Source organism: Anas platyrhynchos, chromosome 1 (genome assembly GCF_047663525.1).
Source record: "Anas platyrhynchos isolate ZD024472 breed Pekin duck chromosome 1, IASCAAS_PekinDuck_T2T, whole genome shotgun sequence".
In the NCBI taxonomy this organism is placed as follows: Eukaryota; Metazoa; Chordata; class Aves; order Anseriformes; family Anatidae; genus Anas; species Anas platyrhynchos.
In genome coordinates this window covers 97,830,238-98,118,595 of record NC_092587.1, presented here as the reverse complement: position 1 = coordinate 98,118,595, position 288,358 = coordinate 97,830,238, and the positions used below count along the sequence as shown (strand labels likewise).

Here is a 288,358-nt window from a genome sequence, read left to right as displayed (position 1 = left end):
GATTAATGCCTTTCATGTACATAATCATCACTGTACTTTGTGCTGAGAAAGAAAATTCTCCTTGCAGTTTGTCATTGATATTTCGAGGCTTTTTTCTTCTCCAGTTTCATTGGTGAATGTGAGAGAGGCCTGCCATCAAAGCTTTTGATATATGCACTGCATTTCATTGAGTTTACAGTTATCTAGACACAAATTATGTGATGCAAGTTCTTTTTCCATTTCATAACTGTGGTGAACATGAACAGTTTAAAACACCATCAAACTTTTAAAAAACATCCTCTTATTGCTGGTCTCCTGAGAAGACAGGTTGAGCATGCAGCCTCAGCAAGGAGACATGCCATGCTACTCTTATGGTTGACAGCACTACCTGCCTCCTGGATTTCGTGTCTCCTTTCTAAAGGAAGGACTTTTTCAGAGAGCCCTGGCTCTGCTGGGTGCTGCACTCTGTCTGAACTAGTGGGAGTGCTACAGCCAAAGCCAAATGCTGCAGCCACAGCAGCTGGTGTGCCAAGAGCATGCATTGGGCAAGTTCTCCATCTGCTGGATCCGAGCTGGGACAGTGGGAGTGGGGGAAGGAAGAAGAGGGTGAGAGCTGGGGAGCATTCTCACTATTGTTATCTGTCAGTATCTAATATTTAATTTTCTATTTCTGAAAGGCTGAGAGTGAAAGGGTTCACAGAAGCATGCTTCCTTGCCCCTTCCCTTGAGGCCAGGTCTCCTAGCTCACAGGGTAACAGTGTTTGCAAGCAGTACTGGGTCACCCCAACTGAATCTCTGTTCTTTTGTAATGCTTTAAATATCACTTTTTTTTTTTTTTTTTTTTTTTTTTTTTTCCATAATGGCTTATTATTTTAAAATATCCTATATATGTTTGATCTCTTCCACTTTTAAGTAAGTGTCAGTGACATTTTCTGGATATTTTCTGGGAAGTCAGACTGGGGGACAGACAAAGTTTGTTAGAACTAAAGTCTTCTTTGTCATACTGTCAGCTTTACTATGTGTCAAAGGATAAGGCTTAGGCAAAAAAGCAGGACTGATCCTACATCAAAATAAGGAATGAACTCCTTTGCTTAAAACTGTGTTTGTATGAAAGCAGCCACTGAATAGTAAGTGCATCTTTGAAGCTGACTGGTTTCAAAACAGTTTTCAGCCATTAAAAATGTCTGCACATGCACATAAGTCTTTCTGAGAATTTGACACTTCTTGCTCACACTGTATTGTTGGTGACAACTGTATGACCAACCAAGCGCTCCAAGAACAAACACCAAAAAAATCAAATACAGAAACAACAGTGCCAAAGGGAGAAGAGAGGACTTGGGCTTTCTCTTGTCTGCAAATTTCCATACTGGCTTAACAAGAAACAAACAAACAAAAAAAATAAATCACCTGCCTGCTATAAGAATAAAAATAAAAAGGAGTATACACGAAGCAATGAAAACTCTGCAAATAGTTGAGTGGAAATCTGCAAAAACTTTTTGGTCATAGATGCTGATTACTCAGTGCTTTGGTCACCATTAAAAGCTTCTCATGGAGTTTGATTCGTTTAAATATACATTGTAATGTATTACCAGGTAGAATAACTTTTTGGTTTGGTATGCTAGTCCTTTTCTCAAAATGTATGGACTTAGAAATGAAACAGTAGATGTGGAGGCTTGTAATAAGCTTTTACAAGGCAAATATAAATGTCTTGATTGAAGGCATGGCTGAGCTGAAAAGAAGGCATTATTCCCTTAACTTTCCGTATAGACTTTAATTCATTTGCATCAGTTCTTAATTTCATACCATGAAGACAAAGAGGAATGAGGTAATCAAGTCTGTGTATGCATTTAATATCACAGAAAACAGCCTATTACATCTGCAGTGATTCTGCAAAGTTTATTACTGTTATCCCAAGTGACAACAGCAATGTCACTATTGTCATATCTGCTTTGTAATTTTTGGGTCATATGCTGTCATTGTCACAGATCTACGTGAAAGATAAAACTGAATTGGCTTGAGACTGTACAGGCAGGATACATGGAGAAGGCAGAGGAATCAATGAGAACAGAAAAGCCATGTTGCATTTCAGGCAAAAACACTTGGGATGGGGAAAAAGTGTGTACGTGCATGAAAAAAAAAAAAAATGTAAGTAGAGAGACTGGATAAAACTGAGCCAGGTATAAGTTGGATGGATTGAAAGGATCCATTAAATTAGAAGACATCTTGCTGTTGTAAAAAAAAATTCACCTCATCTTTTTTGCTATTGCACTAGACTGGTTAATGCCCGATAATGTGAATAGGCCTTTGTTTTTTTGATTTCACAGAAAAAAAAAAAAAATCAGTGCTTCTTATTTCCCATCTTTCTTGCTTCATATCATTAAAAGTTTATTTTTTTTTTTCTTCCATCACTTCACAATATTCTTTATCATACTTTTCTCCATGAATATTCAAATATTTTGCATACTGCAATTCAGTACCCCACTGATGTGCAACCTACAGTAGTATATAATTAGGTATCTTTTTCCTTTTTTTGTAGCAGGGTATTTATCTCATGATGATCTTTGTATGCTGCTAGTGCTAGTGTCAGTGCTTGTCAAGATATCTCTTTTGTAATGACAAGAAGAGATGACTACTGAAATCAGATTAAAAACAAGGGCATGTGAGATACATCTGATGCTTTTATATTCCTAGCAAATGTTATCCATCTTCACTGTCATGCAAAAGATTTTGTTTCAGACATATATGATTTCTGTAAATAAAAACTATTTAAACTTCAAGTTGGCAAAAGAAATAAAGAAGGAAGAAAATTAACTACAATGAGAATTCCTCTCTTTTTCAAAAATATTATTTGTATATCCAGCCCCCGGAGATTTGCTAGTGTGTTGCTTTCCACTTTCATGTCTTCATAGGATTATTACTTAACATGTTTTATGGAAATTTTTGATACAGCATAAAGAAAGACGAGACAAGTGAAGCCTGAGGGACAAAGCATTTGATATATGTATGCTTTTCTTGTGTTTAATAGTAAACAAACAGAAAAGTAAATAAAGTTTCCCAACAGATGTATAAAAGTAAACCTACAGGAAGAAGTTTCAAAGCAGAACAGCATTAGTGACAATTTTAACATAGCCAAACAATCAAAGGAGTCTCTGATGCAGTATTACTTTAACAAGAATAGTAGGAAGAACTTGCTAAAAGGAAAAAAAAAAATCACCATCTTTTCACAGTGAAATGATGACAAGACCTGCAGAGCATGCTAAAAAGAGCAAACTAAACACAGTAATTAGACTTTTTGCTTGTCAGTGCAGCCTCTGAAGACTTAAGCAGGTTGAGATAAAATGTTGAACTAAAAGAGATATTGCCTGCAAAAGCTAAGATGATGGCTAAATGTTACTGAAGAGTTCTGTATTTAAGATTTTTTTGTTTTGTTTTGTTTTTGTTTGTTTGTTTTGTCCTTGCTATTTCAGTCCATACAGTTTACTCCTGCACCTTGCTGCCATTGCCAGTATTTTGGGACAGCCTGACTCTTGGCTTTGTAAAGAAGTGGCAGTGTGGCTGGCATGCACAAGTCCAGTTCCCTTTGCTTGGGACTGTCACATAGAAATGATGTCATGTTTCTGCTGCTTCAGACAGTTTCAAGAGTGGTGATAGCAAACAGCTCTTTTCATAACAACACTGTGTAAAGTGTGACACTCCCCACCAACTTTAAACAGGAGGATTATGTTTTACTTCAATAAATTTACTTCAATAGTCATCCAAAATACTGTCCACCTTTGTATTGTACTGGAATTATTTACTGTGGCAGAGAATACTTTGCTACAGTACTATATCACTGAGAAGCTCGTGGCTGCTGCTTGCCATACTTGGCATACCAGTGGAACTGGTCATAGTGATGGTGCTAAGTTTCTCAATTATGTTATCAGCTTAATGATCAAATCAGCAAGCAGTTGTAATTTACAAAGATATCTAAACTGGATCTTGAAAGCTCATGTACTACTTGGTCACTGTGATTATCAGGCTCAATTGAGGCAGCTGACGTCTAGTTGGAAAGTGAATCTTAAGGTATCTTGTACCAACATCGATATATGACTGAGTGACACAGAGGTGCCTTGTGTATAGAGTCACTCAACTACGTGGATACATTCTGGTAGAAGTTGTTTGTGCCACACTTTACAAGAACGCTGGAAATCGCTCTTCATTTTCCCAGCCTCCCTCTTACCATGAAGGTTTCTTATCTCAAGGGCTGATTCTCCACTCTGGCACATCACTGTGAAGCTGGAGTCGCTACAGCCAATTCAGACTTATTATAGGATGACTCTTACCATGCTAAAACCTTTGGTGTAAGGGCTCCAGCCCTGGGGCAGAAGGGGTTTGGGGGGTGGGGGGGTGGGGGAAGGGGAAGAGGAGTAGTGCTACTCCTACTATAAATTATCAGAGATTTTAGGCGATCAAGAATAATTTAAATGTTTCCTCCTCTACCATCTCTAATATTACTGCTCCTTTGGATCTCTTTAACATTTGACTTTTTGTCCAGTTGGGGCAGCCTTTCTCACAGAACTCCTCTTGTATCCTCACAACATCATCAGCTTTCTACCATTTTTCATCAACAGTGACTATTTTTGCTGCCTTTATGGTAAGCCCCACTAGAGATGAAGCCCTTCAGCAGCACCAGCCTCTCCTCTTGCCTTCTATGTCAAGCCTGCTCTGGTCCCCAGCCATCCTTGTTACTGTGGGTAACAGAGATTAAGTGGAAGCAAAGTTATATAGTAGTAAATGGGCCTCACTTTCCATTTCATGAGATCTTTTTATTCCTTCACACATATGTTTTTCTTCTGACTCTTCACCCTACCACTTCACTTCTTTTTTCTATTATCTTCTGCAATTGCAGAGTACCATAGTGCTCTTCTTTCTCCATATATTTTTGTTTTACGTGTGTGTCACTTCATCTAATTTTCCTAGGTTGCATGAACCTATGAAAACAACTCCTATTTCTTCTCCAGCTTTCAGGTAGCAGAGGTTTCTACCAGAGAGATCTAAAGTACTTCCCCCCTTGACATTAAATTTGTTTTGCACACCTTGTTTTCAGTGAAGAACTTTGACAAGAAGATGAAAATGAAAAGAAATAACATTAAGAGTCATTACTACTGTGAAGCTGGTCATTGAAATACTGAGATTAGTTCTTAGACTACATGTTGGAAATCAGCATTTACAGTTTTAGAAAATGAAAGAAGAGTAGGAATAAATGTAACAAACCATTAAAGTATATTTAAGTGTAAACCAAAGGCCACAATTATATGAAAGTGAATTGTTTTTCTATGTCTTCACAACAGTTGTACTCAGGAAGTGCATAAATTCTGCAACTGTCTTCTCACTAAAAATAGGGAATATCTCCTATACTGACACATTTTAAGGATAGAGTTTACATGGGAACTGTTGTGCATCTTTTGAGAGAAAAACAAACAAAACAAAACAAACAAAAAAAAAAAACACAATTAATTTTAATGGATTTACTTTCAGAGTGAATCAATTCTGAAACATTAAATAGAAATCATTTATACAAGGTATGTGGTCATGTCCCCTCTTGCTTTTCCTGGGGATAACAGTAATACACTGGTCAGGTCAGTTTCTACAAATTTGCAACTGCTGCTTCTGAGTTCTTCCACCTTGATCTAATCAGCCTGAATTCATAGTATCAGCCTGTGCTTCCGTAGTAATGACTCATGTAGGAAACAGAGCAAAATGCAAGAGATCTTGTCCTAGTAAAAATGGGTGTGACACAATGTCTTTACTACAAAGTAAAGCTATACTATAAGCAGATTGCCTGTGATCTTCTTATTGCTTATAAATTTAATTGCTTTGGCTGTTAGCTAATATCCTGAAAAAAAGAATGTGCAGAATGGAACAGGGTGATTTATATTTATGTATTCTATATTTGAAAGTTTTACCTATTAAGAAAGTTATTGCATGAAATTGTGAGTGTTGCCTGAACATGAATATTTGCAATGCTGACATTCCAGACTAGCTTACTGTATTATTGCATATTCAAATGGTGGTTTATGTGTGCCTTTACTCAAGGATACACTAAATATTGCTGTCCTACCTACATTTATATTTGGATGTTTTGTGTGTTTATATTTAAGCTCTCTGTCCTGTGATGGAATTGGTCCCTCCCTGAAAATCTGCCTTATAAACACCCCACTCACAAAGAGAGGCATTACAGTTTCAATTATCTGAATCATGTGGATTCAATTGTATTGATGTGAAATTGTGTCACTATGTGTGAGTTGGGTGCTTTCTCTACCTTGTAAGCAGGTGGGCACGAGGGCAAGGGAACCAGTAAGACCATGATTTATAAACAGATTTAATCTTTGGGGATTTGTCTCACTTCCTTTAAATTCATAAATAAATAAATAAATAAATAAATAAATAAATAAATAAATAAATGTGCGATGTATATTTCCCCTTTCCCCAGTCAGTTAGTCACAGTGAAGCCAAGCACTAAGACAGGTTTGGCCTGAAAACTGAATAATGAGATAACTAAAATGCAATGGGCAATGCTCCAGAACTGTGTTTTGTTTTTTTGTTTATATATTTTTTTTTCAGTAGTGCTCTTCACTATGTTGAATAGTCTTGTATCTAGCCAGCAATTTTACTGACTTCACTATCACTGAAGCTTAGTCCCCGGAAGCATCTTCCGGCCACTTTTTCAGGTTTGACTAAATAAAAATGTCGGTCACTGTTTCAGCACAGTCAGGAAAAAAAAAAAAATCACTCCTGAGACATCTCAGTGGATAGGAACTTTGTTAATTGGCAGTGGGAAATGGGAGTAGGAACAATTTTCTTTTCATGGGGAAGGCATTAGGTTTTTGTTTTTAACTTGGATATTAAGGCAATAAAGCCTTGATATGTTAATTTGTTGGATCTGAATGCGCTTAGACTCTGTGATGAAGCTGTTTTGACATTGGGTGATGAGGATGTTTTGATAGAGCATTTCTGAGGTTGGGCTGTTTTGACACAAAAGGCTTTGACAAGATATTTGTAAGGTCACCATGACCTACTGCTGCTGTTAATGTGGAAGTGATGTAAATGTAAATGTACTGATGTCTAATCAATGGAATAAAGTACTGTGGGATATATGTAAATTGAGATGTAAATTAGCTGGTTTGGGTTATAAAAGAGCATGTTTGAAAATGCTTCATGGGAACTTTCCTGGCCATCTTGCTTTTCTAGTCTTGTGGGGAGGGGTCTTTAACTGTGAAAACAGTGTTCAGCTTTGTAGGATTGCCTCATTCCACTCACTGCAACAGGAAAAAAAAATGCACTTGATTTCTTGTTAAGTAAACCTTTGACTTCCAGTAATACATTTATAGACTTAAATTTAACAAAAATAACCAGCTTATCTGGGCCTTGTATAATCACAGTCTAATCTGCTGGTCAACCTGCACATCCCCCAGAATGAAAGCTGCCAGTGTAGTGGTTGAGGTAGAATCCACTTCACAATATTCATTTTCCCTCTTGCAGAAAAGCTGCTGCTGTCATTTCTTCTCCTGTGGAGATATCCTCTGGATAAAGAAGATAGACCCAGAAATGCAAACTGAGGGGTTGGCAAAGCTGAGGTCAGTGGAGAGGCAACACCCTGTGAAAGAATGCTGCCCTGGCCTGTGGGATGCTCCGGGCTGTCTTTTTTACCATTTGGTGCCAGCCCAGTTATTGAAGAATTAACAGGGGGCTGCTACACAAATAGAGCAGTCTGTTGTATTTGTGTGTTATATGGCTTAATGCCCTCACAGGAGATGGATCGATATCACAGCAGGAGAGGTAAAGAATCCAAGGAGATTAGTCACAGAAGGTGAAGAGTGAACAGAGAGAAGAGGTTAGATGAGAAAGAAATAAAGTTTCCTCCTCAGCTTCAGAATTATTATTTTTTTAATTTGAGATTTGGTCTGTATGCTTGTATATATTTGGGTTTTGCTGAATGGCTTTTCCTAGTCTCTCTCTATTTTTATTTATTTTTATTTTTTACTTTTGTAATCGTGTGTCTATTTTGGTGCTCTAAAACCTGCCAGAGCTTGATGAGAGCAATGTCAGTGAGTTGCTGTCTGAAGACCTTGTACTGGCCTGTATTTCCAATCCTTTACAATCTCAGTGTAATCACTATGGCAGACAGCTAAGAAGTGCCTATAGGTGGAAAACATCACTAAAACATGATGCAGTTGATTTTACTTCAGTGCAGCCTTGAGACAAGTCTTATTGGCACACAGAAAATGTGTTGTAGCCTCTCTCTTTTCCTGTACCAACTCGCACACTTACGGATACGAATATGTCCCTTCTGAAAACAATTTTAGAAAATGTACAATAAGCCACCATTATTTTCTATAAGGTAAGAGCAAATATTAAACAGATTGCAAACAAGACAGCCTGACAGAGAAACTTAAGATATCCCATTAAGTAAATGCATCATTCCTTGCTTCCTTCGGTACCCTTTCACCCATCTTATCATTTCCATCAATCTTCAGTCTCTCTAATAATCTCCTCCTAACCTCTGCAGCCTGCCAAGAGCTCAAAAATCCCAGCAAAGGCTTTGTGGTTTCATTTCTCTTCTCTTTGCTCCCAGCAACACAAATAAGTGATTTCACAACCATTGGGAAGGGGGAGCACGGGGAAAAAAATATTAACCTACCTCAACTAATCAGAAGCTCCTAACAGATGGAGGGAAAGTGATCCCTGCGCCCAACAGGGAACTGAGCCAGGGCTCTTCCCTCACCACCAACTGCTGCCAGCTAAACATCTGAATTTCCTCTCTTCTGGAAGCTCACAAAAGCTCTAATCCAAGAAACAGCACCTTGTTCTCTCCGCATCCCTCCCTCATGCTAGTCCCTTCTTTCAGAACACATGGCACAACATCCATCCAGCCTGATGAGTTTCAACGTTATGACAGTTCATATGTGACCACTTTCCACCCACTGTCAGATCCACTGTTGTTAAAAAATAAATAATTAATAATACAAAAGTGGCAATATTTTCCCTTCTTAATGTCTTTTTATTTTATATTTTTGTCAAAAAGGCACAGAGCACAACTGTGTGTGTGTAACAGGATTTTTTTGCATCCCAGAACATAATTTCTGCTATCAAAAAGAATCCCAATTTATATCAGAAGGGTAAAGTGTATTACTGGGGCAGAAATAAAGATAATCCAAGTTATAAGAAGCCAAACCAAGAGTAGCATATTTCAGCAAGCCACTTGCCTTTTAGGGGGCTTACCTTTCTTGTTTGGAAGATAAAATCCATCCTGCACCTGACAAACCTCCAGACTGAAGATGATACCTCAGTTCCTGTCAGAAAACCAAACTTATCTGCCAAAACTAAATCACCCATTACAACTATTACTCATTTCCAGCTATTTACCATGTTTCAGCTGAGCAACAGGTATATATTATGGCATGTTTCAGAGTCCAGCTCCTGCCCTGTCATCCAGATGGTGGAACACATCCAGTACTCTCTGACTCTCTTTCTACAAAGATTTGCTGTAGAGAGGAGGGGGCTGTTGTACTATCCAAACACAGGGCTAGGAAATCACCAGTCATACCCAAGGGCTAGAAAGATTGGCATTCTCCCTGGGTTAGACGTAACTTTACAAGCGATGGCAAGGAATATTTAGTAGATAATGAAAGCAAATGTTATTATTATCCAGCTCTAGGGAGGCCAGTGAGTTGCTAGCTCATACGGTCTTGAGTAGACAAACAACTCAGCCTAACACTGACCAGGTTGGATCTTTGGGTGTTTATTGCAAAAGACCTGCCCAAAGCAGTCAGCTTGCAGAAGCTCAGCAGAATGACCCTTGACAAAAATGCAGGTTCTGTCACTTCGTCAGACAAAAGGTCTCTACTGTATTCCATCTGCCTTAAAGGCAGAACTGTCCTTCATATAAATCAGTTTCAGTAAGAGTTATGTATTTGGCCATCTGGGCACTAAGAACTTTCTGAAGAAGGGACTGGAAACAATGGCTGTTACAGCACTGAAGTTCTTGAAATTTAAGTTTTGCAAATGAATGTCATCCAATTAATATTTTTGTTAGTAACAACAATGCTTTTGCTCCAACTTTATACCACAGATCTGTGATGGATTCTCCAACATCCAGTTTTGAGAAGCAAACACAAATTTTGTCTCAATTTGCTCTGTGTCTTCTTCAGAGAGAAAATGTACATGTACCCACACACATGCACATACAAATACTTCACCTACAATAAAATGGAATCTGATAGTAAAAAACAAACAAGCTAATTTTCCTATGGTTTTAGAAGAAGGAATGAGAACAATGCTGTAATTTCTGTTTTAAAACCTATTGATATTACTAAGACTATAATTATTCTGTGGCTTCTATTTGCAACATCAACTAGCAAATTCCTTTAATTCTGTATATAGCTAGTGTATTTTTCATATGCACTACAATGAATAAGATACCACTTTTTTTTCATAAGACCTTAGATGCATCCAGTAGCAAAGTGATCTAGCTTGGTATTACAACTTCACTTTGATAACTTCTGCAGAAAAATATATGTATATTTGTAGCATCCAGCAGAAATCACCCTGGCAGAAAAACGTGGCCCGTGTTATGAGGTGTAATTTTTAAACGTAGTAAATGGGCACAAAATGAAATACAAGTAATCCTATTTAACGAAAGAAAAAAAAAAAAAAAAACTCCTCTATTTTATATTATATTATTTTATTTATTTATTTATTTATTTTTACTGTGAAAGCCGTCATTTTAAACACTGACACTGGTTGCCCAGAGAGGCTGTCAAGTTTCCATCACTGAAGATATTCAAAGCCCAATTGGGCAAGGCCCTAAGTAGCCTGCTCTAGGTGACCCTGCTTTGAGTAGAGTTTATGGACAAGAGAGTCTCCAGAAGTACCTTCCAGCCTCAGCTACTCTGTGATGCTAAATGGTAGCAGTTTCCGTACAGTCACAATGGGGTTGCTTCTTTTTAGCTAGTTCCATGAATTCCTCCAGTTGTCAGATTCAATAACATCAGTCATCTCTCTGTTTTTGTTATAGGTGAATCTTCTCAGGAATAAGAGGGACAATTCAGAGGTGATTTTTACCTTTACAGCAGGGGAGCCTGAAACAAAAGGGAACTTTACAGCTATTGCAGTTACGGATGCTGAGTTAGAGATAACAGAATACACCTTCTTTAAGAAGGAATTATTTACAGTCTTTCATTTTAATAGTTCCACTTAATGTTTAAAGACTCTCCATCCTTTGAAGGCAAATATCAGGTAAATTAGAAATAAGGAGTGTTAATGCACAAAATGACAGAGACGTAATAGCCATAACACAGACTTGTTCCATTCCTGAAACCAGACTGCATCCTAATCTGGGATTCTATGAAGGGTTGAAAGACAAAAAAGAGGGATAAAATGTGGCAGGACCAACTGTACAACTCATGTCTCAAATGTGATCATTAAACCAGTGAAAGACACTACGATAAACTGTGAAGGTTAATTACTAATGAAAAATAAAATAAATAAATAAAAGAGAGAGAGAGAGGAGAATTCTGGCATTTGTAATGATTGAATGCAGCATGCATAGGGGACTATTGCCACACATCTGCTTTGTGACAAGTACAGTAAAATTAGTTATGGATCATCAAAGAGATTCCTAGCACTTAACAAAATGAGACTGAAAGTGCTTTTTTTCCCCAGGTTCAGACATCTGGGAAAACATTAATCAAACATACAGATTCAGTGGGAGGAAAAATTTGGAAAACAGTGATGTTGAAAGAGACTGAGTGGATAATATTGGCAGAAAATTAGATGCGAATCTGCAATGCAGTATCACAGCAAAATAAACATTTATTTTTACTTTTTTTCTTTTGTTGATTTTTTTTTTCTTCTGATTGTTCTTTATTTTCATCTGCAAATGAAAAACCATCATGCCTTTATTCAGGAAGGAACAACAATCCCTTTTTGTCTGAGACCTATCCCACAAGATGTTCAGTGCTTCCTACTGAATGCCCTAAGGTCCCTTTGAAGTGGATGGAAGCTGACCCTTTGAAGACCATATGTGGGACTGGACAGCCTCTTACCAGACTTGCAGACCAGCTGGAAGGGAATTCAAAGAAATGCAGCACTAGTGATTGCAAAGGGGACTGACATGAGAAAAGATTGAAGAAACTACTCTGATTACATCTGGGTCCTGTGGGAAGTGATGGGATCTTCCTATCATGCAAGTGGAAAAAAAAAATCTGATACTGGCTGCTTCATGAGAGCTGATTCCTTATTTGGGGAAGCTAGGTGGGGGCTCCTTTTTCTAGTGTGTATAGGCAACCTCTTGGGTAGAGACGGGCTTTCATCTAATTTGCCTATGCTGAACACTTTTTAACCTAACCCAAACTGGCTTTTTTTTTTTTTTTTTAATCCCAAATTGAGTCATGCCTTTTTATTTATTCTTGTGTTTTATTTACAGTTATTTCTAGTGAGTAGGTGGTGATCTCAAACAATTGCAAGTAGAGAATACCAGGAGAAGAGTCACAGTGCAAATAGATATTAAGAAGAGCACGGGAATGCTGCTCTGAAATGAACAGTTGACTTTGAATAGCAGCAGAAAAAGCTTCTCCCAGATCTGCCTACATGAGCTGTTTGGTTTGCACAAAAGCCTGACCTCTCTTACAGTTGCATATTCAGGGCTACACTATATCCGTCTCAGTGAGTTTGCTTCTTCCTTCCTACCCACTCTGTTCTATTTTGTGTGTGTTTAGGTGATAAGCATTGTGAAAGCTTTTTCTTTTGGTGTGCTGTGAACCTTGTGCAACTGCAATTCTGGGACCAAATTCACATATACCTATTCCTAGACTTGCCCCTTTTGAGAGTCTGGTACCTTTTCAAACTGCTTTGAATAAAAAGTGTTCGGTGTTGTGCTGCTGGTCTTTGCCAATATGTTTCAGGTTAGGAGGAGATTATATTTGACTTCTTGCTGTCAGCTGGGCCCTGCTCTGCAATTCAGATCTGAGAGTCAGAACAGCTTTAGGCCTTGTATGTTATTATGGCAAGTTTATCAATATCACTGATTAGTGAAAGCACAAGATGAATTGCTTGCCAGTAAATCATACCTATTTGTTTTAGTGAAACAGATAGCACTATTCTTACCACCATGTTTATATTAATAGAGGTGACAGAACCTTTACCTGGGAGATCCTGCTGTCTCTCTCCTGCCTTTTCCTAAATAATAAAAATCATGAGAAAGGGCAATTTAACTATCGCTTAAGCTACAGGAGGATGATAGAAGGTTTTGGGAGCTGAGGGCAGATGAGACTGCTCTGTAAGTAGGCTACCAGCTGCTGGGCAGTACCTGTCCTTTTCACATAATTGCATGCTACAGTTTGTACATCTAAGAGAGTGCAAAAGAGAGCAGAGAAATGAAGAGAAACTCTCCAAAATCACTTGTGCTCTAGACACTAGATCAGAGACACCTTTTGTACCTTATATGGAGAATAAATAACAACAGTCATTATTTGATAATCAATTTAAAATTAATTTAAATTAAACTTTAGGGGCTGATTCTTCCCCCCCCCCCCCCGCCCCCTTTTTTTTTTGTGTGTAACATTTTCTTGTGTATTTCATTAACATTTAATAGATGACTTCTTAAAGAGTTCACAGACTATTTTGTGAATGTTTCAGGGGTATTGAACAAAGACCTTTTAAAGTGGGGGAAACACTGCTTTCATTGTGTGCACGGTGTGGTTATGTTCCCACTGTTATCCCATTTTATTTTAAACTTAGTCTATTGAGCCATGAAAAATCTTAAGTATGAGAAATGTACTTTTCTTTTGTGTAGCTAGCATTATGAGACTCATAAAAAACATATCTCAGATGAATAAAGCAAATCTTTATTTTTGAGAAATACAAGTAAGAAGATATAACTATTGAACTACTGCTTCAACAAACTGTGCAAAATTACATGTTGCAACAGATGTTGCAACATGTGGCTTTGTTTCAGTGGGTGGAAATGAAACCAGGCTTCCTACGTCTGTGCTCTGCATCCACAGCTCCACATCTGCACTAACCCCACACCTCATCCTGCAGTCACCCTTCCCACACACACATCACATCACAGCGATGTCCTGCAGTCTCCCCTAGATCCCTTATGTGCTGTATTGTTTCTTCTCCTCTGTGCCCAAGTATTTCCAACTGCAGTAAACCTTTCCTCTGTGTACATGTAAGAAGCGATGAAAGCCACCAAGGGTCTGGAGATGCTCTCTCCTCTGTCTATGCATAAGAAGCACCACATGACATCGAGGGTTTGGAGATGATGGAGATGGGCATCCCCAGCCAGCCAGGGCCCTTTGGCTGAGGGGAGAGCCACAAGGAGAAGCTGTGGGCTGAGCTCTCCCTGTCTCTGCCTCAGCACATTTGTCTTTGATCCAGTCACACATTTTCCCAAAGCTTCTTGGAGCATCGTATACCCAATGTGCATTGTCAAATGTGGCCGAAAATCTCTCATCACTTCAAGAGTTGTTGGAGGACAAAGAGACAAACAAATACACAGAAAGCTTTCTTGTATATACTTCATTTCTGAAGGAAACCAACCAAGTTTATGGTAAGAAAGAAATAGCAAGGTACAACTGTTTTAGATGATTAATTGAGAGAAACACTTAAGGAAAAGCTTGCAGCCTTAAAGCTTCATGTTGTCATAAATTATTCTCCTGCTGTTCCCCACCTTGCAGTTCCTGCATGGTGAAATCCATTTCATATCTCCTGAGGACAGGCACAAAGAACACAGTGGCAGCAACAGTGTTTTGAAACAAGTGCTCAGAGCATGAGGGGTTAACGTTATCTTCAGCCTCCCACCTCACTGCTCACTCTGGCTATGCATTTCTTATGCAGAGCTGATTTACAGCTGCTCTGCTAAGTTTTATCCTGGGAAAAAGCCTCAAAAATATGTTTCTGCTACAGAAATTCTCCTCTTTGTAATTGGGGAAGAAAAAGCCTATAAAATGTGCTATAACGCTCTATGATACAGCACTTCAAAATGTACTTCATTACGTATCGTGAAAGCTGGAACTTCAAAACCCATTGATTAAAATGACAGCATTTCTGTACCCTATTACTTAGGATATAGTAATTAACACTATTCTTAGTTTGCACTGTGCACAGTAAGTACACTTCTATTAATATTTTTTGGGGGGGTGGAGGGTAAGGGGACAGTGTTAATCATTTTGCTTTTTATTTTTTGCATCAGAAGGCAGGAGCTGGCAGTCACCATTTTAAGAGTGCTATGGGAAGATAAGTTTCCTGACAGGAGAAGCCAAAGAGGAGGGGTGGAAAGAAAACAAACATAAAGCAAACAAACAAAAAAACAACAATAAACTTGTCAGATAGCAGATGGGAAAGGGGGAATAGGTAGGAATGGATAGCTGAGAGGCAGTGAAGTACTACAGTCTTGAGTTGTTTTTTTTCAGCAGTGTATCTGGGGTGGAACAGGGAAGACAGTTGTCCTTCTGAACATGTAGGGGAAAAGGTTATCAGCATGGAGGAAGAGAAAAGAGTTTTTGCAGATATATACAAATACCTGTTTGATAGTCAGATTGGAAGCAGGGAATTTTAAATATATATAACAAGCAGTGAATCTGAACAGCTTCTTCTCTGCCACAGTCACTGCATTCAGCACAAGAGGAAAGGTTAAAAACTCAAATAGCTACAAAATCTCCAGCAGATACATGGAAGAAAACAGACAAAACAAAACAACAAAACAACAACAGAACAACAACAACAACAACAGGTCCTGAAGGTATACAAAAACATTTAATATTGGTTGTATCTAATAGGAGCAAAAGAAAAGTTAAAAGTCAGAAAAAATCTAGAAAAAAATAAAAATAAAAAGTCCAGATCACATTGCTTCTGCTAATAAGCTGACTATGCAATTAGCTGACAGGGTTTGAACAAGGGGTATAAAGAGGTTCATGCTAGTCCCTTGTTGCAGTTAAGAATGGCAGAAAACCCCAACCCTGACCCACATATCAGCTATCTGAAACATTATACTTGTTGTCTTATTTCATTGCAAAGCAGACTGAACCTTCACCTTTCCACTTCCAGAAGTTGCCTGTCCTAATCGAGGCAGATGATAGTCTTGTGCCAGAGCACAGCTATATTAATGAGGATAGCACCAATGAGACCTCTGGGTTGCATTTGTCACCAGCCAGGGGCTCGCCCCAGCTGCATGCCAGTGTTTAACCAGGAAGCAGCATCCGATGGGAAGAGGCAAGGGCAGGGACAGGCACGTGAGGCTGTCCCCTGCAAGAGCACTTGGCAGCTCTCCAGGGCAGCATGCAGTCCAGCTGCACCCAACGGATATTAGCGTGTTTTCACTTAATGCACTCTGAATCCACTACAGTTTCAAAAGGAGCACAGAATATATTGTATCTCAGCAGTTAATGCACAATAAGATTTGTGCTGTATGAATGCAGGTCACCTCGATGTGCAGAAACCAGGCTTAGAGAGGATGTGAATGGAGTCCCGGCTCCCCCGTGTAAACAAGTTCTTAATCTCTCTAGGATCTACCTGAGAAAGGAATTAGGATGCTGATCCTCAATTTTGTCAGTCTCCTCTGCATCAACGTTTGGTGTTTATAGAAGCACTGAGCTGGTTACATAATTTTTCACATTATTCTCCCAGACTGCCCAATGTATGAAGTCGGTGTTTAATTGAAATCTCTATTTGCATGCTTCACATTGCTTAAAATATTCTGGTGGAATGTCAGACAAGGTTAATTGAGGACTCAGTTGATGGTGGTGTTATTGTAATTTGAACCTGGAGAAATCCCATATTAATTCTGGGAGGATTCTGTAAGATTTGTTTTTCCCATTTAGGATTTATCTTTGCATTGTGAATTAGTTTGCAGTTTAAATTCAAACTGATTTTCACTACACTGAAATTCATAATATTCTAATGAATTATAGACATTCTATTTTCCTAGAAATAGGATGATACCACTGTATTTAAAAATTATTCTTCAGATTCTACAACATTTGAGACTGTGCTATAGATGTTGTTGATTGTTCTGATTTGAGGTGTTTTCATTTCCTCTTGTGTATATTCAGGAAATTATTTCTTAGGTTTGGCTGAAACTGGCTTAGTTACTGTTCTTGGCTGTTTCTTCACTATGACTGGAGCTGTATATTTATCTTTGGAAAAGTGGCTGAAAGAGTAGTTTTTTACCTACCAATGATGTTGTTTAGGGGTCTTTTCTGTTCTATTTCCCCTTCTGTTTTTCAGCTGAAATCTCATCTCTGTGAGTACAAGCATTTGTCCCCATTTAAAATACAGAATATGGCAATGGTACTGATAATATTATAATAAGCTAAGAGAAAGGCATCTTTGTTAAAGGATTCCTTCCTTCCTTCCTTCCTTCCTTCCTTCCTTGCTTCCTTCCTCCCTCCCTCCCTCCCTCCTTCACTTTCTCCCTACCTCCCTCCCTTTTTTAATATTTTTTTACAGATTTTTATTTTTAACTCAATAAACTGGCCTTTCAGTTTTATTCCTCTGCACACCTGTACTTGAGTCATGCACAGAGAAGAAGTGACACGTTGTATTGTACAATGATCAAGTAACCATTCTCCTTCTGCACAGCCATTACTCTTGTTTCAGTGCAGAGGATACTCATTATCCAGTATGTGAAATTACAATGGGAGGAAAGAGTGAACATCTCAAACTGGGAAGTAATTACCATGTACCATAAATTATATGGTTATGTTTGTCTTTAAAAAGTGTTGTGGGAGTCTTTTTTCTTTTTTCTTTTCTTGCCCCCCCCCCCTTTTTTTTTTTTAACTTCAGAGCTTTAAGATGCTGTGAATTTTAACACCATAATCCTTTTCTATCTTAATATCATAGTTTCATATCATTGTAGGCTATCACTATTGCAGCAACACATTACATCATGTAACTAAACACATGTTCATGGCTATATGTTCATTGGCCACTTAGAGAAAACAAATTGGCCAATTAGAGAAAACAAAACTGTGCATAATGAAAATTTTTATTTCTTTACAAAATATCAGATGTATTTCACCTTCCAAGAAAAGCTCAAATGCTGTTCTGAATAGTACTGAAAATTGGAATGACTCAACAGTATGGGAGGAGCACGGTGCTTGGAGGTAAAAATGACATACAAGGCCACCATTTAATGGGAATCTTACTTTTGTGTTTGTCTTAAGAAAAGGCTAAAGGTTAGAATCTTATGACATCCACTGTACAAGCTCATAGAAAAGACATGAAGTCTTTTCTTAATTGAAGTCTTCTTAATTTTTCTTGTTTTAAAAAAACATCCAGCTAAACTGTCCAATGAAAAGGAAAAGGACCGGTCCTCATGACATATGAATATGAATTTTTGGACTTTCCTGACAACTCGACAAATGATTTCACCATTTTAAACAGCTTATCAGCAGTTAAGAATCTGGTCCAAAATTTTTGAGTCATAAAGGGGAAAATGTCATTAACATAGGTTTATTTTCATTCATTTTCATGTGGCTAGAATGTGCTGACAAAGGATACATAAGCAAGGAAGAGACTTTTTATTTTTGTTGAGCTCCTTGAAGTCAATCTTTTCTCCAAAAAGTTTCACAGCCATTTGTGTTTTGTTGCATTAGGAAAAAGCAAGCTTGGAGCACTCAAATGCCCATGTACCACAGTCCTGTTGATATTAACTGCAGATCACTCTGGAACAATAGTAGCCAGGAGCAAGAGAAGCCGTTGTGAGGGGCAGGTGTCCATATGGATTGTTCTGCTCTTTATGAATATGCAGGATCTTTCCCTGCAGATTTTCAAGCTGCTTCTTATCCTTTTTCCTTTAGATGAAAACTTATGGTTGTCTTTCTCTTCTGGTCCTCTCCCTGAGGTGTTATAGCAAGAAGAGGTGATTTGTCCGTGGGTTATTAGAGCAGACACCACATACACTAGAAATTCCCAGTGTATAAATAATGTCCTTGCTAATTAATTTATTTATGTTTGAGTCTCTCTTCCTGTCCTGTTACTGGCACTTGTGATTATTAGAACAGAAAGCCCAGGTCCATCCCCAGTCTTTGTCAGATGGCCGCATCTTGTGTCATCTAGTGGGCTGTTCTGTACTCTGTCCCTGGAATGAAAATTAGCTGCTTGGCAAAAAGCAACAACAGAGGAAGAATAGAAATTACGAAGTTTGTAACACCACTTTTTGAAGAGAAAATTGCTGTCATGATATGTCTAAAGCTTAATAGGGAAGTCATGCATAATAGCAAATGGACAGCTGGCTCAGTGAAATGAGTTCCCACCATTCTTGCAAAAGGTGGGTTAGGTTGGTTATGACAACAGCACATACATTCACATCATATGAGAATTTTGTTAGAAGAAGTAAATAGTAGTTTTGCTCTTTCATTGCTTCTACTACATTGCCTAAGTGGTGCCATGTAGATTTAAACTTGTTGCAAATGTCTGGTCTGGAATTTCACTCTCCCAAGGTGAGCTGCTCACTGACAGGAAACTGATGGAGCATGTAAAGCCATCTCTTTTGGCCTCACAAATGGGAGAAATTAATGTAGAAGAATTAGGCTGAAATTTCATCCCACCACCACACTGAAAGTCACACTAAAAGAAGTTGCCCTGACATACACAAGAGTATGTTGCAGCACAGCTCATGGTATAATTGCAGAGTCCTCTTGTCCTTCACCAGACTGTTCCCAGACATGCCTGAGTGGTAAGGAGATGAGATGTTCACTGTGAGATAGGATGTCGTAAACAAGATACTTTAAAAAATGGTGTTACTTGTCTGACCATTGTTACCCCCGATAGCAACTGTCACTATATAAATTTCCAGTAACTACAAGAAATATAACTAGATCCATCCCAAAAGATGTTCTGTGGCAGAGTCTTGCCTAGGTGAAGAAAGCAAAAATAAATGTTTATCAAGGAGTTCTGCTTGCTAGAGTATCGTCAGCCTGGCTCCTAATGGAAAGTTACATTTTTTCAGAACAATCTATAGATGCTATCTCACAGCTGTCACAGGGAAATTACCTTCACAGAGGTAGAAGACACAGAATGTGGAAGTGTTCCTGAATCGAGGAGTACCTCGGTGGTGTTAGGCTATTTCTCATTTCCATTCAGAAAAAAAATAATAAAAATAAAATAAAAATAATTTTTAAAAATTGCAGTGAGGAAAGATTTGACACTATTCTTTAAGATAACATGAAAACCACATCAATTCTGGACTGTAATATTCTTATTCTACCCAAAAGTAATTTGCTCTCTATGCATGAGCACTCTGCTATTTTGTTTTCTGCATCTCCAGAAGTATATTTTGTTTCCCACTCAACAGAAAGTCAGTGTGAAAGGAAATATAAAAATTACTTCTAGTTCTGTATGGTAACTATGCAGAGCACCTGACATACAATTCAGAAGTCTGAGAGAGAAGAAAGAAGTCTTCTCATTTTATATTATTTATTTTTTTTTTCCCTGAACACTGTCTATTATGCTGAGGGCTATGAAAATAATCAATAAACTGAAGAGATGAACAACAATAGTCACCACATAAAAGTTTAGACAAATCTTATTGATGAAAAAGTTAAGCAGTCAGCCTAAAGAAAATACAAGGAAGCTGTTAATTATTTTCTCTTGACTTTCTGTGAGTGATAAACAGAATGATATAAGGAGAACGGGATTTGGGAGTTTGTTTTGTTTGGTTTTGTTTTCCCAGAGGTTGGACATGTGCAAGAAGAAACTATGGCCTAGAATTAAGAAGGCAAAAATGAGAACTACCAAGTGGAAAGAATTATGTGACAGTGAAGTCTGTTCAACAAGTAAAAGAATGCCTACTTATGGAAGGTGAGATTGCACACGAAACTAGGAGGGATTCCATACAAAACCCTGCACAAATCAGATGTCTTGGTCTGCATTTGATCCTTATTAATCTAAAAAAGCAAGATGTTTTATCCACCTTAAATGGTAATATAGAGGTTAAACTGATGTTCAGTGCAATATATACTCTCCAGAATTGGAAAACTCTCGGTTGCTGACGAATCCAGACGTGGAGAAGGACTTCGGTTTTGGTTTCTAGAAGTAAAAGGACAATTCCTCTTATACAAAGGGTCTCAGAAGCTGTTTTAGTAGAAGCTGTAAAGGCAAGAAGAGGACTGTGTGCTAAACTGATGGCTAAAGCTTGATGCAACGTAATGAAGTAGACAGTAGCATGCTATCACTGCATTGCTTACTAATTTGCATGTTATATTAGAAAGCTACACAAGTTTTGACAAGCAGCAATCCAATTCTTGCACCCCTAATTCTTCAGGTTACTTACCAGTGCTGCCAACATTGGATTCATGATTCACAATTATTTTTTATTTATTTTTTATTTATTTTTTTTTTTTTAAAAAAAAGGACAGTCTGTTCTCGCTTTGGGAAAGGGGAAAAACATTTGCTTCTTTCTTCCCTCCCTTTCCCTACAGCTTTTTCAGCTAATTCTGTCTGGACACTGCCCAATACAAAGCTATAACATCAGCACCTAGGCCTCCCTGTGGCTATTTCCTTGTGGGGAAGTCATACCAAAGCCATACCTGCAGTAAAATTCACAGAGCAAATTGAGCTTTCATATCAGCCACCCACATCTTAGCAATTCTGTGCTGAGAAATGATAGACAGTGCTACACTGTTACTGGGGCGAGTAGGGAGAGGAGAGAGAGGCTTGTTTAATTATCCTACTTCAGCTTGATTGCTATAGTGTTATCTTAAAAGTGCAAAGATTCGGCAAATAGATTTCTGGTAATTAGTGTTCAGAATGTTGTAATGCTAGCACCCTGGATCTTACACTGTGGATTTACTCATACTAGAAATAAATATCCAGCCTCTCACATTCTGTGATCTCAGCAGTGGCCCAACTATCGGATATGCAGGCAGAGCCAGTGCACCACGCTCACAGATCAGAGACATTCCATGGCAGGTAATGAAGAGAGGACTAGGTGATGGGGATCGAGATACATTGCATCCTTTGTGACAAAGCCATGCCGGCTGTGCTACACCGGTGATTCTTTTTTTAACTTTTTCATCAAATATATATATATATTTGGTAGGCATTACTGTCACCACATACTAATTCCAGATGAAACTCTGTAGTTATCTAGTGTCTTTAGGTGAGGCTGAAGTCCAGTGCATATAATGAAAAGAAGCTTGAAGCAAGTAGTCAAGAATAAAATTAATATGAATGTCACAAATTGATGATACAGCATTGGTAAATTGTCAAGTGTGCAATTGGAATACAGAAAGAAAGAATTGCAATGTTAAGTGTCATGGATGCCTTTCCAACTAGTGAAGAAAGCAGCACTGTTACCTGGACAAATGATGTATTTTTATAATCATTCACAAAGATTTAGACTGCATAAACTCTCCTGGTGTGTCAGTGCATGTAACACATCAAATGGTAGAATATCAGCACAAATTAAAACACAAAAATTACAACACTGTCTTCTACAGCTACCTCAGGCAGCACATGCTATGTAAGGCAGATGAGAGCAACCCACTTGGATTCCCAAAAATGACTGAACTGAACACAGACTAGACAAGTATACATTTTAGGAGACATTTTTGAGTGTATGCTGGAAGAAACAGGCATATGCACCAAAATAAGGAGGATGCCAATGTAAAATAGAGGAAGCTTGTGATACAACAGCTGTGATACTAGCTGGAAGCATGGGCACCAAGCACATAAACACCTGTTTATGTTTCATAAATGGTGTTGAGGCATAGGGTTAAGCGGTGACGTGAAGCTCTTCAAAAGGATACATTCTAGGTTCAAAGCTCTGCAAGCAGTTCTGAGCTGCCAATACCACGTAACTTCTTTTTCTCTGTAACATGCAGTTCTTCCTCTGAGTGAGAAGTGCCTCTGTGCTCCTCTGGGGTTGGAACATCAGTTCCCTTGAACACAGCAGGCATTCAACCTGAGGCTGACCTGGTTCAGGCACTAAGCCATGTAGCTTTAAGTATACATGCTTGCATTGCATAAAGAAGGATTTATGAATCTCTAGTAAGGGCAGATAGTTGTCATTTGAAAATAAGAGAAAATGCATTAACAGAAATTCAATTTATTTTTTTTTAAAAAAGGAGACATACCTAGTCAATTTTAAGAGAATTCATGAGTTAAAATATAAGGGCTTTAGTTAGGAAATAATTGCACGCTTCTGACCTGAGGCAACAGTCAGAGTTTGCCGAAAAAAAAAATGGCACATGCCATTAAATTTAATAATACTTAATTATAGAATCATAAATATTTGAGATTGGAAAGGCCCAGCAAGTCATTTAAGTCTCCCTTCTTATCAGTGAAGGACTGTTCCCTATTGCACATATGCTGGTGTGTTTTCCACAGACTATTAGAATTCATTGTCAGGAGGATTTGCCTTAAATTCTGCCTCAATTTTCCATTTCTTAATTTTATCCCATTACTCCCTGATATACCTGCTTGTTTCATGCTAAGTAATTCCTTTCCCTCCCTAGTGTTTATGCCAGTCAAATATTTGTAGATGGTTAGCATGCCTCTCCTTAGTTATCGCTTAGCCAAACTATACATATTTATTTAGTTCTTTTAATCTTCCTCATAGGTAAATCCCTCCAGCCCCTTAATTATTTTGTTGCTCTTTTCTGAACTCTCTCTGTTTTCAAATCTTTCACGTGGTCATATTGAACACAGTTTCCCAGTTCTTTTCAGCCAGAGCCACAGAAAAATCAGGGGGAATACTGCATCTCTGCTGCAATGTGATGTGTTTTTGTGTCTAACCCAGTATAATTTTATTTTTTTTTTCCCGCCCTACCATGCTGAGGACCATGCAAGGCTGGAGAGAGGTCACGGCAATCTTTGTTTTTAAAATTCTGCCCTGAAGCTATCCCTCACAGCGCTGTCAGCAGGGAAGACATTTCTTCTTCTAAAACCTTACCTCTGATAGTTTTCCCATCTAAAGATGTAACTTGAGCCTTCTTCTGCATTGGGCAATGACTTCACTTCTCCCTCTTTCTGTTCTTCTTTACTGTCCTCTGCCCTGTGTGTTTCAGAGGAGATCAGTGAGGCTGGAAGAACTGACAGAACAAGAACAAAAAATGTAACTGACTGCCACAGCAGGAAAAAACTTCATCTCCTGGGTTTATCATCTCAGAGATTAGTAGCCCAGGATGAGGAAAAGGCTTCAGGGAGACACTGTGAAGAAAAATACAAGAAGAGTAAAGTGGGGAGACAAAGCAGGATGAAGATATCTTTACAGGGCAAGCTGATAGTGGAGATAAAAACTGGGAAGAAGTTCCATGTGTTTTCTCAGCCAGACCCTAGCAACAGAGTCTGTCTTGAATAATTGGTAGTATAGTGATTGCAGTGACAGTTTGTCCTGACATCTCCATTTACAGTGAAACACTTTCTTCTTCCTCAGCCCTTAGTTCAATGGGGTTGAAGGATGGGCACCCCAAGCAGACTAACTTTGTTTTCCTGGCAGGGTTACTGCCCTCACCACAACATCCCTTAGAGGGCAGGTTCAATCTCTTAAGTACCGTGGGTGATCACCATGTTAGAAGTCATTCTAAAAACACATTGCAGAAAAGCTGGGAGGTTTATGATAATCTAGTTGATGCCCTGGGTTAGGAAGAGAGAAGTCAACAGCAACCTGTTCACTTGTGACTTTACCTGATTAAATGGAACAAAAATATTGTCCAGGAAATACTAGATTCAAATAATATCTATCAGTTGTATCAGTGTCCAAACTAAGGGGACCAAACTAAGACTTCATAATGTTTGCTTTATCCTTAGCATTTTCACATTTTGTTTCCTCTTCTATAACATTTCAATTGACCAAGCTGTACAGGAATGCAAAAAATAAATGTAAAAATCTGTAAGTATAGTTATATATGTAAATATTCCATTACAGGCCTTAGTGTCTACTTAAAATCAGGGCAACCTAATTTCTTCTACCTTTCTCAAAGTCCTTAGCTGCTTTTTTGTTTGTTTGTTTGTTTGTTTGTTTGTTGCTTGTTTTTGTTGGTAGTGGTGTTCTTTTTGGTGGTGGTGGTAAGTTTGTTTTTTTGTTTTGTTTTTTTTTTGTTGTTGTTGTTTTTTTTTTCGTTTGATTGATTTGTTAGTTTTGATATGCTTGATTGGTTATTTTTTATTTCTGAAAATAAACTAAGGGTAGCTTGGAGAGGGAAGTCAAGTTTTAGCACTATAGTGTTCTAGCTTTGTAGGGTATTTAGATACCTAATTGCTAACTTGGCAGACATTAGGTTGTGTTTTAATTCATTTTTAACATGTATTTATTTATATGACAGTTGCCACAATATTTATTAAAAGTAATAGACAAAATATTTTTTTTCATATTCATATACCTACCAAGTATCTTTCTTGTATAATCACATCTGATTGTTAAGTCATATTATCAGAGCTACTGTTTGAAATCTATCTATGGGAAGAAATTTACCCTGTGAAATCTATTTCAAACAATGAGATGACAAACATGAATAAGAAATGTTTCCTTGTTTAATACCAGCAAATATTTTCCAGTCTAGCCATCAATTTTGTGCACTTCCAGCCATACACAAAAGAGTGCCTGTGTGCATGGTTGGATGAATAAGTAGTACCTGAAGCTGACAGGACTCATGGAAGCCATCACCTGTATGTGAAAGTCATGGTGCTTAAGGAACTCTCAGAAAGAACCTTCTGCACTTGCAGATATGCAAGAACATAACAGTCACTAAGGCAGGAACAAAGGTACGGAGGGCAGGGAGCTAAGATGACAGTCTTGCAGTGTGGGTTTGGCACTGGTTATCTGATGTCCTAGGAGTATTCTCCTTGTTTGTTTTTGTTTGTTTGTTTGTTTGGTGGGGTAGTTTGTTTGTTTTTGGTTGGTTGGATGGTTTTGGTTTTTTTTTGGGAGGAGAAGGATGTGGGGAGGGGAGTGTTCCAAGAACTGAGAAATTGAGATAAAGTTGAAAACTGAAGTCCTTGGGTAAATTCAGATGACAGAATCTGAAAGCTTTTGCCTTTTAGTAACTTATCTAACATGTCAGGCAGCCAACATAATACAGAAGGAAGGGTGTTTATGCAGCATTTTTCCCAACCTACACAATTTTTTTCAGCCTATGTAGGAAAAGCTACAACAATCTTAGTTGTGCCCTCCTCCCCCCCTCCCTCCGCCCCATCCCCTTAAAAAAAGAGACTTTTTTTTTGAAAAATTATGCAAAATATGTGGATACTACATTCCAGCTTTGGAATCTCCTTATTTTATATTTTTGTTTTGGTGGCTCAGAAAATGAAGGCTATCAGCTCTTGGATTATGTAAACTGACATGGTACATTTTATTTCATTTTCTTCAGAGTGCATGCATCAACTTATCCATAAAGTATTGATTGCAGGGGGCTGAAGCTGTCTGCACAGTGCTGGCTGATTTTATAAGAGATTTTAGTCTCAATTCTGCCACAAAAGCAAGGTGTAGCTGTTATTTATAATAGAAAGCATGTGGTGCCAAAGACATGCAGGTGTCTGTGTGAGAGTGGCTTGCACACTAATGACCAAGTTTATATTTTTAAGCACAGTATAGCATATGTAAAAATGTGATGAAGTCATTGCACTTGAGTCATTTCTGTAGGGCAAATCCTTCTTTTCCCTGCTACAAAACAAACACATTTTACTCCCTCTTTTCCACACATCTATACCTACAAGGGTTTCCCAGGCGGAAGCATGTATGTATGTGCCAAGCACTTGTTTGATGCACAAGCAGTGAAGATAGTGTTTTGTGAATGTATCACACACCAAGTTAATTCTCAGTCGGTCTGGCAAACACATCCTGAAAGTATTAAAGCTGTGCTTTCTCTGAGCACAGCTACCTGGCACAGCTATTGAAACTCTTGAACATCTCAGTGAACACCTGGGTCATGGCCAAAGCCAAGACATGATGTGTCTGAGAGGCACTGTCAGGTGGCAGAGCCTTCGTGCAACTAAACATCTCTGAGGTCTGCGAAAACTGGTGATGTGTTCCACACAAGTTTGGCATAACTTCCTCCCACAAATGACTGTTTCAAGGAAATCTACAAAATACTTGTATTTTTGACATGGGAGCAGCCAATGGGTTGCATGTTCTCCCAGAGCGATGCGACTGCTGCATCTCCTCCCTTCTTCCTCTTAGTCATGTCCTCAGGGAGAGAGCAGTGCCTGGCAGGCATTACTGGCTCTGGCTCTTTGCTTAGAGTCCCTGACTGTGTCTGTTTCTTGTGTATAAATATATAGGAGTATGCTCTTATTTTGGGGCATTTCTCCATGCTAGTGATGGTAGGGTGCCTGCGGGCTGTTCTCACATCACTCCCTGCACAATGGATGTGCACACTACAGCCTGGAAATTCTTCAGTTGGAAAGCTTGCCAATTCCTCAAATAATTTTTTTAGCCTTCTCTGGACATCATCACAACCTGTGTGCATTCAGGACAGGTCAGAGATTTTACTACCATGCCATCATATGATTTTGCTTGACCTACAGAAGTTTTAAGCATTTGCCAAGTTTCATAATACTTAAAGAGATAAATGCTTAAAGAGTTACAAAACGGACATCATTGCTGGTTGGATTTTATTTTCTTTATCCAGCAGTTGCTGCAGTCTTGCTTTTCTGAGCTGACTGTATTGACAATGCCTCCCTCTACTGGACAAACCCGACTGTTACGAGACACACCAAGAATATTTATTTGACTGACCCAGATTTGAAGCACTGCAGAATAAAAATGTACAGTTTATGTTAGTCCTGACTGATGACTTGGATTAATAAACTGGTTATGTAGCAATGTATCTACAGTTTTCTCTGTATCTATGTGGTGTTTTTCTGTCCTTTATGTCTTGCATTTTAATTATGCAAAGCATACAAAAATTTTCTGCCTCTTCATTACCCATTTGCTACATTTTTATAAAAGAACATTTCAAAACTATAGGGGTGTAGGTGATCAATACAACTCAAATATTCATTATTAAGCATATATTTTAAAATGTTAGTAATACTATGTTGCATCAGCTTCTTGTGCTCTTATTTTCAGGAAATAACATTTGGACCAAGGAAGACCAAATCAGTCACTTTTCTCAGACTTTGTAGCCCATCTGCCCTACACTGTAGATCCCTGGAGATGTCATTACTGAAGTGATGAAACATCTTGGTTTAAGAGCTCCTGGTCTCTGCAGAGAGCAAGGGGATGAGAATTAACTATGCATCTTATGCATGATAGTGCATAACAGCATCAATAACAGCTCTTCTCCTTAATTTTTGCTTTTAGATGCATGAGGTCTAGAGGAATATGTGCCAGGCAAGAACTCAGGAATTTATTTATTTTTTTATATATATATATTTTTTTCCTGCTTTGTCCTGACTGGTATTGCTGAAATTCATTGTACTTCTGGATGGAAAACAGACATAAAACTTGTTCTTACCTTTGAGCTGTTTTTCTGATTGACTACCACCCAGGTATTTCTCTGATTATGAACATGCTATATGGGAAGGAATATCTATGTTTATAATGGGACTTGGCTAAGATGAGCTGTCTAGAGAGACTTAACCTCTCCAGTAAAGTCATGGGTGGTTTGGCAGTGATCTTGGTGTGAAAATTATTTTATTATTTATGTTACTTCTTCCCTACAAAAGTTTATACTTTTTGTTTTAACGTATGTGCTGTGGTACATCAAACATGCCCATGCTAACTCTCAATGTGTTCTATGATTTGTGTTTTTTTGTTTGGATAACACATTAAAAAACTGAACAATCCTCTGATAGCAAGGTAAGCTTTGTATTAAGGTTTTCAGTAATATACAGCAGCTCTCCTTATGCTTAAAACACAGCTACAGTAGGTTGAATTATTGTCCCTGTGCAGTTTTCATAGTTATTACTTGGTAGGTTGCCTCTTCAGTGTCAAATTAGAAGTCATTCGGCTAGAACTGTTTCAGTGATACCTCTTGAGGTTTGTAGGTCCACATACTTGAAGTATATTACATACTTTTCTGAACAGTTGTGCTTTCACAGGGGTCTGTATTAGAACAGCATGAAATCTGCTGCTGTTTACCTAGGTTTCATCTAAACCTCGATGGTGGGTTCACTTTATGCGATGTCAGCAGCACTGAGAGTCAAACTGTTTCAGGCAAACTTGAAATTCAAAAGAAAACTTGAACTCAACCTCCTGAATTCCTTCCAGTGTCTTTTTCCTTTCCCTTCCTTTATTCAAGGGCAAATTTGCATTTAGTGTTCTGATTTGTGAACAACACAGTGCCTTTTTCTGCTTTTGAAGAACTATTTTATATCTCAGTTTTGCTTTCCCTTGTGCTCTACCTTGCATACGTTCATGTTGCAAACTGGCTGTGGTATGCAGAAAGCAGGATGTGAAGCAAGTATAGATTTTCTTCACTTTTTTTTGTTTGTTTGTTTTGTTTTGTTTTGTTTAGGGACCTGGAGGATGAAGTTCCTGTGTTGAGGTGCTTGCTTAAATACTGCTTTCAGAGATCATTAAAAAAAAAATGGGCAGAGGAAGCAGAGGAACACATTTAAGAATCCAAGTGAAGGTGGAGAGAATCTTAGGAAATAAATGAAGGAATGCTTACAGGTTAAAAATTAAATAAAAATGAGCCTTACACTGGTTGTAAATATATTATGATATATTTCTGTAATAAAAATTTGTTCTGGTTGGTGAAGCAGTGAAGTACTGTGGTTATCACTTCACTGTTAAGGAACATATAGCTCAAATACTTGAAATGAAGATGGGGAGGGGTATCTAACCAGCTTAAGTTTGTGTAGAAACATGGTAAAAGGGCTAGACATCAAATTAAAAAAAAAAAAAAAAAAAGTGAAATTCAGAAAAATAATGTTGAGTTTTCTTTTCTTTAAATGCTCCCTCTCACTTGTTTTCTTTTTGTTTAGTCTCACACCTTTTCTTTAAAGAGCTGATCTTTTAATAAATAATACCAGCAGATATTAATGCCATAGATATTAATGCCAAAGTTCCAGTATTCCCATAGGATTATTAATCTTAGAAATAAAAGAACAGATGACACTAAAACTACACTAAAACTGACACTAAAAAAAAACCTGACACTAAAAAAAAAAAAAAAAAAAAGGAAGGTAACATTTAAAACACAGACTGATTTTTAAGTAATATTAATAAATATGAGTATTTTATATCTATTCTATATTCTATAGTGAATGTTAACACGGAGTCTCCAGGGAACCTCTTGAAAATTAAAATTTAAAATAAAAAGCTGTGATTGAAATTCTGTGTATAAAAGAATAAGTTTTGATTACAGTTATTAAAACAGATGTCATGAATCTGAATTGGTCCTTATACAGTTTAATTCCTTGGTCTTTGTGTAAGAAGATAAACCACAATAAAATTTAGTTTGAGCCTTCTTTTTCTGTCCTGGAGAAAAGATGAAAAAAGAAAATTTCCCTCCATTACAGCTTGTATTTGCAAAGCATGACAGAGTAAGTTGGTTTAAAGTGACTAAAATATTTTCCGCTAAAATATTTTCAATATATTTTCATCCACTAAATATTTTCATTATGTTTCATATAACTCTTTACATGAAAGCAGGGCATAGCGCAATAATCAGCAGAATCTCTTTATAACCCCTTTTCTATTAACAGGACAGATGGGCATATGACACGTTCCCTTAATTTGTCAGATGTGAGAGTATATAAAAGCAGGACCTTCTCTAATTCCTTTCCCTACACATCCATATCCATATGTATATGTGCTTGTATTTTACTTTTAGAAGGTTTTTCTGTGGCTCTGCCCACATTTTTCCTTGCATAAATGACAGTGCACTTGTTTCATTTTCCTGCTAGGAATATTACATCTGGATTAGAAGCATCTGGCCATGGTAGGGATGAAGTTGTTGTGCTGTCTAGATGGCAGCTGTAATGAGTAAGCCTGCTTAATGGTGATGGAAAATCATGGGCCCATTCTTTGAGAGACTCCTTTCAGAGTCACCACACACCAGCGCATCACATCCAGAACACAGCAGATCTGTGGAGCTGTGGAGCAGCACTGATGACAATATTGTTCAATGAGCTGGGCATGGAAAGTTCTTGGTTTCCTCAACTCCAGGTGCAAACTAAACAAGGATAACAAGAGGCTGTAGACTCTCTCAGAATGGTTCTCCCAGAGACTTACTGGGAGAATGTGACTGGGGCTACAGCTCTGAAAGTTGTCTAGAAAAAAAATCATACATCATGTGCGATGCATTAGCACAATTGTCGGATGCTATACCACACATCTCATGCAGGCTTCCTAAGAGGGGAGTCTTGCTTGCATGGGAAGATGCTGGGCAGAGTCTGTTGTAAGATTAATGAGGGTAAATGATGGCTCAACAGAAATGACAATGAGAAATATGAAATCCTCTCCAGGCCTTTACTGTCTGCAGAATGCAACATAAAACCCTCAGCTATATAAGAAACCAAATAAATTCTTTCGAGGTCATTTTATTTTTAAAGATTAACTTGAGATCAGAGACTTGCATCATGCTGTGCTGATTCTACTGCGTTTGCAATATAGTTACTGGTACAGATTTTTAAGGGCTAAATTGTCAAAATAGTTCAGTACTTGTGCGAAATCTAATCATTTTGTACAGATTACAGTACCTCTGTATTTGAAATGGATTTTTAAATTTCAATTGCTGAAACTGCATCTTTAGTTTTTCCTTGATTGTTTGTAGATGTTACAAATGCCTTTGGATCCAGACAGAACGATAATAACTTTGAGCACAGAAATGGACTTGCAGCTGGATTCTCAGGAGAGCTTTCTACACTGGATAATAGCTCACATATTGAAATGTGCTCATCTAAGAGATATTATGGTGGCAGTAATGGGGACTGAGATTTGCCTGCAAAGTGGAGATGAGAAACAGGAACAGGTAGGGAGAATCTAATTTCTCATGGAAGCAGTGGTAAAAATCAAAACCCATTATTTTCATCACTAATTTTAGGCCAGGCTCTGCAACCATTGCTGAAGGTACCCATTACCTTGTTTTCAGTGCAATTCCTTTTATTACAGTAGGTGTTAAAGAAACATGGAAAATTGTCCTTTCTAGGGTAAGCTGCTGCTTAACACAAGTGTTAGATGTGTCTAACCTTTATTGATTCAAACTCTGAGTTCTTTATATGATGTAACTATCCTAACCAGAAATAGCTAATGTGCTGAAAAGCAGTATATTGTATTTGCAAAAAGAACAGCATGAAAGGATCTGTGCTCTGGTGGTGTCTTGTTTTCTTTACTGTTGCTACGGAGCTGAAAGCCCATCTGTCCTCCTTATTATGTTAAATTCGTTCAGGAGTCACTTAACTGAAGTACCCTTAACCTAGTGCTTCCGCAAACTAGTACATCTACAGAGAGAATAGTTATTAAAATAAACATCTCGTTATCAGTATCCTAATGCAGTACCATTGTGAGTAATCAATGAGGTCTCTGGCAATCATGGGAATTATACAATATAATTGAGCTATTTGTAATAAAATCGCTAAAGAGTTGCTGACCTTCCCAGTTAAACATTTTTCTTTCCTTTTTTTTTTTTTCATACTGCTTGCTGTTTCGCTCTGAATTTTTAACACACTATGTTTTTCTATTTGTCCTAACACAACTTTAGAATATAAATCTATTAAGCTGAGCTCAGGTTTTCAAAAGAAGAAAATTATCAGGGAGTTGCATTACAGAATCATGTTGCATTTCTTAAGCTTTAAAACCGTTGCTCACTCTGGGTAAGTATTTTATGCCATCCTCCAAAAGGAAATAGAACCTGAAAAGATATTACTTTTTTTTTTCTTTTTCTTTCTCTGTTGCTTCTACCTCATACTAACACTCTATACTGTGCCCCTTTTGCCTTAGTGTCTTAGCCAGCCATGCAGTAAAGTGGGTTTGAGTCCCCTGCACACCCATTACAGAGAACATGTAAGAATCAAACTAACGTTGAAGCCTCAGCTCTGAGAAAATAAGTATGGGAATAAGAAGCTTCCAGCAGATACAATGAAGGCATACAAATGCCTTTGCTTTGCAAGTATCTGCACCCCTCTCCTTTAGTCCTTGTTTCATGTGCATAAGAAGGCCTGGGAGAAAGCTACTAGTACCTAGCAGAAAGCTCTAGATGACTACCTCATCTGCCTCAGTGCCAAGGCTTCCAGCCTGCCTGAAACTGCAGATGAAGATGGCATTAGAGGGCCTTGCTGATTTAATGCTAAAATGAATGAAAGAACACCCATGTTCTGCTGAGAAGTTTCAAGTATGAGGGTAATGATCTCTAGCAGGTGAATATTGACAATCATCTGGAGCTAGTAAAGTTATTAATCACATCCAAAACAAAGTGTCTACCCACTACCTAACTGGAAAGGGAGGGGATATTTATGCAGCTGTGATTTTGTCCCCAAGACTGGCTGACAGTATGGAATATGGATGCACTAAGTATCTTTGAATTTATCAGAAATATTTTTGTCTCTCCGTAAGATTATTTGGACCCTCAGAGTTAAATTGCTATTAGCAGTAGTGTTCAGGTGTGTACTGGGACAACTGTGTTGCTAGTCCATTAGTATATGAGGGTTTGGATGAGTGCTAAAGGGATTGTGGTAGGTGTTGTAGTTTTAATTATATACCTTACTTTTTCATCTTGTTTTCAAGAGTGTGATAGGCTGGTCCCATTTTCTATGTGGACAAACAGGTTAGGACCCACACACGTCACTAGCATGAAAATTCAAAAAACCTTGTTTAGAAAGCCTGTTCTGTGTCAAGAAAAAAAAAAAAAAAACCTCTAGAGAGTAGCAGTTAAAACTTGTTTATTTAACAAGCAGAAGCTGTTCTGTTGACTGACAGTGCTGAGCTGAGAAAGGTACCTGATAATTCAGGTGGGAAGTGGTTGATCTCTGCATGCTCCATAGTCTTTCCAAACAGAGGATGGAGCAACACAGTGTGTCTGTGGGAGGAGGGTGGGAGAGGTAAAATATAACCATGACTGGTATAAAGTTAAAGCGTGACTTAGATTCAGGTCCCTAAACTTGGAACTTCTTCACCCCGGCCTTAGAGATAGAAGGGGATAAACCACATAAAGCAGGAGATGCTATTGAATGTTTGTTATGGAGTTATGATGGAGGAAGGTTCTTGCCAGCTCTTTTTCCTCATTTTAAAAGCTGTACCACTGAGTTTCATCTTACTTAAGCATGAAACAATTACAGAAGGAGGAAGGCAGAAGGAAAGCACCTACATCAGACAGAACGGGAGACGGGAGACGGGGGGGGGGGGGGCGGTAAAGTGGGGTGGTGGTATTTTCTGGATTTTGACCACTCTGTGCCTTCCAAATGGTACAGAAGGCTAAAAACAAGCTTGAGCGTCCATGTTACTGTCTGCACCACTGTGATAATGGAAATCCAAAAATGCTTAGAGGAATAAACAACACTTCAAGTTTCCTGAGGTTATATAAAAGAAATATTTATTCTATTAAAGAAAGAGTATGCAGAGAAATATTAGAGCTAAAAAAAGCATAATGTGTTTTCAATGTGAGGGAGCAGAGCAACACAGTGAGCAACCTTAACAAGGCTGTTTCCAAACTTTTCACTGTCTACCCATGCAGCCTTAACACTCTGTTACCATATTTGTCATGCACACAGTATTATATAGATATATATAATACTGAGTGTCTGGCTAGATATAGATATCTTATTTTTATTGGAATTTTATCCTCAGTCTTCTCTCCGCTTCTCTTTTCACAGTTTTTCTTAGGTAGAATGTGAAACTAATACTTCAAAATTTCAGCTGCACTTTTGAACCCATGATATTTGAAAGCAATTTTTTCTCATCACAACCTGAAACTGATATGTTGTTACACAGGAAATGTTGCACATCTCAAAACTCTCCACTTATGGAAGATGCCGTACATATCCTGTCAAAGATGTGGGATGCATGTGAAAAAAGGTATCCAGATAATTTTTTTTCATTAGAAATTATCACTGCAGCTCTTTTCTCTATTATTTTTTACACAAATGCCAAAATCCTCTCTTAAAATTATTTTAAATTCATATTTTGTCCTGTATATCCTGCAGTTTATTTTGAAATGCAGGTTTGCCTCTGTATGCTATATTCTGAATTTTGCCATTTATTCTATACATTAAAAAAAAATAAAGAAAGAAAGAAAATCCAAGCTCTGTTGCATAATTAAATCTAAGTCTTCTGACAGCAATACTTGAATGATCTCCCAGCCCAAATCTTGCCTGCCCAAGGAAAGCCAGTGATACTGAGCTCCTGTTACTCTTAGATTCTCAAAGAATCTTAGCACCCAAGCAGTCTCACAGATTTAGATGCCCAAATCTACCCTCTGAGAAAGGACAATTACTGTCTTACAAAGACATATGTCTTTGAGGAAGAAGTGGAAGGACAGAAAATGGAACTCAGTCTTGCAGACCAGTGAGGACAGCATCTTGAATTCATGGGCATTACAGGAAATAAGAAAACAGTTTTAGAAGCAAGAAGCAGAAGCCTTGGCTCCTCCATGTAGAGAACTGGATGTCAGGATAGAGATGCTGCTTCTGTTACTTCAGAACAGATCAGGTGTGAGGCAATCTGCACCGAGTAACTTTCTGGTGAAATTCCAAGAATCCTTAGCCTTTGAGATGCCAAGAAGGTTAAGCAAAGGTTTTGTGAGTTGTGTTATTGGATTTAAACATCTAAATTTCACAGAAAACCTACTTCAGATGTCTAGCTGCCATGACAGAATTTTGTTTCCCAGATTTTTTTCTTGATTACTTATATATGTATTTCTTACATATGTACACATTTTAACTCTACAATTGCTGCCATGCTGTGTATCAGATAAAATTTCGGCAGAAGCAAGAACAAGCTCCTCTGCACTTTCTCTTTATTCCTGCAGTACAGAAAGTTCTGGATAGGAATTATTTGGCATTCAGGAAAAGCTCCAGTGTTGACTCTGTCTCCAGTAATCGCCCATCCATCTAATCCGTCATACTTGGCCAGATCATATGTAAATTAAATTAGTTCATATAAGAATGTAAAGGGATTTCTTGCTCCTTTTGGTAAGCACATAAGTCTAATAACTTAGATGTCAAGAAAAACAGGCTTTACACTTTACAGAGGAGAATGGATAATCCTAAGGATACACAAATTATGGGTCTATAGAACTACTAGGAAGATTGTAGGCAGCTGAAAAAAGAAATCCTTCATCTTTTAAGTTGGTCAGAACTGTTTGGTTAGCTGATCAGGCTTTCTTTGATAAGACCTATGTGCTTAATGCAACAGCTCAATATGCAACATTAATTTTAATTAACAAATTGCTTGTGGACCTATAGTTCTATCATATTGTTACTCTAGATGAGGTTAGGAAATTGTCTGAAGGAAATAAATTTGAAGCAATTCAGGCACAGGTAAATAGCCTGTTATTATCTATGAACCATTATCATTATGGTCACTTCTGAAAAATCATGTGTCTCCCATGGTTCATTAAATCTGTTTTACTCCCCAAATAAATAGGCTACTTTGAGATGTCATCTGTGAAGACTGAAACAACCCCAGGCAGAAGGATTCATTCCGCTAAGAAAGCTGGCAATCAGCAACATGAAAGATCTTCCAGAAAATGTCTTATACAAAATTCATGGTTTTATTAATTCATAATGTGAAATGTACTTAGCAACTAACTAGTTGCAGGATTTCATCAAGATTTGTATTCATAAACAAAAAGAAGACATTAGCTTTTCTTTAACAACTTTGCTATAACACCTTTGTTCTTTCAGAAAAAAAAAAAAAAATGTTAATATTCTCAACATGGAAATTTTCTATTTCAGCAGATCTGTCTAGCAAGTTGGCAGAAAATGTTACCGAAATGGCCAGCACAATGTTTTTACCAAGACTTACCAACAACCCAGAAACAACAACAAAATAATATTATGGAATCAGAAAAAGAAAAGAGCAGGGGAACTCCCTTCAGCTTGCAAGGAACAGATTTTAGACACCCCAGGCTAGCTAATGTGATTGTAGTTCCTGGTAAGACACTTACATAATGGTGTTTATGTGATGATATGTCATTCCAGGAATGCTGTGAAGAAGAGCAACAGAGAAAAGCTGATCCTGGTGACTACTCTGCTTTGAAGGGGAACACTCTAGCAAGAAGGGAGGTGGAGAAACCCCATCTTCTCTAAGAATATCTAAGCAAGCCAGATTACTGATCCATCTGGAAGACGGGGTGGGGCAAGTAGTGGGAAAAGGCAAAGGCAGGGAAAAGCCTGAAGGAGTGAGGACTGAAGGACTCCTGAAGGGAGCAAGAGGATACCTGCAGAAGAGGGCAGACCTATGCCATGTTTTAAAACCAATAGAAAGAAAGCGACCTTCTTAAGGACACCAAAGAGAAATCAGGGGAGAAGACACTTTCTCTCAAGCACAGAAATACTGAAAATTGCTAAATATGAAAGAAAGACTGGAGGAAAGGGCCTGTTCTTCTCAAGACATATATTGTTTTTCCAGCATTTAATGTTTTATTCTTCATTTTGTAGCTTCTGAGATTCCTTACTTAGAGAGTTATCTGGTTTCACTGTGTGTGAGATTTTGGGATATTTTTCCCGAATAAGTTTTTGTTTAAGAAGCAGCAAAACCATTAACTTGGTGTGGACAGGTAGGATTTTCTTTCTATTCTATGTCTGTTCTGGTGCAGGGATTGTGAGCAGATACCCCTACACCACCTGTTGTATCTGTCAGTACTGTTAAATCCTATAAGAGTACAGGGTAGCTAAGGAATGAAGTTGAAACACCAGAGGACAGCTGCACAAGGACAAAGAAGAGGTAGCCTGTCCTCCTTTGCTCTCTGTCCACGACACCAAAATCTGGGAGTATACAGCTTAGATATTTGAGGTCCCATGAAACTAAGTGACACCACATAACTTTCCAAAGGCAAAATCTAGCTGGCCTTGGATGTGAACATCCAGTAGAAAAGTGGTAGAGAGATAAGTGGAAGGAAATGGTAGTTAGAAATCATCAAAACTGAAAGCTTTCTGCGACCTACATGTACCTGAGAGTATAATGGTCAAAGATTCATGTTGATGTGTATTCTCATTATGGCCTACATGATGGCCCTTATGCACACTTGTCAGCAAAGCACAAACCTGTACATTACCAAACATTGCCTGTAGTGTAGTCTGCACTCCAAACTGGCCAGTCAGGATATTGAAAATGCTTTTTTTTTTTTTTTTTTTCCCTCAATGTAATAGGGTGTCTGTGGGATATGTACAATATATTAGATTGGTTTCCAGCCACCTGCCAGAATTTGATGGCAGGAAATTTGCACAGCTCTTGTTGCAACCAAGTGACAGATAATAAGAGAAAGGTGCCATTGTTGGAACTATCAGTATCAGATTTTCTAATACAGCTGTGTTGTAATGAGATCATACACATTGCTCAAGCTGCAATCAGAACTTCCACTGAAGGAATGAGCCTGGATAATAATAAAAGCAGAAAACATTTTAAGTAAATAGAATTTCCCAGATACTGCATAATGTTGTTTGTTATTGCTATCTTTTATGAGCCTTAAGAAATACATTGTATAAGAATGATTTCCTTCAATATAAGCTGTTATCATGGAGGTCTCCTATGTCAATTCTTATTTAAAATATATTTCCTTACAGCCTCGATATTATGAAAGCATAAATTAATGCGACCTCTTTGCTTCCATTCCATGTTCTTATAAAGCCTTGCTGTAGCTCTCCAAAGAACAGTTACTTGCTGCTTTGTAGCCTAAAACACTCTAAATAATAAGATCCATTTTGGCAGTAAAAATTCATTTTATGTACAGCTTTTGCAGCCCCTGAAAAGCCAAGGTCTTTCAATGAGCATTGCACAGAGCCATTTTTCTGAACACAAGTGTGAGTGAAGAAGAATGTAGATGATCTCCCCCTCCACTCTCCTAATGGAAAACCTCCATGAGCCCAAGCAAGTGCTGCTTCTTTTGAAGAGCTTGTGGGAGCATAAACAGGGAGCCTGACAGTGCTACCAGCTAGTGTAGCAACAACGCCCTGGCAAAAGTAGGAATAAAGAAGGGCAGACTATTTCCATGAAATATAGTACATTATTTCCCTCTTGCCTAAAGCTTGCCATTGGCAAAAAGACAAAGCCAAAACAAACTCCTACAGTGAAATGCTGAATTCCTGATTAACATTCCCCCTATTAAGACCATTTTCGTGTTTTGCACAGTCTGCTTTTTATTTTTATCTGCTTTTTATATTTTATATGTGTTTATTATTGCTGGCAGCGTATAACAAATATCATTTAATTGTTTCATCCACATCAATTTCTGACCACAGGGTGTTATTATGCTGTTTTCTCCTAGGATAAAAGAGCTGCATGCTTTCAAAATTTCTTCCTTAGGTAGTTCAAAATCTTGTTTATGGCCAAAGAGGAAACATGACATATATAAAAGCCAAAAATTTATTGTTAGTATAATTGAAATCCTAACAGATTAATCCAAGGATCATTATTAATCCAGATATAATTATTACAGAAAAAGAAATAAGACATCTATACAGAAAATGCTTCAGTAATAATAATAGTAATACAGCTACATTTTCTTACACAGAAACTTACTTTCAACCCCTTTTCCTTATGTTAACCTCACCCTTTTGCTACTTCTCTTAATCCTGAGGGCAGGGATTTCATCCTGGTGTTATTGTCAATGGTGAGTTGTCGGCATCTGAAGTCATTTTCTGGAAGGAATATAATGTTTGTGTTGATGATGGCCTCTTCTGTCTCTTTAGGACTCACTTGGGGTCACTTTCATATGTCTCCTAACATGCTTTTGAATCCTTTTATTTTTTATTTTTTTTATTTTTTGAATCCTTTTATTTTTTATTTTTTTTCTTTTTGAGTACTTCCACATTATAGCTAAATTCACTGCATAAAGTGTATTTACATATGTAAAACACTATTTCTTTTTTTTTGCCTTGCAATCCTAAAACCCTTTTCTCCATCTCTAGGTCTGCATTTCTTTAACTCATCACTGGTGAGTTGTTTAAAGTTACGGGGTCTACAGTGCCAAGCCTGTACCCTATATCTTATCAACCCATGTCCGTGTCTCCCCTTCTCCAGGCTACTATTATCCTATCAAGGCCTGTGTTTTTGTGCACTAGATAGCTCTCCTAGAGTCATAAAACCAGGGTGGTACCACACAGAGAGAAACAAAAGCAAAGCAAATCAGCCATGAAGTCCTAATCAGTAAGAGAAATTGCTGGCATTAGTAACCCAACTAAAACAAAGCTCTAGGCAGGTCAAGAAAAGTTCAGACGGAGCAAGCCCTGACATCTTGCAAGCTCACTGCAAAGCTTATGGCCTGTTACCAGCAGTGGCAACACCACATTACAGATCAACACGATCACAGCAGATTCTTGTATAATATTTTTTCACCTTTCTTAGACATTTTTAAACAGATTTATCTTCTTTAGGCTTTTACTGTAAAACATGAATTTCAGCAGTTTAAGTAATTTTGTAGCTAAGTACCTTGCTTTCTTTTGTGATCTACAGTAAAATTTTATAATACGATGATAACAAAACACTTATGTAACGTCACATGTGTAGGTTAATGAAATTCCTCATACTGGGCAAGGTATTAATTTTTTTTTTTTGTCTCTCACTTGTCCAGGCAGTGTTTCATGTTCATTTAGCCTCTAGCATTTTTAATTCTATCATCTAACATAGATCAAAATAAACCTAGAAGCTGTAATACACAGAGAAAAAGAAAAAGCTCATGGATGCAAAACCTTGTGTAAGCAAAGGTAACCACCGTTTTTACTGTTACATATGCTTTATTTAAAAAATAAAAAAATCACATGTCCAAACCCTATTACTGGATTACCCACCACACATTCACCACTAGATTTAATGAAATGTTACAGCTTTATTTCCTAATGAATGGCTTTTGAGATCATGGTATATTTTATTTTTTCCTCATTCCTCATCCTTCCAAAAAGCTTTTTGCACCATTCCTTGCATTTTGTCTAATTCAACACAGGGACATGACATCTCAGAAAATAATGATTTCTTACTGAGGGAATCATAAGTTCAAGCATTATTGGATACAAGAAAATCCAATAGACAACCAAGGTGCAAGTTTACATCTTACTTGTTTTCTTTGAGCTCATGGAATGGTTTGTTTCAGTGGCTAGTTAGCAGCTTGCTGGACAGTGTTCAGCATTAACAGTTGAAACCATTTTGTACAGGTAAAAACTAAAATAAACTAAAATAAAATGAAAATTACTATATAAATAAGAATAAATAGGGATAAGATAAGGGGGTTTTAAGACCCTTATGAATTGCTATCTTCAGTCTTCTTGCCACAGCATTCCCAATACAGGAATACAATTTTTTTTCTGATCCTTTATGTATCATCTAAGGAGGTGCAGAAGAGCTGCTGCACTGCTGCTCAGGGCAGAACACCTGGAATGGTCCCTTCTGTACGAGTGGCTCTGTGCTACAAGTCTATCACTGTGTCACACAGAAAACGACAGGAAACGTAGCAGTGATGAGGGGAAAGAAGAGTCAAAGTAGTGCCACCTAGATCAATGCAATGTCCACTCTAGCATTCATAGTGGGAGCTTCCTGCTAATTTTCCATTTGTTGCTACCATTAGTACATAGCAAAAGCACAGAGAGAGTTGCAAACCATAAATGGAAATGTAAATTTATACCACTTAACCATCAGGTAAGATCACAGAGGAATAGTGCCAGAAAAGATGGTATTACGAAGAACACAGTCTACAGTAGAGATATTGGGCTTTACTGGTGTTACAAAAATTAAGACATTTTTGAAAATTCCCTTAGCAAGTCTTGTGAAAGACAGAGGTTGTCTTATTGAAACATTTAAAAAAAAAAAAAAAAAAAAAAAAAAAAAAAAAGAGTCTTAAATTCTTAAATGCTAGAGGCTAGGGGCTAGGAAAGACAGGCATGAAGTATTTAGTAGATTCAGTGGCTCTAAGTAACTCTTCTGTTTACTTTTTTTGTTTGTTTGTTTGTTTTCTTCTACCTAATTTCTGTTAAAACATTCCTTTTCTCTATGATAAATGCATAATGTGCATCATGCTATCTAATTCCTTAGAAGAATGTAGTTATATAAGTGTAAATAATAAGAGTTAGGAAAATTGAAAATGCTGAATGGATCAGAGTGAGAAATACCAGATATTATTCTGTTGCTGCTATTTTACTTCAGCAAGATCTAGACAACACAGCCAGTGAGGGGGGATAATAATACAAGGTGCTATCTACATAAACTGCGAGCAGCAGCTTCTGTCCTGATAAATTTATGATTATCCACTCCATTTATCTCAATGAGATGTGAACTTTTAAGTTTGCATGGTCCATTAGGGCCTCAAGTGAGCAAGGCATTTAAGCATGTGCTTAAATCCATCTATATTCCTAAAAACAATTAAGCATATGCTTAATTTTATTGATGGATGCTGTGCTGAGGCCAATAAAGCTGAACTGCCATTAAACTCAGAAAATGCCCTCTTTCTTTTTCCCTTAAAAAAAAAATAATAATAAAAAAAAAAATACAAATAAGCACACACACACAAATGGAAGTTAAGAAGTTATATACAAGAGCTCATGTTAGTGCGGAATAAAGCCTTTCAGTTTCCATGTCCAAATATCAAGAACTGAAATAGTGAGGATTAGTTGTAATAACATTAACCTGTCCAGTAAAATAATACATGGGAAAGCAGAAGGGTTAACCCACAAAAGCTAACTTTTCTCTAGTGAGAGAAGGCAAACTGGAGTGGCAAAATAAATTTTCTACCTCTTCAAAGACAACAGAGGAAGCTGAGGAAGATTAACATGCTTAGCAGTCATTCACTAGTGTAACTAGATCTAGATTTCAACATTCTCACAGTAGACAGTATAAAAGTACAAAGTATATTAGCTAATGTTGCATTTCTTATCCTGACTTCTGTGCATTTTCATCTGCAGTTTTAATTGTTCCATTAATAGTGTCATAGATGCCTTTATTTTGTTTTTTTTTTTTTTTTTTAAGCATTGCTATCATAAGACCAACCAAAGCTATAAAGCTATTTCACACTCATGCCTATTGATGTCAAAATTAAAGGTTTCTGAAGAAACAGTGCTGCAACCTTATTATTAGTTCACTAATTGTTCATCCAATTTGGACTTTGTGTGACATTTCATAATGTATTCCATTTCACCCTCTTTACAACCCTACACAGGGCCACTAAGTACTTTGAAAGCTTGAAGGAGGTCTTTCTATTTAAGAGAGCAAAGGTGATGTGCAGGCATTCCTTAGTAACAGTTCTGAATCAGTGTAATGTAGTTAGAAATGAAGGAGTGATGCTTTTAAAAGAAGATTCATAGAGAGTTGATTTTAGCAAAGCTAACTCTGATATTTGAAAACACTGAAAAGAACCTCACAACACTATAGAATTTAAACAAGGAGATAAACACTGAAGCTTAACCCAGCAAGTCATGGGAACGATGGGTAGAGTTTGGCCCTTCCCGAAGGACTCATTTTGACCCATATTAAATGCTTCATCTAGGGAGGTCAGTACAACACTTAGAAAAACAGTACATACTTAGTAAGTGAACAGACATAAAAATACCTCCAAGCTTGTACTAAGCTTGTACTACTCTATATGGCTGTTAGAGCAACATTGGCCTGGGGCACATGACAGGTGGTAGAACAAGAAGATAAAGAAGCCAGCAATATATTCACAGATACTAAAATTATACTTCTGGAAAGAATTATGTGTTCCCTTCATAAATGTACACACTGGCAAAAAGGTAATGATTTCTTTTAAAGCAGTAAATTGATGGGATGTTTTTTTCAGGAGACAACTATAATAAAAGGGACGTTTTTAGTAGCGTTTGTGCCTGAAACTCAGCACATTTATTAGAGATGAGGGGAACATGCTTCCTTACATCTTTCCTTGCCCTGCCTCATTGCTAACTTTCACTGTCATATACAGTCTCCTTCTCCTTTTCCCAACCACAAAGTATATTGATCCAGATATGCACGTGTACTTGATTCTCTTTACAAATGCTGCATGTCCTTGGCAGCAGAAGGTTGTGCTGGCAGCCCATGGAAGCACACCTGTACATTGTGGTGGAAAATTCCTCTCTGGGAACTGGGAGAGTTCTCACAATTCCCCATATGCAGCATGCAAGATTTTGCAGTTCTGCAGTTTGCAGTGTGGCATGGGGGAACAGGGACAGATCACGTTTCCATTTACAAGAATTAGTTAAATATCTGCTAGATCACAGAGAAAGTAAGCGTGCTGTAGAAGATGTACTGGGCCAAAAAGTAAGAAGAAGGTCCCTAATTTTTGAGATTGTTTATCTGCTTATTGTAAAATGTATAAAGCATTGAAGCGGTCCTGGGAGCAACACTTGTTTTCCTCTCTATTGGGAGACTGCCCAGAGAACAAAGGTGCTGTGTGAGAAGCGTGTCCTCCTTTGTCTTTGGCCGTATTTCAGAAGAAAATAACCATTGCCTTTGTGTCCTCCTCTGTATGTCCTCCAAAAGCCCTAAGAATCAGATATCTTGCAAGGGCTGTTTAGGTGTTTTTTGTTTTTTTTTTTTTTCCCCTCCCGTGTCCCAGTTGATGTAAGCATTGCTGTGAGCCATTGAGGAATGAAGCAGTCCTTCATAAACCTCCAGAGATGTGAGAAGGTTGCACATGGTGTTTGGGGAACTCCAGAATTAGGGCACTAACCAGTGGGGGTGTTCCAGGGTTTCAGCTGTGGTTTCGGATGTAGCTTTGGATCCTATCCCTGAACCTGCAGGTAGGCAGAAGTTCTCCAACTGAGCTCTCCTCACTATGTCTTACTGCAGGAAGCTTCAGCCTTTGCCACAGGCTCTCAGCTTTCTTCTTTTCTCTTTTATATGTATCTGAAAGCGTCCTAAAAACATATACCTTCAATCTCTTTTGAGTCATCAAAGAGTCTAAAACAACACTCCTGAGAGCCTGGGGACAGAATTGATTCTGTGCCACCACGAAATTTGACATTTTGCTAAGGTACCACATGAGTCAGTGTTTTACTGCAGATTTAATTATTTTGCTACTATCAGAAGTCCACATGTGTTTTAATTTTGTAAGTCCTGTTCCTTAGAGGGACTGCATGTAGCTGCCTCTTGCTCTGCAGTTTTCCTCACAAAAGGGGGATTCATTGATTGCGGTGGGGGGAGGAGAACCAAAGCTGTATCATGTAGTCTAGAAAAAGAGTTGAAAGCACAGAAAGAAGAAATGGCTTTACATAAACCGTATTTGCCTATTGGTGAGAGAGATGATGCGATAGCGCAAAGTAGGATGGTTAAATTCTTTAAATAGGGATACAAGGCCTGGCAAGCAGAATTAAAATACAGTTTCACATCCGCTATGCCTGCAGGAAAGTGAGAACAAAGAAAAAACCTACATAACCTTTCCCATTACCTTGTATGCCCATAGCCTTATAACACTTAGATTCTATTACTGCTATTTCTCCAATGCATACAGACTTTGTTCCTTTGATCTTAGTGGACGGACTTCTGTTCTTTGGATGAATTTTCCCCTTAGTGATAAAAGGTCCATGTGTTACTAAGAGTATGATTTCATGCATGCCCCTTGAGAAAAGGTGCTAAATAATATTAATGACCTGAAACGGTAAGTTTGATTCTGATAAAGGTGTGAATTGGAAAACTGACCTTACAGATATCCCCAGTAACATTAAGGGCTAGATCTGCAGACACTTAAGAAGTGTTTAGGAGCAGGGGCTTCTATTAAACTGCACCTGTGTTCACCACTTGTGGATCTGGTCCAAGGTCAGGAAGGGAGAATCAGGGCAATAATTAGACATTCTGTTTTGCAATTAGAAACCACAGATGAAATAATGAAAAGCTTTCCAGACCATCACTTACTATATGATTAGGATTTTTTTAATTAGTTCTTAAAATCAATTCCATTTAAGTGACTAACTAGACAGTCACTATTGAGCTTAGGAAGTGCAGACAGGCTGGGGTAACTGAAATAAACAGGATTGAATTGATTTTCATATTAATAGGAGAGTTCATAATGGAGAGAAAAGGTTAATTTGCTTTTCAGTGAGTTTATGAAGGGAGTGCTAGTGGCTAGGGTGATAATTTATAGCTACATCATACGTTTAAAGGCAAAAGTGATTACACAAAAGCTAGGAACAACATTTGCAGTATTATGTAACAAAACTGTCAACAATATTCTGTGTGCTTTCCTTTTCCCCCGAGCACAAGGATTTGAGAAACAAGCCAGCATGATAGCGCTGTCAGCTGTAGTATTTTTTTTTTTTCTACCCAGTAGAGAGCTTAACAAATGCAGAACCAGAGACAATTTTGTCCCACCCAGCTCTAATGCTGCTCATCCTGGTAGTCGGAAAGTATTCCTCACTTGGCTTTTGTTGGTTTTCACTTCCCTGCAAGAGTGCTCTCTGCAAGTACTGAATTTTCACCTGGTTCAAATACTAATTCTTGAGATTGGAGGCCTTTCAGAGATGTAAGAAAACCAATCTGTGCCTGAGATGATAACTTGATAATGTGCAAAAATACATTGTGATTATAGGCTGATTTTTTTAATCTTTTACTTTAGCCTAAAATAAACTGTGATTATTTTGGCAACAGCATATAAGATGTGCTAACTTGTTTCTTTCATCTAGGTTTAGTAATTGAAATTTTGGCTAAGTATGTGCAGGTTTAAGCTTCAATAACAGTGGTAAGTGTGCTATTGGGTTAATAAGTGTTGAGATTAATTTGACTTGATGAAAGTGTGTGAATGGCCTAGCTACCTTGAGCTACCTAGCTACCATTAATACAGTTAGCAAATGTTTGCAATGGATTTGTACTGATGTGGGAGAGAAGTAGTGACAACAGCTTGCCCATCCTATTTTTAATGCTATGTTAAAGGCCTAAACAAACATGCAAACAGACAAGCTCAAACAAATACCTAGCAAAGTCTGTCCATCAGAATTTTTGAAATAAAAAATGTTAACTCATAACCTACATAATGATGATTTTTGCTACATCTGCCGTAATTTGGATGATGGTGAAGTGAGCAGCCAGAACCAGACTCACACCTGAAAGACCATGCTTTAAAATTCTATTCCTTTATTTTTGCATGAGTGTCTGAAACTGTGGATTTCTGAGGGAAAATCCCTAAGAAAACAAGAAATTCATTCAAAATATATCACTTAGCAGTACCCAAAATAATTAACCATGCTATAATATTAACCCTGTTTTCCTTGTTCCACTAAATTCTCTTTGAAAACCTCAAAACTCCTATTTGTCTTTTAAAGTCCTGAAGGATTCAGATAAATAACTACAGTTGTTGTCACTGAAAGTTACCCATGCACTCCAAGGCCTCAGTCCTATAAACATGAGCTGTCCTCTCAGACTGGACAAGTTTTTTTTAACACAGAGGAAGTTTCTCAGGCAGATCAAGATCTGAAAAGATCAAGACCTGAAATGTCTCATTCATTCAGAGGAAACTATATATCTTACATTTCTTAGCTTAACCAAAAGAAAAATGATGTGCAATGCACCTGTGCCATTAGTGGGTTTTATTTTGCTTTGTTGTTAGTGGAGGGGTATTTTTGCAAAACAGAAGTGGGTCAGGAGAACATTGTGCAGCGATGAACGTCTCAATCTGAACAGTGATGACAACATATCATATGAGGAGCAATAGGCAGTACAACAAAGACACACTGGATTTGTCCAGCTTTAGTAGGACATGATTGACATTTAATCAGAAGGGAAACCACGGCAGATCAATAACAAGTGTTTGAACATCAGGTTTCACTCACAGCTCATAGCTAAATCAATTGCTGGCAACCTGCATGATTGATACACTATTTGTGACCCTGGTACTTTTTTGTTACTACCAAATTATCACTATTTTCACTATGAAGGAGATGGTAAAACTATGCCTGTCATAACAGAAGAATTTGAAACAGCTAATAAGAAAACCAACAACCTCTACTTAGCATCACAGCAGGACTGAAAGTTATTTAAGGAAGCAGAAATAGTCGAGCCAACATACAACGCTGCAGAAGCAGGTTTTTCAAGGATGTTTTTACACTTGTTATTAGCTTAGTTTTAGTGCAGCAATGCCCATGAGCTTCAGTTATGGAGCAGGATAACAAAGAACAAAAACAAACAAAAAATCATACTTCCAAGTAGTTTTAAATTGCACCAGACAATCCTATTTGTGTGCAGATCTACACAAAACAGGGTTCAATTTTCAATACTGAGAAAAATTTATTTATTTTTTACTGCAAAGAAACTAGTGGTATTCCTGAAGGACATTTTACAAAACTTGATAATAAAAACTAACTGCCTTTTGAGTAGTTGATGCTATCCCCCAGAAGAACCTTCACTTATCTTTATACCAATAGCCAAGTTTTGCAGTTTGAGGCTGAACTTTGCAAACTCTCACAGCTCAGTTCCAGGATGTCTGAACTTCACAAAGCTGGAGGAGACAATGAAACCATTCTAAATCCTAATCAGCTCTTGACACTTCCATAGAGAGAAGACATGTTTCAGGAGATGATCAGAGACTGTTTAATACAGGGATGCTTGAGACTAGCACCCTTTTAGAAAGGTCCCTGATGTTTCTGAAGCAATAGGACACACATGCGCACACACACACAAAAACAAACAAACAAAAAAAAGCACATTATAAATATCCTCGGCTGACGTACAAAAGTGCATATAGGTATTTTCACAGGCTATAAAATAGGAGTTCAAATTGACCAAGAAATACATAAAACCTGTAATCTTCAGGATGCTATCTGTAGTAAAGATTATGTATTACAGATCGCAAACTATGTTAAAAAAAATATCTTTGCTGTGGCAAAAGAATTGTTGCACATTCCATAATTTCAAGCTCACATGCAGGCATGATAAAATCTTAACAACATGCCATTAAATACGCCTTTACAACATCCCTTCTGCCTCAGCTAGATATATCTGTGAATCCTCCCTTTGTGGTGGAGATTAAATAAACTCCCTGGACAACTGAAAAGAATTAAAGTATGACCTGATAGTTTCTCTGCTTTACAATAATATTGTCTGTTGGTTTGTGCTGTATCCAAGATACTGTTCTCTGATCCATGCTCAGAAAACAGATATTGATGGTTTTAGCTGATTAGCATCTGTATACCATTTGGCATTTTAGTCTCAAAACATATTTTACAAAATGTTGCAGCAGGTGGTTTCTAGACTTCTGCATACTGATGCTCAGTGCAAATATCTCTTTGAATCAGCTAGCTAATGCCTAGAGTTTTTCTTCTGTTTCAAACCAACTACCATACTGTTGACTTTTGCCAGTGGAGTCCAAACTTGACTGATACATGGCTTGCACCCTGTATGGAGGTATGGGAGGTATGGAGGTATTGTGTGGCCATCCCCACCCATCCTCCATTACAGAACAGGACATAACTATTAGCTGTTGAAAATGCAGGTAGTCCAAACACATCCAGTAATGCTGGGTAAGCATCTGAACAGGCAACAAGACAGGGAAGCATGCTTAAGTTATACACTGTAATGTATACAGCTACTCCATATACATGCTCACACTTGCACCTGTCACACAACCAGAATACTCACATTTTAGTCAAGCACCAGACACACTTCAGGTTATGTGAGAAGAGAGAGTCTGTGAGGGTCCCTCAGGAAAAAGGGCAGAGGAGAGCAGGACACAGAGTAATTTACATGGACAGTAGCCTGCTGACCAATAAAACAGTATTTCAGAACTTTCACTCATCATTTTAACCTTTCCATTAAAATTCCCTGGAATTTCTTTAAACAATATTTTATTTCCCAAACCAGAGTATATTGGCATTAAGTGAAAAAAACAGGTAACTGTGAGGCATCTCACAAGATCAGTCACTGATGTTCAAGGCTTGTGGCTTGAAAGAGAAGACAAAGACAGGGAAGTCAAGCAGCTTCCAAGAAAACAAAATTTTTTCTTGAATTTAACATCTATTGCATTTCTTATTATAAACACACAGCTCAATCCCCCAAATGAGGAAATGCAGCAGTTTTCAGAATTAGGAATGGGATCTCTATGGAAAAAAATAAAATCCAGTCTTTCTTTCAAAAATTGTGGAGAAGAAAACCAGTGAAATCATTCTCAGAGATACCTCCTCAACCTATCCATGGAAAATGGAGAGAAATTTCAGGAAATAACAGTCAGTCAACAGCAATTCTTCAGGGTCCTCCAGACCCCTGAATGGAATGGAATTGAAGCTGCAATCACTCACTGACATGTCTCCAGGCATGTCCTCCTCTGTAGGAGCCAAGAGTCATCAGGACAAGGATGGATGTCACTGTCTTGAGTGACCCAGGTTCAATACTGACCACAGGACAGCTGTGGAGTGATTTGGAAACTGCTAACCCCCCACAACTTGCCACCACTTAGCTGCAGAGAGTGAGAGCCTCCAGAGAGACCCAGAACTAAGAGTAAAAGAAAAAATAACTGTGAAGTTTGTTTTAAGTTTATGACCAAGATGTCCTGTTCCAGCTTCAGGTCACACAGTACGAGCCTGCCATGCTATGCAGATGGCATCTGTGTGGAAAGCAGCAAAAGTAGGATAAGTTAACCAGAAAGTGCATAGTGTCATAACAAGGATGATGAAGTACAATCATGATCATATAAGAATAGTATTAATTAAGACTGCTGTGAAAATACAGAATTTTTCCTAATTCTCCTCTTCTTTCTTTTCCTCTCCTCTCCATCCCTTCCCTTCCTTCCTTTCTTTCCTATTACTATATTTTTTCATTTTCATTAACTTGTGCTGGCTTAGGAGCCATTGCTTTTTACACTTCCAAATTCTATAAAGTGATTTATGGACCACTGGAAATGATTTTACATATTCAGGCCCATGTTGCAACAAACTTCAAGCTGATGGCTGAACTATAACTTTTGAATCCAATTTAAATTGGCCATTTTAGCACAAAGCTACACACTTTTTTTTATTGCAAATTGATAGAGGAGACATTCTCTGTTGTAAAACAAATTGTATTTTGTTTATTTAGCATTTAAATGTCCATTTCTAAAGCAATACATACAAAAAAAAAATAATTAAAAAAAAGAGCTGTAGTAATGAATCAGACAAATTCCAAATCAGTTTGATGCTTTCCTCCAGCATGGTGATTTTTAGCCTTTTCTCCATTTTCAGATGCCTCCTAACCTTTCATTGCAAACTGTTCCCATTTTAATTCTTCTTTCTTAGATCTGGCTGATTAAAATAGGAGAGAGTATTGCAGATGAGGTCTCAGCAGTACCTTGTAAAATGGCATGAACTCTCCCTCATTCCTACTGAAAATACCCTGTCAGAGACATTTTTGGATTGCCATTGCCTTTTCACAGCACTGGTGGCTCTCAGTTGTCCCATGGCCAATACACCCAGATCCTTCTCAGCATCAGTCATCCCTAGCTAATGAGCTCCCAGTGTAAAGCAAAAAAGTGATAATAGTCCCCAAGCCTAAGACCATTTATGCTCTGTGCTATAAAATTTAATTCCATTTCTATTACTCTTTCCCCTGAGGTCATGCAGTTCTCTCCACCATGATAGCCTGATCCTCTTTATGCTGGTGCCTCCTCACAGTGTCATCAGCAAATTTCATTTGCATCCTTCATGTTACTTTGCATCATTTGTTTTACTTTTCAAGCCAACACAACTAAAATAAATATTAACTAAAACAAGTCATGATGTATGTGGCGTTACTCTGAAAATATCAATGAAGCTACAGCAAGCACAGCCTTAGATGCACAGCTAAAAACGTGCTCAGCCAAGCATGGACATTCCCACAAGACTACCCACCATCCCTCACCATTACAGCTCCACCCACATCAAGGACTATGCCACAAAGCTCTGTTGGAGGTACACTCCTACCAGATTACACACCAAGTATAGACTTGCTAGGCAGAAGCCAAATATTCATAATAGCTGTATGGCCACCAGCTGTATGGGCAACAGTGGGCCTCCCTGCTGCACCAGAGCTGCAGTGTCAGACCAGGGACCAGGATGTGCCCTCATGTGCAGCAGCCACCCACGTCAACCTCACTGCTGCTGGGTCCCCCGGGGCAGCATGAGATCCACCAGGAGCTGGGCCAACACACAACAGTCACAGGGTGTATGTAAGCAATCAGAGAAAGAAATAAAGGCATAGTGTAGGCCTTCCGGGTGGTGAACACTACAGACGTCTCAAAATTTCATTTTGATAATCTTCAACTTGTCTTGCCATCGACTTTTAATGCCAGCTTGCAGGTGTCACATCTTTGTCCTCCAACTCTCTCCCTGGTCATGTAATACTCACACTTTTATTTGAAGGAAGCCCAAATAAGTGAAACTCTATGGCCTTGACTTTTATTCTCAGCACCCCATGCAGGTTTTCTGAAAAGAACTGTTATAAAGATTTTTCAAAGAAATTGGGGTCACCTGCTGCAGTGAACTGAACATAATTGGGAAGTACTGTAGATATCCTCTGTTTGGAAATGCATTGCGTGTGGATGATGGCTAGTTCAGTTTTGTATGAGTTTCTGGCTTCGGATGCTATTTTTAAGAGCTGTAAATGGAGCAGGTCCTGCCCCCCCCCTCCACCCTCTCCTCCTACTCACTGATTTTTCATCTTAAATTAAATTGGCTACAAATACTGTAACAAATAATTTTCTATCTCTACACTATAAGAAGATAGGCACAGACAGAAGTTCAGGAACATACAGCATGCAGCATCTTTACAAAATAAGATCAGCAGTATGGCTTTCTGTCACAGGGTTTGCCTTTAAAAATTGTAATCGGCAGCTTAGCATGTTTATCATACACTAAGAAGGATACACTTACCACAGCTTGTGAAGAGAGATGCCTGTGATAAAAGATCACCTTCATGTTTATCAGCACCTTTTAATTGCCCACAGCGTGTGGCCCTTGAAGATCTAAACTGTGGCCCTTACAGGCATTCACATTGAGAAAGAAAGGTGTTGCTATCCTTTGAAAAGATATTCTCAGAGTCACATGTTATAAAGGAAGCATCTTCCTCAGCCCAAATTTAAAAGGGGAACAGAGAGATATCTGGTTTTGCCAGCTTCCTTCACCCACACAGGTGAGAGGAGTTAGAAAGCAAATATCCCTTTCCTGCTGGCAGCTGCTGGTCTTTGCTTTTGCACTACAGAAATTAATAGAACAGCCCTGTCTGCTTCATTTGCTGCGCTTGAATCAGGAAACTGTATGCAGCAGACAAAACTTCCTCTCCAATCTTCGCCAGCCTTTCATAGCTGCCTACCCCAGAACTGGCCACAGAAGCTGAGAACTAACAACTATTTACAACTTGCTGATTCATCCAAGGGGAAGGCTGTTTTGACTTGCACCAGATAATGACTTTTATAGGGTCAGACACCAGCTGGAAATGGGATGCTTCAAACTCCACAAGTAAATGTGATCTTTGTGCTGCTTCATGCAGCAAAAAGAAGAGCATGAGAGAACCTTCTCTGAACTCATGACCTCTTTAAAGCAACATGCTCAACACACAGGTTGAGAAGATTGAGTATTATTGCTATCAATCAGACCTTTCAAACAGTTGTCAGTCTTTTATAGATCTTCCCTGAATTCCTGTCACTTTATCTTCCTTCTATTGCAGATTTTAGGACTGTTTCCCCATTTGGCCCAACAGTCAAGCAAAACCAGCAGGACCTCACTGTCTGTTTAAGCCAGGAGAACTTGATGAGAATGTCAGATAACTTGTAGCAAACTGTGCTCCTTCACAAGAAAGTGCAAGGCCTCCCTTTTTACCACTTTAAGAGGAATTCAAAAACATGCATTCATCCCATTGCATTCAGCTTTTGTCTTTCCAGAAGAATCTCCCATGGACTTTTCTTAGGCTAGACTTACCAGGACCATGCTACCTGACACACTTGGGTTGTATGAGAGCTATCATCACAGGATGTGCTTGCACGTCCCCTACACGCTCTCACTCAGTATGGTATTGAAATGAAAGTCCATTGTTCTGACTAGCTGGGTTCCAATTGATGGCAACTGAGTATCAGACAGAGAAAAGGGTTATTTTCTGAGGTTCAGAGATGACATTTGCTTTCAGAAGCTCTAGAACTTCCTTAAACTGATGTTTTTTCCCCAACAATTTGACCCAGTCTACAACGTGTCAGTAGCATCTAGTCAAAGCCACACAGCAAAGGAAAAGTAATCCCTGACTCTACATCATAACTCTCCTCCACACTGCAGCCAGCTTGCAAGACACACTCTTAGCAATTTTTCTACTTTGCTTCTTCCAGAATGTAGACTGATTCTGGGTAACAAGAAGATAATTCTGTATCTAATCCACTTATTTGCTATTTTTCTGGGGAGTAACTGGACAATTCAATACAAAGGCTCTTACTGAAATCCCATGCCAATCATAGTAAAAGTGTTCTCAGGAAAAAGCTATTCCTTTGCTTCTTCTGACACAAAGTTTTTATGTACTCACCATCTATCTGTTCTTCAGTTGTTGGCATCCTCCATTATATTAGCCTGGCAATATACAGGTGGAACTACAGCAGATGGCAGCTTATACCTGCAAGCTTAATCTAAATAAAAGAAGTAACATAAGAACACCTTTTTCAGGAAGAACAGATTTTTCCTTATGGTGTAGAATATGAAAATGTCTGGATACCAAATGTTATGAATCCAGCAATAACATAAATCCCCTGATAATGACAATGGTTTGAATATTTTTTATTTGAATAGCTCTGCCTGCATTACCGATATCTATGTTGTTGCTTGGTAACTATTTTCTGATACTGGGAGACTGAAAAACAATTTTTCGAAACTAAATTCAAATTCTGATGCTATTAAGTCTTACATTTTAGTGGTTTCAGTCTGTCTTCTGTATTGCTGTCCATCTACAGCAATATTCTTGTAAATGTTCCTATGTGGCATGAACGGTTTTTTTCCTTCTTTCATTGATTACATTAGAGAAGATTCCAAGTCAGTTTACAAGTAAATATTTTACACTCCCTCCTCAGAAATAGATTGATGCAGTAAGAAGAGTCAGTGAAACAGTAAAGCGAGAATGCAGGTGAACTCAGACACCAACTGCATAATTCAGGATAAGTTTAATGACGTAAGTAGAAACCAATTTTAAATTACCAGTGTGCAGAAATAAAATTACAACATAAAGTAGAAAAACAAATGAGTAGCATGGTACAGAGATTAATATGTTTAGGTATTAGTCACATTTCCATGTATAAATTTTGCTGGTGGTGCAGTGCCTGCATTCATGTATTTTCCAGAAGCTACATTGTGTGGTCATGAAGATAAAGGAATATAATAATAGTAATTTTAATAACAACAATAATAAATGTAACACTAGTGATAGGATCATAACACAGTAATGAATAAAATACCGATGCTCTACTAAATTACTTGTTAAAATTTAACTCAGACAATAAAAATGATAATTAAAAAGAGGAAGGAACAAAATCCCACTGTGCTATAGTTTTAAAAGTATATCAGCTTATTCCTTCACATGTTGCAAATTTCTTTTACAAAGCCATTTGTTTCCAATTTTATGGGTATTAACAAGTCCACTTCTGTTTCCTATGCTAGCATCTACAGCACTATGAAAGGTGGTAGGAAGCTTGTAAATCCCATGGTTTTGCTGACTTTTGTGTACTTCTATGACTAAAGAAATGGAGCAGTTGTTTGAGACAGACCCTAAAATCACTTTTTAATCTCTGATAAAGCCAGATTGTGCAGGAAACTGTCTAGGGAGCTGTGTTCGAAAACAAAAATCCCACTAACCTCAAATATATGTGTGGTGACTTCCTGAAACATGACTGGTTTTCATAAGTATCCACTGTTTGTTGTTTTCTAAGTTTTCTTTTTTTCTGAAGGCATTAAATTAACAGTTCAGAACCATAAGGTTAGAAGAAGATCAGAAGAAAGCATAAAGTGTTTATTTAACATTTACCTGTAGTAGTAAAATTTTAGCTGATAAGTGGGTAAATGATTACATCATTTCTATTCCAGTTAACTCTTGTAAAAGAAGATAGACTTAAAATTACATTAGAACTCCTTTTTTCTGACTTTGAGAGGAACAACAAAGTCTTCATGGTAGATAATGGAGTAGTTCTGATTCCTATGAGAATCCACAGCCTCTGGACTTTCTGAATAAGTTCTCTTGCATTTATGGACAATCAGAAAATTTGATGGAACCTGGGAGATGCAATAGTGGCAAGGTTGTGTAAGGTTGAAATTGGATGATGTCCATTACAAAAGCTGTCTAAAACTTCCTGTCACTCTTGAGGTAAAAGCTGTTTTCTCAAAGATTCAAAAAGAAAATGAAAAGCTTGTTTTCTAGTGCTGGTCTTAATACAGTCCCAGCACTAGGAGTCTTTACCTAAATAAATAAATAAATAAATAAATAAATTGTCCTGGTTTCAGTTAGAACAGAATTAATTTTCTTCCTAGTAGCTGGTGGAATGCTGTGTTTTTGCTTAGGATGAGAAGAGTTCTGATAACACCCCGATGTTTTAATTGTTGCAGAGCAGTGCTTACACCAAGCCAAGGACATCTCAGCCTTTTGCTCTGTCCTGCCAACGGGCAGGCTGGGGGTGCAGTGAGAGCTGGGAGGGGACAGACCCAGGACAGGTAACCCAAACTAGCCAAAAGGGTATTCCATACCATCTGACGTCATGCTAAACATGGGTTAAACCACGACATAAATAAATAAATAAAAGCTAGAAAGATCGTAGCATCATAAAATCATCTGGGTTGGAAAGATTTTCAAAATCATCAAGTTTAACTATCAACCTGACCTACTGAGTCTCATTACTAAACTGTGCCCCTTAGTGTGATGTCCACGTATCTGTTGAATACCTCAAGGTATAGGGACTCCACCACTTTTCTGGGCAGCCTATTCCAATGCTTGGCCACCCTCTCTGTGAAGAAATTCTTCCTCATATCTAATCTAAACCTCCACTGTTACAACTTGAGATCTGTCTGTAGGTTAATTCCATCATTAGATTTCTAGTATTATTAGTTAACATTCAGTAAAAAACATACTAGCGGTCTTATTCTTTTTGTTCAAACACCCAGTATTTACATTAAGACCAAGACCAGACATCTTTCAAACTCTATGCTGTGCTTCAAGAACAAACAAGCAGATAGATTTTTCTCTGTGCTACAGAGCAAAAATATCAAACTGAAACCCTGCAAGCCTCTATTCATGGAATCTTTCACATTTGTTTCATCATTAAATAACAACATATGCACTTAATATTGTACAAGACATAATGGGGGAGCAAATTCCCCACTCCACCCCCCTCTCACCCAGAAATACAGCATCTCTGATAGCTTACTGTGGTGTTGATTTGTTCAATCACATTGCAAACTGCTAGACAAAAAGAGCAGGATGTGGTCTTCGTGGTCCTATCATCCCAATATATTTAAAAAATATGGACTCCACACCAAGAAAAATGGTGGTGTGGCCTAGGAATACAGCATTTTGAAAGGAAATTGTTCCACTTATTTATTTATTGTGTGTGTGTGCATGTGCTTGTGTGGATGTTGAATTTCTAGGGGACATTTTTTTTTTTCAAAACCATGAAAATCTCCTGAGATCATATGACTCAGTTTGGTAGAGCTTTTCAAATAGCAGTATCCTAGAACTAGAGTAGGTAATGCTGCTGACAAATTCAAAAATACGTTCTTTTCCTGCTGAGGGGAAAAAGAGCAGGTTGTTGGGGAGTTTGGCATTTCATGACTGTGATACACTAAGAACTCCATACTCCTCCTGAGCTATGGGAATTTAGCATTCCAACACATTGAGCCCATGCCAAACCAGAAATTACTATTGCTGTTACTTTGGTGATCTTTTACAATTAGACATTTTCCCCATGTGTTTTGATGCTTTTGATCACTAATACTGCACTGTTTATTTCTCTCCTTTTATTACTGTCAAGGCTAAAATAATATGTGGGGGAAAAAAGCACTCAGAAAAGACAGATTCTAGTTTTATTCCCACACCCACACTGCAAAATACAGCATACAATAAATCTGCAAGTGAATCTGAATTTGTGACTTATATGGGCCATTAATATTTAATATATGCAGCACCTAGACTTTTGCAGGTTTGTCCAGTTCCTATCTTAATGTCCTATAAACAAGCTCCAGATAATTTCTGACATCTATGGAACAGGAAACTGCTATGCATACAAAACTCAAACTGTGCTGAAGATGAGAAATGATCACAGAAATAAGTGTTAGAGCCCTTTGATCCCCCCTTCCTCTCTGCAGCAGTAAATATATTCAGAAAGGCAGCACTGTAGATTTATAAATGTTAGCGCTCTGAGTGAAGTCAAACTAATTTACTCTATAAACTTCTCTGACATTATGAAAACTTTACAAAGAGATCATTGCATGTGAAGTATTAAAATACTATAATTTTAACTTAAAAAATACTCACCAGACATTTAAACGTCTGTATATCTTCTGTGTTTAGAACTGTTTTAAGAATAAGTGGGAAAACCATAAAGATGGCCAAATAAATTATGTCTTCTGAAGTTTAAGAGTAACACTAACATAAAATAAAATGGCATGAGTCCATTTTTCATAGATTCAGGCTCAAACGGTAGTCCCAGGCATCTAGGGAGAACTGCAGGAGAAGGAGCTTGCTCTGAATGAATTGATAGTGATAAGGGAGCCAGTGATGCCAGTGGAAATGTCTAATATGGTTCAGAAGGGTTTTGCACAGATCTTTTGTGAGGCTGGCCTTGTCTCTTGGGTGATAAGCTAATGCACCATTTGTCCTGGGGGAAACCTATTTTATTGACGTCAGTTCAGAACTCAACTGGTTACAAATCTGAGAGTGTCTGAATAGGATGTATGGACATCTCACAGGAAGTACTGGAATGGACTATTTTCAGGATAGATGACTCAAAGCTGTAAGTTACAGCACTTTGCCACACTGCTCATCTGAAAGGCATACACTCAACACCACTGCCTGTAGAATCAGATCAGCCTATATGGTAGGACAAACTGCAGTTGCACTTTCAGACCTTTCCCCTTGCTTATGCTCCATGCTGAGAGCTGGAAAAAAATGAAAGATCCCAAAAGGAGACAAAGCCTGGAGGCTAGCAAATTCCTCATCACATCCGATCAGATAATGAGGTCTGTCAAGAACGCAGGTAAATAATGGGTGGAGGAGTACTTTTCCGCCTGATGTGAAGCTCTCTTTCAGTAACAATTGCAGGTACCACTTTATATATAAAAGATATAGATGCTATAGCATCTATAACAAGCTAGGAAAAGCTTGACACCTTAATTAGTTCAAAGCAGTGCTGTGAATCTCTTCAGCTGAAACAGACCTTTGCTCCACTCTCTGCAGTAGTTTTCCGTAGATTTTCAAATCCAGTCCTACCTCCTGGTTTTCATCTGAGCCTCAGTGGCCGTCTATGACTCTGAGGTAAAGGTCACACATAACATCCATATTTTCTGATGTTTGACTGAGGGACCTGACATCTCCTGGGTACTGGTCAGTTGATGGTTCTCACCACTTCTCAATCCTAAAGGAAGAAAAACAGTGCAATCCTAAACAGCAATGTCTATCTACTTCATATAGCAGTTTATGAATGTGGCCATACGGATCTCAGCACTCAGGTTAGACTGCTGAGAGCTAGCTCGGATAATTTTCTTCACAGCACCATCTAGTGCTTCTTATGCAAGCCACGATTTTCTTTGACCTTGTCTTCTCTCACATAAATACACAATCATATATATATGTGTTTTAAAACAAATGCAAAATAAACTCAAGTGCTTTCAAAAATAAGGTACTTGATTAATACTGTTTTTGGTTGGTTGGTTGTGTTTTTTTGTCTCCCCCCCCCCCCCCCCCCCCCCAGGGGAAATGAGAGGAAAAAAATCACAGCAATAGATGTGTAGCAACTTACTGTACTCTGGAAACAACTATGATGAAGACATTACAAGAACCTGAACTAAGAAGGATAAAATGAAATAGAAAACTGTTTTGTCTGGACTAAGAGAGTGCTTGTGGTTAAGTATGGGTTTGCTAAGACGGGCTCCCCTGCCCTCAATATACCTTGCTCACTTTTTCTAACCCCAGAGAAACCTCATTGCTTGACATTGCTAAAACCTGTTTAACTTCACTGAATAATAAATGAAGAAGATAAATAGCTCAACAAACACCAATTACAGTGTAAGGTCTCAAAGTAAACATTCTCTGAGACTCCATGATAGCCATTACTAGAAGAAGCAAAAAAAAGACCCCACAACAAGGTTTGTCTTTTGCTATGGTAAAAGCAATAATAGCAATAACAATTATAATACCAACAACAATAAAATAGAAAAGGAAAAAGGAACAAAAAAGGGGAAGCCAAGAGAAGGCAAAGGAAACATAATCAAGCAACATGCTTCTTTGATTTTATTTTTTAAAATACTGGTCATGAAAATTAGCAACTTACAGGGGAGGAAGCTATGCTAGTAGCCAGAGGTTGCCTAGGGATTTTTCATATGATCATCTTATATTGCAGTAAATTATTCTTACACAACATTATGGACCTCACAGTGGGAACTAAATGCCATCTAGACCTTGCAGCATCTATTTTTTAAATAGCTAAATACACTTATGTGGTTTGCCAGTAAGTCACATGTTTTTTAAAGATAAGTATACATGAAGACAGTTTAAGCAGTGAAAAGTGGTTTTCTATGCCCATAAGTCATAGTGTTAGGTATTCTTAGAACCATCTATACATTAACTCTATGTTTATATATGCTTATATGTTTTTTAAACTTTTCTAGGATGTTAAGTGGACAAACCAGGTAGGATAATGAACCTTTTGTCAATAAGCTGATCAAAACAGAGACACAGATAGTAGGAATGGACACCAGAATACTGTATACTGTACAAAAAAAAAAAAAAAAAAAAAAAATGATTTAGATGTACAAGTATACTACATCCACAAAATAATGTGCAGTCTAGTCTCATATCCATTGATAATAACTCTGTAATTTGACCTTGACAGCTTGCAAAAATTCAGGACTATTCTTAAAAGCAATTTTAGCAGGCTGTGCTTTCAAAACACTGATTTTGTGGTTTAACTTTATAGGGAAAAGTACACGTTTTAAATAGCTTTTTTTGTGTAAAATTTCCAAAGGGTATAGCAAAGGCAAACTAATGACTCCTGGTGAAGCCATAAATGGAATTAGATAATACATTGGTATGAGCAGAAAACAGTATTTGATTTTAAAACCAGGTAGGTAACGTCTAATTTAAATTATGAACTTAATTTAAAAGTTGGAGAGACTTGAGACAGTAATACATGTTCTTGGTTGTTTTTGTATTTTTATTTGCTGCCAATCAAAAAATTAGGACATTATAGTGCTTGATGTTAAATTGTTCATCTGCTTATGCTGTTGGTATTTCTTCCCTGCTGGTGGCATTTCTGCAAGTAATTCTAGTTATTCTTAATCCTGATTCAAAGAAACAATTGATTTTCTTGTTATGATTTATTATCATTGATCAGTCTGCAAATAACACATTTTTGCTTTTGGCACACTGTACAGCCACAGCTAAGGTTACCAACCTTATTCTCTTTCCCTCCTGTAGGGAAGTTAAACTATGGCTCCAGATGTGCAAACGTTTTTTCTGTGAGCAGATTTGCTCATGTGAATAAATCCAGCTGAAGTCACTGGGATAACTCACGTGAACAATACTGTTCTGCTTGGGATTGTGACACTTGGGCTTAGCTCAGCTGGAAATCCTCTTACTTTTCCTGTCTTTATGACACACATTTTTAAAGGCTTCTAAACTGTTTATATTAATAACCATGAATGTTGAGAGTCTGAGCCTACTTGATTTGTAGTTCTAGCATAACACTGAGAGACAGCAGAGATTCTTTATATTGAACAAACAAACAAAAAATATATATATATTTTTTTAAATGTTGGCGTTATGAGGTATGCTGAAATGAAAGAAATAAACTTGCCAGTAAGTTCCCTGAACAACATAAAATAAGCATTGTTAACTTCTAGCTCTGTCTCATCTTCAGGTTTCATCAGCCTGTCTTGTTTCACTCTTACTTTCACTAAATAAAAATCATTATATTGCTGTAAAACATAGCTAAAGGGAAAGATTTCACTCTGTCTACAGCTGAAAGATAAAATGTACCATAAAACATATTTATATTATGTCCTAGAAGATACTCTTTACTAAGTACTAAGCAAAAATATTTCTGACCTTCACAAGGAGAATTATATATTTAATGTTTTTAAATATTCCCTTGTGCTGGTGAATAGCGTGGCTTTCACTTGATTTTGGTATCAAAGTTCTGCAAGTACTCTCCACCCTGTACAAGATCAGACTTTGCCACCAGCAATTGAGGATGAAATGAAGGAAGAATTTGACCTTCTGTGCTCCCCTAAACAGCATATTAGTCATGTTTTCTACTTTTCAGTAGTGGCCCCTTCCTCTTAGACAAGCAACGGATGACTTGTTGGAATCACAGATGTGGGTCAAGATGATGATAATAAACAAAGTGCCACTAGGACACAGTCTTAACACTGTATCATCTACCCCTCTTGCATTTTTGCTGTGAAGCATTTCTCTTAATATGTCTTTTTGTGTGTTTGTGGCTGGATATCTACAAAACAAATCATGTGCCACAGTACTTCAGAGCTTCAGTAAAGTTGGATTTAACAGGACATTCTCAGCAAAAGGTAGATTTGCTGAAATCATCAATGGATAACCAACATCTTGATAAATATTTGGCTTTAAAAATAGCAAGAGGAATTGGAGAAATGATTTTTATAGCTCATCTGGCTTTGTTTTCCAAACTATATTTAAAAGACAAATAAACAGAAAAGCAACCACTAAGTTACTGGTTATTCAACCTCCAAAAATGGATACTTTTGATATTGAGAGGCTTTTACTTTCACAAATTTCCAGTCTGTGAATGAATATCCAACTAATGTGTACAATATGAGACACTTAAAACCACAGGTATTGAAGGCTCAGCAGCAATAAAAAAAAAATCCATTCTTTAATTTTTCTCTGAATCATCAATACTTAAATAGATGAAAGTAGAAATTCTTTATGTGTATGCAGAGGAAAAATAGATTTGGAGTGGAAACATTTTTTGGCAAGTATGAGTCTAATAGTATTTGAATTAGATGAAATATTGATCCCTAAAATAAATAAATAAATACAAATGCCCAAACCTTTTAGACTTCAAGTATCTACACAGTTAACCACCCCACTGTCAGTAAACTGTTAAAAAAAAAAAAACAAAACTACAAAACAAAACAAAAAAAAACACACACAAAAAAAAAAAAAAAAAAAAAAAAAAAAAACAACAACAACCAAACAAACAAAAACTTTCTATGCAGTCGCCATGAAGCAAAACTTCTCTTGCTTTTCCATTCTGAGGACAACAGCATGCCTGTATTTGCATGTGGCAGGTGGAAAAGTGCACAAATCCAATAGTGAAAAACTTTATGGTCCAGGCCATTCCAATTTGATAAGCAGAGACTTTTAAAAATTACAGCTAGTTTCCAGACTGGTTATTAAAATAGCAACAGCAGCACAGAATAACAGCTTTCCAACAAGGCTTACTCAGGTTTGGAGTTCCATATTTTTCCTTGAGCTGTTCCTGGAAAGTGAATGTTGTTAATTTGGTAGCGTATACTTGACCAGAACCAGAAAGACAGATCTTCAGACTAACAGTAGGTCTAAACAGTGCCACACATTCCCAGCTCTCCAGATGTGAGCAAGCTCCAGTCCCTGAGACATACAAACATCATTCCAAGTCCTAAACAAGTGTACCTCGCATTTCAGCTGCACTTTTTATCTTATATCAAGTTCCACATTCTCAGGTTATGAGGCTCAAATGAAGCTGTTAGTACTCTACACCACACTGGCTCATGGCAATAGCATTTTTATTGGCATTTTTTATTATTCCCCATGAAACTCCTACTGTTCACACAGAGGCCACCCTGTCTGTGTGCAGCCCTGCTTACAGCTGACAGCGCCAGCACTGATTTGAAACCTGTGACAGTACTGTAGGTCATGGCTGAGCCACCCTTGCAGGTGCACCCCAGTTCTGTGAGGCACAGCATCACTTGCTACTACCCCGAAGGGCTCAGCATGTTCCAAACACAACCACAGAAATGTCTATGTCAAATACGTGCCAGTTTTCAGATCAGAGATGAGGGCTGGGATGAAAAAAGAGAGAAAGTGCATGTGATGCTAATTAATCTGAGAGGGTCATATTATGCAGCTGAGTAAAAGGGGTAAATTAATTCTCCCAAACTTATTTTGTCACAAAAAGACTTCAAGGTGATTTCAGCTGCAAGAGCAGCAAGCACAGTGTGAGAGCTCAGCTCTTTGGAAATCCTCTCCCTTAAAGCCCTCTGCTGTCCAGCACTAGCAGTGCACTTTTTTTTTTCTTTTTTTTTTTTTTTTTTTTTTTTTTTTGTCAGGCAAAGCACCTCAAAACTCAGGATTCATATATGTTGTCTGCCTGTCTCTCTCCAGGCTGGACTAGAAACATGGGCCTTGTTTATTATCGTCATTTAGGACCATCAGGAGGCTCACTCCTTTTTTCAAGTTTTTTTCCCACTGAAATGGCCACAAATTTCCACTTATTGAAAATGAAAAAAAATGTTATCTTTACAAGAAGCAGGTTGAATATAAACAAAAGGCATCACAAAACAGGTGTTAAAATCTTAAGAGGTGGAAGCACTGTAATGTGATTTTGGTACATGACTTAAATAAGATAGATTATGTCAATAACTTATCTCGCAACAGGAAAGCAGATCACCTTTGTGTCATAAATCCTCCTTAAAGCTTGACAATGCAAGCATGAGGGAAAAAATAAATAAATAAATAAATAAAATATAATAAAAAACATTTTAAAGATAGGCCATCACTATTTTCCAGTTTGGGGAAGGGAGAGTGGATGCTAGTTTTAAAATCTAAGTAAGTTCTAAATTCTTTCTTGCAGCCTGCTCCTCCAACTCTTACGGATATCTGGTATCTATTTCCCAGTCTTAATAGACCATTATGGATGAAGCACTGTTGTGCTACGACATGCTCATTGGTAGGAATGTGCAGTGACTTGTGAACATTTATTTGAGATTTTGCTACCAGATGGCTGCAGCTTTGCAAACCACCTGCCACAAAACTGAGCCATTCTGGCTCCAGTTTGATCAGGAGCAGTGACTGCTCCAGCTTCCCATTTGTGACTTCCCCAAGAGAGCATGAGATTGCAGATAAAGATGAGAGGGTGCAGAATGTGGAGCAGCACCTGCACTATGGACATATCTTAGAATATCTTCAGTCTCTGCAACTAGCATTTTACTGGGCTTGAGGAGGGGAAGAGGGAAGGGGAAGAAAAAAAAAAAAAAAAAAAAAGATCAGCCAGTGGGTACAGATGAAGTTATAGCTGTGCCAAACCTCAAAATGACAGATACATAAAAGCAGCATCCATCTCTAAAATCTAATTTATTACAAAGAAACGGTCAAGGAAAAAAAAAATCAGTATAAAGCCACTGGCTGCACTTCACTCTATCCTCTACGTTCAATCTATTATTTACTCTTTCTCTAATTTTCATGCATCTTACCTATGCAATAGATTAAATATTTTATCTCAAGATTCTTACTACATATTTTCCTTTATAAGAATCCAGGAGTAATCAAAACATATTACACTCTACCACTTGCTGTGGAAACCCATGTTAGCAACTTCTGAATTTAGTTTACCAATGGAATAGTGTTTTGTCATATCCAGAGACTTATTTAAAATGTGTAGTATATTGAATACACATATAAAAACTTGGTTAAAATAAAATTAAATTAAAAAGTGGGAGTTTTAAAGGTGGTTAAGAGTTGCTATGAAGCCTGTCAGGAGTCTGAAGGAAAAGTGAAAATCCCATTGAGGATGAAATTACTTGTGTAATAAGCAGTAAAGTCAAACAAATGTTAAGGTACCTGATGATTCATGGCCTTAGAATATAAGGGCTTTCTAACTGATTATTTTTTTTTTTTTTAATTGTGGTCTTCTGCACATCAGAAGTCCCTCTTCAGCTTATGAGAGCTATGTGATAGATTTTAATTCACAGTAAGTAGGCCAGCAAGTAGTACACATACATAGAATAAAATATAAATTACAAGAAAGTACAGTAGGTGATCCAAAACATGCAGCAAGTAGTGTGATTCTTCTATACAAGAACAAGGACTCTAAAAAAAGGTGAAGTAGTACAATCTTAATTTTGAGTTAGAACCTTAATCTGACATATTTAGGGTTGCTAAAGTTTCAGTTTTCTTGAAGAGCTGGGTTGTCCCTCCCTTGATGTTAGCTATATATTGCTACATTATAATATTTTAATTCTGTGGTTATTTTACTAATGCAACTCTGACATATTTCAAAAGGTTTCAAAGCCTTTGAAATGTTGGAATTTAGCAACATATCCACTAGATGTCACTCCTTAGTCATAATACTTTCTGAATACACAGCATAAAAGGGACAACTAACTCTACACTGATTTTTTTTTTTCTTTAGACTCACAGTTTTGTTCTTTCAAATATTCTGATAGTCACTGTTCAAAGTTCAGATGTGATGTCTGAAAGGTTGTCATTATCACTTCAAAAATTATAAACTGAAGCTTGTATATTAACTCCATTTAGAAGGCCTGGTTGCCATCTGGAAGTTATGTATTTCTTTTTAAACTCTCTAAAAAAAAACATTTGTAAGCTGATGGACCTGATGCTAATGGGTAATTGTGCCTCTGGACCGTGAACACACTGTTCAACGTTTTGATCTGCATGACGCCTAATGACATCAATCTTCAGTGAAGTTGTTTTCTAGCTTATATATTCATGCCCTCTGGGTTTTTGTCATTCCAAGCTGCTTTGAATTCAGATCCTGCAAAAAAAAAATCATGCATTTACTAGAATGGATGAAGTCTGTTACACTAATTGCAATGGTATGTTTCTACCCGGAAGTTCTCTAGCTCCCACTTCCAAGCATTTGTCCTTTTTTTGTTGTTTTTTAAACTAAACAAACTAAACAAATTTTGTCCAGCCTTCAACTGATTTCATTGGCTTTCCCCTCTGGCTTCCAAATAGCCTTTCAAATTATGTGTGGTAAAACCATTCCCAATGTTCTAACACTGGCACCATTGCTTTAACACCGGCACTGTTGCATTAGGCTGTCTTAGGATTATATGGTAAGATTTTGGTAGCATGGGGGACTGTGTGGGTGGCCTCTGTGAGCAGAGCCAAGCAGCTGTCCCATAGCAGATCAGAGCCACCTCCAGCCAGTTCCAAAAGGGATCCACCACTGGCCAGAGCCAAGACAATGAGTGACATTTTGGTTGTGCCTCTAGGAGAGCAGATTTAAGAATGGACTGAAAGGTTCATAAGAAAACAACATCTTCCAGCTTTCACAGAAAAGCCCCCTCTCACTTTTGGAAAGAGTCTGGCAAGACAGTCACCAGTTAACAACCCATTCCCTGAAGAACTGCACCTCAAAGGCAGTTGTTGCATCTAAGGGCACAGGTCATGCCTAAAGGCCTGAAGCCTGGTAGGCTTCACTGTGCTAGGACTCTTCAAATATAAAATAAATGGCGCTTTCGGGCCAATTCACATTATCTTTTTGCAAACGTATAGTGATGCTGGTTTGCTCACAAGCATTAGAGCACCTTTTGAAGGAATATCTTTGTTCATTATAAAACTTGCAATAGCTATAAGGCCCACAGTCTCGTTTTGTTTTGTTTTTTCTTTCCAATGCACCTAGAGAAACAGAAGACATATTAATCTCAATACATTTCTATTGAAAACATTTTTTAAATGCATTTAGAGGCCTAAATACATCTAGACCCATGCAAGGGGATGGAGTCTAAAAATTATTAAATGCTCTGCATCATTGTAATGGGCCCCTGAATTACCTGTTCTTTCCCAAACTCATTTCCAAAAGCCCAACTATACATATATATTTTATTTTTACATTATTTTTATGACAATCCTGCCAATGGAAGGTGGGCAGTATGTTCTGTAGCGAAAAATAACCCCTGTATATAATGGGAATTTCATTTTGATGCTTGTTTTCTATCATTTATCTAATGCTGGGTTGGAGATTTATTTATTTATTTATTTTTAATGAAACCTATATCTAACCTCTTCTTTGTTATGTTCAGTTATAGAAATGGCTCAAGAGAGTCAAAGATCTTATTATTGTTATGTGATCTTGTTGTCGGACAATATTAAACTATTTCATTGGTCTGGGATTCTAAAAGCATAGACTTTAGCCTTCTTAATCATAAGGCAAACAATCATAGAATAACAACCTTCACAACTGATTAGTATCAAGTATCACTAGTATCAAGGGCATAAAAAAAAAAAAAAAGGAAAAGCAGTTGAAAGTTACAGAATTAAACATTTTTGTTTGTTTGCTTGTTTGTTTGTTTTATTTTTTTTTGTTTTGTTTTGTTTTATTTGTCAGTCTCTGTTACTCCTTTCCTCTTTGGCCACCAGAGCTTTAACACACAAAGCATGCTGTTTCACAAATCTACCAAAGGGTGCTAACAAGGGAAATAACATGCCTTTTGATGGCAAAGAAAAACAGATGTTGAAGTGAGCTGGAATTATTATTGCTACTGCTGTTTCTGTTGTAGCTTGATCCTGCTTCCTCAAAGACAAAACAAGCTGCAAAAGGGCAGAAAACAAAAAGAACCATAAAGATAAAAAAATGCAGCTTCTGTTTCTGAGGCTGTTTCTCACTTGCAAGAGAGAGTGTCAAGTCCCCAGCACAAGGTCTTTACCTGTCAAGCTGAGATGTGACAAACCTCAACAAGTCAGGCTATTTAAAACATTTCATGTGCTGCCTTTATAATAACAGACTCTCTGATGCACTGCAAAACAATCATAGTTACCAAAGCCTGACTCTTGAACAAAAGCTAATGGAAGGAAAGAAATGCACAAAGCATGGGGAAATAGGAAAAAAGTATGTTAGGGGAAGGTGATATCAGAACTTAATGTCTCATTTTCTGGCACTGATTAGGATTTTATTGGAGCCAATTGAGAAAGTGATGACATGAGTCTGTTTCAGACACGGAGCAGTGAGGTCGTGGTTTGAGATAAGGATGCTATCACCAGTGGTTTTGTGTTTCTGATGCAAGACTGTTGCATCTTAAGACTATGCAGCCTGGAGAAGAGAAGACTCAGGAAAGATCTTATCAGTGTTTGCAAATACCTGAAGGAAGGGTGCAAAGAAGATGAAGCCAGACTCTTTTCAACAGTGCCAAGCGCCAAGATGAGACAATGGACATAAACTAGAACACAAAAGTTTTCATCTTGAACATTGGGAAGCACTTTTCTATGCAGGTGACAGAGCACTGGAACATGTTGCCCAGAGATGTTGTGGAGTCCCTCTCCTTGCAGACCTTCAAAAGTTACCTGAACAAGGTCCTGGGCAACCTGCTAGGTGTAGGTGTCTCTGCTTAAACATGGGGATTGGACCAGATGATTTATAGAGGTCCTTTCCAACCTTAACCATTCCCTGATTCTGCCAAGACCTCACTCTCCCCATTGTACTCTCCAGAAACTGTTGTTTTGGGATGATGGACAGAATAGCTTAAACTTTCATTACTGATTACTAACCTAAGTGAACAGATGGAAGCCACGCTGTTCTACAGCTTTGTTTTTAAATGAGGAATATTTTAAGTTACCTGGAGACTCCAGGCAAAGCAAAGCTCATTCAAAAAGCACAGAAATAGTTTCTCTTCCACAGAGCTGATATTGTACAGAGGCAGGCACACAGTTAAGAAGGAGAAGAAACAACCCAAATTGTCCAAAGTCAGCCAACAGTTTGACAAAGTTCTGACTTCAATCCTTTAGCCATCCCATACCGATAGGAAGTATAGTGGGGGCAATCTTGGAAATAATAGAGATGCTTTTCTAGTAGTTAATTCAATGCAGTAGCTGTTTTCTCAAAAGCAGTAAATCTATCATCTGGCTTCCCTGGTTGATGTATTTGATTAGATACATGCATACTAATTTGTACTAAGAAAGATGTAGTATACAGCTCAGCATGGCAGCTAAAATTACTGCACTTGTAAGAAAAGTAAGTATTTGGCAAGGAAAGATAAAAAAAAAAAAAGGCTTACGCTTACTATAATGTCTTTGTTACTACTGTGCAAGGATGGGAATAATGGTCGATGATGTGAAAGTCAGCATATAAAAATAATTATCAAATGAGTACATGTCTGAGATGAAGGAAATAACAGAGTGCAAACTCTTCCCAGTGAAGCAGCTGTTAATTGTGCTCATCAGTCTAGTGAATGTAGAGGAAAATAAAATGAACTACTGACTGACTGCTCTTTGGAGAATTTTTTCTTTCACTCTTATTCACTGCACCCGTTCAGGGAGTCTGCACTGAAATGACATGCTTGTTGCAGGCTCTGAGCCATCAATACTGTCACTACTTCTGGACCTGTATAAGCTTTTGAACACATCTTCTCCACAGGATTTGGAATAAAGGAAAAAAATCCCACAGCAAGACATAAGCCTCTTGTCTTCCAGAAATAATGTCTTGTGCCTCCCCTGAGAACACTGGGACATCTTCAAGGGCTGAGACCAACAACTGAGGGAATCTCTGGACTTGTGCAGAAGGAAATAACTCAGCCGCCTCCTCTCTCCTGTCTCTATTCCATATGGAGAAGGTAGAGAGAGAAAGAGATGATTTAAGCAGCACTCCTAAGGAGTTATGGTTTGGTGTGTCACTCATATAATTTTTTCCCCTACTTCTTCTTTAATCTTACTGTAATAAGGACTATACAAGCCTTCTCTAAACATACCTAGATTGGCCATGCTTCCTTTATCAACAACACAGATATGAAGATTTCCAGACTGAGAATAAGCAAAGCTGAGGCCAAAAGTTATGTCTTCAATGATTGCTAAAAGGCTTCCCTCTAGGCAAGATTCGATCACCAGCACCAGGGGGCACTGAAAACTTACACCTGGATTCAACCAGGATACTTCTCGTGCAGCATATGAGACGCCTATGTCCCAGCTCTCCTGGCTTGGTACCAGGCACACTCAAGTACGCTATCTATAGATATGACCTGTCGAAGGGGACAAAAAGTGAAGGAACCACATGGGATGCTTGCAAGTGCAGCTCTTTTGGAAACCTTTTTTTTTTTTTTTTTAACCTCCCCACCTTCAGAGCAATATGGGACAGCCAGTCCATGTGAAATAAATATTTTACAATGGAAAATATATTGCGGAAAGACATGGAAAGACAGCTTAAATTGTGTTTGCAGAAAGGTACCTATTGCTAGTCTTAAGAGCCATACAAGTGAAACATTGAATTTCCATGTTTTCACTGTAGACAGAGACCATTAGAGGAATAAGTGAGAGAAAAAAAAAAAAAAAAGCAAAAAAAAAAAAAAGCAAGTCTCTTAAACATAAATTACTTTCAAAAGCTTTACAAACATGTACAGAAGAGGAGTAAGCTTCTAAATAAACTCAAAGCCCTGCAATACTTAGATGAAAGGGAGTAGAGTGTTTTGAACAGGAGAGTGTTTTGAAGTCTTCTTAAGAACTGCAAAACTGATTATAAAGGAGACCATGTCAAAATAACAAATGTATTCAAGTTAAGCATTTCTTTGGCTTTGCATGCAACAGGTGACTACAAAAACAAAGGAACTTTTAATTAACACTGAAATCCTTATGCCACTGAACTTTGTACAAAAGCAGCACAAACACACGCAATAGGGTACTAACTAAAGTATTCAAATTACAGGTTTAAAGTTTAGATACACAGATGATTTTATTAGTTACTGAGCAAGATATGGAGAGGATTTTTAAATATACTGTAATAGAACTACAAAATAAAATCTCTTAATGCTTCTAGTGGTTATGAAGATCTGCTTCTTCACCATACTCTGCAGCAATAAATGGTAAGGGTAATTAAGGAGCAGTTAGGAATCTGCTGAATGTTGCATGTCCTTAATGTGCTTTAAGGAAATTCTAGCATTAGAAATGCATGACATTCCTATTACTTGGTAATTGCATTTTAAATTTTGGCATTTTAATTATACTAATACACATTGGATCATATTTTAAATTTAGTACCTTATTTTATGTAGCAAATGTTATAAGTTCTTGCTCCTAGATTAGCAAAATTTCATGGAAATCTGGACAATAACATCCCATCACTTTATCCTCGTATTCTAATTAAATGCTGACATTATTTAAATGAGTGAAATTGAGTATGTTTTCTGTGTGTGTTCTTTCAATTCAAAACAAATTTACATTGGGAGCCTTTATGAGATTTTCATCCTCCTTCTGGTAATATTATATCACAATGGATATAATTTAGAAGATTATGTCACTCCGTAATTCATTCTCCTGATTATTTAGGAGATAAGTTTGGGCTTACCAATACAAGTTTAATATTTTGTCACTATGTAAGTACTCGACTATCTCTTAATGAATCACTTCTGAAATACGAACAAAGACAATTTCATAATGTTGTGGTGGGGCCTGTATTTTTTTTTTTTTATAAGGGACTAGTGATCCAAATACCACAACATTTTTGAAACATCTGTCTTAAGACATATTTTCAACAAGACTCATTTTCAGAATTCAGGTTCTTCACACTTTCTGGAAAAGCAGAGTTCTGATAAGTTTCTCAAGTCTGGCAAGCAAAATAATCAGTTGTTTTGAAAACATAGGCTAAAAGGTAATTGAAACAAAATCTCAGAACTAATTGTCCTTCATAAAATGGCTTACATACTTACAAGCGCTGGCACTTGGCTGTACTCTACTCTCTCTATATGAAGTCTTTCCATAATCTATAGCTGTAAAAATAAATAGGAGTAGCCAGTTCTGTCCTATTTTAAGTTTATAATTGCATCAAACAGATGAATGACTGTGTGTTAAACATGATTTAGCTACAAGACTATAGCACCATATCAGTAACTCAGGAAACTTCAAAGGGGAGAAGTGCAAGAGAAGGGGGACTTGCCCTTCAAACTTGAGATATGCAAAATTATGCAAATGAGAGGTAGTTTTAATAACACTCAAAAATAGATTAAGACATTAGGGCAGGAAGTTGTTGAGAGAAATTAAATGAAAGTACAAGGGAGATGTGACTAGAAGGGGAGGATAGTGAAAAACAAAGCAAAACAACAAAATAAAACAAACAAACAAAAAAAAAACACAGAAAATATTCTGAACTGCAAGAATAGCATCAACCAAACTGGCAGATGATTGGAATATGATGCTGTATTAGAACAACAATAAAAAAAAAAAAGCAACTAAACAAAAAATAAATAAATAAAACTATCCTAAGCCAAAATAGATTTTGAAGTTTCAGGTATATTTTTGAAAGATCTCAAGACCTCTTAATGCCTAAAGGCTGTACTGCACTTAAGATTTCATTAGAATCATGAAGAGGTCACACTGTTATTTAACAGAGTCTGTATTTATTGACCTGCAACTTTCATTTGTCCAAACATTTACTCTTGCTTTTGTTTCATTAATAAGGTTATCTAGTAGTAGGAGAACACAAAAGAATAAAGGTAAAACTGACAGAATGCAGCACCACCAGGTAGACCTGAGATAAACATGCAGTCCAGCACAAACATAGATAGCTTCCAGTCCCACACAGATCTTAGAAGCTGGGAAACATAAAAGACAATCTAAAAAGTGCAGCTGTGGGGATTTTTCATTTGTAGTGATGGAAGGACACAGGAAAGGATGGGGTGGGGTGGGGAAGGGGGGAACGGGAAGAGGGAAAGGAAGAGAGGGAGGGAAGGAGACAGGAGGCACCTGATGGTTATTGGTTATAAGTAAATCAAAGTGAAGTTCCTAAGGGGAGATGCTGGCATGTATACAAATAGGCTAGAAAGCACCTGCTTCATGAATAAGTTTGAAAGGTATTGCACCTGATAACCCACTGTGCTTCCTCTCTGGTAATCAAAAGATAATCACTATGCTCCTGGGGTGATTAAGATTATTTTTAAATTCTATTTGCAATTGCTTGTCTTCAGCAGGAATGTTTAAGCAAATTAAGGCAAATGAACTGCTGGCACAAAGTCAATGTCTGCACTCCCCTATCATCTCCTAAATTCTGATCCTTTTTACTGACCTGCTTTACTGAAATTAAAGGAACCAAGGAAATAACTTTTCATTCCCACACTGACAGGGTCTCATCCATGCCTTGCTCAGGAATTTGCCTTCTCTTCAGCAACAGAGAAGAAGAAAAAAAAAAAAAAAAGAAAGCAAACAAACTTATAACCTCCCCCAAAGCCAAAAAAAAAAAAAAAAAAGAAAGAATTGTTCTTCAACCATATATATATAGTATATATATATATATATTATTTTTTTAATAATTACAAGTTTACATTTGTGTTTAGGTTTTATTTCCTGTTCTCCACAATGACAAAACCCTTCAACACCTCTAGGCATGACTTTAAGCAGTTTTCTCCTATCATCTGAGCCTTTAATAGTGGTGGGGAGAATGCAGAACCAGGAATAGCTCTGCTCCTTCCTCAAAGGATTTCTCAACAAAAAATCTTTCAAAGTAGTACTAAGAATGTGAATATTTAGGAGCATTAAGTCATACTACTTTCTGTGTCCAAAATGAGGAAACTGCAACCAAAGTTGTGGTTATTTTATAGAGACAGAACTGAGTTTGCCTTCCACCTGGCACCGAGGTAGGCTAAAGGATGGTCATTTTTCTAGCACAGAACAGAACCATTCACATCCTGACTGGTCTGAACAAGAAGGTAAGAGCATCTGATTTCTACAAAGAAGTATCAGCTCTACTCTCATCAACAGCAAGTCAGTCTGGACAAACAAGAGAGACTCACAGTATCTGGATTCAAAAGCAATTAGTCCTAGTGATTGGTTTTTATCTGTTATCTTTGGAAATTGTAAGAGGTCTTATCCTTACTGCTCTTTAGCACTTGGTCATTACCCACTAGACAGACAGTTCAAACTAAGATCATCCTATGTGTTTGTGGAAAAGATCATGTGTACTCATGTAATTAATACAGACTAAATAGAGACAAAGAGGAACAAATGAATATGCCCAAAGCAAACATAAACCTAGAATTTTCTAGTTTTGGAATATTTGTCAAACATCTTTTACCCAGTATGTAATGATATACATTACTAATAGTATGTTAGAAATACCTACGTCCTAATCTCCTGGGAGAATGAAGTCTGGACTCCACTGATGGACACAGTCTCTATACAAGTTCCCAGTCCCTTTGGGGTTCATTTTTTCCCTGAGGATACAAAGTGTGTCTTTAAACTTTAACGTTGGAAAGAGGTGCAGTACTTGTTTCACAGCCCTACTGGGAATAAGAAAATCTTTTCATGCTTTCCCTCTCTTATACAGCCACAACAGGGCCAGCCATCCTGTGGCCTTCTACTTGTCAAATTTAAATTGTATTCTATTTCAGACTCCATAAGCAGTGAAACTGTCTAGTTTTCTATGTCTGTGAGTACCAACATTCATGCATCTTGCCTAATGCAGCTATTACATTAAAAGATCCTACTGGTTCTAATTGGTCTTCCTGAGTCAAAGTGTTTTATCCATTCCACTTTAGGTAAAGCTCCATAGAGAGTCTATTTATAAATGTTGCCAACATGTGGTTAATGCTTTTGACCTTTGATGGTAAGCGATTCTAATGGTTATATAACACAGCAGCAACATTTTTTTGTTACCATTCTGGATGTTCTTGTTTGGGAACAGTCTGATAGCCTCTATTTCCCTCTCTCTCTTTTTCTTTCTCTATTTTTTTTAAAGCCTGCCAAATAAAAGGAATTATTTGCTCAAAGTGCAGACCAACTGAGTTTTGCAGCAGCTCATGAGCAAAAAACCACAGAACAGTGCACATGTCAGCTTCTGAGAAAGATATCAACATCTACCCCATCAAAAGTCTCAGCCCTTGTGCCAAAATTTTTATGGTATCAGAGACAAAATGATCATGAGGGGAGGTGGTACCTGCACTTGTGTTCATAGGATAAAGTATCTGCAATAGCATCTTCCTCATATGAGCACTGCAATTACTTCCTGGATTCTGAGCTAGGGCATCTGAGGAGAAATTAAGGAGGGCCAAATTAGAGTATTTAAATTAATCAATTTCATAATTATAAAGGAGGAGAAGGCCTACTTTAGAGAAACGACAAGTCAGACTTTGAAAAACTTATGAAACCATTCTTCTGTGTTTTCAACTTTTCTGTGTTTCATCAACTCTACTATTTATTTTAATTCACTGCTTTAAAGGTATTCTACAATCCTATGCTAGCTCTGCTTCTTTAATATTTGATGGACAGACTCGTGAACGCATGGTTTTGGAGTAACAAGTAGTAACGGCAGCAGATCCTAATCCTGACTATTTGGACATCCTTACTTAAACAATAGCTGTTGATGTTATTGGGAGGTATTTGTCTTTAAGTTCTTACCTCCACAACTCAGCAGCATGCTTCCACCCAAATGGTTTGTAGGTAGCATCTCCAAACAAACTACTTCTACCTATGTTTGTGCATTGCTGAGAGTTCCTTATTCCCCATGTTTTTCCAGTAAATAGAAAGCTGGAGGAATGTTTCCAATGTTGACCAACAATCTTAAGCTACCAATTGGATAAGGCACAAGGAAACACAGGGCTGGTAAAAAGCAGGTACTGCAACTGAACAGAAAAGCAAGGAGAAATCCCACTTTGTGGGGAGGGTAAGTAAGCAGATGGGGCATAATGATAGAGCTGTAGTACTTAAATGGGCAGAGGAAGCCTTGGACTCTGGAGGTGAAAAGTTTGGCTTAATGAAGTTCTAGAGTTTGGATCCTGCTCAGGTAGGTAAGCACAGGTGGGATGTGCTTAGACATAGCTGGAGACAGGGGCATAGAAGGATTTCTCCTCCATGTGTGCAGGAAGCATGGCACAGAGCCACTGCTTTCAGTGCCTTCTGGAGTAACAAGAAAACTGAGTTCACAATCTCCCGCTTTCCTGAACTGCTGTTTAAATTTTCCTGGTTTAACAGTGTAGAAATTAGATTTTAAACCTTTGGTTTACAATGCTGGAGAGGAAGTCTGTTATGAAGGAAATACTGGCAGTGTTTCTTCATCCTTTTTTGAGCTGTTGGAGTGGAACAGAATATACCCCCCATAATTGTTGAGTTCTCAGCACAGAAACAGGATTCTCAGCATGCATACAAGTCTGGGAAAAGGCCAGGGCCAGTAGTACCATGCCAACATAGTGTCATCACTTACTGGCAATCTGCCACAACAGAAACTGCACGACCAAAAGCAGTTTGGTTACACCAGTGGTTTAGATTTTCTTTCTAGAAGGATGTTCATATTAAACCTTAAGAAAACTATAGCAACTCTGAACACTAGCAATTTTCCAAAGGCGTCTGGGGTGGGGTGGTAGGGTGGGGATCAATTACTCTTTATAACCTTAATATCCTCCCTCCTGAGACAGCTCCTAGGATCCTGAAGAAAAGAACAAAAGAATGTCTTTGTGTGTGCTCTCTATAGAGGAGTGAACCAAAGCATGAAGCTTGTAAGGACCACATCCCAGAAAATCATTGATGTACTGAAAATGCCACTTATTCCCAAAGATTCCAGTGCAACATCCAGGCACAGATTAAATGCATAAGAACCTAAGGGACTGTAAGCATCTATTTGCACTAGTGAAGTCATGCATCTGTCTTATCTCCTACCTAGGGCACTGTCTGATGGGCACACTTTGTTTCTAACTGTGTCATCACTAACATTTTAGTCCAGACCAGGAATGACTTTTTAATGATCCCTATTTATGGTACTTTAGTTCACACTGTGGACTGGTCACAGTGCATACACACATGCTCACTGGATGGCTTTCTGGTGAATCTGTCTCAAAAGATGAGGACCAGGTGTGCATCTGATGGTCTCCAGTTACTAATGAGCCCTCTGAACACAGGCCCAGACTGGTGCTAGTTCAGAGTAAAAACCACAAACACCTGCTGTGTGACTAGTGGCTCCTCAATACCAACTGTTTTGCTACATAAACATGCTCTTCTTGGGCTACACTTTGCTAGGAGCCACTGAAACACAACTTCACAACAGTGACAGGCATGCCTTTGTTAAAAAGAAGTGTTGGAGGCCTCACCTCTTGTAATCCTGAATTTTCTGCCTTCCACTGCCCAGGACAAGTTCACAGCTGGCTGCTGGCTCTATAAGGAAGATATCTCTGTAACCAACTACAGAGATATGGCACAAGGGCCATATTTCCTGAAGTCACAAGCTACACAGTCTGCTGCTCCTGTGCTTACCATGGGCTTGCTGAAGCATGTCCTCTGGTTAGAGGGCTGGCTACCATAAGAAGTTTTTAGGACAAGTACCTCTCCCCATGAACCATGCAGACTGTTTCACTGCCTGGCTGAGGTTTGCAAATTCCTCTCCTGGAAGCAGCTGTCTGAAAATTAAATGTAGCAATGCTCAGCACAACTACTCTTACATTCACTGGTGGATCTGAGCCAAATTGTCAGGTCCAGGGCTAGTGCCAAAACTAGGAATGGAACTCAGGTATTTATTTTGTGTATTTTGAGTATCTAAACTGCATTCACGGGTACACAAACCAAAGAACATGGTAAGTGTAATGGATACTTACTACGACCTTTTCATTAGCACACAAAAATAGAATTTTAAAGAAGTTAGCTACTTCAGACTATTAATTGTTTATTCTTGCTGCTTATTGCCACTACAGTGACATCCTTCAGTTCTGTGCTAATTGGAGCTAGTAAGAGATTACTTATGCTGGCAGAGCAGTATACAGATTGTGATATTCTTGACATTGTGCTTGCAATAGATAGCCTCCAAGAACACTTCTAGACAAAGTCCTTTAACCTTCTTTAATTGTGAATTACTGTCTTGAAATTTCATTACATGTTCATCTGTAAGGTTGCATACAGCAGAATGACTTACTCCACTTGCACCAGTAATGGGTCTGTGAGAATAATTAGGGTAATGTATTAAAGTATGGCTCTTGGAAGGCTTGTCTGACAAAAAAAAAAAAAAAAAAGAGAGACTCATGGAAAAATGAGTAATTGACAGCATTTTTTCACACCCCTAGCCAGACAACATCTGTTCAAATTAAACTTTGGGAATTTGATACTATCTGAACAGCAGGTCTGGTCCAAAAGCCACCAATAATTCTTTTTCCTTCCTTCTCCCTTTTCTACAGAAATAATCAGCTCTAAAAACAGATTCCTTGGAAAGGGATTTGTGCAAACAGGTTTTCTTATGCCAAACACGGCTTTATTAACGTCAGTGAAATCAGCATAGGTATAAGGGATTGCTCATTAAAAGGTGGAATCTCTGTATTCTGCACTTCCAAGAGCTGAAATACCTTAAAGACAAACATATTTCTTATTCATCTTTTCTCCCTGGTGACAACTTTCTATTGGACACCTTATTAGTAGATACACACACAGTCTCTCTGAAGAAGAGTGAGAAAATTTATGAAAATGGATTTGCGTTGAGTGGGAAAATCCACTGATCCAGCTCACTTGGCATGAGGATTACCATTCTGAAACAAGCTTAAACTGTCACATCCATCCACACTTTTTTTTTTTTTTTTTTTTTTTTTTTTTTGGCTAGAATGTTTAGAAATTGGAAAAGGGGGAGGAAGGGGAACCCTACAGTTAAAGCCTCCCTAAAAACTGTATTTCTTCTGCCAATTGTATTGGAGCCAGCTATTATAATAGAGGAAATTTAAAGCAAGAAAAAAATCTCCCTATGTAATTTTACTACAGAGTTATTTACAGAATGCAACTTTCAATGCTCCATGCAGAAAAACTCCTGCAGACCAAACTGTAAAATCTTATGCATGAGTATTTGAATCAAAAATACAGGCACATTCATCTAGCCACTATACAATGCACAGTGTTCCCAGCCATCCAAGAATAGAAGAATGGTCATACCAGGCCAGACCAAAGATCAGTCAGCTTAATATACAGTCTCTGATAGCGACAAGTAGTGGATATCTAGGAAAAATGCACAGAGTAACACTTCCCCTGGATTGTCTTTGAAAATCAGCAAACTAAGGGCAGTTATAATTATTTATGAACTTTACCGGATGCTGCTAACAACAAAATTAAATTAAGCTGTGATCTGGCCATTTGCATTCCACAAGCAGAAAAATAAAAGCCACGATCAGTCATTACTCACGTTAAATTATTTGGTCACATCTAAAACAATTTCAACATATGAAATTATTTATAGATTTTTTTTTTAGCTAATAATTACATTTCACACAAAGTAAATTATTTGCTTAATGTTTAGCTACAAGTTAGAAAACTTCTGGAACATCTATAATCTTAGATCAACTTTTAAAGACAAGGATAGATACTTTTAACAGCTTTCACAGGAATTATTTTCCCTTCCAGCCTGCATTCAGAACAGCAAATCAATACCACAAAGGTTATGTTATGCCTCCTTTTGCTGCAGAACAGCAAGCTGTTGGTGATTTGCTTTTTGTAAATGGTTCATTATATTAGTAGAGAAGGAATGCATTGTCTGTTTCTGAATTACTATGCCTTTAGGATTTTTCTCCCTTAATGAAGTATAGTGGCTGTTGAAGCTAGTGCTTAGAAGAGAGTTTGCTTATGGAAAAAAATCTGAAAATTTACACATGATTTCATATACATGGCATCTTTGTCATGTTAGGATCGAAAATACTCCCCCACAGCTACTGATGATAGTTCTCAGCTTTTTTTAATGCTGCTCAGTTATTCACTTTTTATGCTAAGTAAGGAATGTAATATAACAATAAAATTAAGCTGCTTACTGGAAATGTGCAATAATCCATCCTCACTCAAGATAGCTAATGAAAACTGGGATTCATCAAATTCTGCTGATATATGAGGATAACTGCATCCAGAACACATTTATATAACATTCTGGCAACAGATAAATATGTACTCTCTCTTTTAATTAGAAAATCCGTCTCTCTCAGTTTGATTGTGAGGCATAAGCATGAATAAAATGAGGCTACATGCTGCATGTATTGACTTACTGAACCAAAATATATTCCCAAGATTGTTTTAGCTGGTGATGGAGAAGTTTGTGCTACAACCTATCCAAATGAAAGATTCATAACAAGCACAGACTTAAAAGGACAAAGTAATCTGACTTCTTTTTCTGTGGGTCACTACACAGACCACCCCCATAGGAAGAGAAGCATGTACTTTAAAAGTATCGCAGAAGCGTAGGCATAAAGCTAACCAGCTGCTGCTGTGCAAAAGAGAATGAAAGAATTGAAGATGCAGGTGAAGGGCTTGAAAGGGAGAAATCATCTGAAAACATCTGGGAGAGAGGAAGACTTCCTCCCTTCTAACACTGCTGCAGTCCTGTAATGTTACCTGATGCTCCAAGGACACAACAAGATCACTAGTTGAGGGCACACAAAAGCCCCTTGATCAAACCACCAGTTTTATCACTAGAACAAAACAGTCACAACTACTCAGCACAGAACAACCAGATAAACACCTCTGTCAATCTAAAATTTGTCAGTGAGTTAGCCTGGATAGAAGTTTGGGTTGTCAGTGAGCCTGCAATCATCCCCAGAGCATTTGCAATGGCTGGGGACAGCCTGGAGCTTTCACTCCACCCTGCCCTTCCAAACATAGAATGGCTCAGGTTGGAAGGGACCCTAAAGATCATCTAGTTCCAACACCCCTGCCATGGGCAGGGATGCCACCCATTAGATCAGGTTGCTCAGGGCCTTGTCCAACCTCATCTTGAACAACTCCAGGGAAGGGGCATCCACAACTTCTCTGGGCAACCTGCTCCAGTGCCTCAACACCCTTTGAATGAAGGATTTCAAGTCCAAAGCTCAGATGGATGCCATTGATGGCACACTCTGCCCAGGCAAAGCAGATGGGCTGCCCAAGCATGCTCTGTTGTGTTCTGACCTGTGGCAGCCAGGTCATGCCCCAGATGGTGGCAGGATGTTCAAATTGTAGCTCATAAGGGGCAGGCACCATGTTGCTTTCTCTACACCCTGACAAGCTACACCACTTTCTCTTGCAATCAGGAAGGAGCAATGGGAGTCAGGTGAAGGTGGCTCTTATCCACCGGCTCTTCTCTTTCTCTTTTTTTGCTTGTCAGTATTTATCTACCTTTTCCTCCCTCTTCTGCTCCTGTAAGTCTTAGTTCTTGTCTCTATCCATAGTACAGTGAGATTATTTTTCATTAAACTATACTGAAAAGGCAGGATATTTGTATTGCTCAGGCTCAGGTGGGGATGAAAGAATGAATGAGGTTCAAGGCTGTGTGCTCAACAACTTGATAATTTCTATTATAGACCTTATTGTTAGGAACAATATAGAGAATCTTTTTGGCCTTAATAAAGAAGAAGGAAAGAGGAAGAAAAAAAAAAAAGGAAGTCAGAAGCATATTACACTTTAAATTTGCAGCAAGTAGACTAGGAAAAAGGAACATTTAAACAAATGATGAAAATACAATCAAAAATGGATTTTGCTCTTTCATTCATGACAAACTAATTCCTGCTCTTCCTTATTTATTTATTTATTCTACTTGCAGACTCTGGAGAAAAAGCACTTTTATTAAAAGATCACACAAGAATTGACAAAATGTCCATCAAAGCACAGGCAGAGGATGTGGTGGAGGGCTGCAGGGCATTGCAGTGCATCCCCCTGAAACCAGACCCATCCCATGGCCCCAGTGAAGTGAGCTGGGCTCGGACAGTGACCAGGGTTAGTCACAGCCTGACCATCCCCAGGTGAGACTGCTGGGCCCAGTTGGGCCCAGGCTGGAAGGCAGTCACCAGGACAGAAAAGATGGGGCCAGGCAGGTGGGCTGCACAGGCCCTGAGGGTGAAGGCCCACCTTAACAGCAGTTTAACCTCTGTTAATATTCACCCTAATGCATCTCACTCTCCTCACATGTTGATTTTGAAAGCAAGGTTTGAGATAGTTCAGTCTGGTGATCTCTCAAACACTAGCTGCATACAAATAAACAATCTACTAGCTCTTTCCTTTTCCACCTGCATTGCTACACCTGCAGTAACAGACAGCTTGGCTGCCCTCCATAGCTTCGCTCTCTTCCACAAGACCAGCAGGCGTGGGCCTGATGGCTGAAGAGCAGCTGCATGGATTGCAGCATTTCAGCACACACTACACAAGATCATCATTTTAAAGACAAATTTTACTCTGTACATGTTAACAGCCTCTTATTCAACATTGCTTTTTTATTTCCTTCAGAAGATCTCCCAGTGGCTTATAGTTATAGTGAGGCTTTCAAGCCACTTTTGCAAGGATAAAGGCAGTTGCTCTGACATGGCTGGCAATGACAGGGAGGTAAAGCCCATAGCACAGAAGGGAAAAGTGAAAAAGTCTGGTGCCACACAACTGGATGCAGAGTGCTACACCAAGACAATGCCTAGGCCATGGCAGGTAGCTGACCATTTTGGTGGTGCCCAGATCAATTACGTTTGAGAACACTTGCTGTGGATGACTTAGAGATAAGCAACAGTAAAATATGTATGTAAAGTAAATGCAAAAAATATATATATATATGTAAAGAATGATAGGATGGACATACCACTTCTGGCTTTTAAGAGACTTTTCCTTCTATATATACCTGAATCCTCAGAGTGCAGAGTTCCTGTGCACCCACAAATGCACAGAGAGGCAGTGGCTTCCTAGAGCCTGCATCTTTCCAGGCACTCTCCACAACAGGTGCTTGTACTTGTACCAATACAGAGGGAGAAAAGGTGTGGTGCGGTTTAGACTTGTACTTTAAAAAAAAAAAAAAACACTTTCAATTGAGATGCTTTTTCTCTTTCCTTTCCACTGATCCTCTTTGAAAAGAAAACATCCAGCTTCATTGTAGATACTTTTTAATGCTAGTTGTACAAAGGTATGCTAAGGAACATAATAATTTTTTGTATTTCACTTGCAATCCAGTGGTTTTTTACAGCCAAGATATCTTAGAATTTGTCCTCAAATAAAAATTACACCATTTTAACTACAATACATTAAAGCAATACAGACCCTATAGTGTTATTATTCTGATATGAATGTATCTATTGATACACACACAGAGAAAAGTCCTGTAACCAACTGACAGTGCCTGTACACATGTAAATATGGAACAGCTCCAATCCAGACTCAAATTCTTTTGCGATTCTTCTAAACAAAGCTGTATACTTTTGTAACCAATGCAACACATCACTTTGGCATTAAGCTCTACAGAAGATGTGCAAATATCCTAGTGTTCACCTAGTATTCACAAAGTAAATCCTAATCTGGACTGCTGTCTCATTTGAACATTAAGTGCTGTTTGTTGATTCACATATCAGAGTGTTTTTAAAGAAATATGTCTTGTGTTTTATGCTTTTAATAACAATGAAGAGCTGCAAATCACACTTTTCATATAATAATATTGATTTCAAACAGCTCTTGCTAAGACATAGAGCCAAATAAAATATTTGAAATACTCAAGTGCACATAACATTTTCCCTATTTCCCTCTTTACTGGCTAACTTTACGTAGTGATAGGATAATGCCACAAATACCATGGCACTATGCCACGTGTTAAAAGAGTGCACATGCTCTCTAGTGATGGTTTAGCTCTGCACCTGTAGGCTTTTGGGATGCAAATCACCAAAGCAATACATTACATATAAGGTGAGAAAACTTAAATTCTAGAAGATGGGAGTAAGGACACTGGCCTCAATGGAAATTGGAGTGAGTTCTCAAGTCCCAGTTCCTTAGATGCAGCTCAACAACTTAAGCTTTAAGCATGAAGTCTCCAGATATTTGGAACTCAGATTCAGAGGGAGAGAAACAGGCACAGTGGTGCTGTGTGGTATTTTCACAACACATCTTCAAAGATTGGCAGGGAGCCAGCACAAAAGTATTATTACCAAAGAAAAAAGAGACTTTCACTTGATAAAAAATGTAATGTCCCTCAAATTGAAACTCTTTTATTTCTTCCTTATCCCAAATTTTCTTCACCCAAAACATCAAACATATTTCAAGTATCTAGTTTATTTATTTCTGCATTACAACTACATTACAACTACAAAAGGATTAACAAAGAGAATGTTAAACAAAATGACTCCACACAACGAAAAGCCACTTTTTATAGAAAAAAAAATATTCTAAATTATTCTATCTTACAGAGAAAACAAAACAAAACAAACAAACAAACAACAAGAAAACAAAACACAAACATTAAAAAGCATTTTTAAGAACTGCAAAGATTTCAAGGTGTCTCTCAGCCCCTCAGGTGCAGTTTTGCCCGTCTAACTCCATGGTCTGACAAGGGCTCCTAAAATCAGCCTTGATTACAGCATACTGTTAAATCCTTCAATTCATTTGGTATTAATCACTTAAAAAATATATTAGAACTCTTAACCTCAGTGTACCCATGTATTGTAGATATTGAACATACAATTTGAATTTTGAATTATAGAAGTGAAGATTTCTCAGCACAGTACTTCCTAGGTAAAAGCCTTATCAAAGGCAAAATAGGACATTTTCTATGTTGAGGCTTCTGTGTCTGTGCTGAGGCTTGCTTCACTTGAATACTAACACTAGGAAGAAGAATAGCTCATTAAAGAATGCCGTGCCAATGTACACATTGTAACACTGTATTTGAGCTTTTCCATGTTTCTTAGGGAAGATAGTTTTATAGATGGTCACTAGTTTTTTTGTTTGTTTGTTTGTTTTAACAGATTTAATACTTTTGTTTGTTTGTTTGCTTGGTTGTTTTTGTTTTGTTTTGTTTGTTTGTTTGCTTCCAAGTTGGTTTTCTTTTAGAAGTGCTATATTAAAGACGGTAGTCTCTATTTAACATGACTCCTCACACATTTGTTTCCCTGGAGTGTTTTCATTACCTGTGCTATAAAATTCTGGGTCAAACTCCCTATTCTAAGAGGGTGCTTGACACCAAAGCTTGTTAATCAATCCATTGAGGCATAAGAAGTGGGAAGTTACCTAAAACACTATTTCTGAAATTGTAGAATACCTCCCAGCTGGTTGATCAGGTGGCATTTTGTCCACATGTACCACTGTTACATGTTATAGAAACTGGAAATCTGTGAAGTCACATCCCTAAAGAGGAATAAAAAAGAATACGGGGGGGGGGGGGGGGGGAAGGGGAGTCTAAAAAAGTAAGGCTTTTTCCCTACTATACTTAGTGAAAGAGAAATTGAAATTTTAGGTTAGCTCAAAACCAGACACGGTTTTGTTCTAGCTCTTTAGAAACCTTTGGGAATATGAGTTGTAATATTTCACTTTAGCAATATCACATAATTTCTACCTTTTCTTTAGCAGTGAACTGTTAGTCAACTTTAATCTGAGTTAATACCGTATTTAATTCCTCCAAGAACTGCAATTCTAGGATATAAATCTACCACTTCTATGTACCCCAGTTTCTACCACTCCTTTTCCATGTCAAAACAATGATAGAATTGACATATTCAGAGGCATATGGTATAGTGCTTGTTTATTTACTTTTGCAACTACAGAACACAGAGCATCACTGATGATGTCAGTCACAAATCATGTCAGCAGAAGTGTTTACAGCTACTCAGGTTGCTTAGGAGAGAAATTAAGTTGCTTTTTACAGCTGGCAGAGAGCTACACTCTTCTTGCATGCCACTTGAGGAACCAGTATTCAAACGTGGTGGTCAGATTTAAAGAGGAAAGCATCTCTGCATCTAAGTGCATATGAACATCACAAACTGCAAGGCAAGGTCTGTAATGACTGCCATTAAATCCACACAGCCATTTACCCCTCCTCAGTACTTTCTGTTTACTTTAGGGCAATTTACCATAACACTTAGCCATTAAAAACAGCTGTACCTAATGTTAGGGCAAGGATGGCCTATGACATGTTTCAAAATCTAAGCAGGCACACATTCAAAATTTTTGTTACAAAGGCTGCTCAAGGTCTTTATGATTGCTCTCTACTTTGGTATCAGCAAAAGGTAGCACTATCTTGGCTAGATAATCTGCTATTTAGGACTCAAAATATTTGTGCTGAGAGATTTTACTCTCAAACGGGTAAAAGCATTTCATTTTACTTTTTGCTGTTTAATTGATTCGAGAGAAGCTTTATGAGGAAGACATTTAATTGATGGAATCCCACTTACTAGTGTATGTTGAAAAGTTGTTAACAGGGAGATTGTTTCACACCTAAACGATGGATACATATGGATGTTGCACTACCGGTTTTGGTTTTGAGTGGAAAAAAGTTATTTACAATCTTGTCCACGAGGTGGCAGGACAAGGTAACTAAAGCTGCGTTGATCCCTTCTTGTCAAGTTGGAAAGCAGGGACAAGAACAGCTTTCAATAATTAATAGACCCGTTACGCGCCGGTAAGTACAAGAGTTACTGTAAGTAAAGATGAAAAAGTCTGGATCACGAATGAATGGGTTACTGAAAAATAGGACGTCCTCTCTCAGAACACTTTTTTTTTTTTTTTTTAACTACTGCTTATGCATGTGTAATATCTGCAGTTATATGCACAGTCCGTGTTTAAGAAAACCCAACCTGCAACAGCATTCCAGTACTGTAATTAGTAGCTAGTGGTTAATTTCACTTTTTCTTCCAACTTCGTTTCAGCTTCACTTCATATAAAGTAGTTTTACAATAATCAAATTATCCAAAGGCAACAATTAAAAAAAAAAAAAAATGCAGTAGCAAATTATATCTATATATATATATATATGTATATAAATCAGCCACCCAACTGAAAACTGTCGCTAATGTTCACACTTTGTAACTGGTATACTGGAATACCAAAGATTTTTACTGAGAAATTGCATTACTATTTTAAACTTATCCATATTGCAACAACAAGAGAACTCAGGCTACAATACCAGATTTTGTACAGAAAGAGTTGGTCTTTAATTTGAGTTAAAAATAAAAAGAATGAGTAATGAAAAAAACAGCCTCTGCCCATGTTTCCTAGAATTGGTGCTTTGTTCTTCCCCTTTTAATTATTTCAAACTCTATTTGTCACTCAGTACGTTTTTCTTTCTTTCACAACCACTGTTCAGAGCAAAAAGGATCAGTCTCTCAGGAATTACAGATTGATTAGACACCAGCGATTAATCAAAATTAATAGAAGTTGTCTGTTACAATGATTATTAAATGGTATTCTCTTAATTTTGCCTCAGTAGAACACAAAATAAATTTAGATACATTATTCAAATTTCTCAAGCCTGATATCTTGACCAATAAATATCCAGAAATAGTGTTTTTAATAAGTCTGTAGTTCAAGTAAATGGAAAGCCAGGCTGCCTAATACTATTAGTTATTCAGATGTTTAAATGATATTTTTTTTTGTTTCTAGAAGCACAACTACCACATTTTTGAGTTACATCTGGAGAAAAGGCATGAAGTAAACAAGCTCTTTTTTGTTATACACAGTATAGAATATAGATACCCTAAACGTGCATTAAGCACTTTATAAAACCAAAAACCTTTGCAAGTATCGCTTTCTGCAACAGAAGACCAAGCCATCCCATGGGCAGCCAATGACAGAGCTCTGCTGCAGATCCCTGGTTGTTCTGCTCATGGGAGAGCTGTGAGACAGTGGACTGCTAGTAATAAGGAACTTTCACCCAAGTTAAATGACTATGAGAGAATGACAATGGAGAATTAGTAGAGACTAAGGTTTCTTCACACTCCATCCTCAATTATTAAGCTTGGAAAAAGAGCAAGCAAACAAAAGCAGAACTTTTCTACAGAAAAACAAGATTTGGTGTGGAAGACCTCATGACTTTTCTGTCTGACCTGATTTCTCTCTAGTGTAATATCCCAACCTTGCCCAATTCTCTAGCCTGTTAAATGAACAGTCTTATTCATTGCAGAACATCTATACCATGGAGCATTAGAGACCTTACCCAATATAAGTGACTGCAGAAAGTCAGTTTTCCCCATATAACAACAGAAAGCCAACAGGCAAGATGCAATGTGAACAAAATCAAGGCAGCTGTGGGCACAACAGCCCTGAAATCAGACTTTATCACATTAAACATTGACGCTTTGTACCAGGAGCAGGAGGAAAACACCTGTTGCATACATGGGCAGAGGCACTGAGTGTAACAAGGTTGTGAAGGCAGGAGGCACAAATCTAACTGAAGCAGAACACTCTGACATCTTCCCTGTTCCTCAACTCTGTGAATGTTTCACAGCCAGAGAGAAAACCCAGCTTTTGTGAGAGCAAAAAAAAAAAAAAAACAGAGGCAGGGAAGCCAAAGATGGTGGCAAGTCTGACAAGATGTGACAGTTTCCTTCCCTAGTCCACTCCTGTCTCCAGATCATCAGATGTTCACCAGCACTTTTATTACATCATTCATACTTTGCTTCTAATCAGATGGACTTAATTCTCTCATTAGCACTACTTCAATGAGTGCTGCTATGAAGCACTGGAAGTGCCAAATTTGCAGTTACTGAGCAATGCACGAAGATGTGTTTGCCATTTACTGATTGCTTGCAGTTTGGGCCTTAAAACCTAACTGAACACAAACCAATCACTTCTGTAAATCTAAGGAAATTGAGATATTCCATTTCACGGATTTACTGAGGAACCTTAGCAAGGTGAGAGCTCAGTCGCACACTGTACTGCTTTGGTCTCCCTAAGGGGTCCAATAGGATACATGCAGTTCCAAAGAGAAAGGTCATGAAATATTAACTTATTTTACAAAAACAGAATAAAAATGCTGCCTTTAAAAGATCTTCTTAACTTGCATCAGAATTGAGTACTATAGGGTAAACTGTTTTGCTTTGCCATTAACTTTAAAAGCATGCAATTTTAGTACTCCACTGCAGCAGAGAGGATCTAAATTAGCCTGTGTTCAGCAGAAGAGTGGTGGCCTTATCTGAAGGTCTCTTGGCTCCCACATTCATTAGCTACCTCTCTGCAGGTGCTCCTTGGATACAGAACAAACCGTATCAACCTCATCTAATTTCCCACTCTGACAGGGTAACAAAACTTGGGAATAAGAGAGAAGTAAACTTGGTATCTTGATGATAGTAAGACATGACTGTGTCCTGGGTGACATTCCTATTAGGAAGGAGGGCTGCAAGGCAAGTTCAAAATTGTATATATATTAAAAAAATAATAATAATAGTAAAAAGTTGCAGGGATTATTAGTGATTTGTTTTCTAAGTGGAAGGAACGGAGGCAGTGTTGTAGGGGAAAGTGTCCTTAGTCAGTCTAACAATAGGAGAGCCAGTGTCCTTAGTCAGTTTGGAAAAAGGACCATGCTGACAAGGAATTCAAATGCAAAAAACATACAAGTATCACTCAGAAGGATTATGCAAACTGCAGAAAGCCTTCTGAGAAAAGATCCTTTGAGATACAGTGCAAAAATTCCTTCGAAGGAAAAGCATGGGGCTTTGTGTTTGGGCAAGGATAAGCAAGTTCAAAAGACAGGATAGGAAACTGGTCAGGAAGCAACTTTGCTGAAGATGATTTGGGATTAGAACAGATTACACGATGAAGACAAACAGAATGAAAAGCAAAACTGGGGTATGTAAACAGGAAGCCTAATCCTGTCATTTTTTTTCTGAACTGGTAAAGTTTGCATTGGAATACACAGTTTTCAGCATCACAGTACAAGAAATAATGTGATAAAGCATCATAAACAATAGGTCTGAAAAATATTGTTGGTACAGAATACATAATTTATGAAGAAAGACTTTCTCTTTTCCTTACCTCTCCCCCTTATGAGCAGTTAATTAAGTTTTCAGATAGAGAAGAGACTTAGCAATGCCATTTTGCCACACTGAGGCATTCTAGGAAAAAGGAATCATAGAAGTATGGATCCCTTATGCCAGGTCAGAAATGCTTTAGACATCTGAGAGTATATTACAGATAACAGCCTGTTGCAAACTTCCCACAAAATTAGAGAGATGAATAAAAAACTTCAGAGACAAATGTTAAAATTCTGTGATTAAAAGACATTGGCTTCCTCTGTGTAGGATGGAGAACAAATGTAGGTAATAAAGTGCCCAAAAGAACTTAAGTATAATAGAGTTATCTTTGGAGATTCACTAAGGCAAGAATTATTTAGGTTAAGATACTGCTATTTTAGCCAAAATTTTGAGAGGTAGATTTTTGAAATTCTTCAAAATTTTAAAGACCTTAGAGAAAAACTGATCATTAAATGGTACCAAATAGAGCTATCATAAGTTAATAACATGAGATAGGCAAATAAAGCTTATATTTTAAAAAGAAAAATCTAGAAAGTAAGTTAGTTTAACTGGACTAAAAACTCAAACATCTGAATATTAATTTAATCATGGTAGGGATAGTACAGCCTGAGGGAGGGGATCGGTGATGTTGCCACATCCTTGTATGAAGAGAATACAGGACCAACATTATTTACCTTCAAGAAGAAAATAAGAGCTAAGATGGCAGAAATAAAGGGTTAGTTACAAAGTCTAGCAAAGGGACTAATCCTAAGGAAAGCTTTGTGTTATTGGTCATCAAGTGATAGATAGATCATAGTGATTGGTCATCAAAATAGAAGCACTGCTATAAGTGTAGTCAGAACTTATGAAGCAAATTAATAGAAATAACACTTCTATTTCACAGCATACACTGGGAGAGCTGGGGGGAGGGAATGTGTGTGTGTAGGGGGAAGCAATATAAAAAGAAGTTTGTTTATAGAGCAGAAGAGGGGAATTTAAGGTAAAAATTAATCCAGTCAAATTCTTAGACTATACAAACATTTATCTTCATTTTTAAGAAAGTAATTCTGAATGGGGAACATAGGATCAGTAGCTACTGAAATGAGGAGTCATTACATGTAGTATAGAAACACATTTCCAAAAATTTGCACCCAGTACATTCAAATCAGAACTGTGTCATTTTTTTCCCAGAATACAGATAGATTTATATTTGAAATTACAGGTCCTCTTGGGTTTGAAGGTGTTTAAAAGATATCAAAATAAGGTAGCTGAAAAAAACAAGATCCGACAGTAGCTATAAATAAAAAGAAAAGAGAGACCTGTTAATCAGTGTTCTGTAATGACCAAGGGCTATGACCAAGTTTGGAGGAGGTAATTAGAAACAGACATAAATAGGAAAAAGGGAGAAAATGCAGCATGCATTCACTGAAGATATCTTAGATAAGCAAATTCGTTTTCCTTAAGATAGCAGTTTTCCCAGCAAAGGAGTTGATTTAATCCAGAATATGCTTAGCGTATTTGATCTGATCTAATATGCACAAAATTTATTTACTATCTGTAACATTTATTAACATGGCAACTAGGAGAAAAATTGTAAAAGGGGTTAAGAACTGGCTAAGAGAAAAATGACAATGGCATCTGCTGAAAGGGAAACTACATGCATGGAGGCAAATTATGAGTGAAGCTCTGCAAAAATGGGTGCTAAGTATTTATTTAAAGGTGGTAATAAAAAAAAAATCTACAATGTATTGCATAATTGCTATGGATGATACTATAATTCACTGGGAAACAGAAAGTGATTGAAGAGTCGTGATGCATGGAGTTAAATCCAGTTGGAGGCTGGTCACTAGTGGAGTCCCCTAGGGCTCAGTACTGAGGCCAGTTCTCTTTAATATCTGTACTGATGATCTGGATTAGGGGATCGACTGCACACTCAGAAAGTTTGCAGATGACACCAAGTTAGGTGCATGTATCGATCTGCTCGAGGGTAGGAAGACTCTGGAGGAGGATCTGGATAGGCTGGACCAATGGGCTGAGGTCAACTGCATGAAGTTCAACAAGGCCAAGTGCTGGGTCCTGCACCTGGGGTGCAATAACCCCAAGCAGAGCTACAGGCTGGGAGATGAGTGGTTGGAAAGCTGCCAGGCAGAGAAGGACCTGGGAGTATTGGTTGATAGTCGGCTGAATATGAGCCAGCAGTGTGCTCAGGTGGCCAAGAAGACCAACAGCATCCTGGCTTGCATAAGAAACAGTGTGGCCAGCAGGACTAGGGAAGTGATTGTCCCTCTGTACCCAGCTCTGGTGAGGCTGCACCTCAAGTACTGTGTTCAGTTTTGGGCCCCTCACTACAAGAAGGACATCAAGGTGCTCAAGCAAATCCGGAGAAGGGCAACAAGGCTGGTGACGGGTCTGGAGAACAAGTCTTAAGTGGCTGAGGGAGCTAGGATTGTTCTGCCTGGAAAAAAGAAGGCTCAGGGGCAACCTTATCACACTCTGCAGGTACCTTAAAGGAGGCTGTAGTGAGGTGGGGGTTGGTCTATTCTCCCAGATGCCTGGTGACAGGATGAAGGGGAATGGGCTAAAGTTGCACCAGTGAAGTTTAGGTTAGATATTAGAAAGAACTTCTTTACTGAAAGGGTTGTTAGGCATTGGAATGGGCTGCCCAGGGAAGTGGTTGAGCCACCATCCCTGGCTGTCTTTAAAAAACGTTTAGATGTAGAGCTTAGTGATATGGTTTAGTGGAGTTAGGTCAGAGGTTGTACTTGGTGATCTTGGAGGTCTCTTCCAACCTAGATGGTTCTGTGATTCTGTGAAATATGCAAAAAGGTCTGGATGAACCTGAGGAATGGAGTAAAAAGTAATAAGAAATAAAATATGGAATTAAAGATCATTCACTTAGCAGGTAATAACAACGTTTCCTACAAATCCGTGCTCAAGTATCAGAAGAAGAAGGAAGATCAGTTGTCCTACAGAATGGTGAATCCAGCGATAATGCATCACTGTGAAAGGATAAATCTGATAAATCAGGGTATATTTTCTATAGAAATAGGAAAGTACAAAATACTAATAAACTCTTCACTACAGATACAAGACATTTGAACTGTAGGGAAATTCATCCAAAACCACAAACAGGTGTAAACCACTGAGACCACTGGTATGAAAATTAAAAACTGTCCAAGAAAGAATGATTCACTAGGCCTACTAAGATGAAGTGGTTGCTGTCTACCCAAATGAAATAAAAACATCAAGGGAGCAGAAGACACATTTAAACTAAGGGGCATCACCTAATGGGCTTAAGCAGATCATAAATTAAGTTTGACCAGAAATTTGAAGGTCATACACTAGAAAAGTGATATTCTAGAGCAAGTACTTATCAAAAGTAGCCAGGAGAAGAAATCTTTTCAGAAAAGGGATAAGTGACATGAATGTTCATGACAGCCAAAATTGTGACTCTTTATCTAAATGGTCATTTAGGGTCCAAAATCCAGATTGGAATATGAATTTATGCACTTTTGTATTAAGAGCAGCCAGCATAGTTGTGAAAGGTTTTCTAAACGAGTCCAAGTTCTGTAGGTTAATTTTGATTTGGGAGTTGGGTCAATCTTCTGGTCAGAGTTGTTTTTCTTCTCTTCTCCATCTTAAATATGATTCAGTTATTGCTAACATGTGCTGTGTCTGAGTAGCAGGAGGAAACTGTTCTGCCTCTGAAGCACAGGATTAAAAAAAAATACAGCTGGCTTGTGTATACACTTGAAAAAAAAATGATTTTGCCGGTATTATTCCCTTAGAAGTGTTGGGCAGCTTGTACTATTAATGCCATATCATTCTTTGAAGGCAGATTCTGATATCTGGGCCAGGAGAAAAAATAACTTTCATCTTTTAAAAGAATTAGTTGCTGGTGCAAGAGGTCATTACAACATTTTCCTGTGAATCATGGTCTGGATAATAAAGCCAATAGTATAACAAGACTTTGCATCCCACTATTGCCCTGGGATTCTAAAGAATGCACATCAAAAAAAAACAACTCAAATGCAAATTATCTGTGACTGCACTCCACACCATTGCTATTGTTAAAACAATCAGTAAAATTCCAGAGATAGAAACACTTATCACATCAGTGATACACAAAAAAAAAAAAAAAAGGAACTGACAAAATGCCATAAACATATTTTTATTTGTTTTTGTTTGTTTAATTCAGCTTTATATAACAGGATATGATCAAAAATGTTTATATCACATTATTTTCATAGGCTGAAAAGTCACAGTGGAGGATCTTGGACCTTACAAACAGTATGTCATAAGACTCACCTATTCATGCAACCTCACATCATCAAGTTTACTCTACAGTCTGCCCTCTAGTCAAAAATTCTGAGGTATCTCCACGTATTTCAAATGATAAGTCACAGAAGAAAACAGAGTGCAGCTCAGGGCTGAAGCTTTAGTATATTTGTGAGGCACAATGTCAAGACTTAATCGTTTCATTTTGGGGAAGTGGCATAACTAAGATACAAGAATCAAAGCTAGACCCAGACAAGTCAGCAGGATATCTGAAGCCATACCCAGGGATCTACTAGACTCACTCAGTGCTGCCACTTGAGGAATGTCCTAGTCATGGGGTTTGCTAGGAGTGCACCCCACTCTGCAACACAGTGGGACACAACTGCCTCTCTCGGTAAGTGCAAGGACTGCTTTCCTTGACTTGAACAGGAACATTCTCTCACCACTGCTTCACAAGATGCCACTGCCAGATGCTGGCCCCTGCTCATGCACAGGTGACCCTCCAAGGCACCTGAGTGCAAAACATCCCTGCACTACTGCCATCACGGCCTGGGCTGAGAGCCAGAACAAAGCCCCGGGCTTTCAGTAGGCAGAAATCCTCCCTTTTTGTCTTTTTTTTTTTTTTTTTTTTTTTAACCTTTGTTTGTGAATTTAGTACAGGCACCTAAATCCATTAACTCAAAATGTCAAGCAAGTGACTAAGGCCACCAAATGTACCTTGCAAGAAGCTCACAAATGTGAGCCACAGGTATGCTGTTCAAGTATCCTGGACAGCAGTCACCTGCAAGATCAGCCTGAATTCTCTTTCACTTTCCAAGCTGTTGGGGAAGCAGAACTTCACCAGACATACAGACCCACTGAGACACTTGCCTTAGCTACATTCCTATGTCAGTTTTGGGGTTGAATGCTGCAAACTTTTGTTACTGATCAACCAAATAGCTCAGGTCCAAGCTTGCCTAAGAAGCATGAGTATAAATATGCTGACTTCTCATTTCATGCCTCAGCATCTTCCGATTAAGAAAACAAGTGTAGACCTCCTCAGGTACTTTAAATTATAGTCATATTCACTACATCAATTATAATCCTGATTATAATTCTGTATTTTACCAAAAAAAACAAAAAAAAAAAAAACAAAAAACAAAAAAAAAAGCCTTGTAATGTTCTTGGTTGTGTTGTATCAAGAGTCATTCTACACTACATTGCTCAGTATTTTTTCAAGGTGTAAAATACTGGGAAAAACACATGCATGTGAGCCATTAGAAACTGGACCACCATAGAGAAAAACAAGATCTTTGGTGGGTCTTCCTCTGTGGTTAAAAAGAAAATAATAATAATAATTTAAATTCAACCTCTGCTTCTCCTTTCTGAATGACTTGCTAATGTTGATAATATTTCCATCACTTCATCTTTTTTTTTCTTCCCCATCATTTCTTTACTTACAAGAAAAATTATCAAATTACTAGACAACTTACCATATCAAGGTAAAACTTTTTAACATTTCTTAGCAATTAATTGGGATTTTTTTAAAAAGACAATATCCCAAACAGCAAAAATTCTTACACAAATGTCACTTGTTTAATGAAGCGCATCCTGTATCATAGGGCAAAGAGATATTTCTGTATTTTCTTTAAACATACATATCAAAAACAATTTTCAATAAGCCAGGGCCCAAAACACCCAAATGGACAAAAGTCAGTTTACAGGGCATCCCACAGTAAAATCAAGGTTTACTTTTATATACATTACATGTATATATTTACATGCACAAATATATATACACTAATAAAGCCATGCATACGTAAAACATCTTTCTTTACAAATGTGAGATACCAGTCTTTCACCAGTGAGCATTCCTCACAATACAGGTCTGCAGGTTGCAGATAAAGATTTACAGTATCATCTTCATTTCCCATAGGGCCTTCTGAGTCCTTAAAGATAACACCAACAGAATTTTCTATCCATAAAAACTGTAATTTTAGCCATATTTTCCTGCAGTTATTCCCTTTCCTAAATTCTGTCACTCAACTTTCACCTCTTAGTTCACAAGTGCCTGGTGAGTGGTGCCTCACCATTACTTCATAAACACGGTAGTAGCAGAAAAAGGCTATCTTTTCTCAAATCAAAGAGAGAGAGCAAGTGTACCTTGTTAAGTCAGACTGCCCTGAGTGATAATGGAGTTCTTTCCTATTCAAGATCAGAATACAATCCAGAGCATCACATTCTTAGGACATTTTCCTGCAGTTGCTGTCCAAATGAGTACAGTGTACTGTGGCACACAGTCACCTCAGAGAAGATGCTGTCCCATATATGCAAGCAATTATTTCTCCTAATAAACCTCTTTTTAGGGAATTTGATCAGATCTCAAAAGAAAAAATCTTTCAAAGACTAATGCATAAATTATGAAGCACTGATTTTTCTTTATGTTTCTTCTCAGGTAGCCAAGTAGATGAAAACACAGTGATTCTAGCCCAAGACATGCTTTATCTTGAGGAAAATTAAATCTGAAAAGCGGAATTCTTCCTTATATGGAATTAAAAATCCATGGCCAGCTCTCAGAGTTTCATCTTCTTCGCAAGCACCATTCTTGCAATGGTGCAAAGTACTGAGAAACAGCTCCTCCTAGACAGAACATCACAAGTTTTGCTGACTGATATTTCCATTGCTTCTCCCTTTGATGCAGATGCCTTGCTGAATAACATTTTCATTTTGTCTAGAACTATGACAACCAGGGCAGCTGCCAGAAGGCAGCTTTGGTTGACAACTCAAAAGACTGATTCTCAGGCAAAACAATTAGTGGTAACTGCTCTTTTCCAGGGAGGCAGACTTTTTGGCAAATTGCACGACTAAGTCAGAGAATTCAGACGAGAAATCCAGCCTGCTTTGCCCAAAGGAAGGAATGCAGGTTTTTATAGCATGGAAGAAGGAATTCTTTTGGTCTCTCACTGTAGCTCCAAATACCAAAGCTGCCTGTGGCAAGGGTCTGCCCTGAAGAGTACTCCACATTAGCAAGGTAGGCATGGTGCTGACAGAGCTACTCAGGGTGCCTCGCCATCACAAGCTACCCACAGAAGAAGCAATGCTGAAGCTTTTCTGTGAGTGTATTGCAGTAACAGACTTGTGACATCCTAGACCCAGTGCTGCCCACCCAAGCACATCTGCTTGCTTTACTGGGTCATGCACCCCTCCACTATCCTACAGAGAAATATGTTTTATAACGGGGTCCCATGCCACAAAGGTCAAATTCAGGAGGTTGGTTTTGAGGTAGAGCCAAACAACATTTATCATCATTCCCACCCAGCATAACCTGCTCCTTCAAGGGTACTACAAACTCTGAACCACTTTGGACTCGCACTCAAAGTCTTTCCAACATCCAACACCCCACCCCTACCCCCCCTTTCTTCTCTCAGTCCATATTATTAAATACCCTTTCTAGGCACCGACCCCATATTCCTCCAGCACAGAGAGGTAGCATCAGCTACACCTAGGAAAATTGTACTTTACTCATTATCAGCACACTAGCAATTGCATGGTGAAGTCCTCCCACAGAATTTACTTAGATCACTCCCAGAGAGTGGCTGAAATTGGTTGTGAATTTCTGAGCTTAAGCTGCGTTTTTCCTTCCCTGCTCTTCAATTTCAATTTGATTTTTGGTCTGACTTTCCCCTCCTCACATGTCCCATGTAGATACAGTGGCCATTTGTAGCTTTTTACATTAATTAGCACTGAGAGTTGGTGCCCATTTGTAAGAACCCTCTTATCTGATATGTAATCCTGTAGACTTGTTGAAGATACCTGTGTTAAATTATTATTTTTTTTTTTTTACATTTGTTGCTTTTTGAAATATTTCAGATCTATACTATGTTATTGGTATGTTTTATTAGAAATCTATTAGATAGATGTTCTGTATCTACTCTCTCTGCCAACAGTTTACAAGTACAGCCCAAACATACAGGCCAGTTTAAACAAGATGTAAAACAAAACAATTAAGAGGATTCTGTCCCCAGGAAACTTGCAGACTAAATCATATACAAACTGTGTTGGTTTATTTCTAGCTAAGTCAGAAGTCTAATGGAGTTTAAGAAGACGTGCACACACAGAGAAAATTTTTGCCGACAAAATATTCATTCAAATTATCTGTTATAATCAAGAGGGGGAATTTTATTTTCCTTCCTATATTTTTACTTTAATGGTTTGCATAGTTTTCCTTCCATAATTCCCAGTTCAGCTAATACTGTTATTTGCTTTCCATTTGTTTTTGCTTCCTGCTGTTGAATGAACAATCAGTGTTTACAGATTAGCAGCCGTTGTAAAGTGCCCTGACTTTCTCTCCCATTTCAAAGTTACGAGTAAGAAGCACATTATATTGGTTGCTCTGGCATTTTTGGAGTAGCTTAGGCATTCACAGTGCAAACCACTGTTATTCATACTGTTATAATTCCTCTGCAGTTAAGTCATTACTAGCAATCAGAGCAGGCTTGTAGTACAATTCCTTTTTTGGGAATGTCATGTGAGATGCCCAGAGCAATATGAAAAAATAAAGGCCAACTTGTCTGGCTGTGGAGGGATTTATAGCAGGCCCACTGGCAGAGATCTGCTGGGAAGTATTAAGAGCTCCTGCTTAGCTGATCATATAAACACCCAAGCCAGCAGGTGCATTACATTTGTACACTATCTTTTTCCTTCAGGTGCAGTATTAAAAATCCTGTCATCACAGCATGTTTATAGAAACTTGAATTATAATAGCCTTTTCCCACAGATGGCTGAGCTGAAGTTTTTCTTTAGGTAAATGTGAAATTCATTTAAAATCACTCAAATGTTTTATTTTTGCTTTTTAACAAATGGCTATATCACTAAGAAAAAATGTACTTCAGACAACAATTTATTTATTTTTTTAAGTGAGAAAGAACATTCTCATATAGTAGAAACTGCTGTTTATTAGTTTCTAAAGAGTGTTTATTTCCAAACAGCTGGACTCAAAGCAGATTCCCTTCTTTCAAAATACAAAAATCTCACCCCAAGTGAAACTTTTGATAAGTAGTTCTAAAATGGACTCAAACCCATAACTTTTAGTATTTATAAAAGCCAATATTTTTAATGTAAAGAATATTTGATTAGATTAAAATATGATCATTTTAGTAACGTAGTAATTGAGTAATAATAATACCCTAGTAAAAATCAAGACTGAAGTTAACAAGTGAAATGATATCTGGCTAAGGGTACAGTAATAACTAAATTAGCACAAACAAGCTGCAAGTTGGCTTTTTACATTTGGGAAGAAAAAAATAAAAAATAAAAAGAAAAAAAGCCTGCATTAACACAACTGTTTACTTAGATGATCAAGGAATTAAAATCAGGAATGGATAATTTTTTTTTTTACATGAAATTTTAACTTAGTTCCATCTCAAGTTCTTTAATACGCAGACTTTAACTGCACAGCTACATTCTTTCCTGCTTTCTATAGCAGCCCTGTGTGTTACATGACTATTTTCTACTGTAATGCTTGGTGAGTCATTACTGTAGAAGAAACTGAGCATGTTTGTGAGCATGTGTATTTAATGGCACTATAATCAAGATGAGAAAATTCTCTCTTCCTGTGGTCTCCTTTTATGGCATTGAGGACAACAAAACTGAGTGAAAACTTAGGACAGGAAGAAAGAATGACCCAGAGGTCCACAGCTGGTCTTGAGGACTCGAATTCCATCTGAAATCCAGTCTATTCAACCACCAATGCCCTGCTGTGGTCTGACTTAAGGCACCTAAGGTGAATTTTCACCATATGTTTGCTGTTTCACATTTCAACAAGTGACAGTGTTCCTAAGAAAAGTTGAGCTTCAGAAAATGGTTTTCTATTATTAAATAAACAGCCTCCTTTGGTAATAGAAATAGTCCCACTTCATGCATGTATGTTACTTCAATGTGCCACCTCCTCTCTTGATCTCATCCTGGCTATTTCTTCAACTCTTTACATCAGCAGAAAATCAATCAGGAAGAACAGTTTTCTATCAGTTTAGAGTGAAGAACCACCTGTACTCATCGTGGAGTGAGATGAACATGAATGTCAACCCAAAGGAAACAAGGAGAGGGCCTTTTGGTAGCAGTAAGCCATATGTTTAGCTTTGGTACCCCCGTTTGACACTAAAAACCTCATATAACCCCTTGTCAACATCACTATGACAGCATTCATTACTTTGCAGGGGTGTAAGCATACTAAGGGTTATAAGGCACTCATTGAGAAGACTTTGTATAAGTAGCTGGCAAATCTATTTTCTAAAATGGTTAATAAAAAAAAAAAAAAAAAAAAAAGACTTTACAGAGGGAGAATTTTTACACCAGTGTCTTAAAATAGAAAGTCACTGCTTTTATAAAAATACTTCAGTGTGACATGGCTGGTTTTCTATCTCCATGCAGTTTTGCTAGGCTGATCCAGAAGAGTTAGGATTCATAACAAGGGAGAGGTCCGAGAGGTCTGTTCTTGTAGCACTGCTCAAGGTCAGAGATGATGAGTACCCCTGGCTAAGAAATCTGTTGCAATGAAAATCTCTGTCATATCATGCACATTGTGTTGGAAACTTCCTTAGCTAGCACCACCTTAAGTGTATCCTCCCTCCTCCTCTCAAAAGTCATCCTGGCATTTAGGATTTGCAGTGCAGCAAAGCAGACACTCTCCTGCTCTGTAACCTCATATGTTATGCTGATTGCTCTCATCCGTGATCTGCTCACCAGCTGCTCCTCATGCAGGAGGGTCCTAGTGAGGAGGCACAGGATTCCTCAGCATGTCCATGGCAAGGTCTGCACAGGGACTAGGCCTTCTTCATATCAAGCATGACCTCTAACTCTAGTGCAGTTGTAACTACTCCCAGTGTACTCTAGTGCCTTGAGTATCAAATACAGAGGAGAAAAACAGTGGAGCACTCTGCAAATACTATGGAAAACCAGGCACAACTAACTCAATACATGCTAGTGCTTGTCCCAGTGTTAGTGCCAGACTACAAGCAGTGAGTCTGATGACAGTAGGAGCCCCGCACATGGTAATTACTAGCTGCCAACAGGACCCTGTGACTGCAAATGTTTAAACGCCCTAATCTGAGGGATTTGAACGGTATGAATGGATCTCTTGAGTGGGAGTATGGGCTTGGTGGATGTTTACAAATTTGAGAAGCCCTTACCTAAGCTTCTTGCTGGTATGAAGATAGTTTTGTGTGACCCCAAGCAGTTCCTCTCTCACAGACCTGGTATGAGAAGTCAGGCCAAAAGTGTTTAGTGATCTGGCAGGCATGCCAGACCTTTAACCAATTATTTCTTTCTCACATCTACTAAAAATTGTCAGCCTGGAACTGAGTTATCAGCAAGAGAATAGGATATGAAGTATACGGGAGAGTAGAAGGAGGATGTGAGGGGTTTAATAATAGAATCTGCACAAAAAAAGAATACATTTTGTAAGGTTAAGAACAACTGAATTTAGATTGGCCTTGAAAATTAAAGAATTGAGCATGGCATTACTCAAAGCAAAGGGAATGCAGAATAAAGACAGTAAATGTCTCCTTGGGGTAAAATAATAATAAATAATTATTTATTTATTTATTCATCTCAAAGATAAATTGATGCCTGACTCCAGTGAACAGGAGTGATTCCCAGTTCTTGTTGCTGGGAAAGGAGGACTAAGATTGGATGGATTAGGCATAGTACTTTTTCTACTAGTCAGTGACTATATTTAATATTCTCCTGTGGGCTATTTTGTTTACTGTGCTGGTTCAGGTGGGTTTGTCTCCCTATTTTCCATCCACTTTCAACCATCATCATCAGACCCTGTACCTGCAAAATGTATTATACTTATCCTGTTATCTTACAGAAACCTCTCTTTGTTTGAAAAGGATTCAAATTTTTCCCTTTCATTCAATATACAGAATTTGTGCCATTCTGCTAACATTTTGACCATATATGACTTTAAATTACTTTAAAAGAAATTTTGCTCTTCAGCAAAAGCTGTGATTGTACTCTAGAGAGTTTAAAGGATAGTGATAATGATAAAGTAAGATTAAATAAATACTCAAGAAATAGGAATATGAAAGCATTTTTTACTCTGAAAAAAACTTTTTTTCTCCCTGTAGGTAAAATATGCAAAATTAATTCTGTGAATTGGGATGTTCTGCACTTTAATCTGTAGTGCCTTTAGTGGTACTTCTAGAGAGCTTTATAAATGCACAGCCCCTCTACTATGCTTGTTGTCATATCATTGCCAATTAGCAGTTGTTAGTCCAGCAACCATCTCATCACAGAGCAAATGGGAGGTGGGGGAACAGTGGGGGAAACAGCTAAACCCTGGAAGCTTTTCACAGTTCATTTGGAGTTCAGCCTTCACGAGGCACCACAAATGTTGCATAGTGTGTTCTGTTTCAATGAAATTAAACTACAATCTCTAGGCTTTTATTAGTTTTTCTTTCATTTAACAGTGAAAATATGAGACTGATGATGGTGGCTGAGTGTCAACGGAGTCTCTATAAACTTCCCTTGGGAACTCAGCTGAGGTTCCTCTCCTGACCCATATTATCCTCAGTGTTGCACAACGTGGGGTCTCCTGAGGAGAAATTGTGGATCATGCCAAACTGCAGACTGTATAATGGCAAGGTGGAGAAATACTAATTAGGTGTCATGTTGAGACCACCAGTCTAATTTAACAGTGAGGTCAAGCTAACTGAAACCTTGTCTCCAGGCTAGATATGGACAAACTGTTTTGGGAGAAACATTTTTTTTTATTATTATTATAAAGTCTCTTTTTTTTTCTTCTGTTTGCACACAGGAAGCAGCCTAAAACAATCAGAAATAAGTTCTTAGTTGTTAGTTGAACATTTTTTTTTTTTTTGTGAGTATATAAGCATAAGTAAGGGCTCTACTGTCTGTGATTCTTTGACCTGTCAGTCCCCCAAAAGTGATCAGATACAAAAGATAAAGAGATTAAGGTAAAAAAAAAAAAAAAAAAAAAAAAGCATAAAAGCATTTGTATCCATCCACACAGTACAGAGAATTTTGATCTTAAAACTCAGGAGTAGATTGCAGTACATGCACATTATAAAACATACTCTATACCAACATTTATGGCCTAGGAAAAAACTGTCAAAGGCCTGTCATTTCCTGGTAGCATTTTGATTTTTTCCTTCTTAGGTGCAACCCTGAAATATCTAGTACTTTGCTTATCCACTCTGGCATCTTATCCATTCTTTGAAAAAGAAATGTTTTTAGAGAAATTTTTCCCCCAGCAAGAGAACCTCTCCTGCAATGACTCTTGGGATGGGTTTCTCATTAAGTACTACACAACAACCTTATGTAATATAGCCCATAAAGACAGTGCTAGAGCCAACATCAAGTTAGAAGCCCTCAATAACTAAAGAAACATACTTCTTTGCATAAAGGAAATGACAGGGGACTGCACAGGGCCATACATTTTAAGAGTCAAACTAGAAGAATATTGTTTTCTTTTCCTCCTTTCTCTCTATCTAATGAGTTTCTCTCAAGAGGACAGGAAACCAGTTTAATTCCAATGATATAATACTGCCTAAACAGGCCATGGTTCAGCTCTTAGTAGTGACAGCACTGTAATGCTATGTCTTTTTTTTCTGAACTAAGCTTGTCTGACTTAAGCTTTCACTTCAAAGATACTGAACGTTTAACAGGGAAACAAATGATGGAAGTTACATTTGACAAATGTACAGACATTGTAATTTTAAACCATAATAAATGAAAGAATCAGAAAAAGAAAAGTATTCATGTTAACATCTGAGAACCAGGTAATAGATTACTTCTTTTTCATAATGCATGAATCCTTGATAGGAGAATGAAGAGAGACTGCACCTATTACTAACTTGCGCTACGACAGAGGCCTTGAAAGATTTCTTTCTTACAGAAGACTGTTGAAATCCTTAAGCAATTATTTTTATGGTTTAAGACCAAGTGTTATGTAATTCAAAATTGAAATAGTTAAAAAACAGTCTGATTTAGAGTATGTGTGTCTGGCATTTGAGAAATGGGGCTATCTCATAACAGAGAAGAGTAGTTGTTTTTCTCGTGAAATAGCCACAGAAGGAAAACTCACAGATATTTTGCTGTTCTTGCCAACAAATGAATTTTCATTCAAAATAGAAATGATTTCAGGATTAACATATTGCTTCTTATGAACTCATCAAAGGAAATAAAAAATTGGTTGCTTAGCTTTGTCCTAAGGGGTTTCGACATTGATGTACTTTCTTTGACTTTGCTTCTTTTCAATTTCAAACTATTTCATCTATGAAACAGGACCAGTTTTACTAATGTGACAAATGACGAGGAAATGTGTTTTCTTCCTTGTCTGATTATATATTTACCATTTATTTGTCAGCATATATTAGAAAATTGTTACAGGTAAATTAGTTAAAACTATGTGGTTTGCTGTCTGTTCAGATTTCCAAGAAAATAAACTGTATGAATTTATAAACCAAAATGAATTAAAAAGACCATGTCCATGGAAAACAAAAAGTAAATTATGCTTCAAGGCATCGTCTATGAAGATGTCTACTTACAGTACTTGCTATCATCATCGTTTATATGCCCTTTAGAGTAGATTGTCTGCTCTAGTAGCATTACTGGATTATTGCCATAAAATGATGATTCGTGTTCTCTTTGTTTCTCTCTCTATATATATACATGTATACACAGATATTTAATGTTTGTGATGTTTCCTACTTCCTTTTGGAGATCCTACTCAGTTAGATTATTCATTTTATTTTTAGCCTTGGTATAAAAGTCTATCATTAAAATGAACAATCTAATATATGATCTAGCATATTCCTTTGAAAAAGGAATAAAAGCCCCTTTCCAACATATCTTTTGTCTACTAGAATGAGTCCATTCTTCATAAGATGAAAAACTGCTTTGTTGACACCTAAACAAAGGTGTGGTTTCTATTTGTCATTTTAGAATTGTAATAAGAAAAATCTTGAAGTTTGTGGCTTAGAATTGCAAACAGATTATGAAATATGTCTTGCCCTCTGCTAAGGTAATTTATGTCAAATTCTACATTGAAAAGAACACATTACAAAGGAGACATCTCTAATTTATTCTTGTGTTTGCAGCTTGTAGAAGAGTGATATTATTCCCCAGACTATATGCCTTGCTTTCTAAAACAGCTGTACTCATGATCACAAAAGCAGAGAGCTAGTTGCAATTTCTTCCCAGATACAGAGAAATCAGGAGAAAAATCATGTCTTTTTTTTTTTCCTTTCACTTTTCTGTTGAAAAATAGAAAAAGTATGGATCTCTAGTTTTTCTCTAGATGACAGTTTTTCTATGGTCAGCAAGTGGAAGCTTTCTCTGAATAACTGTTGAAAGAAAATTGAAAAATTTGAAAATTTATGACCACTTCCTTTAGCAATATTTATCATGACACATGCATTATTATATTTATTTAGAAACTCCTTCTTGACAGACTGGTAACTCAGCATCTTTTTAGCTATAGTGCATTTCCCTACTACTGTACACCATATTTCACATTGTTTAAGTTCACCAGGTCTCCATACACCACTACCCTTAGTCAATGTAGAAGGATTCTTGGGGCTAGTCTTATGGCAATGGCATTTGAGGGAATCTCAATTATGCAGAGCATTCGCAAATGTATGTTGCACCACTCACTGACTGCTACAAAGGACCTATTTTTTAAACTGTCAAAGAAACACTTGTGGCATTGCGGAAACCAGAGAAAAGCTGTCAATTCTATTATTAAATTGACATTCCACACATGCTACTTTCTGATGACAGTCCATAATAAAGTTGCCCTATTTCTTTGCCCTCTATTCATGTCACTACCTAAAGTTTTCTTTTTTGCATCTCCCTCAAACAGACACTGACTGATAGAGCATCAGACATGTAAGCTCAACAAGAGGTCGTCATTGTGGTGTATTGACAGACATTTATAACACCTGAAAAAAAAAAAAAAAAAGAGGAACGAAGGTCCTAAAGCACCCTTGGTACACTAGTCTATTTCAATGCATGGAGCAAGGACAGTGACATCTCCCAGGGTATTGTCAATCAAGGAGTACTTCGACAAAGCCAGACAACAGAGACCATTGTAATCCCATTGGAGGGGAAAGAAAAAAAAAAGAAAAGAAAAAAAAAAAAAGCATAACAAGGCTTTGTCTTGGCCTTCAGAACAGGCACATCTGTGTGTTTCTCTGACTGCTGCAAGCTAAGGGGATAACATGGGTTGATCAAACCCTAATGGGAACTGATACAAATTGGATGCTAATTCCATTGGCCCCTCTTCATCAGTGAAGTCATACATGCCAAGTGGCCCTTCTCAGGAAAAGAAGCTCCTACTTTCCATGCTCATCTAAAAGATATAGGTTGCAGAAGGCTGGGTTTCCCAGGTAAGCTATCTAACCATGCTTCCTGCTGGGAAGCTTCTGTGAAGATAACAAGACAACAGAGTAGCTAGCTCTCACCCTCAGGGGTGTCTTATTTAGTAAGAGCCTGTGATTGACAGATGTTAAGAAGAATTGACAGGACATTTTACATCTGTTTAGTGTCTTGACTGTCACCCATTCCTTCTCACACTGGCTATTGTCATTCTCCTATATCCAGGAATCCTACTGCTGCCAATGCAAATGTCAGACCACTGTGGAGCTATAGTGCAATGCAGCATACATTATACAAGAAATGAAAAGTGGATCAGGGTCGTTGCATAGGGAAATGCAATGTTTCCAAGGTATGTTCATTATTGCAAAGCTAAGAGTTTGGACCAATAATTGGACCACAGACTCTTCTGTTGCACATATGAAATTTCAGAGTAAATCAAATACATATATTTTTCCACTAATTTTCTTGTTTTTGTTGCAATTTACTTATACATTTATTTTGCAACAAACCTTCATCCTTCCTCCAGTGATGATGCATAAATAATGCAGCATATCTACAGTACTAGTTATGTATAGAGAGCTCACATTTCTCCATTCCCATGGCATCCATAGAAGAACCATTAGGGGTTTGGATTTTCATGATCTCTCCATTCACATCAAATTTGCTGACTATTAAGCAGTTCTTTTTCTGTAGCCTGAGAGAAACAGCATATGAAATGGAGCATATAGAAAATCATACATATATTTTGAAGAAAATAGATAATTTCATTGTATGACTTCAAATACCAATTACAACCAAACAAAATTGAAGTACATACTACAAGAATGTTTTGTCCAACTAATAAGAACAGAGCTTTTTGCTGTAAGTCTGACTCAACAACTGTAAGAAAAGAAATAAAGATCACAATATGAAACCAGAAATTACCTGCCCAATGATGACTATCTAAACTACAAGAGAAGTACAACTGCTTAAAATAAACAACAAATATAATAAACCCATTCAATCTTCATCACTCTTCAACCCACTCCAAGTCAAAAGACTGTGTAAACTATGAGCTCTGCAGCATGCACGGAATGTTAACAAATCTGGGCTCTGGAGCAGAGGTGGCAAGTGAACTTCAGAGAGAAGGATCCTTCAAAGGATTTCAGTCAGCTACAGAAGTATCATCACCCCTCAGCTAAAAACATTTCAAGCCATCTTAAGCAAACCCAAATTCAACTCATCACTTTTCCACAGGCAGAGCAAACTACCAAGCATTGGTGTTTTACATTCTTGGTGCAAAATTCTAATGCTTAAGAGGAGCACAGCACTTCTGAATTGTCCTTGTATTGCATGCATTCAAGCTCAAGATGAGAATGTCCTGAATAACATATCCATGATCTTCCTGGTACATTTTTAAACGCAAGGATACATGTCAATATTGTTTACTTCAGGAACTAATAACAGAATTACATGTGACAAAGCCACATGTCATGAAATTTTACATCCATGTTAGTCTACAGAAACAAACGAGACATAGTCTAGTTTCCTAGGCTGCAGATCTGAAGAATGTGTAGTGTACCTGGCATTTAAAAGGGATGTAAATGTCACACAAACATAGCTGAAATACAGCATCATCAGAAAATAAATTCAACTCAGATGATGAATCTTACATATCAGACATTAAGTACACATCAGCAGAGAAAGAGACTTTTCTGCTTTATTCTTCGCAAAAGAAAATAAAATATGAAGAAAATACTGTGACTGGTAACACCTGCTCTCTCATGTTTTCTTATCTACCCTGTGACGCTGGCACAGCTGGTGAAAATAAAGCCAGTACACGTGCAAAGGTCACTCAATATGTTACTCAGTTCACATACTTTTAGAAGTACTGCTGAAGTACTTCACAGAATCACAGAATCACAGAATTTCTAGGTTGGAAGAGACCTCAAGATCATCGAGTCCAACCTCTAACCCCCACTAAACCATATCCCTAAGCTCTACATCTAAACGTCTTTTGAAGACTTCCAGGGATGGTGACTCCACCACCTCCCTGGGCAGCCCGTTCCAGTGCCTCACAACCCTTTCAGTAAAGAAATTCTTCCTAACATCTAACCTAAAACTCCCCTGGCGTAACTTTAGCCCATTCCCCCTCGTCCTGTCTTATTTCAGATAAGCCACTAAGAAACAATCATCAGCACTTCAATTGCCAGTTTAAACTCTATGCAATAATTAAAATCCACCCTAACGAAATCCACTGATTTGATACTGCAAGTTTAATGTAACTGTTACCAGAACTCTAGCCTGGTCAGAGTTCAACATAAATGATGTCACACAGCCTAACAGTCCCAACGTATTTTCATTGCTGCACACCTTAAGCTGAAGGAGAAGATGAGTTCAGCATATACTTTTAAAACATAGTGATAGAAGAGCAGAGAGAAGAGGCAGGTTTTGCATTTTTGTCTTTAACCTCCAAGGCCCACACAGAAACTTTGACTCTGATTTTATTTGTCAGGCAGAAACCTTTATTTTTCCTGTAGAACATAGCTGTTGGCATAACAGAGGAACAGGAGGCTGGCAAAATGGCATGAAATAAGTCCTATAGATCTTTTCCAAGCTGTTCCTGCTGCCACTACATAACTAAGAGATTAATAAAATGTGCTACCAACATGCAAACATCTTGCATGCATTCAAGCATTTTTTTTATTAACTTCAGTGATAAACCTGCCCATTCAATGCACATGTTCAAATACTAGCAATCTTGACCATCTGAGCCAAAATCCAATATAAAAAACAAAGTGATTTTCAGATGATGATGATAACATCCAACATATTCTTTCCCCAGTCCAAAAAATGAGATGGAACAAGATTCTTACAATCTGCTGGTTCACAAGAGAGAAGAAACTATTGTGTGGGTTTGAACTGTGGTGTGTTGCCTTTAAGCATTTGGTGGTACTCACTACTGCTTAAGAAGATATTTAGAATTCCAACATGAAAGGTCTGTTTCATATTTTAAGCCCAATAAATCTCGATCACAGCTCTCAATTGAGACAGCAGTCTGGCAAAACTACATGGACAGCAGACACTTTACTGTGGCTCTTTCTCCCCACTCAGCCTCTCCCTCCCCCACCTCCCCCAAACTGAAGTTTATTGTTGCCAGAAAAAACAAGAAACAGCATATCTGAAATTTAATCTTCCCTAAATTTGCAGAGCAAGCCTACAGAGAAGATTAACCATATAAACTGGGTATATTTTATTATTCCTCTCAGGATATGCGTCATGCCTTTCCCCCACCCAATGTTTTCTGTTGTTATTGATTATCAAGTTTTACCCCCCAGTAAAATCAGTCTTAGAAAAAGTAGTACTGTTTTGGGGTGTTGTTTTTTTTGTTGTTGTTGCTTTTTGTGTTGTGTTTTGTTTTTCCTTCCTTCTCTCTCTCTCTCTCCTATGGGTAGATGCAGATGTTGTTGCGGAGATATTGTTGACAGATGAATACAGTAGTAGCAAACAGCAAACTATCTGATGTCTAATTAACACATAAGTTACAGTGCAGTCAACAAGGGTGTTAAGAAGCATATCTTTTCCGTGTACTTCAGAAAATTGTCTAACTGTGGCTTGGGACGTTGGTCCAAGAAGCAGGCAACAGCTATGTGCTTCTCATTGCTCACCAACAGTTATCTGAAAATGATATTGCAATAGCCAGCTGAAGACTGGCTGGGTGGTACATTACAGTTCTTACTGGTATTAACATTTTTAAGACCAAAATCTTCTTAGGCTTGACCTAAGCCTGTTGAAACCTATGGAAATCCTCTGGTAGCCTCTGTGGGCTTTGGGTAATGGGTAGATCTATGACATTCTTCAGTAAATATCACTTAGGACTTAAACAGAGAGGATATCAGTGCACTCTGAGAGGTACTGATGTCCCCTTGCTTCCAATGAAGGAGTCTTCATCAGAAGAGCTATCAGTGTGATTACAAATAAAATGTCTCTGAAGAGTAAACCAGCAGATTTAAGATGTTTTGTTTCTAACAACAGAATGTCAGCTTTTAGTTATGCAGATGTATACAGCTCTTATGGAAAAGGCACAGAGTGACACTTCTATAGCCTAAGTATAAACAAGTTTGCTTGCAGCAAATGTTAGAAGTGCAACTGAAGCCAGATTAAATACTTAATATTATTACTGTTCACAGATTCACTGCTTCTTAAGTCAGAAAGGAAAAATGGCAGCAATTCATCACCTGCTTTGAATAACAGAGGATATAGATTTGCATCATCTAATTCATAGATCTAACCTAAAACTTTTTGTTGACTGATACTGGTAGGCAAGCCTTAGATTCAATACCTTAAGGGATGCACTGTCTATCAGAGATAAGGTATTTCTACAATTGGGGCTAAAGTAAAAGCAGTAACATCTTGTGTAAGCATGTGTATGACTGAACAGTTTTAATTTTGGCAGAAAAAAATGGCAGAATAACTACCACTTTAATTTTTGGCTCTGCTTTCAGTACTCATATGGCATACGTGAGAACATGTGTGAGTCCAAAAGAATAGAAAGAAAAGAAAGCTCAAATCCAAGTAAGCTTGATTTGGTTTTTACCCCAAATTTCCCACAGATCTGGATACAGAACTTCAGTTTTACTTTCATGACTGATTTAACAGAATAGTAGGTGACAAAACCTCAAGCTATCCATGACTTCGGCAATTTTACAAAGCTATCTACTTGCGCTAAGAGAATGATTACAGAGGTCAGTTAGGAAGCCTGTTCTGAATGTTAATGGAAGGCCCTTATTCTTGAAAAGGGCCCTATTCATAGTAGCTCTCTAATTCATGTTTATGTCACACTGCAGCTAATGCAGCTAAGTGCGGTTCTAATAGTGAAAGATGTGAGCACTAGACCTCACACAGAAATTATACCTGAGACATTCATACAGATGCAGAACCAGGAATGCTGGAAAAATCTTAAGTTAGAACTAGTTAATGCCAAGATCTTGGCCCCTACACAGCTCCATCTGGACAATTCCTGTGCCATGAAGGGATTATGGTGATAGCTCAGTTCACCAGCTGAAGATTAATTTTCTAATATACAAAGGAGTTACACAAAGGATTAACTCTGTAGTCTGTGTGAAGAAATGATCTGATTTCCACCTGGCCTGATTCTTCATATTTTCAAGCATCTTGAACACAGAGACTTGGAGGAGGTATAGAGGGGAGAAATTATGCATAAATTAGCTAAAATCCCCAAATAGATTATGCCACTCAGCTTTCTTACCTCAATAACTGAAAGGATCCTTATAGTTTGTTTTGGGTTATTGCTTTCATTTGTTCTTATCAAAATATGTTTTTCTTGGTTTTGTTGTACCACACAGAAGACCTTTCAGTTCAGACTTTCTACTACATGGCAAATGTCTTCCCACTACAGGCCAATGCAAGGGTAAAGTCTGCTGAAATCAATGTCTCTCCTCCATCCTCACCATGATTCCATACAATTTCATATTAAAAGTAATGTGGGTAAACATTTTCTACAGAAGCTTTTTCCTTCCTAGATAATTGCTTTGGTCATGTTGTGTTACTGTGATTTTCTCCTTATTTTGAAGGCAGAAAAGGAAAATTATGGAACTGATAGTCTTTCTATGAATTTATAATTTTAATAGAAATAGTCTATTCCAACAGACTTCAGTTTGCAACAGTTTTTCTTTGAAGCCATCTGATAAAAAGATGGTGGACACTCCTCTCAGCAAGAAAAAGAAACCCCAAAGAACTTCATTTTCTGAGCAGCAGCATTAAGAAGTCCGTCAAATGACATTCTTTCTAAAGCTGTTACTGTATCACAGGTCAGATTAAAGTGAATTTACTAAATTGTAGCTCTTCTCAGATCTAAATATGTCTTTAGACGACCTTCCTGATCTAATCCAGATCATGAGCATGCTTAACATCTTTTCCTATATATTTGGTAGAAGTGACTGAAATGCAATACAATATCAGCACTACCCATATTTGTAATTTATCTAGGAGGTGTTACTATAAATGATAAGCACGGTTTGCCTTTTACTGTTGTACTCTTATGAAAAGCTCATCTAACCCTCTGATATCCTGAATAGGTGTTCCATTATAAAGGACATGGTGTTTTTGCTATTGTAATACTTTTGGGTTTTCTTTCTGCAAAAGGTATTAAGTTTTTGAGCTGAAAACCACTAAGGAAAAAAAAAAAAAAAAAAAAAAAAAAAAAGTCAAGAGAATCTAAAAGAACTAAAAAAAAGAGAAACAGTAGGATTCCTTGTTTCTTTTTTGTTTGTTTGCTTTTTAAATGGAATCATCTATATTTAGATTTCATTGGTCAAAATGCACTCTTTATTCCTAGACGTCACCTATCTTTAATATCATTACTACATTGTCCTCCAAATCTGAAGATGAAGTAGACAAGACCTAATAAAATATAATTTCAAGACAAGAAAAAACTGCATTGTTATGTTACTTCACTATTTCCATTATCTGAAAGAGATTTTTTAGGTCTACTTCCAATGTCAAGATATTGCTGGCTGAAAATCCTTCATTTAAAAAGTAATAATAATAATAATTACTTTGTATCCCTTAATTCACTATTGCATCACATTTATGACTCTAAGATAACAAAGTGGGAATTTCAAAAGACGTGGACGAAATAAAACTTGAAAGGAACAGTCTGAACTCAAAGACGATACTGCCAGAAACAGAATCATGCATGTGATGTCCTTAAAGTTCAGCCTTTGAGAAATACACTGCTTGCATAACAGTAAATTACCAGTGCTACTTGCTTTTCCCCAGACTATCATAGAATTAAACCTTTCCAAATGAAAAGAAGGAATGACCCACCTCCCAGAAGGTGCTGAAAAGTTTTGTACCAAATACAACCCAAATTAGAGAGAATCTATAACAACTGACAGATGAATATGACTTAGCAGACTAGTTTGAATGTTGTGTCCATTAATGCATTTAAATATGTTTTCTAATCAAGGATGATAATCATGGTTTTCCCAGACTGCATATAATTTCCTATCATTATGATAACGTCCTGGAAGTCTCGATATCAGACTAAAATAATATCTTTATATAAAGAATATCTTTATTTAAGCTTATGTTTAAATGACTTGGAAGTATAATCCTCAGCAGGCTACAGCACCAAAGTGAGCGTTTGCTGAGGAGTGTATTTGGAATCTGTTATGAACTGTTTGAGCAAAAGTTTCTAATATGCAGTTTAGCATGGATGGTTTGCAAGAAGGCAGTCCTTTTTCTTGCTGAATTAAGAAGGCAAAACTGAACTTTTCTACCAGGCCCATTGTGTGAACAGAGAGATGCAGCACCCTCCTGATTCTGAGTGCCCAGGAATGCCTGGGTATGGTTTATAGAAAAAGATTTATTGCTTCCAGCTGGGAAAACCAAGAAGGTAGGTATTCCTAATATAATTTTCTATATTGTGTGCAGCACAGATATTAAGCATATCCATGATACGCAGACACAAAATATAAGAATAAATGTCCCCATTTACAATGAGATGTAATATTTCCACTTATATCCAGTGCTGACGTAAATTGAAATAAGGATATATCTTCAATCTATTGTTCATGAAGAAGAATAAGCTGCACATTGTACAAGAGAAAAACAACTGCATTACCGATGGCAAGAGCTCCGTGACCCGACCTTCAGATTTGAACATACAGCCTACCTTGACACCATAAGCATGCTTGGAGAAGGCAGCAGCTGTGCCTAAATAACTGCAATTTAATACAACACTGGAAGACAGAAAATGTGAAAAGCTCTTCAGAAAATATCCCTAGTACCATGTCATTAAAATTGTTTATCAGTTAGTGAGTCAAGAAATTAGGGCACTAAAAAGATGGCTGTGGTGAAGGACCAAAGAACACAAGTCTATTACTGAAGCGCAGAGACCAGCAAGCACACGTTTTCCTTTAAACACGTGACCTTGTTTTCTCTCTCTCCCTTCTACCTGTAATTTACTTCTGAACTGAAGAAGAATCTTCTTTCTTGGCAGATCTAACCTTGTTCTTTCTTCTGCTCCTTACACACCTGACTCAGTTCTTTCTCTTGAGCTTAAAGCATATCTACTTCTGGCTCTGCAGCACACCAAAAGCTACATTCACTGGGTGGTTACACTCCCAAGTGGGGGACAGAACAAAGCAATTTGTTAGGAGTGCTCATGGCAGAGCCAAGATGTCCTGTATTAACTTCTTTACTTAGCCCAATAAACTTCGAAGGTCACATTTTTTCAATCAGAACATTTTTCAGAAAGGCCTCTCCTGAAATGGATACTTTTGGAGACTTTGTGTTTTGTTCAAGTTATTCTTTTGTCTATGGCTAAGTGATCCCAAAAATATTTCATCTGTGTTTCTGAAAGCCAAGATTTTATCAAAACATTTCAAAAAAATTGGAAAATAAAATTGGACTTCTGGGTGTTCAGCTGTTTTAGTTGAACGTTTCTGTTAATATTTTTAAACAAAACATTTCTTGAGTTTGTCTGTTTTATGGAAAATGCTTACCATTTTCTAATCAACTCCAGTTACAATAGCTATGGCTTTGGGCCGAGGAGTCTACGTAACTTCTGGAGGCAGAGAGCTAGAAAGGGCCTGGCTGTCTCATTTTAGCTGGTCAAAACCTTTGCTTTCTCATAGGCACCTTGTTACCTCAAGTTTACTGTTCTTCAAAACCTAGCATTTACTACTATTACTTCACAACAAGCATGCAGACAACATATTAAAAAAGAGCTTTCAGCAGGCCAGTTTTAAACTTGGTTTCCATGAAGATGAAAAGACATACAGATCTTTATTTTACACTACTGAGAGCCCCAGAGCAGATTTTCTTGAAGTGCTGCTTTAGTGCTGAGACTTGTTGAAATTATCCAAGACTTTCTAGTTGCTAAATGATTCCTTTCCATATGCTGAGTGTCCACTTTGAAACCCTTGCTCATTCTTTCCTGCATCTGGCATGAATTTCCAGGGGGGTGGGGTGGGCTCTGCGGTCTGCATGAGAAGAGCGCAACTTCACAGCTGCCGTTTCCTTCCTCTGACAACGCAAAAATATCTTCAAGGGGGGAATCCCATTTAACATGCAAGTGGTAATACCAAAGATGTTTCAGCTTCTCATCCTCTTTGTGACAGTGTCCTGAAACAAAACAGTGCTGCTAATATTAGCCTGTAGGCTCCCCCCTCTCAAGTCTTCAACCTTTTTCTTAACTCTTATAATGACAGAGCTCAGCTTAAATACTATAAAATCAAAATGCAGCTTAGCTATACACAGCAAACAACTTTGAGGTTCTTCATTCTCTTTCAGATTTCTTTCTCAGCCAGCTTTTATTTTTACACATCAGATTATATTCAGTTATGTGCCAAGTAGAAGAGTAATCACAGACTTTTTTTCCTTATTTTTAATAGAATTTCTGTATCCTGACAAAACTGGTTATGTGGGATGTTTTGCAATGGGATAAAGAAATCATACTAAAGATAGGGTAACGTCCATAAGCATAATGTAAACACCAAGTGTTATGATCTAATTGGAAAAAGCAGAGACACCCACAGGTGTAAAGGTTTCATCAGAATGAAATAGTGAGCTTACATAGACAAAACTTACCTACAAGTCACTGTTGTCAAGGTCCAAGAAGTTATTACTTTTTTTTATATATATATATATATATTTATTTATTTTTTGGTGGGGAGAATAGAAAGGGAAGAGAGAAAATATGAACCACGCTGATGACAGTTGCTGTAACAGCTGGAACCAGGAGAGACCTCAGCCTTGTTTCCTATGTGGCATAGGATTCTTTACTTAACTTAAATATAAACATGCAACTTTCACCTACCCACAAGTAAGCAAGTATTTTTATTAACTTTTACCACAATATTGTCCCTAAAGAGGGGTTTTTCCTACACCTGAGCCTAGCTCTTACTTAGACAATTATACTATTGGGTGGTAACAATTCATGACTCTCCAGAACATTTGAAGGAGATACATGGGCTCTGTTGCCATGTAGGCAGAGATAGTTTGAAACCCCATAGATCAATAGCATGATTATAAGCACCCACCCTATGGATATCATAGTACCCTGTGAGAACAAACCCCACGTGGTGGCTGTGTTGGAGCTACACAGTCCCAAGCCCCTAGCAGTTGGTAATAAAACACAGTGGCCCCTGTGCACTGTTGATTACCACCATGTTGTAATCAAATCACATCCATGTTGTAAAGACAACTTGTGATTTATCCTCTCAAAATTTCACTGAGGTATTGCTGAGCTTAGCTGGAATAGACTACTGAAGCCTGGGGGGGGGGGGGGGGCGGGGGGGGGGTGTTAAGTAACGCATATTATAGACATGAACTAAAAGCCAGTGGTTCAGTTTCCCCAGTCCATAGACAGTGTGGCTAATCCTAGGCTTAATAAAGAAAACTGGGTACTCCAGAGAAGGCTCAGAGACCAGCCAGAAGCAGCCAGCACACTGCCATTGCTCACACTGCTCATCTCAGAGTATCATATCACTATAGCATCATAGTTCATCAAGCTAGAGTTGTCCTCAGCTCTGGTTTGGCCTACTTCCTTCTCTTCTGTGTCTATTCCCCTGGGCAGCAGAGAAAGCAGATGCTACAGCCAGGTGCCACGTCTGTCCCAACAGGCAGGAGAGTGAGGTATCACTTTTCTCTCTTCACATACCCACAGCCCAGCCGAGCCCAGCTGGCCATGCCTGCCCACCAGACAGGGAACACTTGTGATTTACAACCACTTAGACTACCTGAATTAAGTATTGATAGCCTAAGTGCTTTAGAAGAGCTTTGTCCTTAGAGGAATTTTCTTCACATGCTGAGTTTCTCAGAAAGAACAAAGATTTTTGATCCAGCTGCTAGTCTGGCATATCTTCCAGGAAGCTGTGATTTTCAGTGCCTTTTCACAGTGCCATGCTTGTTATGAGTTTATATGGGAATGCCCATTCCTCTTCTTCAAATAATGTAAGCTATACAAGGTGAGTTCAAAACCAAAAAGCAAGTACAAGAGATGTATAAAACCTTAATTTGTCTATATGCATTTTAGTAGTCAACATTCATCACGTGTATGCATTCTTTACATCTGAATTTTGGCCAGTGGAAGAGTTACTATAGCAGACTACTTTTTGAATGATGAAAGAAAAAAACACCTTAATAGGGCAATGATCAAACTCATTCTGTGAAGGAGATTAGCATCTGTTTGGGAACTGTTCAGGCTGGAGGGATCTCACTGGGTCCTGAGTGACTTAAGATAAATATATAACTCCCATTTGTTTTTTCTGCAGTAAAATGCTAATGGATAATTTCTACAAAGTTCTTTCCACTTCATCTCTTCCCAGGTTGTGTGCTTAGTCCTTTGGAATCTACCTCCTGCTATTATAAACCTTGAGTGCTTTGATTTAAAACTTGATTAGCATAAGTAGTTTCCTTAAGCCAGTGTCTGAATAAAATCGAAATACTGTCTCCCTTCTCTACGATAGTGTTTTCATGATCAACCCTTGTTTAATAGCTGAGATTTACTCTAAACACCATGAAACTGGAGCAAAAATGAGTTTTCACACAGTGACATATATCTTGAGAGTATTAAGGATGAGTGGAGTTTTGTGGGTTTGTCTTATTTGTTTTATTGTTTGTCATTATTATAGTCTTTTGGTTTTGGGTGCTGGGTGGTTGGTTGTTGTTGTTTGTTTTTAGATAACCAGGAATTGAAATCTAAAGCAAAAAAAAAAAAAAAATCCTCCTTTTCATCCTCTTCTTCCAAACAGTCAGACTATTTCAAGGGGTAGAAGAAATAGTAAACAAAGAATATTTTTTGTTGATGGGTCAGTTGCAGTTTTATGTAGGCTGAAAAGTAGATTGTAATCCTGTGAAATGGCAGCATAGTTTTGTTCCTCCCTCCCTGCCCCCATCCTGAAAACACACATGGCTTGACAAAATGCCACCAGAACGTGCTTGAAAACAGTGATCTCATTGTGAAGGCTGAAAACTTAGGGCTCGGTATAGTTGGATGATTGAGAAGCACAACATGCTCAACAGATGTAAAAACTGTATAATTCATGACTTTCTCAAGTGGGGAATGAGCTTCCACAGCCAGTTACTAAACCGCTGCAAGAGGTGTAAAATATCCAGCGATTTCCTATGCGAGCGCACCAACTATTTCAGATATGCACATACTACTTGTGAGTTTTGGCTAGTGGTCACTGGGGTTATTTCTCTCTTCTCTGTTCTGTACTTGTTTCGGGGTATTTTAATAAGAGAGGAGAGACTTAACATTTTATCCTCGGTTTTCCTGTTAAATGGCTGGGAGGTGTGGGGGGGAAGGGAACAAGCAAACAAACTCTATGCAACTTAAGTCCAGAGAATACTTAAAAGGAGATTACAAACCTTGGACTTCCCACTTGTCTTAGAGAGCTGGCAGGAAAGCCAGTTTAAGCCAACTGGGTTTGTTGTTCCCTTGGGTCTGCAATCCTGCATAGACCTCCCTGGCAGATGATGAAATTTTGGAAAACTAAACTAAGGCCCATGCTATCCCTTTTCCTTTTTTCAAAGGGTTTCCATGCCTTGCTCTCTTCTGAACCTCAAAACCTAAGCAATTAATTTCTGAAACCTTTCTAAAAAATGCCTAGGCTTTGTTCCTTTAAAATTAAGCAGCTCTCTCTGCTACTGCACATAGTTTCTGCAGGGCCTCACAGGGAAAGACTGCTGATGTTTCTTGCTTCCAGATCCAGCAGGCAGCTGGAAGACATTTTATCTCCCTATACTATAGGTTAGAATAGTGTCAAGGCTGTCTAAATTATGCCCAGAGGACTTCTTGCTCACTGAAGACTGTCATTCCTACCCTGGCTGCATCTTCTGTCTCCAGACATTCTTCAAAATGAGAGTATGGTTATCCCTGCCTTTGTAAAACTATTTTGTACCAATACTGTTAATGGACTCTCATGTCTGAAAAATAACAACATAAAGATCAAAGTTTGATACATTTGTGAGTGCCATGGTGTCAGCATCTGATCAGAGACCGCCCTGAAAAGTTAACCCAGGAAACAAAACAAAACAAAAAAAAACAACAACAAAAAAAATCAACCCTGGAAAATCAGGTATATCTCAGTACATATATGTTTGGAAAGTTTTGAAAGAGGATCTCTTCCCAGGAAGAGCATGGATGAGTCAAAATTATGGCATGCTCTCAACCTGCAAGAGGTAGGAAGAAGGCTTCCCAAATTAACACTGCCCTTTAATTTAAAATTTGCAGAACCTTCTAGGCAGCTTGCCAGCCTTCACAGCTGTTGGCAGGTAGAAGATGGAGCAGGAGACAGAGGGAATATTTCTTCTGGGAATACACAGACTCTGAAGGTAGATGTTGATTTAGAAATTTCATTTGGCACCTGTCAGAGGTTATTGTGATGTTCATAACTGCTGTCCCCTAGCATTAGTTTATCACTGCTGCCATGTGGTAGCTATTTGTGACAGTATTTTCATGCTAAACCTCATTTAAAAAGACTTGTAGCTTCCCCTCTTACTTTACTGTTCTGGGTAGAATTTCTCATACTCATTGCTTGCCTAAGCTGCATCATTACTCCTGGACATTTCCGAGGCTGTCCACATGTAAAAAATAATAGGTTGTCCAGCTGTTATATACAGTCAAATTCTTTATTGAGCTGGAATAAATCACCTCCCCTTCTCTCCCCCTTTTTCTTTTTTAAGGGTTCAATTTTGGCAGGTGCCTTCTCCTGAATGCTGAACTCATGCTTTGAGCTGATTGAAAATTTTTGATTTCATAGATCACGGCTGAAGAATAGCGAGAATTAGATTAGAGTTAGTTTTAATTTCTCCTAGACCTTATGGAAAAAGAAGGTGCATGTCTTCAAGTAGGCATAGGCTCACAACACAAGAATGACCTCACTGTTTGAAAAAGAAAGCCTTTCTATCCCTTTTCTTAGGGGATATTTTTTTTCTCCCTATTTACCAATTCATCTTCCCAATGTAGTTAAGGAAGCCCTTCCCATTCTTCTGTTTTGATCTCTTCCTTCCACCTCAATAAAAAGTCCCACTTTCATGCACAGAATGAATAAAGAAAAATAAATTCTGTGAAGGTGCTTAACACTGAGTTAATATTGAAAAACTACGAAACAGACAACCTGCCCTCAACAGCTTTCTGCAGGCATGAACATGCCACATTGCTATAGATGGTGATGGTGTGACAAATTTGAAGAGGTAAATGATAATTTTGCAAAGCCTTGGCTTTCCTCTAGACTTCACAGCTCAAACTGACTGATTTGTCATTTGGAAGAACTTTTGCAAAAACTGATGACATTTTGTCTCATGTTTTAGTTGTACCCTGGTTTATAAAGGAAAGTCTCATTTTAGCTTTACCTTTTCACCTGAATTCAGCCTGTTAACCAATTTTCTGCATAACTAATTCCTGTATTCTTACCCCAGGGACAAGCATCAGTAAACCACCATCTTTAACGAAAATGACTTACATTGTACACTCATCCTTGTCCAAAATGATGCCTACTCCAAGTGCAGTGATAAAGAGAAATCTTAACAGCTTGTCTGGTTGAGAAAGTGGAGGACAGCTGAACACTTACTAAGAAGGAAGAAATCCAAACTGAAGAGACCACCTATAATGCACAACTTCATTTCATTCAGCCCACAATCATAAAGGACATTTTTTGCTATGCATTACTGCTGAATAGCAACAAAGTGTACCAAGTCAACTGACTGAGGAAATCAGTGATAGACTTTCTATGATTTCAGTGTTTCTACATCTGAGAGCTTTCACAGTTCACCCACAGCTTATCCATCTTAAACAGTTTTTATTATTCACTTGCAATCTAAGACATACTACAGTGACATATATGTTCATCCTCTGGTTCATTGCATGGGATCCCCTTGGTCACAGTTTGGGCAAAACATGGTTGTTCTGATGTCAGTGGAGTTTACTCACTCCATCAGGGGCAGTGCCATTGGCTTCAGTGGAACCAAACATAATTTTACTATTTTTCTTTCATGAAATAAAGTTAGTCCTTCACTATAACTTCAAAATTATGGAAAACAGACATTGCCAGAATTGGTTTATCATCAACATGATCTTGACTTCATCCCAAGAACAGGGAATATCTCTTATTAAGCAAAAATATCTTGGATTAAAGTTGTGCATTTTCATTCATGTTCTTCCCTCTCTATAAGATTTGTTGTTAAAAGTATCTCCCAGTCTTCATGGAGACTGGGGGAAAATGTCAGTGGTGAAGGATATGTTTCATATGATTTGCATCAAGTAATTTACACCAGAGTTGATGCTTCATTCTGAAGACTGCCATTGCACCTAGCTTTGTTACCTGAGCACATGCTCTCTCCAATACAATAGTGAGAAGTAACCTCCTAGGATAGATGCTTTGCATTACAGCTGAGTAACTCTTTTCTACCCTAAACACAGGAAGGCTGGGATGAAATAGGCAGCTACTCCAGGGTACAAAAACATACTCTGAACATTGGTTGGTTCTGCTTTCCATGACCTGTGTGGTCTAAACCTTAGTAATCTGTGAAACTACCTTTCAGTTACTGCTACAGTTCAAACCAGCAGAACTGCTCATGTTATTAGTAGCAGAGCAGGAACTGGTGGCAGCGCTATTTCCATTCAAAGTAACCCACCACTCATGTCCTTCCCAGGCTCACATAGAACATGTTAACTTTCAAGAAACCCTGCCGAACATTGTTACCTAATGTTACTTTTGGTAAGGGGAAAATTGCATGGAAACTGGGCAAGTCACACAACTGCTGGAAGAAATTCATATTCTTGCTAGTTACTTACATTTTGGAATCTGGCTTAGTCTGAAAGGCTTTGTCATTATCTATATTTTTACTATATTTATAATTATCTGTGTAAGTATCTGGTTGAGGAAAGGCACTTTTAAAGTTTAAAGTAAATATTGGCTCAACCCATATTCCAAAATATTCTACATAGCAAAGTCCCTCTGAAAGCATTTTGGTGACCTTGCTTAGCATTGCTGCAGCATTATTACGCTCCATTCTCTCACAGAGAGGAAAGTTGGATACTTCAGTCAAAATAAGCAGACTTGCTTGCTTAAAGTCCTACTTACGAAAGAAAACCCAAAATAATGAGCTAACTTTGATTCTTAAATAAACATTTTTGAGATTGTTATTTTAACACATCTGGTAACATGAAATGGCTTATTCTGAGTCTCACAAGCATCCATATCTACCAGTCCCAAATCCTCATAAGCAGAAAAGAACCCACTACAAATTCTTGTTTTCCAATTTGTCTTCTGGTATGAATAATTGTAACTAAATGTGTTACTGAGCCTACTGTATTTTTAAGCAGGTGATTGAAGAGGTAATAAGTATAAAAGAGAACTGAATAATCCCTTGGAAATTATGAATGAGAAAATAATTGCAGGAATCTGTAAGATCAGTTCACTTACACTATATGTGGGGGGGGGAAAAAAAGGAACAATATTTTTTTCTACTCTGAGAGTCATTCCAATCCACAGCTCCTATTTGTTGCATTAGATTATTGGGAAGTTTCACTGCTGATGTCCAGATCTGGCAAGAAGATAAGAGATGTTAATAAGAAACTCTTGTACTCTGGGAATCTCCTGTGATTTCTGAAGATGTTCAAAAACAAAATCATTGCATGATGTGAGCCAACTAGTTAAAGAAAAAAGAAAGGGCCTCTTGAACACTACAAGAATGCAAAATGCAAATTTCTTGAAGTGCCTCAGTTGAGTAAACATATGTGCTATTTTAATAGTTCTGATCAGAGTAGATTAGACAGATACATGAATATTGAAATTTATCTTAAAACTTTCTAAAAGTTAATATTGTTGAGAGTAAGATAATTTAAGAATAGTTCATATAAAACTTAGATGAATAACACATACAGAATTCCCATTGTATGTCAAGAAATAATAGATCAAATTATGGTGAATTAGATTTTTTTCAAGAGGATCCTGGCATACAATGGCACTATATACTATGTTATTGTTCTGAGTCTAACTTCCTTGACATGTGATTTGGTGACATTACAGAACTACTCATATATCTGTTTTTCATAAAAGTTTCCACAACTTCTGGCTTCTGTAACTCTCAGCAATGATGTAATCAAAACTAATTCTGAAGTAACAAAATCCATTGTTAATAGGTCAGTGTGATTCAAAAATGCCTTTCCATATGATGTGCTAATATTTTCATTCTCCATATTTATTTTTTCTATATACACACATACCATATTAATCTTAAATATGCAGTTACTGACTAAACTCCAAACACTAGTTTCTCCACTTTTTTTGATGTATACCTACGGGTATTTTATAAACAGAAGCCATCTTTAACTTTTAGTCTCCTGTAAATCTTAGTATTATGTTAACAAAATATTAAAGTGAGAGTAAATTCTTTATAATTCCATAAAGTTTTTTTCTTCCTCAGAAAACAAATTTCACATGACACAAATGACATTAAGTCTTATATGAAGAGTTTCCAGATAAACCCTTTATTTTTCTGAATTGTATAATGAGTTTTACTAACCATAAAATTTAGTTACCTTTTTAATTTTTACTCAGTATGTTTTCCCTACAGCTGAGGAAAACACCTGTTAAAGAAAATATAAATTTATATTTTACCCTGAAGTCTTTCAGAAACTCTTTCCAATATTAACAAACATTACCTGGAGAGTACTTATCTTAGTTATCTTAAATCATTCAAAAATGAAGAGGCATTGCAAAACTCTTTTCCACTTAGCCAGTGGAATCAATACACAAATTCCACAGTTCATTCACACAGATGCCTTGTTTGCCAGCAAATGTATCAAACTTTAGATCTAGTTAAAGCAGTTTTTGGTCCATGGTGGTGGACCAAACACCATACTCTTTTCCTATGAAGTAGGGAAAGATCCAGAATTTGTTCAAGACAGCACTGTGAGACCCTGAAACCATCTTTCTGCCTATGTGGTTACAGTAAATCTGAGAAGAAAAAAAGTTATTCTTTGATGAACCTACTGCTGTTTGGCTGCTAGTAAAGCAAGTTTTTTATTAAGCAGAATTAGTGAGTTGTACCAGAGGTTCAGCCTGTAAGTCTCATAAATTGCAGGGGAGTCATTATCATAAAAAAATACAACTATTTTACTGGATGTTGGTGTTATGACCACGAATAAGGGAAGCAATGTCATGGAATAATATCAGTATGAAAATCACCATCAAGGAGCTAACCTAGTAAAGGCAGAATTACCTCTTGCTTTTTGCTTCCTCCTCTGTGGGTGTAATTCCCAACAAAACAGCACAGGGAAAGCTGCTGGTCCTCTGCAATCCCAGTCAAAGTCCAAGTAAGCAGGGACCTATTTTCAACATCCAGAGACTTATTTTAAACTGCAGCAATTGATAAACAAGTTTATTTTAATGACAGCTAGTACTTCCTTCACTCTTCCATGACATAGAGAATGCCAGAAACCAAATCTCTTATGTAGATTATTGTGAATATACAGCCAGACTTGTTTCTAATGACTTTTCCCGAGTCATTCCTAGGTATTATAAAATATGAGTCAACATGAGTGAAGGTCGCAGAGACTTGCTCCTAGGACTGGCTTCATCTCTGCAGCAGCAGGGATGCCATCCAAATTTAGACTAGAATCTGGGCAACCAGAAGAGTAGTTAATCACTGGAACAAACTGCCAAGGGTGATGATAATGATGGCCACCAAAAGACTTAAAATGACAGTTTAAGGCTGTTCTGCTGTCTCTATGACAAACTACACCTAGGCCATTGAGATATAAAAGCTGAGTATCATGGACGATATTACTCTCTTGTCAGGAGGAGGAAATTGTCATTTGTATCCCCACCGTACTCTGAATCAGCTTCACAAAGAGCCATGGAATGAAACCTCAGCCGATTCTTGGTTTGCTAACCTTTTAGCTCTTACTGTGGAAAATGTAGAAGAGGTTGAATAGTGATTCAAGGCTATTACTGGAATTCTTCTGTAACTTGGGTCACAGTTTAATCACCATTACCCATGGGTGCCAGGTTGAGCTCATCACACAGCACAGAAACTGTTGGCCAGAATTAAACCCATGCAAGAAGAGTTATGTTTCCAGGCAAAAGAAAGTGTCATTTTTGGGAGGCAGTTTCTACAGAGCTGTCTCCAATGGTTAAGGGTGTGCACAAGGAGAGGTTAAGGGTGATCCTCAAGGAGACAACGAGTTCGAGACCTGCATTCCTTATTGACTCATGCTGTGTTGCCTGTAACAGATCATGGTAGTTCAGAGATTCCATCAGCTCCTCACTGCTGATTGTCTGACTCCAATTACAACAGTTTTTGTTGTTTCCTTGCAAGATTGTGGATCTGGAATTAATCTGAATTGGAAATAAGCAACCTACAAAACTGAAAAACTTGAAATTCTAACAATTTTTTCTTTCTCCAGGTTTCCAGCAGTTTAAGTCTGCCCCCTCTGTAACAGTCTTTAAGGTTAGGCTCAGGTCTATCTATACATATAATTCTTATATCGTGTTCTCATTTACTATCAACAGCTCTATTTGGAACTCATCTCTCTTGAATATAGGTGCTTCACCTTTCTCAGGTTCAGGCCCAAACCCATGCAATTCAGTAACAGCTGAACCCAGAAGGACAACAAGCTTAGGCACTCAAATTTTCTCTGTTCTGTACAGACATGTGCTATACTCTTTAGAAACAAGCAGTCAGGTAAATGACTGTCTCAATTTTACTCTGTAAATAAATGGCAACAAAAATTTTACACAGAATTATCTCAACTAATAGAAGTCTTATGGCTCCTTTCTAGTGGCAGACAGCAGTCATGCTGCCATGCTAAAGACAAGACACTGCACAGAACAGAATTTTTAGCAACTTCAGGTGCTTGGCTGGCAGATTGGCTTATAGTTATTGTTAAACACTGTAGTGTTGTTCTGAAGAAGTTAAAGACCATAACAAGTGAAGGAATGAACAGCTACTTAGAACTGTCATGTTTAGCCTGATGCATACTTACTTCATGAGTGATTTACAAGCACAAAGGAACTGTTAAGGAATGCCAGACTTGCCAGACAAAGTGATAAATGCTGTATTCAGTAAAGGTGTATGTGTACTTCATAAAGTGTGCGAAATAAGAACATAATGCCTAGCCTTGACACAGGTTTTTCCTCCCACCTTAAAGCACGGGTCTCAGGAAGAAAATACATGTTACTCACATACTCTGGATGCTTACAGAAGAGTTTTCATGTGATCCCAAGAGCGTGCACTTATTAAATTTGAAAGATGAATGTCCCATTCTCAATAGACTTCTTTAGCAAATATGATCACTAAGGAATGAACAACTACTACAAATGATTAGTGCCAAGCCTACATTTTAAGAAATCTGTGAATTTGAAAAATTCAATATGAAAAATTATATTCATAATGGATAGGAAGCAATGATTTATGCACCACTTCCTGTAAAAGCTTAGGCTGATGAAAAGGCACGTAGGCAGAAGACTGATGTATAAACAAGCCTTTCTTGCTATACCTAAATAGCGTTTTGAGGTGCCTGTACATTTGTACATAGCACAGCTCATATCTGAGCTGTCACTTCAGACAGGGCAGTTTCTTAAGCATTTTTCCCTATTGCTTTCTGGAATCAGTGGGACAGCAGAACAGTCTATTTGTGAAGAAAACACAGAGGAGCACGAGGTGCAGAGGCTTCCTGGTGGGGTGTACATGAACTCCTTCTGTTCCAAAAAATAAAAACTCACCGTGGTACTTCTTAGTAAGTGACCTCTCAGAGGAAGATGTGTTTTGGACACTTAGTGCTCAGTTCTATACCCTGTTACTTTCCTATGTTTGCAAAGCAATGAGTGCAGGAAAGGGAGATGGACTGCATAACTTGTTTCTCATTCACAGGGCAGCATGAGGGCCTGCAAACTGTTTACACAGTTAGTGATAACTGATACTTCAAGTTTAAGGTGCATGAGAAAGGATGTAGTTACATCCTGGCTAGAGAACACTACCACGATGTCTTCCCTTTCCTAGAGGGTTGTGCCTGGAGTCAGTTTAAAATAGAGATAATGTCATCTTCCCTCATTTTTGGGCTTCATCTTACTTCTCAAATAGAATGGTGCAAGATAAACCCCAGAGCCAGTAACAGAGGCAGACCTGGGCATTGGGGATGATTTCACATGCCAGAAAGGCTGGTTCTCAGGCATCACACAAGAGCCAGGACCACAGTGATCTGAGGTACAGCCTGGGATAGAAGAGACCCAGTTTTAAGCACTGTAATGGGTTATTGCTCAGCAGAAAGCTGTGACCCAGTTGTAGCTTTACCACAGAACACCACATTTTTGTAGCTGGAAATTGCACTGCATTGACACTGCAGCTCTGCAGCACAGCCTTGACAAACAAGGTACAGGAGATAAGAAAGTAGTGCAGCAGTTGTTGCAGAATGGCCTGAAACATCACCTTTCCAGAACTGTGGCCATCCTTAAAGTTCACCTGTGCTCCAGGTCGGACAGGAGTGCATCATTTGAGTGATCTTTTCAAAGCTGTGGGAGCCTACTATTGTCATAGCAACACCTGTATGTGGAGAGTAGTATTTACCTCAAATGCTGGGCTCTGCATAATCTCATCTAGACCGTTACCTCAGTTAAAGTTATATCACCATGGCAACAGACAAATGACTTTCAGAGAAAAGTGTCTAGAAGTTGACATGTGTGTTAATTCCATTTTGACATTGGACATTTCTGTCGATTTAGAATGAAAGAACACTGATTTCTCATGAAGATAAATTCAGAAAATACTTCCTCTGGTGTCAAACATTTGGCTGGAAGAAACAAGGCACAGTTTTACCTGAGTTCCACTTTTTTTTTTTTTTTTAAATAGAAACAAATTTGTAAAAGGTAGAGTTAAAGAAACCATTAAAATATATTTAGGGCAAATGCATATTATAGCATATTTCAGTTAAAAATGTGATTAAAAAATCAGCAAGAAAAGCCTCACTCAACTCCACTACATACATTTACATTGACAAATGGCCACTTTCCAGGGAAAGGTCACCCATCAGCAGTGCAGGGATGAGGCAGAACCATGTCCACTGAACCCAAAACAATAGCTACACCTGTACCTAGCAAAAACACAGGCAGAGAACAGGAAATCAAAAGTGGCACATAACTGAAGAAAACACCAAGTCAAGTAAATCTGCTATAAACACACAGGTTCAAACACTCAGTGTCTTGGATCAGACAACTTTTAAATCCAAAAATGTATAGAGATTCGCACAATCAAGCCTCTATAGCTTTGGAAAACTACATTGATTTCTGACTGGAACAATGCTTTCATTTGTACTGGAATGGTTCAAAACGGAAAATAGTGTGGAGGAAAAACATATGGAATATGCTGCACTAGCAGCAGTGTCATATATGTTTCCACTGGCACAAAACAAAAGAATGATGTTCCCAAAGGTGCACACAAGCAACACCAAACACTACATTTAGGCAGGCTCCACAGATGTCTTTGAAAAACTGCAGGACTGTCAGAGAGAAGAATTACTTTTCTTCTCAAGGAAAGCCAGAAATTCTGCCAGTATTTGTTAATCAGTCACAAAGTTGCTGCCATCTTCATACAACATACATCTAACAGTAAGGAATGCTCATGCCAACACATACGTGGGCTTAGACCCACAGACTCTAGAAGTTAACACAAAGCATGCTTTCAGCAGCAACAGATATTTTTGTGATCTTGAAGAAAAGTTGCCTTCCTTCTGAAAATAAATGAGATTTCTCTATATTTCCAGAATATCAGATATTTCATAACAATGGTGTGTTACAGTGATGTATGTTTACAATAAAAATGCTGAAGTGATGTATTTCCTAATTACATTCTCAAAGAACTCGCATCCAATACCAGAGCCTGAGCCACCTCCCAAAAGTAATAATAGGGGTCCTCTCCACTACCCTGGGAGGGAAAATAAGCCCAAGAGTCATAGAATATTTTATATATATACACTTATATTTTTTTTATATATATATATATATACACACACACATATATATACACTTTTTTTTTTTTTTCTAGAGGGTAAAGTGGCCTCTTAGGTGGCTCTTGAATAAATGGAAAGCAGCCCACAGGAATCCTGCCATTAATTTTGACAGTCTTTGGATCTGTCCCTATTGTTTCATTAAGAACTGGAAATAAGTCTTCTCTACTCGCATAATTTGAACCATACTGTAGCTGTGCAAGTATAATTCACTGCAGCCTGATTCTCCTGTGGGGATAGAGGCATAAATTCATATTATGTGAAGGGGGCATAATCCATAACTGCATCCACAAGGTTGCTCAGACCAGTATAACAGTATTGATCAGAAAACCACCTGCCTTCCCCCTCCCCAACACATACACATGGCACAACAGCTGTACATGAGGGGGGTCCTTTCCCACAGCCCTTCTAATTTGTGCCTATCACCCATGAGCATGCACACAGAGCTCTTTGGCTTCCATTTGCTAGGTCTCTCTGCTAATCCAGAAAGCCAGGACATTAAGAAAGCTATTAAATACATGAGAAAAAAAAATGGCAAGCATCCAAAATATTTCACATAGAGTTGAACTGCTGATGCTGCCTCTGCCTCCTAAACGTGCACTGCACCCTTTGCAATGGGCATCTCACACACATTCCCTTAAGGAAGTGTTTGAATGCATAACAAAAAGACACTTTAAAAAAAATCCAACAAACCCCCCTAAAATTAATAAGTAAATTTGACTTCTGATCAAAGCTTGATTCCTAGTTGTCTTCCACTTCCAGCCCCATTCTAACACTAAGAGCATGTCACTCTTTTTAGTTGCATAAGGAGACTTAAGGCTGTTATAAATAATGAAGTTACCCACTCTTACAAGTGTTACCCTTTTTTAACACTGAACACATTTTAATAAAGATTGTTAACACATTTAACTCTTTATACCTGTGAAACTAGAGCGTAAATCACTTTTCCCACCCTGCTTCTGTACAGTCAGAGATAGATGTGCTGGGTACAAGCAGGAGAGACACTTGTCACTCTGTTCTCTACATGCAGAGGCAAGCACACATGCTGTTCCTCTTGCATCACACAACTAGTGTGAAATTTGTTTTCAAACCAAGGGAAGAATTTTGGAAATGGATAATAACCATTAGACATACACAATGGCTAGGCAAGGTGGATGACTATATTCATGTGCAGAAGTGTCAGCACTGCCTATTTGTAACAGGAACGAAAGACAGGTGGGGAGCCAGGATTGCCAAAGCAGCCTTGCTCATCAAGAGGGTCACTGCAGGCTCTCAGTCCATGCAGCAGCCTAAGGAACTGGGTCAGCAATGTTGGGCATTCACCCTCAGCAGCCTTGGGCTTCAGGGGCTTCACTGCCTTACTCCTATCGTCCACACATTAAAATGCCTTTAGATGCCATTAAAAGCAATCCAGAATTTATTTATTTGTTTTACTGATATCTCATGGAAGAATTCATAAGCCAAAAAGGATGTGAAAGAATGAAATAACCATGCTCTATACCTGTTCTCCAAGCCTCTGTGGGTCTTTATTGCTGAAATTAGCCAACTGATATTCTGAGCAGAAACCTTAACTATATGTATACTATGATTATTTCCAAGTCTCTCTCCCCCCCCCACTAAAATTCAGAATCGCCTTCCATAAGCTTTAAAGATTGTTTTGAAATAACCAGCCAAAAACATACACATGTTGTGCAGAGTCTTATGGAGCCTGCAGCAAAGCAAATTATAGTCTGGGATGGATGAAGGGAGCTGAATCAAAACATATCTCTGTACAAAATGCTTGTGGCTTAGGAGAAGTGGTCTTTTCCTTTCCTCTCGTGGTTAAAATATATTATGTTATGAGACCATCTCATGCTAAGAAGTACAGAGAAGAAACCATACCAATCTTTTAAATAGACAGTTGTGGGACCAAAGCTAATCCACAGAAAATTCCAAATACCTTTGAAATGGAAGAGCTACATTACTGTCTATTCAGAAGACTGATACTAGCCTCATGCTAGATTTTTGTCATCAAGAACATAACAGCGTTTCAACAGCATTCAGAGAAATGGAGATGAGAAAACATCTCCAAATTTTGTCCAGAGCACATTCCAGGCAAAATTGAAAGTTCAGGTTTTGCTCTCAAGCTAACTGTTGCCCACCAATAAACAGGTGCACCTTCAGGTTACATTGGTACCAAACTTAACCAGGTAGTTTCAAGCATACATGTAAATAGCTAAACAGTAGAGAGCTCAACACAGACCAAAGCCCCATTGTAATTTCCACTTGGCACTAGCAGAACTAAGGCATGAAGTCCTCCAGTGCCCTGGCTAGATCAGCTTCCAGACAAGGCCATTTTCACATAATCAGTGCCATCTACGTGTAGACAAGTATTTTCATAAAGTATGAGCAACCTCTGTATCATACACCAAGCTAGAAGACATTTATTCCCCATGAGTATCAGGCATGACACTCAATAAGCCACTTTATCATTGCCATACATATGGGCCCTTGTTTTGTAAACTTACTCACAAGGAGCCACTGGGCATCTTAATCAAAACAGTTGCACAAATCATACAGCCTTATGCTTCTGTCTTGGCAACTCACCTCCTTGCATTCATGGTGTTGAATAGCTGGTTATAGTTTTCACTCCACTTCACACTAAAAGGTGCCAGATTGCAACTCTAGAAGGCAGCACTAGGGAGAATACAGTCTGCTTATTTTTAATAAGCTGATATTACACATTCCAAATACTGTCCTTCATGAACTTGTACAGTCTATTTTCGTATTCTCAAAATAAGAGTTTTTTTGTTTTTGTTTTTTAAAAAAGTGGATAAAATCTTGAACAATAAATCTTGTGCTTCTCTGGCACCATCATCCTTTTAATCCACTTGGGGGGGGGGGGGGAGGGGAGGCGGGGGGAGTACAGAAACAGCCTCTCAGCAATATACAGTTTCTCCTTTATATGTTTAATCCTTAACAACAACAAAACTCCATGCACAGTGGGTATATTTTAGCACAATTAAAAGAACCTAAACCAAAATGGACACAGATCAGCTCTAAGCCAGATGTAAAAATAGCTTGAGTGTTTCAATATTCAAATTTTTTTCTGGATTTCTCAAGACAAACAGTTGTGGAAAGGAAGATTTTTTTTTTTTTTTTGGTCTGGTTTGTTGGGTTTTAATTACTGCAATAGCAGAACAGATAATACAATAAAACCTTCTTCAGAGCATCTCATCTTGTGCTATACTATGTAGTGTGCTGACTTCAGAGTCAGCCAACTGGTTTTAATCATCCCAGTAGGACACCATCTTATTCTGAGTAAGGAAGCTGAAGTAAAAATAAATAAGAGAAACATTGAGCTGCCTAGGCACCAGTATTCAGATAAAATTTTACACTAACGTGAAGCTATTCATCGATCTCTGAACACTGTCTTGAGGGAGTCAGTTTGTGCAGAGAATGGGCCACTCAACATCCTTCCCAGCAACTCAGGAAAATCTTTTCCCCCTGCTTAGGGCTGTGCATGAAAACCTGCTAAACAAACAAAAATAAACAACAACAACAAAAAAAACAGCTTTGTCTGTATGGTCTTACTGTAGTATCAGCATTAAAGAGACTGCTGTGAGGCAAACTGCAGATTAAAGGCATTTAGTTCACAGCTAACTTCCAATGGCACATATAGGTATAATATACATTTTCAATTATCAGTCTCGCAGAGTTCTCATGTCCACCGTCTTGGGGAAGTTAATACTCTGACTATAGTTAATCCTCTTTCCTCCCCCATACCTGTCACAGTGGAGTAAGAGTAGGAAATTTTCATCCCAAAACAGCACTAAGATCACTGTGTCACCCTCTTCTGAGGATAAGAGAGGGTCAGGCCAGAACAAAGAAGTGTCACCAACATTAAGCACAGAACTCCATAAGGTTCCCTGATTTTTGCCAGAGACTTTGTAGGCCATGCAGACAAAATAATATTACCTTAAAGTTCCCTTTAGCATCCTTCAGGAATTAAAAAAAAAAAAAAAAAAAAGGCAGAGAGAACAGAAGGTTTTTTCTTGTTGTTCTTTAAAGCAGATTTATTTCTTCAACATTGTTCATTGAAGGTGAAGTGATTTCCCATCCTGGAAAGTATTATCTTGCTAGCATACCTACACAAGCTTGAGTGTAAATTTCTACACCCTGTGCCTGCAGTAATCTTGTCTCTGCTGAAACATCTGAGGCCCAAATTTAGGCTTGAACACGTGCAATAGGAGACGAAATTTGGCTCTCCAAGTGTGAAATAGCTCAGTTGTCCACTGACTCAACATCAAAAAAGGATCAGCCTGTTGGAAAGGATTCATTTTCAAAACTGAAAGTAGTAAGAGGGTGAGGAAAGGAAAAGAAATAAAAAGGAAGAAAAAAGGAAAAGCACTTCATCTTTTATGCAGCCAAGTATCCACTCATAATGTTCTGTTGAAAATGCTCTTGATAAAAACATGATACTTTTTTTTTTCCCCAAAAAAGAAATTGACTGGGATGTATTTGTCTGCTATCTTAATATCTCCTTAGCTTTCCTTTGTTACTAAAGTTCATAAACCTTTTATTTACACTATCATCCTTAAATCAGATTTTACAGGAAATCACCCCCATTATATAGCATGAATTCAGGCACCTCTGAGAGCAAGTATGTGGTACTTTCTGCAAATGGCTAGGGTAGCAGCAATTATGCTGATTTTCATTCCATATTTAAAAGGAGACTGGTCCCAACCTCACAATGTTTTAAAAGAAACCAAAACACAGAGTTCATTCAAGAAGATTTTAATCTCCAGCTGAAGCAAAAGCCATTTTGGAGACCCCACAGGACACCTGGCTGATAAGGAACCACCACACCTGCTGCCTGTTTCCAGCACAGAGCTGCGCTGCACTGCATGCAGCCCTACACCACAATGCCACTGGGACAGAGGCAGCTTCCCCAGGGTCCCAGCCAAACCCATCTGACAAAGCTCCCACTAAGCACCCAGGGTATTCAGTCCCAAACATGGAGATATTTCGCTGCCTTGTGAAACAGTATGACTTCTACCTGACCAGAGCTAAGTATGCCACTTGTTGAACATTGTACACCAGTGCCAGGCAAGGTGGAGAAACCCAGTTATACTGCATTAGAGAATCCACTATTGTCCTTGGCTTCCCTCTTCCTTCAAGCCTCCTTCTGCACATTCCTCCCACCCGTTATAAACACTGAAAGCAAAGCCCAGGGATTTTGCTGAACAGAGCTCTGAGTGGAGGGGATAAAGCTACGGGACCCGAACCCTGGTTACATGAAAGCAAAAGATGACAAAGTCTTAAAGTACTTTGGCAGAAAGCTAGCTCTGAACAACCAGGAATGCAAGCTCTGTGGTCAGTTTAATCCCTGGAATAACTCAGCAGCTTTCTGAGTAATATTGCACAGGGTGAGTTTGGCTATATTTTTTTGATATCCTTAAACTACTTTACTACTTACTTTCCTTTCTTGTGCTTTTGGTCTTCTATATAAGCTTTCCTTTTAAAACTATACAGGAGAAGTGAGAAAGTAAGTGTCTATCTGAAAACAGACAATTTTTTCTGCAGAAAATCTGAATCCTGGGAGAGAAATTAGTTCCAGTAGCCGCCCGAGCAGTGATGTAGCCCCAACTAGAAAGGACACATCTGCTGCCTCAAGGAGTTTTTTGAGTAAAAGAGCAGTCCAAAAAAATCTTTATTACTGTTATTAGTCTTTTTATTGCCATTAACCGAGCTTCAGGCTGGAAAAGTGGCACCAATCTATTTACACATTGTTGTCACTTTTCTGTGCCCAGGGAAGTAATGTCAGTGAAGAACTGGGGAAAGAAGGAGAACTGGACTTTCATGAATGGGACAGATGAGCTGGAGTTATTACAGGTTATTTTAGAATTATTATTTCTTTTCCTCCTTTCTTCAAACACAGGTTTGGCAAGTGAATACAAACATGTAGCTTAGCAGAGTAAGGAGAGAGAGAGGGAGAGAGAAATGGGTTATGATTCCCATATGTTTCGGTACCTTAAAAATAAAGGGATGGTAACACTTAAATATTATTAAGCTTCAAACAGCTGGTACTGTGTTTGTTACTGTAATCATCTGTCTAATTATATTGGAATGTGACAAAAAAATAAAAAGAGAGGTTGTTTTGACAGCTCAACATTCAGGGCTCCCAACAGGCCACCAATTAGACCTTGGAAAAAGGAAGTAACTTGTAAAAGCTAATGACCACTCAGCAATGGGACATAGACTTATTTCTGTCTTCCCCCCTACCCCCTATGAGAAACCTAGACCCCTTTAGTTACAGCAACTTTCTTTAGGCTACTTTCATGGTATGTAAACAAAATTAAAGACCTGTTTCTCAGCCAACATTTCCATTCTGGTTATTCAGTTATACCCCTCAGCTTTTACATACATGCAGAAGAAATCTTAGTGTGAATTCCTGATGATAAATGAAGGCATTCCGATTTCCAGAAGTTCAGGATCAGTGCAAAGGCTTTAAGTCAGTAGCTGTATGTACGTTTGCACAAACAGACCTGACTAATTCCCACAGCATTCCAAGAAGAGGTTTTCAAGGCACTGATCCAAGCTCTATCCACTGTTGATAAATTTCTTCTTCCTTGGATTCAGTGACATCTCCCAAAATTTAAAAAATAAATAAAGAAATAAATCTGAGCACTATCAATGTTCTTTAAAACAGCATGCAGCTGAAAAAGCTTAACATACAAGAGGAGATCTAGAACATGATCCGCTAGAAAGTCAGTGATACCAGTTGAAGGCTTCATTCAGATGCACAAACGTTGAGGGATTTTCTCTCATTTCCATGCATTTGGATTTGGCTAAAAAAAAATTCCTGCAGTAAAGATAAATTAGCTTTTTGGCTGTAGCGCAATTAACAAGTTACAGAGTAAACTAAGGTTGGTAAACTAAGAAAGGAAAACCTACAACAGCCAAGAGGCAAACTTATATAAGACCAGGAGGAGATCTGGGTAGAGCCATATTACCACCGAGATGGAGCTTGACAACATATTGCTTGTTACTGCCCAGCTGTCACCAGAGATGCCTGGTACGCATCAGCCTGCCATACCAAGGAGCCATTCACAACAGTATAGCTGTGTTTGTTTTCTAACTAATGTTACCATATACCATAATACACCTTTGCATGATATACAACCCAGCTTTTTTTTTTTTTAAAGCTTCAGATCTAACCTTTGTCTAAGAGGTTACACTCCAAGATGAGAAAAATACAAACAGGCAAGAAGAAACAAATACATAAAAAGTGCTTTTACATGCCTTCATACACACGTAGACTATCATCCTACTGCATTTCCTGAATACGGACCAGAGACTTACATGCAATTGGTTTAATCATGTTTTCTATCTGTTATGTACATAAAGTGATGCGTGCGCGCACACACAAAAAACAGCATCAGAGCAAGCAAATCTGATTTTTTTTTTTTTTTTAAATGGATACAGCACTGTTAGAGAAAATGGTTTACACCTATCCAGCACAAAAGAAGTTTTTTACTGGTAGCCTTCCCCTACCAGTAGGGCTGGGAGGTTCTTGTGGGACAGCTGTGGACAGGCTCATTACAGATAGGCACATCCCTTCCTGACATTACACTTGTAGCATAGAGAAGCTCTCCCACATCATGGGCTCTTTCCTCAGTTCAAAAGCTACACAGTTTCCATTCCCTGTCCTGTTGCAGGCTCCTTCTCACCCAGGTGCCTTTTTTTTTTTAAAGTAGTTACTTGTCTTAATCAAAGCATATCAAGGTGGTTATAATAGCATTGATGCATTCTACAGCAGCAAAGTGATCATGTTAAAAAAAAAAAAAAAGCAAACCAAACAGTATCAGAAAAGGCGGCATGGGTAAAATGCACAGCTTTCTGAATGACCAGTTTCACAGTAGGTTACACCATTACCCATTTCACCTCCTGCTCAACAGCATTCCCCCTCCCCCCCCCTTATTTCCCAGCTTGAGTTCTTTAGAAGAGATCAGCTGTTCATACCCGGTCCATAAACAGCTGGAGAAATTTACCCTGCTGTGAATGAGACTTTGTTTGTGTAACTGGGGAAGATTAGCTCAATTTTAGCTTCTCTGTTAAGATAGAAAAGCAGCCTACTGTAATAGCGCACCATGAAAGCAAAGTACACATACAGGTGTCTTCAAAGTAGTTTATAAATATGACAATTTGTGTATTGTCTTAAAGAGTAGGCTTACAGTTTAAGTTTGTCACTTAAAGTAAATTTAGACAAAAGCTCTCTAGATATATTCTCTCCAAAGCCATTTACTTTCAACGTGGCTCATACAGCTACTCTTAATGTTAACAATTCAGCATCACTGCAAATGTTTCCACCTCTAATACTAATTAGAGATATACCAGTAATGGCTCTCTAATTAAAGCTGATTTGAGTTTTGTATGTTAATTAGTTTCAGCTAATATCAATTAAATAAAGGAATAATGGGGTCATTTCACATTTAAATCACAGAAGCTTCAAGCATAAGCTGCTTTAGAGGAAATTAGCTTGTAATTAAACAGTGTTGTTAATAATTGCCTGTAAATGGAAGCAGTCAAGCTGTTGCACAGGCCATGCCTAGTGGTTACAATTATAGCCATCTACACGAAAAAAAAATTGACATAGGTAAATTCTGAACAATCCATCTCAGGATTTCAATTTATTTGTTTGGTTTAAATCTCTTCTCTTCATAATTAATGTTATCCATCGTTGCCTTTCACATTAAAGCCTTTTGCAGGGAGGCATTTTTTTCACAGGAGCACAGAAATGCACTGCTCCACAATAACATCCTTGTCTGCAGTCACCTGTCTCCCAACAGCAGGGGGACCTCCCTGTTCTCCCAGTTCCTCACAGCTACATTTACAGGCAGAAAGCAATTTTTCGAACACAGAGAACTGTGTTTGCATGCAGCAGTTAACACCGGATGAGCTTCTGGTGAAATTCTAATCCTTAACTGTAGCGCGAGCACTAATATTAATAATGCCCAGTGACATATTCATACCTTCTGTTGCTTGCATGATCTCCATGTTAGCAGTTTAAATATACATTTAAACAACTTATACATGTTGTCATCAAAAAAGTAAACATGTTTCTTCATAAAGTCTTAAACAATATGCATTCTTTATGAAGTGGAACAGAATGTACACATTTTTCACAATTTGGTTTGAACAGCTCAGGTAAGCAAATAATAATAAAGAAAAGAAGGACCTTAGTGAAATCAATAGTAAAACACCACCTAGCTTCAGCTGTGCTACAATTTTACTTAAGGACTGACTTCAGGAAACTTTGTGCTCTCAGACCCATTCTCAGAAGCACACCTATTATTATGCATTCAGCCCAATAAAAGACTGTACCCATTACAGAGTTCAGTTTGAGAACAAACTTCTCTAGAAATTTCCCAGAGAAGATGAAAAAAGATACAAAAAACTACATGACTTCCTCTGCAAGGAAACTAAAACCAAACAGGTATGTAATAACCATACCTCAAAACAGAAAATGCATCGATAATATCTTGTTATACCACTTCACTTCTTCCTACTTAAAAATTTCAGACACCTTCTGTAAGTTCTATTAAATGAATAGTTGCAAGGTATTAATTAAGAAAACAACTTCCTCAACTCTAGGAACAGAAAGGAGGGTAAACAAAAAAAAAAAAAAAAAAAAAAGAAAAAAAGAAACAACGGCCTGTCACATCGATAACATTCACTTAGCTGATTTGTGTACTCTAGAGCAATCCATACAAATATGATGCAAAGTTAGTTTAATGGTAGAACACAAAAAGCTTACCTGAGCTTTCATCTTTGTTAGCAAGGGGTAGATGAATTGCAGCAAAGCCCTTTATCGCTTCCTTCAGCCCAGCCAGCTGTGTACTCAGCTGAAAATTTCTACCCTATTACCCTGACCTTTAATTAGTTAATCAAAATATTTTACTTTTTAGTGGAATATACTGATCACAAAAGATAATGTTCATCACATTTCTGGAAGTGGAATCTGCTTTAATAATGACCATTCAGTTCACCTACAACTGCAGAAATGGAGAGGGACCCATCTGAGACCTTACATCACTACTGCTATGAAGGCAGATCATATTCAGCTGTGTCTGAGAAAGAGCAACAAATGTTACAGGACTCTGATGCACACAAAACAGCCAGAATAAATGCTGGATAATGTCTTCAAAATCCAGTGGCTTTTGGATCATGTCTAGGTATTAAAACACTTCTTTAAAAGGAAAGAAATAACAAATTGGAGGATCAGTTTTGTTAAACATAAGTCAGGTTGCAGACAGTGGGAAAAGCTATCATTACAAAACTATTTTCTTGTTCTCATTCAAACTATAAGACACCACTGGTAGGGCTGCAGTACGGAACTAAATATCCATGGTTAAGAAGCAGAGCTGCACCAGTGACAGAACTGCACAACTCTGCAGCTGGCCATTTGCAGGAGTTATGTAAATCTCTACATTTTTTCCTGAGAGACAGAGGCTGAGCTATTTTGCATCATCTACAAGTTATATTTATACCCCAGAATGCTTTCTCTATAAACTCCTTTTGTATGGTCCCAGGCTTTTCCCTCCTTAAACATACCTCAGGTTAATTCAAAGCTCTGTAATATGTTTGTCATCTCTTATGACACTCTCTTAGTTTTATTTCAGATTCTCTTGTTACTTGAGCCTGTTATCATCTCTCTCTCAAGGAGGTACAGGGATTGGTACAGATGCACCTTCTGAGAGATTCCAATGAGTGATGGACTTACAGCTGGATCTGCCACATGGGAACAGATCTCTTAAACCTACAGATAGTAGGAAACTGCATGCAAATGGATGGTTCAGGGAGAGCAGAGCAGCCTTACCTCATTGACAACATTTAGTATCCTCTCTTTCCCATTTACAAAGACAGTTATAAGCAGCAAAGGAATAAGTGTACAAGTGATTTTAATTTATTATTATTGTTGTTGTTATCATTGATAATAATAATAATAATTTTCCCCTCAGAACTGCTCATGGAGATAGGGCACAGAGCGGAGGCACTCCCGGCTTGTCCAGGAGTCTGGTTGCCAGATAAACCAGCATGAGCTGGGGACACTATTGGGGCCAGCAAGATGCTGGGTCTGGTTTTCCCTTGTCTGGCCATTTCCATGATCCTTACATCCCTGTTAAGTAGATGAGAATGAACATCTCCAGTTCTGAATGGGAACATTTCGCACCTACTTTATGCAGGTGTAAATGACTGCAGAGTACCTCGTTGGGAGCACAGTCTGTTACATCCTCCCCCTAAGGCTTTACATAGTACATGTCCAGGCACTGTATATCAAGTACAGAAGTGGTAGAGAATATTCCCTTTGTGCAAGTCAGTTTTGGTTCACTAGATCTTCTTACTATTTCCATTAGGACTATACCTGCTGGATTAATGATAGTGATATGAATAGGATTCAGCCGCTACGTGATCTACCTTTTTTGAGGTCTCTGTGTGGTGATACTGCCAATATCTCTCTGATTTCTTGGTTTTCTTGTTGAAGTTAAAATTCTGGTCCCCCAGAACGAGTGAAAAAATAATGGAAACATCTTTGGGGCTTTTCCTTCCTTCCAGGCTAGCAAATTACAACTGTAGCAGCACGATCCCATCATACCTTGATCCAAAATCAGTGTGAAACTGGGTCTTCTGAACTAGATGATGAACTGTTTCCAAAATTCTTTCGATTTGAGCTGTCATACAACATATTCAGTAACCACAGAATAACAGCAGTGCAACTCCAAACTTGTGCACCACAAGGGTCCAGATGACTTAATGACAGATAATAGCTCACAGTTCCTGAATGACTTTTTCTTAGTTTTAGCTCAGCTCAAGCACATTTTGTCTACAGATGTATACAGAGAAACTATCTGGGGAAGAAATGCAACATGAGTAAATACCAACACAACAGTGTCAGTCCTGGGAGATCAAGATAATACATGGTTGTCACTTTAGAGCAGAAAAATAGTCCTCCCAATGACTTCATAAGATAATCACTCTCAAAACTCATAATGAAAAGGACAAAAATGTTATTGTTAACTATCTTAGGTTATATTGCTGATGTTAATATTCAAGTAGTTAAAACAACAACAACAACAAATAAAATTTAAAAAAAAGTAAAAAAAAATACAGCAAAAGTCTGTCATCAAATGAAAAAAAAAAAAAAAGAAACAAACTAGGAAGGCCTTGCAGTTTTAAACACTACATTACCAATGAAGAATCATGCTTCTACATATAACACAACAAGTGCATAAGAAGAGTAGTGCTTTAGTCCCGGTGGAAACTCATCTATGTTTCTTGAAGATGCCTAGCTTGCTGCAAGCAGGAGGAACAGTTACTCTTAATGAAGACTGAAAAAACCTCCAGAAGAAACATGCTTGAAGCAGCGTTGGATTGGTTTTCAGACAGACTATACTCCTGTGGAAAGGCCTGCTCTCAAAATAAGTACTGCTGGTATGACCTAGGAGCCACTAGTGTTTGGATATGAAGTGGTGAAATAATCTTCTAGTCCACTTTGGGAGGGCTTAAGCCATACCTCCTGGTGTCCCTCCTAGAAAGCTCTGCTTTAAGCCCTTTTTCATGTCTGCAGTTGTTAATGACAGAGCCATAAATTATCTGAATTATAGAAGCAATACGTAATGACAGGTACTGGAATCGATGGTTGCAGCCTCTGCCACATGGTATGTCCGTCACAAAACAGTGGTCTCTATGATGTATTGTGACTATCACTTAGAGAGTCACCCCCTCATGCCAAAACCGATAGGGTCTCACTGAGGCCCAGCAAAAGCAGTACATAATTCAGTGAAGAGATCTCTCTGGAAAGCCCTAGAGTATGGCTAAGTAATGATTTTGTTTACCTCATTTAGCCCCAAGATGTCCAAGAGCTGGCCATGAAGAGTTCTTATGCTCTCTGATATCCAGCCGGGACAATGTGTCCTGTCTTTGTTTTTAGCCATCAGGCTTGTGTCAAACACACCCTGACAGCTGCAAAATTTTTTGGTGAAAACAATAATTCCACTTTTCCTTTCCATCTGCCTGCAGATGGTTTAAATCTGACCCATCAAAGGGGCGGGGGGAGGGGGGGGAGTAATATTCCAACTGAGATGAAATTATAATGTTTGCCGATTTCATATAAAGAAAATAACAGGTTTGAGATATGCAGAAGAGAGTTTACAATGATGAATGAAACTGTGCATGGGGGCACTAGAGGTTTTGACACTGGTTGATCTGAGTTCTCTATACTTCTCTCAGACTTCTTCAAGTCAGCAAAAAGCCACAGGAAAAGTAATCAACAATGTTTTTCATGGATAACAGCTACTTTTTGTCCTTTACCAAAGAGAAACTTTATTAAGAAACACCAAAATACAGTTTGAAATACTAGAAGTAACTAATTTCTGAAGGGACAGATTTGCAGCTTAACAAACACATCTTATTATTTAGTTTCAGTGTTCCTCTAACCTTCTCCATATTTGAAATCCAAATAACAAGGTTGACATCATTCTGTTTGTTACCAGACCCTCACATTGCAAACGCTGCTTTACAAGTGCATACTTTGAATGATGAGTTTCTTCATGGAAAACAGCAGAACTGCAGCTACTGCAGCTAAACCACTAGCCAAATGTTTTTGGTGCTTCTTGTCCACGTTTGATGAGACCAGCACATACTGCATAGCATCATAAACAGAAAGCAACTGAAAAAATGCTTTCTAGCTAGTAATCTTGGAGTGAGGAATGAAAGGCCATCTCCTGTGTTGGTCTCTTCAGGACAACATAGAGGCATTGTGGTGGTGAGAACAGGAAAAAGTTCAGCATTCTGCTCTTGAATTGTTTCTGCCTATGTAATATTCTGGTCATTTCACATCTAGCTTTATACAAAAAGCAACTACTTTTCCATCACATAAAACAAGAGAAAATTAACCATGCAACCCATGAGCCATACAAGTGTCACATTTTTTCAGGCCACGGGCTTTAACAGTTGCCTCAGAGACTTTGCTGTATCATCCAGGCTGGCAGCAATTTCCAGTCGCTGCAAGGGGAAAAGGGTGGTAGAATACATGTATATGCAGTCTCTATAGGTCACATGAGACAGGAGCTGAGGAAACAAGATGGAAGGAATCTGTCACTTTTAAAACTAGGAAAATATAGCACAAAGGCATTGCTATAGATTGCTAATGTCCTGACCCACCACGGTGTTGACTTTTATTGTTGCATTAGGTCACAAGTAAGGTTGGGAAGAGCTTTCTAACAATACTAGATCTCATAAAGATATATACATATATTGATTAGGACAACTGGCAATGGTAGGAAAATCCAGGGAGGTGCCAGTCACATAATGAACACCATGCAAAAGAACATTTCCAAAATGTTTAAAGCCACATCTATAAAGGTTAGCTCCATTGAGAGCAAACAAATCATTACACTTATCACTGTGTTTTTTTCCTAGGAAGCAAAAAGCCCTCAAGACCCTTATAGGATGACTGAGACTTTGGCAAGTCTACTCATCATATAAAGGTTTGAATGGGTATGCTGCACCTGCTGCATGGCGTGATAAAGTTCTGAAACCAAGAAAATCCTTTCAAGCCTATTCACACAAAAGGCCTGGAAGTGAGTAGAAACATACTTAGGCTCTCCTGAGTCGTATACTTACAGCAGCTAATCTATCTGGGAGAAAGGAGAATAAGAAGCAATACATCTCTGGAGAATGCACTATCTCCTTGCTAGAGTAAGTGCATTTTTTATTTTTTTTTCCTGAGGTAGCCAGGATACCTGCTGAGCTACTGCTTAACAGTGTTCTACTTCCACGTTGCCTTTTACCCAGGGCTGCTGTTCGTACCAAGCACTTCCTTTTGCTGTGAGTGGAACCACCAAGCCAGGAAATGGAGCTTGTATTTGTTTTGTACCCTCTGACACCCATGAGCCCAAGCTTTTGGACAGGCTAAACTGTGCACACAGATGCTAACTGTGTGACATGGAGTTACTCTGCCGTGAGCCTAGATATCCACATTGCCAGGCAGCCAGGAGTTTGGAAACCTGCCAATAAAGCAATGGAAATGGAAAACAAAAGCAAGGATAAGGGTGGAGAAATCATTAAAAACAACAGGTAGCTAAGTCATACAAAGCATCCTGTGATGTTGATCCTGGAGTTGATGCATTCAGAAGCAATGCAGAGACTTGATGTGCATGGAGGATGTACTACCCTCTCTGGAAAGATGTCTTAAAAGAAGCATACTGTTTACCAACAATAAAATAAAAGTGTAGTCTAATAGTGCTATGGACTGAGCTTGTTCTGTGCTACTTTCTTCTTACTGAAGTACTCTTGAAGTCTGCAGCAGGATCTCATGTGTACCTAGGCTTCAGCTCCCTCTGGCTAAATAGAGGACTTGAGGATGCAAAACTGTCACCCCTTCCTAAGAAAAAGACTAAATTCAGGAAACTAAGACTCATATGCTGGTGACTATTATTTTGTTTTTTTGCTATGTGTTGTGCCTTGCATTACCGCTCTTGGGTGGCCAAGATCAATTGGACCCACACCGTGTCCCATCTCTACTGTAAAGCGGTTGTTGTGCATTGCCTACAGGGCACATGCTGCTGTGATTTGTAGAAAGTATGCTTCATGATGAAGTATGAGGTTCTTCATGGAAGTTTGGGCACCCTTTAGGGCAACACACAGGCCCAGCCAGCTTCCGCCCTCCTTGTCCAATGTGAATCACAGAGAAGTGATTATCTTGGAACAGATGCAAAGGCTTAAAAAAGAGGGGATGATGGAAAAAAACATTGCACAAAGCCTCCTCACGTGAGCAATGAGTACACCCCACAGCTGTTAAGTTTGTTTTGCATATTTTACATATTTACATACACAAAATATTTCAAAACATCCCTGTGTTTATTTAAAACTCCATCAGTAAGACATCTTGCAGAACAAATCCAGTACAAGTAGATTCACTGTGTGATGCTTTCCCGCATTGGTTTTAAGATGCATTAGGTGTCCAAACCTGTTTCTACTGAAGTCAACAACAGCAGAAAATCCCAGAATCCCAAAGGAGGAAGATTGAAATCTATAATCCTGAACTGTTCACCTTACAGCAAAGACCTTCAGCCAACCAGTCTGAAAACAAATGAGGCAATGCTTCTAAAACAAGGACAGCTGGTACATTAGAGAATGGGATTTTTTGTTCACATGTCACAGATGCCAGTTTCTTGTGGGTGGGTGGTGGGGGTGGGTTGGAATGGGAATAAAACCTTCGAAGAAAGGGCTAAATAGCCTTCCTCAGATAGCGTAGAGAAGTCATAAAAACTGCTCAAGATCAGAAAGGGTTGGTTACCTTCTTGTATAGGAAAATTTCAGCGTAAAAAATGTAGAGTGACACCCATGTCCACGTTCATTTTGATGATCAGTTCAGGAAAGATAACTAATCAGTGGTGGAAGCATTTGGCCTTGAAGAATTCTGTTTTTAGTTTGCAATGCCTCCTTTTTCTTCCAGCCCAGCCAGCCAGGCAGGGAACTGGGCAGCCCACCAACTCTAGACACCTTTCTGTGGGCACTACACAACTTGAAAATGGAAAAAAGTCATGAAAAAGAGCATAGGGATGGCTTCCCACATACTCCTCCTTGATGAAAAAGCCAAGAAGGAAGGGAGCATGTAGGCAATGCTGCTGCACGCCGCCTCCTCAAGCTTACTTGTCAGGTTGAGCAGGAGTCAATCTGTCAGAACCAAGGAATTACTTCCCCACAAAAGAAAACCTGAAAGAAAAGGGTGAAGAAAAAGCAGGGGTAGTTGTGCAGCTTGTGGAGTTTCCATTCGGCATTGGCTCTGTTGCTCAGAAGACAAAGCAGGGCTGAAACAATACACCAGCAATTGAGGAATATTTATACAGACTGCCACCACAAAACTGCTTTACCGATGAGCCTCTACAGAAATCATCCCTATTGACATAGATGACAAAAAATAACCTCATACTCTTAAAAAGGACATTCAAGAGAGACTAGGGAGTTTCCCACTGAGAAAGTTCCTTAAAGTTGAATTTTCTCTTTATCTATCCCCACCAGTAAAGAATAGAGTGCTATTCTTAAAAGGGAACAGATTTCTTGGTTTTGGCCAGATATAGAAATCTTTGTTGCTATATTTGGCTTCCAGTGTAGAACTCTCTGCTTGCTGGTGGGAGGAGGAAATTAGAGCTGGTGTTATTCATAACTAAATGGGCATGAAAAACAAACCACCTCTCTTTGAACTTTGGTGCTACTATGGGCATTCACATAACAAATCATTTTCAATGACTGCAATACCTCTGTACATACAATGACCAACATCAAAACTTTATTACCCACTCATTTTACCACAGTGATAAACCATTGCAGATGTACAGTTATTGTGAAGGCAAAGACATTAGTGTGTGGTTATTTATTTATTTATTTAAATATCATTTCTCACTTCTCTTGAAATAAAGCAAAAGTGATGTTCTGAAGGAGAGACAGTTACTGGAAAGTTGAAGCATCCAGCCCCCCTCCTCTTCCCAACAACCCCAAAAAAGAAATCAGCTAAATTAATTGGCATCCCAGCCCAATGCACAGCTCAGCCGTGAGGAATTCTCACCAGATGTCTCGGTCCCCACCCGGCCTCCCACGTCATGCAGGCAGCATAATCCCTCGGAGCCCGAGGTCCTGCTGGAACGACCGGCCCTGCTGCACCAGGGGTCCCCACGGAGGGCTGAAGGAACTGCTGGACCAGCAGACCCTACCCCAGCAGCTGGCCCCTGGCCATGCTTGCCTCCCCAGCAGTGCAGCGGATGACAGTCTCGCTCTTCACATTTTCCATGGCATTTCCCTCATGCCCTCATAGCAGTCTGAGCATTGCTGAGGTCCTTCCTGGCACCAAGGAAAGCACCTCCCCCTGGCACCAGGCTGGAACCTAGTTTCCAACTAATAAAACTCTGAATTAGATTTATTAGGATGTAAATGATGAGATTCTTGATGGATGTAAGATCACTTAAGTCAACTGAGTGGCACCAATATACATGAACAGAGGCTGTAGTTTGGCATGAACAAAATCAGTGACAAAATAATGTTCCCTCTTGAGCATCCCTTCCCCTCCTCTTGCTTTGTGATACAATTAGATCATATAGAAATCCATGAGCACCTGGAAACCAAGACGTGAGGCAAGGCCACTGGAGCCCTGCTCTAGTAGAAGATGTTACAGGGAGAAGAAAAAGCACTTAAGCTAGCTCATCCTCCACATTAACGTACTGCTGCTGCCTAAAATGCATTTGCTTCACTGAGGATATATGTGATTGTCTTAAACCAACTGGGCTCCCTCATCTTTCCTCACAGACTAAACCACAGTGTACACAGCTCACTTCAAAGAAATAAGTTTCCTGCAATGTTTATCCTAACTTTTTCTTGACACATAGTTTGTCCCAAATTTCTAAGTCCCCACACTATTCTCGTATTTTTTGATGGCCGTCACATCCCCCTCTACTTCTTTCATGTATAAGCCAAACAATCGTTAGGCATTATTTGCTTGTTTTGAAGTGGTCCCCATTCCATCTTCATCTCTACTGTGCATGCAGACTGTTTATCTCCCAATAGCTCCCAACCCCATTCTCTCCTACAGGAAGATTTGAACCCAAACTCCTCCTTCCCTGGCCTTCCTCTCCTTATGTTTCTGGCAACTCCTCTACCTTTTTCTGATGGCCCAAGAAAGAAGAGGGTGATTTTGAGCAGAGACAAAGCACTCTGCTTGTTGTCCAGTCCTGGAAATGGTGCCTGGAGCAGGACATATGGGAAATTCCTGCTCATCTACTGATGCTCTGAAACAGAGCACAGCCCATATGGTCAGGATCTTTACAGAATTTTGCAACTAAACTCTTAACAGTTCCCTGCTGATCGCATGCAAGTGGCAATTTTTCAAAAGCTCATTGCTTGGCCAAGGTTTGGAGGTTTCCCCTCCCCCCCTCTGCTGGAACAGTAAATGATATATCTGTGACCGAAACATCAAACCTTCAGACCTCGATCCAGAACACAGACATGCAAGCATTTCATAATTAAACAGCTGTAAAATAATTTTAGCAAGGGCAAAGTTACTTCCTGAATGCGAATCACAGAACTTTGCCATTAAAAAAAAAAATAAATAAATCAATTTGAGTAAATAACTTTCATGGAAAATTTCTACTTGATGACCATCAAAATAACAACAAAATTCAAAAATTAAAAGGTTCATACAACCAAGAAGCATCAGGTAGTGATTCTACTAGGTGTGATTTTAAAGTAGCCTCTAGTACTAAGGCAACTTAAAAAGATATAAACAAAGAAACAAATAAGACATCACAGAGGAAGCAATTGACAACATCTGAACTGGAATCCTTATATCCTTATATGCTAGGATTTCACTCTGTCCACTTTCAGCAGAGGGCCATCTTAGAACACTTGTTTTATAGTGTTTTCAATAGGAAACAAACCCTTAGCTGTAAAAAATTAAATCTCTTGAAAAGAATAGATACTCAGGATGCTGTAATTTCCAAAGAGATTTATGAGTTCTTCACTTGCATAAGAATAAAAAAAAAGCATTAGCTAACTGTTGAGAAATACAGACCAAACCAAAAAAGCTACATTAAAAATATAACAATAAAATTCACATTAAATTATTTATTCAGTAATTAAAACAGTGACATTTTTCTTTATACAAAGTCCCCCACCAATTTTGATGAGAGGGATGAAATGTTCAATGGAGTTTTGAGGGAAGCAGGGTTGGAAATCAAGTGGGGAAGGAGAGGAACCCTGATTTGACAGATGGATTTAAAAGACAGCTACAAACAGCAAGCAGAGAAAGTGCAGCATACTTCTGCAGATACTTTACTAGATTACTGTAAACCTCAACTGCTATAAATATAAGTTTTATAATAGGTACTAGTTACCTGAGCCCAAGCCCACTGGAATCAAGGAGGATTCCAATTTGTGTTAACTAATGTTGGCCCAGACTCTGGGCCTCCACTTTGTGCCAGCCAACGCTGGACTGCAGTTCAGGCATTCACGGCTGGTCCCAATGATCTCAATGCCATCAAAGACTTACACAGACACTGAGGGAGGGAAACAAGAATAGGGCTTCTGTAACGACCATCATCAATGATGCACAGCTGATCCATCTTGAAGGCTTGTGCCTTTGAGTGGGTGCATAAGAACTGTGATGTTTTAATCATCACTGTCTCTAAACAACCTCTACTAGGTGCTAAAAACACCCTGCAAGTTCACAGAGAACTCCAGGCATTGGAGGATGGAGATGGTCCCATCATGGAGACCACAAGAGCAAGAACAGCCACAGGGTTACATGCACTCTGCAGACCAAGAGCAGCTAAAATACAGGTTTCCAGGGGTATCTTTAATTCCCCTTGGCATGCAGTTCACCATGTAAGAGGGGACAAGTGTAAACCTGCTAGTACAGTCTAATTTTAACGTTGTGTAGTGGCTGCCCAACCATCAGCATACAATGCTGGAGAAGATCATTATCTTTGCTAACAGCATTACCAACCAGCTCAACCTTTGCAAGAAGACCCCTCCTGCCTTTCCTGTTTCAGGGACTGGGATTTTGACCTCACCCCAGCACGAGTCCCTTAGGCTTTAAAGGGAACTCTTCTTGCATCATAACTGTCTGATTGTGCCCATAGGGCTAACATGTAAAAGCAGTATTTATTTTTAAATACTATCCTGCTTTACATGAGATTTCAGTTCCAAACAACATGCATCAACTTTAAAAAAAAAATCTACACACAATTAATATTTGTCATTCAAATAACCTTTAAAAGCACCAGGGCAAATGTATTAAAGCCAAGAAATCAATTTAATATATATATATATTTCTAAACTGTTTAAAAGAAACATATGGTCCATTGATATGGAGAAAAACATTGTACCTGAAATTATTTAAAAGAATTGTATTCAACATGATATGTTTTTCTGTTGAAAGGCAACATATTGCACCTCTCTACATAACTCGGCTGACTCCATGGTCATCTTTAACGTAAAACAAATCAGGGCTTTTGAAAGGTTGGGCTTAGAGGTATGGGGTTGCTTTTTTCACTTTTTTTTTTTTTTTTTTTTTTTTTTTACAAGAATGGAAAAAATCCATTCACACCTGAGGTTACGGAGAATGCAATAAAATATTTTTTTTTTGTTGTTTGTTTCAGTCAGATGAGATTCATTTCAATTTCAATTAATTTGAAGTATGAGGGTGGAATAGAGGGAACTAGGTATAACCATGTGTGTAAATATATACACATACATAAGAAAATGGGAGTGAAGAGCTAGACATACACAGTAGGCTGGAAGCAGAAAGGTTGCGTATGTGCAAGGCAATTGATCATAAGTACAGGTGGGGAGACACAACATTCCCTTCCATCCCACAACCTCTGTTCTCAAGAGATGTGCAATCAGTCTCTCTCTCTGAAAGCTGCAAAGAGATTCATCCCCAAAAGCATGGTTCAAGGCAGGAGAAGCAGAAGGTTGAGAAAACCCTAACATTCACTGAGGACTTTCACACTGTGAAAGAGGCATCAGAAAAACCAATAACTGAATTTGTGTTACTAGTGAGGAGAGGAATTAGAACAAAGTGCATTTTACTGCTGTCAAGTGTAGCCTATTCAGCTCACCAGAAATCAGATCTGCTGGGTGTTCAATAGCTGCAGTATTGCATCATCTTGTTAGGATGGGAAAATGCAGCTGAAACAAGATGGATATCTGCTTTTCAAAAACTGGCGATCAGGTAGAAAACTCCCAGTCTTCAAGCAAACAAGAAAAAAAAATGACAGCAGATTTCTCAACATTAATAGGAATGAAATAAAATCTTGAACAATTTTAAGAGGTTAGTATTTAGATTTTCTTGAAATAAAACAATAGTTTCCCTATGTTCTCCCAGAAATAGTGTCAGAGTACATCATGTTTTTATAAGACTTCAAAAAATGAATCATTCACTTTCTTAGTACATCATTGGAATTCACCACACACAAAAAGAATGAAACAAGCCCTTGAGTAACACATTAAGACATAACTTGCCTGTGACCTGATTTTAAGGGCCCTTTGGTAGCATGAGTGGCCTTATCATCCTTTTTTTTTATTATTATTATTTTTCACTGCAATCAATAAGCTGTAACCGCAACATCATGAGCGAGCACTCCCCTCTTCCTTCAAGAGCAATACCAACATAGCATCTGCTTCTCATAAGAACATTTGTGCGTGTGTATTAGTGTGCATGTATATGTGTGCGCATGACAGAGAAGCAAATCTGCTGAATTTAACTTAAAAATTTGTCATAAGACATTTTTCTTTCCTGTCATTCAAATCACAGGTCATATAAGAAGGGCTACTGCTTGTGCTTTTACTTTCTGTGCTGTACTTGTGCTTTTACTTTCATCTCATTTGTTAGTACAGGGGACAGTTAGTTACTGAGGAAATTTGTCTTTCAAAGTCAGTTGACTGGTGTGTGTGAACAGCTGTAGAAAATAGCAGTTTTTCACTGGCACTTGTCTCCCAAAACCTTACATACTTACACTAGTACTTTAAGCACAATCACAAGTTCAGCAGTGGAAGCTGATGAGCAAAACAGTGCATGACAGTAGTCCTTGAAGAAAGAAGCAACAGAATCATCACATATCCACTCCCTTTAGCCATCAACTCAATAAAACAGTCCAGAAAGGAATTCCAGTGCAAACTTCAGGCTTGATTGTTCCTGTCTCATTCTGCTTTGACACTACATGGAACAGGAGGAGATCCTTCACAATCTGAGCTTGCAAAAACAAAGACAATGAACAGACTGCTCTTGCTAGACATTAACTATTTCAGGAAGTCAAATATACTACATATTAAAAGAAACACTGCCTTTTGTTTTGCTCCCTCTGCCCCAAAATCTCCAATGTTCAAAGAGTTAAATTACAAATTTTCTCATTGTTTCTCTTGTGACACATTACCTCTGCCTTCCAGCTTTGCCAAGTTCAGGGGAAAATAATAATAATAAAAAATCTTTTTTTTTTTCTTTTCCAGTATTTCTAATACTGTAATAATTCCCAATTTTTAATCTATCTCAGGAACTCATATTCCTGAGATGTTTCCTGAATTACACTGTCCTGATAAATAAATAAGCCATGAAGGCTTTTGTTACCTTCCTTCCCATGCACTTTTCCCGTTCCGTTACTAATTCATTGACAAACAGAGAAGCTAGCTCCACCAGAGCAGCAACAATATATAGAACTGTCATGACAGTGAAACTCCTTAAGGAAGAAATGCTGATAGACTATAAGGACAAGAGGTGGGGCTGGGGGAGAATAATATTTAATTCAGCATCCCAACAAACTAACAACAACCCTATTATTTTTAAGTAATATTTAAGAATAGTCCCTTCAACAGTTTTACACTGTCTCAAACATCATATCAGCAAGATACATGATTAAGGGTCTTACCAAACTGTGATATAATCCCACTTCCCACAGTGCCAGCATATCAAGCCCTCTCATGTCAAAGGAGAACTCAGCACCTCATAGGATCAAGTTCAAAAGCTTGGAGAGAAGCAGTGCAGGGAGGAAGGCCTGAATTTCAGACTGGCAGACACATCCCAACACTCCCCCTCCCTTTTCACACACACCCATGTGGTGTCCACCTGACAAGCCTACATTCACAATGTTCACTGCCTTAAAAGTGTTTTATTTTTTTAAATCTGTCTTGATGTCTATGGTCTTGATCTCCATGTAGCTGGTTTGCCTTTTAGACAGTTACGTCTGAAAACAATGATAACAGAAATAATATGTTATGAGAGCCTTGGAAAATACTACAGGAGGATCCCAAAAATATTCATTCACTGAAGGTAAACAGAATAGAAAGGCAACATTTCCAAGCAATAGCCAGGATTTGGCAACCCAGGCCCTGATCCTGATCCTTAGGTCTCACCTAAGCATGTGCTGTCATGTTGCTGGAGTTACCACCACCTTGCTGGGCCTGGAGGCTGATCCACCAGCAGCCCATTGCAGGACATGGGCTGTTGATGGCAATCTTGTAGCCCTTATTCAGGGCTGGATCCTCCTCCCGCTTGGCTTCAACTAAAGTCATTATTAATCAGGTCAGACTCAAGGCCCAGGACAGAAATGGGGTTTCCCAAACACTTTGCAGTGTGCTGTGGCTAGATGTGGCCATATAATTTCCCAGTTCATTCTTACCCTTACAGCAGCAAAGCCTAGCTTTTGTGCATGCTGAGCACATACAACTTCCTATGACATTCAAGAGCTGTAGCTGGGGTCCCACAAGGCCCCCAAAAAATCTTAGGTTAGGCAACTAGATTTTGAAATCAACAAGTGTTGAAAGTTTCAACTCTTCCCATGCAGTGCTCAGCAGACTGATCAGGCCATTTGAAAACATTTTGTTTCTGCAAGTCACACATTTTTATAGAATTTACATTTCTATTCTAAACATTCATGTTACAGATTAAAACCCTTGAAATAACTTAGTGGAAAGTCCTGCCTCGCGACTTAAAATATGAGTATGTTAGTAGTTACAATCACTATGAGCATCTGAAACACAACTCATAGGCGACTGCATTCATCAGCTTCTGTGGATCATGGATGAGGTCCAAACTCAGGTCAGATAAAAAATCCATAGAAGTATTTGGTCCATTTTGAAAGAATGGATGGGTTTGAAATGCAGTTGCTGTAACCCCAGGCTTTGCTCCATGCTAAAGGTGTTTGCAAATTTCTGACAATCAGTACAGCACAAAGCTGTCTTTAGAAACATGAAGAAACACACCCTTACTAGAATCTAACACCAGCAGGAAAAATATTTGGCTGAAACTTTAGGTGTGAATTATACTTGCTTAAGCTAGAACTAGAGGACGAAAACATCAAGATCTAGTAATGTGGAAAGAAGGAAGGTTTAGCTCTTTAAAAAGAAGGGAAAGATAGATATTTGAGGTAACAAAAAAAAAAAAAAAACAAACCCAAAATGCACAAACACATCACAGACATCTAAAAATAGCATTTTATACATTTTTTTTGCCAGTGCTTCTCTGAGAGCAAGTTCTTTAAACAGAACTTAACAATTTTACAATTTTTTTTTAAAAAAAATATGTCATCCTAAAATAGCCCATCAATCCTTACCCAAACTTTCTGTATTTCTACAAAAATAGATGCACAAAGAGCTACAAAATAATGTATTCCTGAAAGGAGGCGCACTGTAGTCAAGGGAGAGTCTTTTTTCCTGACAATTAAAACTGTTCATAAAAATATCAAGCTCAACAAAACAAAACACTGTTAAAGTAGCAGAAAGGAGTTAGGTTGCCCAGCTGCAGCAGGCTCAGATGAGGAAAGAAAGAAAAGCGAGTTTGTCTGTTTGTTTGTTTTCCAACTCTGTGGGACCCATAAGTGGCCTTAAAAATAAAAGGCTCAATAGCAAAACCAGAATGGTTGGCTCTTCATCTTCATGTGTGTCCTTTGCCCCATGCAGAAGGAGTCAACGACGGTTATATTGCCTGCCCAGCTGCGCTGACTCCAGCTCTAGATGGAGTTAAGTTATATCTAAACTTCAGAACCAGGAAGTTTCCTTGCTCTTGTCCTGATGCTGTAGACCTGGATTTTGGAAAAGAAAAGTAACATTTAAAATCTGATACAGCTGTTTCCTCCCCCTCCCCAAACAAAAACAAACACAACTTACCAGCCTAGTGGATTTATTAGTAACATTGCTATTGCTTCAATTTTTATAGTTTATTTGCGACAAACTTAAACCCCACTTAAGTTTTAGACTGGCTCAAGCAGTTCAGGAATGCTGGTAAAATTATGTGTGCTTCCTTTTTTTGGCCTCATTTGGAGAGGAGCATGGCGTGATAAAATCGTCCTGCAAGGTCTGTGCAGGCTATCCACTATGGAACAACATCATTTTTCCTGATAGTCAATAGCTGGCCCCTATCTCTTTTCAAAAAGATCTGTAACACTTTAGAATCTCACAGTTTCTATGGTATTTCACCTTACAGAGGAGAGAGGTAAAATATTCCTGCAGCAAGTAAAAAACCCAAATAATTTCACCTACGGAGTGTCAGATTTTTAGCCAAGAACGGCTAGTGCTTCCACATGGGAAAAATTAATGATTTTCAGCTTGCATTTGTTATGAGTTCTTCTAACATTTTCCTTTATAAAAAGTGAGGACTATCTAATAAATGTGGTGCTATGTTGTGGCTTTAGCATTATGGACTTGGAACCTGTGTTATAATCTGGGATTTCTCTACTCCAGAGGGATTCAATCTTCACTAGATTTACACCCAACAGGGTGGATACCTAAAATCCAGACAATAGAGGGGGAGGTGGAGATGAAACTTCCCAAAGAAGATATGGTTTTGCTCATTTATAGGGAAAGTAAAAAGGAGAGGTGCAGGCGCATACTTTAAGAGGTAGCAAGGAACTTAAGCCTTACTGATTTAAAACCTGCCCCTTGATGTTTTGAGCCAAGAAAATTAAATTTCATGAAATGAAGGTTCACTTCCCAATATAAACCACTGCTATGCAGACAGCAATTCTGTTCTGTATCGTGCTATATATTGTCCTGCTGTACCAAGACCAATGCACCGATTACCTAATCTTAATTTTAAGGCCAAATACACCACTAATATAAATAGGTGCAACTGTAACAGACTACAGTGGTGTTACGACTGCTGAAATTGCCTTTTTAGTAACCTGTGAGACTTAAAGATGTGCTGAGAATGGCTCACCCATTTCCATATCTGATCACACAGCATAACCCAAAGGAAGACTCGTGTTTTTAGAAAGCCTTCCAACAGGCCTGATGGATTCAGATCCATCCACCAAATCCTTGATGCAGGGGTACAGTTATATCACTATTGATGACCAACATGTGAGAGCTGAGCTACAAAGCTATTAATAGTCATGTGAAAGATCACACCACATTGCTCCATCTGTGTGAGGACTCTCAAGCGGTGCCCAAACACTTGCATGTCCAGCTGCAACAAGGGAAAGCAGAGCACACCTCTTGGGTGGATCTCTGCTCCTTTTCACATGCAATTCCACCTATTTCTTTAAATTGAAAACAAAACAAACAAAAAAACCACAGGACATCTGTCAACAAAAGCATGCCACACTTGCAGACTTCTTACTCAATGAGGATGCTTCCTTTTTATTTATGAGTTATGTGTTTTCCTGGCAGTATCACTCACAAGCAGTGACATAATAAACTACTGTTAGTTTCCTTCAAAGCTTCCTCAGAGTTAGTGATGACAATTTTTTGTTATTTTTCCCCCTTCTATTTATTTTTTTAAAGCAAAGAAAAAAGATATAATAATAATTATTAATAATAATAATAAAAAGGGGAGTCAGACAGTTGGACAGCAGAAACTTTTCAGAGTGCAAGGAAGCCATTTAAGTCTACCAGTGGAGCACTACAGGACACCAGAGGCAACGCAAGCTGATATAGATTCTCCCAATGCAAGAGAAATAGATTGAATGGTTCATACCGGTTTAAAAAAAATATATTACACACACCTGCTTAAGAGGATGTACACCTGACAGTAATGACCGGTAGAAGGTGAATAACCAGCTGACTAGACACCTTCCTACTTAAGTGTCTTTGCAAGAAACAGAAAAAAATGTAACAAGGAGGTTTAAGGTATAGCTATTAAGTTCAAACAGCCACAGAAAATAATCCAAAGAAATGAAAGTTGCCTTAGCTACAGAACTGAATGTGAAACACTTTCCATGCCTTTTCCTCATTATATTCCCATATCCTTTGTGGCAAGACTATCTGCAGTTCAAACATGTAATCCAAGTGCAGCCCGGCTACTAACCAAGAGCAGTAGCTTGCAGTCTGCCGCTAGAACAAACATTTTCCCATTTGCAAAGACACCCTCGCTTGTGTTGTACAAGCCAGTAATTCCACAGCAGAACTCTCCATCTCTGAGATGCCGACGTAGCTAACTGCCACACACACGGTATGCGGGTTATGTGGGAACATCTAAACCAGCCTGATGAAGTGTGACCGACTTGTAGCGTGTGTGAATGGAGACAACTCTACGCAAGGCAGCAGACTGACCACTCAAATTCTGTATTCAATATGACCCCTTGATTTAGAAGCATTTCCAAAGTGGACTTTCCATAGTTAGCCAGGACTAGAGAATATTGATTAATTCTCCTAAATATAAGGACAGACAGATGTGCACCTCAATTTTAAAACAAAATTACAGCCCTCAGATACGCCAAAATCCTGCTCTGCTTTTATTGTGCTGGGGTTACAGGAAACCTCTTCCAGCACATCTGTCCAACAGCAGGGCAGGATATCCTACTAGCAGACTCCGCAGTAGCAGGGCAAGTTGCTCTACTCTTCCACCCACAGGGCTGCCAGCTGGATCTGACTGACCACCTGAAGAGTGTCTGTGCCCACTGCTCTGCTCCCGAGGGCCCACAGGCAAGCTTGGATGGCTGGAACCACCAGCTCCAGTGGCAACAAGACAGCAGTTTCTCCCCGGTTTTAAGTGCTCAACTCAGCTTTCTCACCCTTAACATGAATGCGAGGATTTAGTCCCAACATTGTACAACTGTGGCTGCAGCAATGATCTACATATATGTGCTGTGAACTGCAGTCAGTGCTGTTAGAGGCTGACCTTGCTTTGTTTGGCATCAGTCGGACAAAGAATTAAAGCTCAATGCACAAACATGTTGTGCTTGGTGCTTGATATCAAACATATCGAGCTGGTCCATAGCTTGGGCACTTTGGCTTTGGAAAGGCACCATATAACAGCAGCCACAAATGTAGCAAGTTGCAAGAGATTTTGATTTAGGCTTGCGTTTTCTTTAATCCCACTTGTACTGACACAGAGGCATCTAAAAGGGTTAATTTGCAGCATACAGCATGAGGATTAAGCCACATTTAATGGGAATCAGGTAGCTTAATCCCTACTCATCCTACTAAAACAGGACCATGTAAGTTCAAACAGATGTGCGTGAAAGATTGATACTTTGTTAGCTCTGCAAACAGTGAGATGCTAATGTCCCATACAATCTGCTCTGAAACAAATTCCCAAACTACACCCTGCATGCAAGGGGAGCCCTCTCTTAACCTTTGAAGTGGTTCAGCATCATCCATTCAGAAGATGGAGTATTTGGCTTTGCATGGCTGAGATGCAACAATGTAGCTGGACGAGGGTAAGATTACCGCCAGCCTGCCCTGATCTCAACACTATCACTCCGTCTAATTCAGCGTGAGGAATTTTGCAAATGTTTCTATAATTGCATGTGACAGTAGCACAAGAAATGTGACTCACAGTAAGAGGGGAAAAAATCATCTGCATATCTGAAGGACTCTGAAAAGCATCCTCTAGATGTGTTAGCTTTTTTCAAATAAATTAACTGAAGCTTATGTAATCTAATATATCGACAGCTCCAGATGCTGATGTCTTTTATTCTTCAGGGAGATGTGGTCAAAAACTTCCAGAACTGAAGTTTTCTTGCCACTATGGCCTTACCCAGCTCAGGGGAATCCTCTTACAAGAAGGTGAGTACGTTCTTCCCCAGGCCCTCTAGTTTTTAGCCTCTCTGTTGAGGTTGCCATCCTGCGCTAGCATTAAATGCAATAAAATTCTGTGTGTTGTGGAGACTTAAACAGTGAAAACTCTACTTCAGAGTGGACAGGGAACAAGAAAAGCACTGAAAGTGATGGTAAATGCTAGATATGATTCAGTGTGGTGCTTCAGCAGCTCCCTCCTCTACCCTGCAACACAACACACATTCCCTGGATGACTCCATTTGACATGCATGCAAAACACTGGAGCAATTAACCTCCCTCTTTCCACTTAGGTCACACCTTGAATACCTGTAACCAAAGCATTTGTCTCAAATCCACCAGATGTGGAAAGGGAATCTCTCTGAATGAGATTTGCTGTCCTTCCCAGCAAGTCTCTGCTTGGAGATCATAAAAGAGGAGTGTGCAGGGTAAGCAAACTGATAATTGTAATGTCACAGGTTACCACTATGTGCTGTGACATCCATTGTCTGGTCCATTGTTTCCAAAGCCTTAGGTATCAAGCTGGGGCTGCCCAATAAGGTTGTGCTATTGTGTTTCAGAGCATGGCCATTTTCAATAGTCATAAACAAGAGAGATATTGGTCTGCTGAGATCTTCTGTTTCTATAAGCTGGTCACATATAATTTTTCATCTTTCTTTTCAAACCCAGAGGAACTCACAGACTATAATCTATACATCAAGCACGTACCAGAAACAGCATACAAACCAGCTTGCTCAGTACAGAAACAACTTGCAGCCTAGGTGAGACTTGTACTGAAGCCATGTAGTGGTTCTTCCTGACAAACAATCCCTTATACAGTTTGCTGCTCTTTTGTCCCCCAAAAGGTAAGTCAAGTACAGAGTTCTGGAGCTGGACTGCTGGGGCTACTGTCTGACCAGTGGGCTCGTCCCCTCCATCACTTGCAATGACCATTTGCTCATGATTCAGAGAAAGCAACTTCCATTACGGAATTTGTCAGAAAGATAGAACTTACTATTGTGATTTTGTTAGGTTATCTTCTCATACATAAAAGCATAAAATGTAATAATACATCTCGTATCATCTGGTTGGCTGGAAGTGTTATTAATAAATATAAAATCATCCAGTATTAAAAATCCTATTATTCTTTTTCTTAATTTCTTGAAGGAGTATGTGGCATAGTACTTAGAAGAGGTTATAGGTTCCAAGTTGCTACTATGGGAAGAAAGAAATTTGCATTACGTTCACTATAATTGGGTTCTGGTTTCTATTATTCCATATTTAAGAAACAGCATTTTTTCCTCCACCAATTCTTTCTTCCCTTACACACTAACCAAAGCAAGAAAGCAGTTCTTACACATGGAATCAGTTAGCTAGAGCTATCAAGAAGACATCCTCAAAAAAACGGAGAAAAAGATACCTCAAGGAAAAGGGAAGAGAGATGCAAACCCAGTATTTCCTGAATAAAGTAACAAAAGGTGTTTCAGAAGTACTAACCTGCTGGTCAGATACACATCATGCAGAAAACAGAGACCATAACAGAGCACACGAGCACAGATGGACATTCTGGAAATAAGTCACCCATCACTTTGATATTAAATGGCTATAAACAGGGAGGGCTACCAGACTGCTCCTAATGCTGAGATGAGAGCCTTCAAGTCAAATCTTGCCTGTGATGCAACAGATGTAGTTTATGGAGGTTGTTCCATAGCTACAGATGGAGTAAAATTAATCTGATTCAGAGACCTCTGCCTATCCCCTACAACAATCGAGTATGATGGTGAGCACAGCTTAAACAGCATCTCTTCTTTATGTGACACCTGGATGCTACACAGGAAGGAAATGCTGCGCTTTTCCAATTTACATGAGTAAGATGCAATCCTCATGTACTGACAAGTTATTAGTTCAGTCCTCATCGGAGCTGTATTTTGGTGAATGAAAACATGAATTGGCTGAATAAGCTGGAAGCTTCCACGTGAAAGTTTAATTAGCCATTTCCCACAAGATTTAAACCAAAAAACTGTGTATCATGTCACAACTCATTTGTCTTGAGAGGGACCAAGGGAGACAAGGGTCTTTCAGCAAAAGGCAGAGGGAGATGGATATTTCACAGCTCATCTGCTCTGAGAGCAATTTCAGGAGGGATTTCTACCTGGAAATTTATTCGGAGAAGGCTCTAAGAACAAACCCTACTTGAGCTGCAGGGAGTCCACTTCATTGCTTGAATTCTTTCTGCTAAAACAAGTCACAGACACAACTGAACCATCTTACCTGCGTCAAACCCAAAACTTGGCACAATGTCCACCGTTCCATGAAAGGCTCCAGCCCATGCTGAGGTAGCGCTGGTGACAGCAGCAGGATCTGTCTTAGTCACGTCACGCTGGGGAGCAGGAATCCTGGCTGCACGTACTGAAGGCATTAGCAGGGACCCGTACCGGGGGTCGCGGTGCGAACTGGGATGGTGATGGTGCATGTGTGGATGAGGGTGATGGCGATGCATGTATACGTCATGCATGTGTGCATACGAAGGGCTCACCTGAGATGCTAAAGGATAATGCCAGGATTCAGATGCAGCAGGGGGAGGAGGTGGGGCAGTCTGATGAAGGCTGTGTCCTGGCCAGCTGCTGGGATCTGGTGTTGGGAAGGTGCCTGGTGCAGTAACGGGGAAATCAGGGTGTACTCCACTTAAGCATGGTGGTGGGGGAGGCTGATAAGAGCTGGTCCAAAATGAAGTTGGAAAACTGCTCCTTTGGCCTGAAATTGTTGAGTTTTCTGGAAGAGAAAAGAGAAATTAATTATGACTGAAGCTGAAAATCAACTTTAATGACAGAAACCCTAAAATGATTTTCTACTGTCAAATTTGTAATGCTGAACTCAAGCTTCAAGTTACAAAATCATAGAATGGTTGAGGTTGGAGAGGAGTTCTTCAGATCAGCTAGTCCAACCTCAGGACTCAAAGCAGTGTCATCCAGGGCAGATTGTCTGGGACGACATTCAGTCAGATTTTAGCCAAAATCCAAACTTCATGACTTCCCTGGGCAACCTATTCCAGCGTTTGATCACCCTCACAGTAGAAAAAAATAAAGAAAAATGTTTTCTTGCATTCAGATGGAATTTCCTGATTTCTAATTTGTGCTTATTACATCTTGTCCTGTCAACAAACACTGCTGACAAAACTCTGGCTCCCATATCTTAATTTGCTCACAGCAGGTATTTACACACATTGATAAGACCCTGTGAGGAGACTTGTCTTCTTCAGGCTGAAGGATCACAGATCTCTCAGGATATTGACACAGAATAATGAGACATTAACTTCTGCTCCTGACCAGACCAGAACATATCATTTAGAAAATTTTCTTCAAATTAATTGCATGTTTTGATGGGATCATCTCTAATGCATCTTATGTTAGTTTATTATATCATGTTGCTCAGTATCCAATAGCATCAAGCAGATAAAGTCTCCTATGTAACTGAAAGAAGTTTTTGTCAGAAAAAGAGACTTGTTGCTCCTTACAGCTAGGGCTTGACTCATATTTAAATGCATTCCAATACCTCTACATTATGAAATGACGTTCTAAAAATTCCTCTTTTGAAGAAGCAGTTAATGTTTTTGATGTGTAGGAAAGTATTGGCATCTTCTTTCTCACATCCCCCTTGCCAACTCATGTTTGAAAGCACTGCCTCATGCAATATGCCTCTGCTTAAACATATTTTTTTTTTGGTCAAAGATGGAAACATAAAAATACAGGACTTTACCACTGATGAAAGACCAAAGTCATAAAAATAGCCTACAGAGTAATAAAGGCAAGGTAATTTAATATTTGACAAGGTGAGGAAACCTCTGTCCTTCATATAGCATTTATAAAAAATGTTTATATTATTTTTTCCTAAATGACTTTTTGTTTTGCTCTGTTTAGCAAGCAACTGGAATGAGACTTGGGTGAAGACATCCTTGAGAATGAACAGATTCTTCAGACACTCCTGCCTCTGAACTGTGCTTACACAAAAATATTTTGGAAACAAAAACTAAGAGAGTTTTCTGACTGCATCACTAGGACACTAATGTATCTATTTTAAAATCCTTTAAAATAACAGCATTTTTTCCACTCATCAGTTGGCTTTGATTTAGGCAGTTCATTGAGCCTGAATGACTTCTGGTATTGGAAATAACTTCATAAATATTCTATGGACAAATGTAAAGAACTTATCTTTGTGCCAAACACTCTCAGAGGCTGCAAAAAACCTCCAATATGGCTTCCTTCAAAAGGCTGCTTCTTTTTTTAGCTTTGTATTTCTATTGTAATTCATACTAGAAGAGAGCTTTGAGCGCATAACAGAAGCTTCAGCACCCCTCTGAAATTGTTATTGTTCATTGTTTGTAAACTGTTCCTTGTTACAGGGGATTAGGCTGAGACACAGAGTGCACATGGCTTAGTGTTGGCAGTAGGGCTGTCAAAAAAAACAACAAACTAAGCTTCTTCATGTCCAGTCTGTTATTTTCCTCACTGCCTAACAGAGAAACGCAGCTTGACAATGCATTGCCAGTATTCTGGAAAATTAATCATTGTAATGGAGAGTTTTTGAGAACTGTCTGGCTGTTATCAGCATGGAAAAGCCCTAAATGCAAGCCATTTCACTTCACAAAAGTGCCGAAAACCACAGAGTATCTGCAGGACAAAATTAGTATCAGGAGAGAGCACTTAAAACCACTGGATCTGGCAATGTGAATTCAGTCCAGATTGCATATCAGTTTGCCTTTACCAATCATGCAATAGGTTTAGGCCACAGAAAACATGTTTAGTCATCTCAATTTGTCAAACCTGTGCCCATTTCGCAAAAGCCATTACCACTGTCAGAAGCTGTCATGGTTCAGCCACCACTGAGACATCAGTGAGCATAACTGCAGAGGACAACCTCTTTGGCCAAGGTGAAATCATGTCATTGTTGATATAACGTCCATCCAGGTTACATCACCATGCAAAAAAAACATCATCCAGTCTGAACGCTCACAGAGGATGCTACTAAATATTGCGTGCAGCAACATCTTCAACAAGTACCATCTGTGCTGAACCACAACCCACAACTACCACACATTTTCATTGTGTTTGAAGATTGTTCTTTCCCTTCTACCTTTACAACAGTGAGCACAGACAGTTATTTTTACAAATATTGTCATGTTGGATGCCTGGCCTCTGTGAAACATGGCAATGGAGAAACAGCGATTTCAGCACTGTCCTTGAGAAAGAAAAGTATCTGAATAGCTTCCACAGGCTTTTGGGAGGGGGAAAGGGGTATTTAACTAAAATTGTCTGCCAAGAAAGATACTCGGTTACCACAATTTCCTACTTTAAGTACAGTGAGGCAGGGAGATGGCAACATCTCAGATACCACAAAGTGGTGACTAATGCAAATGTTAATGGTGGTTGGCCAACATGCACTGAAAACCTGCCAAAGCCCACATGCTATAAAGAAGACAATGTATGGAATTCTCTGTAGCACAACATTACTTTACAGTTAAGGCAGGAGAGAAAAAAAAATCCCTTTCAGTTGGGAAAAAACATGTTGATAAAAACTCCGTAAAGGTAACATTAGTTTCAAGTGTAGGCCCTGCAAAAGATTTCAAGTATTTAGCATCCCTGTTACTCAAATTTGTTGTAGGAATCTATATTATATAAAAAGACAGTTTTTAAGTTCATTTCAACCTAAACTGACCAGACTGATCTGTATTTTCAATATACAGCAGATGATAAGTTTTATTTTCTGTACACAAGCAAAATCCCTCCTTGAAACAAACACACAAACAAAAAAACAATATTAATGTAATGATGAAATTGCAATTTGTTTTTCCATCACAACACTAAAAAAAATGCAACTTAGATGAAAACAAAACAAAACAAAAACAAACAAACAAACAAAAAAAAACATAAAACCTTGTCCTATCAGGTAAAGAAATAATGCAATGAGCTAAATAGCCAGTACATTCCCGCAGAATTTTTCACTTAAATCTATACTTTCTAAAACAGCTATTTGCAAATGCAAGATTTTTTTTTCTAATTGATCTTTTAATAATTTATTGTCATTTTATTTTTTATTTTTTTAAATATATCTAACTTTCCATGAAATTTATTCTTAAAAGATATTCAAGCTAATTATATTTTACTTTAGGCAACGGGATACAAATTCATTAACATTTGCTGCAACTGAGCATTTTCAACAGAAGTATATAAACCAAAAGACTAAGGCATTAGCATCTTTTCAAGCAGTCGTATTTCAGAAACTTGTTTAGGTACAATAAAGCTCTTGTCAGGTTCTCTTCTTTGGAGAAACAAACATGGTCATCTTTTGTAGTCTCCTATGCAGAAGCAAGCAGCTCTGCCCAGTAGCCTTCCTGAGTATCTTCATACTGCTCCAGCAGGTGCAGCAACAGCAGAGGGCATATCCCCTTACTTTATTCCTGGAACACTTTCAGAACACGCAGACCTCCATGTCCCACCGATGGCATGGGGCACCCCGGGTCAGGAAGCAGCCTGTCTGAAGAGCCCGCGTGCCAGGTCACCCTGGCCTGTCTACTACATATCACTCTGCAGAGAGTTGTGCAACTGGGGGGAGTCAGGGCAAAAGAGCTGGGAATTTCTGAGGCCAAAGAGAAGGACACAACCTTTACTTCATGATATGTCTCAAGCTCAGTGAAGAGGGTCTGCTGTAGGCACGTGTCTCTAGTGACTGCCTTGATCCCATCTCTAAAACATTTGCAGCATGTCTGGGCCATTTATAAATGTTCCAGTCTTCTTTTTTTGTAAGCATAGATTCAATCCTGCTCTCAGTCAAGTCAATGGAAAATTTCCCATTAACATTAATGGTCCCAGCTCAAGCCATAAATTCCTCTAGCTCCCTAGCCACTTGTGCTGACCTTTGCTTAAACTTCCTCAGATTTGTCATCATCCTTCTGGAAAGCAAGACCTTCTGTGCTATTTTTCTCTTCACAGTGGTTTCCAAAAATCCTCTTTTTATTATCTGTGACTTTCATTAATATACTCTCACCGTAGCATCACTGATTATGAATACCACCAGTCCTACAAGGATCCTCATAGTATCTCTCCCACTAAACCTGATGCAAGATCATTAATCACTGTTCTTAGTTCACTGTCCCTTTGACAGTCCACGTAAAGAAAAGATCAGAAGCAGTGCATTTGTGAATCTGAAAAAACTACATAGACTCTCACATTCGACAAAACAGAAATAATGTCTTACAGGCAGGCTTTCTACAGCCACCAGTTTAAAAATCTGACCCACAAAATCTACCTAGTTCATCTGGCAAGATCTGCCCTTCATTACATTGATAATCCTTACGCCCATTATGAGGCAAGAGTGTATGCTGCTGTGTAAACACTTTACAGCGTTGATCACTGAAGTTTCTACTTCCTGCTTCAGAGCACAGCCACCCCCATTTTACATGCAGGAAGTCAGTAACGATGTCTGTGTCTCTCCTGTGAGCTCTCCTGATAGGCAGGCTCCGGCCACATGGGCCAGGGCCAGGGCCCATTCCAGCTTGTGTTGGCTCCTCCCTACCTGGAAAGCAGCCGTAGACAAATCTTAATCACCTGGCAAAGTCACCCAAGAAGGCCGCGTGGGTCTTCTCACTTCCAAGACCAGCATCCCAAACAGCTTTGCTCTTGCCTTACAGGCCAAGTTTCACACTTAGAGCTTAAAAATAAGCCTCAAATCTTGCAGCAGACTTTTTTGAAGCCACATGAGCTCTGCCCTGCTCCTTCCAGGCCTTGGCGGAGCTGCAGCTATGGGAAGAGTGGGAGACGACTGTTTCTTCCACGCCTTTGGCACCTTTTTTCCCCGTTAGTACACCAGACCACTCAACCCCAAGCTGCTCCTCATTTCTTTCATATTTGGGGTGATTTTTCCACCTTCACAATGGAGCAAAATTTCAGCTGCAATGCAATATTTGTTACAATGACATAGACAAGTAAGCTACACCACAGACAGCAGGTTACCTCCCTTCTTACCTCTCCACAATGGACTTAGCCCTGCCTTGCTCTTGGTGAGGGCAGTTTCTGGGTTGAAGCTACTGGCTTGGCTCAAAGCTCTTGAGAAATGTTCATCCACTACTGAACCAATGTCTCCCTGGAAGTAAGTGAAAAGGACGCAGCGAGAGTTAAGGTACTCCATCTCAGCAGGCTGGTCTTTCTCATCCTCCTCTTGCTTGCTGGAAAGGGTCACTTCCAGAGACTCCTGCATCTTGTTGTATACAGCTAATTTCTTCTGGGATTAAAAACAAAACAAACAAGAGATGTATCACTAAAAGCATTCAGTGCAAGCTCAACATCTGGTTTCCTTAAAGAAAAATAACTGAATGCATTGAATATTCATTTCAGTTCATTGCACTTGGAAGACAGAGGTATTTTGCACCGACATTTTACAGAAAAGAGATTACCAGTGCTGCTTAGAGTTTTGTTTCCCCCCACACAGATGGACCTGCTCCTCAAACACATTTCACATCCGCAGGTAGTTTAACAGCAATGGTTTGCACCCAATACCTTCAAAAAGAGCACAGGTAGACTGACAATTTACTGCTGACTCCCACCTGGAAAGGATATTCCCATCAGTGAGGGCTGCAGCCTCAGCTTGTACAGCCCTGCAGAAGGGTGGCCACTTACAAAACTTCTGTATTTCACCCTTATGGCTGAACATCCACCCAGCTTTGCTCTCCTGGGCGAGAGGACAGGAACAGTTAGAGAACTTGATTCCTGAAAAGTCTTCCACCACATTCCCAAAGTCCACAAAATGCATAAATTCTCATTTAGGGCAAGGAAAGGTGTTTTGTGTTTGTTTTTATCACGAAGATCTATACATTCAGATGGTGAAAGGGTTCTTTTGGGGGTAGGTTTTATTTTGTTGTTGTTTTGTTTTATTATTTGTTATTAAATGCCAGCTTCTGGAGTAAAGAATAAAAATTCAAGTCTTCAGAAATTAAGCATGTGATCTGGGGGAAGAGGGGAATTGACAAGTCTGCAAACACATGCAAAAAAAAAAAAAAAAAAAAAAAAAACAGAGAAGCATTAAAAAAATAAAGCCAGCAAAGCCATCTGTGAACAGCTATTTCAGAATCTTCTCTCTCTCTCAAATCAAACCTAAATGTCAAAATAAATGTGTGTGAAGATCCATTTTGCATGGAACATATTTTTCAGATGTTCCACTTTACAACTGTTTTCACAGAAAAAAGCTCCCCACAACAGTCAAGCTGCAGGAATCATAGCTTTTAGCTAGCTAGCCATTTCCACAGCTGACTTTACACACAAGCAGCTTTAGGAACCCAAAAACAACTACAGCACATATGCAGAAGTATTTCATAGCTTTTCTATAGAATTACAGCTTGACTTGTCTTTTATGGTTTGCTTGGCAACACTTTAGCACCATCAGAATCTCTTTAAGTTTACGGCTTTTTTCTCTTTTTCCAAAGTTGTTCTATAAAGCAAGTTAAACAACTACACAGTCTATAAAGTTCCAGTTATACAATAAATACGCTTGTCAGATTTAGAAATAATTGGAAGTCGTTCTCCAATCTTGTACACCAAAAATGTACTTACATTCTATGCTTTCTAAAATCCCATAAGCAGATACAAATTGTCATATTGTAACACAAAATAGAAACTCCAGAACTAATTCTTAATTATGAGTGATTACTAAAAAAAATTAATTTTAAGAAAGAGATACTTACAAATGAAATTAAAACCTACAATACTACAAGCTCAGAGCAATTAAGTGATGCATCAGACATTCTGGTAACTTAACTGAAGAACATACACCGGCTCAGTAATACCTTTAATTCTGACACTGTTGCACAAGCTGTAACAAGGGATGCAAGGAATTTTATTTTGCAGTTTGGGAGATCTAAACAATTCAAAGTTAAATTCAAGTAAGTCTGTGCTTCACAAAGCACGTGGCTCTGCTTAGTACAGTGTCACTTATTTAGACATACAGCTTTATTCATAAGATGTTAAAAAAAAAAAAAAACAACAAAAAACCACACAGCAAGTTAATACAATAAATAGTTTTTCTAGAACCTAAGTGCTAAAATGAAAGGTAGTCTAAAGCTATCAAAGTAACTTTTGCAAGTGTTGAATATGAGGTGACCCATAGTTTTCTGTAAATGCTTTGTGCTTTCTCTAAACAAACTAAAAATCTCTTTAACATTTGTTCCTGAAAAATTAAGATATAACTCTCAATGAGCTTCATGGTTTTGTCTAAATAATCTCTGAAGGATGAGATGTCAATAGGACAGAAATAGTTTTAACAATATCACATATATAGTAGATGTGCATATGAAAAATATATAACATATCTACTTAAATGACTTAATGATGTTCAAAAATGCACCACAATCCAGATCCTCCTAAAAAAAAAAAAAAAAAAAAAAAAAAAGCAAGACAAGAGGTTGGGAACCACTTTTTAATTACATTATGCATTTATTTAAGTATATAGAAAGTATAAAAGAGGTACTTTACAGGTGTCTAAATAGATATTGATATATTACAACATCTCAGATACTGTATATATGCTAGACCCTGAATATATACAACACACTTTAAAAGTTGATTTCTGTGATTACAGGTACACTATTTGTATTTATGCTGCAAGTATACAAATACATACACAAGCATGCAATTATATACAGAAACACATCATTTAATATAGCCCCTGGCTTGACTTGGTTATCAGGAAGGAAGTCTTTCAATGTTCCTATATAGAGACTAGAGCTCAGGAAATTAAAACTTATCTCCAGAGTCGCTTCTCTGTGCAGGAATGTTCCCCCTTCTACAGCTTAAGAATCTAATTCATTTTCCATTTCAACTCTCTTTCCTCCCCTCCAGTCCATGGGTAGTCATTACAAGACATTCCGAGTACTTGCTCTGTTTTTGAAAACAATGAATCTGATTTTTTTTTTTTTTTAATATCAAAAAAGATGGCAGGTACAACAGCTTGTGTAAAGTTATTTATAGTGAAAAATTATATTTTGTGGTGAACTTTTTGCAAAGAATGAGAATTCTAAATTAAAAGATATTTCAAAACCACATCAAGCCTGCAATCAGATACAGATCTACTTAGTTTGTATTTCAGGCTGAAATTATCAGCCAATTTCTTGCCTGTGATTACAGGGCCCTTTAAATATGAAGTTACAGTGAGATAAAGTGAATTTTCCTTGCATGCAGCTTACATACATCCTTTACATATTATATATCCTATAATAAAAATTAAAGTAAAAATTAAAGTGTTTTTTTCTCTCCCTAACTCTCTTCTGATACCTCTGCCTACATGCAAATTCTGCATCACCCATTCTGACCTTAACAGCAATCTTTTCACAGCATTTCTATCTGCACTTGTGAGAGTGGAAAAGTACTAACTTTTTCCATCAACTGCTAAGTGAATTTGTCCCACTCTTATGAGAGAAGAAAAATAATACCAAAGGGGGGAAAAACAAACAAACAAACAAACATCAGGTTAGGTTTCTGATAACTAGTCTGGGCTAGCCCACTTTCCCTTGTACTTCTTTCATGCAAATAGTTGTGGCATATATTTAAGCAGTCAACAGTATCTGTAACGTCTTTATAAAGTGTAAATGCCGAACAAACTCTGCATATGTCTTGCCTTTTTTCAGTTCTATAATGCTTTCATATATTCATGAATTATACCTCTCTCTTCACTAAAACCTAGAGACTGAGATTAAGCAGCATCTGAAAATAAAAAACAAAACAAGCACAGAAAATCTCATTTTGGCCAAAGCTCAGAATACAGAATCTAAGTCATCTTAGTATTTTGGAAAATAGATAAAGAAATGGGAAATCCAGTGCCTATATCATCTGATCCCATCTTCAATAACAGACACAAGCCTATGGCACAAGCAGGAATGGTAGGACCTCTGGGTAAATAATGCTGTACAGCGTGGGCTGCATTCAGCTTAAACCGACACTAATTTTGTTGTTTCATATATTTACAAAGAGGTTCTTTCAAAGAAAATTTCAACTCTTACTACAAGTATCCCTTAAAAAAAAAAAAAAAAAAAAAAAGCTAAAGGTCAAACATAGATCGGGAATACAGAAATATTAAAGAGAGGGTTCACGCTGAATAAGCATCCTCCACTCTTTTGGAGGAAAACAGACCACTTGGGTCTTTAATATCAAGAAAGCATGTGGTCCAAAATCTCACACAAAACCCCTGTCTCGATGATTCCCGTTATTTTCCAACATACCCTACCCAGAACCAAGGAAAACTGTTCTCATGCAGTGAAACTGGCCACATGAAAGCCAATGGCAAAAGTCCAATTGACTTCAAGGGTCCCAGATCTCAGCCGGGGTGTCTGGTAAAAATGTCACAGCATTCCTTTTCACAAACCGAAAAAAAATTCACTTCCAGCTGAAAGTAGCCACTAGGCAGCAAAACATAGAAACTACCAAACACAGCTGAGTCTGGAAAAATTTTAGTGTAGCCGAGTTTGAATTGAAAATTCAAACCGGCTCTTATTTTACATATAAGCTGGTTGTCTGATCCTACAACTTATTATCTCCGTACATGCCATCATGCAGCATATGGTCCTGTATGCTCCCAAGCATGAAAGTCTGGTGTGCCTGTGGCCACCTGTTACAGATTTTCCATTATGAGAGAAAGAACAGGAACCAAAAATAAAGAATAACTACACTGAGGAAACACTATATGACCCTATCCTGAGAAAAAAGCTGTCATTCGACATAAGCTTCTGAGAAGGAATTTCAGTAACAAACCCTAGGCAAATCACGGACAGTCCTGCATTTGTGGAGCTGCCTGCCAAGCAGGCTCCTATTGATAACACTGAAAGTATTCAAGGAAGAAGACAATTTCAAGCAATCATGGCATGGAATGCTGGGCCTGAAAGCAGCATTTACTGCATGCCTTGAAAATAGGAAATGGTAACTTTTCCCCTCGCAAAGAGCAAGCCGATAGCAAAGCCACACTTTCTTTCAGGTGATCCATTGGGTTTGCAGCAGTAGAGCCTGGTGGCCCTGCAGTGTTCAGTTGATGGAGACAAGTAGTGGAAGACTAGATTTATACATCTTCTGCAGTACATCTGAACAAGGCTGTGCCATTAAAGCTCTGTTTTCATGTGTATAAAGGAAGGTCAAATTGTTTGGTCCCATCAGAACAAGAAGGTAAAGCAAGCCATATTTTTGAAATCAGCAGGGTTTCATGGGGTTAAAAAACAGACAAACAAAATCAAATACGCCCATATACAGAGCAAGACTTAATCCAGGTTTTACATCCCATAATTTTGAAAGTAGCCTTTGAAGCTGTTTAGTGTCTTGTGAAGTCAGCAGCAGGGGACCTATCAGACTTCAGAAAAAAAACTTGAGGAACCATCCAAACTACAAAAATTAAATGTGAAGCTACCTTCTGCTACTATCTGGTGTGTCAGGTTCCACGGACTGTCACGCACATCCAGCATCAGTAATATACGCCCATACTCAAGGGTGCAAACAGGCAATACAAATAACTTTACTGGAAAACTGAGTTACAGCCTGTGAATGAGGGTTTAGCTACGGCCAGCTGACACAACGGTACACACGGCTTGTCCTTGTCTGCAACGCTGTTCGTCTGGAAGGAAGAGTTGAGTTAGTGACCTAATTTGCTAATGGAGACAAGCCCTTATCTGGAAAAAGTCTGTCTACAGTCCTGCCAGCAGAAAGTCTAACTTGAGCATATCACAACTCTTTATGCAAGACTGATTTAGCAAGGATGGTGTTTGGCTTAGCTCTCTACATCTACATACCATGGAGATGTTCCAAAACTACCATTTACTGTAACTTCCCATTTAAAAGGTCTTAAACTCAGCTGTTAGTGAGCCAGGGTGAATCCTACCTTAGCCTCAGCCCTGCAGCTTGCTGTCCCTAGACGACAGGGTATGGCAAGCTGTCACTGCATGTCTTGTATGCCAAGAATAAAACAGGATTCTTCACCGATTATGTTTCCAGTCTCTTCGAATGAGCAGCTCTGTTACACCCATTCCTCACCCAATACATAAGAAATCCAAAACTTACTACAGCAGCTTCAGAGCTCCTTAGAAAAGTGTACGGTGAAGAGAGTTTTTATTGCACCATTCCAGAGAGCTTTACACTCGGGCCAGCACAGCTCCTTACCATGCACAAGAATGTGTACTTATTGTAACACCATCACACATTCGTTCTGTATTTTGGCAAAGGAACGTGGAAACCCCAATTTATCTATAGAAAGAGGGCTGCATCCACTTTTCATTAGTTCCTTCTGGCATCACGTAAGCATCTATATATCCATACTTCTCTTACTTCCTGCCAGCAATGTCCCTGGACTTCAGCAATCTCAAAGATCTAAGGTGCTAAGCCTCCACTCCCATTAACATTCAATAGGAATTCAGGCTTCAATCCATTAAGCACTTAAAAAAAAAAAAAAAAAATCTAAATTAATTTGCCAGCAAGTCCTTTCTTGGCTGTGAATTGTTTAAAGCTGAGGTTCCAAAAACTCTGCATCGCTGCGCAAGGAAAAATCATCTTTGTGCTTATTTAGTGGAGCAACAACTACATGTACAGAAATGTGGGAATAACTTTAGAGTGGGGTAACTTTAAGAAGACACAGTGGAGCACCCTCTAAGGAGAAAACAAACAAAAAAGCTCAATTCTGCACACTCCGGCTGCATGCTAATCCATCCTTTAAAGCAATCCAAGACCTGCTGTGTAAAAAGGAGACCATCGTTCAGACCCCACTGAGTGCAGAGCAGTGACACAGTACCAGCTGCTTGTCAGAGACACTTCTCCTGACCTGCGTATGCAGCATGCAACCTACAGAAAGGTGAGATGACGACCTCTCCAGAGAAGTGCTGTAGTGTAGAACTTTAACCTAAATAGCTGCAACGGTAGTTCCACCGCTGAAGAGCTTGCTTTGCTCTTCAAGAGATACAAAACCGATACCAAAATCTGGCATAACCAATTACGTCTCTGACAGGTTTATTACAAGTACCTGCAAGGATGCACAAGCTTTAGTTAGAATAATTCACCTCAAGCTCCCTGAAATTAAAAGGAAAGGCTGAGGTGCTCTCTCTTTCAGGAGACAAACCATTTTACTGGGTACTAGAAGACAACAGTGTTGTACGATGACACAGTAAAACACCTCAACGGAGTCCTTGGATATTTTAAGGGTGAGCTCTACTTTGTCAGCTCCAATTCAGAGCTTTATTTTAAAGATGCCCCACTAACACATCTTCCCTCACTGTTATTTTTAAACCACAGTTTTAATTCCGGCAAAGGAGAACATTCTTTAAAATGGTCATCATCCTTATGAAGAGCGCAGGAGCATTTTACATGTTGAACACATGTGTAAGAAGAAACAAAAACCTGGCAACAGACTCTTCTTCCTTCTTTCTTAGGCTCTTTACCACTTGATTAAATGTTCTTGACAGGATGATTTTGAAGAAACAGAGACTTGCAAAATGTCATGTGTTACCCGAGTGCTAAATCATTCCACTCCAACTAGAGATACATCAGGAGTTCATCCTGTGTTTATTTCTTTTTTTTTTTTTTCCTTTTTTTTTTTTTTTTAATAAAAAGTGTTGGATTAAAAGAGAATACCTAAACCCCTCTGACGCCCGCAGCTGCTAGAGGCAGCGGGCACAACACTTAGTTCACCACGAACAGCTCGGTTTTGCAGCCTGACACTTGACTAGTTTGTGAAGACCCTTCAGCTCCAAACACTTCAGGAAAACTGGCGCAAGCAGGATTAACTAAAACAAACTGTCAATAACGTGTAGGATAGCAAGGTTGAGAATGCTTTTTTGGTGGTAACAGGATATATTGTACTGGCCACGACTCATATGCTGTATTGGCTCACCAGAGCTATGTTTCTTGCCTTGAATATCTACCTCCACATTTCATAAATAGCATAAGCCACAGGAACTCAGTTTATTTAAAATGAAATTTTAAGAAACTTTGGCTTTCATTAGGGTGCCTCTGGGACATTTCAGATGTGGTGCTGCTTACAGCTGATGGAGAAACTTCTTGAGTCTCTTTAAAAACAAAAAGCAACTGCATGGGAGTGTAACACAGCCGTTAGTGATCACTGGATAGATTTTCACGTACTAGGTGCTCCACACTCCAGTGCTGGAAAAGAAATACAGCCAACTGCCTACAAAGTTAAGTGCTAAAAAGTCCTCCTAAGTTTCAATCTAAGTGTTCTACTTCTGGGTCTCTTAGTCAAGTTGTTTGAGATTATTTATTTATTTTCCCTCCAACTCAGACAGGCTAGTAAGTGGAGCTCTGAATACTAAAATACAAAGTTCATGACTAACAACCACTGAATAAGGTGAGGGTTCTGCGAGCCGTGACCTAGATCGGAGAAGAAATAACAATGCAGGCACGCTGCAACAGACTAAACTCACGAGTTTTCCAGAGCCCATGTTTACAGTGAACAACATGAGTGACCTGGAAAAGTCAGCTTCGGTATCATTTCTGCAAAAGCTCTTTTCCCAACAATAAAGAAAAAAACAATAACAAGTGATAGGAATTTTAATGTTTTAGCCCATATTCGTGTCTCCAAGGCAAGTTGATATTAGGGGTCACTTCCCATGTACAGAGAAAACAATCTTCGTGGATAATAATGATAAAACCTTATGGAATGCAGCAACAACCAAAAAATGTATTCTCAGATGACTACATTAGGGCCAAGTCAATATTAGTCCCACTTCACCCACGCACTGCATAGTCTAAAAATGCTGTCAGCCTGATAAGAATTTCCTGATTCACTTTTTTTTTTTTTTTCCCTCTCTTCCAAATACATCTGATCACCAAATTCAGTTGGAAACTCGCCGGAGCCGCTCTTCCAGGAGAGCCGGGCTGTGCGGCTCAGCACGGCGAGGCGCGCCCGCTCCGCGGGGAGCAGCACAGGGAGCAGCGCGGGTCCCCTCCCGTGTGCGCTCCTGCGCACCGCACCGCACCGCACGGGCGAGCGGGGAGGATGAGGGGGGAGAAGGCGGCAAGAAGCAACTTTTTCCCCCGTCTCGCCTCACTCCAGCAGAGCAAGTCAAATATAAGAATTTTATTTTATTTTTATTTATTTTATTTTTTTTAAAGTCTTACCAGACTCCGTTGCTCTGGGACACCCTCACCAACTCCCCGCATCTCCGAATCAACCCGGGGGCTGCACGGCGCATCGCTGGCTGGCCGGGACGGAGGTCTCCGCCCCGGCCAGCCAGCGATGCGCCGTGCAGCCCGCCGAGGGGGGGTCCCTCCGCAAAGCCCCCCCTCTCTCCCCTCCATCACCCAACCCCACCGCTCACCTGCGGACAGCCCGCTGCGGCTCCGGGCAGATAGCGGGGCGCCCCGCACGCCGCCGGGGGGGCGGGCTGCTGCATGGCCACGTCCGAGCAGCTCATGGCCGCGGCCGCGGCCGCCCCGCGCCGCCGCCACCGCCTTCTTCCCCCTCCTCCTCCTCCTCCTCCTCTTCCTCCTCCGCGCAGGGCGGCCGCGGCGGGGCGCCGCGCAGCGCCGGCTGCCAGCGCATCTTCGGCGCCCGCCGCGCTCCGCGCCCGCACTTATAGCGCGGCGGCTCCGCGGAGCGGCCGCGGAGGGCGGGGGAAGGAGGAAGGAGGCCGCGCCCCCGGCCCCCCTTCTTCACCTCCCCCCCTCCGCCCCCGATACAGCTCCGCGGGCGCGGAAGCACCTGCGCATCCTTTATAAGGCCCCCCCCCCTAAACCCGGCGCTGCGTGGTAATTAATAACTGATGAGTAGATGCTCATTACTACTTTATTATTAATAATTACAAACTTTTTTTTTTTTTACTTTTTTTTTTTTGGGGGGGGGGGGGGCCGCGGGCGGGGTGCAGGTCCCTTTCCCTTCTCATTGCTCAATGGGGATGAGGAGCATCTCACTGCCCAGTTTCTCTCCCATGATCCACAGGCGCACGAGAAGCATGGCCAAGCTGGAGAAGAGGGGACCGTCCCCCAGTCAAGTCACACGCATGGGCCACACACCTCTTCCCAAAGGATTTGCAGCACTGCCTGGAAGTTTGTCCAGGAAGAACCCACTTGCCCCATTAGCTGGAAGGCTGCACACATCACTTGACTGCCCAAAAGGTCTCTCCTCACTCCCCACTTTTGGTTCACAATCTTAAAAATAAATAAATAAATAAATAAAAGAAAAATCACATAACTGCACTTCTCGACTTAAAAAATGTGTAGCAAACCAGGATCTGGCTGTAATGGCTCTAATCCTACTCAGATACATTCGTGGCCTACCTCTGCACACATTCTTGCCTGTGAGCCGCCCCACTGCAGTCCCATACTTGAAGGCTTTTGATACCATTCCTCACATGGAAACGAGTCAGCATACAGCTCGGTAGCATTATCCCAGCTTATAAGCCTAGACACGACCACACTTGCTTGCTCTTGTTTTCTTCTTCTTTGGCCTAAAATGAATTATTTCAAATTTATTTTTAAAAAAATTCCTTTGAAGTGTGCCTATACTTAATAGTTTCCGAAATTGGAGCCTTCAATCAAATATACTAAATTTATACCTTCTCTCTCTCTGTATATATACACACACAAACACACATGCATCTCCTCTGCCAGAACAGTGAGATGAATACACGAGGTTAAAATAGCTCTGTCTGACCCCAGTAGGATTCCCTGTTTATAGAAAGCATTTCTCTGAAGCATTCAACTGCAATACTTTGAAAAAAAAAAAAAAAGATTCAATTTCCTGCAGGTACATTTATTTTATTTTTGGGTATACAGCTCTTAAGGTAGCTATATACCCCTTTAATAAAGCCCTGGTAATTTGTTCCTGATAGTTGTTGCATTTTGTATATCTGCCTAAATGGAGTCAATCTCTACATCAAACTTTGCAGCCAGTCAGAAGTGTCAATGCGTGGCTAGCACGCATACAACACGGACTTTGCTGTGCTGCATGTATGGGCTTCTGAATGGCTTCTTTGGGGAAACAGAAAATTCCAGAGACGATTGCTATCCACCGATCTCCAGTCAGCACAGGCACTGTTACTTTCAGAAATCCTTTCCCCTCGTTTCCTTTTGCCACAAGGTGACCCTGACAACAAAGCAGGCAGGTGCTGGAGGCTGGTGCCGGGAACAGCTCCCAGAGGCGCCCACGCTCAGGTGCTCCTGTGGCCACTCCATCCCCTGGCTCCCATGCTCGAGTGCTGGGCATAATCCTGCCAAGCAGAGCTGCTCAGGGCAGGGAATGGTCTTCCCGGTCGAGGGGAGATGTCACTTAGATCCATCCCTGGCTGAGGGAAAACCCTTTCAGGCACAGTGGTTAGAAGGCCAGATGCTACTTTATCAAAAAATAAGAAGTGAAACAAAACAACATGCTTCTACACTTAATGCACAGTAACAGAAGGTTGTAAAATCACGAGCAGGAGCAAGCTCTTTTCATACTGATTGATTGCTTTGTGGAGAAAATCCAGTGCTGGTCCTTAAAGCAGAACCAGGCCAAAATAGAAATGTATTTGTCATTTACTGTGCCAACACAATGTGTTGAGGTGGGAGTACATTAGTGATCGCTTTACACCCAAGTACACGAGGAGTTTGCAAGAAGCTTACAGATAGTCTGACATACAGAGCGCTGTTTCCCACAGGATGCCAAAAATGCTCAGATATTCAATTAGTACGCATTCCTCATTATTTCAGATCCTGCTGCAATTCCTATCGGATGCCTTCAGGCACGACACAGTGGCACGATACATCATGTCGAGAAGCAGAACGGGACCATTACTAGGCAGATGTTTGACATGATACATCGTGTCAGTCAGCTAGTGGCACTAAGCCATGGTCGAAAATGATTTTGACACGACACAGTGTGTCAGTGCTGTAGCACAAAAACTAATGTGTTCCAAAAATAGGGACAAATTCACCTCTGGCATAAGCAGAAGCAACTGCAGTGACTTCATTAGATTTGCATCTGCTTATGTCAACAGTGAATCTGGCCCGTAATCTGGAATTTATATGAAAGTGTGGTAAGTGGCTGCATTTTCAGATATTTATTATGTTACTTTCTGCCTCCCAGCATTCAAACATCATGAGACAGTTGGGGTAAAACTGCCACCTTTCTCAACTCTTTCCCCTCCACCCCATGAGAAAGCATCCAGTTTCTGTTTTTAGCAGTGTTACAGTGCTCCGGGGTATACAGAGGGTCCTTTTTCAGAGGCAGTTTTGAATTTGCAGATTTCACAAGGAATAAGAACGTTAAAAACAAACAAACAAACAAAACCCACTGCTTTCTGCCTCCATATCATTTCACAACAATAACTGCAAACACGAGGTGCCCAAAGATTATAGCAAACCATAAAATTGCAATGACAATCAGTGTGATAATAAAATAATTTCATGAAATAACAGCCCAGGTGAAGTGTAAGATTTGGTAAGATTTTTTTATATATATACACACACACACACGTACACACACACACACATATATATATACACACACACACACACGTATCTATTTTAAAGGCATTCTAATTTATTGGTGTCCCCTTTCTCTGTTTGGGAGTGAAGAGCACAGCTTGCTGATGCATCACACTGACAAAAGGAGAGGAGGGGAACAGACCAAGTTATGACTGGTCATCTTTACAGAAGAGCAACACACTAGCTTCCTGCTCTAATCTATTTCTTTAACAAGAAATGTAACCAATTAGCTGTACTTAAAGTTCATTTGCCTTTGGTGTGCATTCTAGTTTCTTAAATCCACCAGACCATGTTACTTCTTAGGCCAACTGAAATTCAGCAATGCCAAGGGCAACCCTAGGAAATAGAGACCAGAAAATCCTGATGGAAAACCAGATAAGCACCACAGCCAGATATGGCTAGGTACATCAGCTCTTTGGGTTGTAATGAAAAGGAAGCATGGTTTGCCAGCTGTGCTATAATTCTGACAGAGAGGAACAGTGCAAAGACATAGAAGCAGCAGCAGTTTGCACACCCTCATCGGGAAATCATGTGTTTGGGTGTTCTGAGTTGACCTTTTCCTGTTGGAGTTGCGGGTGCTCACCACTTCCACCTATCAGAAAATTTAGAGGTCTGAATAAATGCTGTAAAAACCTTGCAAGCATTTCAAACCTTTTGAACAGCAGCAACAGAAAGTAAAGGTCCTGCCCCTCCCTTTTCACCATATTTTCTCTTTTTTTTGTTGTTGTTTGTTTGTTTTAAAGGGGATAAATCTGTACATTAAACCATTCTATGGAGATTAAGACAAACAAGTTCTCCTTCATTTCCCCCCTTTCCTCGTTTCACCCTCTGCTGGCATCCTATAAGTATTTAAATCATCTTAAACCACACCCTAGCTAGCTGTGGCTAGCAGTTACAGGCAAAGCCCCTTGGCTTTGCTGTTACTGTCCACTCAACAGTCAAAAATGCAGAGTGTTTTGTTTTTCCTAAATGAAGAGCCCAGCTCTGAAGATACACACTATATCCCAAGGAAATAAACACCAGGTGCTGTCTATGTCTTGTATGTAAAGGAATCGAAAGGGTGAAAATTATGTTCATCACAACAAGCTAGAAATTCTCTGGTAAGATGGAGAAAAAAAAATATTTTGATGGAGCAGCAGTTTTGCACAGACAATTCGATTTTGACAAACATCGTCTAAAGCAAATTAGGTTTCTCATGAAGCTTGCCACACACATTTCTGGTTTCACACCAATTTACATGATGACGGGTAGCCCCACTGGGGAGTTTACTTTGACCCAAGGATTCAAGGGCTCCTAGGCATGTTCCTGTAAAGCTGCAGTACCATCATCACCATGACCTACACTTCCAGCTGACACAGTGCAAGTCCCAGAAGTGCAATAGGCACCAGAGTGCTCTACAAGTACTCGGCTGAGCTCAGGCTCTCCCTGGTCCCCAGGGGAGATGCATGAGGTTGGAGCAGGCAGACACTCCATTTCATTCCTGAAAAGGCAGAATGAAAATATGCTGAGACTGCCCCAAGCATCTTGGGAGGGAGAACAGAAGTATAAGAATTATTTCATTTTCCCAGGACAAAATTTTTATAGTTCTCCAATGAAAAATAAAAAAAAAAAATACTGAAGGGTTTTTGTTTGTTTGTTTGTTTGTTTTTTGGGGTGGGGCTAGTAGTATTCTGTTCATTCAATGCCATTTTCATTCATACAGCACCTTAGGAGTACAAGAGGCTTAATGTTTCCCTTAAAAATATAGCAATTATACACTCACCACTGAGGTTTTGTCCTCTCTGGAATTGGAGGCAGCGGCTCATGTGCAGTAAGTATGCTACCCTGAGATTTAGGATCACTTGATTCAAAGGACAACAAAATACAGCAAGCTACTGGCCAAATTTATGATCATCAGATACATAGCAATCTCTCTGTGTGATGCAAGGATCTGGACACCTCTCTAGTCATCTCCTTCATATTTTGTAATAAAAGGACAGCTGCAGTGCCAATTAGAGCAAAAGTCTATCTTACTTTAAGAACAGCTTTCACATCTCATGTCTGTAATCTTCAGCAATAGATCAAGGACTGTTATTCATTTTAATGCCTAAATGCATTATATTTATTTTTCTTATAATATTTTATGTTACCACAGAAAATGTCTGGCTCCCAAAGAAAGACAGGGAATTGTGTCAACAGCCCAAATTCTTCCTTGAAATGCGAACATTTTCAACGGCTTTAATGGAAGATATGCACTAGAATCCCAGGGCACAATCTGTCACTAAAATCCCCCATCTACATTGGAATTTTTCACCATGTCTTTTTCATAAGGCATTATTAAACATGTTTCCATCTCAGCAGTTGAATTTGGGGGCCCTGTTGCATCTGTGAGGGAAGTGCAAGGAAGCTGGGCAGTAACTGTAAAAGAGAAGGAGAAAGTGGATAAAGTGGCTTGAAACTTTCAGATGCCAGCTGATGCCTTTCTCTTTCAGCCTCCTCACAACAACAGCAAGCAGCACGCTGATGTCTTCCTTCCAGCTGGTGCAATAGCAGCAGCTGGCCTAGTTCAGGGCAGCTTCAGTGTTGTTCCCAGACATCCTGAGGGGTGCTTTGGTGCCTACCTGGCCGTGGATTGAACACAGACTTGTTCCCTGCTCCCCCTGCCAAATCCTGGGGCTGCAGCAAAAGTGGTGAATATGGAGAAACTGGGGATGAAGCCCAGCAGCTCCTAATGTCCAAAATCCTTGGGACAACAGGGCTTTATTATTCTGTGGGCTGGAGACTTGTGACCTGTTCATGAACACTGACACTTTGCTCTGAAATGCCTCCTGTTGTCTTCAGCATAGCCACCCACAGAATACAACAGTAGTCCTCCTGTCACTGGTACAACACCTGTAACTGCTGAATAGCACAGATGTATTTCTGATGAGTTAGGCAGAACACAATACAGAATGCTTGTCAATTTTATGCAGCTGGGGGCAAGCTTGCAATGCCTGGCCTGACATGAAGCCCACAGTAAGCCATTAGCTCAGCAGGACATATAGAACAAATCTGAACCACCAAAGTGAATATGAAGCAGAGCACATTTGCACCAGCTATCTCCAAAGGTTTTGATCCAGTCCAACAAGCCCTAAGGTAGGGCTAAGGCTTTTGATGACACTTTACTGAAATTACTATCCAAAGAAACCATCCCATCTTCCTCACTTGCCTTCACTTCCACTCATGTCAGCACAGATACAGGCACATGTAAGTTTAATAGAACAGGTCCCAGCTAGGACTAACACAGTTTTAATTGAGATTAATTATTGGTATGGAGGAAAAAAAAAAAAAAAGTAATCTTAAAATCTGTGTTTTCCACATCCAGATAATGCCTGGATTTTCTACAGCCACCCCTGCCAGCATAGCTAGTGCTTCTGACCTCACCTCTACCTTGTATTCTGATATCACAATCTGCAGGAGACCAGAAGGGATTTTACATAGCTGTTTCACCATCAGACCTCTATCATTATTGTACAGTTTTGCCACCAGATGTTGCAAATCCATCTTTCACAGGTAGGCTGTGTTAGATAACTCTGTCACGAAAAAGAGTAATTGCAATACTGCTACCAGTTGAGCTGCATTCACTTTACTTCCTCCTCACACCCCCACTTGATATTAGTGGTTTCTATAACAATGCATCTAGAACCACTCTTCATGATTTATTGGATGCGATTAGTGACTATAGGAGCGCTTGATGAACACTCCTGATTGCAGAAACATGGAAATGCAAATCCTTTCTTTGGCTTAAATGACAGAAAGCATTTACTAAGAGAGATGCTGCCATGTTTTTAATACCAAGCACCACTTCCCAACTCTAAATATGTACATTAAATGCAAGTGAAGAGTAGTTTTGTTCCTGTAACACACAATTTCATAAACGCCTATAACAATTTAACAATTGCTTGTTTTTTTTTTTTTTACTCTTTTTGTCAAGTGTATATTAATAATGTAATTTGCCATGCTAGATTACTCTAATAATCAAGACTGTCAGCATTTTCAGTTTCTTTTCATATTTCTCTTGATCTCATTATCATAGGCTTTTCATCAGCTTTTCTTTGCTCATCAAAAGAACATGTGCAAATGGTGAAGGAAAATGGCTAGAAAAATACTTGTAGAGCATTAATAGTCTCTTGGTGAATAAAATGCATGTATTAATAACACTTAACTGGCTGTTCTCTGTTGTCTATGGCATCATTACTTTTCCCTACTCTTAGAGTAATTTGTATTAGTAGGAAAGCAAGTAGTCAAACTGTAGCACTCACGCATAAAAATACTTTCTGTACATTTTACTATACATGTAAAACATATTAAATCACTAATTTCCACAATGGCTATGTGACCTATAGTTGGATACATAGAGGCTGTGGACTTAATCAGCTCAAGCTCATGGTCAGAATTTTTGCCATCCAGGCATGGGCTTAAGCCATGCAGCTAGTTTAGTCTCCTGTATGAAACAAGATTTATTACTATGTCTATTCCTTATTCCATAGGCATCTCTATCTGACAGGATATGACTGCCCTAATGAAAAAAGGTGTCTTAAAGCAAGCAAAACAATCATCCTGAAACTGCCTGAAAAAAAGCCATCTATGGATGAAGTATACTGCTCACCGTGATATTCTCCACGATTCAGAGAGCCAGAGGATGGGGAAAAGAGTAAAATGGCTTTTGCTTCCTCCCAAGCTAAAGTAATCTACTGAATAGGGATAATATTTCCAGAGGCAGGAATAAGAGAGCTGATTAAGCTTCACCACCCACCATCTACCCCTTTTCCCCACAACGGGCTTTTCTTACCTTATCCCTATATACATACACACCTAACGTCTAGAAATTTTTCTGTGCTTCTGCCTTAAAAGTACATAAAACTTATGGTAGAATAGTTCAGTTGACAGGGACCTTCAAAGATCAAACCCAACTTCCTGACCACTTCAGGGCTAACCAAGAGTTAAAGTATGTTATTGAGGGCATATCCGACTGCATCTTGAACGCTGGCAGGCACGGGGCACCAACAACCTCACTAGGAAGCCTGCTACAATTCTTGACCACCCTCATGGGAAATAATTGTTCCCAATGCCCATTCTGATACTCCTCAGGTCCAGCTTTGTGCCATTCTCTTGTGTTTTGTCATTGGCTACTGGGGAGCAGAGACCAGCACCTCCCTCTTTGCCTCCCCTCCTCGGGAAGCTACAGAGAGCAGTGAGGTCACCTCTTGGCCTCCTCTTCTCCAGACCAGACAACCAGGGTGTCCTCCAGCCCTTTTACCAGCCTTGTTGTCCTCCTCTGGATGCTTTCCACTACCTTAACATCCTTTTCACATTGTGGAGACCAGAACTGCACACAATATTCAAAGTGAGGCCGCACTGGTACTAAATATAGCAGGGGAATCACCTCTTTTGACTAGCTGGCTATACTGTGTTTAATGCATCCCAAAAGGTGGCTCACCCTCTTGGCTGCCAGGACATGCTGCTGGCTCATGTTGAGCCTCCTGTTGATAAAAAATGTGGAACTGGACTAGTCTTAGAATTGAGCACTGGGGAACACCTGATGTATTTCAGCTTTTTTTGGAGATCAGTCCAACTTGCCAGGACTTTGTATTTTCTTTGATTTATGCCAGCTTTCCTTAAAATATTAGATATTTTCCTCTAAATTCATCTGTTTAATTCCAAAGTGAGTGAGAGTTGTTACCTCTGGGAAGGTACATTAGAAGCAGAAAAATTGCCTGGGTTAAGAACACAGGCAGAGCAGTACGAATAAACAACTTAATTCTCTGAGTCTATTAGTACCACAATTCCCATGAGCACCATCAGTTTCAGTGAGGCCTTTCCCCCCACCCCCAACCTAAAGCTTGCAGTAATATTAATCCAGAGCACTTAAATAGTACATAACAGTTTATTTCAGAGGTATCTTTACAGTTTCAGCACAGCATCCTGGAGCATCTCTGAAGAAACAGTCTTGAAGCCTTTAATTTTGAGAAGTACCAATTACCTTCCAAATGAGAGAAGGTTACACCACTAGAGAATGAGCCACATTCATTTACTACAAGCAGCTTATTCTTTACAGGCCTTCCACAGAGGTGCTGAACACCAACTGTTGTGATTGCTATTGTCCTCACATCCCAGCCTGAACAGAGAAGCAGCAAAGAGAAGTCACTCACCTGTTCTTGCACTTCTTTCTGAGAAACCCCAGGAAGCACCCTGAGTGGGATACACAGGCAGCGATGGTGAAACATTTCCTCTCCTAGGCCACAGAGTGCAACAACACTCCTCACTGACAGCACCTGCCTTGGAAGGAGAATAAAAGGCTGTTTGTCTCCTATGTCCTTAGCCCTAACCTCTGGGGTCCAAGCCTGCTGCCATAACTCCAAGTTAGAGGTGGTAAAGTCCTTTCACTCGGACCAAAGGCAACTATTCTACCAATGACATCTGATTATTCCCAATCAGGGAACATTTAATAAGCAGCAGCATCTGAGAAAGGAGGGTTGCAGACTCCTAATTAAGCAGCCACTGACATATCACTTTGCAAACTAAACATCCAACTGGGATGCTCGATCTAGCACATATGGTTTGTAAACAAATGAACAGAGCACTCCACAGAGCAGCTCTACACACTGCTACAATGAAATATGCTGAAGGCATACCGCAGAGGCTCCCTTTGCCCTTGTAACAAATGATCTAATGATTCTCAGGAGGAGGAAATGAGGCTGATTTGTAGCTCTCTTCAAGAGGCTAACACAGTTAAGTAAGACTTCTTAATTGCCTGCTCTTTATTATTTAATGCATAAGAAGGTTAAAAAAATCCTTAGGGCTAGATCCCAAAAAGGTATTTAGGTACCTAAGCAGGCAGCTAGGCAGAATTTAGCTGCAATTACAAACAGTGATATTAAAAACCTCTGCTCAGCTGCTGCCTAACTCTGAAGGCTCTTAAACCTAAGTGGGTACCTATTTCAATTTTAAAGTTCTCCAGGTGCCTAGCATTCAGCTTCTGCGAGTGCCAAGGAACATTTTATTCCTGATGTGCCTAAGGTGGCTCACGACAGCTCAGTGCTAAGCCAGCCAGCAGCCAGGAGTTATAGCAGCTTTCTTCCCTGAGAGGTTTTAGCCATGAGGAACATTTGTCCGGTGCACAGGAACATCTGAAAGCCTACCTGCATCTCTTGAATGGGTTATAAATAAAGTCAGCCTAATTACAAATAATAAAGTGGCAACCAAGCAGGTCTGCTCAAAGGCATGTCACAGATTCAGGAGTTGCACGAGGGGAAGCAATACAGCCGAGAGGCAGTCCTAATGCTCTTGAAAACACTTGGAGCTGCAAATTACGAAGGACAAATGAGACACAGAACCCATCCACAGCAAGGCAAGAAGTATGCTTTTTAAATCCCTGTATCTTCTCCATTCAGACCAAAGAATGAAAATGAATCCTTTAAATGAGTGGGACCCGGGTCAGGCTAATGGTGCCATCTCATCAGCTGTGGCTTCTGAAGACACAGCGGCAGCCTGTGTGGCCTTGCCCCATTCAGAGTCCTGCCAGGAACAAGGGCAGGAGCACATCCTCCACTCTACTCGCACATCCCTTCAGTGGTTTTATATGGAGTTCATTTGAAAAATCTTGTTTTTCTAAAGAATAGCATTTGCGCCATGCAATTTAGATACCACCATTTTGAAGAAGTTAGTTATTTTGTTTTGCTGCATATAATTTTATTCGCTTTGATATCTGTTTGAGAGGGATGGGGCTCTTTCACAAGAGTGTTTGGGACTGAGCACTGTTCCTCGTACAATATCTAATAAGCTTTATTGCCATATTTCATTGCTGTGAATTCAGGTAGTGCACTAATAGAACAATGAGATAGACCCTTGAGTGGGTAAATACGGAGTCAGAAGAAAAAAAAGGCTTATGTAAGAGCCTATAAAAGCAAGACAGTTTAGAAATCAGGCAGCTGCTCCATTCCCAATTCCCTCCGTTGTGTCTCAGTATGGACAGACATCAGACCGCCAGATCTCTTATATGCCTTGTTGCATTTTATAAAGTATGGGCATAATAGAGAAAATGGTAAACATAAAATGGATCTGTTAACATGGATCTGTTAACTTTCCTGCTTGTCTTGTGACACTTTAGATTGCTTCATGGGACACTGCACTCCTGGGAGACTTGATTACTTTTAAAATTAAAGTCATGTAGGAAAAAAATGTCCCATAGGCATACCGCAATATTTACTAAGGTAATTGCTCTTTTCTCAGAATATTCAATCTTTGTCGATACATTTCCTTTGTTCTGAGTAGCATCTATACAGCAAAATAATAACAAAATAGGTCTTAAGGGCCAGGAGTACTTTTGTTCTATGCTTTACCTTCTGTCAGTGTCTGGAGATGACTTCAGGACATTGGGAAGATTGCTTAAAGCTCCATACTGAAAATGAGTTGGAAACAAAGCCTGAGGATTCTGCCTCTCCAGAATGAGGGTAGAGCTCCCTGAGCTCTAGAGCAAGGGTGCCACAAGTCTCTGCAGAAGACAAAACTTTCTGAAGTAAATACTTTTCTGAAGTAGAAATGCAAAAATTGCAAATTTCAATATTTTTTTTTTTCTGTCAGATGTAAGGAATTGCTTTCTCTGGGACACACAATGATGTGTATAGCTAGTCTAGTAACCAAACCAACTCTTTCCATTCACACCTGCACCTCTCTGAAAAGAATGTAAATATTATCATGGAAGGTTTTAAACATGTTTATATGCAACAAATAGAATTGGTGTTAAATGAATACTAGTATTAATAACAAAAACTAACACCCATCATGTTCAAAAGAGAATAACGCTGTTAGACTCATTCATAGTGTCCTATCCCCCTCTCCCCCTCCCCCCCCCCCAAAAAAAAAGCACGAAGTGAATTCTGAATTTAAATTAGCCAAATCAGAAAGTTAAGCCATTGTGTATAGTTAAGCAACAACATACACCAATATGTCACTTACCTTTTGTCTCACTATTTATTATGCTTGCGAGTTGCCCAGATGACAACTTGAGTAGGGTTTCATTGACTGTCTGTGTCTAAAGCACCCTTGTAAAGGGTGTTAGAGTTAAAACTTGTTCAGAATGTGAGCATTTTTCAGACAGAATTGCTGAGCTGTTAAACCTGAAGTTTCTTCTTCCAAGGGTTCTATTTCAATGGGTCTTCTTTCCTGTAACAAGCATTCAAATCTTACCAAGAGAAAATGTCTTGTCAAGCTGCAAATGAAAATTTTTAAAGAAATTAATGGTCAGGGGAAAGCTGCCCTACTCATTATGCAAAGCACTAGTGGCAACACAGCCCAATGGGCAATTAATTAGCCTGATACGGGTACATGAAGGAGAAAAAGAGCAGGCACAGCAGGTCACTCAGTGCTCAGTGGCCATCAAAGCAAGACCTGCAGCCACATTCCAGTTGCTCTGTGGTCATGGCCTTTCTGTTAAACCACTGAAGTAGACAAGATGAGTTAGGAGGGTTGATCAGTGTGTTGGCTGTGATCCAGAGACTTGGATTCATCAGTTACTCATTCACTCCAGCAGTAAGGGTAAAGAGAGGCTCCATGGAGAGTAGATGGGTACAGCAGTGCTACCTTTCCACGTTGGCATGAGCAGATGTGAAATGCAGCAGCATGTCCATTTCTGGCAGGACATCCTTTTGGTTTGATGCTGGAAAAAGCTTTACTTTTGTTTAATTTTGATAAGATGGTCTCAAAATCACATAATGTTTTCAAAAGTGTTTTGCAATATGTTTCCTCTTCTCTGACCCATGTTTAGTTCCATAGTCAAGGATGATGAGGGACTCAGGATACTCTCAACTATTCTTTATAAAATAATTTGATATGAAAATGTTTGTTAATTATGCTAATTAAAGTTTCTACCTTTGTGTGTCACGGGGTTCCTATTTTAAAACACAGTTTGGGTACAGTGTGCATATTTGATATGCCAGTTGTACATCTGCTAGGCATCAAGATCTAGTGCATACAAGCAAGAGGATCCGTTTAAGTCTCCCAGGAGTTTTCCTGGTGTAATGTCTGCTGAAGGAAAAAGAGAGGGATAGCAGAACTGCATCTATAATTCATTTATATGGGTCATAACTCTCAGGCAATGATCAATCACTCTTCTCCAAAATTTCTCCTTTTTCTCTGGGGACTAAGTTTATCAGCTGGGAGCAAATTTATCAGCTGGGGGCCAGCCAAAGTCCAGATTTTGAACATGAAGGAAAAGCCACCAGCATCATCAGGATGCAGGTATGAACCTGAAAGAAAAATGAGAATACATCTCTGTCAAGAACAATAGACTCATTTAGGAATGCAGTCTGTCAGAGAAGCTCTCTAGCAGGCTGAAGAATTTTCAAATAAGTCTATCTCATAAAACAAATAAATAAATAAATAATCACATTTATATGGATAGACAGTGTACCTTTTAAGCTTTCTTGCTGATGTAATACCCAGTGGTGCCCACTAGATGGACCTCAGTTTCAAAGAGTTGAGAGGCGGTGTTCTGAGGTGCTAGGACAAGGGGAGGTGGAAGCAGGTTGGTGTTCGGCAGGGGAGGGAACGGCCGCATCCCAGCACTTCAGAAATGCAATATTTCTCAGACAGGGGCTGCAAAATGAATAGGTGTAATTCCAGGACTTCCGACTTTCCAGACTTGATTTTACATTCTGATTGATACATTTCTTCAACAATTTCTTTGGCAACCACATGGACTGCCTATTCTTTTCTATTTAGTGCTTGACACTTACATAGCGATACCTGAATAGTCATTTCCACTGATGATGTGATTTGTTCAATCCATGTTGCTACTGTTTTAGAAAACACAAGCATTGATTGTTTATTTAAGGTTACCTACAAGGTACGAATGGTTGAGAAATTCTGTGATTCTGTGATTATTTTGTCCATTTTAATAACTGATTATAATAAGGAACTGTTGTTGGTCTATATTAATCAAAACTCATGAGTCAGTGTTTCCCTAAAATCATAATTCAAAATTGACTTTAAAAAATACTCTGGGATTTAAGGATGAGCACATATGCATTTCTTGTTAGACTTTGGGCTTCTGAACTTTTGGGTTTGCGGTCTTTGGTCTGGTTTGTTTGAAGTACACCATTTTAGTGTTTTCTTGTTTTCTCAATAACTGTGAGAACAAAATTTGTTTTGCGTTTTAAGTGAAAGGTAAAAAATGTAAAAATAAAAATTAAAAATACATGACTCAAAGAATAGGTACACAAAATGGCAAATACTGCGTGGTTTGCAATGAGAATAACAAGTGTTGGCAAAATTGGAACAAACAATTCTTACTGTTTTAGGCTCACAGTTGGCATTATACATGCAAGCACATTGGTGTTTACATGGCTATGCTTGAAACCTTACATACATTTTTAAACTTAGGCATTAAACATTTTTAAACTTAGGCATTAACTATAAAAGTCCCTTTAAAATTATCTTCAAAATGAGCATAGCTTCTTCTTGATCTGGACACCTCCAGGCTTCAAACCCAGAACAATAGTCGTCATTGGATTTCTCCAAGAAATCCTAGAACATAACAAACCTCTGAAAGAATCATTTTGCAACAGCAGCATTCAAATACTGGGCAGGATTGAAGCAATAAAGAGCTAGTACAGTAACCTGTAGAAAACTGTGGGATCAAAGACACGATTAATTCAGTTTATGAGATCACCCAGCAGTTTCCTCCACACCTACTACTTCCAGGATTAGATTTAGGTTTAAGTCCTTGTTTTATCTAGAGTTACGCATGATTTTGTCAAGCAAAGATCTGGCTTAAAGAAGGAGCTGTCACTGTCTGTGAGTTAAATGAAAACCCTGTTAAGTAACACTACAAAGCACTACTTAACACGAAGAGACATTGTATCTAGCAAGCCAGATGAGTTCTAACCAACCAAACAGCAGGCAGGTATTTTTACCTCTATGACCTGTTGGTTTTGAGGGACAAGAGAGGGAAATAAAGAGCACAGTGAGGCGAGTGATCTGGGCATATGACATGGGAAGGAAAGATCCCAGTGGGGAACATCAAGGACACATGGCACAGACCTATATAAGCAAACTTCATTATCTTAGGGATCATGGAGCAACTTATAACTGTACCAGCCCGTATTTAGCACAGTTTTCCAGAAAAGTGAGTAGATGATTGTCGTGGTTTAACCCGGCCGGCAGCTAAACACCACGCAGCCGTTCGCTCACCCTCCCCCCTCCCTCTCTGGGACGGGGGAGAGAAATGGAAAGTGAAGCCCGTGAGTTGAGATAAAGACAGTTTAATAAGACAGGAAAATAATAATAACAAAATAATAATAAAAATAATAACAATAATAATACAATGGTGATAATAGGAAAGTAATAATAGTATGTACAAACAAGTGATGCACAATGCAATTGCTCACCACTCGCTGACCGATGCCCAGCCTAACCCCGAGCAGTCCGGCCCCTTCCCCCCCAGCTAGCCACCCCTATATATTGTTTAGCATGACGTCAGATGGTATGGAATACCCCTTTGGCTAGTTTGGGTCACCTGTCCTGGGTCTGTCCCCTCCCAGCTCTTACTGCACCCCCAGCCTGCCCGTTGGCAGGACAGAGCAAAAGGCTGAGATGTCCTTGGCTTAGTATAAGCACTGCTCTGCAACAATTAAAGCATCGGGGTGTTATCAGCACTCTTCTCATCCTAAGCCAAAACACAGCATTCCACCAGCTACTAGGAAGAAAATTAATTCTGTGCTAACTGAAACCAGGACAATGATTTAAAAGAAAAAAAAAAAAAGAAAGAAAGAAAGAAAGAAAGAGCTCTGATAAAAAGTCATTTGTGTAGCTTGCAGAGGAAATATAGATACGGTGCATGTAAATTAATATTTCTAGATCACTTCCATAGAAATAGTGTCTCAACCCAATAAGCTTCTGAAAACTTAAAAAATGAATTAACCTCCAGGCTGCAAAATTTTACTAAAAATAGATCTAAAAATGATGAAGAGCAACGATTCTCAAACTAGTTAAATTAAATTGGTTTTATACATCCTTCTTCTTCCTATAGCTTTACCTCTGAATATTTTCATTTTAATTGCATCAACAGTTTTATATTGTTCTTCAAAGTAAATCTTTCATAACTATGGCTAGCCACAAATAATTTTGTTTTTTAAATGAAAAATCAAAACCTGGACTGTTTTAACTGCATGATATGACCACTGTTCCTTAAGGGAAATAAAAATACTGCTACTGCCTGTAGTCTGGACTCATTCTGAGCAATCCCATTCCATCCTTGGCGAGAGGCAGTTGTTCATCATGGAAGAAGAAATTCAGATGGTGACCCTAACCTATGGAGTTTGGTAGAGCTGTGGAGTAACTCATATCAGCTCATCAGGCACCACCTCAGCAGTCTTCTCAGTCACACCTGTATTTTTCTGGGAGCACAGGAACTACAAGCACTGCTGAAAGGGAAACTAGCATAGTATTCCTGTCTGAACAACTATGAGAAAGACTTGAAAACTGCCCAATTTCAGTCTTGATAGGATAGTCTGAGTTGCAGAAAGAGACACTGCAAGAATAAGGTCGTACCTTCTTGGATATAAGTAGATGAAGCCACTTCAAGTGAAATAGGTATAACTTACTGATAAAACCCATTAAATCTGATAATAAAATAGACCCTTAAAGTATCAAAACTGTGAGTAAATTCTATTCTACTTTGCAAGAAGATAGTGTTGCTTTTTTGTTTGTTTGTTTTGTTTTTAAATGGGAGTACCTTGATTACCACACTATGCTTAAATCAGTTATTAGTATCAATTATTTTAGTTTAAAGAAAGCCAGCATAGGGTGAGAGCAGCTGTAGAAGAAAATGTCTTATCTGATTAAAATTGAGTAATATGGGTGCACCAAGCTGCTGGGAGCATTTGCCATAGGAAAGTCAGTGATATGAAATCAATCAGGGATGCATCAGAGAAATGTACAGTGATGACTTACTGATGGAAAGCCAGGGGAAAATACCAAGTCTCCACTAGGTACCTATAACATGAATTTATAAGCACAAAATGAAATACAAACTACCCAAGTTAGCTGAATTTTATTCAACCATGCCTTCTGTCTATTTATCTATTTTTTGTTTAAGCACATTAATTGATCATTTTCATATTCATTCTGCAACATGGGAGCAAGGCTTCTTTTGAATGATGATTTCATTAGGATTTGTTCTGCCAGATAGCAATGCCTCCAGAGTTATGTACTACATTAATTCTGACTGATATTTTACCGTATATTTATTTTTATTTCATAAGAATTATGGAAAAAAAAATATCTACATGCTGAGAAGAAGAGGGTGTTATTTTCAAGTATTTCTCATAATTTAGATGGGAGTTGAGCATTCAAAACAAAACACAGTTCACAAAATAGGAGTGCTTTCCATGTTAAGTGAATGAGATTGTAGGTTATTAGAAAATTATTACAGAAGACAAGAGTTACATTATTTGAAGTCAAAAGGAGACTATATTTTGAATTCAAAGAGCAGTGAATAAGCCAAAGATTGGAGGAGTCGTTAGAGCTAATCATATTTCATATTATTCTCTTGGATGATTAGTTGCTTTGGAAAAACAGTAATACCTTGGAGAGCTTTCTTCCTGTTGGAGTGCTAGCTTGAATCTGTCCAGGGGAAGAGCCCAAACTTTGAGTTTTCATCAAAGTTATTTTTGAAATAAGACTGTTACTCTTGCTAGTATATGTGACATCTTATGAGGTCTCCAGGTCTGAAAAAAAAAAATAAAATCAGAACAAAAGACACTAGCTACCACACATAATATACAAAACTGCAATCAAAAGGAGTTAACAACAGCTGTGTGAATATAATGAAGCTATCTTCTGTATTACTTACACTGAGTATCACCAACAGCATCACCGTAATCATATGGTGTTCTTCAGGAACTGCAAAACTTGTTTATTCCTCTCCATTTCTCTCCCAACACCTTCATCCAGTGTAAGCATTCAGACAGTAGATCATACAGAGTTCTGTGCTGTTACCCTCCCAGGTGGTTTTAAGCTGCCTAATGTGCATTCAGGTAAGGCTGATGACAACCTTGTCAGTTATAAAGCAGGCAGATGTATGCAGTGACCTGCATTCTGCAATCACATAGACTAGATTCCCAACGCGCTACTTTGATCTTCAGGTAAGCCCTGGCTTCCTTCAGGAGTTCTTGGAAAAGTCAACACTTTCAAAATTCCCTTCAGTGCAAGCTCTAGGTGCTCCATACCACAATCCAGTCATTCTTACAGTTATATTAAGTTGCTCTCTCCATAAAAGCAAGATTATGACAGAAAATTAATGATAAATCATGTAGTCACAAGAAAGCTAAGTAACAAAGTCAGTTTATCTGCTCTGGCATAGGGTTCTTGCATTTGAAAGGGAGATTGAAGGGGAACCACACAGTATGAGGACTATGCCCTCAAAACAGGCAGGAATGTTTGTGTTGCCCCTGTGTGAAGAGACACTCACTGCACAAAACTGAAAGTGAATTTGACCCTACAATTTGACCCTACTCAAGAAAAACAAATAAATAAAACTGCCAGTTCAGTTGAAGCAAGAATATCTTGTTAGTTTTAATGTAGGGACTCCCTGGACCTTATCAATAGAAAAAAAAATATGATGAATTACCCTAGTCCTTCATACACTACAGCTTTTCCCTCAACAAAACAGTCTGGGGAAAAAAAGGCATAAGATGAGAGGGAGCGGAATAGGTATTTCATCATGTTTCTCAATCCTTTTAGGCTTTCACTGGCATTACCTGCTGTCATCAGTGTCCTCTAGACAAGAGGGTCCTGGCCACCTGGCTAAGGCAGCAGCCATCAGTATACTACAGTGCTGAGCTAGAACCATCTGTTTTAAAAAATGCTTCACACTCCTGCATCAAGGACACTGAAAAGAACTCCATACAGAAAAAGATTTGGTCTTATTATGAAGAAAAATGAGCTTGCTTTTAAATTAGTACCTGTGGTATTGCAGTTGCAATTTGAAGTAGGAACCAGAGATGATGGAATAACTAAAAGTTTGTTGAAAATAGATTTTGTGGTTTGCCTCATAGCAGCAAGGATGGTTCAGTTCAGATTTTGGGATAAATTTTGCTAAATGCTGATTAATTTTTTTTCATCTCCACTAGTTCAAAGCACGGATTTTGTTCTAGGCGTACAACATGCTGAGACAATAGATGTGTGGAAGTGCATTGCACTCGTAGTTCTCATAGTTCTCAATCTCTGTATCATCCCCAGATGACTGGCAAATTCGATTTGATCCCAAATTCAATCTCCAAATGAGAGACAGATTCAATTCAATGGAGAGGACCATGTAGATACTATACTGATGACTCAGTAGGAGAAGAGTTTAAGCCCATTATTCTTTCCATATACCAAAAATATGAAGCTTTGATAGGAAACAGAGGCTCATTCTGATTTTTTGTCATGAAGTCTGAAGAGCAGGTTTCACTCTGGTGCATTGCTTCTGATGCACAGACATATGGTAGGACCCAGTAATCTGTGAAGAACCACATACGTTGTCTCAACAACAAACACTAACACAGCAGTTCAGGATCTTGCATGCAGAATGCCTCTGAGGGAGTTACTAAGAGCACCTTCCTTGCCTAACTGCAGAACCAGACCCCAGCTAGCTGCTGTTCTGATATTCTGCCACACAAGGTTTGCTGCTAGTTAGGGATAGCTGTTAGTCTTCTTGTTCTTACTTTCCTGAGTCCAAGGCATTTAGCAGAAAACAGCGTGCTGTACAGCTGATCAAATAGGAAAGGTGAAAAGCTACCCAGGAAATTTTCATTTAATGAAGTGTTTCCTCACACCTGTGGAAGGAAATGGCATAAACAGGTAAGATATGTTTGCTGGTTTATATAAAATCAAATCAGCAAACAATGTGTCCTCTTGCTTTTTAGAATGTTACACTGTTCAGTAAGTACAATAAGAAAGCAAACAGTCCATGGAACAATAAGACAACTTGTTAATAAAAAGTTTGTCAAGCCTCACTGACTAAGCCTTAAGATGAAAAGAAACCTATTAAAATGCACTTATAATGCTCCAATGGAGACCAGCCAGCAATTACAAACAGTTGCTCTTAGCAGATTTTTTTTTCCTGATGGATTTTCTAGATGTTAGCATTAGTATTTATTTTAGTGAGGTAAGGTAAGGGACATACTGAGGTGTGAGAAGGAGAGGTGTGACACCCTGACTGACCTTTCACCGTAGTCACATGAAAACATTCAAATAAAGTCATTAGCACATACAGGTACAGATCAGTGCACTGGTGATAAGTGATAGGAGTCAAAGGGGGAGGGAAAAGGCAAAGTGAAATGCAAAGCAAAAGATGACAGTGCTCAGCTAAGTCCTGAGCATCTCACAACCTTCCAAGAAGTCTGAAGGTGGTATAAGTAGATGGAAAATGCCAAACCTGAAGGGTCTTGTGTGTGATAATGAGACAATTTATGATTCAGTGGAGCCTTGCAATGAATACAGGTGAAGAGCTGCATCCTGTAACCTTTAGACCAGTAGTCCCCTTTTAAGAAGGCCCAGAACTGTGAGGTTGAAGGAGATAGCAGCTTAGTTTTGAGGGCATGGCAGAGCCACAGGCTGTTTCTTCCCTTGTATGAAAAGGCTGTATTATAGTAAAGATAATTATGTAGACTGATGTTGGAGACAGTGCAAGTCCATGTTAATGATAGTTCACTCCAGTTTAGATTCTTAACCAAACTAAAGTTCTAGTCATACAAAATCAGAATTCACAGACCAGTGTAGATCCTTTTAAATCATTCTTCAGTATCAAAACAGCCTTCTCCTATTTAAAAAGACTGGACATTTTAAATTGCTAGACTGTAAAACAAGCATCAGTGCTGTTATAGCTCCATAATATCATTGAAAAAGAATACCTTGCCAAATACAAGTGCCAGGTAGAAGAATCCTGACCTAATGGTCCCCTAGAGGAATGAAATTTGCAGAGCTTCATAGGAAATTTTTAGACATGTTAGAAAGTTAAAAACTGATTACTAGGGTGAAATTTTTTAAACAGCTTCAGAACCAGGGTTGATGTTTTTGCTCACTGATGACTCCCTTCAGAGGAGGGCGAAATGGCTGCTCACGGGCTGCAGCTCACCACATCCCATGGTCGGTGGCTGAAACAAATCAGATGCAATTGAGTACTGCTCAGATATGAAGCTAGAGGTATGAATAGAAAATACCAAACTTCTGTTAGTTTTGAAAGAACCTCCTTCTCCTTAAAGACCCCAACCTTAGTCCAGGTGGGGGAAGAAAAAAAAAAAAAAAGAAGAAGAAAAAAAAAAAAGAAAAGCCTCAAACTTTGCACTTAATATAGCATTTACTTCAGAACAAACAAACAAACAAAAAAAGGCACTAAATTGATGCAGGTCTACAAATTGCTGCATTAAGTCTGCTATACACGGCCCACATACAATAATATAAGGGTAATGTAAAAACATGCATTAGGGATGAAGAAGAATATTAGATCCATCTCTCCCCCCATGAAAGGATGAGCTGAGAGCTGATGGTGGGTGAGTGCTGCTAGCAAAGCCAGCACTTCACTGTCTGTGGGTGAACATTTCAGTCCTTTGTTGCATGCTTTTTATTATAAAGCCCACTGAAAACTTAAGGCTGCTTTTCTGAAGGAGCTGTTGTGTAACTCTGACATCTGGGGTATTCAGTCGCTGCCCTGTTTGAACTGGTTATGGAACACATTAAACCCAGAAGGCTCCACTTCAGCTGTTTACAAACCTTCCCCACACTACTCCTCTATCCCAGCTTTGTCGACAGGCTCCAGTTCAGCAGGGGGGTCCAGGCTCAAGCCTGGCTCTCTCAGATAAGCACTACCATGGACTGCAGTGGGAAAGAACCCACATTTAAATTGCAGCACATTATCAAGGGTCTGGCAGAATCAGGTCTGTTGTTTTCTGAAGTTTATCTGTTATTCCACCTTTGGATCCACCCAAACAACTGTGCCTATAAGAAGGACTTGTGATTCTACATGTATGTGAAGATAAAGGTACGCTGGCCTGTAGCTGTATAACTACTATAATTCATATATATGGTTGGAGCCACCCACACTATTTTGTTTTGTGTTTCTTTATTATATTAGTCAGGAGTTGGGCAGTAGGTCCATACATGCCATGTCAATAACGTTACTAAAAATCCATATGAATAAATCAAAACAAATAATTCATTCTGTTTTGTGCAGCTACCTGCTGCAGTAGAAAGTTAAAATATTGACAGATGATATTTATGGTAAAAATAACCTTTAAACAAACACTCAGAAAACTTGTTTATCTTGTGTAACTGTGGTATTCCAAGAGGATTTTTTTCTCTTCCAGACTCACCAAAGGAATAGTGGAGGCAGACAGTATTGATAAGTTCAAAAAGCAATTGCATACATTCATGGACAAGAGGTCCATAAATAGATACAAAGAGGAAGGTACCCACGAGCATCCCTAATCCAGTATTTCTGACTCTGGGGCAGTAGGAAGGGAATGGACAGCAGAAAGTGGACACACTTGTGCTCTTCTGAGAACGTTTAGGATATTGTAATTTTTGGCTGGCTATAAGACTTCATAAAGCATAAAATGGGCAACCACATAGGATAACACAAACAGCCTTAGCCACCACAGAGAAGGAACAGTATATAAAAATTGATGACATTAGTCTTTACTAGTCTTTACACAATAACAAGTTTGTTTAGTGAAGAAAGCTTTTGTATTTTTTAAAAAATAACACCTGCAAATGGCTGCCAACATACAGTCATCTCATTAACTAAGACTTACACTAGCAGTAATATAGAGAGGAAATTATGCAAATAATTACACAGAAATGTATGAGGATATGGATAAAATTGTGCTTTGGATGGCAATGACAGACACTGGACCTGAGAGTTCATCTTCCCTGAACAAACCGGGTTGACTGCATCCTGAGTAATTCTACCCAAACTGACTTTAAGTAGGTCGGCTTCTGACAGTTGCGTAGGTACAGCAGCATGGATCTCAGCAGAGATTAATGGGATGGATATTTACCAAGTCTCTCTGGAAGCTGTACTATATTCCATGCAATTGCAGCTATTTTCTTAGAAGGACCCAAGCAGCTAGTTTAAAGCTAATTTAGGAAAAGCTACACGAACAGCAGTAACATCATGAAAGTAAGAGTCCCCCTGTGAGTGATGCTTGTCACTGCTCTATACATTGCTCCCCTGGTGCTGGGAAAGACGACACTTGGAAAAATGCATATGGAGACAAATAAAACTGTCAGACAAAAGAGTTGAGCCCTACAAGCTCTAAACCTGCAACACTGAAGATGACCAAAGGGCTGGAGCACCTCTCCTACAAAGACAGGCCGGCAGAGTTGGGGTTGTTCAGCCTGGAGAAGAGAAGGCTCTGGGGAGACCTCATTGCAGCCTTCCAGTACCTAAAGGGGGCCAATAAGAAAGCTGGGGAGGGACTCTGTCAGAGAGGGTAGTAATAGGATAAGAAGGAATGTCCTTAAACTTAAAAAAATAAAATAAAATAGATTTTGTTTCTTTACTCAGGGGGTTGTGAGGCAATGGAACAGGATGCCCAGAGAAGTTGTGGATGCCCCATCTCTGCAAGTGTTTAAGACCAGGCTGGATGGGGTTTTGAGTAACATGATCTAGTGGGAGGTGTCCCTGCCCATGGCAGGAGGTTGGAATTGTATTGTCTTTAAGGTCCCTTCTGATCCAAACCATTCTGTGATTCTATGAACACATTTAAGTAAAACCCTGGAAGATGTCATTCCTACCTGCAGAACTGAGGATATTTATAGCTTCCAAAAAAAGTCCAATAGGTTCTCCTTAACCAGACAGCTTATCCATGTAACTCTGCTGGACCTGTTTTTGGTTTCTCCTCCATTCATCTGAAGCAATGGAGTTACGCCAGTACAAAGCTAGAGCAAAGTCAGAATCAGGTGATTCTTACTGCAGTATCTACATGCTGATGGAATGTTATGAAACCTTAATACCATAATATCATCCCAAAATGGTACACAGCACATTTCCCGGTATATGAAATATGCTCTACAATAGGCTAATCATTGATAAAAGCCTCTAAGATGTTGCTGTTTTTACCTGTACAAAGATTACTAAGAAAAATAACAGCCCTGACAGCTAGATTCTTGGGTGATGTGAAGTATGTACAGGCTGTTGTGCTTTTATTACCTAAGCACTAATGGCAATTTCAGAAAAGGAATTCAGGCAAAGTGGCACATAATAGAAGACCAGTTGAAAGAGGAGTAAGTCATGTTAAAAGTCAGACAAGTGACTAACACTGTTAGAAAAATAACCAGCCAGTTGGCTATGGTTTTAAATAAATTAGCTAATACTTTTTTTTTTTTTTTTTTTTTTTCATGAAAAAACAGAAGATACCAAAGGATTTGAGGGAAGAAATAGTATTTAAATCCTCAAGATCAAAGTCTATCGTGTTATCACTCCGTCTGACAGAATCCAAGAGATGTGAAAAAGCTTCTGAACAAGTCAACCAGAACATCAAAACTGCAGGTTCAAGATTAACTGAGGAATCTTTCCTTGTGGTGTGTATATGCCTTATTTTTTTGATGACAGCACTGTGGGTTGCCTGTTTTTGAGGAAGGGAATGCAAGAATCTGTGCTTTGTTTGACTTATGCCATATAGCAAGTTTTATTTTGATACAGCTAATCATAACCTCACCAATGACAACCTAATCATAAGAAAGCATTCCTTTAAAGGAAAGAAAGTTTCTCCTCAATAGGGCATTGAAGTCAGACAGTAGAACTACCTGTCCAAACACAACACTCTTGCTAGTTACCTGTAGCAGAAACACATTCTAGATTCAGTTTATCGTTATTAAATAAGCAAGCTTGTATTTGGGGCTTTGGGAAATTCATCTATATTTCTTAGTTATTTTGTAGCTAATTTTTCCAACCTATAAGAACTCAGATGTCCTTTGGGAGCACAATAACACAGCTGCCATTTTACATGGGAAGTATAAAGTAACCAATGCCTCGCCTCTCACATATAGCCCTCTATGGACTGGCTTTTGCAAACACAGGGCCACTTAGGGCCCTAAGTGTCTTCATTCCTGAAATATCCCTGGGTCTACTATGCAGACATAGCAACCCCTGGTTTACTGTGGATATATTCAGTTCATATAATACATCCATGGGTCTACTGGAATATGTCTGCCTTATAACCGCAGCAATGATCTCCTTCATACGCACAGCAGTTCTGGTCTTTGTTTGCTCTCTGCCTAGGTGAAGAGCACTTGAAAAACAGCCAGGAAGGGGCTACTTTCACCAGACATTCCTCCAGCCTGAGCCCTCCTGCAGCATGGGTCCCATGCACATTTGTCTGTCATTAGATATGTGCTGCTCCTGCCAGCCATCACAGATCTAATGCTGCCCTGCCATACACTAGCTGTTTGGCCAACAGCACGTTTTCAAACTGTTACTGTCCAAATGGCTAACTGCAACGCAGGGCTCATGATTACCCTCCCTGTAGATTCCGCACACCTCAAATCTCGTCATTAGCGTTGATCATCTTCAGCATCCATCAAACCATAGATCTTTTCTGCTGATTTGCTCTAGCCCTAAAGAGCACCATTGAGTTTAGTGTGAATGCTCTAATAGTTGGTCCATCTGCTCACTACAGCTGTGCTTCCAGCTGCATGAACCAAAGTGCTCTAAAGTCAACTCTGTAGTGCTTCCAAAGTGGCCATGCCTCATTGCCAAGCCACCTCAGAACCACCTCATATTCCCCACATTTATTTCACTCAGATCACATAATCTCCATTACGAACTTCAGAATGAAACAAGACCATCAGATAAAGTCCCTGGAGTCTCATTCCAAGTCTTTGGTTGTAATGATGTAACATTCATGCTTTGTCCACCAGCCTCTACACTCTGCTGTACTTGCTGAGCATCAGTCTTGTTAGGAAATCAAAATTCTCTGAATAAAAAAGTGAGATGATACTCTTTAAACCATATCTGGTAGTTTCCTATTCACTTTCACAAATCTAAGAATCATCATCGTTGTAATTTATATAGCTTAAACAAATTCCAAGCAAAGTGACAGGCTTCAGTCAATACAAATGGTCATCGGTGAGGTTACATTGTACAGAAATGACCTAGCTGGAATTCTATTGCTGCAGGTCATCTGGTGTCTGAGTAGCCAAAGGAAAAAATCAAGAAACGGGCTACACGAAGCAGAGATTCAGAAGATAATGACAATGCAAAAATAGACCATGCACATTTCTAAAAACACACTGTAAATCTGAAAACCTGAATTTTATTTTATATTTTTTTGTCTGAGTTTATTTTAGGGGAAAAAATGAGAATCACCAAGCTAAGAGAGACTTTCTTCACTGAAGCCACAGATCCCATTTCACACATCAATCTCATACAGATCATAAAAATATCTTTAAGCTATTCAGATCATTGTCTGTCACATTATTTCAAGCATCCATTTATAACACTGCTTACTTAGTGAGTATATCTTTATACTTTGCAAACAAAAAGCTTCTATTTCACCTAAATGAAAACGGAAGGGTAGGAATTACTTAAGAAATTTAAGAGAGCCAACACCAGTATGATGATCTCTAAAAACAGTTTGTGGACTATGACTGGTGATACGAGCACTCAGTCAGGGGCTCCAGGAATCGTGATGGAAGGCAGCTCTCAGAGCTCAGTGAGAGTACAGAAACCTGCAGGATGCCAGGCTATGTCGCAGGGGACAAGATGATTTTGGCAAGTGCCATCTACTATAGAATACCAGTTGTGATGGTTGCAGAGATATTAATAAGAAGGTCTGTAAGTACTTACAGGAAACTATAGTTATGAATATTAACCAGTTAATAAATAATGTCAGATAATCTGACTAGGTATTTGATCAAATCATAAAAACAACTTCTGAAATGGAAATACAGCACATATTAAATGTAAATGTTATTAAAGTACCTGGTACACTGATTCATAACATTATATATATATATATATTTATATATTTATATAAAAGAAAAAAACACAACTTTTTGTTGTTGTTCGGTTAATGAGAAGGGCTGAGAGGAAAGAAAGGAAATTTTACAGTTAAAATTATTATTGCTAGATTGAAGATTTTCAATTATAAATTGGTTGCCCATAGCAGACAGGCCTTATGGCAAATAAGTAAGTAAATAAATAAAACGCAAAATTCTAAATTAAAAGATATAATTTCACTGGACAGGGATATACAGCTTTAATTTGTCCATACAAAATTGTAGGACTTCATCTAGATAGCACCACTGATATTTGACTCTTCCATAACCACTGTGATGGGAAGAGATATCTTGGAAAACACAGTCTCATGAGGCAAGATGATAGAATAGGTCACCATTTTTTAGGTCATAGTACATTAATTGAAATGACTAATTCATATAGAAATATGAAAACTTCATTATCTCCATAGGCTTGCTAGTAAAAGTAATGTAAAATGCTAACAAGAAGCCCGTGTAGTTCGCTGTCAGAACTATACCATTGACAGAGAATTCTTGACCTCAAAGGATACTGTTAATTGTGAGTTGGGTGAATGTTTCCTTGTTTTTATTGCTCCTGCTGAACGTGTGGTTTATATTCAAGCTGCCCAAGCTGGACATGTCCATAAAGGTGTGCTGAAAGGACTCGGCTGTGGCATGAGAGGGAAACAGTAGCAGAACAGGTAACTGAATCTAATGCAACTGAGTTTGAAGCTGGTGACATAACCATCTGTACTATTCCTGCCTTGATATGATTTGCCCTTACAAAAGAAGTACCGTTGGAGCCTGTAGCCACAGAGATGTCCAAATTAGCTTTAAATGTAGCGGCTCTTGCACTATATTGTCTCCATTACAACACAGACCTCAGATTCTCAGCAGGATGTTTTGATCACTAAGGGCTCTGTGCTGCTCTCTGTGTCAAGTAGACATGCCGTAACTATTTCTCTTGAACTTAGCCTCTTTCATATTAATGGGTTTCACTGCTTGAGGTATTTTAATTGTATTCTATTGCCAAAGGCTTTCTAATACCTTGATGATGTTTTATGTAGAAACAGAAGTTGTTGGTTGCTGGAAGACTGAGATGACATCCTGAATAATTGCACAGCTTAGGAAGATGATATCTGAGCATATGCCCAGCAATTTCACATTCACAGCTGATAACCTCATAATTCCTATGAATAATCTAAAACACAATAGAAATGCCCCGGTGGCTCTGATGCATTTATTTTTAAAGTAAGGTAATTAGTATACTGGCTTCCCAACACTCCCAGCTGTCTAGCCAGCTTTTAATACAAATGAATCAGATACTGATAAAGAATAAAAGAACTTGACAGTCTCACCCAAATTGTTCTTAGTAGGACTATTTTGTTAAGTGAGATACCTGTCAAGGTATGTTCAGTCTGTGGTACTGATAGTATTTGGTGAGGTGACAATTTCAAACCATACTTTTTCAAATTATTTAGAGTAGACAATCCCCTGATCTAGTTCATAGGATCGTCCCATAAACAGCTGTGCCAGCACAGCTTGGAAGACAGGGACAAGACCTGTGCCACAGAAGTGGGAATGAGCTAGGATAGCCAGCTAATTAATATTGCTGCCTAGTATTTTGTAATGAAAAATGATGGCTATATAATTTGCACTGTTCCTAAGAAAGGAACACATTCAATAAGATAGGTTTGGAGAACAATATCTTCTGGATTTTATTTTATTTTACCTTGGGAAGGAAAAGCTTGGTCTGCAAGATTGCTATCTTAAATCAAAGTACAAAATAGAAGACAAACCATGAAAAAAGCTATGTAGAAAACATTGCTTATTAATGAATAATGTAAGAGAGCCTTTAACTGCCCCTTCCAGCCTATACTAGCACCATTGAGTAAACTGCAGTTTACTCAATGTGAACTGGTCAGAGTTGTGCAGCCGAGCAGCATTCCCATTTACATTAAGACTTCATCTGGCTCTGATGCAACTACTGTTAATTCATGCGATACAGATATTGCTCTCATTGAAATCCATCTCTCTGTCATACATTTATATGTACAAAGTGAACCACAAAAGCCAAAGGCATTCTGTATGGCAGGCCTGATTATTTATTTTGCAAGTTTTGTCATGATGGAGTTTCAGTTTTCACGTCTCTTGATTGTTACTGAAAACATTTACATGGGAGCACAAGCAGATAAATACTCAGGTAGTGGAAAACTAAAAGTCTGGCTCAAGTCAAAACTCTATCAGCTCACAACACCTCAAGATTTGATCTATGTTGTGCATTACTCAAAAGTTTACTTATTTCTCTCTTGAAGTCAGTATTTACTGTTTACAACATTACTGTGTGTCTTTAAAGATAAACTGGTTGCCAGAAACAACAAATTAAGTCTGCATGAAAGAAATAAGCAACATGGGCAGAGGAACCCTTAAACAACAAAAGATTGCATTCTTCATGGAAATGTAGCTAGTAATTAAAAACAAATGGAAAAATATGAGGAAAACAACATATTCGGAGAACTGTCTCTTCAGAAATAATTTTTTTAAAAAATCCCAATTTCCATTATTTATCAACAACTTTAAATGAAAACAATTTAATTTTGAAATTATTCAGACAACAATGTGAGTTAATGCACATGAAAATCAGTAACGTAGCTGAGGTAAAAAGGTATGATTTGCTTAGCAAATAATAACAATGTCAAAAAGACACAATATCAAAATTGACACAATATCATCAATATTAGAGTGTATTATTCTATATTAAGCTAAATAATACTTCATTTTTCTATTTCTTCCAGCATTCTGACACCAATTTTCACTACTGTGTATTTCTCTTTTTTGCCCCTGCCAAAATAAACAAAGAAAAAACACCACTAAAACGCACACACACGAGTCCAAGTTCCCATAGAGATTCATTTTGTCAATATATTTTTAAAGAATTTGCTTTAGATTTATATTTTAAATAAATTTGTTTTTTGTTCTGTTTAGATATTAGGATGACTTTTCACACCACAAAACATTTTATGTCTGTTTGAAATATTCTAGCAGTATTGATCCTTCCAATCTGGTTGTTAAATGTTTCAGTATTTCATTAGCAGATTTAAAATTCTGATGATTTTTAAGCAGCTGTGATAACTGTGGCATATGTTTTCCTTCATCTTTTCTAAGTTGACATGGGAGTCATTCTTTTTGAAAAAAACTCCTGTGAAACCAGTAGATTATCCTGTACTCAGTCACACAACTATCCAGGTAAAGAGGGATTACTTATAAAAATCCAAGGTGGTAAGAACCACAATAAATATTTTTCACACTGCTTCAGTCTACTGAATGATTTTTACAACTACATTTACAATGGAAGTAGCGACACTTTAAAAATTATAATTTCTGTAAATCATGGGCTAAAATCTTTGCTGATCTAAAGGAGAAAACTTAAGTGAAGCTTCTTTACAAGTATTGAGTTACACCAAAAGCCATTTACTACAGTCATTTGTCATCTGGTGGATTATATTGTTTAAAATAAGGAGTGCAATCAGGTGCAAAGCAGCAGAAAACTTTCCTGCTTGGAAAACCTCCTGCTTGACCTCTATGGAGCGGTCATCAAATGACCAGCAGGTAACAGAAACCTTGCTAGTTCAGAAGAGCATTGGAGGAGGTGAGCTAGCATTGACCTATCCTTCCCCACCTCTTATGAATCCAGTTAAACTTCTAAATAGTTATCCCAGTTGTTTAATGGATATATTTTTTCTAAAGCAAAGCAAGAGAGTAAAATGTAATTAGCAAATAAAAATTGAATTTCCTTTGATCTAAGGTAGTTATAGTCTAATGCAGCTACCAATAAGCTTTGGGGTTTATAAAAACAATACAAAATGACCAATATTTAATCACAAAGGTCTCTCTATAGAAAGGAATTGGACCATATTATAAAAGGCATATACATCAGCCATACATGTATATAGCCTCAAATGCTTCAGTCTATTATAGAGAAAGAGAAGAAGGGTAAAAAAAAAAAAAAAAATCTGAAAAGAAAGAGTAGAAATCTGCTGGATATAAGCAGCAGATCGTTCATACTACTAGCTACTTACCATTAAAAGCTGCAGTTATGAAAAACCTTCATAACACAAATGGAAGCTTAAATTTACAGAATTTTTCTAAAGAAAAGTATTTTTCAACATGTGACCAATCCTTTGAATTTCAATAGTCTACAAAATTATTTCTTGCCAAGGTATTAAGGAGGATAGGAAAGATGTAACACATCTCCTATTTTAATCTACTATTAGTTTATGTTACATTTTTTGTCCGAGTAAATAGGCTTCAGCAACATACATAACAGCTAAACAGATGCTAAGTAAAATCAGATATTTATGTCATAATTCCTCAGCTTCAAGCTTTATCCTTGACTGAAAAGTTCTTCAGTGTAACTTGGAAAGCAATAGTATGATTTTATTAGCCCTGCTGCAATCATTAAACTAATTTCCTTCTATTAACTTTCTTTGTATTTAAATAGATATAATCAATACAAGAATATTCACTGAAAAATCTGTTTTAGAGAATATACAGGACCCAGTCCAGTGCTATTTGATATCTGAGGAAATACCCAAGGGCAAAACCAAGTAAATTAGTATTCAAAATGTGTAAAACTTCATTTAAAACAACAACAACAACAAAAAATCTTATGCTCACTTTCTCATAAAATATTCCTATTTAAAATTAAATTTAAAGCAAGACTGTGTACATTAAGCTATAAATTTACTACAACTTAATTAAATCCTTAAAATATAATTTAACATTTAATGTACAGAGTAGATTGTGTTTGTGTTGAATTTTTAAAATAGGCCAAACTACAGATCAATAGGAGAAGTCATTAAGTATGCAAACTGAAAGTTTATTGAAGCAATGTGTCAGTTTTTAGCAGCAGTTAGCTCTACTTGCAGGTGTAAAGAATATTCATTCAATGAAAGTATTTCAATAAATACTTCATACAATGCTATGAACTAATTACAAAATGAGGAACCTTGTCTTTTTCACCCTAACAACTGCAGTAAGACCTTGTAATTCTGAAACACTGACAAACATGTTAGCCAGGATATGCCTGCTTATTAATGATATGCAATGTTTGCTTTGATTTAGATTCATAGGGGGGAAAAAAATTACAATTCAAGAACATTTTTTATAAAGTTTTATTAACTTGATATTTTTAGATGTTTTTGTACATTTTAATTGAATCTTACTTTGTATCAAAACCCAATGGGATGGGATGGAACCTGAGTTAATACTCCTTCAATGATAAATGACCTTTTTATGTGTTTTTTTTTGTTGTTGTTGTTCATGTTGTTATTTGTTTGTTTGTTTGTTTTTTGTGATTGTCTAATAAAATGAGATTAAAAAAATGAAAAAGGTAAAAAAATAAAAAATAAGAGCCAAATACAGTTTCAGTTACAGAACATTATTTCTTAAATAAATGTTCAGAATGTTTCCCACAGCATATTACCATTATGACAGAGAAGCCTCAAATGAAGTTTTTACTCAGTTGCAATTGGCATCTGTAATGGCTATACAGGAGAAGGAATCAACTCTCCTTTAGAGAATTAACTAAAGCAGTGCAAATGCAAAGCAATGCAGAACTACTAATTGATTTCAGTCTTCCTGCTTGTTGATTAGTATCATTAATAATATTGATGATTTAATCACCTGAATTAAGTTTCATCTTTGCAGTTTCATTTCAATGAAAGCATTGTTGATTGAGTCACAAGGAGATTCTTCATTATTGATGATGTCATATTTGTAACTTATCTATCCCAAATCTGAATGCTCCAGAGACTCAAAGGGTCATAACAATGATGGACAGAAAGACATTTTGATTTTGGAGTTACACAGATGACACAAGCAGCATCTGGAAACACCAAAGATGCTCAGCATTTGATATAAACTTTTCATGAGGACCAAAATGATTTGGCTTGCTTTTCCAGACAGGATCCATACAAAAAATGCCCAACAGGCCATACTGCTGTCACTTATAAGAAAGAATATCCAGGAAGTCACTAATTTTAATACACAAACGTATCAGAGAAGAGCACTGTGGCCCGGACCTTTGTAAGGATAATCCTAGCAGATGCAGAGCTGTACACTTTAAACCAAGATTGTTCCTAGCCCTCTCCAAACTCGAGTATGCATTGGTGACATTTCCATGCCACAAACAATTTTAAAAATAAATCCAGATAGGTAATGACGTGTTTCTTGTCTACCCCTTCCCCAGCTTACCAGATCTGCTCCCTTCCCCATGGGCGGTCTGGTTCCCATGGCAATGAAACCACCTTCATCTGCTGTTTTGCAGGCCCCCTCTGCACCACCTTCTTTCTGGCATGCCCCAAACACACCCAATGGGGAAACTCTGGTGAGTTTATTCATACTGTTAAAATTAACAGTCTGGGGGCTAGAGGGATGTCAGCTCAAGCCTCCGCTCTCAGATGTATATCACTGATAGCCTCCTGGAGCTTGAACAAACAAACAAATGCAATAAATGTCAGCCATGTGTCATAAAGTTACTTCACGTAACCATGGCAAAGCGTAGGCGGCTAAGTGAAGCAGATCATTTTGGATGGCTCAAAATATTCTTATTGGCATTAGGGAGGCCAGCTAATGGCCAAATAGGGCTTAGACCAACCGTGTGATTTGGGACTAGAGACCAAACTGGGGTTGGTATTTCTGTTTGTATTGGATTTTGTCAGAAAATTTCACGCTAATGAGGAAATTCAAAACTATAGTCAATTTTTCGGAATGACTCTTTTCTTTTTATCTCCCAGAATCTAAAATTTCAAGCACTGAATTGCAGCCAGGACCAAGAAATCAAAGTGGAAGGGACTGGGTACTGTTCCTTTTGACCCTCTATAAATGCAGAGTGGTAGATAGCTGACACAGGCAGTCCTAGGTGCTTCTGTATAACTAAGCCAGTGATATGACACACTGGGGAAAATGTTCCTCGGAAGATTTTGCTTGTTAACAGCTATGACTGTTAAGAAATGTAATGGCAAGCTAACAGTTAGTGTAATTTAAGTACAAGTTTTTATGACTGCTTGGAAATCTCTTATTAGCTCATTTGAACCACAATTTTTTTCTTTAGTACTAGTATTTTAGTAACTGCTTTTCCACACAAGTAGACAATCCTCACATGAGGACACGCATTCTTTATTTTTCCCCTTTCTGTTACAACCTGGCCAAAGTAAACTCAAAGTAAACTGCTCTAATTTTTTTAATTTATTTTTTTTTTAATTCATCTTATTTTACACCTGCAAAGCAACACTGGGGAAAAAACAAAACAAAACAAAACAAAAAAAGATAGAGATGTAACTTTGAAGCCCAGTAGACAGAACTAAAATTGATGTACATAAGGTGGTTTTATTTTTATTTTTATTTTTTTTGACAGGAAGATGACTAAAGCAAAGGCACAGGTGCCTGATGTCACTTGAAAAATTGTGATCTTAATCTCATCTTTATTGAGTCATGCTGAATTGTAGAATGCATGGACATTTGGTTGTGTGTATCCCATTCAACTGTATTCTAAGAAGTGAAAATGGCTGAATTGCATTCATATTGTTGACAGCTTGATATGCCTAATGACAAGGTAAACCTTTTACCTGCAGCAGAGGGCAAGATACATATTTTGAGTATATTTCTTTCAGCTTATTCATCTTCCAAGAGTAGGTAGCTATCACAGCACAGTCTGTCCATCTGTGAGAGAATAATTGTCAGCACAGACAATTGGTTTTAGTATGTGCAATACCTGAATAGTTTGAGACAGCTATCATCATGATAAGACTGACATCTGAAAAGTAGAAGTAGCAATGTGACTTACAGTGTGTCGAGATGTTAGCAAAATAATCATTACATTGGACTTACTAAATGATGCCAGTGAATTGGAGATGTTAATACAAAGAAGAGCCCTACAATTTTTCAACTGTTATTTCTATCAAGAGAATATTTCCATAATGTACAGTGAAGTCTTGTAGAGGCCACATAGGCCTATATGCTGAAATAAATCAGTAACAGCCTTGATGCCTCAGATTTATTCATTCAAGAAGAATCATTGAAATTCTAAGCTCACCCGTGCCCTGCCTTCTCATCCATACAAACACAATTTCATCTGAAATTTTTGAGGGCTAGAAAAGAAGACCTCGGGAACTACAGACTGGTGAATCTCACCTCTGTGCCTGGGAAGATCATGAAACGGACCCTCTTGGAAGCAATGTTGAAGTATTTGCAAGAGAACGAGGTAATTCAAGACACCAACTATGTCTTCACCAATGCTAAATCATGCCTGATCAATCTGGTGGCTTTCTGTGATGGAGCAACTGCATCAGTCAAGAAGGGCAGACTGACTAATGTCATCTACCTGGACTTCTGCAGTCCCACACAACATCCTTATCTCTAAATTGGAGAAATGGATTTGAAGGATGGACTATTCAGTGGATAAGGAATTGGCTGGATGACTGCAGCTGGAGAGTTGTGGTCAATGGCTCTATGTCCAGGTGGAGGCTGTTGGCGAGTGGTGTCCTTCAGGGGCTCATCTTGGGACCAGTACTGTTTAATATCCTTATCAATGGCATAATAGGATCGAGTGTACCCACAGCAAGTTTGCAGATGACACCAAGCTGAGTGGTGTAGTAGATAAAGCAGAAGGAAGGGCTGCCGTCCAAAGGGACCTAATGAGGTTCAACAAAGCCAAAATTAAGGTGCTGCATCTGGGTTGGGGCAATCCCAGACATGAATACATGTACAGAATGGGAGGAGAACTCATTGCGAGCAGCCCTGCAGAGAAGGACTCGAAGGTTCTAGTGGACAAAAAGCTTGACATGAGCCAGCAGTGAATGCTTGCAGCCCAGCAGACCAACTGCATCCTGGGCTGCATCAATGGAGGAGTGGCCAGCAGGGCAAAAGAGGGGATTCTACCCCTCTGCTTTACCCTTGTGAGGCCCCACTTGGAGTGTTGCATCCAAGTCTGGGATCCCCAGCACAAGAAGGATGAGGATCTGTTAGAGCATGTCCAGAGGAGGGCCACAAAAATGGTCAGAGGGCCGGAGCACTTCTCCTATGAAGGCTGAGGGAGCTGGGGATGTTCATCCTGAAGAGAAGGCTCACAGGTGATCTCATTGTGGCCTTTCAGTACTTAAAGAGAACTTACAAAAAAGACAGAGAGAGACTTTTTACATAGACGGACGGTGATAGGACAAAGTGGAATGATTTTAAACTCAAAGAAGGAAGATTCAGATCAGCTGTTAGGAGGAAATTCTTCATTCAGAGGGTGGCAAGGCACTGGAATAGGTTGTCCAGAGAGGCTGTGGATGTCCCATCCCTGGAGATGCTCAAGACCAGGTTCGATGGGGCCCTGGACAACCTGATCTGGACATGTGAAGTGGGAGATGTCCCTGCCCATGGTAACAGAGTTAGAACTAGATGATCCTTAAGGTCCCTCCCAGCCCAAACCACTCTCTGATTCTATTATACTATAATTTTATCTATTCATTTTTTTTTATCTTCATTAATCATTCCTCCACATCTTTTCCTCTCAATTATGTATAGCCAAAATGGATGTATACAAAATGCTTAGACAAAATTAAAGTAACATATTAATCCCCATAGTATATAAAGCAACAGGTAATGTGTACCATACAATGTTACAGTTTTCAGATTACATTAAGCAATACATTTATTTTTTTAATATTTTGAATTTGCACTTAAAAATGCCAAGATCCAAACCCAGTGAAACCTGATCAGTGGATTCTCACATATTTTAGATCAAAGATGGTTTTGGCTGAATGCAATCCTTTCTGTTCAATGCCAAAATCACACAAATGAAAGCATAAAGATATTTGCAGAAAGTATATTCCTTATTCTTGTTAATTGGAGGATTTACAAAATGCTTCTTTCTCAACAGACAGAGCAAATCTTATTGGGAAGTTTGTGCCACTTCAGTTAATATGACATCCTGATAAAAAGGGCCAATAAGAGTGACTGGGAAATGAGTCCTCAGCCAAAAGCTGAAGTCAGAATTCTAACCTTGTTTGGACTTATCAATAGTTCCATTACATCTAAAACTTGTAAACAGGAAATTGTTTTACAGATGCACTAAATGGATAATATTTAAGCCATTGGCCAACCTCGTCTCTCCACTACCTCTTTTTTTCCTCCTGTCCAAAAAGCCTGTAACTTCATCATCATTAATGAAAAAGAGATGGAATTCTCCGGTGATGTCTCCGATATACAAATAGTAATAGCACCCAAGAGGATAGGATTATCTTCATTATTTTATCAGCTCTGGGCTAGTGTGTGATCAACACTGACACTCAAAAAAGATTACATGAAAAAACAAATACATTACAGAAGAACTAAAAGTGATATATTCATTCTTGTATCTTATTTGCTACAGGGAATGCTATCTTTCTATTTGTTGCTCCTATCCAAAATTACAATAAAACAGAAATCTGCAAATTAGAAAACCTGACAGAAAAAAAAAAAATAGATTAGATTATTAAGATTAGAAAATCTTCCTCTTCCCCATTTTACAATTTGCATTTCAGAACTCTCATTTCTAGTGTAATGATCTTCCATTTTTTTTATTTTTTTATTTTTTTTTAAACATATGACTTTCAGCATAGATATTTTCTGATACACAGAAATTTTACATGTGAAAGTAATTGCCTGCATAGCTGTGCTCTACTTGGCAACCACTTTGAGGCCCATTTTGAACTAATTATTTGTTCTATTACTTTTTGCATTTACAATCAAATACCTAGATCTAGACGATAAAGCTTCAGAGGTCTGTCCCCAAACCTGTTATTACCTAGCTTAATAATATATCCAAGGGTATGCCATGAATGTCCAGGAGATGCCACAAAGAGAATTACATTGTTTTGCATGCTTAGCTTTTAATTCCAAGCATAAATAGGGCATAAAAAGTAGGTACAGAAGAAGTATCACAGACTAGTTGGGGTAATACACATTAAACACAATAAAGAAGTGTGTAACAAAGTGTTTCCTGATATTCAGATGGAACCTTCAGTGTTTCAGCTTGTGCCCATTGCCTCTTTTCCTGGCAATATGCACAACTGAAAAGAGCTTGGCTCTGTCTTCTATGTACTCTCCCTTCAGGTATATATATACATTGATGAGATTCCCCCCTCCATCCCTGAGCTACCTCTTCCCCAGATTGAGCAGTCCCAGCTCTCTCATCCTCTCCTGATAGAAGATGCTCTTGTCCTTTAATTATCTCTGTGGATCTTCACTGGACCTCCCTCCAGTAGCTCTGTCTCTCTCTCTTAGAGAGAGAGAGTACATGGAGTAGGAAATAATAGTAGGATTTAAAAAAAAAAAAAAAAAAAAAAAAAAAGTAATTCTGATTTTGTTTAAAGAATAAACAATTTATGATGCTAATTTTAAATGAACAGCTTTAGAGAGATAATTATGCTTTCAAAACAGTCTCTGAATAACAAATGGAAAAATTCAGAGAGTGAGTTATCTTTACTGTCATGTCTGCTTCCTATTTATTTGGTTGGGTTCATACTTTACAACCTTCTGTGGACCATTATAATTCCAGTTTGTCACTCAGAGCTGGCAAATCCTACAGGCATCCTTCAGCTACCTCCCATTTTAACAGCAAACAACTTGCCTTATCTATTCCCTTGCTATAGATAAATTAATGATGGAAACAACATTCATTTTCTAGTCCCACCGAGAGTAACAGAGTAGCTCGAAAAGACGAGACCCCAGTTGCTTAAGCACTGGCAAAACAATCCTGCCCCCTAGCAGCACTTGAGCACTGTCTGTCCTTTCAGACAACAAGGCTAGCCAAAGCCAAATAAGAATGTTTACTGTAACAGACACCCCCAGAAATGTCTCTTTAAGAGCAACGAACAAGCCTTGGAAGCAGTGGAAGCACAGTTTAAGCATATATTCCAAAGTATTAAAATTCTTGAGACATTTGCCATCATGTTATTCTTTTAATCTTCATTGTGAGTGTCCTCATTCAGCTTATTAAAGACACAATCACTCACTCCTGAACCTTCCCAAGCCAAAATCCAAATCCAGTAAAGCACATAACTGCATGTCTACATCTGTCCCCTTCTAGCCCCTCCCTCCCCCCCCCCCAAAAAAAAAAAAAGGCTCTCCAACTTCACAAACACGCTCTTCCATCTTTTACATAAGGGTCCAGCTCAGTCTGCTTTTTCTTTCTATTTTTTTTTTTTTCAGACATTAGGTATGCAAGAAGAGTCTCAATAAATTACTTGATGCAGCACATGATTGTTACGAAACGTCCAAGTCTTATATAGACATTATTTCATCTCCTTGTATGCTCTCTCAGCACTCAGGTTTTCACTGATTTGTGCCGTGTATTCTGTTTAGTCATTAAATCAGAGCACATGTGACTTCTAGGACACAGGGATCTCTTAATTTTTCTACAGTGCTCAGGGTTTGCATCTCAGAAAACACAGAACATGTGTTACTCATCTGTAGTAGTAGAAAAGAATTTTTAAAATTCCCTTTTTTAGGCAACATATGTAAACTTTGTCTCATTTGCTTTGCTAATCAGACACATACAGACTTAGATGTGCAACAGCAAAAATGTTTTGGGAGTTAGTCAATATTTAACAAACAGCAGATATTAATTCCAAATACCTTAAGAGCACTGCATAGCCACAAATAGTTTTAAAAGCTACACACAAATTCCCAGGAGCACAATGAAAGTTTTGAACATCAGTAATCATTGTGGAAATAAGAGAGCACAGGTGATTGTGACTGAGATTAAAAGACACAGGAGGAACTGTAAGAGGCACTTGTTAATATAAATCAATGTCCAAACAATGAAGCAAAAACAATGTCTCTACAATGAAGCAGCTTTGTCTGGACAGTTATCAACAACACTGATAATAAGTACAGAGCTGAAGTCTCCTTGCTAAGCTGAATTTATCAAACTTGACTTCTACTAAAAAAAATCAATAGAATTGAAGGAGTCTTGTACTTTTTGGGAGATGCTCTGCACCTTCAGGCAGCTGCTGTCAGCAGGCTCAATGTTAGTTAAAAAAAAACACACAGGTATTACACACGAGGCTAGTAGATCTTTGCTTGGAGACCTTCATGAAAATATGTTTAAATTTCCCAAAATAACTATTAAGCCATCAGATTCAAAGGCCACATATATTAATATATTAATGGCTCAGCAGGATTCTTTTAATAGCGTTCTACATGAAAGCTAACATTTCAACATTTTGTTTGCTTAAAGAAAAAAAAAAAAGGAATATAAACAATTATTAAAAAAAAAAATACAGCTTTCCCCTCAAGAGGTACGTTCTTCTAGGCTGGGATTTTCCACAGTCGATCAGTTTGAAATTATTTTTTCCTTGAAAGCATCTGGTAATGCTTTGAGATGACTAGTAGGTGCCTAAACATAAGGAAGAGGAAGCAGTTTATTTCCCTTAAGACTCTCTCCACAGGAGTACTCAGTCAGTGCAGGTACACATTCATTCCTATGTAGGCTGCAGATCTGAAATTCTTTATACGACAAGGAAATTTAAGTAACTGAAAAGATCTCTAGATCAGGCAGACCACTATACTTTGTAAGGCTACCCTTCTGATACCCTACTATAGTTTTGATGAAAAATTAAAAACAAACAAACAAACAAAAAAAAAAAACAGTAAACCTCAAATATCTCTAAAATCTGTGAGACTACAGAGACTATTCCATTTCCAGAAGTGCTCCAAATCTGCTAGAAAAGTGAACTAAAAGCTTAAACCACCAAGTGTGACAATAAATTTGTTAATATGTTTAATTAAATTAGATTGCTTTCATGCTCTTGTCTAAATGCTGATTGAAATTGAAATGTGTTCCTTCTTATTCTGTATACAGCAATGTTAAAAAGAACTTCAGATATGTCAGAGGCATAAGTTTCATAGCTCTCCCTTCCTCATACCTCATTGCTCTTGTCCATTCTTCTTGAAACAACAGGCCACAGTTCAGAGTGATTTATACTTTTGCTATACAAGCCTCACTGAGCTGGTCCCACGTGAGAATGTGAAGATAATGGAATAAAGAACAATAACAATGAATCTCTTTATTATAATCCACAAGGGGGAAGTTTGCACTCAGAGATGCTTCCCTGGCTTTCTCTTAATCTTTGTTCCTACAATGGTGTGTAAAGGTTTGAAAAACAAGCAGATCTGTTTGTAAATCAGAACTGAAGAAGCCTGATTCTCTAGATTTATGTCTCAAATAAACAATAGGCTGCTAATGAAGTAACCCCAAACTCACTGTTCTCTTCTTTGCCACTCTCCCTTAAAACCTACAATTACTTTCTTGCTGTCTCCATTTGGACACTGGTAGCAACCTTGCAGCTGTGTGGTCAGTTTGCTTATCTACATGGAAGTTGGCTTGACCTGGCAACAATTCATTTTCACCCAGATCAGGTGCACATGCACATTTGAATTGCAGAGGTTGCATCAGACTGACAGTGTTATGTGCAAAAAGATATGAAAATAGAAGTTTGTTCTGCTTCATCAGGATGATGAGGAAGCTGACTACAAACTGAAACTGCACATCACTGCTAGCTGGCATGATTTTTTAAAATCATCATAGCGATGTTGGATATTTTTTTTTCCTTAATACTTAACTGTTCAGATAAAAAAATCTGCAGAACTTTTGCTTTCCCACTAAAAAGTTAGTTTCTATCACTTAGAAATCCAAAGAAAATGAACTTTTAAAGAAGATAAAAATTTTTCTTAATTTTCTCAAATCCTGATATTATGACCAAGGGACTGGTTACCCTGAGGAGAGAAGGCAGGAGAGAGATCTCATTTTTGAACAGCTGTAGTTAGCAATAGTGAGCACATGAAAAGCCTAAATTTGGAATACCATCAATTGCGTGAGAGATAAAGGAAAAATACACATTCATTAAAACTGAAAGAAAAGGCATGGAACGGGATGGAAAACAGGGAAAAAAAAAAACGAATTCTTTGTTTTTCAAGAGTTTCTGAACTTGGACCAGTTCTTTTCTTGCTCAGTATAATTGTAACACATTTTTATTTTCAGCAGATGTTGTTCAGTTGTTCCAAATCTCAGTATTCTGAAATTCAAGGAAAAGCAGCAACCTGGCTTCCAAAACTCTTGAGATGAGTTTCAATGTCATGAAATCTGTGATTATTTAACTTTGCCTTTTCACTTGTGAATCAACAGACTGCAATCAGTTCAATATTTTAAAGCATTTTTCTGCAAAGGCAGACTACAAACCTTCTTATGGTATTTCATTCTAACGAAAGCCCATGTTCTCAGTTCAACTTATTGATTCCAGTAGTTAAGCCTTTTAAGGAAAACACCAAAATGACAAAATTTATGAAAGCTGTCATCAAAACTGAAAAGAATATTCACAGGGATTTTGTTTGTTTGCTTGATTGCTCTTTAATCCTTGGCTTTACAAATGTTTTCTTGATGAAAGAATGAGTGCAGTATCAAAGTTTAAACAGCATTGCATTCAAATCACAAGTAGCAGAATGAATTGATTACAAAAGAAATAACTCTAATCCAAAGATAATGTTAAGAGCATTTAGCACTGAAATCTGTGTCTTTTTTTTGTTTTTTTGTTTTCTTCTAGAAAAGATATTCCCCACATACACACACACACAAAACAAGATGGGACAAGAAATGATATTCTAATTAAAAAGCTGTTCAGAGTCGTTCCTTTCTTTCACAACATAACATAAAACTAGTGTTTTCTTTTGCTAAGAGACCAGTAAATTTATATAAATACATTGTAGTTAGATTGGGCAAGATAGTCTTTGAATTTAGCATGCTACAGCTTTCCTGAACTTCAGCAGTGTTAGCAACCTCTGTCAAGAGAGGGCTGAACTAATTTTTCAGACATCAAAGGTCGTGTTTGAGATGTGCAGGTAAATTTGTAATAAGTTCAGGCACACTTGACAGTCCTATCGGTAATGACCTTTTGTAAGTAATGACCCTTTGCTGGATGTAAACTGAAAAACATTGCTGCATTTTCAACATAATTTGAACCAACAATTCATCTTTACCAGTATTTTATCCCCTAGACTATGGGTCCAGCTTTAAAAAATGTAAAGATGTTAAGTGATAAGCTAGCCACCAGAGGGAGCATCTCCAATTTCAGAAATTTAATCAAACCCAACAAAGACTAAGAAAAATACACTTGAACATTAACATATTTTAATGCAGGTAGCTTCAGAGTTCAAACTGCCATCAAGGTTTCACTATAACCTTTGGATACATAATCTAAGGTGAGGGACAAAAGTCAGATTTAATTCCCTTTTCTCTTTCCTGTAAAAACAGGAAGAGAACAATCACATTGCATTTTTACCCATTACTAACACATCTCACAGAATTTTAAGAAGCAGAGCTACAATGAATGATGTGTACGTATCAAAAAGCTAAAATTTTGAGACTGAGGTGGCAATGCATTGGCTCTCCAATCAACATAAATATTGGGTAAAATTCTGACAAATCCCCCAAAAGGAGAAGAAACTTTCAACGAGTATGCTCTTTGCCAAGAGAAATCTTGGGACAGATGTGCAGAAGAAGCGACTAGAATGATTACTACATTTTGCCATCATGCTGGGGAAGCAAGGCAGTTTAATTTCTACTAAATGTGATATTGGCTAATGTTTATGACATTGAAGCATAACTGTTAAATGCTGCAATCACATTTTACACTGTTTACAATTCTTGTGCATTGCTTTAGATTCATGTTCTAGTTCTCACGCCTGGAGCTTCATTTTATTTTGACAGACAAGTCTATTAGTTGCATTTTCATCAGTGTTTCAGCCTTTTGAACTCTTTTCTAGAAAAGACCTATTCCAAAAAGTAATTATGAATTTATTGTTTTTCTTTGTCTTCCAGGAAAACTCCGAATGAACTTCACAATTCCACTATGTTTTTTCTGATTTTATTGCTACCACTGAATACAAACTTGATGCTTTGCTTTCCTGAATTTGTGTCTTTGTTATTGTATGTCATACAAATTCTTTTAATAGTAGCAGAATTTATGCATGCTGCCTGAGGATGTGATAGATATCCTAAAGAATAGAAACCAATCAGGTTAAAAAATTCCATAGGAAATTGAAATGTGCCTGCATCTCACTAAAGAGAACACAGCAGTATGGGCAATATGTAAAAACCTTATTAGTACAAGGTTTCTCCAGTCAACAAATAAATTAGAAGGCAGAGACCTATAGAAGCTAAGTTTCTGTCAAGACCCCCAGGATGACAGTAAAAAAATAATCCCCTACCTGTAATAAAAAGGTGAGCAATAGAGATACAGTTTATGAAAGCTCTCAGATCAACGATTTATCCCAGGGAATGGCAATAAAAATAGCTAGTGCAATTTAATTATGAAAGGGAAATGTCCTGGACAATAAATTTACAGTGAGGTTCCAACATACAAATTAAGATACAGTACTTTGTATCTTATCGAATTATCCCTGCTCACCATAAATCAACAGAACACGAACCTCATGCAAAGCTCAGCAAAGCTAAATGAAAACTACCACTGCCTTCCTGAGGCCATGAAGCAAATTCTTAACACAAAACTTTTCCCCTAGATTTGCAGGAAAAGAAATAACACCTTTTTTTACCAGCTGTATTATTGAATAAACACTTTTCAAAAGAAAAAACTGTTGGTTTTTTCTCTTTTTAAAAAGCCAGGTTATAGAAAATAATTATGACATGAAAGTCAAGGACTCCTAAATATATATATATATATATATATATATATATATATATATATATATATATATAAATATTAATTCATAATATATTAATATATAATATATTTATATATAATTTATAATTTATATTATATGATTATTTATAATTTATATTATTTATATATAATTTATATTATATATTATTATATAAATTATAAATTATATAATTTATATATATATATATTATATAAACTATGCAACCATGCTGAAAGCTGCATACAGTTGTAGTTTTTTTATTATTATTATTATTATTTTAGAATTTAGAAATGGCGCATCCTTTTGTGAAGCTTTCACTCCAACTCTTAGGTTTTTATACTATGGGTAACAATTAAGAGGTATTAGATTTTAGAATTCTGCATAAAAATTTGGATTCACGTCCATTCATTTTGGACTTCTCCATAGGTGTTCTCAGGGATTGTAAAATATAAACATAGAATCATAGAATATCCTGAGTTGGAAGGGACCCTTAAGGATCATCAAGTCCAACTCTTGACACCGCACAGGTCTACCCAAAAATTCAGACCATGTGACTAAGCGCACAGTCCAATCTCTTCTTAAATTCAGTCAGGCTCGGTGCAGTGACCACTTCCCTGGGGAGCCTGTTCCAGTGTGCAACCACCCTCTCTGTGAAGAACCCCCTCCTGATGTCAAGCCTAAATTTCCCCTGCCTCAGCTAAACATGTACATGCTGAATGAAATCTAAGGCTTTCTGGAAAGCACCTTTTAAGAATGTAAAAAGGCTGTTCCCTCCAGACTTTATGAACAACAATAACAAAAAAAAAAATCTATTAAATTCCACCGTGTCTTTGAAATTAGACCAGAAATGGAGAATAATTTATTCACATATTACTGCTGATTTCCAGCAGCTTAAAGCCAATCAAAAAGTATATACGCTTACAAATTAAATACTACCTAAGCAAAGCACTGATATAAAAAGGATAACAAATCCTAGCTTAATAAAGTAGGCATTTATTAATATATTTTGATTTTGCAACCTTTAATTTTACATAACACATCCTAAATAGAGTTTAAGTACTTCATGAAATCCAAATGGATTTGAGCATGTGCTTAAATAGCATGCTAACATGGGCCTTGGGGAAGTCTAAACAGAATTTATTGTGGGACATGCATTTATTTAGCATCTGCTGAAGAATGATCTCCGTCTGTTTTGGAACACATTGTATTGTGATACAGGAGAGGCTACGGATGATGTGTTGATTATTTTCCCTCCATTTCAATCTAAGTTTTTGCTTTACACGCTTTCCTAAGCCAGTTTAAAGTTACATAGCGTGAGTGGACTGCAAACCAGTGACTTAAGGACAAAATCAGGTGGGGCAAGCAATGTAAAGTGCCTGCTCAGGATTCAACCACGCTGCAGCTGACTCATTTTTAGCTACTTCTTATATTCTGTAATTATTCCTTACACTATCATTCTAATTATGCAGATAGATGTCCTCTGTTGACAAGCACTTATAATCATACAGCTTAATTAAAACATAATTGAAACACCTATGGTGATAAAAATACCTCCAGGAAATAAATAAATAAATAAATAAATAAATAAATAAATAAATAAATAAATAAATAAATAAAGCCTTGAGTTAAAGGAATCTGACTTTACATCTGACTAGGCTCTGTGTCTACCTTCTTAAACCCTCACAGATGAATTTGTATTTTATTTGTATTCAGTCACCACAAGGGATTTGGAATAATACTGCTATTTTCTTACTGAAATAAAACCTGTTTTCAAGCCTTACTGTTTTCTTCAATCACACACAATTGTGCAAAATCAAACAACAGCTGGCAAAACCAAGTGATTCAGAGCAGTTATACTTTATAGATGCTTTGCACAAAGTAGATATTGACCATCCAAGAAGAACAACTGTAGAGAAGCTAGCCTAGAGTTTTCTGTAGTATTCTGGTTGATAAACATTTTTTTTGTGCCGTGGCTGCCCTTGCAGAAAACAGGCCATATAGTACAAACAGTTAACACCTTTTAAGGTAAAATGATAAATTACATAGTGCTAAAATTCAAAACCAGCCTTTATAACTTGCTGAAGTGACATTATTTTGTCAAGGCAGCTGGGACAAGTGGCATGCTACCTGTGAACACAGGAAGGTGATTCTTGCCCTTAGTGCTGGTGAGAACACATCAGGAGTGCGATGTCCAGCTCCTTACTTCCCAGGACCAGATAGGGCCATGCAAGAGCAACCCCGGAAAAGGGCCAGAAAGATGTTGAAGGAACTAGAGTTCTTATCAAGTAGGGGATGCAGGAAGGTAATAGGACTAGATTATTATCAGCTGTGCCTGATGAAAAGACAAGGGACATTAGGCTCAAATTAAAACAGAGTAAATTCTATATAAACATAAGAAATAAATATTAAAAATATATATATATTTATTGCAAGGGTGGCAGCACACTGTATAGCCTCAGCAGTCTCTCTCTTCCGTAGTAACTAAACAAAGATAAATGCCTGCACTACATTGGATTTCTCTCTTCAAAATGATATAACAATTCCTCTAAACTCTACTTTGCACTCTCTTTCTTTATGACTTCATCTTCTTTTTCTTTTGTGTCCAGGTAAATCTAATTCCTGAAACTTCCTCACTAACGTCTCATTTAAAAAATCTCAATAGCTATTCAGATAACTTAAGAGAACTGTAGCTGCTATAAATCATCATTTGTACCAGCTGATGGTGTTTTCTGTGGATCCTGAAGAGCCATCTGAAATTTACAGAATATTATCAAAACTTACTATAAATTTGAGTAAAAAGAAAAGTTGGGCTTCCAGACATTAGTGCAGTCTATTTTTTATACAATTCAACTTGTTCCATCAGTTTTCAAACCATTTTTCAGCTCTCCACTATTGTTTTCTTCCACTGAGAAGACTACATTCAATGCCTTTTCTACCTAAATTATTCAAATTCAGACTTGAATTATAAACCCCTTGAAAAACAAGAACCACTTAACATACTAAAAGGAACATTATAGGTTAAATTTACGAATATGTATCCTTATAATTTGTCTCACTGCACATGTAGGCGTGCACAGATTTTAAGTGTTATTATGAGACATTAGGAATTTAAATGAAATATTAATTAGAAAGATATTACTGATTTTAGCAGCAGAGATCCATACAACAGTTGCTTAAGATTTGTTTTTAAGCCACAAGAGAAAAGGAGACTGATGGTGCCATCTGTTGGTCAATTTAAAATGGACATCATTTAGTGGAGGTTTATGGTCTAATTACCTGCAATGCTTGCTGTAATATCTGCGAGGTGTTACACTTGTTACCCATCTGAATTGTGGTCCTAACAGAGGACCACACTGTATTTAGTTCACAGTAGTGCATGCAAAATGCATAACACCTTATCGCAGAGCTGGGAAACTGATGTTCTTCCAGTTCTACTGAAACGTATGCAAATGCAGACAAGTGATTTTAAGAGACTTTGAATGACTTGTTTGATTACTACATCATGTGTAGTGCATACTGGAAGACGCTTGTGCAGAGTGGGGCTCCATTACTGTTTTAGTGCAGAGCATAAAAACACTTGAAGCAAAGCCCCCCGATTTTCCCTGCTAACTGCATACAAGTTCAGATAGTTGAATGGTCCACAAGAACTAGGTCTGTGTTGGCAATCTGCCCTAGATGCACACAAAACACACTCCAGTGGCTAAGGGGGTAGAAAGTCTGAACAAATGAGCAGGCTGAACAACCATGTAGTCCCCCAACATGTTACTAGCTTGCATGATGCAAAGGACAGTTCTAAATTAGAAAATCATATAAGCTCTTGGTCAAAGTACTTCTCAAGCTATGCAAGATGGCACCTAGGTCTTAAGTTATGTTGACTGCTAGCCCTCAATCAAGTCTTTGCAACACCACTTCTACCTTCAGCATTTTTTCCTATCTGTTTTCTTTTAAAGTTTTAATGTCCTTTCCTTTTAACACACTGTATCTCTATTCTTTAGAGCCTTTTTCTACTTGCTAAGCTCCTCACATATTCTGCAGCTTTTTCTTTGATTTCCTTCTCCTTCTCATCCATGCTCTCATCAGGAGCCATGTCTCCCTTGCCTTCCCGTTTCAGCCTGGAAGCATATGGTATGATAGCTGGTTCTGAACACCTCCCTCATCCTCCAAACAACTTGTGATAGTGTATGCTTCCATCCTGTTATGCCTTGCTGTCCTCTGATGGGCTATGGTAGCACATATGGAAAAGTTTGTCTTTTGACTGTTTGCTTCACACATTTTACTGTCTCTCCACGCACCCCATTACATCCTGTGCTCCATCTCTGTTCATCAAAAGATCCTACACAACACATAAAACCATGAGGAATAAAGGTTAGGAAAGTCCTGTCAGCATTTCCCCTCATACTATCTGAACACAGTAGACAACACTTCTGTTTGCCCATTTACAAGACTTGGCATCAGAAGGTTGTTGAGTACTAGGCACCATGGTGCCATTTGTAAACATGCAAGAATAGAAGTAAAGCGAAGAAGTAAGAAGAGGAAGGAACACGAGAAGGAGCAGAAATTAAACGTGTTTTCCCTGTGAATCCTGACTTATGAATTAAAAGATAAGATAGCTAATGAATATGCTGGCAGCAAGTGGGAGCAGTAATAGGCTTAGACGGGATGCTGGGTAACAGTATGATATGAAGACAGTGAAAGCCTTTTAAAGATTTAACATCAAGAATATCACTTTTGAAATAGATTTACATATTTATTTTATATTTATTTACATACATATTTTTAGATTTACTTTGGCATCTGCTTTTTCCATTCACTGCCTTTTTTTTTTTTTCCAAGCTAAGCCATTGACCAAGGGGTATTGGGGTGGGAGAGGAATGAACCAGACATTACAGATTATGAATTCCATATACACCCACAAATAAACAGTTTTATACTTAAAAAATTCTCAATACCAGGCAATCCTGACTCTGCTTCTTAAAATTCCAAGAACAATAATGTTTCAGCTGCTATTAGCAGGCTTGATACAGGATGTATAATGAAGTCCTTGAAGGGTCTGGGGGCAGAGCAGGAGGAACAATCTATAAAACTTTCTCTTCACTGAAAGTATTTTATATTGAGAATTAAAACCACTGCCAAATATGGAGCATATGATCTTGAGATATGTGAGCTCTTGCACATGAAATTGTTAGTGGACTTTATTGTGACAAAGCACTAATTCCAGACAGTGTAGAGTAGGGCAACACATTACACCCTATAACTGCTTTAGGTCAGCTCAAGGGACTTAATTGACTGTACAAGTATTTACATGGTTTCACTGAATCCAGTTCACCCTCAAAAACAATCCAACTTTTCATACTTGCCACAGAAAGACATGCTGTGATATAAGTATTTATTTCCTTTAACTTATTTAAATAATGAGTAGTATAACTAGGGGAAAAACAAACAAACAAACAAAAAACTGTAGGCAACTGGATAACTGGATTTGTCAGTGTTTGCAGAGATAATTGGAAAATGTATTGAAAATACTGCCAATCATCCTAACAGATGCAAAAATCTTATATACTTCTCGAGAAATGGAGATGCTCCTGAGGGACAGCAGGAAAAAGGTTCACTGTATTTGATAAGGAGCTTTCATTGGAAAGAAATTTCAGACTATGCCATAACTTCATTAGTACTCCTTGTCTGCCTCTAATTATTCTACTATATCAGCTAATTATTACAGAACAAACCTTTTTTTCTTCTGTTATGCAGGAATATTATTTCTTCTGTTATGCAGGAATATTATACATTAAACACAAAACGCCTCTGAAAGAAAACACTTTAAGCGTTTTATAGTGTGAAAACTGGCCTGAGGTAGAGACAAACAAGCATAGCAGTCAAACAAAAACAAACTGTAGTAAGAGATGCCTCTATTATTTCATTGTTTCTTTACATATCTTCTCTAAGATATGCAGTAGAACACAAACTCAGAGTTTTGGTATTCACTTCTACAGTGCTTACAGGACACTCACAAAATCCATATGAGGCTACCGTTTCAGTAAGATCAGGTCTTGAGAAGAGTGCAGAGGAACATGCCCAAATTTTTGTTGTTTTTTTGTTCGTTTTGCTCCATTTGAGACATGAAAACTCCATGAGCTCAAAATCAAGTACTACAGATTCAAAAAATTGCCACTGACTAGTGAATCACCCTAACTTTTTCCACATCTCTGCATTTAATGAAAACAGGGATACAAGACGCAAATAATGTTACAAATATTATTGCAGTATTTTGTGCTGACTACAAATCCAGGAAGCTTTAGGAACTTCTCTTATGCACCTACCTAAAATGTTTGAGGAATGGATCCTTTACAGACCTGCTGCTTTTTTTTTTTTTTCACATGATTTGTTTCCATTTAACATTTAGAATTTACCAGCTGATTTTTGGATTAGTCTCCCCTTGCTAAGTTCTCAAGAAAAGCAATAAACACCACAAAGAAACATACCTTCCACCACTAACTGTATGTTTTCCAAAACAAATACAGTAGAAAAAAAAATAAAAGAAAAAAACACAGAGGGAAATGAATAATTTGCTGATAACATCCAGCTCCAACAGTAGGAGTTCGATCCAGGAATTCAGCAATGCAGACTCGTGCATGAAATAACTGTTCCTTTTCAGAAGAGCAAGCAGCTCACTAGGTATGTGGCACAGTCCCAATTTAAAAGGTAGTTTTCTCTAAGCCCTGCTGACAGCTAGCCCAAGCCACATTCGTCAGTAAAAGCAAGCTATGGCACATTTGGCTCTTTATTCAGCTTCTGTAATCCTGTCTGAAGCCTTTGGTACACATCAAGAAAATAGCACATTTATATGCCAGACTGACACAGTCAGTAAAACATTGTACTCAGCTGTCATTCTTTGTACAAAAAATGAAGCAAGATTTGTTACCACCAAGCTAAGTAAAATAGTAATCGCTATGGTGGGTGGTTAGCTGTTTTTACTTCACTGTTACCTTATAAACTCATGTAAAATACAGTTTGCTCATCTAAATCTTTGTTAAAATGACACGGAGTAAACTTGCAGACCAAAACAGGACTCCAATGTTTGATAGCTGAAAATGCCTGGCCAGAGAAGTTATCAAGGATCACGCAAAACTATAGCAAATAACAGGCAATGTATTTGCTTTCCAACAGTGGCATGCCAAACAACAGCAGATTCTCACACATTTTGAGCTCATAAGGGGGCTGCTTGGCTACTAATGAACAAAATGGCAAAGGTACATGTATGAAAGGGAGGAAAAAAGAAGAGACTCATAGGATACAATCCTCCCCCTCCAATTTCACTGCCATCAGTTTAGTCTAAATTTTAATTAGATTTTATGTGCTATAGTACTCGAGTACAGCTGCTAAGACTGCTGATAAAATATTATGTCTAAAATTTCAATAATCACGAGTCTGCCTTTTTCTTTCAGCCAAAATCCATTCTTGAAATTCAGAATGATACATTGTTTTAGATTGATGAAATAGTTAACATAATTGCAGAAATAGCTCTTTTCTCCCACAAACATAAAGATGCAACAACTATCCCACAGCAACAGAATCCTATTTATTATTTCTGATGACATTTGCACAATTTTTTTTTTTGGAATGGAGTTTTACGATTTCTAATTTTGTTGACCATGACATATCTTTTTTCACAGTTTCAAAACATTCGCATGTTAAACAATTTTGTTCTCTACATAGAATATTTATGGAAAATTTTATCTGCCAGTCATAAATGAAATAATAATGGTATACTATAGCACCAAGAGTCAAAAAAAGAAAAAAAAAAAAACAGCCCCAACAAAACAGTCTTCTAAAAAACAAACAAACAAAAAAACGGAATGACATACCTTTTGTAGATGACACCAGCCCACCAGATATGATATCTTTATCCAAAATAAGAGACTACTTAAAATAGCTGTTTTTTTTTTGTTGTTTTTTTTTTTTAACACATTGAGTTTCTTGCTTCATATAGGATATTTGGATGAGAAGACAAAGAAAAGCATTAATTTGGATGTGTTTCCCAGTCACAGAAGTAGGCATCATGCCTTTGTTTTTAGCAAGAAGTTTAATTTCAGATTCATATAACTGCACTGAAATAGTTTTATTTCGTTTATTTTCTGAAATTCTCATTCTTCAAATGTCATACAGATCCTTTACATAATGGTAATACTTCCCAGATAGTACTGGTTACTTATGTCTCTCCTTCAAAGTACACATTGCTGTTGCCTACTAGATGTGTTGCCTACTAGATGAACTACTACATCTAGTAGGCATCTAGTGTATATAGAGGTGCGTGTGTGTGTGTGTATACACACATAAGCACACATTCTTCTTTCAGATAACAGTGCAAGAAAACATGACTACTTGCAACTTACATAAACATTAAGGATATTTTGTATGCTATTGAGAGGGATTTTTTTTTGGTAATATCAGTTGAGAATGGAAGATGACATCATGATACAAAATACTAATATTAACTAGTTAAATTTAAAACTATACTAAGTTTAAAGGCTAATATATGTTCAAACAAAGTTTTAATTTATTGAATGAACACAGTAAAACATGTTTTGTTTTTGATTCATCACATTAAAACTTTTCTGGAGCTGAATTAATGTCTCAGGTGAGGTAAAATTCTAAAGATATTTACAAGTTTTCCTTGAAAAAAGACTAAAGCAAAGGAATGAGAATGTTGAAGAATTGTGAATTCCCAACATGCTCTTGGGAGTTGCAGCCACCAGTAAAACCATCCTATGACACATTTGAGTAAAAGAAATTGATGACAGTGGTGTTTGAACTGAACCAAGTTTGAAAGGAATGGTCTTCCATGTCCTGCAAAATCTTTGGAAACTGAAGACTATACTTTCCAGTGAACATGGACATTTCTGCAACATTACTAATAATTCAGAGACAACTGTGAGATGGAGTTTCTAAAAGCACAAGACATATTTATCAGTTGTTTTTTTTTAAACTATTTTAAGCAAATTGAAGTTCTGTTAAAATGCTAACATGTCCCAGCAACAACCAGATTGTTCAGACTATGCCTTCCTGAGAGATACAAGCAAATTGACCTTGTTAAAAGGCAAAATACAACATAATTGAATTTGAATCCAAATGCATTAATGCCAATTGTTTGCTTGCTTGACTATGAGACTCTGAGGAGCTGTTTTTAAGCAACCAAGTTTAAATACTTTTGTTAGGTTTGCAGGCTGTAATTAAGATCACCACCTTTTCCGGTAGATGCATTCTATTACTGAGAGAGGGAAGTTGATTCTTTTTTTTTTTTTTTGTACAAATGAACAAGAACACTTTGGCATTTGGCAGCTATGCTTTGCAAAGAAGATGAATAAATTTCATAATCACACTTGGATCTCATGGATGCGTACGCAGATCTGCTTTTCTTTAGTGAGATGGGAAACACTAAGAAGTGACCTATAAAAAGCTTTGAAGCATTTGGGGGATAAAAATAGATGACCATGACCAAGGAAGAATAAGCAGACAAGAATATGATAAACCTCAAATGTCATACAAATATTTTTTGAGACTATATTTAGCAAAATTATCAAGAATCTTCTTTTCTTTCTTTTTTTTTTTTTCCGCCCCTGCAAGAGTTCCCATTATTCCCACCCTAATACTTTTTCTTTTGGGGTGGTACTGATAATTTTGATAACAAAACCTAGATCAAAAAAAAAGTTCAAAAATTTGTGAGACACTCAGTTTTTTCAGTTAGCTGTGGAACTTCAATACAAGCGAAACTTGGGATTTTCCTTGTTTGCATATATGTTTAATTTAACAAATTATTCACAAAATGAGCCCCCACCACTTTCTAGATCTGTTCACTTACAGAGGGTTCACTAAGTAAACAGATGCCCTTCCATCTTCCACCAATCAAATTAGGACAACTGAAGTTAAGCTAGATGACAGCATTGTAACAATGGCATAATGACAAAAGATGTTAATTTTATCACCAGTTCTCAGAAAACTGTAGAGGATACAGAAAACCAGTGTGAAAAGCCTTGTATAATCCTTCATTTTTCCACCAGCTGAGGGTTTAATCTCAGCAGTGCTCTGGGGAGTAAATTGTACATTATCTATTACTCTGGCACTTTAGAAAATCCATACATCTGATGCATACAGTATTTCAGATAGTGGTTATTAAAACAGGTAATTCTTTTGTCCAAATCACCATGGGTATTGGAATGCATATGTCTGGGAAGGCTTACTCTAGGCAAATAATTATTTCAAACTGGGTTAAGGTAGCAGAAGGGTTAAGAAAAAGTTTAACAGCCATATTATATTGGAGCAATCATTGTAATGCCAGTGCTCTGGGCAATGACAATCTGTTAGCTCTTTTCTAAACCCAGCACAGGCATTTGTAATGCAAATGTTAGCGCACTGAATATATGGCACTGTTTCTATACTCATTCATAGGAGAGAGGGAAAGAATCATGTGGCCCCATCCCCCCAGCAGCAGCAGCTCCCTGTAGAGAGGAGACTAGAAAGTAAACGAGCTAATCTAGTTCTTGGTGTCACCAAACACATAAATGGTTGTTTAGGAGTGGTTAAAACATTTGTTAGTCTTGTATCTCCTTTTCACCATAGAACAGGATGATGTATGCAGTGAACATTCCCAGTGAAGCTGGACCATTTTACAGGAGTACATTGGATAAGCGGCAGACCCCTAAAAATTCAGCTCTGACCCTTGCAAGGCATATACAATGCAAAGTATCATCTGTTCCTGTGATACATATTTCCATAAATACTTCAGGAGTTAAGATTCGATGTCTGTACAAAATATTCACAGTGAGAAATGTGACATGAGAAAAAAACTAAAAGAAGTATGAAGCAAGGGAAACCTCTCCTCCCAACACCAGCACTAGATGATTGACATTTTAACTGTTTCTCACAGCTGATTATTTGCATTGTTATTGCTATAGCTATATCTATAAATTATCTCAAGAAAAGCAGGAATCCTTAAAGCATGAATAAAACAGTCTGTGAAAAATAAACCAACGCAACATGGAAAAGCAACTACAAGCTGGGTAGATTTCGGGCATTATAAGATACATTTCTAACAAGAATCAGCACTAACAGATTCTGGTTCTCTTCACGGGGCAACAAATGCTCTAACCATCTATTGCATTTTTTTCAGTAAAATAAGCCTGAAGTCTATGTTAAAAAAAAAAAAAAAAAGTACACATGGAAGTCATGAAAGTAAAAGCAAAGACAAGGAAACAACACACAAAGTAATTACAGGTAACATCATTGGGGAAATATCAAAATCCTTCAAGAATATAAAATCCTTCAAGGCCAAAGAAATTACAATGTTTTTCAATAAGGAATGGTATGAACAAGAACCTAACACCAGAGAAAGCTGACCAGGGATTTGCAGCAATTAGTGATTAATTTTATCCTTTCAGAGAAAGACAAAGTCTTCCACGATATCACTGTAACTGAAAAAAAAATAAAAAATGTCATAGAATGAAGGTAGAAAAAGGCAATATCCAACTATAATCCAGAGATCATATCCAGACATGATCTTCATTCAAAGAATAACCATTGAAGATAAAACAATGACAAGAGCTATCTATGAATTTCAAGAACTGAAGAAAGTATCAGAAACCAGCCACTACAATACACTCTGGGACACCCTGATGGGTAACATTTTATTAAAATTTCATTTACACCTTACACAAATACATACAGAAGAAGACTACAGTTTTAAGGAATGTTCAAGAAGAGAAAAAAGCAGTATAGAAGAAAATGGTTCCTTTTTGATGGTGTCATCAAGTTAAACACAGAATATACAGATAAATACTACACATACATCTTGTATACATACAACACCACCCTATAACACTGGTTTAAAACCTTTTTGTTGTTGTTGTTTTGTTTTTGTGTTTTTTTTTTTTTGTTTGTTTGTTTTTGGAAGTCACCCTAAAATTCTCACGGTGGAAATGTGAATACCTAAAAAAAAAAAAAAAAGCCTACTGCATAATTTATTTTGCTGACTGATTTTTCATGGATTTATTAAGAGACAGACCTTACATTCACTGCGAGTAAAACAAGTTGGAAACTGTTACGTTGGAATACCTTTTTCGGACAAGATCACTCTAGAATTCACCACGCCAGTAAGCAAGGAAGATTTTCTCCCTGCCACCTAAGATCCTTGACTAAAGTAGTCATTTTAAATTTAATTAAATACATAAATAAAATTGCCAGGAATAAAAGTAGTGAACCTGGGTACTTGTCTTGGCAGAAATTAGCAGAGAAAAATGGACGACGAACTACATTAGCCATATTCCATATCCTACACAAGATCTGATGGCCAAAAACACAGATTAAAAATTAAATTTTCAAGTTGCTTTTCCTTCCATTAAAATGCATACGTTAAAACTAGAAATCTCACAAATGTTTAAGGAGATTGCTAAGTTCTGCCAAGACAGACACCTCTTCCACAGCAGTAGGTATAAGATGGAATTTTAGGGTGTTTTTTTTTTTTTTTTTTTTTTTTTGGCATAAGTGCTGAGATACAGTGGAGTTCACAGCTTGTCACCTCAAGATCTACAGAGAAAAGCAGATGGTGATACTTTATATGATTTAAAAATGAAACTGGAGCACCTGCCATGACACATGTTTTCTAAGGTATATAAGAAGAAAGTGTTAAATGGCCTGCAGAGAGGGTAGATTTCTGCGTTGTTAAGATGCCTTCAAATGACAAGCAAGGAGGGATAGGGAATACAGAACATGCAAGAAAGGTGGAGAAGTGCTCAAGCCCAATTGCAATTTTCAGCAGCAAAATAAATTCCCATGTCAATTTGTGTGATTCTTTCTTTGTTAAGGAGTAAGACCTTACAATTCCACTGAATTACTATGGACTCATTGGATTGAGCACTGAAAAAAGAAAAGGCAAAACAGTCATGGAAAATATAGTGTTTTACCTGATACATTAACTCATGTCACTACTGAGCTTTATTAATTTTTATTTATGTACCAATGTGTTTACTTACTTAAGGAATCGCTGCTTCTAAACAAAAAGTATGAAGACATAAGATTACATTTTCAATGGTATCAACCACCAGAGATATTAACAAAATTCTGAAGTATTTAACAGTGAAAACCACAGTTAACTGCTGCAATTTTCTAATATGGACATAATTAAAGCTGCAAAAAGTGTCTGTTTTCCTTTCAAAACAAATATCTGTCATTACGGGATTTAACAGCTATCTGTGTTGATAAATGAACAACTTGAACACAGATATGTCTTGCATGACTGAATATCCCAATAGATTCATGCCCCTAAATCAAGAAGATTTTTAAAACCCAACACATCATGTAAAAAGCTTCAATGATTAAATGAAGCAGTATTTCTCAATCTTTCTTTCACAATTAATGACCTACAGAACCTTCTTGGTTTTGTTCAAACTGACCTGAAAGAAACTAAGAATCAGCATCCTTCACCTACTTGGCTATAGAAGTGAGCATCCTGAGAATAAAATCAAAATACTGAATTGCCATTCTAGAATACGGGTCAAAGCAAGACATTTAACTTTGTATTTTATAGAGTAAAACAGTTGAACTAGTGAAAAATTGCTTCAGAGGAAAAGATATTTTAGAGTTGACAGCACATGGCAACTTCCCTTATTGTATTCCTAAATGTATAAAATAATTTAATTTGAATTGAAACATATTATTGATACATGAAGACAACAGTGTTTATATTTCTTCCCCAAAGAAATCATTTGAAGACATTATGCTTCCTTAGGAGGAAAAAAATATATATATGATTCCATTTAGCATACCAATGAAATCAGAGGGGAAGTCCTACTGAAGGACTAACTCTCCTTAATGCCCTTATCCTCCCTTCATTATGCCATCGATGTCCCATGAAAACAACATTAATTTGACATGGATGAGTTATGACCCACTGTTTCCTGCACAACCAACAGGATGCCCAAGGCAGGGTTTTCTACTTTGGGTATTGGGGCCAGAAAGACATGCATAAAACCAGCACAGTAGAAGGAGCAATTAAGCTACAGGTTGTTTTGCTGTAAGCAGTTAACCAGCTGTGCCTAATAAATTATTTGATTATACAACATCCTATAGTTTTGACATCAGTGGTAACCATGCATAAAACTAACATTCGGGGATTTTGTATATTTGCACGTGTGATTATATCAGTAATTCCTCCTGGCACTCATTAACAGACCCTGCCAATCCAGCACTATTGTTTTTTTCCATGCAAATGGTCAGCTTGCTCACAACAGCTTGAAAGCACTGGCTAATAAAATACCACAACCCTGAGAAGGAAATGGGAAGTGTTTATTACTCCTATTTGCCGACAAGAAAAGAAACAGACCTGTGCAAGGACATGCGCACACAGAGCAGAACTAAATAAAAGAGTAAAACTGAAGTGTGCAGAAACATTGTATGTATATATACAATGGGCATACTTGCATGTACATACAAAAATGTACAAAAACTTACTTCAGTAGGGTTAAAAAATATAACCAAGAAACTCTTGAACTACAAGCCTGGCATGGATATTTTTGTGCGTGGAATTCCATGCTAAGGTACACATACTGTTTCTGGCACCTGCACTACTTTGACCAGTGGGTTTCCATCATCTCTTCATGCTTGGGAGCTACAGACATTGCATTTCCCAGTCCTACACTGCTTCCACGCTATACTGCTTTCTCACAAAAGAAAGAGAAGTTTGAGCTGATGTAGTGGGTTTATGTGGCGAGGTTTTGGTAGCAGGGGGCCCTAGGGGTGGTTTCTGTGAGAAGGATCTAGAAGTTGCCCCATATTTGGTAAGGGCCCCACTGCTGACCAGAGCCAAGCCAATAAGCGATGTTGTTTTGCACCTCTGTGAGAGCAGATTTAAGACAGGGAAAAAAATGCTGTGCCACACAGCAGCTGGGAGAGTGAGAGGAGTGAGGAACAGCCTTGCAGGCGCCAAGGTCAGTGAAGAAGGAGGGGAGAGGTGCTCCAGGCGCCGGAGCAGAAGTCCCCTGGGGCCTGTGGTGAGGACCATGGTGAAGCAGGATGTCCCCCTGCAGCCCATGGAGTACCACGGTGGAGCAGGGTTCCACGCTGCAGCCCGTGGAGGAGACCACGGTGGAGCAGGTGGCCCTGCACCGACGGAGGCTGCCGCCTTTGGAAGACCCCTGCCGGAGCAGATTTCGGGCCGGACCTGTAGCCCGTGGAGAGGAGCCCACGCAGGAGCAGGTGGCCTGGCAGGAGCTGCTGCCCGTAGGGGAGCCAGGTTGGAGCAGTGTGTTCCTGAGGGATGGACCCCATGGTATGGACCCATTTCTGGAGCAGTTCTGGAAGAGCTGCTACCTGTGGGAAGCCCACACGGGATCAGTTCATCAAGGACTGCATCCCATAGGAGGGACCCCACAGCACAGGGGCCGAGAGTGACCAAGAAGGAGCAGCAAAGAAGTGCTGTAGACTGACCATAACCCCCATTCCCCTGAGCTGCTTGGGGGGAGGAGGTGGAAGAGGGTGGATGGGGGGAAAGGTGCTTTTGGTTTCTTTCCTTTGTTTCTCACTTCTCTACCTTGTTAGTAATAAGCAATAAATCTTACTATCTCCCTATGCCAAGTCTGTTTTGCCCATTACAATAATTACTGTGTGATCTCCTTGTCCTTAATCTCAAACTTTGAGCCCTTTTCATTGTATTTTCTCCCTGTTCCTCTTTGAGGAGGGGGAGTGAGAGAGCAGTTGTGGTGGAGCTCAGCTGCTGACTCGAGCGGAACCACCACAGCTGACAAGAAAACCAGATTTCACAGTCTTGTACAAACATGAATGCACAAACACTGCAAGTCTAAACAGCCACCCCCCTTGACCATGTCCATTTCCTAACAAATGCTGGCAAATGAGTTCTCTTCATAGCAAGGAGGCACATTCTCATGTGGCCAAAAAGAACCACAGAAAGCAATAATTGTTCTCTATTTAAAAGTTTTAGCCTTCCAGTGAGGACCCAAAAACTGTCAAGATGACTTTGATGACCACCATACATCACATGCAACAAAACAGTGAAACGAGCACTTCTTAAAAAATTCAGACAGCAATTCATAAACTATTTAATGCCAGATTATGAATAACAAATAGATGAATGTAAATTCTTTTCTCCATGGATAATACATGTACAAAAATGCAAATTTTTCAGGATAAATTATGCACAACGAATGAGTCAATCAGCCCTATTCCCTCATAGGCCACTATTTCCGGAAGCTATTTTAAAGTGAAACAAAATTGGTGAAATTCTATCATCTATTTTTGTATACAACAGGAAAGCACACGATAAAACCCTTCTCTATTCCCTTTATTAAAGCATTCCATGAACATGAATGGCAACAATGAACATAAGCAGCAGCTGTAATTGATACTGCAGTGAAAGCTAAATTGCACATTGGTGGATTTGGCTAACATCACAAATTTCAGTAATTGTGATCAGGCAGTTAATAACAAAAGATCTCATTTATTAAGTGATATTAACAGACATTTGAACAAAACAGCCAGTTTCAGAATTCTGTCAGCACCATGTAAAATACCTGATTGTTCAGTGACTTTTCCTAAAAGCCAAACCTCTGTAATTCCCTGGAGCAGTTACAATCAGGAACTACCATTGTGAAAAAGGTGTATCATTGAGAGCTGCTGTTCCCTGACCTCCAGGCCAGCTGCACTTCCCATGACTACAGAACCCCTCCTACTTGGAGGAGTTTAGTTCTCCTGGACAACAGGGAGAAAAATATCGCTGAGTTTCTTTCCCCTCTGCTCCATGGGCTAGGATTTTAGCCTACAGACTTTGATGCACACTATAAAAAATAGTAAAAACAGTTGTAGACACCAACTCTCTCTCAGCAGAATAGCCCTTTCTCTGATTCATTTCCAAAACTGGAGCAAGACCTGATAGAAGGATTTTTCTGATGAAAGAATGGTCATGCACATAATAAAAACAGGCAAGAGGCTCAGAACTCAGCTAAACTGGGACATTGAACCCACCAGTGGTTCACACCCTCCACATAAAATGGTACCAAGTTTCATAATTTCCAAACATTTTTAGCAACTACAGTTATATCAGGATCAAGGAGTAAATTAGAAGGAAAAAGTATCTAGTGGTAATATTTTACAAGCAAACACTTATTAAGCTAGTCCCTTCCATCAACTGCATACAAGTTAAGAAAAAAAGAGCCACCACAGACATGTGTTTTCTCAGGTATCATTAAAAGGTTAAACCAGACAAGCTCCCTGAATAGGGATCTAATTAGATCAAAAGGCTCAGCTCTAGAGATGTGACGTTGTACAGGCAGAGAAAGACAGGAGAGACTGTGCAACATTGCTTCTGTCAGTGACAGCTAAGTCTTCCAGACTGCTACAGATACTCACACGTGCATCCTGGTGACCTCATTTACCAATGAAACACCTCAGTTATCATACAAGGGGATTATCCATTGAATTCACACTGAAGTTAATATGGCCAAATATCTTTCCTGTCTTTTAGAGCTGAATCTTCACTTTCATGTAGCTAAGTTTTTTTCCCCTGCCTTCCCTTGAAATGGCATGGTTTACCTTAACAGTATGAAGTCGGCATTGAAGGGTTAAGAAAGAAACAGGGACGTAAAAGAGTTTGAACTAATCTAAAATAAATCCAATGCCTTTTTAAACAGGGAAAACAACATTAGTCCAAATTTAACTTTTTTTTCAGTACAGATTCACAGACAGACAACAAAGAGAACATAGATTCAACTAAAATGAAATGAGATTCAAAATCGCTTCCAGAGTTGGTGCTGAAAACAAAGCATGCACATGGGCGTACTAGGTTGCACTCTTGCAAGGCATAAACAGAGTCTGCAATAAACTGCTTGATGTTGTCTTGCTGGTCATAAAGCTATGAAAAAAAGGAATATGCCATTTTTTATAACACTTAAGGGCCCAATGCAATACAAAGTATAGCTGGCTTTCTAGTAATATATGTTTTGGGAGTAGATACCAGTGAATTTGAGTTTTATATGTGCTTTTGCGATACAGGACCTGAACATATTTTTTGTTGGATTAGACCATTAGGTAGCTATAGCTATTCTCAAAGGACAAGATAAGTGACAAGCCTTCTGAACCCCGGCAAAAATATAAATCACTACAAAAAGTTGAGAAATCCTTGATTTAACATTTCCAGTATTGAGAGATATTTTTGTATTCCTTTTCTACTTAACAGAAACATTAATGTTTTTAAAATTTTTAAAGAAATTTCTCTTCATATGGATGCAATAATACCAATATAACTCTATTAAATAAATGTTTGTTTCTTCCCACAGCTTTCAAAAGATAGAATAAAAAATGTTTTAAAGTATAGCTGAATCATCAGAATTAAAAAGAATTGTTGCCTTAAGCATGAAGAATATCATACACTTAGAATAAAAGAAATATTAAAATACTTCTACTTTATCTACTAACTTCTCAAAAGATATCTTCCCCATAAGAATTGTTATAAAAATGCTGAATCAAACAGCATCTATTAAGGATGCATGTTTTCATTTTCAGAAAGCCCTCTCTTTTCATTCCCTTTCTCTCTATTCTGTTTCTGAAGAGTATCATTTATTAGTACAAAACCTCTACTATCACATTTATTCTGACTACTTACACCTCTATTTCTCTACTCTGGACTTCTTTATTTGAACTGTTCATCTAGCATTAACTTATAAGTATTCAGCTCTGTAGGACAGTGTTCTTAATCTTTCAACTACTCAGTGCTTCCAGCTTTCTCCCTTTTGTAATCAATGCAAGCACCACCATCTTCACTTCTGTTATGCAGGGTTTCAAGCTGAGCATCATCTCCAGATCCTCATCATTTATGCTGTATACAAATCTTACCACTCGCTCCTGCAGAGCAACCCAGCTAAACCAACCTTTCCTATCTAGTCACCAAGCTGAAGCTTAGTCCAGTCACTTGTTATTGTGATGCCAGGTGACTGCAACATCTTTACGTCCCTGATGTAGTTAATCTGGCTCCTTCAAAATGATTTGCAGAAGATAGCCTTATTGATTTATTGCTTTGATTACACTGCCATTTTCTTTGACTTTAGTTCCTTTGGTTACCCACCTCAGATGCATCTCTATTCAAGACCCTCCCCCCTTCAAGACCCTCTGTACCATCCCACGTTCACTGCCCACAGACTCCTTCAGTTTTCATTAATGCTAGCTGTTCACAACCTGTTCGTAAAATTGCTTCTGACAAAACAAGCAACTTTTGTCTTTGCTACTTATCATTGTTGGAAAGACTTCTTCACAAGATGCTACAAAGATCTTTCAAATACCTTCTTAAGATCTTTTTGCATTGACACCTATGCACAGACAGGATATAAGGCTAAGTAAGAAAACTTCTGGCTTCCTTCCACTGTCCCATATGTTGATGTCCACATATTATTTCTTAGTGTACTGGGACAACATATTCTCTGGTGCAGGGTGTGTGTGTTTTTGTTTCACATGTATTGAATTCCTAACCCAAAGCAGCCATGTTCTTAGATAATAAAGTAACACAAATAATGAACAGTAATAATCTTAAACTGAATTCCTACATTTGTAATGCATGATTTTAGGACTACTACTTGTATTGTTCTAAACACTATATACTTGAGCAGATGCACATACATTCTCAAATCTGGACCTATTTAACACAAGTCTTTATACATTGAATATGAATATGAACATGTGATGAATTCCAGATAAGTTAAATATAACAACTTCACTATTAATGCAGCATTCCTCCTGAGTAACATGCTAATTATTTTTACCTACTGTAAACATAGGAAGTACAAATGATAAGAACATCACCAAAAAGGGCTTCTTTTTAGGATCGACATATTTGTGTTAAAAGCAGATTATTTGAAAACACGTTACTGAAGCAATATTCAATCAAAATGACTACTCTCAGCCATAAACATACGGGACCCTCTAAGTACCCAGGGTAATAAGTCTTGTATATTATTGCTGGGAATTCCTTCAAAGCCCAAATCATTTTTAGTTTGCAAAGCTCTCTAATTTATTTTCCATGGTTGGAAGGAATCTGCTGCTAAACTAAAAATACAGTTTTACCCCCCATTATCTCTGCACATAAAGAGTCACACAGCTTGAGGCTAGAATTAACATGAGATAGGCTATTATGACTGTAAGAACATTTAGCGGTCCCTGTTGACTTTGCAGTTTGTAATAATAAATATCCTCCCCATAATCTCTCACTTTTTTTTTCCCCCTAAACTTGATGCCTTGAGGATTTCTTGAAGCTTGTGATAAAATACTAACAGTAGTTACCTATTTTGTTGATAGCATGGATTTCTGCTTCTCCTTGGGCAAAGTCATTTAAAGATATGGTATTTGCAAGTAAATGCTTTTAAAAGTATAACCCTTGATTTCATAAATGCCCTACAGAAACATGATGTCCTACTGTAGTTGATTACTGAAGCAAAACTAAATCTGCTTGTACAAAGTAATGTCACTATTTTATAATGAAGTGTTTCCTCTTTCACTAAGGAAGAACCTTGCAATCAGATGTGAAGGTTATAAAGTATGCAGCCTGCAACTCGAAAGAATCTTATCATCACCAATCAAGGTAATAATTAAAACCAGATTTCTATAAGGAGGGGCTAGACATTTAAAGGGTTTTACAAAGTATCACACTTCATGCACATGCTAAATGGTGCAGAGTACTTGTGCTATATTAAGAAGATGCTGAAATTCTCAAACTAACATGTAATCTTTTATACATAAGTGTCTCTGTATACTTTGATATTCTGTCTCCATACAACACAAAACCTTATTTGCCTATATCACATATATTTAGGATTTTTTTTAACCCCATCACTACTACTATTCCTCTCCCCCACCCTAATTGTTTGCAAACAAAACATGTCCAGGAGTAAAAAATTAAGATGAAGACAACATCCTTCAAACATTCAGCATTCCAGATCACCAAAAGATCTTCAGCAGTAACTCTGCAGTAACATCTCACACTTAGGATACTACAGTTTAACTCATTCTCACTTTTTTTTTTTTAACCCAGAAGCTTGTTAAGTGAATTTAGTGGATTATCAGGCAAAATATTGATATCACAAACCCCTTCTCACATAAACAGACAAATTCAGTCTCCACAGATGTCACACAGTCCTCACAAGAACAAACTAAATCAAAACATGCTTCTATACCTACATATGTATTCCTCCTCTATCCTGCACATCTTGCATGCTATAGGTCACAGATGAATAGCAGCTCTTTGGCAATTGATTCATTTTGAACAGTGAAAGGAAGTATCAATTAAGTTATTTGTAAGATCAACGGTACACTCTCTGCTTCACATACATGCCCAATTCATCTTAAATTACTAAAAGACAGGAAGCAAAGACAGGAAGCAAGACTTTTAGATTCACTACACTCCTCAATATTTTTTAAAATTAATTAAAAATGTTGCATGTGTTTTTGTTTTGTTTTGTTTTGGGGGGGAGGTGGGGGACAATGAAAAAATTTAAGGATATAAACTATTTCCAAATAGATAATCCACTGATTGATCTGTAGCTCACTGATGTTCTAATCATAACCTAGCTTATTCTTACATTATTCTTACCAAACAGCAACTCTTTAGTCATTTGGAGATAGTTAAATAGTTGATATCAAATCTGTCTTAGTTTCTGTTTAGTTTCAGTGTTGCTGAGTTATTTCATACCTGTGCATTTGCTAGATGCAGCTCCCCCTCTCCTCCAATGAATGAGGTATTTTTCAGTTCTTGCGAGCTTTGCAGGAAAGTTGTCTAACCTGTAAGATGAAGGTGAGATGCACTGTATAAAACACTTTTTTTTTTTTTTTTTTTTTTTTAATATTTGCATACATAAATAAGTGATTTCATTTTGGACAAAGTAGGGGGAATGAATTTCATAACCATGATAGCAGACCAAACTTCCAGTATCTCCACTACTTCTCTCAGTCTTTATCCTCTCCTTTAGGTCCTCATTTATTCCTATTTTTTTCTGACTTTAATTTTCTTCACAAATTTCCACAAAAACCTTTTATGATAGTAACCTAACCTCTCTTGCACTTTTCCAGCTCACCTTCTTCCCAGAGCTTCACAGCTTACTCCCACAGCATGCATTGCCACCACCTCCCTCCTCTGATGACACTATGATTTCCAAGTGTTACTAATGAGTGCAGTTAGAGATAGGATCATGACACACACACACACACACACACACACACACACACTTACTTACTTCAAGGGATTCATACACCTAAATGCAACCATAACATTCAGCCTGACTTTTCCATTTTGTCCACCTCCTAACTCAATCTACCTTCATATTACAAGGCATAAGTCACATTAGCCTTTACACAATCATCTCACAAACTCTTAAATGTGAAGGTGCTGTGTCTGTTTTCAGCGGAGCTTCTCTGTGATAAAGCAAAGCACGTGCAAGCCTTTGTGGGACTTGGAACACAGCCAGCTGCTGAAGCCCCAGAGATGCTTCTCTTTACAACTTTGTTTTATGCTATAAGCATTTCATACAACAATACATTTATACAGTTCTTTGATCATTTATCTTAGTCAGACTCCTACAATTTTCAGCTTACTCACTTCATTCTTTACTACACATGGCCTCATTTAATTTTCTTATATCTGCAGATGAGAAATTAGGCCCAGAAGAGATCAAATGGTACTGAATTTGGGTCATTATCCACAAAGCATCCCAAGACAGCCTGCCTTAGATCGCCAGCTTGCAAGGTTTCACTCACCCTAGCAAGGGAGGTAAAGACTAACTTGCATTAGACCAACTGATATAGTCAGAAAGCTTGAAAAGATTTCAGGCATAACCTTGAGAGCTTCTTCAAGACTTGTGTGCATGGAAGCTCCCTTCCCTTCCCTCCCAGTGTATAAGAAAAGTATTTTTCCAGATCAGCTGCAACATGGACTATCCTGGAGAACAGTAGGTAGAAGTGTTGCTTTACAAGGGCATCTTCATATCAGCCATTTTTTTCTGAGCACCTGCTTTAAGTAGACTGAACCTAAGTCACCTGTTTTAAATTAACAATATGCTTAAATATTTTAATGGCCCACAGAAGAGCTTATACACACACAGATTAATTAATTAAATAAATAAATAAATCAATCACTTTTTGCACTTTGAAGGTGTTTGGTTTCAAGCTAATACAGGATATACCATTCTTCTGAACCAGTGTTGTTGACTTGCTTTACTCTGTCTTCAACAAACAGAAAATAAACAGCCACTTCTTCTGTTTGCTACTGATATTTGCATATGGTCACGAAGGAAGGGTTATTTATTTCATCTGATTGATTTTTAAAGTTTGATTATAGCATAAAAAACTAAGTTTATATATTTCAAATAGACCTTGAAACAGGACATTGAGAATCTACAGGCAACATTGAAGTTTATGCATTAATCTTTTTAAGAGATAAATTCAAGGTCTTCTCAGTGTATGGTACCATAACAGCAATCAGGTTTGGAGCACACACATACACACACACAAAAAAAAAAACACTTGGCAAGCAATAGCTCAGACGTACTTTATTTTATCACAGTCATGAAGTCTATTATGGACAGCTTTGTTTCTCTCATCACAAGAAAACATTCACGAAGAAATATTATGGAAAAGTGCTTTTCTGGTCTCATAGCTAATTAACTCATTTTAAGAGTGGCCTGTAGTTAAGCTGCCCAGACTTTCTCTCAGGAAAGTGGGGAACTGAGCGTCAATTACAAGGTCTCTCCTCCCCTTCATCTGTGCGTTTTTAAAGCCAGAATTTCAGTTTTGCTTACTAGCTCATCCCTGACTGATTTGACTGAACAGACAGTAACAGATGCAAAGGTATAAACTTGCAAAGTGTATTTTACCTACTTTACAGCGAATTGTTAAATTCCCATAGTATTTATGTGATGAAGCATGACCTGAATTTTAGGCTAGCACAACTAGATTAGAAGAACAACTAGCACTAAAAGGCCATGCAGAGAACAAAGAAAACTTGCTGTTTGGAATTAAAATCAGTACTTCCAGAAAATTAAATAGCACTGTCACAAAAATACATAGCTTATAGCTACATATGCCCACATAAATCTTTACACTGTTATTATAACATTCCAGTAGATTCACACAGGGTTATAAAAGTGTGGTTGATGAGGGTACCGCCACCATAAACTTACAGTTCTTCCCCAGGTTAGATTTATATCCAGCTATCAAAATAGATTACAGTTGCCTGTTTTTCCTTACAGATTACATTTTAAGAAGGACCAGCAGTTTCATGGGAGGGAAGGCATGCGCAGCTAGCGTTCAAACTGCCAGCTCTGTGTTTTCTTCAGTGCAGTGTTAGCTCCAGCGTGCTGTTTTTCTCCTAACTAGTTGGAGCGTACATAGCTAATCGCTAACGATAAAACCACAGCTAGGTATGAGCCACCTCATTAAACATTAAGGCTTGCAATCAGACAGTGAAACCCACGAGAATTTTCACTTTTTCCCCCTCACTGTCGCGCCCCGGGGCAGCCGCGGCCCCTGGCGGAGAGGGGACCGCGGCCGCCCCGAGCCTCCCCAGTTCGGGGCCAGCTCAGCCCCAGCGCCAGCTCCGAGCCGGGGCTACCTCATTCCCATTCCCATTCCCATCCCCGTCCCCATTCCCGGTCCCGTTCCCGGCCGGGGAGGCGTGGAAGATCCGCGGCCCGTCCCCGTCCCCGTCCCTGTCCCGCCCCTCGCCGGCGGTGAGGCGGAGCTGGGTGAGCTTGCGGGGCCCGGCAGCTTCCTGGTCACCGCAGCAGGAGGAGGCTGACGGAGCCCGCGGAGGCCATGGCCTCGCTTTTCAAGAAGAAGACCGTGGACGGTGAGGGGGCGGCTGTCCCCGGCCCTTGTAGGGGCCCTGGGCACGGGGGAGCTGGGACCGAGCAGGGCGGCCTCGGGCCCCGAGTCCCGGCGGAGCTGGAGCTCGGGGGCTCGCCGAGCACAGGGCCCCGCATCCCGTCTGGGGGTGCCGGGAGGTAAAGGGGGGACACACGCATGTCGCTGCCCCGGGGGGAGCCAAAAATGCCTGCGGGGAGCTTGCTGGAGCAAACGGGGAGGCGGCTGAGTGCTTGTGGGGTCGGGGAGGAGACGGGGGGCAAGGGTCTTGGGACAAGTTGGTCTCGTTGTTGGCGTGGCTGGGCTGTTGACAGATCTGTGTGTGGGAGTCACCTTCTGGAAAGCGAAGCCAGGAAGGATCGCTTACCTCCCGAGTAAGTCCAGGGCACGCCAGGCAGCCCCCCAAGGAGGTATTGTTGCCTCATGCAACACCTGGGGCAGAGGCCAGGCATTGGCGAGAGCCCCAAAACTGGCTGTGTGGTGTGTTGGGTGTCCTCTGTCAAATCATGTGAGGCTTGGCTTGAGAAGTGCTCACCAAAAATGACGCTGCGCGTCAGCCAATTGTTGTTCACCGGGGGTGAGTACGTAGTTCCCACTTGTTCCTTCCCATTTCTGGCGCACAACCTGCGAGGGGGGAGAAGGAGGAGATGACTGTGCTCCCATGGCCAAGGCGGGTGATGGTGACGGCAGCCAGGTCAGGGCATCTCTGGTCCAACCAGTTCTCAGGAATGGAGGCGCGTCCTCCTTGCCCCGCTGTGCAAGGGCAGGTGCCACAGGGGGATGGCCGTCGGCAGAGGGCTGCCACAGAAATACCCCGTCATCTTCTTGCTGCTGGAGCACAGCTAGGGCTTGGGTTTTTGTTCAGAGTGCTCGTCTTGTCCCTCACTTGCAAAAATAAATGAAAGGGATTGAAGGTGATCGAAGGCAACTGTTCTAGTTGGTTTATTGCTATCTTTAGCTTAAGCCATGATGTGAGATCAGAGAGAGGGAAGAAAAAAAAGAACAAAACAAAACACAGAAATAAGCATTGTGCTAGCCCTTATTGTCTCCTAACAATTATATTCTGAGTTTCTTATTGTCTTGAAGTTCCTACTTCTCAAGTTTTCTGCGCTAAGGGGATTTTTTTAATAGTTACTTCAGTTAGAGAAGACAGTCTTGTATGTAGCTATTAAGCCTTTTCTTTCATTTTCACAAGTGCAGCTGTGCAAGTAATATACGATTGATACCTTCAAAATTACTTGCCTGTAGCATTTTTTTTTCAGAATAATTCTCAATGATGCTTTGCTCATGTGAAGAACGTAATGTTATGTTCTGTATCATCCTTCAGCTTTTCATGAATGTCCATTGAAAAGTCTGCATTTCCCAAAGATGATTTTTATGTAGTTCTGGGAACAGGGGTAACTAGCACTATAAAAAGAAGTCTTCTTACAGAGTTCGTTTGCAATATGCGTTTATTTGCTTGAAAATGATTGTTGGGAGGGGGTAATGCATTTTCAAAATAGTACTGAAGGTTGTTTGGTTTCTTTTTGTATTATTTTTTTTTAATTTGAACCTGTTAAGTTTGAAGTTATTTCAGCCATGGATGTTTTACAGTATCTCTTAATGTGAGGAAACAGAATCTGAATGCCTCTTTGTTTCTAGAAAAATAGTTGCAGGCCTTAACAACTGAAAAGGGTGGTTGTGTATCAACAATTTATCCTTCATGCCATCGTTTCTGTTAGTAACTGTGCCTGTTTGCATTGATTTTTCACGTGCCTCAGACTCTTTTAGTACGATGGCAGAATCCCACTATGATGTTCCTTCCATGGGTTAGACACAAAATTTACATGACAGTACACTCCTGTTAACCTTTCATCCAAAGTTTATGCATCTAATAGTAGATGCATGCATTAGGAATAAATGAATCTTTCTAACAGTGTTGTTTCCTCTATAAAGGTCAGAGGATGCTGAGTCACATGCAGACCTCTCTACCTTTGCCCAGGTGAATCACACCTAAGCACTCACTGTAAATTCTAACAAAAGTTAATTGCAACCAGTATGACTGACACCTATATTAAAAGTAATACTTACTTTTAGTAAGTGGATGTTACCAGGAAAAAACTTTTAAATAGCAGAGTGGACAAAACATTTATGAAAGATGATATACTTCATGTGATAGCATTCAAGTTTCTGTATGCTTTGTCAGCTGTCAGAAAACTTAAATTTGCTGTAAAGGCCTCCACTTTTGTACCTAAATATTCTTAGGATTCTATTAATTGAAAAAGTTTGTAAATTATTGCTTCATAGTCTAATTTGAAGTTGAGCTGTATAGATGTAGATGCACATTTATGAAGAAAAATAACCTCCATTAAACCAGAATGAGGACAGAGAAGAGCAAGATTCTAAGATTCACATTGCAAAGTAACTTCGCTGTTTTCATGGACCTAAGAACTCCAACTTCTCTGAGCTCTCATATATTAGGTTTCTTCAGCTGACCTCCTTGCAGTTGGGTCTGAAAAGGTCTGAGCTTACAGTGACAATGTTAATTCTGAGATATTCTTGAAACTTGCAAAAAAGTGTGCGTATCTAACCCATGCCATGGGGCTAAGGCTCTTCCTGTGGTGCAAATAAATATGCTAGGTAAAATAGCCTTTTTGTTACTGCATATGGCCTATTCTGTTGAAACATAATTGTGTTGCATACATTAAATATGGGCAAAATACAAAGTTAGGTATTTGAGATACCAGCAGTTCTTTTGATTTCTGGCTGTTCATTCTGAATGAGAAGAAACTGTGTCTGCAGAACACTCAGCAAATGAGATGTTTATATAATACTGAAAACCTTTTTCTATCTGTATTTTCTTTCCAGATATAATAAAGGAGCAAAATCGAGAGTTAAGAGGTACACAGAGGACTATAACCAGAGATAGAGCAGCACTTGAAAAACAGGAAAAGCAACTGGTAAGTACGACAGGGAATTTTATTTTACTCTTTAAAGGCAAACACCTTCCCAATATAACAAAAAAATCTGCAAAGTGCTGAAGATACTACTCAGTACATAACAACTGAACGCTGAAAAATTGGATTTTTGACTTCTCAGTTATTAAAATTTTGTTGGAAAACAATTTACTATCTAAAATACCTTAATTTTCATCAATACTTATGTTGAAGTTCTGATTATTTGTGACATTAAATTGTTTCAGAAATACTGAATTTCTAAGGAGAAGAAAGGAAAAGTGAATCAGGTCTTCAAAAAAGTTAAAAATACACCGTTTGTATGAGAGAGTCAATGGACAATAAATATTAATTTTTCTGAGTTAGATCAGGTGAAAAAGGACCAAGGGCTTGTCAGTCAATCCCAGAACATTTTGTTATGTTCTTTCCGCAGAAAGTATTTTTCCCCTGAACTACGAGATACTATTCTGAATACCTAATATTGTACAGACAGTTCTATTTCAGTTCTGTAACCTCATATAACTATATGAATTTTGATTTTTTTTTTTTCCAGAAGAACATAACTGACTTGGATAAGCTAACCCCCAAAATCTCAAAAGTAAATAGTGTATTGCAGCTTGCTATCCAAATTCTTCTTTGTTACGAATAAAACAATCAATATATAGGGTTTGATTTCTGCATCTGGGTTGTCTGCAGTAATATAGCAATAGTTGCTGTTGGTTTGTATTTCACTTTTAAAATCAAGTTATATATGCTACTTAGGTATTGATCTCAGTGAGAAAATCAAATGCTTGCCATTAAAACTAGTGTGCAAACTAGAAAAGTCTGAGCTTGCTACAGAATTCTGGTTTTGTGGTCTCCACGAGCTACCTACGAAGAGGACATCTTTGTATATATTTCTGGCCACTAATATTTGAACAGTCTTATGTTCCTTACTTGCTGATCTGTACTTTATTGGGTTAAAAATAATATTTATGACACAGCCCTCCAGAAATTACAGACTTTTGGAGAACATCTTGTGCTGGTGCCATCTCTATAGTAAGCTTAACCATGATCTTTCCTAGTGGTTAACCTAACGCAATGGGTCAGTTTACATTTGCCTTTAATTATGACTGTTTTGCATATTCTAGTGACCAGTGTTTACTTTTACAGTGCTACATATCCACTTAAAGTGCATTTTTCTGGACCACCAGTGTACATAAACTAAAGCATCTTTGTTCTCATAGCAGGTGTATTCTCCCGAAGAGTTACAGTGCTGGTCTTAAAGGTTACTTTTGCTTAATGGTAAAAATAAAAATGTATCACTGGCATCATAAAAAGAACTCAGTTACTATAGCAAACTCTCTTTAAAAAGGCTAAAGGAAAAACATTTCGAAAGTTTACATTACCGAGTCACAAATCAAAAGGCATAGTTTTAAATAACTCTGTTAGCAAAGATTTTTTTGACAAACTTTTCCTTGGTACCTCTGGGCTAAATAATTCTCCCTGGATTGATAAATAGGTTTGTTTCTTGTAAGTCATTGCTGTTTACAACATGCACTGCCAGATGGACAAAGTGTACCGCTTTTATTATGCGCTAAGCTAAGTCCAGGTACGTGGTGTCAGCAAACAGAGCCTATGATTGTTGCCTATCTGCCATGAAGCCACTTAAGATTCTCTTTAAGTTGAAAAAACGTTTAGCAGAGCATATGAACTTGCCATTTCTTCTATTCACAATATGGCTTACTAGTGAAGAAAGTAAAGAAGATTAGAAATTGCACTAACAACTGGTTGGCATAATAATTTCTTCACTTTTTTTGAAGTGTTACTCCATGATCAGATATGGAATTGAATGTTCATATATAAATTAATAGGACGTTATGCAAAAGTTGATGTGAGGCCTTTTGGGGAAACTGTGTGCTACTGTGCTATAATTCAGTTCTGTTTTTTTTTGTTTTGTTTTTTTTTTTTCTTCCTCTGTCAAAGCTGAACAGCATTGCACTTACTCTACTAAGTAACCTTGGAAGAAAAGCAAGTAATGCTATTTATGTAACTTTTGATGTCCTGAAAAAAAGTCAAGAGGATAGTTAACTTCTGGAATTTTATTCAAGTTAAGGTTTGAATATACAGTAGAATCTTTGAATGAAAATTCAGTAGAAATTATTATTTTTTTTTAATAGGAACTGGAAATAAAGAAGATGGCTAAGACTGGTAACAAGGAAGCCTGTAAGGTGCTAGCAAAACAGCTTGTACAATTGCGGAAGCAGAAAAATCGAACATACGCTGTTAGCTCTAAAGTCACTTCTATGTCAACTCAAACAAAGGTTATGAACTCTCAGATGAAGATGGCAGGAGCTATGTCAACTACAGCAAAAGTAAGGTGCTACAAGACATTCTTTTACATTAAAATACAGTATATGCTTGCAAAAAGTTAACTTGTGTTATTTTGCTTACAGCAATTGAAGGAAAGCAATTAAATAAAGTGTATTGCTTAATAACGTGACCAGTATTGAGGATATAATAGGGAAGTGTAATTTGATTCATATTATCATTTTTTTGAATAGTCAATTCTGCCAGTTAGCGTCTAACTAAGCATATTTTCTTGGGCTAGACATCTGTCAAATGTTTACATGATAAAATTCAACTCTATACCTGTGGAAGAACTTTGTTAATAGATTAAAAAAAATCAACAAACAAACCATGCCATTATAGTATGTTGCTTGTATGTCACGTTGCAAGCAGTTTTTATTGGGAAAAAGTGGGGCACACTTCAAATAGAAATCAAGGCAGTGTGTCACAGTAGCTGTGTAGTTGATGTGACGAGTAGGTTATTACTTCAGATCTTACATTTCTGCAGAAATTTAATCTGGAATTCCCTGTCATTCTCACTCTCCATGCGCTAAGGATCCAGTATTACATTAAGTTTTCTCACAAATCTTGGTTCATAAAAGGCCCTGAAAAATCTCAGTTATCTTAGTCTTGAACTTTTTCCAATTTCTACAAACTGATAAATAGGAAGCTTTCTTTTGGTAATCAGGATTGTTCAGCTCAAGGTGCAGGAAATAGAATTAGCACACAATTGTAGACAAATACTACTTTTATAGAGTCCAAGATAAATCCAGTTATGTGGCAGTTAAACCTTAAAAAAAAAACACACAATGGCAGTTAAACCTTAAAAAAAAAACACACAACAGTGCCACGTAATATAGAAAGTAATTACGGCTTTCTGAAAAAGGTATTTAGAAGCATTATTTTGGCAGATATCAACCTCTTAGTGAGACAAAGTTGTAGCTCTGCAACAAGCTTTCTATTTACCAGGACTAACCCACTATGCAGCCAATCAAGTTAAACAGTTTACTCAATATTCCTATACAAGTCTTACATATGAATAATTTGATCTTGCTTTTTAATTATTACATTGTTGACTTGCTCTTTATCCATAAGATATCTTGGATTAAGTTTCTCAAAACCAAGGTATCACTAAGGTAATTATTAAGATGTAGTCAGTTAAAATATTTAAAAAACTATTCTAAGCAGCATCTAGAAAAGCGATGGGTTTTGAAACACAGCAGATGCTTCTATGGACAAATTTATGTAACATTATCAGAAGAAGGTATTAAATTATTTTGGTCACTTCTAAAGTGAACAGCTTTGCTTCATCCACACAGGAAGGTTGAAAAAGAAAGTATTTAGTAGTTCATTTTGAAGCTTATAAATTGTTCTCAGTCTCATAACCGTCAGTGAATGCAATCAGTTGCCTTAACATGCAAGACAAATACACGGAATGTGAAGCTTTCAAAATATTATTGCAAATACTTTTTAGCATATATAGCACAAATTCTGGACATAGATGACTACTCACTGGACTTTAATCATGCATCTGACCTATATTTGCTGAAGATACATAACTGTTATTTCAGTTTAGTGCAAATATTTTTATATTCATCTATTTACTGTTTAATCATGCATCTGACCTATATTTGCTGAAAATGCATAAATATTTTAATTTAGTGCAAATATTTTTGATAATCATCTATAACTGGAGTTGAAAATTCTAACAAACACCCTCAAAGTCCATAACAAATTTTTCAATTCATATAATATGAATATGAACATAACCTTTGAAGTTCATATAACATGTGAAGCATAGTACATTACCATTTTAAACAAAATCAGAAATGAAGGCAGAAGTGCTTGTATGAAGCCAGTAGTAGCTGTATAGGTTAATCAAAAGCGTTGCTATCAAGTCAACTCTTTTATCTTCTTAAATATAGCTAGACTTTCCATTTAAACTGCTCACTTCTATATTTATATTTAGACATCTAATGAGATGTAGTATCTTGCTTCTTAGAAAGGAAGAAAGCTGCAAAGCTGCAAAGGCAATGCTGCATACTTATAGTAAAACAGGTGAAGTTCATTATGCCATCACACAAAGTTGTCAACCCAGTGCAAAGGTTTACCATAAGCTGCATACTTCCTGAGCGTTTTAATATTCACTTTTCAGGTAAAAGTAAATTCTTTCCATGAAGAAGTGACATAGAGAAACAATTTCAATTTAAGGTCTGTCCTCTAGTGGTGGTTGAAATAAATGTTCCATACTGAGTAAAAAACCTGCAGCCATTTACCTCTGTAAAATGTATAGCCTGCGCTTAAGGAAATGTTTTCCCATTCTTTTCATTAAGATCAGGCAGATTTTTCCTAATGCACAGCTAGCTAGGAGAAGGGGTGTAGTAGTTTAGCAGACTACAGTATTTCTTACTGAGTACAGACTGCACTATTGATCTTCTGTGTATCTATAGTTCTCTTGGGACATAAAAAGACTAGGAAAGTGAAACTTGGACTGAAGGGTATTTTTTATTAGAGAAGTCTTATTCCTTCTTATTGCATGTATTGGCCAGTATTAATGTTTCACTGTATAATTGATTTTTTTTTTCAATTTTATTAGACAATGCAAGCAGTTAATAAGAAAATGGATCCACAGAAGACACTACAAACTATGCAGAATTTCCAGAAGGAAAATATGAAGATGGAAATGACTGAAGAAATGAGTAAGTTCTGGGAACAGCTAGCAGCATGCCATAGTATTCTTGAAGGGGTAGAACCAGTCTAGGAACAGGGTTTGAGACCACTTCAAAACCTTGTTGGTATAACTAATAGGGGAACGTGAAAAAATGACCTTTCCATATCTGATCTGTATGTGCCTTTTGTTCTGGGACTGGACATTTTAAAATGTTGAGTTTAACAGAGATTATTCATCATCTCAGCTTTATATACATGGTGGTATGGAATATGTTTGTCTCCTTTTTGATTTTAAGCCACAAACTTACTTCTGTGGTGTGATGTGGAAAAGGAGTTTCTTTCAGTGTCAATCCACTGCCAACTAAATCGTACAGAACTTCCCAGTGTTGCAAGCACAGCCTGCATCCTATCCTAACCCCTGCTACTGTGTTGGCCCTAGTAGGTAGCATGGACTCAAAACAGGATTGTTGAGCAGGATGTCAACATCTCTACTGCTCAGAATTGTATTGTTGCAATTCAGAAAATAGGTCAGTAACAATTTTGCAATTTGTTTTGAAGAAGAAAGGGCTTTTCTAATGGAACTGTAGATGATATTTCAGAGAAATGTTAAAATCTAGTGGAGGGAAATAGAGCAACTAAACTATTACTTGAGAAACCTAACATTTTTATAAAAGCAGACATGCCTTACCCTGTAGTTGTACTCACAGGCTTTGCACAGCAGAGGTAAGAAAACCTCTCCAATATATAGGTGCTTTCTGCTGATATCTTATCCAGTGTTGTTATTATTGCATTGTGGGAGAGTTGAAAGATGACGCTAGGTTATTTTTGTAATCTCATCTTTGCATAATGCAATATGTTGTTTTTGTTTTTTTCTTTGAAGTTAATGATACTCTGGACGATATCTTTGATGCTTCTGATGAAGAGGAAGAGAGCCAGGATATTGTTAACCAGGTGCTTGATGAGATCGGAATTGAAATCTCTGGAAAGGTATGGATGGTTTTACTCAGCTCACATATTACTTACCCTTCATTCCTTTTTTTTTTTTTCCCCAAAAAAGAGTTTATTCTAACATCCTTTATTTTAAAGTCCTGTTCTGGAAGTCAGGTTGTCATGTAATTTATTCTTTTGACTAAATAAAATTTCTCTCTCCTTCTAGATGGCCAAAGCTCCATCAGCTGCCAGAGGCTTACCATCTGCATCAACATCAAAAGCTTCTACCATATCAGATGAAGAGATCGAACGGCAGCTCAAAGCATTGGGAGTTGATTAGCTTGATGTCAATAGTCTACCTTCAGACAGCTGCAGACAGATGTAAAAAGTGCAAATACTCTTTCAATGCAACTGATGCCTAGGAAAACTCTGAAGCTTCAGAAATGACAACTTGAAGTTGGTACTAGGGAGGGAGAAGGGGAGAATACTTTGAATCAATTGATAGCATGAAGTACTTGCGACCAGTGCATGCCATCTTATTGAGCATTGGATTGAATAGGGATGTAGTTCTAATGATAAATTTATACCTGATCTGAATCTGACCTCTGCTGAATTCAAAGTTTTCTTCTATCTCAGTTCCTTTTCTATCTTTAGAATTGGCAATTCTGTGGCTGCTGTGGTGGTGGTGTCTCCTAGGACAGCACCTGTATAATATATATCCTTTTTATAAAACTGTTGCTATAGAAAAAAATTTACTCTGACATTTTGGCACAAATGAAACTTCACCTTTGCTCTTAGTTGAAAACTTTTTTTTTTTTTTTTTTTTTTTAAGAGAAATAACCTTGGACATCCAGAACATTTAGGCAGAAAGAAAAAGCAGTTTATGCATTTCTTTCAAGTTTGTGTAGTAACTTTGAGTTGATTAAAAATAGCTGATTGTTCTTTTTACTGAAGGGGAAGGATACAGTCCTTGTGCAGTTAATTTTACTGGAAAAGGATTTATGTTAGTGAACTTTGTTGCATGAAAGGCACTGATTGAACTCAATTGTACTGTAACATAGCTAGTTTCAACAGAATTGCTGTGCCTTTATGTATATAAATCTTGTATTCCTGTGATTTTTTTCCAAATGAGTCTTTGAAAGGAGAGTAAACTGTAACAAAGATAGTTTCCACAAAACACTATGGTGTGAGCTCCGTGTATACTTGATAAGACTCAGTGAAGTTTAGAAATGCACTTGTTCAGAAATGCTACTTGCGCACTTGCAAAAAGGACATTTGCCTGAAACATTTGTATATATTTTACAGTATTTCATAATGGGAGATAACTGTGCATAATGGAATTGTTTACTAAGATGCAGTTGAGCACATTGATAAGCTAAATCTAAATTTTAGTTAGAAGAACAATTTTGGATGATACATTCTAATTACTTGTCTAAACACTATAATGAAAGTGTTCTGGTTCCATGAAGGCTTTTCTATGGTCTCTGAGCTGCATCAACATGATTCCGGCTTTAGGTGGAATACATTTGGCTACCAAAATAAGAACTGTTGACATTTTGAACAGATGACTAAAGTCTGAGAATGTAGTTCACAGTTATGACTTTCCAGATTGTATAAAGTTCCTCAGCCCTTACTCTGATGTAGATTATTTGTCCTAAGTTGTGCTGATTTACTGGGGCTGTTCATTGAACAGAAACAACAAAATCATTGTGATTTGTAAAGAAAAAAGTAAAATACCTCCTAAGATTAAAACCAGAATAACTTTGGGGTACAAATTTCATAAAAAGACTTTGCTGCTACGAAAAGTGTAGCAAGAAACCATAATCTCTATGAATCTACTGTTGTCACATCATCTGCTTTAGGGTTAAAATCAGCAGAGAAAGAAAAAACAGGTGAACCTTCATCTGTTTTTTGATATAGAAATTGAGGTGTTCTTTCTCTTTGGAGGAAGTAAGGGACATACTATTGATCTGTGAGGTAGTGGGTAGGAATGTGTAAGTTTATATATTGCATATATCTCTGATACGAGGTGAAATTTTTTTTCTCAATTTATTTTGTAAAAATCTAATAAAAGGCTTTTTACTCCACAGCGAGTCTGTCCTCTGTAAGGTTAGTCTTACACATCAATCTGTTGGTGGGCTTTCTTTGGACTTCTATTAGATCTTCTATTAGATTTGTTATGGGTCTTGCTGATGACCTCTTAGCTTCCATAAGAATTCTGATACCATTGCTACTTTTGGTTGTGGGAAGTTTGAAACAGTTCTGTTCTTCAGGCTGTACAGCTACAAGAGCTACTTTGATGCTGTGTCAGTTCTGCTCCCTTACTCAGTATATCTCCTTTCCTTGCCTTTCAGCATTAAAATCCAAGCTTAAAGCCACAAAGGCAGAAGCTAAGTTCAGAACATTTGACCAACCTGGAATTTTAATTATTTTAATTTTAATTATTATAATGTGATTTTTTTTCCCCCCTAATAGATCCATTTCCTAAATATAAGCTGGCTTTTGACCCAAGCTATAAAGGACCATAATATTTGCTGAAGTTGCCTGTAGGCCTTTGACTCAACATTAAGCATAGCTTTTGATTAAGTTTGCAATACTTTTCACTTGAGAAGGATTGACTACTCCTAGGCATTGAAGAAGAAACTATAAAGTGAAATTATTTAGGTATAAAACATTACTGATTGTATTTTGGTTGAACATCAAGGCTAGTGTCCTTTCTAAGTGTGTATTTTATACTTCCTGTTAACATTAGGCTTAATTCTGTGATGAGCTCTTGTAGGGTCTTTGAAGAAGAAGAATAAAGGCATTACTATTTGATGTCAGTAAGACTGCTCATGTAGAATCACTGATAAGATCTATCCAGTGTTTCTGGAAAGACTTATCTTAAATTCTGCAGCCCTACTCTGTGTCTTTCTGCTATCTTTCAGCAGCAGATTGAGAAGTGTTGTAAGTTTGCAGGCTTGCTTTTATTTGTCTCAAGTATAGGTAAGTATTTTGTAGCTCTCTATAACCACATTACAAGGAAACACATTCCTTTTAAATTATTCTTAGTGGACTAAAAAACAACAATTAAAAGTCCTCAAACTCCTTTATCTTTGCTGACACTTTAACAGCAACTGAAAATCTATCCAAGAAGAACACCATGATTGCTTGATGCATGTAAAAATGTCTGTTCTGAGCCAGACCAAACTCCATCTCACCCAGAATCCTACTCCACTAGTACCTGCAGGCAGTGCCCAAGAAAACATGAGAATAAGATAAACACAGATGACCCTTAATATCTCTTAGCCTCTTTTTTTAATATCTCTTAGCTTCTAGGTACTCCTAGAGCCACGCATAGTTTCACTGTATATGACAGCTTTGACTGGCTTTCTCTTCTGTGAACTTGGCCATGTAAATAAACTACTAGCACCCACACTTTGTGGTAGAGAATTTCCACAATATACATGTAGTCCCCACAACATTAAGAACCATCAATTTTTTTTTTAATGCCTTCAGTTTTCTTCTAGTTTAACACATTGATTCTCGGTTCTTACATTACAAAGGATGGTGAATAACCTGTCTCCATCCACCCTTTTGGAACAGCTCATAATTCAATAGACCCCTGTAAATGCACACATATCTAGAAGAGAGAGTCCTAGCTTAATTAGTTATTCCACTTACCTTTGGTCATCAGCTTTTCCTGTACAGGGACTCTTTCTAGGCCTGTTGTATCCTTCAGACGAGAGTGACAGAGTACGTAGCACTTAGGAGACAGGTGAACCACATATTTACATATTAGTGTAATGCCTTGTTTACTCTCTGTTCTAGTTTTAATGCTACCTAAAGTTACCATAGGAAAAGTAAGAGCAAGAAAAAAAAAAAAAAAGAAAAGAAAAATAGTGCAGCCCATGCTTGTCAAACAGCCACCTAAACTTACTTGCAGGCCTGTAAAGCTAACCCTCAGAAGTCTTATCTAGTGTTTTTTTTTCTCCCAGTCAAGAGTGATGATGGCAATTATCCAGTGAGTAAGTTGTTCCTAGAGAAAACACTGAATTGCTACTTTCTCTAAGTCTAAAAGCTGCAGCTGCAGCACATTAAATTGATTTCATCTTTTTTTTTTTTTTTTTAAACAATTCTACTCTAATTTGTTAGTATTTCCATGGAAACAGATAGATGTTGTTAGATGGTGGCTGCTTCTTCCATTTAGTCTTCTTGTCATTCTTTTGCAAGAAAATGTCATTGCATGTCACCTTTCATTTTATTTTGCTATGCTTCTGCAATTAGTCTTCACTTGTGAGACTTTATGGAAAACTAGAAATCACAATTTTATGGTAAGTCTGTTCTTGAATTAACTTACAGCATGCTAAAACAAACAAGTGCATCACCACAATACACAGCTAAAAAACTACAAACCATTATGTGGAATACCAAATATATAGGAATACTTTATTTGGGAAGGAGGGGAACATACAGGCTTATATCATTTTTATGAAGTCTTTTATAATCAACAAAATAACTTAACAATATAAATAAAATTCATATTTGTCTGTAGTTTCAACATACATAACACTAGGTTACATAAGGTCAAAGGTACACAGATGCATGCCACCACCTTCACTGAGTGCCAGTCTTCTCAAATGCATTTATCTTTCATCCTTTTGGAAAGCTAATGACCTACACGTGGCTGATAAAGACTAAGGCTCAGTCTTTGCTGTTGTGGGTGAGCTATGCTAGTGATGAGGATTATCTGAAGAGAGAACATAACATAATTTCTCCCATTTGAATTATTAGACTAGAGGCTACTTCTAAATTAAGGGGTTATAGCAGTGCAATTCACCCATAAAAATATATTTTCTTAATCCAGAGGCCTAATTTCCATAGCTGAATACGCTTATGGTCACTGTAATAAGAGACCATTTAATATACAGCAGTATGAGAACACAACTTGTACACACTGCTTTTAAGTGATCTTGAACATTAAACCCCTTTGCTTTCTGTGGGCCTATTATCTAGACATTTTCTAAATCATCAGGTCTGTTTTATGGAAAAATAAAATTTATCTGGCCATTACTACTTGCACGTACTCACTTAATTTCAGTCCTGGGAAAAGAGTAAAATACATATATGGTAATGGACTATTTAATAACAATGAGCAGGGCTGATGAGATGGCTTGATAATCTATCCCTGGTGAGCACTAAAGTCCTTAATTTAGTTTCTTAGTGTCTGGCTTTCTGATAGGTGAAGCTCTGGCTTTTTTTTTTTTTTTTTGTATTTTTGTTTGTTTGTTTGTTTTTTGTTCTTTTTTTTTTTTTGTCTTTGGTTGTTTGTTTTATGTTAGTAAAGTTTTTTTCTTCCTTTATTTTTTTTTTCTCCCTGTGATTATTTCCCTAGGCTAGGGGAGGACAAAGGATTGTTTTCAATTAGTGGAGTGTAAGAGAGTAGGAATGTACAGTGCAATAAATGCTTTGTGTGGATACTTATTTCAGAGAAAAAAAAAAAAAGTTGCTTTTTAGCTTAATATATTCTCTCTGATGCAAGAATGTCCACAAAAGATTTAATCAGAAAAAAAAAATACAATGCAGAGAAAGTCCAAAGTAATAAAAATAAATAAATAATAATAATAATAATAAAGGTAATCCTCTAGTTTTTCCCTCAAGCCACAAAGTCATAAGGTAAGGTAAATTGTTTCCCAATTTTTATAGCTAAACCTATCCAAATCAAACTTTAAGGCACCCTATCAAATAGCAAGAAATACCTTTGATAATTAGCATAAAGAAAAAGGTCGTTTATAGTTGGTGTCTGCTTAAGGCAGTGAAGTGGTACATTAAGTGTTAGGGGCTATGTGGACATGTCAGTACTGGTAAGCTTATTGTACCATGAATAAAGACCACAGTTATGGCACATCTTTCATACCTTCACTCTGAACAGACACGAGGAAGTTACCTGAAATGGTTCAATCAGGGGCATGCAGCTTCTGTGAGTTGGTACCTGGTTTTCAGCCAGTTTTGGAAAGGCAGCTCTTCTGTCCTCACCCAGTGCTCCTCTGCCTGCCTTCCTGGCTTGCTCACAACTAGTGGCAGTCCCACAAGATCCTGTGGGTATTTTTTTTTTATCTTCGGCCATAACTAGATAGTCGACATCACCACCACCACAAGTTTAAGGTCACTTATTCACCTTTTCCTCTTCCTCGAGGTTCTAACTTATTTTTCACGTTCAATTTAGTGAACTCAGTGTTTGCTGCTGGAGACAGGACCCTGCATGTGCCTAATGGCTCACAGTCTTGCAGATTTAGCTCATTAAGCTAATTACCATGGGGTTGAGGGTATAGCAATTACATCAATGTGCAGAGGCAAAATTATTTCAAAACAACAGTGGCTGATACCAAGCTTTGTAACCTTTCTTCATGTGTAACACAAAGGATTTGTTTCCTCATGCCTAGGTTACCTACATGGTGCTCTCTGTTAATCATTAAATGTAGCACAGATGCAAGGAAGGCACGGTACAGGGAAACTGCATCTACCTGGGCTACTTGTAAAGCATTTCCAGTTACACAAATGCATAACATGTTCCTTGCAGTTAAGTAGAGGCCTCCCAGTCTTTAAATATATGCTGTAACATTCAATTTGTTCCTGAACTTTCACATTAAAATCAGATCTTCCACACTACATTGCAGCTGAAGCTGGCTAGTTTGTAAGGGAATCAAGTGATTTACTGATTTATATATACATATATATATTTTAAACAACAAAGTACTTGAAATATTTACAAAAAGCAAAACAGAAATCCACAACTATGCATGAAAAAGATTTACCGGCACTCGTGATGCTCCTTGATAATAGAACTAAACGCGTTCTGATGCAAACTTGTCTTCACTCTTTTTTCCCTTTGTCTTCTGTTGCAAAACCAAACTCTCACAACTTCTTTCTCAAGATTGAGCCCCTCAGCCATCCTCATAATTTCCTGAGAAGAAGGCTTACTTTGTTCTCCAAAGTGCCTCTCTAGGGCTTCTTTGGCAGCAATACTGGATAAAGGGACAAAATTTCACCTTTAGACACTTTTCTGACACATTCAGGCTTTTGCCACTAGTTAGAAGGGTTGAGTCAGAGTACTGAAGGCAATGACTTGGTTTGTTTCCTCTTTTGCTGAGTAAATAAAAACCCATAGAACTTACTGCTGTAGTATGTTGTTGATGTGGACATCATAACATGCAGAATGCATGAAATTAGGGGTTAGGAAAAAGGAATGCAGAATTCCAGCACAGAGTCATTTAAAGACAAAAATACCATCAAGTTCAGTACAATTTTAGTGGTAATCATGAAATATTTGTGCTCCTTGATGTTCTCTAGAACATCTAGAACAGCTACTAACTAGACATGAATGAGACCCTGGGAATGAGAACAAACTTGACCACCCATTCTGCCCCAGCCACAGCAAATGCACATTGCTGGGGTCACCTGGTTGTGTCATATCATTCACCTTTAAAAAGGGGAAGAGCTTCATCAGTTATCATCTGGGACGTGCTGTGTCAAGTTCTATATCTCACCTTGTTATGGAGCAGACACAATATTACTTTTAGAAATCAGAGATTACAGCAGTCTCTTTTGTTGCATTTTCTAAAAATAATACAGTCTTAACCTATTCTTCACAGTCAGCAGTGACAAAGTCTAGCAGTTGAATAAAAAAGTAAGCCAGGAGTACTATCTTTCCTTAATTCAGCTCCTATTTGTGTTAATGTATTCTCAAAAATTTAAGAGTATCTGTAACATGCCTGCCTGTGAGCAACAGGGTGCACCCAAAGCTAGCTTCAGCAGTAGCTGTAATTTCTTTGGACACAAGAGGGCACTTCATGCTTTGTTCTGGAAATGAGATACGGGTATTTCCATTATACAAATGTACAAAATAGCTGTTGGAGTTCCAGTTATTTCATCTGTAATATGCTGTTGGTCTTTTATTTATAGGCATATTTTGAAAATTTCAGTAGCGTTACCAAGCCTACCGATTAATAGCATAATGTTCTGCACACAGAGATGTATAGTTAATTGTTTTTGACTAGAGTTTTTTAGTTTTCCTGATGAAAATAGAAATTAAAATAGCTTCCACAACTTCAAATTAAGGAGCTTTTGCCCAGGGTATAACTAACCTAATGTATTTAGTGGGACTTCTGTTTTACCTCTAGTTTGACTTCAAACATCAATTAAGAATTGCTAAGAGTAAAGCTACAGTTCAAATAAGTCCCTCTCCCTGATTAGTTTGAGGTCTTCAAACTGAGGTCCTACATTCCTTCAAAGAAGTAATTAATATTTTCTTACTATATTGGATATGAACTTCCCCTCAATTATCCGTGCCCTTGAAAACTTGCCAGAATTGATGGTCTCAATGAGATGAGATTTGATATAAAAGCAGGAAGAATTATAATAAGCTTAATGTGAAGACTGATTTCCTCAGCAGTTGTTAAAAAGCAACAACAGCAAAACCCACAACATTAGAGGAATGGTCTTCAGGGGGTTCCTCTTGCCAGGGGAAATTGCCTAGAACAGAGATGTTCTGAACTCACTGCTCTCAGTCAGTAATTCACAAACTGTGTAAGGGCATGGCACTGTCCCTGAAGACCTTACTCGCTTGGAGAGAAGCTGGGAGAAGAAATTGGCATCCCAAGAGTAAAATTTCATCCCTTTTGAGGTGCTGTGATTAGCAAATGAGCAATGAAGCATTTCCTATCCCCAATTCACTTCTAGCTGAGAAGCATCCCCTTAGAGGAATACTTTAAAAGTCAATGAAATCGCATTTTCATTTTATTTCTTATATCAAAGGCAATATGATTCAAAAAGGAAAGCCCAAGTTGAATGGGAGAGGAGAAGATATGTGTTGTCACTGTGGGACTCTGAGATTGCAGGGCCATGGAGCAGCCTACCTCTCTGGGAGATGACATTGCACATAGGATATGATTCCTGTTCAAAGAACAGGTGCAGTACCCTAAGAGGTAAGGCCTGACAGCACCAGGTTTGTTCCCAAAGGCAGCCAAATTCCCTTTCTGTGGAAGAGTACTACAGTTCCTTGGAGGCCCCCTGAGGGAATTTTCTTCATCAACAATAAGAGTTTGGTTTATCTAAAGGAGAAGAACATACCCTATACCATTGCTTTCATCATGTTATTGGCTTTATCTATTTAGTAATTGTTTATATAACATGTTTTTACCAGCCTACTTTATTTCTTTATGGATTTGAGGCTAGACTGATAGTAAATTTTGGTTCCCCAAGATGAAAAAAAAAAAAAAATAGGGAGAGAGACCTGCAAAAGATATCCTCAGACTTCCTAGACCACAATTCTGTGGAAAAATAATGCAATTTCATTTGGTATAATGTAGAACTTCCTATAAATGAAAACAAGAGTGCTCTGCTATTTTACTATATAAAGATTATAAGATTGGGGCAGAATTGTAATAATATTTTTTTTCATACTGAAGTATGTTGTCATATTTTGAAAACAAATGTCTTTAATTGGGAAATTTAGTACATTTGGAGAAAATTGGGGGCTTGGAGGGATATGCTGTTGTTTTTCACTAGAATGTTTTCAAATAATTTCTCTTTTATTAACTATTCATTAGTAGGAAAAAAAAAAATCTCGATTTCAGCCCCACTCCCTCCTCTCCTCCCCTTCCCCACCCCCCCCCCAAAAAAAAAAAAAAAGCATCTTATCCAAAGGGTTTTCTAACATGTAACCCCATAAATATGTATTACCTTATGGTGGTTCTGCGCTTCCTCTTCCGCTCATTCACTCCAACTTTTTCATTGTATAAAGCTGTATTAAAAACAAAACAGCAGTTAACTTATACGAGGAATGGAAACTGAGAACAATCATCTCTAGAAAGAAAACATCCTTTTGTTTGAAGACAGATGAAAGTGTAACAAATACTGTTGCTGGCAGCACTGCAAGAAGGGCACCATGCACAGTTACACTTCTTTCTTTAAGATCTTTTGTCATTATTTTAACTACAGTTATAAATGTTTATAAGCAAAAACGTTGTGTCCAATGGTAAAGCTGCAAGTAGCACTGGCTCTGCTTCTCTGCCAGCGTACCCGAGGAACCATACATCAGCCCCCGCCTTTTACATACCTTCTTCCTCCTTGCCTGCTGGGTACTGCCTGGAGAGATGCAGTCTACCTCCGTACTTTTCAGCTACCTCACCCTCTTTCTTCAGAAATAAGGCCCTGGCACTTATCCCATTTATTCATCTGCTCCACCTTCTGGTGGACGAGTCTCCCATTTTTTTCAGAGGCCACTATCTGCAGGCATGATCTTACCCTGCAGTTCAAGCCTGCACCAATGCTCACACAGTCAGAAGCTGCTACTCACCATAAACCCCTTAGAAGTGATCTTTATGATGTGCTGACCACATTAAGAGGTTTTGGTTCCATTTGGTTCAAAGGAAAATGAACTGTGTGGCAGAATCAGCTCCTTAACAATGTTTCCTACTGTTGAATATAATGGAAAATGCAAAAAGTAGTATTAAGATCATCTCTTTCTTCCTATGGTAGGTGAGTGCCACACAGTGGTAAGTCCTGGCTTTCAATCACCTCCAGGCATACTGCTTCACATCACTGCCATTCATCCTGTTGAAAAGGTGCTTCCTTAAAACAACCCATTTCCTTTGAATCGACCAACCTGTTCTAAAGTCAGCTTAGCCCAGTGAACCTCAGAATTCTTTCTACAAGTGGAAATTAACAGGGCAAAAGGAAGGGAACCCTCAAGCAGCAAAAAGGTGGCAGCAAAAACATCACATCAAAAACCTCTATGTATTGCTATTCTTCTTCAGTGATTCAAAGAGCAGTGCCTTAGCTGACTGAACTCAGATTCTTTATCCCATGGCCACATCCTGCATGCCAGAGACTGGAAGGAAGAGTCTTCTGCTAGTGAAGAATGCCAGTTCAGTGCTGCACGCACTGTCCTGCAGATCCTAAAGAAGTGGTAATGACTCTGACCGATGCTACAGTAGTGGGACTAGCTCAGTACAGTGGGACTGAAGGAAATGACTTCCAGAAGGCAAATTGATGTTTCTGCTGTTCTGTACCTTCTATGCCTTTCAGTTTGCCCCTTCTCACTCACCCAAAAAAAAAGATACTAAAATTCATTACATGCCACCAGCACATCTTAGTATTTTAAGCTGGTAAAACAAAAACCTTTATTTACAGAAGATGCATATTAGTCCTTCAAAGTATTTATAATATCATCGTCTAATTGCAGTCAATATTCAGAGGATTTCAGCTCTCTACCTCCCACTTGCTCTGCTTCCTCCAGCCACTTAGACAGTATTGATTTCAGTTTGCACGCATTCTTGAAACTCAGCTGCAAGTTTTCAAACCGGCAAATTGTAGTTTGGCTGAATTCAGAGCCATGTACAGCAGCCAGCGCTTCCCCAACATTGGTTTGCGTATAGCCTGTCAAAAATTAAAAGGAAAATGTCACTCTAAAGCTTTCTAAAAAGTGTTACTGTCCTTATTACACTTCAGCTTTCACTGCCAACTGTTATGAAACTTGTGTGCCTGTGGTGTCTTCAGGATGGTCTTTCTGCAGAGGTCTCTGAGGCTGACTTTCAGCTCACCTCAGAGCTGTGTGGAGTCTTCTGCTGATTTCAGAGTTTTACAGGCTCTGAGATTAGGGATCTGACAAAGGTCCAGACCCCATAACCATTCTTTAGAGGATGCCATGGCAATAAGCTAATCCCTAGCAGCATTGCTGGCCTCCTGTTATTTGTTGTGATGCCTAAATTGAAGCGATCAGAGAAGTGCTGCACTTTACATGCGGGCACTGACTTGGTAAACAGCAGCTCTCCATTGAGTGCATTGAATAATTTGGCTTGTCTTCCTCCCTCTCTACCTCTGTGCCAGGATGGGCACAATCTCTTTAGATGCTGAATGTCTCACAAGGCAGCCTGTTGCTTCCCTTTTGACTGCACTAACTTTGTCTCTCAGTCCCAGACCCAAAGCCCATATTAACTCTGTCTTCTCTTGTAAAGCTCAACCTCAGATTAGTTTTCCTCTGCAAATTGCATTTTTCCCATCAGAGCATTAAGCTCAGTCTCACATTCTCTCCGCCATTTGTTTACATCAGAGGAAGTTTCACTCCCTCACAAATTACTGCATCAAGATGGAGTAATAATTACACTGATTAATAGCTTGGGGCCCCGATAATCTTTCCTCTGTTGTGGTTGATGTTGAATGCATGATATACAGCAAAAATACCTAAGTACACAAATATTATTATAAACCATAAATTTCTGCTTTAGTCCTTATTTTTTGTACTGCAAATGGAACACAAGAGCTTTCTAGCTATTGAAATAATGCATAGACACATTTAACAATCTTGTATTCTTTTCTTACATTTATAAAGGTGATTTTTTTTTTTTTTTTTTGTAGAAAGATGCCCTATGACTGTAATGCTACAATATAATTCTATAAGCAATAATGTCAAAATTGCATCTCTTTGTTTGGAGTACCCAATATTCAGCTCACCAGAGATCTACTGATACAATTCATCTCACATCATCCCCACTAGTTATCAGACAGGAACAAAGAAATCAATTGCTGCTGTACCTGTGCCATACTACCAGAAAATAAAACAGGAGGAAAATCTTCCTACTGGTGTGAAAAAATTTGCTATGGATGTCATCTATCTTGTATACTGAGGTGGCATTGCACCATCTTGTGAGATGGAGTGCTTCATGGGGAAGAGAATGGCTACAAGAGGTTAGAGAATGTGCTGCCCTCAGCTGCAGAAAATTTTGAGCTATTCAAAAACTAATGCACCTGCTACTGAATGCAACTTAGTGAAAAACAACAACAACAACAAAAATAATGCCTCTGCTCTTGTAAGGAAGACAAATAATTTAAAAAGCAGGAACTTTTACAGTTACTTTCTGCATGCTAAGCTGCAAAAAGCTGAAGTTTATTAATTCTGTGCAAGTCTTCTAGGAATGGAAAAAAATCAGCCATACAAGGCAAGGATTAAAGTTATGTTTAGATGACTGCATGGACCAGACCATAAAACACTCAGACATAATTGAGCTCTCTTTGGAAATTTTCAGCCTTTTGTTGGCTGACAAAAAGCACATACCCAGCTTAATTCTCCGCAGTTTAAATTCATTAGCAAATTTCTCCAGCTCCCTGATTTCAGGTGAATCCATATCAATAGGCTCTTCAACAGACTTGCTTTTCCTGCGGAATTCCTGCTTGAAGTCTGCAGCTGTAGGATCATCGCCGAGAAGGGACTGGTGCATGGGTGTGAAGCCGTGGCCCAGAGCACAGGAGCTGGCACTCAGGGCGTGCTCAGGGAATTTATAAAGGCAAGGAGTCAGGCTGCCTGAGCAAAACCCAAAAGAAAACTACATACAGTTATTCTGCTAAACTACGAAAAGATGCCTTTGTCATCTCATAATCAAATCTGTAATATTTTTTATGTAATTTATGTGAAAGGCTACCCAGGAGCAAGAGTGAGGATCTCCCAAGAGACCCAGTCTTTCTCTTGTCTCCATATACAAAAGCAGAATAGCAACCACTTTCACAACCCATAGCCATACGAATTGCATAGTCAAACTGTGACATGTCATTATAGATTTCAGATAGGAAAATCTCACACACACACAAACACACACACACACACACAAAATCCCAAAGAATAAGGAAAAGACAAGAAAAAAAGAAAAGGACTTGCTTTGCAATGTGCTGACACTATTGACTATGTTTGGATGTGGCATGCTGCATGTCTGTAAAATGCGGCTCTGGGAGAGACTTGCTGATAGCATCTCTGGAGTTGCAGGCTTGATACCTAAGAAATACAAGGGTACAAAAAGAAAGGAGAAGGTTGAAGATCTATTTATTTTGGAACAGAATACAATGGATTTCTGAGCAATACCTTTTTTTTTTTTTTTTTTTTTTTTAATACCTACAGACTTTACCTGGGGATCTAAACAATGCCAGGAATGTTTACAATAGACAGGTTAGACAGATTAATGGGTAATGAAATGGGAAAATTTGGACATTTGCACACAGTGAAGGAAGTCTACTGTCAGTCTGTAAGAAGTCCCAATACAGATGTACTAATCTATACCAGCTTAGTGAAATATTTCCTTCAATCTTAAGTGAAATCAAATGCTGAGTTTGATCTGGATTAGCTCTGAGAAACAATTATTTCCTGGGCTGTGTGTTAATCTGGCTCATGGAATTGTCTCAACGAGGACAACTTGAATTTACATAGAATAAGATTTCTGCTTTCTTACTTGGCCTGGAACTTTAAAACTGAGTGGGATGCTAGCATACCTGTGAGTGGAAAAATCCATGATCATCTCTGTGAAAGCACATCATACTGCTTTATGGCATTCAGAAAAAGCATACGTTGACTGCAAGCTTTTTTTTTTTTTCTGGCCTTGAAAGCTATCCCAACATGTTTAAACTGGTAGAAAAGCAAAACAACCAAACAAACAATCTTGATCATAACTCTTAAATATCGATTCTAAATCCTGTCACAGTTTCCATGCTACAAGTTTAATGCACATTTATCTTGTCTTCTTTAAGCAATTGTCTTGAACTGATCCCTCTAAATGAAAACTGACCAAAATCAACATTCTAGTAGCCCATCCAGTGTAAGCTACATCTCTTACCTGCCATCACCCCATAGGTAGACGGTTGATTTCCGTAGTGACAAGAGGGCACAGAGTAATGAAGTCCTGCCAATGTATTTCCCAAAGTCATCATGGCAAAATGGAGATGGGAGCATTTAGGAGTTTGGATCAAAAACAAAACAGATGGGACTGGTAAGAAAATGTATAAGGACTCAAGATACATCCTTTCAGTTTAGAAGTAGATGGTGTCCTCGTATATTGTTTTTTCTCTAATCATTAACTCTGGGCCATAACCATCAGGTTGATGCTGCTGGAAGTCCAGAACACTGGGCCCAGTCACACCAGATGAGATTGCCACTACAAGTAGTGAGATACCTTTTGAGCACAAACCATAAATTTTCATGTCATGGTCTTGATGTATTATTTTAAACAACATCTATGGATCTAGCCACAGTTTATATATACTGCTGAGTACGCAAAGCAATGAACCCTCCAAGAGGAGGCTCCCCACCCAACTTCCACATACCATTTCATTTATTCATATATGAAAACTTCTTTTGTGTTTCCAGAAACATCATTGCCTTCGCTATCATGAAATCCCAGAGTGAACACACACATATAGGAAGGCAATATTTTATGCATGCATAAGACCTATGTTCTTAAAAGCAGTTGTTTGGGACATTTGCTTTGCAGCATCCAGAAGTCATTTTCACAAGTGCCAAGCCACTGAAAACATTTCATGGTGCTTTTGCCAGGTTGTCAGGAAACAGGATGATAGATTCTGGGCTTATCTAAAAAGTTTGGCTTATATCAACATTTTCTATCACCAGCAGCAACAAGCATGCAATGAATTTATCTCCAAGTGTTTTCACAGGGGTCTTCCAGGCAGCATAGCAAGAAGCATAAGTCTGAGGAAGAGATTCAGGATGCATATTCCACTGGTTTCTTGCCTCACTAGATCAATATTCCAGCTGCTCAAGAAAATCAGCAAAGAAGTCAAACAGTATCAAACTTTCATCAGTGAAAGATGAATCTTTGCTCTATTTCCCACTTCTGGAAAACAGAAATCACCATTTTCTAGCTCACTCAGATGAAGAGAGATATTTCAGTTCCATGCTCAGTTATCTCCAATGCTTGGAGATTCAGATAACATTTTACTCAATGCAAAAGCTATGGTTCCTGACAGGTAAGCAGACAGCAGAAACATGTACACTGTCCCATCTAACAACTGTTCTAAAGGGTAATATTAAAAATTCATGTTTGTGAGCATTCAGATATGTAGAACTGCACTTCAGATCACACATTCCAGTTGTTCAAAACAGAATAATTAATTAGGGATTAGAATCTCTGTTTTTTACAACAATAATAACAGTAAAATGTCATGTTTAGACACATCTATAAACTCTACTAAAAGAAGCATGCCCGTACAAGTATAAACACACCCAAAATAGAGATTACAGTAATAATACTCATGCACTTAGAGCAATACAGCTTTTCCATTGAATTAACATCTAGGGATGTAGGTATTTACTTGTTGTTTTATTTTTTTTTCTTTTTTCTTTTTCTTTTTTTCTTAATCCATAGTCTGTACTGTTTTTATAAATAAAAATTACCATTTTCAACCTACTAATAAAGAGTTGATACTAGGTAGGGAGGAAGATGCTACTTAAATAATAATAATTAAAATGTATAGGGTACTACAGAAAACTATATGATATTGTATATTATTTGAACAAAAGTACTCATATTTAATGGTGCAGCATTGTTACATGCCTTTTAATAAAATCTGACATTTAAATAAGTCATTATTCAAAATTCTTTCAAGTCTACTTTTTTCCACAAGTTTTCATTAGATGTTTTCACCAGAATGGCATTGTTTATTACAATTTCTGAATCTATGTACAAAATTTGGAAACCTTTAGTCATTGCAAACGGCACCTTCTGTAACTTTTGTTCTCACAGGATCACCTCCTAGATGTGATCCTGTGAATCAAATTCCCACTGACTAGTCATATTTGTCCTTGTGGTGTAACTAGAAAATATCAAAATACAAATCCAAAACAGATCTGAAAATGCTTTTGATAATACTGCCTCTCACCATATATTTTTTCCTACATCAGAACCATAAGGAAAAATAAACAATCTAAAAACTACTGCTATAATACAGATATATAAATATGGCCTCATATAAAATTTAAATTCTCCTATATAGTTCCCTACTAACACTACTAGCAACAACTGTGTTAGGAAATTTTGAGGTTCCTAGCATACCTAGCATATAAGACCACATTAGGTAACACTGATGTTTAGTTTTCATTGCCTATATGCTATTTTATTTTATTAAAATATTTCATTTACAATGCATTTAGCAAAAAGGTTGTTCCTTGTTAAGACTCCAAGTAAAATTATTACCTTTATGCAGTTTCAAACAAATCAAAACTATTTCTTTTTCAGTTCCTGAGTTTTCAGTAACTTCTGTATTCTAGAATCCCATAACTGTAGATTTGAGGCTGCAAGAAATTCCTCTCTCTCTGTCTCTCTCTGAGACAGTTTAGTATTTAAATGTAATTATTTGGGTTATATACACAAACATTTGAATTTCCAAAATGTAGATGAGACTTCCATCACCAATTTTGAAACATTCACTTCAATTTTCATTTTTATTCAGTATGTAATATGCTTCAAAGAGCAATGTTTCTCCTTGAAAACATTTCCATATAGTATTCAAACTTATTTTAAATACATTTCCTATTTAAAATAATTTATATAATTCAAAACTGTGGTTACATAAACAATTTTTCAATTATTTACACAACTATTATCATTAAGACTACAATGGTAAAAAAGTGTCAGCATTTGAACCTGTTCTAGCCTACTCTATTTGTAGTCTTATCTTGCAATAAATTAAGAGAAAGCTAAAGTTTGGCTGAAATTCAAAAATTGTGAGTGTTCCTTAATCGCTCATGATGCTGTTTTGTGAAATTGTTTATACTTTAAAGTACTTCCAGTCCTGCACATAAATGATACCAAACACTTTAAATATTGTGAAACTTGATGCAGGCGTATCATCTAAAAACATTATAAATGAGAGTTATAGAGAGCAATATTATTTTTAAAAAAGTACCTGTAGAGACAACATTGGTCGCATGGTTAGAAACTGGCAGGCACTCTGCTGCGCTGTGATGCATTATCAGAGGCAGAGAGGGAGAAGAGTCAGAATTCAAGGGTACAAAGGTGTCAGATGAAGCAAACGCTTGGCAAGTCATACCCTCAAAGAGATGAAAGACAAAGAGCCACCTTCCCCTGTTTTCTAACAGAACAGATCCTGAGTGATTAACAGCAGCTCCAACTGTATTCCAGTCTTTGTACTTACATATACATATACAGAAGGGCTGCAGAGCACAGGGACGTCGTGTGCAGGTATTTATACCACCAGGAAATCCCTTTATCCATTTTAATGTTCTTTCCCCAGCAATATTGCTATACTGCTATAGAGCCTCCTTCCTTCCCACACAAACACAATACGCGTCCAATTAGCGTGGAGAGAAGAAGAGGGAAACCAGAGACATGATTTAACAGATATTTTCAATTAGGTCTTTTGTGAAGAACAATGACCAGAAAAGAAATAAATAAAAGTGCCGTCTCCAAAGTCGGTAGCAAAGAGACAGGTATGTTTAATACTAAGCAGGTTTCCACAGTTAACACCTGCCCCCAAAATCTCATCTAGGCAATTGTCTGGAAGACAACCTGGCTGAGAGCTCAATCAAAAGTCTGCAGAAGTCAAGAATCTATAGCAAAATACTCTGAATTAACCAAATTCCTAGCAGTTACACAGTCATCATTTGTCTTGTTAGGCTAGTATAAATAAGTGATGTGTAACACAGATCAACTGTATCCAAGAGGAAGCTGCTGAACAGACACTTTTACATAAGCAAGAACTGCTGAATGTTTATCTAAGATAAACTCTTGAAAGAGCCTACAGTGACACATGAAATTCACTCACAGTTACTATTATTAATTTATAGCACTGCAACATCTACAGTCTCATCCAGAAGGTCCTGGTCTTTATTGTTCCAGTGACTAAGTAAAACCAGAATCTTTTTACAAAGAATTAACTATCTAAATGATTTGCTGGCATGAAAATGGAATGACTTTGAAACAGTAAAAGCATACAGGTTAATCTGAAAATGATGAAAAATCACTAAGTACATCATAGTCATATATTCTATGTATAGGACATAAATTTTAAAGGAAAGAAAGAAAAAAAAAAGAATCAGATGCTCCATTTCATTCATTTTACTTTTTAGGAGGTAAAACGTATATTTTTTATTTTAATTTGTATCCGAAGATGGTTGGGTCAGACCATAAAAATGATGAAGATGTTGTTACTCTTGGTGTAAGTCTTCCTGGATATTCCAAGCTGGATCAAATGCCCGAAGTAGAATTTTGATGTAACAGACTTCCAATATGTGGTATGGGAGAGATCATATATTGCTTTTTTTTTTTTTCCCCTGTAGAATCCTTGATATTATCTGTAAATGTGATTTTGTGAAGGCTGTGTCTTTGGGTGTGCAGAAATTTCAGAATTACAGTATTTTGCAAATTGCACATGTGCTTTAGCAGTAACGAGGCTAATGTTGGCTTAACTACTTTCTGTATACACAATTCTATATTGTTAAATTTACAAAAACTTAAAAATAATCATTACAATATTATGGACGATACCACCACCAAAAGAACTGCCATCTATATTACTTTGGGCTTGGCCCTACATTTCTTAAAGCCTGTGAACTCAGGATTACATTGGCTAATTTTTTGTTACCCAACAGGTAAAATTTCTAATGCAAATTCATAGCTAGATGCAGAGAACTTGTAGCCTTTCCTTAATGCAAGATAGAACACACTGCAAGTTTTCTTCCCAACTCTCTTAAAGCTTTGCTACAACCCTCTGTGGTTGTAACTCCTAAGTCTGTCACTATTTTGTGTTCTGCCAAGAAGAGTCCCTTGGGGGTGAAGCTCTGTCATGGTAGCCATGCTCAGCTATTTGGCTGGATTTCAGACTCACTTCCCAAAAGGCACCCTATGACCCTTATTTCACAGTCAGTTTTAAACTCTGACAGGAGATAGTTTGTCTATATTTGCTCTTCTTATCCCAGCTCCTATCCAGATTTGTGGTAATAGATATTCTTCCACTTGTTTAGGGAGGTAAGGGGGCCATATGGACCTGAAAAAGACCACCTGACTGCCATGCTGACATTTCAGAAAGCTGTGCCAGGCATTTGTCCAAGGACAGCATTCCTGGGAGTGTTCAAGGACAGGTTGAATTAAGTTTTAGGCAACCTGGTCTGGTGGAAGGTGTCTCTGTCCATAGGAGGGGGCTTGGAATTAGATGATCTTTAAGGTCTCTTCCAACCCAGACCATTCTGTAGTTCTATGACCCTCCGTTCTGGCCATAAGAATATGCTAATCATAAGAAAAAGGAATGATACAGGGCTTCTCTCCTGTGTCATTAGACTTTGGGGCTGGGGAAGTCAGACTGAACTAAGAGCAGTTTCTCTCCTCTGACTACACCCACAGAAGTCTCAAGTTGTTCCAGACTGGTAGATCACAAATGGGAGAGCCAGGGACATAGATTTTAATTTGTTTTTTGAATCTTAATCTCATAGGATGGTAAAGACTTCTCAAGACACTTCTTTTCTCCTCAGAAATCAGCTGGATTTCTGGATTATACCTTATCTATAGCTTTAGAACAGAAATGCCCCACCTCACTTCATTATATCACCTGTATCTGACCATTCTTCAAACTGCATTCTTTGGTGAGATCTCAAAAAGAAAGACAGGACTGTACTAATTATTATTATCCTCATAAATCCCAAGCACTATCTGAATCTCAACACTCAGCATCCCAAATTTGGTCAGTTTATAGAAACTGAATGGATGTATCCCTTTTCACCTTTAAGCCTTATGAATAAGGAAGGCTTCACTAGACTTAGTAAAGTGGATGAAGTAATATACCTGTAAGTCTTTATCACCCAGAGAGGCCTCTTCATTTCTGAGTTGTCTTCCAGTACTTAAAAACAAAAGGGTTGTTGTTCAGCTGAGGGCTTCTGACAGTAATTTCAGACCTGCAGCCACCGACTTAAAAAGAGACTGTCTATACCCCACCCTTCCTTACACTTATGAGTGTCATAAAAATACATAAAATTACATAAAATTACATAAAAATACAGCAGGGGGGATTCTGTCCTGAGACCCACACCCCAATCTCCAACTGGATGGGTACACATCACAGTAAAGCCCATCTGCTCCCTTCTGAATCCTCAGTTAAAACTGGTCTTTCAAGTGACTATTATTTTTGTAAGGAGGACTGGGGAAAATTAAGATTTTAATGATTGAGCCTCTTTTGTGCTGTCCATGATGGGATATACTGAAATCGCCTCCCTTAAATTATCTACAATTTTTACTTCATACCAGGAGACTGAGTTTCTCCTCCTAAATCTTAGAACTCAATTAGAACTCAAAAGACTGAAGAGAGCTTTCAAAAACCATTTAAGTTTTTGTTTAGACAGAATTAAGTTATTTGTTTTCTTGGCAGAAAGGTCCTTTCACAGTTTTCTCAGCTCTGAGATAGCATTTCTAGTGCAGGTTTTCAGGACTGGATGTGAGGCAGCTGGGAAAAAAAACATTGTTTTTCTCCACAGGAGTACAGAATCTATGTCCAAGAGGTGATCCCATGCTGATTGACATGAAGTTTCCTCCTCACCTTCACCAAGCACTACATCATTACAAAGAAAATCAGGCACAACATTGGTCTTGTTAGCATCTTTCATTCTTTTCTTTTCATGGGTCTCTGCGACATTCTTCTAGATAATGTTTGCATTTTGGAAACTACAATTTAGTCACCCACAGAACCTGCATAAATACAAATATTCAAAGGAGATAACACTAATGACAGATGTTTCTGTGAGATGCAGCATCTACTTGCACAGCCTGCCTGCCTTAACTGTTCAAATGCCTTTGGGATCCTTTTGGGAATTTTGTGCGAAAGGTTGCAGATTTAAGGATTGTTCATGGATTGTTCAGCTCAGAGAAACTCTGTTTTATTGAAAAGTAATCTTCACTTTTGTCTTTTCTGTACGTGGGGTAGAAGATCTGTTTAACTCTTTCTATTTTGATACTATTACAGTTTGCATCCTGGTAATCCCAAATATTTTTGCACAATGTACTTGCATGTAAAAATACCTGACATATGTCTAATTTTTGTGCAACCTCCCAATTTTAAATTCCATAATTTCATGGTTGGTTTTCACTGAGTTGGGTAAAATCTATCAAATAATTTGAAAGGAGAAAATGAAAAATATTTTCTGACTTGTTTCTATTTTGCTACAAATAGTCTCTAGCATATATGTGATAAAACAAGGGTTTGAATATTCTCCAGTTATATTCCAGATTTCTAAAGAGTTCCAGCTCTGCTTTTGCCTTCAGTTGTACCATTTCTTTGTGCAGGGTATTTTCTTAACTCATCTTACTCCTAGCACACTCCGCACTGCTTAGCTATCATGCAAAGGTGAGGAATCTGGTGTTAACTCTTCTATGTCCAAGCTTTGCTTGCTCAATGTTGTGCAACAAGAGCATCTGCACAACATAATGGAAGCCATTCCATGTGCATCTCTGAAAGGTCCACCCTGGAACAGCAAGGCCACATTTCTTCCTCTCCCCATGTCAACTTGGTAGCATTCTTGGACCTTTGGGTTTTTTGCTCACAGAGTAAGCAAAAATGTTAGGTGTTGTCAATGGAAGGTAGAAGTACTGAGCAACACCAGAAAGGCAAGGCTGTGAAGATTTGGATTACCTTGGATTCTAAGCATGAAATATACCAGTATTTTTGCCCCAAACCAGTGATCTGGATACAAATAAACATCAGTGATATAACCACAGATGCTGTAGAATTTTTGCAAGATTTTTGTACTTCCAATAGTTTATAACTGTTCTATAGATCTGCACATTTATATTGTTCTTCCCTTCAATGATACTACCCAGACTTTTTTTTAAAAAAAAAAAAAAAAAGTTAAAATAAATTACTGTTTACTTCCCACTTGGTAAATGAAAAAGACATCTCTAAGTAAAATACCTTGTGCACAGGCAAAAAATCTTTTTCCTTGGGTAAGACATAAATTGACTGTCAGTGTATATGCCATGGATGGTTTCATCTAGAAATTATGGGGAAGGAGGATTAACTATTTTCATGGAAGACACTTTCCCAGGGACTGGCACAATGCAACTCATTTTTAAAGACACATAGACATATAGAAGGCTTATCAGGTCTTGCTGCCAAAGTCTGGCTCACTGGAGTCTGAGTAAAAAACATGTGTAATTGCATTAGAGCAAACAATAGCCTTAAAGCCTGATTTAGACCAAGCGGGACTACTTCATAAAGAACAGAAAGAATGCAAGATTATTTGTTTCTTCAAACCACCTGTCCTTACATTAGATCACCCCTGCAGAAAAGAGCCTCTGAGCGTGCACCACAGACATGATCTGTTACCTGTGGGGAATGGCGGTGTTCCCACGGCTCTCACACAACAACCTGAGCACTATTAGCAGCTCCTCATGCATGGAGCATCCTAAAATATATTTCAACTTGGAAGTAAGACGTACAAACTTAAGTAACACAGATATACAATTTCTACTGTTTTTCTCCATGCTCCCAGTCAGACTGGTGCTTCTCAAAACATTACATATAGTACACACAAGTTGCTGCAGAGGGTGCTTCTTAAAACATTACATATATTACACACAAGTTGCTGCAGAGCAAGACCCTGACACTGCATGGCAGTGGTTCAAATTCCTTCCAGTGTAAGCCCAGTTTTCAGTGGGGCAGCGTGGGATCAGGCTGCAAACAGCTGGAATGGGCCCCAAATGTGGACCTGTACAAGGCATGAAATTAGCCAAGTATGTGTAAAATAAGATATACTTAACATCTTTAAAATATTAACATAACTATTACTACTACTGATGATTTAACAATTGTTAAAGGCCAAGTTTAAGTCTCAGATGTATAATGGTTGACTCATTTTCAATTAATTGAGGACCACATCCAACATCCTTTTCACTGGCAAAAAATCTATTTTTCCAAGTGGTTTTTCATTTGGAAAATTAGATCTTTTCCACACAGAAAAAGTGTTTCACATACCTGAGGTTATGAATTTAAATCCATACAGTGCTATTTCTAACAACTAAACTTTTAAGTGAGCACTCAATCCTCTCCAAGTGACTTTTTTTCATTTTTTCTTACATCATTTCAAAAAGGATACCTGTAACACCAGGAAACTTTTATCATGCAAACAGGGGCTTTTGCTACAGTATCAAGACCATTAATTCTTTCCTAGTGTGCCCTTTTATATTACAAGAGTACAAACCATTGTATCCCTGTACAATATAATAAAAAAGTACTACTTTTTTTTTTTAGATTTATACTATTTAAAACATATACCTACACATAAATATTTTATATTTATAAGTATTCAAATATATACAAAATAAGGCTCTCACAAAGCTTTTCTGAATATGCACATATGCTGAATACAGTGTAAATGATACCGTGAATCTTGAAAATTAAACTTTCCTGTACAGCTTCAAAGTACTCATTTTTATTTTTTTTTAAGTTATTAAACTCCCCTTGCCCCAACTGAACTGATAAAAACTGTTATTAATATTTGATTTCTATATGTAGCTGTACCTAACCTGAGTTGTCAATTATAAATCACACTTCAGCACTCTGAAGTCATTTCTTGATATTTTCAGATTCTAAACCAAGTCCAACTACAAACGAATTAAAAAAAAAAATAAAATTGCTTTCAAAAGATCATATCATTCATCTGTATGATATAGCATACCTTGACTAAAATTAGTTAAACAACAAAAAAGTCAGCAGTTTTGTAAGGATCAAACACTGTAAAATGCTGTCTTTGATTTCTTAATAGCATCTTAAAAAGATAAGAGCTTTAAACATGATATCTGGGGAAGAAAATGGTTAGGCAAATATATAAGTATAGATATATTTGCCTGCTGAATAGTAGCATGAGATATTCTGAAAACCCTAACATTCATATTATAGCACAGAAATGATTTACATTCATTTGTGCTTTAAGGTCCATTCATATTCCCCCAAATGGTGCAAATTTGCTTTAGTACAAATGAAACACATATATATATATACACCTTCTGCTTCTCGGTTTATATTTTCACTAAAAAAACAGTTTCTCTCCAAATGCACAGTTAACCAAAGAGTCTAAAGAAGAGAATAAATAAAATAAAATAAAATAAAATAAAATAAAATAAAATAAAATAAAATAAAATAAAATAAAATAAAAATAAAAACAGGATTTGACCAGGTCTAGGTCTAAAATGTTACAGACATGCCCCTTTATATCCTGAAGTGACACAAAAGTGGAAAGCAACTAAGTGTAAAAGAACTCATTTAAGCACATTAGGGAAAGAAAGTATAACAAATGAATCAGAACGAACAGAGAAATCTTGCCAGAGTAAAGCTATTAGCCCAGATCCTTAAATTAGTAAAACCCTCCCCAGGAAGTGCTTTGGAACCATAGCATACTCCAGATCTTCCATTCAAATATATACTGACCTACTGCTGCAACTCATCAACTCATATCCCAAGACCGTATCATCTAACCTCTGCAGCTTCACTATGAATTGATCCATTTACCATTCGAGATGACAAGGTCCATCAGAAAAGCTACAATCTACCTGGCAGTGCAAAGCTTTCCCCTACAGAATATGCATAAACCTACTGAAGATAACTTTTTTCAGCAGTTGGGCTTACACTATGTCTTTGAATATTAAACAATGAAAAACGAACAGCCCCCCAAATATTTTTCGTGAAACCATCATTCACTTCACATATCTCCAAAAACAAAAAATATTTTAAATTAGAATTTAAAGAGAATTGAAGACTCCCTATCTATTGAAAGGATTTCAGAAATTTCCATAGAGAGGTCAAATATGCTAAAAAGACCCAAGTACATTTGAAGGCTCCTCCTGTGTTTTCCTGGGACGATGCATTCCATGAAATCTGTTTAGGCCCATCTCCCACTGGATCACAGCAATGTTTCTGCAATACAAACCTCATGAGCATTTTCAACCTGCTTACATCACATAGTGAAAGAATGTATTTTATCTTTTTTTCTTTATGTGATTTCAGATCCAACTCCTTACAATTCATTTAATTAGACTAAATACCAAAGAAACTTCAGTAGTCTAGACATTTATTATAAGCTACCATCAATTTTACATGATTTACAGCCAGAGGCAAATGCCTCACATACCCCTGTCTCTCTAGCAAAGTCTGAGAGGACTGTAACAGGTAACAACTGAAATCACATTCTGGGAGACTGATTAATATTTCCGCCTGTTGCTCAGCATTATTGGAAACCTGGGACAAGGATAAGTTTAAAGTCATGGGAAATGTACTGAATAATGAAGAGTCTCAATTTTTCTCCTTTTCCCTCTAGCATAACAATCACTCCCTGATGTGCTTACCTGCTTCCCTCATTCACCCTGTGCTTCTAGCCCTTACTCCCCAGTCTCCCCTCATTATATGTCCCAGGAAAGAGGAATTGAGCATGATATATGCCTAATTATATTTGGATGGCAAACCAATAAACTGATGAACACTTTTCAGATATAAAGTCTTTCCAAATCTAAAACTATAATCCTAACATGTTCAAATGCAACAATTTTGGAATAAAATAACAAACTGCTTTACTTCAGTTATGGTCCATAGTGAAATCAATATGTTTATGTGCAAAGTTTCAGCTTTAAAGAAAAGTTATTCAGAGTTTCAGAAACTATTATTTTAAAGGTCTCATCTAGTGCTATGGGTGCCTTTGAAAATCTTCCATAAATACATGAGCTAGTGTTTTTATAAAATTATCTGAGGTTGTTTTAGATAATATATTCATAGATTTTTTTTAATCTGCAGTATTATACTTGCAGTATAATGTACACATAGCTTATGTGGAGGCAGTAAGCTTATAGCTTTCCTATGGGAGGAAAGCTTTCCGGACAAACTGCAATGGAATTCTTTTGGGGTTAATCCAAATTTGTAACGATTTATAGGATTGCAATGTTACTTAATAAGATTTACAGTAGTAAAGATGTAAGATCAAAGTAAAAGTGAAATTTGTGGGTTTTTATTTTAATTCAAACCTTCTGAGGTTACTCTCTTTTATTTTTTTTTTAAAACAACCTCAATATTTGAACTCACAGTTTACACAAATACACTTTGCTCTTTTGTACCAAGGTAACTGTAATGTTCATGCTTCATCCTGGAAAAAAAATAATACATATATTCATCTAAGTTCAGTCTAATTAAAATGGCAGGCACAAGTAAGTCAAAAAAAGCAAAACTGGACTCTCAAATACTTTCAAAATATTAGGGTCAGATTTGGATATCATCACCAAACAGTACATTAAGCAGTAAACAGTCTCAAAATACTCCAGAAACACTACTCAGTACAAGCACAGCCAGCAAGGTGTGTACTAAATGAGAGTTTCTAATTTGCTAAAATGATTAGTGATGAGAACTCAATTATTTCTGTATTCATGGAGCTAAGTGATAAAATAATGCTGCTTTCTTTTGATATCAGTGTAAAATAAAGGTCATGAGGTAGCTACAAAGATCAATACCTAAAAGAGATTATTATGTGAGCTCCCAGAAAATCCTAGTTATCTATATTCATGTCTGAACTTTGCCTGCACACACTGCATTGATGAATATTAGTGTATTAGACAGACAAACACCATCAGCTCAACACGGTCAGTAGTTTTGAGTTTCATTTCCAAACAAAACATCTTGCAAGCAAAGTGATTTCATTAGAATATTCAAACCACTGACTGGCTTTGTCTGAAGGTCATTTAAAATTCTTTGAAATATGAGACAAAGTTTTAATTCTGAAATCTCACATAACATTTAAAATGCATTATTCCTTAGGAACATATTCCATAACTCCCACTAAAAATTTAATCCACACAACTCAATTAATCATTACCAACATGTGTTAAACCCAGAGTGTGTACCTTCACAGTAAAAGAATAATCATCATGGTATAGCACCACTCCACCCTTTGAATACCTTCTTTTATCTAAAGACCTTGCCATTTTCCCCAGAGGTGTGGCTTCCACTTTAAGGGTGAGGAAACTGGAGTGTTAAGTAGTTCACCCAAGAGAATGCAAAATTGGTGGCGAACCTCAGGATAGCAGCCAGATCTGTCAACACAAATTTTGATCAATGCTGCACTTATAAAACTACATAGCTTTTAAATGTATTCCCATGCCATGGGTGAAAGCCTGAGATGTCCCACCACATTGATATTAAAAAAAATTCCACTTGTGTTTTCCAGGGTGAACCCATGGGCAAAGGACTATGCTTGTCCAGCCTCTGAATTCAGAAGCCACCATCTAAGAGCAGTCTAAGAGCAGTCTCAACATGAACTGGCAGGGGAGTGACCATATTCTCCCTTCAATTATGAATTAGAATGGGAATTAAAGGAAGGATGATTTTTGATTTTGATTTTTTTTTTTTTAAGGTGAGAAATAAAATGATCTTCTTCATATGTACAAAAAAGACAGGGATCTCCTGGAAAGGGTCCGGCCACAAAGATGATACAGGGCCTGGAGCATCTTCCTTATGAAGACAGGCTGAGAGACCTGGGTCTGTTCAGCCTGGAGAAAAGAAGACTGAGAGGGGATCTCATCAATGTGTATAAATACCTGAGGTGTGGGAGACAGAGGGATTTGGCCAACCTCTTTTCAGTGGTTTGCGGGGACAGGACAAAGAGTAAAGTCACAAGATAGAGCACAGGAAGAACTTCTTCACTGTGAGGGTGACAGAGCACTGGAACAGGCTGCTCAGGGAGATTCTGGAGTCTCCTCTGGAGATGTTTAAGGCCTGTCTGGATGCCTACCTGGGCAGCCTGCTCTAAGGAACCTGCTTTGGCAGGAGGGTTGGACCCGATGATCTTTTGAGGTCCCTTCCAACCCCTTCAGTTCTTTGATATACACACCTCTTTTTAATTATTGCTCAGGAAAATTTGGAAAGTGGGAACCTTCCCAAAACAAACACAACTAAACTCAGACAACAGTGGTAGAGTAATTGTCATAAACAATTGGCATTAAGGCTACGAGAATTACTTATTGTTTGAAAGAGTTTGAATGTGTTTCTTCCTCCCGATGGGATTTTAATGCTTCTGGTTGGAATTACACCTACAGCCTTTTCACAAAATCACTGTTCTGGTAAATAGCACTTAGCTTTCCTTTTAAAATGCCCCATCACACATGCACTTTGTTTATGTAAGCCATGCTGGGAGGTTGGCAAAAAAGGGCTTGGAAATTTCCTTTTAAATTACTGAATTGCATTTTAATCTGACAGCAGACATGTGTAACACACGGGGAGAGGCTTCTTACTATACTGACAGGTGTGCTGGTCTGAACAGGTGGATATTTAAATAAAATACCATATCACTTTCCAAGTGTTAAAGGAAATAATCATAACTCAAACCTGTACATGAGTGGGGGAAGTGGGAAGAGGAGCCCTTCTCTTTCCATATAGAGAACCACACTCCAGGCAAATGAAAGCCCAAGTTTAGCTCAACAGTATCTAGACCTTTGAAATCCATCTTTCTTCCCATATGTGGAAGCCCTATATTTGGGCCATAGACAAGACCTCCTTTTTGGAAAGGTATTTCTTCCTCTTCAGAGCAGTCAAGCACTCCAAAGCCTGTTCCCCAGGTTTTGTAAGAATCCTAAAAAGAACCGTAAGCATCCACCCAGGTGATGCTGCTTTCTTTCATTGGCCCTGCCTATCTTGGGACTTTAACAGTGGCTGTGGGAGCTGGGCTTTTAAGGAAGTCTCCATTAGGATGCTCTTGTAAAAGATGCATTAGGTCAGAGAACTTTCATATTACACAGAACAACACAGCCTAGAGAATTTAAACATGATTTTTCTCCATGTGCTCCTTCTTGTGAGGGGAAGAAGTTCATCACAGTGAAATTCTTCCTTTCAGTATTGCAGCCTCCCCAGCATAGCAGAGATGGTGTAGGGAGGGAAGAGGATACAAAACCTAACCACTGTTTCATGTCTTTTACACTGTTTGTCATGACACTGCAGCAGCTGTGGGGCAACAAGGAAGGTATTAACTGAAAATCATAACCTTGCAGTAACTTAACACCAAGAAACACAAATAATATTATTTATAAATCACTGCAAAACTTGCAAGAACAACTGTGTGTGATGCTGAATACCACGGTGGTCATACAGAAGATTCTGTGCAGCCTACATACTCCAAAACGACCACATACAAGGAAATAGTAGGCTTTCCTACATGTGCTACCTGGTCAAAGGGTGTGAATATACAGAAATAAATGGAACTCCTTGTCATTTAAAAGGAAAAGAAGGACCATGTAAGAGCACAAACAGAATTGTCCTCCCTGTTCACCTTTACTAGTTCAGATCAACACAAATGTAAATTTTCAGAAGCAAAGTTGAAGCAAGCACAGAAAGGAGGTTAGGAAACAGAATCTTTGTTTTTAACATGCTCTTGAGGACTACACTGACGATGGTGCTGCATCTCCATCAGTGCAGTATATGTTATATTTACAGCCACAAATACGAACTTTAACATTTCAAGTGAAGAACACCAGAAAAGGCAGCTTTTGCTGAACTTTCCTTAACACAATTCTTTACACACCAAAAGCAAAACCTCAAGACAAACACCTATCTAAAATATGTTACCCTGCAAAATGCAGTCCAGATGGCTGCACCTTTCTACAACCCTTTGATTGATAAAAACTGTCCTCTTGTTACTTCTCTTTGTTGTTACCACCTCTTTTCAGACCCTGCTTTCCCACCAGCATGGAATTGGCTACAATTCCTTTTCTAAGCTCCCTCCCACTTAGTTGACTCAATCACAAAGTGCAAAATCACTTGCATCATAGGACACCAGCATTTTCTTGTCCAGTAAAATTTAAAGCTACAAAATGAGCAAAAATAAACAGTATATAAAACAAGGAGATGACATGTCTGAAAGATAGCCAGTTTTAGCACAACTCCTGATAAATTAGGTACAGTCTAACCTTATCATATTTAACTGGAAGTTAATTTGAGAAGTGCGTTACTATTTCCTCAATGAAAAAAAAAAAAGAACATTACAAAAACCCTTGCACATCCCCAGTCGTAAAACTGTAGTAAAAGTGAACACTACCACCATTTTTTCTGCCAGTTGGCATTTACTAGCTGATCATAACAACACCACTTCTATTTCATGCTAGTTTTATTGACAATAAGTTGATTTCTTCCAGAACTTTCTTTTAGATGTCTCAGCCTGACTAAATAGTCCCCACAGGACTCCCCACAGGAGAGAGGCTTCATTCCATCTGAATAAATACCAATTTTCCATTTCCAGTCTAGCCAGTGCTGTTTAGAAAAGCTGGTGATCTACACAACTGTTCCTGCCAGAGCACATGCAGGCAGCTGCCCTCCTGTTTGCATTGCACACTCCAACACAGAGAGAGAAGAGCACAAAATCAGATCTTTCATCTCTATCTCAGTGCACTGAGCACATGATGACTTCCCAAAAGCATGGAAAAAAATAGATTTGATTTTTAACATTCCTATCCTCACATGATTCACAGTTCCTGTTATTTATTCTGCTATATTTTCATAGAGACCGTCAACTGAGCAATCTGGATGATGAATTTAATACAATTAAATTCTATCACTTTCAGTGACGGTTTTACACTAGCCGGAAACAAATTACCTTTGAGTTCACAAAAGCTTTAACAGAGAAAGCCAACTAAGAAATATGGAATTATAGAAAAAAAGATGCATTGCTAGTAATGTCTATGATAACCTATTGTCTCCACACAGCAAATGCAGTACCTGAGCGGAAGATCTCCACAAAGCCATCTCTTAATCTTTTTCTTAATCCAACACTCAGGCTCATCTTCATGTTTGCAAAACATAACCACTTGTTCTTTTTTCCCCAAACTGTTGAAAGCACATCCATGTCATCTGCAGAATATTCTTCTAAATGAATAGCATGATGTATTCCCAATAGCAAGCCATTTTTCAAGAGGCAACAAACTTTATATAGAGAATAAATAAATTTATAAAATGAATACTTCATATCTCAAGAGAGAACTAATTGATATTACTAAGTGCCTCCACCTGTCCGAGGATTTTATTAATAGCTTAGATTTAAATAATCATTCTTAGGTAATGACTGCTTATTCAATTTTCACTATTTGCTCAATGGTTAAGAATTATATAAACCAGCACAATATTGCATCAGGTGATGGCTGCTTCAGAAGTATCACCTGTAGTGAAATATATTAGAAAGAAGACATATGCTAATACAACTTTTTTTGCTGTAAAAAAAAATCTTTTTTTTTTTTTTTTTTTTTTTTTTTTTTTTTTTTTTTTTGCTGTACAGCTATTTGCTGTAAAAGCCAGAGGTAGGCAAGACATCATTCTAATGTGTATTTGGATTTAAAAACATGAACAACCCAGTAAAATTTTCTCTGTTTTTACCCTAGGCCACATGTTAAAAAATAAGTCTACTATTCTCATAATAATTATGGTAGCATTCTTGGCTCTCACTGTGGATCTGATTTTTGCTTCCTACAGATTTTCAGAAGGTAGGTTACACAGGATGAGAATTTTTCCATGATCAAAACTCATCATGTAAGTGTATAAAATCCTGGAGCAAAACTTGCAACTTT

At 38.1% G+C, this 288,358-nt stretch overlaps 3 protein-coding genes and 1 long non-coding RNA gene across 21 annotated transcripts; 2 read left to right on the top strand and 2 right to left on the bottom strand.

Annotated features, from left to right (window-relative positions):
* Positions 1-55,093: 55,093 nt before the first annotated feature.
* Positions 55,094-190,215, bottom strand: VGLL3 (vestigial like family member 3). Of its 8 annotated transcripts, none has more exons than XM_021271038.4 (6): positions 189,415-190,215; positions 188,799-188,950; positions 186,609-186,735; positions 167,971-168,226; positions 162,224-162,724; positions 147,743-156,039 (listed from the first exon to the last, which is right to left on the bottom strand). In XM_021271038.4, the coding sequence occupies exons 3-6, from the start codon at positions 186,681-186,683 to the stop codon at positions 155,996-155,998; spliced, it is 876 nt and encodes a 291-aa protein (XP_021126713.1). In that variant the 5' UTR covers positions 186,684-186,735; positions 188,799-188,950; positions 189,415-190,215; the 3' UTR covers positions 147,743-155,995. The 8 variants fall into 8 exon arrangements, 7 of the variants coding, with proteins under 7 accessions (XP_021126713.1, XP_071881751.1, XP_071881742.1 ...); XM_072025650.1 differs by having other exon boundaries at positions 167,971-168,223; XR_011804094.1 differs by lacking the exons at positions 147,743-156,039; positions 186,609-186,735; positions 188,799-188,950; positions 189,415-190,215 and adding exons at positions 55,094-59,564; positions 140,229-144,541; positions 177,294-177,469 and having other exon boundaries at positions 162,489-162,724.
* LOC119717996 (uncharacterized) lies at positions 177,596-178,151 on the top strand. The gene is made up of 2 exons (XR_005268507.2): positions 177,596-177,723; positions 177,914-178,151. It is a non-coding gene; the product is annotated as an uncharacterized lncRNA (long non-coding RNA).
* Positions 190,216-196,421: 6,206 nt separating the features above from the next.
* POU1F1 (POU class 1 homeobox 1) lies at positions 196,422-287,720 on the bottom strand. Of its 11 annotated transcripts, none has more exons than XM_072023463.1 (8): positions 287,517-287,720; positions 270,599-270,664; positions 269,649-269,766; positions 269,056-269,297; positions 267,216-267,380; positions 265,683-265,743; positions 243,938-244,026; positions 196,422-197,276 (listed from the first exon to the last, which is right to left on the bottom strand). In XM_072023463.1, the coding sequence occupies exons 1-8, from the start codon at positions 287,641-287,643 to the stop codon at positions 197,251-197,253; spliced, it is 894 nt and encodes a 297-aa protein (XP_071879564.1). In that variant the 5' UTR covers positions 287,644-287,720; the 3' UTR covers positions 196,422-197,250.
* Positions 246,927-258,049, top strand: CHMP2B (charged multivesicular body protein 2B). The gene is made up of 6 exons (XM_027449333.3): positions 246,927-247,087; positions 249,949-250,040; positions 252,194-252,388; positions 254,959-255,061; positions 255,913-256,019; positions 256,189-258,049. The coding sequence occupies exons 1-6, from the start codon at positions 247,054-247,056 to the stop codon at positions 256,300-256,302; spliced, it is 645 nt and encodes a 214-aa protein (XP_027305134.1). The 5' UTR covers positions 246,927-247,053; the 3' UTR covers positions 256,303-258,049.
* Positions 287,721-288,358: the final 638 nt, after the last annotated feature.

Bases quoted from the DNA above. Each gene is read 5' to 3' on its own strand.
- CHMP2B (XM_027449333.3), top strand. From the start codon at position 247,054: ATGGCCTCGCTTTTCAAGAAGAAGACCGTGGACG. The intron at 250,041-252,193 runs GTAAGTACGACA...TTTTTTTAATAG, and splicing joins AAAAACAGGAAAAGCAACTG to GAACTGGAAATAAAGAAGAT. The intron at 255,062-255,912 runs GTAAGTTCTGGG...TTTTCTTTGAAG, and splicing joins GGAAATGACTGAAGAAATGA to TTAATGATACTCTGGACGAT.
- POU1F1 (XM_072023809.1), bottom strand. From the start codon at position 273,825: ATGACTTGCCAAGCGTTTGCTTCATCTGACACCTTTGTACCCTTGAAT. The intron at 269,298-269,648 runs GTCCTTTTCTTT...TTGCTCAGGCAG, and splicing joins GTCAGCACATTGCAAAGCAA to CCTGACTCCTTGCCTTTATA. The intron at 267,381-269,055 runs GTATGTGCTTTT...AATTTTTGACAG, and splicing joins ACTGCGGAGAATTAAGCTGG to GCTATACGCAAACCAATGTT.
- VGLL3 (XM_072025641.1), bottom strand. From the start codon at position 177,389: ATGAGCTGCTCGGACGTGGCCATGCAGCAGCCCGCCCCCCCGGCGGCG. The intron at 168,227-177,293 runs GTGAGCGGTGGG...TTTTAATCCCAG, and splicing joins CCGCAGCGGGCTGTCCGCAG to AAGAAATTAGCTGTATACAA. The intron at 162,725-167,970 runs GTAAGAAGGGAG...TTTCTCTTCCAG, and splicing joins GCTAAGTCCATTGTGGAGAG to AAAACTCAACAATTTCAGGC.